The sequence below is a fragment of the Chenopodium quinoa genome, unplaced genomic scaffold, assembly GCF_001683475.1.
Source record: "Chenopodium quinoa cultivar QQ74 unplaced genomic scaffold, ASM168347v1, whole genome shotgun sequence".
Taxonomy (NCBI): domain Eukaryota; kingdom Viridiplantae; phylum Streptophyta; class Magnoliopsida; order Caryophyllales; family Amaranthaceae; genus Chenopodium; species Chenopodium quinoa.
This window is the reverse complement of record NW_018743021.1, coordinates 682408-936428: the sequence shown is the minus strand read 5'-3', so window position 1 is coordinate 936428 and position 254021 is coordinate 682408. Positions and strand designations below refer to the sequence as shown.

The 254021-nt window shown below is 37.0% G+C and overlaps 27 protein-coding genes, 2 long non-coding RNA genes, 1 other non-coding gene and 5 pseudogenes across 37 annotated transcripts in view; 15 read left to right on the top strand and 20 right to left on the bottom strand.

Moving 5' to 3' along the window:
• Window positions 1–1437: 1437 nt before the first annotated feature.
• LOC110730158 (ABC transporter B family member 2-like) lies at window positions 1438–11832 on the bottom strand. The gene is made up of 12 exons (XM_021909935.1): window positions 11336–11832; window positions 11029–11083; window positions 10741–10916; window positions 8283–8483; window positions 6956–7215; window positions 5298–5838; window positions 4674–5053; window positions 4193–4599; window positions 3585–3826; window positions 3252–3499; window positions 2527–2939; window positions 1438–2184 (listed from the first exon to the last, which is right to left on the bottom strand). Exons 1-12 carry the CDS (start codon window positions 11648–11650, stop codon window positions 1631–1633), a joined length of 3792 nt encoding a protein of 1263 aa, XP_021765627.1. The 5' UTR covers window positions 11651–11832; the 3' UTR covers window positions 1438–1630.
• Window positions 11833–16259: 4427 nt separating this feature from the next.
• Window positions 16260–22341, bottom strand: LOC110730157 (alpha,alpha-trehalose-phosphate synthase [UDP-forming] 5-like). Of its 3 annotated transcripts, XM_021909934.1 has the most exons (5): window positions 22053–22341; window positions 21719–21768; window positions 18975–21040; window positions 18258–18531; window positions 16260–17020 (listed from the first exon to the last, which is right to left on the bottom strand). In XM_021909934.1, the coding sequence occupies exons 3-5, from the start codon at window positions 20966–20968 to the stop codon at window positions 16697–16699; spliced, it is 2592 nt and encodes an 863-aa protein (XP_021765626.1). In that variant the 5' UTR covers window positions 20969–21040; window positions 21719–21768; window positions 22053–22341; the 3' UTR covers window positions 16260–16696. The 3 variants fall into 3 exon arrangements, with proteins under 3 accessions (XP_021765626.1, XP_021765625.1, XP_021765624.1); XM_021909933.1 differs by lacking the exon at window positions 21719–21768; XM_021909932.1 differs by lacking the exon at window positions 22053–22341 and having other exon boundaries at window positions 21719–22012.
• Window positions 22342–27706: 5365 nt separating this feature from the next.
• Window positions 27707–33318, top strand: LOC110730156 (sm-like protein LSM7). Its single transcript, XM_021909931.1, has 6 exons — window positions 27707–27881; window positions 29208–29279; window positions 29543–29624; window positions 30947–31018; window positions 32540–32592; window positions 32992–33318. The coding sequence occupies exons 2-6, from the start codon at window positions 29277–29279 to the stop codon at window positions 33079–33081; spliced, it is 300 nt and encodes a 99-aa protein (XP_021765623.1). The 5' UTR covers window positions 27707–27881; window positions 29208–29276; the 3' UTR covers window positions 33082–33318.
• A 967-nt stretch (window positions 33319–34285) lies between these two features.
• LOC110730154 (E3 ubiquitin-protein ligase RNF14-like) lies at window positions 34286–40504 on the top strand. The gene is made up of 7 exons (XM_021909928.1): window positions 34286–35083; window positions 35919–35993; window positions 36071–36587; window positions 38102–38487; window positions 39328–39554; window positions 39641–39788; window positions 40005–40504. Exons 1-7 carry the CDS (start codon window positions 34565–34567, stop codon window positions 40131–40133), a joined length of 2001 nt encoding a protein of 666 aa, XP_021765620.1. The 5' UTR covers window positions 34286–34564; the 3' UTR covers window positions 40134–40504.
• Window positions 40354–42244, bottom strand: LOC110730155 (uncharacterized acetyltransferase At3g50280-like). Its single transcript, XM_021909929.1, has one exon. The coding sequence runs from the start codon at window positions 42008–42010 to the stop codon at window positions 40643–40645; it is 1368 nt and encodes a 455-aa protein (XP_021765621.1). The 5' UTR covers window positions 42011–42244; the 3' UTR covers window positions 40354–40642.
• A 2756-nt stretch (window positions 42245–45000) lies between these two features.
• On the top strand, window positions 45001–47815 carry LOC110730153. 2 transcript variants are annotated; one of them, XR_002513004.1, is made up of 3 exons: window positions 45001–45603; window positions 46578–46970; window positions 47214–47815. It is a non-coding gene; the product is annotated as an uncharacterized LOC110730153 (long non-coding RNA). The 2 variants fall into 2 exon arrangements; XR_002513003.1 differs by having other exon boundaries at window positions 45011–45603; window positions 46578–47815.
• Window positions 47816–47916: 101 nt separating this feature from the next.
• On the bottom strand, window positions 47917–50151 carry LOC110730151 (annotated as a pseudogene).
• A 5643-nt stretch (window positions 50152–55794) lies between these two features.
• Window positions 55795–59583, bottom strand: LOC110730150 (uncharacterized acetyltransferase At3g50280-like). Its single transcript, XM_021909927.1, is given in 1 exon segment — window positions 55795–59583. A coding segment is annotated over 1 exon segment (1416 nt). The 5' UTR covers window positions 59037–59583; the 3' UTR covers window positions 55795–57620.
• A 1839-nt stretch (window positions 59584–61422) lies between these two features.
• Window positions 61423–63570, bottom strand: LOC110729988 (uncharacterized acetyltransferase At3g50280-like). Its single transcript, XM_021909774.1, has one exon. The coding sequence runs from the start codon at window positions 63192–63194 to the stop codon at window positions 61812–61814; it is 1383 nt and encodes a 460-aa protein (XP_021765466.1). The 5' UTR covers window positions 63195–63570; the 3' UTR covers window positions 61423–61811.
• Window positions 63571–64608: 1038 nt separating this feature from the next.
• LOC110730149 (uncharacterized acetyltransferase At3g50280-like) lies at window positions 64609–66842 on the bottom strand. The gene has a single exon (XM_021909926.1). It carries the CDS (start codon window positions 66209–66211, stop codon window positions 64826–64828), a length of 1386 nt encoding a protein of 461 aa, XP_021765618.1. The 5' UTR covers window positions 66212–66842; the 3' UTR covers window positions 64609–64825.
• A 2368-nt stretch (window positions 66843–69210) lies between these two features.
• On the top strand, window positions 69211–69282 carry TRNAW-CCA. Its single transcript has one exon. It is a non-coding gene; the product is annotated as a tRNA-Trp (tRNA).
• Window positions 69283–69829: 547 nt separating this feature from the next.
• Window positions 69830–73019, top strand: LOC110730148 (probable acyl-activating enzyme 2). Its single transcript, XM_021909925.1, has 3 exons — window positions 69830–70308; window positions 71271–72228; window positions 72336–73019. The coding sequence occupies exons 1-3, from the start codon at window positions 69952–69954 to the stop codon at window positions 72818–72820; spliced, it is 1800 nt and encodes a 599-aa protein (XP_021765617.1). The 5' UTR covers window positions 69830–69951; the 3' UTR covers window positions 72821–73019.
• Window positions 73020–73322: 303 nt separating this feature from the next.
• Window positions 73323–76507, bottom strand: LOC110730147 (uncharacterized acetyltransferase At3g50280-like). Its single transcript, XM_021909924.1, has one exon. It carries the CDS (start codon window positions 74983–74985, stop codon window positions 73552–73554), a length of 1434 nt encoding a protein of 477 aa, XP_021765616.1. The 5' UTR covers window positions 74986–76507; the 3' UTR covers window positions 73323–73551.
• Window positions 76508–77112: 605 nt separating this feature from the next.
• On the bottom strand, window positions 77113–78709 carry LOC110729987 (uncharacterized acetyltransferase At3g50280-like). Its single transcript, XM_021909773.1, has one exon. The coding sequence runs from the start codon at window positions 78664–78666 to the stop codon at window positions 77287–77289; it is 1380 nt and encodes a 459-aa protein (XP_021765465.1). The 5' UTR covers window positions 78667–78709; the 3' UTR covers window positions 77113–77286.
• A 394-nt stretch (window positions 78710–79103) lies between these two features.
• Window positions 79104–80733, bottom strand: LOC110730021 (annotated as a pseudogene).
• A 9971-nt stretch (window positions 80734–90704) lies between these two features.
• Window positions 90705–93464, bottom strand: LOC110729986 (uncharacterized acetyltransferase At3g50280-like). The gene is made up of 2 exons (XM_021909772.1): window positions 93280–93464; window positions 90705–92334 (listed from the first exon to the last, which is right to left on the bottom strand). Exon 2 carries the CDS (start codon window positions 92188–92190, stop codon window positions 91486–91488), a length of 705 nt encoding a protein of 234 aa, XP_021765464.1. The 5' UTR covers window positions 92191–92334; window positions 93280–93464; the 3' UTR covers window positions 90705–91485.
• Window positions 93465–94021: 557 nt separating this feature from the next.
• Window positions 94022–96700, bottom strand: LOC110729985 (annotated as a pseudogene).
• Window positions 96701–97812: 1112 nt separating this feature from the next.
• LOC110729984 lies at window positions 97813–99959 on the bottom strand (annotated as a pseudogene).
• Window positions 99960–100520: 561 nt separating this feature from the next.
• Window positions 100521–104113, bottom strand: LOC110730146. The gene is made up of 7 exons (XM_021909923.1): window positions 103921–104113; window positions 103739–103828; window positions 103449–103603; window positions 102350–102470; window positions 102019–102138; window positions 101787–101857; window positions 100521–101700 (listed from the first exon to the last, which is right to left on the bottom strand). The coding sequence occupies exons 1-7, from the start codon at window positions 104026–104028 to the stop codon at window positions 101469–101471; spliced, it is 897 nt and encodes a 298-aa protein (XP_021765615.1). The 5' UTR covers window positions 104029–104113; the 3' UTR covers window positions 100521–101468.
• A 1221-nt stretch (window positions 104114–105334) lies between these two features.
• Window positions 105335–107421, bottom strand: LOC110730145. Its single transcript, XR_002513002.1, has 2 exons — window positions 107192–107421; window positions 105335–105945 (listed from the first exon to the last, which is right to left on the bottom strand). It is a non-coding gene; the product is annotated as an uncharacterized LOC110730145 (long non-coding RNA).
• Window positions 107422–114134: 6713 nt separating this feature from the next.
• LOC110730144 (heat stress transcription factor A-1d-like) lies at window positions 114135–119452 on the top strand. Of its 3 annotated transcripts, none has more exons than XM_021909921.1 (3): window positions 114135–114688; window positions 117456–118752; window positions 118997–119452. In XM_021909921.1, exons 1-2 carry the CDS (start codon window positions 114401–114403, stop codon window positions 118713–118715), a joined length of 1548 nt encoding a protein of 515 aa, XP_021765613.1. In that variant the 5' UTR covers window positions 114135–114400; the 3' UTR covers window positions 118716–118752; window positions 118997–119452. The 3 variants fall into 3 exon arrangements, with proteins under 3 accessions (XP_021765613.1, XP_021765611.1, XP_021765612.1); XM_021909920.1 differs by having other exon boundaries at window positions 114137–114688; window positions 119013–119452; XM_021909919.1 differs by lacking the exon at window positions 118997–119452 and having other exon boundaries at window positions 114136–114688; window positions 117456–118956.
• Window positions 119453–120342: 890 nt separating this feature from the next.
• Window positions 120343–123824, bottom strand: LOC110730143 (protein SAMBA-like). Its single transcript, XM_021909918.1, has 3 exons — window positions 123563–123824; window positions 123031–123141; window positions 120343–120718 (listed from the first exon to the last, which is right to left on the bottom strand). Exons 1-3 carry the CDS (start codon window positions 123711–123713, stop codon window positions 120690–120692), a joined length of 291 nt encoding a protein of 96 aa, XP_021765610.1. The 5' UTR covers window positions 123714–123824; the 3' UTR covers window positions 120343–120689.
• A 1134-nt stretch (window positions 123825–124958) lies between these two features.
• On the top strand, window positions 124959–138135 carry LOC110730142 (histone-lysine N-methyltransferase CLF-like). 2 transcript variants are annotated; one of them, XM_021909916.1, is made up of 17 exons: window positions 124960–125320; window positions 125425–125526; window positions 125894–126192; window positions 129671–129832; window positions 131197–131281; window positions 131467–131622; window positions 131712–131759; window positions 131865–131933; window positions 132055–132782; window positions 133417–133552; window positions 133645–133865; window positions 134006–134137; window positions 134694–134784; window positions 137060–137107; window positions 137188–137316; window positions 137415–137492; window positions 137624–138135. In XM_021909916.1, exons 1-17 carry the CDS (start codon window positions 125252–125254, stop codon window positions 137813–137815), a joined length of 2745 nt encoding a protein of 914 aa, XP_021765608.1. In that variant the 5' UTR covers window positions 124960–125251; the 3' UTR covers window positions 137816–138135. The 2 variants fall into 2 exon arrangements, with proteins under 2 accessions (XP_021765609.1, XP_021765608.1); XM_021909917.1 differs by lacking the exon at window positions 131197–131281 and having other exon boundaries at window positions 124959–125320; window positions 129671–129836.
• Window positions 138136–139011: 876 nt separating this feature from the next.
• LOC110730141 (protein SRG1-like) lies at window positions 139012–141148 on the top strand. The gene is made up of 4 exons (XM_021909915.1): window positions 139012–139484; window positions 139773–140020; window positions 140275–140605; window positions 140787–141148. Exons 1-4 carry the CDS (start codon window positions 139239–139241, stop codon window positions 141027–141029), a joined length of 1068 nt encoding a protein of 355 aa, XP_021765607.1. The 5' UTR covers window positions 139012–139238; the 3' UTR covers window positions 141030–141148.
• A 1103-nt stretch (window positions 141149–142251) lies between these two features.
• On the top strand, window positions 142252–144396 carry LOC110729983 (codeine O-demethylase-like). Its single transcript, XM_021909770.1, has 4 exons — window positions 142252–142657; window positions 142782–142978; window positions 143166–143496; window positions 143611–144396. The coding sequence occupies exons 1-4, from the start codon at window positions 142409–142411 to the stop codon at window positions 143857–143859; spliced, it is 1026 nt and encodes a 341-aa protein (XP_021765462.1). The 5' UTR covers window positions 142252–142408; the 3' UTR covers window positions 143860–144396.
• A 4392-nt stretch (window positions 144397–148788) lies between these two features.
• LOC110730140 (protein SRG1-like) lies at window positions 148789–150262 on the top strand. Its single transcript, XM_021909914.1, has 2 exons — window positions 148789–149162; window positions 149270–150262. The coding sequence occupies exons 1-2, from the start codon at window positions 148917–148919 to the stop codon at window positions 149597–149599; spliced, it is 576 nt and encodes a 191-aa protein (XP_021765606.1). The 5' UTR covers window positions 148789–148916; the 3' UTR covers window positions 149600–150262.
• A 751-nt stretch (window positions 150263–151013) lies between these two features.
• LOC110730139 lies at window positions 151014–155579 on the bottom strand. Its single transcript, XM_021909913.1, has 3 exons — window positions 155318–155579; window positions 153485–153695; window positions 151014–152833 (listed from the first exon to the last, which is right to left on the bottom strand). The coding sequence occupies exons 2-3, from the start codon at window positions 153687–153689 to the stop codon at window positions 151458–151460; spliced, it is 1581 nt and encodes a 526-aa protein (XP_021765605.1). The 5' UTR covers window positions 153690–153695; window positions 155318–155579; the 3' UTR covers window positions 151014–151457.
• Window positions 155580–180996: 25417 nt separating this feature from the next.
• Window positions 180997–185290, bottom strand: LOC110730138 (phosphoethanolamine N-methyltransferase-like). The gene is made up of 11 exons (XM_021909912.1): window positions 184843–185290; window positions 183746–183883; window positions 183512–183649; window positions 183214–183354; window positions 182761–182844; window positions 182393–182534; window positions 181974–182254; window positions 181720–181881; window positions 181569–181622; window positions 181392–181466; window positions 180997–181314 (listed from the first exon to the last, which is right to left on the bottom strand). Exons 1-11 carry the CDS (start codon window positions 184867–184869, stop codon window positions 181204–181206), a joined length of 1353 nt encoding a protein of 450 aa, XP_021765604.1. The 5' UTR covers window positions 184870–185290; the 3' UTR covers window positions 180997–181203.
• A 13729-nt stretch (window positions 185291–199019) lies between these two features.
• LOC110730136 lies at window positions 199020–201558 on the bottom strand (annotated as a pseudogene).
• A 1726-nt stretch (window positions 201559–203284) lies between these two features.
• LOC110730135 (syntaxin-22-like) lies at window positions 203285–209289 on the bottom strand. The gene is made up of 7 exons (XM_021909911.1): window positions 208469–209289; window positions 206353–206446; window positions 206104–206243; window positions 205701–205775; window positions 204834–204991; window positions 204655–204755; window positions 203285–204026 (listed from the first exon to the last, which is right to left on the bottom strand). The coding sequence occupies exons 1-7, from the start codon at window positions 208657–208659 to the stop codon at window positions 203961–203963; spliced, it is 825 nt and encodes a 274-aa protein (XP_021765603.1). The 5' UTR covers window positions 208660–209289; the 3' UTR covers window positions 203285–203960.
• A 1429-nt stretch (window positions 209290–210718) lies between these two features.
• LOC110730134 (binding partner of ACD11 1-like) lies at window positions 210719–216429 on the top strand. The gene is made up of 5 exons (XM_021909910.1): window positions 210719–211020; window positions 212693–212796; window positions 212871–212946; window positions 214671–214754; window positions 214849–216429. The coding sequence occupies exons 1-5, from the start codon at window positions 211015–211017 to the stop codon at window positions 215452–215454; spliced, it is 876 nt and encodes a 291-aa protein (XP_021765602.1). The 5' UTR covers window positions 210719–211014; the 3' UTR covers window positions 215455–216429.
• Window positions 216430–216528: 99 nt separating this feature from the next.
• Window positions 216529–217002, top strand: LOC110730020 (E3 ubiquitin-protein ligase ATL31-like). The gene has a single exon (XM_021909802.1). The coding sequence runs from the start codon at window positions 216529–216531 to the stop codon at window positions 217000–217002; it is 474 nt and encodes a 157-aa protein (XP_021765494.1).
• Window positions 217003–221901: 4899 nt separating this feature from the next.
• On the top strand, window positions 221902–223435 carry LOC110730133. Of its 2 annotated transcripts, none has more exons than XM_021909909.1 (2): window positions 221902–222141; window positions 222335–223435. In XM_021909909.1, the coding sequence occupies exon 2, from the start codon at window positions 222339–222341 to the stop codon at window positions 223098–223100; it is 762 nt and encodes a 253-aa protein (XP_021765601.1). In that variant the 5' UTR covers window positions 221902–222141; window positions 222335–222338; the 3' UTR covers window positions 223101–223435. The 2 variants fall into 2 exon arrangements, with proteins under 2 accessions (XP_021765601.1, XP_021765600.1); XM_021909908.1 differs by having other exon boundaries at window positions 221904–222141; window positions 222330–223435.
• A 12715-nt stretch (window positions 223436–236150) lies between these two features.
• LOC110730132 lies at window positions 236151–238262 on the top strand. Its single transcript, XM_021909907.1, has 3 exons — window positions 236151–236240; window positions 236345–237081; window positions 237270–238262. The coding sequence occupies exons 2-3, from the start codon at window positions 236875–236877 to the stop codon at window positions 237513–237515; spliced, it is 453 nt and encodes a 150-aa protein (XP_021765599.1). The 5' UTR covers window positions 236151–236240; window positions 236345–236874; the 3' UTR covers window positions 237516–238262.
• Window positions 238263–252340: 14078 nt separating this feature from the next.
• Window positions 252341–254021, top strand: part of LOC110730130 (post-GPI attachment to proteins factor 3-like) — a 4394-nt gene continuing 2713 nt past the window's right edge. Inside the window, exon 1 of the mRNA XM_021909904.1 lies at window positions 252341–252761. Coding sequence (XP_021765596.1) covers window positions 252664–252761 — 98 coding nt within the window. The 5' untranslated portion in view covers window positions 252341–252663. The remainder of the gene's footprint in view (window positions 252762–254021) is intronic.

Here is a 254021-nt window from a genome sequence, read left to right as displayed (position 1 = left end):
TGACGATCGAAATCATTTTTAATACTTTGTACTAAACAATACATGTATAAAATAATATAACAATCTACCCTAAATAATAGAAAGTTTGAAACTAAGAAAGTCTTAAAATCATGCGAACTTTAATTTGGACCAGAGTCTAAGCAATGCATCATACTCATAATTCAAACCCAAATAACATGTTTATTTATAAGAGAACATCATATACATTTCGTACTTGGATAAATGTTCCGTTCTTATTCAAAAAATAAACAAACATAAGTCATAGTGCAAAGAACTTGTAGTAAATGAATTTACTTGATTGTAATAATAAAAAAAATTCATAACAAAATCTCATATAAATACGGAGGATTTTTTTATTATCAATATAAACCATTAAATTTAGTCAAAGTAAAAGTGTCAAATATTAAAAAGTGCCAACTTATTAGAAACACATGAAGTTTGAAAGTACATCATCATAATCAAATAAATATCACCTTCAACTTACATTAACTCAAAACAATATTGAGATACATTGATAATTTGATACATTGTTTCCTTCAACAAAGAAATCATCAACTTCATCATCCAATTATTAGATTTATTAGAACGACCAAATCAACAATATAATTGCTTTGAAATCCATCATTCACAATTGATTATTGACATGTTAAATTCTCTTTATAATTGTATAAACAAAATTAACACTGGAATTTAAATGTGGCATCTTATAACCATATTTTTGAAATGTTAATCTTGAATTAATCAGTGAAAATACATTGTTCTTTTTTTATTACTTAATACATGTACTAATAATGAAGGCTATGAAGCCAACAAATGTACAAGTATAAAATAACTTCGTATATTATGACCATAAAAATAAGGAAAAATATTTGCAACTCTAAGGGCCGTATATAAGAAGCTAAAAGTGGAAAGAATAAACAATAAATAAACATTTATAACACCAATTTACTCGTGAATTGTCAATAAATTTCCAACTTAATACTAAAAATTGAAGTATATTACGGAGTAAATGCTTATATGCAGCCCTATGGGCTACATATAGCATTACCCTAAAATAAAACCGATCTAATCGGTGCATCTAGAGGTGTCAAAACCACACCCGATCTAAAACCAATCCGTAAAATATTCAATTCAGATTTAGACTCGCATAGTCGCATGAACACAATAATTTAGCATGCCTCAACTTTAAAAATTAACCCGACCTAATCTCATCAGGCCCAATCCGATCATCCAAATTGACACCTCTAGATACACCACAAAGGACTATGCACCTCGGTGACCCATACTTGGGCTTGATTATAATTTCAGAGTAATAGTAATAGCATAATGGGGGCTCTTCCCAGCGATTCTTGGCAGTCTTTTCAATCAAAATGCCAAAAGAGACTTGAGCAATAATTGCAACTACTATCACAAAAAACTCCTCTTAACTATTGTACCTTCATTCCAAAAAATAATCTTTATTATAATCAATTGGCTTCATTATGCGATATTAATATTTCAAAATCTATACATTATAAAATTAGAAACAATAATTAGAACCAATCCCCAAAAAATAAAAATATAGCAACTCAACCAAACCCCTTTAAGAAACACCTCAGGTCCTATCATACATGTAATATTTTCCTACTTATCATTCTAGTGGCGGCTGCTGTTGGTGCTGTAAATTGATTAGCTTACAGTATGCTCCACTCTTATTTTCTACAAGACTTGAATGTGTCCCCTGTTCTACTATCTTACCATCCTGTATCACAGATATTTGATCTGCATTTTTAATCGTCGATAGCCTATGTGCCACCACCACTGTGGTTCGGTTCTTCATCAGCCTGTCGAGGGCCTGTTGCACCACACGCTCAGACTCTACATCAAGGGCACTGGTTGCTTCATCTAATAGCAATATGGCAGGATTCTTTAGGACTGCCCTTGCGATGGCCACTCTCTGCTTTTGCCCCCCTGATAGTTGCACCCCTCGCTCACCTACCCTCGTGTTGTATCCCTCAGGAAGGCCACTAATGAAACTATGTGCATTCGCGAGTTTAGCTGCCTCAATCACTTCAGACTCAGTCGCTCCCTCTTTCCCATAGAGAATGTTCTCATATATAGATGTCGCAAATAGAGCTGGTTCCTGCTGGACTAAACCAATGTGCCTTCTCAGAGATTTTAGCTTCAGTCTCCTAATATCCTTACCTACAAAAATTATGCATTGAACTTAGCAATATGAAGGGAAAAAAAATACATCACAACATACAGATGCAACATTATTGTCATTTATCTGACCTTAAGGCTTTGATTGATTTATTGATCTGACCTTACTGGTCCTAATTTGAATAAACTAGATTACATTTTGAGGTGAAAAGAACAAAGGTGAAGTGTTGTAGCAGATGCATGTTTTTATACTCTCTTTTAAATGGTATAGTGAATTAACATACTAGAGATTAAAAAAGATCATTTAACATGAAAGGTATTAATGCAAAGTGGAAGGTAAATTCTGTATAAGTGAAACCAGGAAATAAAGTAAAAGAGACTGACCATCAACCATCACTTTCCCAGCTATTGGATCATAAAATCGAAGAACAAGAGCAATAACTGAGCTCTTGCCCGAGCCACTTTGTCCCACCAGTGCCATACTTTTTCCTGCGCGAACTTTTAGATTAAAGTCCTGGAAAACTAGAACATCTGGCCTAGACGGATAGCTGAATTCAACTCCTCGCAGTTCAATAGATCCATCAACCTTGGTTAGTTCTTCCCCTGAATCCCCCTTCACCTCGGTCTTTCGGTCAAGGACCTCAAAAACTGATTGAACCATCTGGTTGCCTTTTAGGAGATCTGGAGCCATCGCCAAAGTTTCACCCATGGCTAATGCTGTCACGATAAGAACCATAAAAGACTTCATAACAGATTTGAACCCAGATATTCCCTTTGCCATTAACGTAGATCCATACCTGAAAGTAAGTTAAAAAGGATCAAAATGTTAATGCAACTCTTGCCAATGAAATATGTAACAAGAAGTTTTCCAACCAATTTAATAGTCTAAATGTCCCAACCCCTCCTATTGCAGTATATGAAACTATCTTAATCAAAGAACTTTATAATACTTGAACTATCCCCATACACTTCCATTGCTCAATCTTAGAAAGGCTTTAATGATAAAGCAAACAAACCACTGTCATTAAAGAAAAGGTGAGAAACTTTTTCTAGGCATCCTAAAACTATTTGGTATACAGAATTACTGATAATGATTTAGTACACTGTACCATAAAGCAAGAGCGTATGAAGAGAAGATGAAAAATTGTGAGACACCATAGAAGATTCCGGCGATCTGACCACGTTTAAATGCACGTTTTGAAGGCTCAATAAGTTCACAATCATAAAGATCAAGAACCTTTTCTTCTGCACAGAATGCGGCAACAGTTCTGATGTTGCCAACAGCTTCACCAGCTAGCATATTAGCACCAAGGTATGCTTTACTTAGGTTGCCACCATATCCTTGCATGAAGAGTTTCTACGAGGGAAAATTAACAAATAAGTTGGAATAAAACCAATGCCTCTTTCATAAATCAAAAGACCCGAGTATTCAGAAACAATACCTCACTGAAATGGCCACTAATAATTAGTGGATACATCGACAAAACTACTAAAGTTAATCTCCAGTTCAACATGAAGGCGATAATGAAGGCAGTGATGATAAATCCACAGTTGAGGAGAAGAATTGTTGTTCGATCAACAACAATGCTTCTCAACAAAGTTGCATCACTTTCCAGACGTGATGAAAGAGTTGAACTTGAGTTCCTTGAGTCATCGAACCACCCTATTTCATTACTCAATATAGCTGCAGTAGAAAAGGCAATCCATCACACTAACATTTTTGAACAAATAACTTTCATGTTAATAAAGAAGAATAATCTTTATGGTAAAATTGATTATTCCACAGAAAAGTGCTAAAAGTTTTTTATCATCTTAAAATATTTGAAATGTAAACAAAAACCACAAGATCAACAATAGTTTCTCAGATAATCAAGTAATATCCCTCTTAAAGAAGGATTTGCTTCAACAATTTATCTACCACCAACCAAACCTATTGAATTTCTAATGGAAATTGCATTGAATTAAAGAAGCATAGCCAAGACTCTTACCTGACAACATCTTTTCTAATGGAAATTGCATTGAATTAAAGAAGCATAGCCAAGACTCTTACCTGAGAACATCTTTTCTCGCACACGAAGGGTAAGTCGCTCTCCCATAATTCCGAAGCAAGTATGGGCAAGACCATGGTTAAAGATACATACTACAGCACCCCCGCAAAATAGCAGAGCAATCTTCCTGATTTCAGTTTTTGTAACATCCCAGACTTCATAATATGACACAAGAGCCTGAGTGACTCCAAGGGCAAAAAGTGGCATCTCCGCTCCAGCCATTAAACAAAATATAGTACCAAAGACGCAATACATCCAGTCAGGACCCACCATGGAAATAAGCCTACTCCAAGTAACCTTCTTAATCATTTTGGCAGGCTCTGGACCATCTTCTCGAATTGATTCTTTATCAGAACGGAAACTGGCACCAACACTCGTACTACGAGAAAGCTCTCTAGAATATTTCACGCTGCAAAATTACCCAAAAGAAGATCAATATGAGAAAATTCTTAGTCAAAAGATGTACAGAATCTAAAAAGATACCTCAAAGGTCGATCCATTGTTGGCCCCCGGGAAAGATGTGGCATGGAGGAAGCTGTCTCTTGAAGTTGAACAAGAGACGAATAAGCACTGCCTGGATTAGAGATTAGCTCATCGTGGCTTCCAGTTTCCACTATTTTCCCACCTTGGACAACTGCTATGATGTCTGCATTCCGTACTGTGGAAAGCCGATGTGCAACAACTACAGTTGTTCGACCTACCATGACACGGTCAAGTGCCACCTGAACACTCTTCTCAGACTCTGAATCAAGTGCACTGGTAGCTTCATCAAGTAGTAGTATTGACGGGTTTTTCACTAATGCACGTGCTATAGCAATCCTTTGCTTCTGGCCCCCAGACAACTGAATTCCTCTCTCACCAACCTGCAATCAAATTTTTAGCTTCGCTATACAGGACAAAATTTTAGAACTTTCAAATCCACTTCCACAAAGCAAGAGGAACAATTATTGTTTCTCCAAGATCATCAGCTAATTGATTTTATCAGACCAATACTAACTAGGTGATGTCATTTTCTAGAAGAGAGAAAACATTGGTATGATGAACTGGTAACATCAAAGACAGCTATAAATTTGCTTCATCCTTTTAGATATCATAAAGTAAAAGTACCTGAGTATCATATCTCTCTGGCAAGTTGTTTATAAATGAGATGGCCTCAGAAAGTTTGGCTGCACGAGTAATCTCATCGAGAGTAGCATCATCTTTTCCATATAAAATGTTCTCTCTGATACTTGTTGCAAAAAGTGCAGGCTCTTGATTGACGAGACCAATCTGCTGTCTAAGCCAATTCAGATCCAGTTCCCTGATATCATTTCCATCCAAAAGTACTTGTCCAGCAAGTGGCTCATAGAAGCGCTCAATCAATGATATCACTGTGCTCTTTCCAGATCCACTTCCACCTACAAGGGCAACAATCTTTCCAGCTGGAATATCCAGGCAAAACTTGTCAAAGATTTTTGCTTCAGGGCGAGAAGGATAGCTAAAATATACATCCTTGAATTCGATATGGCCATCCACTTTATTCAGTTTTCTCCCACCTTTTGAGCTTACTTTGCTCACTTTGGCTCTCTCTATCATCTCAAATATTGGATAGGCAGCAACTCTAGCTCGGAGGAATGCAGAAATATCCGGTGCTGCTTGCCCCAGTGACCTAATAAATGAAATGAAACATCAATCTACATCTATCTTTCAGCAGTAAATCCCAGTCACAATGATGCAAAAAAGAATGTAGAAGTACAATGTAATTTCAAAACATTGTTTTGAGAGTGAAAGAATCACCTTATTATTATTACTATATAAATATTTTTTGACTCTTCACCATACATAACTAGTGAATAGAAATGAGACAACATCCAACACGGCAACACCACTATTAGACTATTAGTTCTTTCAGCCTACATGCTCAAAAAGTTAAGAACTAAAGAAAAATTACCACATTATTTGCATGGCCTACTGATAAACTAAGCACATTTTAGAACATAAGAAGATTTCTAAGTTGCCAATTCAACAGACATACACTTGGGACAATACAGTATCATTTAACTGTTTCAATAGACCTTCTCCCACATGTTTGATCACCAGCAACACCCAGAGGGAAGGCTGAAAGGGGCAGAGAACAGCAAAACACAATCAAATAATTCTAGAGAAATCTGTAGTACTCGATGTATGTATCATCTTTTGCAATTGATTACGTTATGTAGTACAATTTGTTCAAGTGACACCAGACCATAAACTGAGATAATGGTAATGAGTTTTTATGTGATCTAACATTGAACGTACTATGTAAATGTTGATAGAAATAGAACTGGATCACCAAGTAACTATTTTTCTTCATTAAATAAATGAAGATAAATTACTTGGAGTTGAAGACATTCACTTAGCATTTCAATGCAAATTTATACACATATTCATTACCATCACTTAAATATAAATTTGTATCAAACAGGCCAATTATGTTCCAAAGCTTAACGTGTGAGTGGTAAAAGTTGCCTAGTGTAATTAAGTGCCAAGGGAAAGCGGACAAGGTAAAAGGGTAGAATAGGTGGGAGATAATGGCGAAAGCCTAAATACCTAGGCAGAAAGGCGATTTACTAATAACCTATATTACTATAGAATTAGTAGTTCCTTGAACTGAGAGCTAGGTGCCTAGAACCTTGTAATTAATCAAGGGTTGATGCCTCGAACCTTAGCTATGCATCCTTTGATACTATAAACAAACAATAAATGTCAAAACCAAATGCATTGTTGCAGTAACAGCAGTGACTTACAGGCCAGCAATGACAACATTGAGCATGGTGGTGAATGACTCCCCTCCATTAGCTGTGCCCTTGTGAACAACAATGCTGGTATACCAAACAAGCAAAGCCCATGATAGAAACAGCACACAGTGCAAGGCCCCCATACCCAAGCCCTTGGCCACTCCTCCTTTCTTCCCATATTTGTAAGTATTCAAAAGAGCTTCTTTATAGGACGTCACTGCTTTTTCCTCTCCAACAAAGGCTTGAACTGTTCTCACATTTGCAATTACCTTTAAGATATCAAAATGGAAATGAGAACAAAGAAAGTACATAACTGTTATCATCAGAAGACAGTATTCAACAATCACCACTGCGAATAGTGAATTAAAACCTGTGGAGACTACAATTACCAACATTACATTCTAAAATAAAGTTGCAGCAGTGACAAGCAGGAGAATTATGGATAATATCTAATATGGTTACTATTGACACCCAGATCCCAAGTTCACTACCTCATTTAGTGAAAGTTCTGATATTAGTGAAAGATTGTAATTTTATATGGGAGAGGTGCCACATTTTACCTATCTAACACACATGAATCATATGCATGATCTGATTTTAAATAGTTCCTTTATTACTTTGTTAGCGATAAACTTTTGAAGATTAAAAGAGGAAGTCATCAATCATTCTAAAATAAAACCTAAACTAGCAACTTAAGTTGAGTCACAAAGACCACAGTGCCAACCCCACCCTCAAGTGTGAACAACTCATGGGCAGTCATGAGCTACTTTGGAGATAACCATATCTAGCAGCACAAACATGCTAACATTCAAACATAATTTTCCAACTTATGCCTAATATGAAAAGCAAACTCCTTTCTGCCACAAAGGTCCCACATTCAGTTCTCAAAATCTTCTAATTGACTAATTCTTAGATATGATAGTAACATCATATTCAATATTCATCCCATCATTGCCACCTCCTCACAATCATCATCACCAAGACAAAGAAACCACTAGTACAATATACATTATGATTACAACCCCAATATTGTGCTGTTAAAAACGAAAACACCAATAAACATAGCTCAAACACCCAATGACACCAAGTAAGGCCAGCAACAAATCCAATTACTACTGCAAACATTATTTTCTTGGCATACAGGAAGCGGCCCGCAAGAGGCAATGATGTAAACGAGATTTAATCTTAGGTCTTGAGTACAACCCCAACCTCTTAACCAACAAAGCTAATTGTCGTCATGCAATCATTACCAAGGTACAAAATTGAACAAATTGTAAATTCCAACAAAAATACCAAATATAAAACAAAATGAAAAGATAAGAGAAATGGGTGAGACCTCTTCAGCAATTTCACCAGCTTTAACATAAGATTTACGAACACGAGCGATGAGACCAGTGGCAACATAAGCGTAGGTGCCACCGGCGAAAGCAATTGCAGGAACAATGGAGAGTGTGATTAGACTGATTTGCCATACTCTTGCAAACCCAATTGCAAATCCAGCTATAAATCTGCTTATATAGTGCAATATTTTCCCAACCTGCAATCAACAACAAATACCCATTTCTTCAATTTTTGATTTTTATTTTAAACACATGAAATTATCAATTCTATGCAAAACCCCCTAAAATTTAAGAACCCTTTACTTTTCAATTCTATGCAAAACCCTAAAATTTATGAATTTCGGAGATCATACCTCTGAAGTTGAAATCTTTCATACTCATTTTGAAGGTAAAATATAAGGTCATTCTTGAACAACAACAAAGATAAAAAGGAATTTTTTTTTTTTTTCAAACTTTACTCTTTGAGTGTTGGGTATCAAAGTCTTATGTTTGAAGATCAACCCTTGACTTCTGAGAAAAATTGGCGCCGATAATAGTACTTCGTTCTAATACTATTCAATAGCACCACAACATCACAATTATTAGTTTGTAATAGATACAACTATGGATTGAACATATTACAATTTACTCTATTACTAGTTTGTAATAGATACAAGTTAAGGGCATGTTCTCATTGACTGAATTGAAATAAATATTTTATAAGATAATGAAATTAGGAGCTGAACTGAACTTATTAGAGCTGAACTGAACTTATTAGAACTGAACTGAATTGATCTGATCAACTGAACTGAAAATAAACGTATGAGAACATACCCTAAGTAATGGTTTTATAACTTCATAAGAGTTCACCAAAAAAAAATTACGGAGGATTTCGTATTCAAGAGATCCCTATCCTTACTCAGTTACTCCTTTATATACTTGTATAGGTCGTTTGTCTAAATATGTCTCTGTAAACACACATTATATATGTATGCATGGTACAATACTTGATTTATTCGATTCAATACAAAAGTCGAAAAAAGCAATTTCAACATCACATGCATTCACTGATTTTGAAAATATGCACTTTGATATTTCCATTGTGTCTAAGATTCATGAAAATCTGCCTTTTTTAAAAAGTGGCATGAGTTAAATTCAATGAGAACCCTAGTGTTGTTACTTCCTAATTAAAGCTACACCCACCTTGCAGTCATTTCAATCTAGCTAAGATTGTTGTAAAAATAATTTTACAACCAAAAAAAAAAAACAAACCATTCTTAAGATTATGAGCGCACCCGGGGCGTTAGATAAGAGAATTAAAGTGCAAATATTAGAGTAAAATTGACATTAATTACACTGAACAACGCGTGATTTTGTCATGAATTCCTAACTTAATACCATTTCAACCAATATAATTTATCCTTATCTAACGCCACGGGGCGCTCGTTAGCAAGATCGATTTTAAAATTTTTGGTACTCGTATGAAAATAAGTATTGCAATAAATTTCCACCAATGACATACATGCTTGTAGTTGAAGTAAATGGCTACACATGCAGCAGTCTTAAAAGGGGAAGCTAACAAGCCAGATTGTAAATAATCCGTATTTCATAGTGGTGGGCTAAATACATTTAATTTTCTCCTATAATTTATGCAACTGTCCAACAACATTTATTCAATGATAGTACGTAGCAATTTTAATTAAATTAAGTTAGGTATGCCAAGGATTTAATAAAGTCTAATTCTACTATTTACAACAAGACATTTTAGTGTTTGACATGGACTAATACAAATGGCTAACTTTCCCAAATTAATAGGAATTAGAATGCCGTAGAGTTTATCAATATTAAGTATTTCTTTTCCTTTTATAAACTTTTATCCAAATTCCTCTACATTTTAAGCAAATGCAGAAAGGAATATTGATAATTATTTGCTGATTTAGTGATTTCCATAGTTATTCTCATTATTTTATAATTTAATATTTCTTCATTTTATTATAAAAAAATAATAATAATACAATATATAATATATGAGCTTGTCAATTGACCGAGTAGTAAAAGTTCAATTGATAACAACTATATCTTTGATCAATAAAAAAAAATAATAACTACTCCGTATATCTAATATTAATATATTTCTAATAATACATCAAATTAAAATATGGAGTGCCATAATATATAGACTTTTTTAAAGCAAAAAATTAGTAGTAATCATTGATTGTATGAAGAAATAATAAATAAATAAATAAATAAAATAGGCTTGAATACAAAATAAGATTATTAAGGAGTAAATGATTAAATTACATATTATACGAATTACTACGAGTAACAATTTTCCCATACATGTTTGATACATTAGGACGGTTAGATGTATAATTTGGATGGTATATAACAACACCCTATATAACTATATAATATTTCGTGGTAGGAAAAAAAAAAAGGTTAAAAGACGAGTATGATAATTGTATATGTATTTACCTTTTCGGAGATAGCATCCTGAACTATAAGGATATCGCTAGTAATAGCATTAATAACTTCACCAGTGGAAGCCTCAGTGTCGAAAAGAGTGATATCTTGATTCAACATTGACCTCAAATATGCCATCCTCATTTTTGCTGCTTGTCTCTCTCCCGTTTGCATCCAACATGCCACCTCTATCACATTTTTTATTCTATTAGTTAGATGATATACTACTTTTCATTTTTTTAAAAAAAAAAAACATAAATTAATATGAAATTGGAGATCATTTATTCCATCATTACTTACCAACCCATGAAGAGAACAATATAACCACACTCAGGTAAACAAAGTCCAAAGAATACTGCAAAAATGAGCAACACACAAGTCACGTACATATATCATTTGTTAATTAAAATAATCAAATTATTACAAATAGACTAAGTTCAAATAATTAATTTTAGCACTCCAGATTAATCTCTATCTTATTGATTAAAAATTATCTGAAATTGTATATATAACATGTGGGTGGTCAGGCGTAACATTAATTTATAAGGTGCGTGTTTAAATCAACTTATATTATAAGACGGAAAGAGTAAAAGAAAATAGATATTACCTTGCCAACTTCGTGAGAAGTTTCTCTAGGGAAGAGGTAGGCAACACCAATAAGATTAATCAATTTACCAAAGAAAATGAAGAAAACAGGCACAGAAGCTCCATGTGCAATAGCACCAATTGAACCAAGAAACATTAGTAAATAATCATAAGAATCAGCAAAAGTAAACAGCTTCAAAAATGGCACATTTTTAACTTTATTCTTCTTCTTTTTCATCTCTTCATCTTCTTCTTCCTTATTTTTACCACTCATCATCTCTTCTTCCATATTATTATTATTACTACTTCTTTGTGTTTCTTGCAATTGAATGCTCATTATACTTTCTTTTTTTTTTTGTAAAAATAAATAAATCTAGAGAGAGAAAGAGTTTTAGAGAGAGAGAAAAAGAGAGAAGGTGATAGGATAGTTTTTTTTGTAGAATTATTATTTGTAGTAAGATATGAAGAAGTTAAAGAGGAGGTGAGTAGTAGTTGAGGAAAGAGAAGTCATTAAAAATGAAAGGAAGAATACAGCTGCATCATATGCACTTATATATCAGAGCTGACTAATAACTATATGTACAGTGTATGTATTTATGTGTTTATGATCATCTCAATGAACTCACCTTTAATTCTTACACTTTCCTTAAATTCTCCATCTCATTTTTCTTAAGGATTATTGCTTTGGCCCATGCCTTCTGGAAGTACACTTGTAACCTTTTCATTTTCCAAAAAAAAAAAAAAAAAATAAAAAAAAAAAAATAAAAAAAAATTCTAAAAACAGATATGGTTACTGTGTTATTAGGTGAGTTTTTTAGTTTTTTTAAATGACGGTATAAAATAAAAGTACTCGTATTTTACCTTAAAACAAACACAATACTTTAGGGACTAAAAGTGGCCGAGAGATGTAAAGTGCACAAAATAGTTTAGAGGGACTAAAAGTGCACAAATATACAATACTTTAGGGACTGTATTTTATCCTTACTCAATTTAAATCTAACCTAATTTAATTTCTTGATTATTAGTAACTGTTTAATATTAAGTATAAATCATCAAACTGTACAAAGTAATGTATATGTGATAAGACAAAAAAATGGAAGTAACTGAGCCTACTGAGGCATGCAGAGTAAGAAAGAAAAGACAATTTTGTGGTTCAAATTTGACCATATAGTAATTAAGTGAAATGCAAGTCATAAAATCAATTCCCAATATGCCTCTCTTAAAACAAACCATTACTAATAGATGTTGTCAAGTTGGTTGGATGGTGAAGATCAGATAATAAAGAAAAATTGGAAAGCTTTTAAAAATGAATCAATCATGAAACAAAAGGACAAATCATATTAATTGAGAATAGATGGGCAATTGGGCATGCATGTTGATGAATTTGGTGTCTACTTAAGAGCCCTTTTTTTCCATTTATTTCACTTAAATGAGTTAAATCTTAACTGAAATTTTAGAAATATTTCATTTTAGGGTAACTATTATTTCCTTGTATATATATTGGATCCAATTTTCAAATCAAAAGTTCAAAAGTTGGACAAAACAATGTGCAAAATTGGGCATATGCCTATTTAGGGATGCTATAATGCTTGAAATTTGTGTAGTTTATAGTCAACGTCATAATATAGTGACAAAAACAATATAGTCCACAATAAATCACAAGTTGGATGCAACAAAAACATAGAGCAAGATTGATGTATACTTGTATATGCATGGATGTCATCTTCCGTATCAACAAACTAAATGGTATACTGTATCACCTCGTCATCTGCATGGAATGCATTTCAATATAATATTTACTCGAATAATCCTCGATTGTCAAGTAAATAAAACTTGTTTATTCCATTTGAAATAAGGTGTTATATATGATATAATTTTATTAAGGTATTATATTTGTAATGTACCGTACGTATATGTTATTCTCACTTGAAATTTAATACCCATTCAAATATTTAATCGGTAGATTGAATCAAATTTATTAGATTTTATGTGACTTTAATTTAAATTTATTTTCTTGTACAATACTTCAAGTTATCATATACGATCAAAGTTATTTAATTTGCTTTTGTACGCCTAGTGTAAGGCTGTGTGGCACACATCTATATAGTCTCTATTTAGTCGATCTTGTAAAGGGGTAAATTGCATTTGTACGCCTAGTGTAAGGCCGTGTGGCACATCTATATAGCCTCTATTTAGTCGATCTTGTAAAGGGGTAGTGGTGTAATCTCTATTGTCATTTCCATCCTTATATAAAAAATATGTCTATTATACAACTATTTTCTTTATAAAAAAAGTTGTCATGCATTTATAAGAATACGTACTCAACTAATAAAGCAAGCATGCATGAATGATGAAAAGGATATGTAACTATATATTATATATATGCGTGCTATGGTGGGTTTGTACCTATTGTAAAGGGCATCTCCTTAATCAGCTTAAGAAGGTAGGAGATCATGCATGCCACAATTTATGCATGGTTTGAATATGATGTCAATTCAATCTTCAACCAAGCTAAGCTAAGTTTGCATTTTATATACTTATATTTGTTTCCACATTAAAGTATGTGGTATCTACTTCCTACCCCAATTAACGATTACAATTTTAGAAATTCTACCAGTTTGTATCAACTTTAATTGCAAATCAATTTCTTAGTCGACAAGCTAACAAAAGATGGTGAGTTACAATCATACTCAATACTCATCAATGTATTAACTGTATCTGATTCATCATATGCAGTTTGCTACCACTACATATATTCAATTCGAAAAAATGGTGTGCTCCCTTGTTTGGAAATAATCATCACATAAACATCTAGTATGTATTGAGATAATTATTATTCCGTACCTAGTAATAATTTGATAGCAAACTAGGGATGGGGTAATATGTAGTTGTGTATTCGAGTACCTAGTTAACCTCCAAATCAAAAATACAAAAAATATACTTCGTATATTATGTGCTATGTATCACCCCGACCTCAATAATTCAAAGTGAGGCCTAATGTCACGAAATGCACATCTAGGATCAATAATTGTCTTCACATACCAACACAAGTCCTTCAAGCGTAATTTGTCCTCACTCATGCGCACTCTTCTCAAGAAGTCATCCATCTTAAGACTACTCAGCTCCCAAACAAACACAATTAACTGAGAAGTATCTTAGCATCTAATCTACTAAAAAAATGCATCTTGTTAATATAAGTTGTATATTAAGTTCATTATATTGTACATGGTGCACAACTAGGGGTGTTTGTTCATAAATCGGTCTGGATCGAAAAAATGGACCAAACCACCTCGGACTGGACCAGTCCAGGTTTCGGGTTCGGAAATTTATATTTTTGGTCTAGTCCAAAACCTATAAAAATCAGTCTTGGACCGGATCAATTTTTTGATTTAAAAAATATGTGAAACCTTAAATAATGGTTAAGATTATCTTTAATAAGCTTTAAAAAAAAAAATTAATTTTATGAGCTTTTTTGTACTAAATATACAAAAAAAAAAAAAAAAAAAAAAGACGTTAAAATATAGTTTTCCCTTTACTTTTTTGAGTTTTCCATAAAATTATTAAAAATTTAGATTTCTTTTAACAAAAAATCTTAAATCGGTCCAAAGCGATCCGGTCCGGATTTTGAACCCAACTTAACTGATTCGGTATTCGGCTCTTAAAATTCTAATAATTTTCGATCTAGTCCGATCCAGTCTTACACTGATAAACAACACTATGCACAAGTAGTGTAGACCAGATTTAATTAATGTCAAGATCTATAGTACTATTATCATGTGTCTCTACCAACTAAAGCTAATTAGCATTTATATACAGCAATTTAAAACGTACAATTTTCTAAAAAGGCGATGAGATAGTTGTATTATGAGGGCTATTAGATGGAAGGTGCTAATAAAATCATAGGCGGTCCAAGTTAGCATGGACTATTCTTTAGAAAATAATAATGGCATCTTGTTATGGTCATCACCAAGTCATTTTCATGTTCAATGCGTGATGTGAACAATGTATTTGTGTTAATGTATGGTTTTATTATAGGCTTGCATAAGTTCACAAACTATCCATTTCGTTTTCTATCCACAATTTTTTCCTCCCCTCCTTTTTGGGTCAAATTACTGCGGAATAACACTCCACTTTCGGGGCCAAACCTAACGTCACTTTGTTTTGGACATTTTCTCTAATCTTCAAATCGATTGTCAATTCAATTATTATTATCACAACAACCGTGAACCCTCGAGCCATATCAAACCACGCTGTCTATTTTTTTTTTCATCATATATTTATCAAGTCATTATGTTGTAGATTTTGCCGATTTAGCAATTAATTAGTAATAGCCTAGATTATGGTATTACATGGAACTTATACGGAAAATCTACCTATACATCGTTGTACCCAGTTCACCTTTTGGGCTAGTCCGAATTCGGAGATCAGTTTTAGGTGGTTAGGTTTCAGTCCCCTCCCAATTGTTGTTGCGGGGGATCGAACACGGGTCATCTCTACCAAGTGTAGTCTCAATCACCACTACACCACGAACAATCATTTGGTTGTTGCTTAGCTTGTTAGTTGTTAAGCCGTAACTGTTACTTGTTTGGACTTGTTACATGCAATTATGCAAATAAAGAAATAATAACATTATTCACAAGAGAGGGCCTTGCAATTAATAGTTGGGCCTTAACATTAATTAAGAAAAGAATAACTCATTCAAAACTTTAGAGTGTTCTATCTTAGGTAGGCCCAACTTATTTCTGTTCATTCGTATTGGAGATTGGAACTTGGATGCAGGATGATTGCCCACACCCACATCCACACCCACACCCATCACTTGCTGATGTTAATAAATTTTCTATTTTATTTTTAATTAATTATTTCGAAAGTGCAGAGCATAAAATATTGTTTTTTATGACTCTATCTACACCGTCACATATATTCAGATAATAGAGTAGGTGCGATACTGAATGATAAAAGATCTTAAGTTAGGATTAATACTATCCATGAGCCGTCTCAAATGTTTACAATAACCCTTCCAGATGACATTGTACTTATGACTTTGACTTTACCACGACAAATTTTGTAATAGTAAATACTAAAGAAGCTTGCACTAAACTTCTTTCAAGGAATTTAAACTCTCACAAATATGAGGCATTAAGATCAAAATACCCCAATTGAAAATCAAGCTACTAGCAAGATCACCGTACAATCATTCTAAATATCAGGTGATCGCGATCACCCTTCCAATCTATAACGCAAAAGAGAACGCCTTTAAGGCTTTTATCACTAATATGACTCAACAAAGAGACCTAAATACCTAAGGAAATGATGTAGAATTGGTTTACAAATCAGAACCTAACACTGTACATGGTGAAACAGAGCAAAAGTGAGTGATCCCTTACTTATCAAAGATGCCTTGTTTAGAAGTCGGTATACCATTCGTAGTTGCCTGCTCTGAGGCAGAAGCAAGCCCCTCCAACATCCTTAAAATCTCGCTGGTATCTTCAACATAGTACTTAGCTTTGCTGGGTTTCTGGCCAACAGTACAGGCAAATACTTCGGCAACAGGTGAGAGCGAGAAAGTCGTTCTTGCACTTGATATAACCTCGAACATGTCTTCATCTGACCTATCATCACCGATGCAAAGAACAAAATCAGGGAGCATCCCCTTCTGCTGCATTGTAGCAAAGAGACGTTCTGCTACTAGACCCTTATTAATGCCCTGTGAACAGAAAAGGAATCAGACATGGGAGCAGATAATTTTCTTATCATGAATGACCAATGTATACCATATTAATTAGTCCTTGTATGTCAAAATATCAAAACAGAATCAACTTGTATGAGAAGATTTTGTAACACAGAAGAACAAAATACAGGGTACTGGACTGCTGGGGCATATGGTGCGGATCAGTGGACGCGTAAGCAAAACCTAAAAAAATACTAGTAGCTAGCAGTGCTGTCCAACTACCGATATAAACTCTGCAGACACCAGGGTTGAATTACAGCCATTTTTCCAACAGTCCTGAGTCAATGGCAGTCCAGTCACATGATTAAGTAAAATTGGGCTAGCATAGATAACAGGTATGTGACTATGCACTCTCTAACAAGAAAAAAAAATACAAGGTGATAGCCTTAGTTACTCAATCTCATGGAGATATACACCTACTAGCACATCAAAATATGTGTTTTATACCCTGATGATCCATTAATTACACTTGAATTGCTCTCCTTGAGCTACATCTCCGACTTTACTTGTAAGACCATTCTTTTCAGACACATTAACAGCATTTTTCACCATTGTATTTGATCTAAATAAGAAAGACAGCGGAGCATTTTTACATGGGGCGGGGAAACAAGTATGGAACAGAGCTCATTAAGAGTTTTCATGACATCAGACAGGGTCACAACTCTGAAAATAGCATATCGAATCTAATTACTTTCAATATAAAATTACTCCCTTCCTCCATTAGTAGGTGTCAATTTTTGCTGGAGGTTTTATTTTGTTTGAAGATTTATCTTAAAAACTAAGTCAATATTTTCAAATATTTATTAACTATATTCCATGAAAGAAAAGCGAAAGCAACAGTTATTACTTAGGGTATTAAACAACCTAATAAGCTTAATATTTCAAGTAAAGCCGTAAGTGTTGAGTAGAATTTTAGAAGACAATATGGTAGGTGTGCCTTGCCAAAAGCTAAGGCCCACGAGTTGTTTCTTCTAAGTATTTCTTTGTTCTTTCTAAAAAAAATAAATAGTACTCGTATGTGTCTCAGATAAAGTGTCTTAATATGAGACATGCCGTTTAAAAAAAAAAAAAAAAAAGTGCAGGACTCATACAGGAACAACTACCAATCTCCCTTAACTTTCATACTTCGTATATAGCACAGAGATTACAAGTAATCACTCTATACATAAAGGTTCATACACGGACATTAGTGAGATAGCAGAAGATGACGAACCTGCGGTTTAACTTCAACAATGTACTGACCACTCTTTACAGAAACAGGCTCGTTGGCAAGGACACTTTCGAGATGATCTAGCAGCTCCTTTGCCTGGCATGACCCAAAATCTCGATCTGCATACCGGTAGTTCCATACAAGAGCACTTTCTTTTGTCTCTATGAAAGAGCCATCAGTTGTCTCAGCATATAGCTGCATCACTGGCTCAGCCACATGTTTCCAGTCAAAATTCGAAATAGGTTTACAAATCTCCCAATCAGCATCATTATCATACCTGGGTCAGAAAAAAAAAAAAAAAAAAAAAAAATTAAGTAAACTAGAGTTTACCTCCGCAGATTCATTTTCATAGTCTATATGTTCCCTTTTGTGCTAATATAACATTTACTGTCAGTTTGTATGTTGATTACATTGGCTGACACCTTTACAACTTCCTAACTTATTTTCAAGTCTCTATATCTAAACGTCTCTTAGAAAAAGTCTCTACTAGTCTATAAGACCAAGAACAACAACCAGTTGGTATTGAAAAATCAAACCATGATCCCGACTTCTATTGATCTTACAACCAGTGCATTCCCATTTTATCTATAAGACCAAGAACTACGGAATAGATATTGGGGAAATGTTGGGAGTATTATTCCTAAGCCGACATTTGATAATGGTGTTCGTATTGAAAAATCAAATAAACTAAAGAACAAAAGGCAAAAATGGCAAATCTACCTGACAAAGTATCCATGCTCTGCTGCAATGCCAAGGTTTTCACAAGAAGAAAACCATTCAGATAGCTTTCTTTTGTCCTTTCCACTAACCAGGAAGACAACATTTTTTGAATCCTTACACAGGCTGTTCAAGACTTTAACAGCCTCCACATTAGGATTTGTGCTCACTGAACTCTGCATCATCATGGTACCATCACAATCTAAAAGAATAGCACGGTTCTTTGTCCTCTTATAAGCTGAAACAATATGCTCGAGAGAAAGCTTCCTAAAACTTGGATCCAAAGCAATGACTCGAAATCCTAGTCCAAAGCCAATACCCCAGCACCTTCTTTTAACATGTTCCCTGCATGCTCTTTCAAGATCCTGCAAAAAGCTACGAGCCCAAAACGCAACATCGTGTGTGCTCACAAATCTATGGTGTTTCTCATGGCGCAGCTGTTTCTCAGAGTCTGGAATAGTTAGGCCAGACTCCATTGCTTCAGCTACAGAATCAATGTTCCAAGGGTTGACCCTAACAGCCCCACTGAGTGAAGGAGAGCAGCCAATAAATTCAGAAACAACCAACATGCTCTTCTTTGGTACTGTGGGTCCTAGCCCCAATGCTCGGTCTAGATTTGCATTACCTTGCCGGCTTATTACATACTCATATGGTATAAGGTTCATCCCATCCCTGACTGCTGTGACTAGGCAACATTCAGCAATCACATAATAAGCAATCCGCTCATAGAATTGAAGTGGAGTATCAATCAGTATTACAGGTCTATATCCTGCTTTACCAAACGCTGCATTTATCCTCTTAACTGTGGCACTGGTTTCAGATTGAACTTCCTGCACATCTTTACCACGTCCTCTCGCTGGATTAGCAATTTGAACCAAAACAACCTTGCCTCTCTTATCAGGTTGTTGAAGAAGCAATTGCTCCATAGCCAAAAGTTTCAAGCTGATGCCTTTAAAGATGTCCATGTCATCAACCCCAAGCATGACAGTCTGACCCTTGAACTGTTCTCTTAATTCAGCAACTCTGACTTCTGTCTCAGGAAGATTCATCACAGATTTTAGCTGGCCCATGTGAATTCCTACAGGAAGAATTTTGATGCTAACAGTGCGACCATAATATTCCAAACCGATGTAACCTCTCTTGGATTGGTAAGAAAGACCTAGCATCCTACTGCAACATGAAAGGAAATGTCTAGCATAATCAAAAGTATGGAAACCAATGAGGTCAGAATTCAGAAGTGCTCTCAGAATTTCATCTCTTACGGGAAGAGTCCTATAAATCTCAGAAGAAGGGAACGGACTATGGAGGAAAAACCCAAGTTTCACCCTATTACAACGCTTCCTCAAAAATGTTGGAAGCACCATCAAATGATAGTCATGGACCCAAACATAATCATCATCAGGGCTGATCACTTCCATAACTTTATCAGCAAAAATCTTGTTTACTGACACATACGCTTGCCAAAGGGATCGGTCAAAACGACCACCAAGATCAGGTGACAGAGGAAGCATGTAATGAAACAAAGGCCACAAATGCTGCTTGCAGAAGCCATGATAGAATTTGGTGAATAGTTCAGGAGGAAGAAAGGTCGGGACACATTTGAAGTTCTCAAACAAAGTATGTGCTACACTGTCCTGTTCACTTGGGTCAATTTGTTCTCTGAGGCACCCAACGTAAACAATTTCAACATCCTCAGCAAGACCATCCTTAAGCTGCAATAGAAGTGAATCCTGATCCCAACTAAAGTACCGCCCTCCGTTTTCACTCTCAGATTTATAGTGTACCCGAAGAGGAAGCTGGTTTCCCACTATAATTACACGCTCTTGGTTGACAGAAGAAGGAGCATCAGAGCTTACACTATTGCTAGCTTCATCATCTAACTCAGACAATACTCCAGCAACAGTCTTTACCCTAGGGAACCTCTTTTCCCCCCGGCATAAACTCGGGAACTGGCCAGAAGCCAGATCCAGTAAGTTCGAATAAGACCGTGACACCATGATAGACAACAGTTCCCTGAAGAATGTGCAGCAAATGAAGTACGTTTCCTTCTTCCTTACACAGATTTTATCCTATAATTTTCATGAAAATACAAAAAACCAATTAATCATAATGCCACAGCATTTCAGCCTAACTAAAAATATACTCTAAAACTTTTGCAACAAATTGTTCGGAATAATGATGCTTAATTATTCTACCACAATTAAATTTGAAACCAAAGTTGTTTCAGATCCCATCATCAAACATAAAAAGCCAGATGCTTAACAACAACCCTAACATAAAAATAATAACAAAAAATTAAAAAAGAAATTCATTCATAGAACACAGTCCAGATAATACTCGTGTTTTTGCTATATGTTTCCCATTTCAGCTTTCTTCATGCAAACATAGAAATTAAACTATCTTAAATCTTTTTTCAAGAAAAAATTGCATCAAACATAAACACCATTCAAAGAAGGAATCACACACACACAAAAAAAAAAAAAAAAAAAAAAAAAAAAAAAAAAAAAAAAAAACACTTAACAATATACTCCCTCACTTCGATATTAAATGTTTTGTTGATAGTGTAATTTGAACTAGTGATACGACAACTAAATCCAGCCAACGAGCAACAGTATAATCATAAAAAGGATTGTTATACAAACTCAAGACAAGAAAAATCATGACAATATTCCAATTGAAGATCACTTAGAAACCAAATCAAATCAAAAAATAAGAACAAAAAAGCTTTTCTAACAAAAAAAACTCACCAGTCACAACCCCTTCAAGATTCCCAGCAAAAAGCAATGTAAAAAATCACCTTTTGTTCAACAAAACAAGCAATCAAATTCTATATGAAGGTAGATTTCACTTTATTTCCCAGAAAAACTGGTAAATAAAAAAATGAACCAGCACATAAACAGATAAATGAAGACAAGTGGTGATATAGTGGGTGCTGCAAAAATAGCAACCAAGAAGTGTGACATAAAAAAAGGCAACAAATGTAACAACATAAACACTAAATAACACATTTATTTAAAGCTTCATCATATTAATTTGCAGAAAAATATTTAAAAAAAAAAAAAAAAAAAAAACTGTATTAACCTGAGATTAATTAATCTTGAGATTCCTTCAACTTTATAATCTGTAAAATACTAGTATAAAGCAAATGGGGTTTATAATAAATTAAATTTAAAGACTGTTTAATGAATTAAGATTTAGGGACAGAAAATCATCGAGATTCCCTCTTTCTTTCAAAAAATGGCATTTGATTCTTTGTTTTGTTTCTCTCTCTTAAGGGTAAGAAAGAGTTAGGACAGTTTCCCCCTCCCCTGCACATAACTAGTAATGTTTAACCATGGTTAACCAATTTAATTATGCTTTGACAACACATTATGAAGGTATTTATTATCTTACTATAATGAGTGGATTAAGACATTTATATTCTGCTAATATGGCTACATGTTAAAGTTAAGTGGGCATGAAATACTCTAAGCTTTTTTAAGGCAAAATTTTAAATGAATGATTGTTAATTTGGTACGCGGTGAGTAGCAGTAAGGGCAACTTTAACTAGTATTCCGCGTCAAATTATACGGTAGTGATTGCTATACAATGGGTTTGGACTTTTGGTGTCGTGAGAAATTTGAAGGCGATGGTGTAGCCAGAATTTAATTTTAATCCTCATATTTTACCCTTGTACAGTTGTACTTACATCAACTACAAATTGTCTAATTGAAAAATAAAGTTTGTTTAAACTTGTCATAAGTAAATATTCTTCAATCCCTCCAAAAAAAAAAAAAAAAAAAAAAAAAAAAGTATTCTTCTAATAGTAGCCAAGGCCCAGGGGTGTGATGGGTATGTAATACTTGTATGTTTGGATCTAGAGGACATTATTAATCTAGTAATTGACACAAGTAACAAGGTAGTGATTGTACTATCATCACAAATATAAAAATCAAATAATTAGACAAATAGGCAACTAGCTAGTCTTTCATAAGGGCAAAGTTGAAGATCAAAACATTAACCTAGCTGAAATTAAATTTTATATTGATGAATTATTTTATTGTTCAAGTATTATACTACGTATGTTTTAATCTTTTATATATTTATTTAATTGAAAGCAACTTCTGTATTTTTAAAGCGTTCTGATAGACTCATTTTTCAAGTTTTGGGGGAAGGAGGAATTGAAAGGCACTTGCTAAGCTATAAATAAATTAATTTGATGAATTTATTGTGACATCTTGTCAAGATCATTGTTTGTCTGTCTAGAATGTACAATTAGGCACTGTTTTATTAAAATTACATGCATGACTTATTCCATAAAATTGTATGTAGCAATTAATTTATAGTTACTGTAATTTGGTACGTGTTTGTCATCACATACCTTTGATCATTGTTTTTTTTTTTTAAATGAAATCTTATTTAACTTAAAAGCTAATTACATTGATACTTAAACAATAATTGAAGATAGATATAATATGTAGTACGAAGTAACAGTTTACATAGTAAGGTTTGTTAAGTTTGTATGGAGGAAGACGCCTTGTAGTATGATCATCGAAGATACTTATTTAGTAGCCTATAATTTTGATTTTTTTTCCCTAGTAATCACATTAAAAGAATGGGGATAGATGTTGCTGCTAGATTGGAGCCTTAGAATGGATGGGGTGGATCATATTTTTGTTGATTTATGCCTGTACTCTGTTAGGAATGTTTGACTTGATAGAACTCGATCTTGTTTGATTTGACTTTTTGACATAATAATATGCTCCCTTTCCCCTTTGCTTTAAAAAATAAATACTGGTACTAATTAAATAAATAAATAATTACTCCGTATGACATTTAGACTAATTAAAAATAGTAAAGGAGTAATTATTTTAATATTTTACTATGAACATAATAATTAAATTGGAAGTCTAGTGATGAAGCGATGAATGATGATAAATTGAAAATGATTGCTAATAATAAGAATGGAAATTGATGAATTTTGACGGAGTAAGAATCGTGATGGTGACCGGTAGTTGTCACTTAGATAGTTAGATAGTCCACTGCACCTCAAGTCTTCGCAAAAAAATGTCGGGCAATAAAATTATACTTTTGTAAGAAATTATTTGCACCAACTATCCCACATTTCCACCTTAATTATAAAAACGACTCATGAAAACAATTGATGGTACTAAACTTTTTGTCTCTTTGTTGGCCATAAGAGGCAACCTATTTTAACAAGCCACTATTGCTATATTTACTTTCCAACATGAATAAAATATCATTAATAAAAAGAAATAATAATTCATTTCTTGATTGCATATAAGGAAATTAAAAAAAATAAAAGGGATTAAGAAGTTGATATTGAGGATTAATAACACCAATTTACCCGTAATTTTATCATATATTTTTAAATATATACAAAATATTATTTTTAAGATATGTTTTTCCATCATAATCATTACACTAAGTCATACAACATTCATAAATTGATTAAATTTGTATTGTAAAACAACTATGTTGTACTTCTTCATTTATTTATACTCTTCCTATTAGAATAATATACGTGTCACTAATATACTTTTGTTAAACATAGTTTTGATTAAAAACAAGTTGCATTGTCAACTTAAGGATTGTGTTGGACCCTTTGGTTTTTATGGTTTGAAAATAGAGTTTTACCAATGAATTGGTAGTAAACAAGTGGTAAATTTGTTTTGAAGTTACTAAAACTTAAATATTTGCAAACCTTGTTCATGACTTGACTCTACTACTTATCTATTATGTCACGCGATCATATAATAAAAGTACTACAAGCGATTGACCAATTTAAGAAAGATACGAAATTTATGATTAAGTAAATTAATGAATTACGGAGTATTTAAGATAATTTTATCACCGATAAAAATATAATATTAAGTTTTTACTGTTTAGTCTTTAAGATTAGCTCATTCATAACCTTTTCTAACCACTTTCTTAAATGCAAGTGACATTTTGTTGCAAGAAATGTTAAATGCATCTCCACTTGACTGTTGAGAAAGTAAATGAACAGATTCGTCCACAATCAAGGTGGAGTTTTGGAAAGCCCAAAAGAAGTAATCAATTCAGTTGTATTGGTAGACAGAAATTAGTGGGCCTACAAAATTAATACAGTATTGCTCATCTTTAATTCTTGGTACCATCTCTATTATTGGACATTCGTACTTTGTTAAGGAAATGTTCTCACATGATTACGCTTTACTTACAACATTCCTTGTACCCGTTATTCGTCTGTGACGGACTGACGGGTGGGTAAAACACTAAAACCCGTTATATTCATCAACCAATCCACTCGTTTTGACTTACGCCATGTTGGGCTATCAAACAATCGAAATATGATTTTGGTACACTAAAATTTGATAATATTAAGTGGAAGAAAGGTCTATAAATAATCACTTGGTTTACCTTGATTCACATACAAAATGAAAAAAGCAAGTGGTTTTTAAGTTAAAAGAGCTATAATTAATACCACTATTTCGTACCTATGGCTCCACAATTGGTTAAAAGACTTATAAAAAAAGGTTGTAAGTTTGAACAATATAAGGTATAGTATAGCCTAGGGGTGTGCAAAAATTCCGGATACTCGGAATTGGAACCGACGGGTCCGGAATCATAATTGGGAATTGGACCCTGTGGTTCCAATTCCAGGTAATAAACTAAGGACCCGGTTATAACCAATTCCAATTCCAATTCCAATTCCAATTTTCAACTTTTTGCAACAGGAACCGGTTGTGTACCCGGTTACCTAATATATGCCTAAAATAAATAATTTTTAAATAATAAAAATATGTTGAATGTATCTAATTTGTAAATTAAAAAAGTATTACTAATACCTAACATAAATACAAATAGCTTAATGCATATATAAATATATAAGTATTAAGCGCTTAAAATGAACCTAACTAAAATAAGAATTATAATTCGTATTATATTTTAACAATTACGTACATAAGTGGGTACCCGGAACTGGAACCGGTACCCGGTGGTTCCAATACCAATTCCTAAATTTTAGGACCCGGTTGAACCAATTCCAATTCCGGATCCGAATTTTAGGACCCGGTTCCAACCAACTCTAAGTCCAGGTCCTAAAATTTTGGCCGGGTACCCGGTTTGCTCACCCCTAGTATAGCCAACTCTAAAAGAAAACAATACAGTACAACCTTAAATCTTTAATTGATTAAATTAGAGTGAGAGGGAACATGCAATTGTGCATTATTAAGGTACATTCTATTCACATGACAAGGAACTCTAGCCCACTCCCAGGTATGGGTCCTTCTACCTAATACCATAATATATTTTTTTCCCGTTTCGCCTCTTCATCTTCTTCCTCCCTTAAACCCTTTCCCCACCTCCATGGATAGCTCCCATTGTCGGCCAAACCTCCGCCCCGCAAGAAACCCACCCCACCAACTATTACCTTGGTTGAAGTCCAAAAACACGCAACTACTTCCGTTAAAAATCACTGGAAACCACCCAAAAACTAGAAAACTAGAGACACAAACTTATGGCTCTAACCAGTAAAAACGATGAGTTCTATGCTGGAAATTGACTGAGTTCGATCGATCGAAATTGACGACGGTAATTGGTTGTCGGAGCTTAGTTATTAATAATTTCTATATTGTTATTATAGTGTTGAATACTGTTATTGAGAGGAGAGAAACTACATTTTTAAAGCATGGGTAAGTAATACGTGAAATTACATTTTTGCCCCCGTAATGGGCCCAACGAGCCCATACCTGATAGTGGTCTATCACTACTCTTCACATGATCTAGTCATTTGACTCAATACCCAAATTAGACTCCAAAAATTGAACCGGTTCAAAAAAGGGTTGACTCACTTTTGAGCCAATACCTGAAATCAATATGTTAATTATTAACTTAGACGTTAGTAATTTAAAAAAATAGGAAGTAACAAAAAGCGGATGAGAAAAAAAGAAGAAGAATTACACTGAGAGCTTGAAATATCAATGATTGCATTTAGAAGAAAGAAAAAAAGGTAGATATGAAAATGTGGAAAAAAAATGGTTAATGTTAATCCCCTTATATAAATGCCTTGTTTGACAAGTGGCTGTTGGCTGTTGGCTGGTTCACTTGGCTTATTTGACAAGCTGGTATGTTTGACTGTTTATAATGGCTTTTGAAATTGGCCGTTAAAGCTGGTTGTTTATAAAAATGTTTGGTAAATTAATTGTTGGTAGTTGGCTGTTTATTAGATAATTTATGGGCCAACAAGCTAAAAGCCAACAAAAAAACTATTCAAAGCAGCTTTTTTATTTTGGCTTAAAAGCCAACTTTTTCACTGCCTAAAAAGCCAATTACCAAACACATTTTTTGGCTGTTTGAGATCATAAAAAAAACCAAAAGCCAAAAAGCTAACCAAAAAGCCACAAAAAAGCCATTTACCAAACATGGCCAAAATCTAACCCAATTTAGGTGTGAAATCTCTTTCTAAATCGAGATAATTAACAATCAACACAATTACTCAAGTCAGGTTAACGTTAGAGGGTACTATTAAATAAACACCTTAAGTTGGAAGTTACATCTTGTAATTTAAAAAAAAAAAAAACATGGACACACTTTAGAAAATCAACAACTATGGAGACATAACTTCGAAAAACAATTTTTTTTTTTTTTTTTGGAAATAATCAATTATGTATCACATTTTTTTTTTGGGTTAAAAAAAGGTAAAAGGAAAACTTGATTGAGAGTGAATTATGAGCGTCGATCTCATTTTGATCTGACCGTGTCACTAATCTACGCCTCCTATGTTTCCAGTATTTGTTTTCTTCCCTCTTCAGCTTCAATTTTTCACTTCTGCGCTGCTTCTCACCTTCTCTCTCCTCCATTGAAGTGTACTCTGGATTTCCATTGAATTGGCTTCCGAGCTCTCTCTCCTCCATTGTAGCAACTTCTCAGGTAAGATGATAATTTCTTGCCTTAATTATCGAATACCGATTTCATAATCTAGGATTTAGCTTTACACTATCGTTAATTTGATTTGTCAGTAATTTAGTATACTCAATTTAGGGTTCTTCAACATGGTATTAAATTGTTGATTATAATTACCGAAGCTATGAAACATTATAACGAGCGATTTTGATGATAGAATTTTTATACGTCCAATATACGTTGATATTCTAAAGCTTGAAGAATTGTATGCGATTTTTCGAGCCTAAGTTGATAATGAAGTCAGATTAGGTTGCTAAAGTGTTGCAGGATATTGTTTATAATCGTTATATTGCTAGGAAGGAACTATGAACATAGGCTCGGGGCGCCCGGCCCTGCCGCCCTGCTATATTTCTGTTGAAATTGAGAGTAATCGGCAAAACCATTTATTTGTTTTTAGTTTGTATTACAAATGATGCTTTGTCGAATACCTAATACTACGACGAACAGTCTACAAAAGAATAAAAGAGTCATTTTGTAGGATTTGGAGACTAGTGAATGAAATTCATAGCATAGTATTGCTTTCATGTAGTTGATGTGTGTAAAGGCATCGGTCGAACTGGCGTGTTTATATAACTGTTACTTTGGAGCTGTGGGCTTGTGACCTCTTGGGTGATCCGGGGTTTGTTGTTCAGTATTTATTGTTCAAAGAAATGGGTTTTTCACCTGAGATCAAAGACTAGAAAGAAAGAAAACCAATGATGGTAGTGAATGTCACTATAAAAGGAAGAATATAGCATCAAATTGTTATAGCTGGTTTATAGCACATTAGTGATGGGTGGTGAATTAAGTAGCTGGGATTGGAATTAGTCCACAAAAAATTATTGAGATTAGGGGCTAGGGTTAACTTCACACCCAGAGGAGAGGGCTGTGCACTCACTGCTGCCATCATCCAAACACACTGAGCTGCATAGTCACTTGGAAGAATAGTGCAGAAAGTATTTGAAGGGAGGGTAACTGTGAATTTAAAGTGAGAGACCGAGGGTCTATGCTATGGGATTATATACATTAGTACCCAAATAATTTTGCATTCCCAAAAATGCTATTTTATTAATTTGATGGAGCAGATTCTCTTTATACACCCTGAAAACTTACAATTTTCCTGCAACCCGCTTTTGTTTATCCGAAACATAAAAAAGTGTGAGGTCACTTGATCAGTGATAGTTTGTGATGAAAAATTCCCATTTTGTCTTCTCTCCTTTTTTTGGTTTTTCTTTCAAGTTTGTCGGTTTGAAATGTCTGAATTGGGTGAAAGATAAAGAGTGCATTCACTTACTCAAATTCTTACATGTTCAGGTCTGACCTACAATAATCACTCAGCTGCCTTCTCACAACAAGGACACTGTATAACCAACGATAACCATCATGGTAATGTTCTCATTACTAGGTCCTGATGTCATTTTAATTTTATCATTTACAATTTAAGCTCATTTGTTTCCTATTGCTGGATGATCTGGGGCTCAAAGGGAGTAAAGTTTATGACTAAATGAATTTCATCAGACATTGTATCTCTCATTTGATGGAACATTTTAACAAGTGGCTAGTCTGCTCTATTTGCTTGGGTCTGTTGTTTACTTGCTTTCAGTGCCTAACTGCTTATTTCTCTTTATAACGAAAAATGCATCTTTCAGTCTAGTAGAAAGGAAACAGTTTTAGATCTTGCCAAGTTTGTCGACAAGGGGGTCCAAGTCAAGCTTACTGGTGGAAGACAAGGTATTATTCCTGCCTCTTCTCTCTAATGCAACTATACAAGTTACTTTTTCTTATTAAGTGGTGAAATTTGATAGATGATAAATATACGTAACCTTTTGTGACGACATAAATACTCCCTCTATTCCTATTTTTTTTGCCCCTTTTGACTTTTTACGGTCTCCGAGACGCATTTTAAAACCTATATAACTTTATTTCTATACGTGTAAAAATTATAAAAACTTGATATTAATAAAATATAAGTAAGACGAATCTAACAAGACACTACATGACTATATTATCTCTTGTTGATTAATTGCGATTTATGGTTAAAGTTTTTACAGTTTGACCCATTTATTTCCGATGGAGCAAAAAAATGGGGACAGAGTTTCATTAAAATATGTGGCATAAACTGAAGTAGAATGGTCGCAAACTGGTCACTGGCCAGTAACTTGAGTCTTACTGCAAACTTGCCAACATGATAAAGATGAAAACTGGTTGTTGTGCATTCTACGTGCATATATTATCTATTTTGATAAGATCTAGGGTTGGCAATATCTCTGTTGGCTCTTTATACATCTTTACATCTGTGTGCTAGACAAATTGTATGGCTCTCTGTTTACTTTATTTATTGTGCTTCTACTGCTGATGTCATTTTACATGGCATAATTCTGTGTAAATCTAAGGAGTGGCATTAAATAATCCCAAATTTTGTCACATTGGCTTGGTTATGTTAAGGTCTAGGTATAATGATCTGTAATGTTTTAGGAAGATTATATGCATACATGCATGGCAGCTGAGATACATTGACTGGTTTAAGGAGATATTATCTGCTATATAGCCATAATTTTGTCAGAAATTTGCATTGCTTTGTAACCTGAAATAAGTTAGCCAATAATTTTGATCATTGATGTTGGTTGATTATGGAGCCTGACTAGAGAGGGATATCTCATCGAGCACAAGTCATTGTTTGTTGCTTTGTAAAGATTGATCAATGTCAGCTGTCTAGCTAATGTTCTCTAACTTTTCTTATAACTGCCTCTATCCTATTTGCATTGTCAAATACATATACTACCTCCGTTAACTTTTATTTGCAACTTTGGAATATTTTATATCTCACAAATAATACCCTAAGTTGCAAATAAAAGTTAACGGAGGTAGTATTTTTTTGTCCTAATTGTATTGTTAAATTTAGTTATCATTAAATTGTACAGTTGCTTGATTTCCACTATTCCTTAGTATTGACTATACTAAAGGAATAGAAGGAGAATTTGTAAATTGTTTACTGGGTCATTCTCTTAGATAAAATGGCAGTGACCTGTTAATTATTTGTTTTTTTCTCACAGTGACTGGGACACTTAAGGGATATGACCAGTTGCTGAACCTTGTGCTGGATGAAGCTGTTGAATATCTGAGAGGTATGAACTTTATTGCTGTTTTTGTAAAATATACTTGCAAATCGCCAAATCCCCGTCTCTTGTGGACTTGGCGTAGAAATTATGTCACATTTTTTTTTGTTGGTTTTTTTTGGTGAGTTGATCTAGAATTCATGGAGCGAAAAAACCATTTGTTCAATTCATCAAAAAGCTAGAGCATAAATGAAAGAGCCGTATTATTGATAATTGCTAACTGCTATCTTTGGCTCATGATGCCCAAACGCGCCATATTTTCCATACTGTATGCATTTTCTTGTACTTAACAATGTAGTAATTGCATTAGTGAATACTTAGATTTTTCGTCCCATCCCAACCTTATAATCTTGGCTTTGCCATTGATATGATACCTAGAAAAAGATTATAGAGAACTCTTAGTGTGTCTGAAGTGGCTTACAAGGATGCTTGAGGTTCTTATTGGCTATATGAACAATAGATCATCATATCCTATGGGGTTAATAGTGTCCATTTCGAAGGCTCGTCTCAATTTGCGATAATTTCTTGGGAGTCAATAAAGAATCTTAAGAGTAAATAAGGGTGGAGTGTTTTTGGGTATTAGAATGCTGACTGAAACTATACCAATACTCGAGACAAATCAGTTATAGTCCCTCCAAAACGCTATTAATCATTCACATGCTTCTTATAGGAATACCTCAAAAATAGTTTAGGAGACTTTTTGGAGCTCCAAAGCAGTATAACAGGCCATTTTCTATATACGTAAATTAAACTCATGACTGTTAGGGATTAGTGTTAAATTGTGGCAAAATTTAAAAGGATTTGTATTGGTAAGCATTTACATAATATCCGTCTGAGTCTATCTCCTTAAATCCCCCAACTCGATTATTGCCCAAAGAAGCTGCTTGACATGATCCCTATTTCTTTGTTTATCACAATTTGTGAGTAATTGAGTTAGTTTGGTGACCCATCAGCCCAAAATTGTTTAGCTTAGGATTAGTTGATCTTGTGTCATTAACCTCGTTAAACATCACAACATTAACTCCAATCTATTTATTTTCGAATCGGAAATCATCAGTAAATACAATGATAACAAATACTTCGTATGAAATATTACTCTATAATGTTTTTAAGTTTAAAAGAATGATTTATGTCACTGTAAATATAGCCGCAACTCTGACATCAACAGCCTTCTTTCATATTCTGCAGTCTCCTCTCCCTCCCCTCCCCTGAGAATATGGTAATAGGGATTATGCTATAAGATCTGGTTTCTATCACTCCCTTTTGCTCCATCTGCCACATAAGTTTGTACTGCATTCTTTTGTCTTCATTGGTTTCTGAGCTACACAATAGTGTGTCTTGGTTGCATTTGACACGCTGTCAATCTGGGGCATGTACATCCTTGTCATTTTTGCTGCTTGTGAACATCAGTAAATGTGAAAGGATGCTATATTTATATCTGGTGACATGTTGGATGGCTTATTTATAATGATTTGCTCCCTGAATTATATCAGGATGTTCATGTATAACTTTGGTGCAATGTGACTGCAGATGCTGATGACCCATTGAAGACTACTGACCAGACTAGACGCCTTGGCTTAATTGTATGTTTCTTTTTCCAAATCTCTAAACTTTGTATTACATGCTGGGATTTTCTTCTTTAGGTTTAGATACAAAACTGGCAGTTATTGTGGCTTAGGATTCCACACGATAGTACAAGAGGAACCATAGGCCTCAGATGGCTTATGACTTTGGAGGACTTTAAAATGAATATTTAGTGACTGTCCTTCTCAATTGGTGTAAAACTTAAGAATTGGTATCCTTAGAAGACAAAATTACTTTTATGCAAAGTATTTACTGTATTTAGAACATCGCCTATTATCCATCTACATTCACTACATATATAGGCCCAGCCTTGACAATTATTAGCTTTGATCTTTCAAAGATGCAACTTCACAATGTAGTTGAATTATGTGTTGATTTGAAGTGCATTTTTGTTGCAGGTTTGTAGAGGAACAGCCGTAATGCTGGTTTCTCCTACTGATGGCACCGATGAGATTGCAAACCCTTTTGTTCAGCCGGACGGTGCATAAGTCATGTTAGGAATATGGAACCTATTGACATGGTTAGGTGTTATGTAGTCTTGGACATATTTCTAAATGTAATGCTTGTTAGCTTAAAACATGCATCCTAAAAAATTAAAAATATTTGTACGAAAAGTCACAAGTTACAATCCATCTTTTTCTTGGCAAATGAAGTATAGAATTGCTAGTATGCTACTCTGATGCTCTGAATTGTTTGACAATGAATACAGGTCATGATTATTATCACCTATTTCATGGTAGATTATGACTGGTGATCCGGTTAATCGGACTTGGGTTTATAATAATTTGCTCCCTTATTTGTCTGCAGACTGGCGCTACCTAATAATAATTTAATGGCCATCTAAGGGCTGGAATTCATCTGAAACATTCTCTTACATCATTTACTCGTATCTACTACATTTCGTAGATAGGCTTTTTTCATGAAATTTAATTACTTTGTATTGTATTATGCATGATTTTAAGGTAATAAGTAACTTATTACAAATATAATCAGGGCACAACCAGGTTCAATATGACAATATAAATAGTTGTATACATATCATAGTAAAGCGATTACTCTTTTAAAACAAGCTGATCTGAGGAGCTTGGGTTGCTTGGGCTCAGCTCAACTCAACTCGTAACACTTACAAATTTTATAATTTCAAGTTTTAACTTAAAGAGAAATTACAGTAACTTCACTAACTTGTACTCAGTAATAAAATACTAGGACGGAGAGATTATCATCTCACTTGATCTGAGCAACCATGAGTTGGTGATTGAATGTTAGCCTTTCAAGCAAAAAGGCCAAAACGGGCTTTATTGGAGACAAGAATTTGGACCTTTGACTTTTTAATTCGAGTCAAGTTAGGTTGGCTCACATTGTTCTTGGGCCTTTGACCGTTTTCAACCCACCAACGATAACAACCGACTTTTCCACACAACATTTACCAAGTAATATCCAATCATGAAATACGCCATAAATTTATATACGAGTAATTAATACAGGTAAATTTAACCCAAAAATTACAAAACCTACCCACTTTCTGTTATTACACATTAATTAATTATACAGGTAAATTTAACCCAAAAATTACAAAACCTACCCACTTTCTGTTATTGCGCATTAATTAATTACTTTTTCGCATAAGTTTCTGGATATTTATTTTGATGTAGGCGGAATTTAATTTCAGATCATTTATTTCTCGAACATTAACACAAGACTTTAGTCGACCAGGCTAGCCTCATTCACTCATTTGCCAAATTGGCTTTACGGGTTTCCTGCTGTGATAAAATGCAGCCCAAAATATAATTTTTTAAAAATTACAGCTTATTATAAATCAGAATCAGATTCACTGCAATTCATTGTTTCAATACATTAATACTCTGTTAATTGTATACTCCTCCACGAAAAACCCTGATTAATTTTTTTTTTATTGTAAAATTTTCTGTTGTATTTGTTGCGAAAATTTCTGGTATTATAAGCTCAAAAATAATGGGGAGAAGCCGGCAAAAGAAGCAGAATAACTCCCAACGCCACCGAGAAGAAGATGATTGCACTGTAATTCCTTTAAGCGAAAACCCCAGAAAACAAGCTGATCATCATCATCAAGATGATCTTGAACAATCCCAAACCCCTTCAACATCAAATTACAGGCCTTCTAATGGAATTAAATTCAGATGGGTGTCCAAAAATCGGGTTTCCGGTGTCGATAAATCGGGTTGTGGGCCTGAAGTTGAGGTGGGTGGGTCCAGTTCTGGGCAGAAATCTGAAGTGGGTGGGTCCAATTCTGGGGCGGTTGAAGGTTGGCAAGGATTAGATGAGAGAGAAAGTGAGGTAGGAGAGAGATATTGTGAAGTTGAGGAGGAGAAGAATGAAGGGTGTGAGTTGAGTAAGGAGGGTAATGGTGTTGAAGATGTTGTTAGAAGATTGGAAGAATTACAATTTGAGGTTGAAGAAGTGGAGTTATCTGAAGAACAGATTAAAATTAATGATCAAGCTCAAGAGGATGAGGTATATTTGACTTATTTATTGTTCAATTTTTGGTGTTTATGTGTTTTTTATCATGAAAATCTTGTATATGTTGTTCTTCTATGTAAAATTTTGATTACAAGCTTAATTTTGGTTGTTTATTGATTGAATCCGTGTTTGGTACATTATTTACGAATTATGATCATTGTTTGGAAATGGAAGTCAGGCTTTTAAGTAGTTTGGTGTGTGTAGTATAATTGGAGTAGTGTTAGGAGTACTTGACCTAAATGTTATACCCAGTTTTATAATGGACACTCTCGAGTCTCAAAGTTGGTTTTTGTAATGATTACTGGTATGGGCATATGCCTATGTGATGCTTGTAAAAGATTGACAAGCTTGAATGCTTGATAGTGGATGAGCTTCACATAACATTATAAGGCAATGCGAGATTTGAGGTCAGGAAAAGCAATAAGAAAAGAAGCAATAGGTCGATTTGGCTAGGAAGTCACCTTGATATCTTGCCCTCTAGTCCTCTACCAGGCTCTAGGTGCCCTTTTGCCTTGCTGCAACTCAAGCCTTCTAAAATGATGGACTTAGGTCTTTGAAAAAGAAGCCTTCTTGGTAGAATTGTCTTTGCCTTATCTACTTTTAAGACATTCTCTACTTGGAAGAGTGAGCTGATCCATCATTCCTACCTTGAGTCGTTCTAAAGAAGTTTATCATGCAAGGGTGGACTTTGGATAGTAAAAATAAACAATACACACTTGCTCTCAATTGTATTCGATAACATGATACCTTGTTCTTGTAGAGAGGGGTCACTTCTCATTTGTTCCTTTCTTATAATTACTTCTTACATATAATCTGCTAAATTTGTCAGTTGCTTGCAATGGAGTCCATATATGGAGACAATGTCTATGTCCTAGAAAAGCGACAAGGTTTGCGATCTTTCCAGGTTAGGACTCTTCAGAAGCCTTAAGATCATGGACTTGGGGATTGATAGAAAGCTGATAATATTTTGTTCTTTCGCAGATTCACATACACATTGAACTTCCTGGCGAGTATCCTGTATCAGCAAAACTAAAGGCAGATACTCGCACTAATTCCAAATCGCGCGACTCTGATGAATTCTTATACACTTTCAAAGTTCAGTATCTGTCACCTATTGTATTGACATGTTTGTTGCCTGTATCGTACCCAAGTCATTGTCCACCTTCTTTTACAATCTCAGTTCAGTGGTTGCATGAATCAAGAATTTCCAACCTTTGCTCCATGCTAGATTTATTGTGGAATGAGCAAGTAGGGCAAGAGATCCTGTACCAGTGGGTGGAATGGCTACATAGTGCATCTCTTTCATATCTTGGCTTTGATGGGGAACTTATGCTTGGACCATACGATGTGAAAAGTGTTTCAGACAGGCGGGCTTTTTCTGGAAGTGTTTCTCCTGACATAGATATACCCTCAATGAGGAGTTACAATGAAGAGAGACGACATGAAAACTTCCTCAGTGGCTGTCATGAATGTTGCATTTGTTTCAGCGAATATGCAGGTACCGTAACTCTTTGGTACTCTGATGTTATGAATTTATGATTAACATTTGTTATGTTAGTCTAGTAGATAATGCTTTTAATTTTTAAATAAGTATTTTTTTTTGGACATATGTGCATGTCTTTTGGCTGTTCTCAGGAACTTGAAATACTCTAAGCATAATTTGCCTCCTATTAAACATCAGCTTTTGACAAACCCTTCAAATCCTTGTTAGGATTAAAGCCTATCATAATTACTTATGCTTGGATCTTTTAGCATTGTTGGCTAGTAAATGGAGAGTTATTCTGCATTTGTTTCCCTATGATAAAAGTTTTTGTAGAAAAGATCTATTGATCTGGAAACTTTGGCAAGTTGATGCATCTGCTCTCTTTTATTTTATTAGAAGTTATATACTAGCTTGTTGTGAAGAGGTATTCTGAGCTTTTCGACATTGTGGCTAGGGTTAATTAAAGATACTTGAAAAGTGCTCCATACTTCATCACTGATTTTTGTGTTGCCAAGCCTTTATGTTTTGTACTCTGCTGTGACGGCCTTAACTCTTTTTCTTGGCCCTTCATTAGAAAATTACTTTATTTCATCTCGATTTCATGTGGGAAGATTGCCTTCCCAATTGCTTTTGCCTGTTTTTCCTAGTTGTTGTAGATCTTAATCATCTTATCAGTTATCACTCATCCTATTACATGATGTTCTACTCTACTTTAGCACTTGTTCTTCTCTCTCCTGTTTTTTGGGGAAAGTCAAAATGTTGCACCCTTGTGACTTTATCATATTAAAGTTGAAGAAAATTTTAGAAGCACTTCTGTAGAACCACACCACCTGAATTAAAATCATTTTAGCAGGTCATTATGTGATATTACTAGCTATAATACCTGGCTATTTGGCAGTTAGATACTTTGTTTTCAGTTTTAAAGTTTTTTTTGGGTCGATAATTTTTTTTTTGCATGAAATCTTCAGCCTGAACACAGTAATAAAGTAGCTAGTGGATCATCATTCATGGGATTGATTTAGGTGTACACAGTGTTGCCACCTATCTGATAGCCAGGCAAGACTAGTAGAGTCTCTACATACAAATTTCTGACACTTCAGTTAATTGCAAGAAAGTTTATGCTGGCCCTTTTTAGAAACATGGAAAATGAAAGGAGGTATACTGGAAATTTCAGTATTGAAGAAATGAGGAGAAGAGAATTTTGGGAAATGTGGATAGTGGATTGTAATTTGATGCACTCCTAAATTAACAAAATAAAGGATATTAATATGAATCTGAATTTTCTTCATGGTTTCTCTTTCACTGATCTTCTCTTATAATAGTAATTCTAAGTCAAAGTGACTGACTAGCTTCTTCTCCAAGCTTATTTCTAATATTTAGTAATGCATTGCCTACACTATTCCTTCCCTGAGGCAAGATCCTCACAAGGGACATCATTTATCTAACATCTAAAAATCTAATCATGCATGGCCTACAATACCCCTTCCTCTCCTTGTTCACTGCTCAGCATATTTTGTTCTTTATTACAGGGACAGAGTTTTTGAGATTGCCATGCCATCACTTCTTTTGTGTAAAATGCATGACGACTTATGCTGATGTGCACGTGAAGGAAGGCACAGTAAATAAGCTGCAATGTCCCAACACCAAATGTGGTGGTATGATCCCTCCTGGTTTATTGAAACGACTGCTGGGTGATGAAGAGTTCGAACGTTGGGAATCATTGATGCTACAAAAATCCCTTGATGCAATGCCTGATGTAACTTATTGCCCCAGATGTGAAACAGCATGTCTAGAAGATGACGACCAGCATGCTCAATGCTCAAAGTGCTTCTTTAGCTTCTGTTCTCTTTGCAGGGAACGACGTCATGTGGGGATAGCATGCATGACCCCAGAGATGAAGCTTAAATTCTTGGAGGTAAGACTTTTGAGATCCCATTCTATATAACAATGTTTATCGTGTCTATAGTCAACCCCCTCCATGTATACCCTTATCTTCAGATTCACATAAGCAATTTCAGTGTTTACCCAGTTTGGTCGTTAGAAACACAATTTTCCTTTTAGAGCTATATAAAGTTATAAACCAGTTAGTCTAAAACCTTTTAGCAACCTTTGATGATCTCCTTGCTCACTGCTCACAGTGCTCAGCATACTTCCAAAATACAATAAAAACATCTTGAGAAACCTCTTATAGCGGGGTCATCACATGGTGGATTGAGGGGATATCTTTTTCTCAAAAGAGCTGAATTATGTCAAATTAGGCTATGTTTAGTTCACCTTATCTAAGAACTTGAAAACATAAATTATATCAGATTAGACTATAAGTTTTGAACATACTTTAATGTTTTACGTGGGATTCATTTTCGTTAAATATCTTTAATTTCGTGATGAAAAAAATTATGAAAATTACATATTTGGAAAATATACATGAATACAAATCTAATAAGACCCCAATTGATATTTTTTTCCCCTTATGGATTAGCATACTTATAAGGAATTGCTATTTTAATACAATTTTCTCATTGTACTAAATTCGATAATGGATATTGATTAATGTCTTAAAAGAAGTGTGCAATCCCTTAAAAAAAAAGGGCATTTAGCTTTCCTTGTTCATACCATGGTGGGTGTTGTTTGAGAAAATCACTTGACTACATTGCTATATTACATTCAAAGAAATGGAACCTTTTGAAATTGTGTATTTCAGCTTTAATTTGAAAAGTAAATGAAAGTTTTCACATTATTAAGTTTATGCATGCAGGACCGCCAAAATTCATCCCTTCTTAAAGATGCACAAAGACGCAAGGAGCTTGATATGATTAATGAACTTCGTAGTGTGAAGGAAATACTCCGTGATGCCAAGCAATGCCCATCCTGTAAGATAGCTATTTCTAGAACTGACGGGTGCAACAAGATGGTGTGTAGTCAGTGTGGGCAGTACTTTTGTTACTGTTGCAGCCAAGCAATTAGTGGATATGAACATTTCAGGTTTATACTTAGATGATTTGCTGATAATGTTCCTGATATTTCTTATGGAAATTTTCACTCAATTAACAATTCTCTGCTATTTGAAGGGAGGGAGCTTGTCAACTTTTTCCTCAAGAAGCAATTGTGCAATGGGAAGAGCATATGAATGAGCGTCAAGTCATTGGGCAGATTCAAGCTCATCTTTTTGCTGCAAATGCACGGCCTTGTCCTGGATGTAAGCAGTTGAATGTCAAGGTGAGTCTTACATGAGTTACATCTAATTATGGTTAGTTCCTTATGGTACAAATGTACAATGTAATACTACTATGATACACAACAGCAACTCTAATGATTTTTTGGCTAAATATCGTAACTGTTTATAGTGGATGTTGGGCAAAATGAGTCCAGCATTATATATGGAGTATGTCTATTGCAATCAGAAATAGAAGTTTCATTTTCTTGTTTTGACAGGTTGGAAACAATAATCACATCTTCTGCTGGGCATGCCAAAACCATTACTGCTACCTTTGCAGAAAGATGGTGCGACGTAGCTCTGAGCATTATGGACCAAAAGGATGTAAGCAACATTCAGAAGGGTAGATGGATCAAGGAGAGGGAAATCTAGTAATTGTCTACCTTGAGGTCAGCTGAAACTTTCTTCTCCCGTTTTGTAGGGAAAGCAGTGCTGTCTTGGTGAATTCAATTTCATACATTGAGTTCTACATGTAATGTGGAATTCTTTAGTGGTATTTCGATGAGTTTCGCTCAAGTTATGTAGTATTTTATATATTTATTTGTGTGATTTACCGCACTAGATGAGTCAGCAACAATCATCTTATTGAGGAAACCATAAATTTCTTGCTACATATGAGTTTTTAGGTTTTTTTTTTTTTTTTTTTCCTTTTTGGAACAGTATTTATTTACATTTAAGTCCTACAGAAATACAGAATACAGCAATTGTTTTACAGTTATATCTTCATCAATAAAAAGACAAGATTGGCAATTACTGGCTTGAAAGGCTTAGATTCGTCTTAAATGGATATTGTGCTGGTTCCATAGATTTTATCTTCCATGTTGTTTGCATATCATGTCCCTTGGGGATGCTTTCTTTAGTATCCATAGTACTGTATTGTTGCAGCGGACATAAATTCTTCATCTGATTCAAGAGCGCTCATTGATTTAGGTGGTAGACATATCTCTAGATCCACACTTCCTCCCCCTTCATATCCTGGGTAGGCAGTCACTTTGCCGACATATTTGTTTGCATACCCACTTCGAACTGCTACTGCTTTCCCAAGACCAAATTCGTTTCCATACATGTCAAACCTTGGAGAGCTTCCCATCATCACACTGTAAGGTTCAAACATCTTGCCTGGCTGGTAAACAAAAGGAGACTGGAGCCATCCGATGATGAATTTGTGCACTGTTTTATCACTGTGATTTACCACTGACTGGTGCAACAATGACGCTGCCCACCCTAAGTTGTGTCCAAGTAGTTCACCAGCAGTAGTGGTAGTTATCAGTGCAGTAACGCAGTTTCCTACATATTCTGGAGGCAGAGGAGGATCTAACCTCTGTCTGTTATTGGCCGCAAATCTGCAATTTGTGATCTGATCTTCAGGTAGGCAGTTTGCTCGAACAGTTGACCTCCAGACAAGTGCTGATAGGCTCTGGAAGGAGGATATGTTGTTGGTATTGCTTTCTTCGTTGGCCTTGGCTTTTAGTTTTGCTATTGACTCTGGGGAGAAATGGAAGATTCTCTCTCTGAGCTTCCCTACTTCATACCTGCTTACAAATTCTTTAGGATGAGTAAAAGGGAGGGGGATAACCGGGCCATACCCATCAGGAAACCAACGTTTATGATTGGGTAGACGTGAAACAAGAAGCTGCTTGCCATTAGCTCTATGTATTTCGGACCATATCTTCCAGAAATGCCAGTATGAGGTTCCATCTACAACCACATGGTTCATGGAACAACCAATAAAAACCCCATCCTTGAGCTCAGTGACCTGGATTGATAACAGTGGCCTTTTATGGCCGTCATGGTTAATAGCCCGATCATGGTCAAAAAGTGACTGAACAACCGGAGGAACGTCAACTGGTGACAGAATGTCAGATATGGTCATATCTAATGTGGCATAGATAAACTTAGCTCCAGGTCCCTTTTTGCAATCTACAAAAACTAAGCATTCATGCCGATTTTTGCTGATACGTGTGGCAAGCTTCCCTGCGAGTGGATAAAAATGGACGAGGGTGAGTGAAAGTGACTCTTTCAGACTCTGAAGGAGTTTGTCAGCTGAAAATTCTTGATCATTTATGTGTGAAGGTTTGATGAAAAGAAGACCCTTTTGAATATAGTGGAAATTGAGCATGGCCAGATCCATGGGAGCCAAGTAGTAAGGTTGCTTGGCTTCTTGCACCTCATACTTTGGTTTGATGAAGCATTCTGAGACATGTTTAACAGTTGCTGAATTCATATTTATGTTTTTGTGATGGTTGAGATTATAGGAAGGTAGGTGATTTTGATTCTTGAATGCAGTTTATTGTAGCATTAGGCCTAAATATATACTCGTAGAATATACTAGTGAAAATTTTGAAAAATTCGAAACTCTAATTTTTGTATTTGTTTTGTAGCATGGCCCCTGAATCTGACTATTCTGATGTTACAAGCAAAGGGCAACGTGTTTAAAGCTTAATAATGATTATATAATGGTTACAAATTACAAATTAAATTTTCTTTTCAAAGAATATCACGGTACTCTCTTTGTTAGAAGTTAAGTCATGTTGATAATATAATATGAGTTGCTAATGTGATAACTGAATCCCAACAGAAGTTTTACTAATGTGGGGCACCAAGAAAATTGAGAGAAGAAACTACTAGATGACAATTACTTGGATTAGATAATGATGCAGTGATGATCAATTTTGGAGGAGAATTTGAAAGGAAAATTACTTACTGGTGTGGGGCAATTAGGTAGAGAAATATAGATAAAGATATAATTGTCATATTTGTCAAATGCAATGTACTCTATAATTTTATATAGAATAAAATTAGGTAGAGTACTCTATAATTTTATATTGCATGGAGATATTTCTAAAGAACCAAAATTTACGAAAGGCTTTTCTTTAAAGATCAGAACTCTCTTATTATGGTTGGATAAACCAGTGACCTGTTTTGACTTTTTCCATGAGAAAATAAGAAGGTTAAAGGGAGATTTTTACTTACTCTGTAGAAGACTATTATTTTTTTTAGAAAGACTATTACGGATTTACGGGGTAATATATTTGGATATTAAAGTGTACAGACTACAGAATACTTAGTTGTACTCCTTTAGTACCAACAGAAGTCTATTAGTACCAACCAAATTCTCAATTTTAGTTGGCACTAAATTTAGTATTATTGGTAAGATGCTTACCAACTAACCAATAAATATGTAGTAAAGTTTTCTAAGACACTCGTTATTTGAATCTTGTGGCTTGGATAAATGGTAATTTTATTGTTTTATTACTAAAGTAATTGATAGTTATTCTTATAAAAAAAAATTGATGTTTATATGTCTTATAGAAAGTTATATAACTTGTAATTATCATGATTTTGAACATATTTATTAGTGTTTAGGCTTTTAGGTAACTATGAGTTTGGTTGAATTAATTTATGGGATTGAATCAATTTTGAATTAGATATTTGACTATTTGGGTCAAATAATAGATATGGTTTCAACATTTTTAGCTCGCTCTTACATTTGAAAAATAATGAACAATTAATTTTCAATTATAGAACTTCATATGGAGTATTAGGCAAAGAGTATTGAAGCTCTTTTGTTTTTCAAGTCACAAGTACAAGTTTATCTTTTTAATCTATTTTTTCCCTCTAATTTTATGTATGATGTCATTAATTATTAATAATTTTTTTTTTAATTTTTAATCTATACTTTTGACTTTAATGCATAGATGTCTAATTTACCTAATTTGTTTGATGTTTGATTGTGTGCATCCACCGTAATTTTATAACCTAGTAAACAAACAAATGACAATTATAGTTAGGGATGTCAATGGGGCGAGGCGGGGCGGATGTTGCCCTTCCCATCCCCATCCCACCTAACATTTTCATCCTCATCCCCGTGATGGGTCCAGAATTCATCCCCATCCCGCCCCTACGGGTACAACTCCAAAACCATCCCCGCCCCACCCCCTACTTAGATATCCACCCCTACCTAATCCCCACCAAAGACCCGCCTAATCCCCACCCAAGACCCACCTAATATCCGCCTTTCAAATACACAATCCAACATAATTAATACGGATTACACTATAAAAAAAATCTTAATATTACACCCGTTTTTGTTTATAATATACTTCCTCCGTTCTTTTTTACTTGACCCGCTTTGACTTTTACACTATTCATCACCCTTCATTTGACCGTCTTTTGTAAATAATATGCAATGAAAAATATATTAATGTAAGATGTTTTTGAATTCGTCTCAATAAGTACTATCATAATATGTAAATTTTAAAATTTTTACTTAAAGAGAATTAAAGTTATTGATCGTTAAAGTTGTGCATTGGCAAGCGTGATAAAAAAAATAGGTCAGGTAAAAAAGAACAGAGGAAGTAAATGTAGTACAAAGTATTATAATTAATATTTTATTTCACATGATTATTTTATAAAATAGTACGGAGTATAAAAGTATATAATTTTATTTTTAAAGATATATAAATGTGGGTATGAGGTGTGGACAACTTAGAATTCATCCCCTCTCCATAACCCATGGCGGGTATGATTTTTATCCCCATTCTTGCCCCACCACCCACCAAATTGAGACCCATACCCTGCCCATTGGGGTGGGGATAGAACGGGTCTTCTACTTAACCCGCCCCACTGACATCCCTAATTATAGTTAAAATGTTCGGCAAATTTTAAGATGCACCGTGGTGCACCTAGAAATAGGTGCACTACGCCAATACTTTTGAACAATTAGTAAAAAAAATCTGAACAATTGCAAATTTTGAACATGTAGTAGAAACATTTGAACATCGCAAATTTTGAACATTTAGTTAAAAAATCTGAACAATTGCAATGCATCATGTCTATACTTTTGAATATTTAGTAAAAAAATCCGAACAATCGAGAATTTTGAACATTTAGTTAAAAAATCTGAATCGCCATTTTTGAACGTTTAGTATAAAAAAATCTGAACAATTGCAATGCAGCACGCTTATAATTTTGAACTTTTAGTAAAAAAATATGAACAATAACAAATTTTGAACATATAGTAAAAAAAATCTGAACAATTGCAAATTTTGAATTATTACGAGTCTATTTTGAACTAACTTGTAATAATTCAATAGTTTTGTAATATAATCTGAACATTTAATGTATACAAAATGAACATTCATTAATAAAATATGAACATAAAAATTGCATGTTTATGTTCAATTATTGTGACGTGTTCATATTTTTTTTTACTAAATATTCATTTTTTGCAAAATGTTCAATTTATTTTATTAAATGTTCAAAAGTATATTCGTGGTGCACCTCATGGTGCACATAATACTAATTGAAAATGTTTTTTTTTTTATTAAATTGGCACGTTTTTTGTGTAACTGGCGGACTGGCCCATATGAAACTTTATAATCGCCAATAATGTTAGCGGGTACCTTAAAATTGATATTGATTGGTAAGTAAACAAGGGAAACATAAATTAAAAATTTAAAATTGATAGGACTTCAAAGCGTCCGAAACTCTGAATGAACATCCCGAAAAAAGTAGCCCGATTGTCATCAAGATTCAATCTCAAACCTTAAGCAATGGAAGAAACTCAAAGTGGGTGTCCTAATATCGGAGCCCCAATGTCGAAAAATCGGATCTTGGGCCGAATCAGGCGGGCGGGTCCAATTTAGGGGAGAAATGAGTGAGCTAGGTTTGAATGAGAGAGAAAGTGAGACAAGAGAGAGATTTTGTGGAGTTAAGGAAGATCGTGGTGTTGGAGATGTTACAAGATTGGAGGTGTTGCAGTTTCAGGATAAATTATCTGAAGAACACTCAAATTGCCAAGCTCAAATGAATGAGGTATATTTGATTGATTAATGTTTACTTTTTGGTATTTCATGTGTTTTTGATGATTGGAGTCATCCATCTTTTGTTAATTCTCTGTGAAATTTTGCAATTTTTATTACTAAAGCTGAAATATTGATTATAGAATGTTGTGAATGAGTCTATGCTTTGAATAGTTGTAGGCCTTTTAGCAATCATGTATGTGAAATTGTGAAAACGGTTGAATTCAGTTCTTTAGGGGTAAATACAAGTTGATCTCACAGATTAACAATTTTTTTTTTATCTCATGACATTTTTGTAAATAAATCAAGAATTTTTAGATATTTTGTGTAGAGTATGATTGGGGTAATGTTATAAGCGCTTGACCTAAATGCTGCTACACCCGGGTTTATAATAGACACTCTTGAAGTTGGCTTATATGGAGATTACTTGACCTATATGATACACTCGGCTTTATAATGATCTCTCTTTAACTTGGCTTGTATGATGATTAACTGATTACTTGGCCCATATTACTACACCCAGGGTTATAATGTAAACTCTTGTAGTAGACTGTATGATGCTTGTAAACAATTGACAAGCTTTATATATAGTAGATGAGCTTCATGTTACAGTGTTAGATAATAAGGCCATTGATATTCGGAATGAGCATTGTAACAGACGTTATATACTTTGTATGTAGTACATATGTTATTCATTTTTCCATAGGTGTGGGATTGGAGGACAGGATAAAAAGGACCGTTATAATAAGAAAGGATTTAAAGGAAGCAATATCTCGCTTTAGCTAGGCACACACCGTGTTATCTCATCTTCTACCTATGCTCTACGTGCCCTTTTAACTCACAGCAACTCATGCCTTCTAAAACAACGGGCTTAAGTCTTTGTAATGAAAGCCTTATTGAAAAATTATCTTTACCTTCTCTATTTCTGATAATTCTCTTTTCATTTTCACCCATCTTCCTTCCTTAAATTGTTCTAATAATGTGCAGGAAATACTCTGTGATGTCAAGCAATGCCTATGCTGCTAGATAGCTATATATATAACCGAAGATTGCAACAAGATGAAGACAGTTTCGCAGTAGTATTGCTACTGTTGCAGCAAAGCAATAAGTGGATTTGAACATTTCAAGTTTATAGTTGAGTCAGGAACATTTAAGATGGTATTCTATAGATCATTCTTGTATCTGTTTTGGGAAATTTCACTCAGTTGAAAATTCTCTGCTATTCGAGGAGGGGGGAGGGAGGGTGTCAACTGTTTCCACAAGAATTGCTTGTGCAGTGAAAAAGCAAATTAGTGCCTGCCAAGTCCTAAGTCAGATTCAAGCCCAGATTTTTGCTGCAAATGCCCATCCTTGTCCTTGCTATAAGAAGTTTAATGCTAAGTTGAGTCTTACATCCTAATATTCAATTATGGTACTTTTTTGTGGTACAGTTTTTTCATGAAAGATGTATCTGTTTTACTGAGACAAAATTTGTAGCTTCAATGTTACTAAACACGATACACATCAACTGCAATGAATTCTTGGCTAAATATCATTATCATAATTTATATATGTGGGGCAAAATGAGTCAAGCATTTTATTTAGTGTATCACATGTGAATGATCTATTTTTGTATATTGACAGGATGGAATTAATAATCAAAGCTTCGGCTTGGCTTGCCAATACTACACTGCTATCTTTGTAGAAAGATGGCTCTGAGCATTATGGACATGAATGTTAGAGCACCAACTCAACCAAAAGCTTAAACTGATGGTTGAGGCCCAGGAATATGTTTTATACTCTATCACTCCCCCTCACATGAAAGGCCCTTTGGGCTTGAAATGTGGATGCAACACAGACCCACCCATACCTGGTGCGAATTAATTCGACTTTGAAGGAGGAGCGGATGAGATTCGAACCCGTGACCTATATTCTTAAACTGATGGTTGAAGCCCAGGAATATGTTTTATAACGAAGGCTGGCAACATTCACAAGGGGTTAACACTTAACAGAATACTGATAGAGAAAACGAGCAATTGTCTACCTTGAGGTCAGGTGAGTTTCTTCTCCCATTGGTTAAGAAAGTAGTCCGATCTAGGTGAATCCTTTTCATAAATTGAGCTTTCTAATCAATGTAGAATCCTTTGGTGGGAATTTGATTAAATTCGCCTGAAGTGATTTATATGTTATTTATGTGCTTTAACACACTAGATGAGTTAGCTACATATCATCTTTATTCTTTACAAGGCCATTATTTATTTTTAGGTACAGATTAACACACTAGATGAGTAAGCTACATATCACCTTAACAAGGTGATTTTTTTTATAGGTACAGATTATCTTGGGATTTATATTTATTTGGAACAGCTTTATTCATAATCAAGTCCAACAAAGTACATATTACGTCAATGGCTTGACAGTTCTTCCTTACAAAAGCAAGAGTAGCAAAAAAATGACTTGAAATTAAAAGAAATGATGACTTAGACTCATTGTAAACAGAAATTTTGCTGGTTCCATCAATTTTATTCTGGACTCTTGGGGATGCCTTGTTTTGAATCCATATCCATTGTACTATTCTGTTGCGGCAGCCATAAATTCTTCATCTGATTCAAGAGCGCTCATTGATTTAGGTGTTAGACATATCTCTAGATCCACACTTCCTCCCCCTTCATATCCTGGGTAAGCAGTCACTTTGCCAACATATTTGTTTGCATACCCACTTCAAACTGCTACAGCTTTCCCGAAACCAAATTCATTTCCATACATGTCAAATATTGGTGAGCTTCCCATCGTCACACTGTAAGGATCGAACATTTTGCCTGGTCGGTAAACAAAAGGAGATTGGAGCCACCCTTCGATGATTTTGTGCACTATTTTGTCACTGTGGTTTACCACTGACTGGTGCAACAATGATGCTACCCACCCTAAGTTGTGTGCAAGTAACTCACCGGCAGTAGTAGTTGTTATTGTTGGAGTAACACAGTTACCAACGTACTCTGGAGGCAGAGGAGGATCTAACCTATGCCTGTTATTGGTAGCCAATGCGCAATTTGTGATTCAATCTTCAGATAGGCGGTTTGCTCTTACAATCGATCTCCAGACAAGTGCTGAGAGGCTCTGGAAGGAGGAAATGTTGCTGGTATTGCTTTCTTTGTTGGCCTTGGCTTTTAGTCTTGCTATAGACTCTTGGGAGAAATGAAAGATTCTTTCTTTGAGCTGCCCTACTTCATACCTGCTTACAAATTCATCAGGGTGAGTAAAAGGTAGGGGGATAGCCGGGCCATACCCATCAGGAAACCAACGTTTATGATTGGGCGGACGTGAAACAAGAAGTTGCTTGCCATTGGCTCTATGTATTTCTGACCATATTTTCCAAAAATGCCAATATGAGGTTCCATCTCCAACCACATGATTCATGGAACAGCCGATGAACACCCCATCCTTGAGCTCAGTAACCTGAACTGATAACAAAGGCCTTCTATGACCATCATGGTTAATAGCTCGGTCATGGTCAAATAATGACTGAACGACCAAAGGAACATCAGCTGGTGACAAGATTTCAGATATGCTCATGTCTAACGTGGCATAAATGAACCTAGCCCCAGGACCCTTGTTACAATCTACAAAAATCAAGCATTCATGCCGATTTTTGCTGATGCGTGTAGTGAGCTGCCCTGCCAGTGGGTAAAAATGGACAAGGGCGAGCGAAAGAGACTCCTTGAGGCTATGAAGGAGCTTGCTAATAGAGTATTCTTGATTGTTAATATGTGAAGGTTTGGTGAAAAGGAGGCCCTTTTGGATATAGTGAAAATTGAAAATCATTAGATCCATGGGAGCCAAGTAGTAAGGTTGCTTAGCTTCTTGCACCTCATACTTTGGCTTGATGTAGCATGCTGAGACGTGTTTAACAGTTGCTGAACTCATATTTGTGTGTTTCAGGTTAAATGTGATTACAAGAAAAGAAGTTATTTGTTTGCAATGTTTACTGAAACTTATTGCAGCAAAATAGGCCTATATATACATATATAACAGTCGACAAGTACGAGTAGTAGTGAAAATTGAACGTGTATATTTGTGTTGCAATATGGCCCCTGAATCTGATAATGTTGTTGAGTTATTATTACTGAAAATGACAGCTCTAACTGATTAAGCTTGTCCTGTGAGAGTGTGAGACTCAAGATAAACGTGTTCAAATTTCAGTTGTGAACTTTTGAATAGTTATTGTAAGGTTGTTCTATAATCTTCATGATTTTTTTTTTTTTTTTTTGTCAATGTTGTGGTACCCCGGTCTATAGTATGAGGAGATCAATGGTCACATCAAGGGTTTGCCTGGTGCTATACTGCTATAGGGTAATATTCCTAAAATATTAAGCGCGTACGGAATTATTCCATTTTTTTTTATATAACGAGAGTACAGAGTAATTATTGTTGCTATTTTTTTTATTTTAATTTTATTATACCCTTAAATTTTAACTTTCATTTGAGGTAATAAGGTCTATTTTCATCAAATTAATTTTCAGTTCAATTTAACTCTAATAAGTTAAGTTAAGTTAAGTTCAGCTCCTAATTTTCTTCTTGTATAATATATTCATTTCACTTCAGTTTAGTTCAATTCAGCTCAGCTCTAATAAGTTAAATTCAGTTCAGCTCATTTCAATCATCTTCTCGCTCCACCACGGTACCACCGGTCTTTCTCTTGTTGTCTCCGAATCAAAGGTGTATAATTTAAATGGTGGAATTCAGCCATCACTCCATCAGGTTTTCTTATGTAGAGTTTTAATTAATAATGGTCGAATCAAATGCGCTTCTATGTTCGTTTCATTGGTTTGTACTTACGTATGCGTTCATCATTGTTTATCTATTTTTATTTTTTAAAAACTTAATTTTTCTTCATGTTCAACATCATGCATCTCAGCATCTGCCACTGCTTTTGGCACGAGAAATACTAAAACAATCACAAGGAGCTATCCAAAACAATATCATCATATCTAAATAATTTGGTGGAAAACCTGAAGAGCACCCTTTAATTGCATTAACCACATCTAAGGCATCACATTAGGATGTAATAATTTTAATAGGGTTTTGCCCAAGTAATGCATGCTTGCTTTTGAGTTAAAAAAAGGCATCACATTCCAGCATAATATTTGTATAGGAAACCATAATAAAGTAATTATAAAATTAGAATCTATACTTTCAATTATTGTTATTATAAAATCTGAATCTATACTTTTAAATCTCAAGAAAAACACCAAAAGAAAGAATATATATATATATATATACTACGTATATATATATATTCCCATAAAGAGATATAAAAATATTAGGTCATTAAACATTGATACCGCAACATGAAACATGATTAATTGATTATTCATATAGAAAAGCTTAGCATCACGAAATCGTGACAAGATTATTTATTGAAGTGGGGACTAGGACGTGATGAAAATTATGTTGCATTTGTATTGTAATGGACATGAATATAATGTATGGCACACGAATTTGCTATTTTGATAAGACATGGAAATGCGACAATTAAGTGTAAAATAAATAAAAGAGTTTTTCTATATAGTAACCTGTTTTTTTACTTTTCTACGTTGTGTCCCAACATAACTTTCTACACTGTAACCCTAATATATTTTTTGATTACATATGGTAACCTTGCCGTTATCCTCTCGTTAAAAAATTATGTTAGTGGGGCCCACTCTCCACTTATTAATAATTTTTTTTATCGATTTGAGCATTTAAAAATATTCCGTCAAAGGTTTTTAGGGCTATTTTGGTCCTTAAGGATCCAAATTGAACTCAGATTTCACAAAAAAAAAACGTAAATGCCTTGTTTTGTGTGTTAAAATATGAACACGTAAATCGAGACATTTCTTAATAAGCGAAACGAGGTATTTATGTTATTTGTTTGCCAAATCTGAGCTCAATTTGGACCCATAAGAACCAAAATAGCCCTCGAAACCTTTGATGGGATATTTTTAACTCGCAAATCGATAAAAAAATATTAATAATGGAGAGTGGGTCCCACTAACGGAATTTTTTAACGGCAGGATAACGACAATGTTACCGTATGGAAACAAAAAATATATTGGGGTTACAGTGTAAAAAGTGATATATGTTAGGACACAACTTAGAAAAGTGAAAAGAACAGGATTACTATATAGAAAAACCCTAAATAAAAAATATGACAAAGGACAATACTTGGGCAATTGGGCATGGTATAATGTTTAGGAATTATTCTATTTTAGTTTGATAGATATGAGTATATGACAAACACCGAGTATATACTTTGTAGTAGAGGTGTCCACCGTGCGAGTCGTGCGAGCTGGGTTAGGGTTAGGTGGGTCGCGGGTTGGGGTTTCATGACACACGGCACGACACACGTAGGGTAGGGTGGGCCGGGTCGTGGGTTGGGTCGGAGAAGTTGGACACACCAGGGTTAGGTTCGTGGGTTAGACGAGTCGTGGGTGGGTCGAGCTGGGTTTGTGGGTTAGACGGATCGTGGGTGGGTCGAGCTGGGTTTGTGGGTTAGACGGGTCATGGGTGGGTCGAGCTAGGTTCGTGGGTTAGACGGGTCAAGGTGGGTTAGTGAGTTAGGGTGGGTCGAAGGGTGGGTTAGTGGGTTAGGGTCGGGTGGGTTTGTGGGTTAGGTGGGTTAGGGTCGGGTGGGTTAGTAGGTTAGGGTCGGGTGGGTTTGTGGGTTAGGTGGGTTAGGGTCGGGTGGGTTTGTGGGTTAGGGTCGGGTGGGTTCGTGGGTTAGGGTCGGGTGGGTTGTGTGGTGTTTTAATTTTTACAAAATTAACAATTTGATGGCTTGCTCTTAATTAAGATGCCTACGTATCCTTATATTATAAAATAAGGAATCAAAGCCAGCGTAGTTCTTATATTGTACTTCTTTTGAAATTTGGGGGGGGGGGGGCTTGGACCTATCTTTAGAAAACTAAAATTTAATTTTGCAATTAAATTGTAATTTTCGAAAAATAAGTTGCCTACGTATCCCGAAAGAATCAAAGCCCACGTAGTTCTTAGCGTACCTGATTTAGACTTTTCTAGCCACCCATGTTTGTTGCATCATCATCCCCGGAAGCTGCATCATCCGTTGACGACTCCAATATCATCACAGGATCATCTTCATCGTCTTCGTCTTCCTTTAAACCTTGAGTTCTTCTTTCAGCTTGATCCCAATCTTTCTTACAAACACAAATTTGAATGCTTTCCGGAGTTAAGCGAGATCTTTTTTCATCTAACACTCTTCTACCTGCACTAAAAGCAGACTCGGAAGCAACAGATGAAGCGGGAACTGCAAGTATATCTTTTGCAATTCTCGCCAATATAGGAAAACTTTTTTTATGTTCTTGCCACCATTTTATAATTTGAAAGTTGTTGTTGGTCTCATGTTGATATGACAAATAATCATTAATAGCAAGTGTTGAAGAAGATGATGATGAGAATGATGTAGATGCTTTGTGTTTTTTTTTCATAACTTTATCAAGAAAACCAAATCTAGAATCGGAAGTGCTAGTAGTAGTTGGTGTTGCCAAATCAAAACCATAAATAGATGCATAATGATCATAAAGGTCTCCCAAAACAGATTTGCATTTGTTAATATATTCACTAACATCATAATCGATACTTAAACTTGTATAATAAAATTCTAAAAGATTTTCCAAACCTTCAGCTTTGACACCGGGGTCAAGAATAGCAGCAATTCCATAAATGATTGGAAATTCACTAAAATAAGTATGCCACTTACGTTTCATGCTATCAAGAACGGGACGAAGTCCATCAATCTTCATATGCTCTTCGATGGTGTGAACAACTTTAACACACTCAATTATGACTAAATGAACGTTAGGCTCATAAATATAAGAGAAAATATGAGTTGCACTATCAAAAGCATTTAAAACATCACGAACAAAAGAAGCATTAGTTCAATGACTTTCGGTTATTAACTCAGTAGGATCAACACGAGTCTCATTGTAAAGTTGGGTCAAAATATCATGATACTTTATAGCATCACTCAACAACTTGAAAGTAGAATTCCAACGGGTAGGGGTATCAATAGACCATTGTCTTTTCTTAAGACCTCTCTCTTTACACATAGCTATGTACTTTCTTCTAACTGACTGAGTAATCCTAATCCATTTTATAACTGTTCTAATTGGGTTTAGCAATGGTTGCAACTCAGCGAGACCCTCTTGAACAGACAAATTCAAAATATGAGCACAACATCTAACATGCAAGAGACTACCACCCAACAACAAATTCAACTCGGAGTCATTTTTCAAATAGTCAATACACTTTGTGTTTGCAGTTGCATTATCAAGAGACAAAGAAAAAACTTTATTATTCAAGTGAAATTCTTTTAAACAATCCAAAATACGAACTTTGATGTTAAAACCGGTATGCCTTTCTTCCATAGCTTGAAAACATAGTATACGTTTTTGAATAAACCAATCATCATCCACCCAATGAGCAGTAATGCAAAGAAAAGGTTCGCCAAAACTAGAAGTCCATGTATCACTTGTAAAACTAACACGACCATCAAAAGTACGAAATAATTCAATCAAACCACTCCTATACTTATAATAAGAAGTTTGTGTATAACGTCTTAGGGTATTTCGGGGGACACGAGTAAATGCAGGTTGTAATGCAACTTTATTAAAATGCTCAACGTTTGCATTTTCACCGTAACTAAAAGGGTATTCATTAGCAATAACTAAAGTACTCATTTCATCAATCATTCTATCTTTATTATAAATGAAAGGTGTACCTCCGCCGGGTTGGTTCATGTATCCACCCAATTGTGTTTGGACGCCACCCCCCGAAGGACGGGGGCCATTTTCGAACAAGTCGTGTTTATTTTGCAAATGCCGACTCAAGGTTCCGGTTCCATCTCCCGTTATCCAATTATATGACTTGACATTTGCACCTAGCGCCTTGCAAACTAGGCATGTACACGTGAACCTCTTTGGTTGACCAGGTTGCCATCCCGGGGGTGTGACCTCAACTCGTTCAAAATGTTTCCACACCCAAGAAAAATGTGCTCGACCTCTACTTTCACCGCCACCACCTTTCATAAATCAAATTATTAAAATTAAATACACTTAAAAAACTAGCCGTTAGATACAAAAAACTAGCCGTTAGATACAAAAAACTAGCCGTTTTTTTTTTTAAAATGGATGTTAGGCCGTGCGGGCCGTGCGGGTCGTGCGAATTGTGCGGGCTGTGCGGGCCGTGCGGGTTGTGCGTGCCGTGCGGGTTGTGCCGGCCGTGCGGGTTGGGTGGGTCATGCGTGCGGGTTGGGTGGGTCATGCGTGCGGGTTAGGTGGGTTGGCTCGTGCGGGTTGGGTGGGTCATTCGTGCGGGTGGGCCGTGCGGGCTGGGTTGTGCCAGGTGGGTCGGGTTAGGTGGGTTCACGGGCTAGGTGTGTCGAATTAAATGAGTCAAAACGGGTTGTGCGATTTGGGTCGAATCAAACGGGTTAAACTGAGCTGGGTTGAAATGGGTTGTGTCGAAAATTTTGGACCCACGACACAACCCGGATTAAATCCGAGCTGTGCCGGGCTGTGCCGGATTGAGACCGGGTCGAACCCACGTGACCCACCAGCCGTGCGAGTTAGGGTGGGCTGGGTCCAACCCGGCCCACTGGCCACCTCTACTTCGTAGCATTGTGCCATTGTGGTAATAGCGGAAGAAAACATATCATTAATAGTTGTAGACTTGTAGTGGACAATGGACTTGTGGTTCATTCAATCATTCATCTTCAATGAGAGCTAGTGAATCTCAAATGTTTTTTTTCTTATTTATGATAGTCTTTTCATTTAGCAAAAGTAAGTTAAATTTATTAAAAATCATTTTGATTTCTGTAGAAAAAAAAAAAAGTTAAGCTTAGCAAAAATGTAAGACCCTGTTCTATTCACCTTAAAAAAATAATATTAAGTAAAAATAATTTCAGTTCAATAAAAATAAGTTCAGTTCAGTAAAAATAATTTCGTTCGTGAAAGGTTTTATTTGTAAATTACATATAAGACGCTATAGTGAGAATTAGCATTTTTCAAGTAGCAATTTTGTCATTAAATAATTAAAAAAAATGATAAACATAGCCTTTAAATAAAAAGCTAAAAGGAAAATTTTAAGAATAAATTAATATATAAGAAGTATTAATCTAATTTACACGTGATTTTATTTTGAATGCTTACATATTGCTGTAAGAGCTACATTGCCTACATATATCACTAATTTATAACTCTAAAAAAAATTATTCTGTACATATTTGAAAACATAATACTCCGTACTAACCAAAGCAGTAGGATTTCAAGAAGTTAAAAAAAGGTTGAACTTTAAAGCCTCTTTTTTACCCCTTTTTTTAAAGCCTCTTTTCTCTAATGGCTTCAAAGTGGTTGAAACGAACACTGTAGTAAACAATCAGTGTCGACATTGTGTCCTGCAATTGAAGAAATTTGAAGTGGGTGTTGAAAAATTGAGTCTTGGCCCCAAATATTAAGTGGGTGCGTGGGTCCTATCCTGGGGTGGTTGAAGGTCGGGGCAAAGGGTTTGACGAAAGAGAAAAAAGATGGAAATTGTCGAAGAACAGATTAAGTTTATTGATCAAGCTCAACAGTACGAGGTATGTTTAATGTTTTCTTTTCTTGTTTTGTATATTTTGGGTTTTTGAAATCTTGAATTTGTTGTTTCAATTGGGATTGAATTGGATTTTTCGACATTTTTTCTCTTTTAATGCTGCAACTTTGATAATAAGCTTTACTATATTGGTGGTAGAATGCTGTAATTGAATCTGGGTTTGGTATATTTTCTGCAATTTTTGTTTGGAAATAGGATAATTATTGAAATGTGGATTCTAATTGCAATACTATTACAGAAACACTTGACCTAAACTTCGGTGCATATGTTATCTATTATATGCTCGAGTGTACCTTAAGCTAGATACTCTTTGAATGAGTAGAAATTAGCTACGTCTTATTGCTTATATTCATTGAACACCACCAAATTTATCCATAATGTACCTTTGATTGAAATACCAGCTTAGCCAGGCACATGTATTCCACTCCAATGTCCATTCTTTAACAACACGAAGAAAACATTGGTTAAGTCTTTGACAACATGAAACATTGAAGATCAATGCCCTCCCTCTTTATCCTACCAAGGACGGAGGGAGGGAGTATGGGACGGATGCCTTTAGTGTGCCATCAGTATTTGAGTGTATGTGTATTGGGGCTTCTTAGTATCATAGTATGATTTGACTTTGGATTGTATGATAGGGGGATTTGACCCAAAGTTGTTCTATATGACAATATTGGATCTTTTTTTTATGGTCATATACAATAGAATAGGATTGTAAGATGGTCATTCAACTGTGTCAGTTAAGTGCCTAAGAATTGGGTGTCCTTTTGCCTCATTGCAACTCAGGCCTTTTAAAGCAGTGGGCTTACTTCTTTATAATTCTTTAATGGGAAGCGTATGCTATATGGAATTGTGTTCTTCACTTTCTATATCTATATATTGTCCTTCATTTGAACAAGCTCTTCTCTACTTCCTTGAGCTAGTTACCTTTGGAAGTGTACATGAACGGAACACATAGACTAGATGAGCAATACCTACCTAGAGGTATGGTGAAAGTTTCTTCTTCTATTGCTAGGGAAAGCAGATTGGTCTCTGTGAATCTTTTTCGTGCATTGAGCTCTCTCTTGGATATGGAACTCTTTAGCGAGATTGTGGTGATTTTACTTAGCTAAAGAAGCATCTTACAATTATTTGTTGATTTGTGTTCTTTGCTACTAGATGAGTTAGCTACAGGTCACTTTAAAGAGGCAATTATTAATTTTTAGGTACATATAATTTTGGGATCAATTTTTTTTCTTTTAAAATAATCTGGAACTCTTTCTATTCATATTCAAGTCTTACAGATTACTTTAATGGTTTAACATGTATTGCTTTATCAATACAAAAACAAAATTAGCAATGAATGAATTGAAATTTAAAATTTAGATGCATCTTAAACATTTTACTGGTTTCATCAAATTTATTCTAGATTGTTTTCATATCATGCCTCTTGGAGTCTTGGGGATGCCTTCTTTGATATCCACAGTGCTGTATTGTTACTGCAGCCATGAATTCTTCATCTGATTCCAGAGAACTCATTGAATTTGGTGGTAGACATATCTCTAGGTCCACACTTCCTCCCCCTTCATATCCTGGGTAAGCAGTCACTTTGCCAACATATTTGTTTGCTTACCCACTTCAAACTGCCACAGCTTTCCCGAGACCAAATTCATTTCCATACATGTCAAATCTTGGTGAGCTTCCCATCATTACGCTGTAAGGATCGAACATTTTGCCTGGCCGGTAAACAAAAGGGGACTGGAGCCATCCATCGATGAATTTGTGCACTATTTTGTCACTGTGGTTTACTACTGACTGGTGCAACAAAGACGCTGCCCATCCTAAGTTGTGCCCGAGTAGTTCCCCAGCAGTAGTAGTTGTTATCATTGCTGTAACGCAGTTACCTACATATTCTAGAGGCAGAGGAGGATCTAACCTCTGCCTGTTATTTGTAGCAAATCTGCAATTTGTGATCTGATCTTCAGATAGGCAGTTTGCTCGGACAATTGATCTCCAGACAAGTGCTGAGAGGCTTTGGAAGGAGGAAATGTTGTTGGTATTACTTTCTTTGTTGGCCTTGGATTTTAGTCTTGCTATAGACTCTTGGGAGAAATGGAAGATTCTCTCTCTGAGCTGACCTACTTCATACCTGCTTAAAAATTCATTTGGGTGAGTAAAGGGGAGGGGGATAGCCGGCCCATACCCATCAGGAAACCAACGTTTATGATTGGGTAAACGTGAAACAAGAAGCTGCTTGCCATTAGCTCTATGTATTTCGGACCAAATTTTCCAGAAATGCCAATATGAGGTTCCATCTATAAGCACATGGTTCATGGAACAACCGATAAAAACCCCATCCTTGAGCTCAGTAACCTGAACTGATAACAGAGGCCTTTTATGACCATCATGGTTAATAGCCCGATCATGGTCAAAAAATGACTGAACGACCAGAGGAGCATCAACCGGTGCCATAATTTCAGACATGTACATGTCTAACGTGGCATAAATGAACCTAGCTCCAGGACCCTTGTTGCAGTCTACAAAGACCAAGCATTCATGCCGAGTTTTGCTGATACATGTACTGAGCTGCCCTGCCAATGGGTAAAAATGGACAAGGGCGAGTGAAAGAGACTCCTTCAGGCTTTGAAGGAGTTTGCTGGTCGAGAATTCTTGATCATTTATATGTGAAGGTTTCATGAAGAGGAGGCCCTTTTGGATATAGTGGAAATTAAGCATGGCCAGATCCATGGGAGCCAAGTAGTAAGGTTGCTCGGCTTCTTGCACCTCATACTTTGGTTTGATGAAGCATTCCGAAACGTGTTTAACAGTTTCTGAGCTCATATTTGTGATTTAAGAATAATTAAGATTATAGGAAGATAGGGTATTTTGAGCTATTCAAAGAGCCTTATTGCAGCAATAGTAAGGCTTAGGCCTATATATATTGAGTACTAGTGAAAATTAGACATGCATATATGAGAAGATAACAGTTGTGCTCAAAATCAATAATAGCTTGTAGTAGTAATAGTAAAAGACTGATTATTATTAAGGAAATTTTCACATTTGCTACCACTAAAAACACCACGCTTCACATTTGCTACCTGTTAAAATTTTTTATTTTTTTTTATTTTACTACCACCTAAAACAGAGTTTGTTAAAAATCACTACCACATGCCTTATTATGTTACTATTTCCGTTAGTGGGCCCACTCCACCGTTTAGCCACCCCTCCAGCCACCTTGCAGCCACCCTTCCTCGTCACTGCCACCCCTCCCCTCCCCCCTCCCCCTGCCGGCGCCGACGCCGTCGCGCGAACCCACCCCCTCCCTTTCCCCTACCCTATGCGCATCCAATCCCCCTTTCCCTTTCCCGTTCTTGAGCTCCGACCCCCACCCCGAACGAAAACCACCCCCTTTCCCCTTCCCTCCACTGGAAATCGGCCCCCCTCCCCTGATTCCCCACCGAAATCGACCCCCTCCCCTTCCCCTACCCTTTTCGACCGTCCCTAACCCTAAACCACCACCCCAAAACCACCCTAAACGAATTTTAGGTTTCGGTTGTGGTGGTTTTGGGGTGGTTTTCGTTTAGGGTGGTTTTGGGGTGGTGGTTTAGGGTTAGGGACGGTCGAAAAGGGTAGGGGAAGGGGAGGGGGTCGATTTCGGTGGGGGAATCAGGGGAGGGGGCCGATTTCCGGTGGAGGAAAGGGGAAAGGGGGTTACGGTGGTGTTGGTATGGGTTTTGGGGGTTACGGTGGCGGTGGTGGTCTGGGTTTGGGGGTGTCGTCTTAGGATTAGAATTGTCAATTTTGGGTGGGGAAAAGGGAGGGGGTGAGGTCGCCGGCGCCGGCCGAATCTTTAGGCGCCAGTCGCCGGAAAGGGGGTGGGGGAGGGTGGCAGATTAGGGGAGGGAGAGGGTGGTAGATTAGGGGAGGGGGTGGGTGGGGTTGCTAGTTTTTTTTAATTTTTTAAAAATCTTTTTAATTTTTTTTTTAAATAAACTTAACGGAAATCCTAACGGATTCCGTCAAGTGGTAGTGATTTTTAACAAAGTTTGATTTAGGTGGTAGCAAAGTGAAAAAAAAATTTAAATAGATAGCAAATCTGAAGCGAGGCGTTTTAGGTGGTAGCAAATGTGAAAATTTCCTATTATTAATCTTTAAAGTCAATTTATAATGGCTTGTAGTATTTTGTTAATATTATGGTATGGTATAATGTGAGTTTGATAGTAGAGTATAGAGGAATCTACCTTCGAATATAGCTCGATTAACATATAAATAATTATGTACCATGATGAATAGTTGTATAAAATAAGAAAGACTATGATCATTATTAATCCTTAAGTCAATACATAATACGAAGCACTAACCAATCATAATGAAATACTTATAATTAATCACATGAATCCATGATTAATTATCCCAAATTGGCTAAATGGCTTGACTCAAAACAACTTAAAATTTAATTTATTTCTTTTTTTTTTCTTTCCCAATAATATAAAATAGCAGAAGAGAGGCCAAAGTTAGACTGGAGTTGTGAGTATTACCAGTGGCTTTTATTGATGTAGGCCATATTTGTGATCCTTGAAATAGAAGATCTTAAAATTATGATTATTTGTAGGTGCGGCGTCAAGACTCAAGATTATTTATTGATGTGTGTCTATGTGGCACCAAGAGAAACCATGATTAAGGGCCTGTTCTCATACATTGAAATTCAGTTCAGCTTAGCTCAGCTCAGTTCAGTTCAATTCAGCTCCTAATTTCTTTCTCTTATAAAATATTCATTTCAATTCAGTTCAGTTCAATTCAGCCGAGTTCAGTTTATGAGAACAGGCCCTAGGCCATTGTTAGTTGTTACATTAAAATATTCTTTAAAAAATGTTGTTACATTAAAATTGATACAAACATGGATATGAAATTATGAATATATGATTACAATTTGATTTTGGAAAAACGGGTTCTAAAATAAATTGACACACCGATATGACAAAGGATGATATAGGATATACTTCGTATTTTTTACTACTGTACTACGGAGTATGAATCATCTTTTTATACTTTGTATTAGTCTGGTTTGGTAAAAGTGATTTTTCAATAGCTTTTAGTTTATTGAGCCTTTTAAGATGTTTGACCAAATAAAAAAAACTGATTTGAGCATTAGGTTAATAGCTTATTAAAATATTTTGTTTTTTGGCTTGAAATGTTGGTTTTGAAAAAGCTCAAAAATAAACTTTTTTAAAATTAGCTCATTCAATATTTAGTTTTTAATATTACATACATGAAATCAACTAATGTTAATAGCTATTTACTGAACACTTTTACACAAACATCATAGGTCCATTGTATTGTGGTACTTGTACTCTTCATTGATAGCTTGTATTTATCTAATCTTTGATTATAATTTATGATATTAATTAGGATATATTCTTCACCTTTAATTAAAAAAAAAATTGAAGTAAAAATAAGTGAAGCTCAAAAAACATGAGTTAAATACAGTAAAATTAGTAGTGATCATCACAAACTTATCAAATATATCTTTGATAAGAATTGTCTTAGGTAAAGAAGTGCTATATACAAGTATGTTAATTTCTGTGCTTTGCTACATACGAAATTTTTTGTAATATCTTACCCTTTAAGCGGCAATGAGACAACATTCATAAAATCCTCATCTGATTCAAGAGCTTCCATGGAATGAGGAGGTAAACATATTTCCAAATCCACACTTCCTCCTCCCTCCACTCCTGGATAAGAAGTAACCTTTCCAACAAATTTGTTTGCGTAACCCCTACGTACTGCTACTGCCTTTCCTAGTCCAAATTCGTTTCCATACATGTCGAATCTTGGAGAGCTCCCCATCATTACACTATAACAGTCTGTCAAAACGTCGAGCTTGAAAACTGCAGGAGAATGCAGCCACCTGTGGATGAAATCACGCACTACTTTATCACCATAATTTGTCACAGACTGGTGCAACAATGATGCTGCCCACCCTAAGTTGTGCTCAAGTAGCTCACCAACTGTAGTAGTTGTTTTCAACGCGCCTATACAGTTTCCAAAGTACTCTTGAGGCAGTGGTGGATTTAATCTGTGCCTATTATTGGTCGTTAATCTGCAATTTGTGACCTGATCATGAGCTAGATTAAGTGCTCGAATGATTGATCTCCAGTAGAGTGCTGACAAGGCCTGAAAGGATGAGATCTCGCTGCTAGTATTGTTATGATTATGTTCCTCATTTGCCTTAGCTTTCAGTTTTGCTATAGAATCAGATGAGAAATGGAATATCCTCACTCTGAGTTGATCAGGTTTTTCCTGCAGGCTAATAAAGTCATCTGGTTGGATCAGTGGGAGGTAAATGGCTGGACCATATCCATCCGGAAACCACCTATTATGGATTGGCATACGGGACACAGGAACTGATTCCCCTGCCTTTGCTCTATGAATCTCGGACCACACATTCCAAAAATGCCAATATGAGGTCCCATCTCCAAGGGCATGATTCATGGAGCAGCCAATGAAAACCCCATCTAAGAGCTCAGTAACTTTGATCGTTAACAAAGACATGTAGTGACCGTCATAGTTAACAGCTCCTTCATGGTCAAAAAATGATTGGACCACTTCAGGAACATCAGTTGGTAATAGTATGTCAGATATGGTCATGTCTAAGGTAGCATGGATGAACCTTGCACCAGGACCCTTGTTACAATCGACATAGACCAAGCATTTTTGCCCCGCTTCATCCATTAGAGAGGTAAGTTGACCTGCTAATGGGTAGAAATGGACGAGAGTCAGAGAAAGAGAGTCCTTCAGACTCTGTAGGAGTTTGTGGATGGAGAATTGTTCATCGCCTAAGTTTGATGGTTTTGCGAAAAGAAGGCCTTGTTGGATGTAATGTGCAAAGAGCATTCCCAAATCCATGGGAGCCAAGTAGTAAGGCTGCTTGGCTTCCTGCACCTCATACTTCGGCTTGATGAAACATTCTGAGACATATTTAGCAATCTCTGAACTCATTTTCTAATGACTAGGACCTTCTGAGTTGCAGGGGAACACAGATGAAGTCCTTTATTCAGAGAGTTTAATTTAAGACTTACAAAGGTTGCCTTCCACCATATCTTATTCAGAGAGTTTAATTTAAGACTTACAAAGGTTGCCTTCCACCATATCAAATCTTGGAAGATTTTATAATGCATTTTTCTCATTATATTAAATTTCTAAAATTATTCATATTTTGTAATGAAGTTTGAATTAGTATAATACTATGTGCATGGTCTTGCAATTTGCAAAAGCCATCATCTGTATATATACGTCACTATTACTCCCTCATGTTTTAATAAGTACGTGTAACTCCCTCCGTGTTTTTTTAAATGTTACACTTCCCATTTCCGGCTGTGTTTTTTTAAGTGTTAACACTTCCTTTTTTGACAAAAAACTATATTAAAATATTATATATCCCTCCTTTCATGGTCCCCACCCAAACCCACTACTACCTTTTTTATTATATCTTTCCTCTCACATTCATTACTTTTCAATAAACTATTAACTCCATTATCTTTCTTTTACAATTTTTTAATACTCCAACTATCCCACTTACCTCTTAATTTATTTACGTCAATTAAATTTGCATAAAACTATGTGCCGGTCAAAGTGTAACACTTAAAAAAACACGGAGGGAGTACACTTGTCAAATCTGGTTGTGTATTAATAAGTGTTACACTTACTTTTTTTTGGCAAAAAACTAGTACACATATATATATTACGGAGTATATCTTTATCTCTCATAGTCCCCACCTAAACCCACTGCTACCTTTTTTATTATATTTTTCCGCTCATATTCATTATTTTTCAATAAAACTATTAACTCCATCATTTTTTTATACTCCAATTACCCCACTTGCCTCTTATTTTATTTAAGTCAATTAAATTGTCTAAAATTATGTGTCGGTCTAATTGTGATTTTTTTTTAAAAATTTTTATAGTAAATTGTAACACTTATTAAAACCAAAGGGAGTAGCATCCTCAAAATTATGCTGCTATGATTCTGCAATTTTTAAATAGAGTTGGCGAGTTGCAAAAGCTGCCTCAATTATTTTTTATACAGTCAAATGAATTTTATAGAATGTGAAACAAAAAAATTATTTTCATCCTTGACATGTTATAACCTATCTAGGATACTCTGAAGGTGTGTGCAAATATAATTAGTATATCACCTAGTTGCCTGTAATAATAGTTTTCTACTCTTCTGGGAGCCTGTTGTTTTAGCTTCCTATTCATCACAATTCTTGCCATTGTTGGTCAAATAAACAATGTGCAGAGCCGGCTGGCTGCTGTACTGTCATCGCCTTTTGACCTGATCAACAGCTGCTGAATTTTATTCAATGGATTAATGATCATGTTGTTTCATTTGTGTTTTGTTCTAGGCACTCAGTTTGCATAAGTCGTCGTTAGCCTATAAGATACATTTTCTTGGGAAAATTTTCAGATTAATGTGATTTCTGACAGACTATCTCTATTATGTCACTGCAGTCTTCAGAGATCCATTTTCCTGATGCACTTGAAGTTTAACATTGTAAAAAGTGACAGAATTCATAGATACATTTCTGCTAAACTACAAATGAAAACTACAAAATGGTTGAATAGGATACTTAAATTGTGACATTATCTATACTAGGAGAAGAGACAGCACTCATAAATTCCTCATCTGATTCAAGAGCCTTCATCGAATCCGGTGGCAAACATATTTCTAAATCCACACTTCCTCCACCCTCATATCCTTCATAAGAAGTCACCTTCCCAACAAACTTATTAGCATACCCACTTCGAAGAGCTATAGCTTTTCCGAGTCCAAATTCATTCCCATACATGTCAAACCTCGGCGAACTTCCCATCATCACACTGGAACTGTCGAACATCCCCATTGGGTATACATAAGGAGCCTGCAACCATTTATTAACAAAATCGCGCACGACTTTGTCGCTGTGATTTAACACTGACTGATGCAGCAACGCTGCTGCCCATCCTAAGTTGTTGTCAAGTAGCTCACCAACTGTGGTAGGTGTTGCCATTGCGCTTATGCAATTACCAAAATACTCTGGTGACAAAGGCGGGTCTAATCTGTGCCTATTATTAGTAGCTAATCTACAATTTGTGACTTGGTCACGAGACAAGCCGTTTGCACGAACAATGGTTCGCCAACACAATGCTGATAAGGCCTTAAAGGATGATATCGTGCTGATATTATTACCAATATTTTCTTCGTTGGCCTTTTCTTTAAGTCTTGCCATTGACTTGGGTGAGAAGTGGAAGATTCGCTCCCTTAATCGAGGTGCTTCGTGTCGAGTAACGAATTCATCTGGATGGACATATGGTAAGTAAAGGGTCGGACCATACCCTTTAGGAAACCAACGTTCAAGTACTGGCATACGTGACACAGGGACTAATTCTTTGTGTTTTGATTGATGTATTTCGGACCACATGTTCCAAAAAAGCCAGTACGAGGTTCCGTCTCCTAAGGCGTGGTTCATAGAGCATCCGATGAAGATCCCGTCTACGAGTTCCGTGACTTGAATTGTCAACAACGACTCGTTATGACCATCATGGTTCACAGCCCTGTCGTGGTCAAAAAATGATTGGACCACTAAAGGGACATCGGTAGGTGAAAGTATATCAGACACGGTCATATCTAACGTGGCATGGATAAGTTTCGCTCCTGGCCCCTTGTTACAATCGACGAAGATCAGACATTGGTGTTGATCTTCGTCGACTTGTGTAACAAGGCGGCCGGCTAAGGGATAGAAATGGACAAGGGTGAGTGAAAGGGAGTCCTTGAGACTTTCAAGGAGGTTTTGGGTTGAGTATGGTTGACCATTAAATTGGGATGGTTTGGTAAAGAGTAGACCTTTTTGGATGTAATGAACACAAAACATGGTTAAATCCATTGGAGCTAAGTAGTATGGTTTTTTGGCTTCTTCCACTTCATATTTTGGTTTGATGAAACACTCTGAAATGTGTTTAGCTGTTGTTGCACTCATTTTGTGGATTTTTGGGTGATTGTGTTTGAGAAATGAGCATAGGTTTCATCGATAAATTAAGTTGTTATATATAGAGTATGTGAGGCCAATTGTATTAGAAAAATGGAGTAAGTTGTTGCTAGTTTCTAGGAAATAGCTCTTTTTGCAGTATCACTAAGCAATGACGACATTTGTAGTTTTGGAGGTGATGTGGGCGCCTCAAGTGATCAAATCAACTACACGCATACACCCTCTCTTTAGTACAGAGTAATAATAAAATCCCTAAGATTTTATTTTTTTATTTTATATTTTTTATTTACTTTCCATCGTGCCCCAAGTATTTCCATCAATTTATAATATGTGTGGACTTTGGGTAATTTTCATGAAGTGTGTAATATTTAATTGTGTTAGTAATTAGTATGTCTTTAATCGATTTGTCTCTTTCAAATGACTATTACAAGATTATACAAAGTAATTATTATGTGGAGTACGGTATTTTAATTTTGGGTCTATTTTTCAACTATTTGTGGACACATCTCACTCAATCTTGTTTGTGTTAATTTCATTTATTTCTTATGTCATAATAACAAAGTGGTTCGGAAGCCAATTAATTTGCCTATACTATTAAGTGTTGAGAGAATTATTTGGTTACTAAGTTACTAAATGAAACAAAATCTTGTTTATGTTATTGTCTTATGAGTTATAACTAATCACTCAAAAAAAAAAAAAAAAAAATTGCAAGGAGTAGTTGAATAAGTCAAGTGTTAACATTGGGATAAAAAGTCATGTGTTTAACTTTTTATCCCAATGTAATACAATTCGTCTATTCTTGATTGTCCCATAAAATTCTTTCATTTCAAAGTTTTTAATAATGCGCAAGTGCTCATAATATAGACTTATACCGGTAAGTTCTACAAACCACTCTTTTAAGTTTTAAAAGTAAAAACAAAGTTTATGACTTTGAATAAGTTCAAGTCTTCAAATTAGGCTGGCTTCTGAGCAACAATCAAAGAGATTGATGTGTAGATTGATTACTTGGCCGCCTTTTCCTTTCGTTTATTTTCTATGACTCCGTACTAGGGGTGAAAGTTCGGTTTTCGGTTTGGTTTTTTGCCCAAACCGAAACCGAACCACTTTAATTCGGTTTCTGTATTTGTTAAAACCACACCGCACCACTTTACTTTAGAATCCGAACCAAACCAAACCATATTCATTTCGGTTTCATAATAAGAAACCGAACCAAACCGAATTTTTTGGGCCTAATTTATTTGGGCCAATAATCTGCAATTTTTTTGGCCTCATTCATCAACAAAGCAGTACTGTAGTAGCATAATATCATTAACAAGTTCTAAAACTTCTAATTCAACAAGTTTCAACTTTTAACAAAATCAAATCAAAACCAATCCATACACATAATTACACAATTTTTAACAACAAAGTAACAAAATCAAACCAACCAATTCATACAAACAAGTTTTAACAACATAATTGAACAAGTTTTTAACAAGAACAGCAGCAGAATTGCAAAAGAGCAGTCATACCAAACCCCTACACAACGGCCCTTTCCTCAAATTTGGGTTTCAAAGTCTAATTAGACCATGAAAACACTAGATCTAGTGTTTTCATGGTCGAATTTGACATGAAAGCCCTTTAGTTGATGCCCTTGATGGAGTTCGAAAATCCTCGAAAGGTTAGTCGATGGTGATGCGAATGGAAGGTGGAGAAGTGAGAAGAGAAAAGGAGAGAGAGTGAAGGGGGAGAAGTGAGAACTAAGAACTGAGAACTTGAGAAGAGGAAAGGAGAGTGAGTGAGAAGACTGAGAAGATCAGAAGAGGAGAGAAGGGTGAAGCGTGGAGCCGCGGAGAAGAGAGAAGAGGAAATGAGAGAATTAGGGTTTTTTTTTTTCATTTATATACTTAGGGTAAATCTGTTGGGCTAGGGTTATTTTTTGGGTTTGGGCCTATATTTTGGTTTGGCTCGGTTTTTTCGGTTTTTCACTTTCTCAAACCGAAACCGAACCAAAAACCGATTTTTTTTTTTCAAAACCGAAACCAAACCACCTTAAAAAAAAACCAAACCATATTTGTTATTCGGTTTGGTTTTCGGTTCGGTTTGGTTTTAAACCGAATTTGTTTCACCCCTACTCCGTATTAATAGAGTCCCTGAATTAGTGGAACTATGGCTGTATGTGTTTGTTTAGTTTTGACCGGATGAAAATAAGGTAAATTTGGATGCAAAGATTACTTTCCAACAACCATTTCCCTCCAAATTTTGGAGGAAAATAGGAAAATTATAATTAGGGAGGAGGGGGAATGGGGGATGTACAATATATTTCATGTTTTAGGAATAATGGCTTGCTTTCTTCAATTTTTTTTTTTTTTTTTTTTTTTTTTTTTTTTTTTTTTTCTCCAGTTCAGTTCAGTTTCCAATTTGTTTCTCTCATAAAATATTCAGTTTAGTTCAATTTCAATTAGTTCAGTTCAATGAATCAGAACAAGCCCTAAGAGAATTGTATAGTAAAAAGGTTGGTCATCAACTCATCACAAAGTACTTGTCCAAAAAAAGACTCATCATAGATTACAGATGTTAATTTGGGTGTCCGAATTGGGTCACACAAGGCAACTATAACTACCAGGCTATCAGTGTCCATTTCGATTGTTAAGACTTAAGATACGTGGCTGCCCATTTAGGCCCACGTGCTTCTTATTCTACTATTGCAGACTACTTTCATTTTACCAATAAGCTGATTGGCTTTACAGACACGTGAGATGAATTCTCTATAAGCCTGAACTACTTGGATCAAAGGCCCAAAGACAATAGTATCAAAATTCAGCCCAGAAAAATTTATCAAACCCATTTTATAATCTTAATAGTCCATTTACAAGCCCATCTCTCACACATGAATACATGATAAACTGTCAGTCAATCATACAGAGTAGATTACAAAAATAAAAAGGATTAAATATTTAGATTTGCAAAAGATAAAGTCCTAATTATAAAATTGTCAAAGAATGTCAAAAGGATCCGTGGCGCAATGGTAGCGCGTCTGACTCCAGATCAGAAGGTTGCGTGTTCGATTAACGTCGGGTTCAAAATCCCGGTCCAATTTACGGTTCAACTTTTTTTAATTAATAATTAATAATTTTTATTAGTGAAATTTATTTGCCACTCATATGTTCAAATACTGGTAGTTATAGAAATAGACCCGTTCTTAATTCATTTTGTTAAGTATTCAAAGAAAATTAGTTGTCTTTGAAATTGAAGCTACTTATCATTATTTTATAATTATACATTTTAGCGTAATCAATTTGGCTATCACCCTACTTTAATTTGAATTGATCGGGTTCAACTTTTTTTAATTAATAATTTTTATTAGTGAAATTTATTTGCCACTCATATGTTCAAATACTGGTAGTTATAGAAATGGACCCGTTCTTAATTCATTTTGTTAAGTATTCAAAGAAAATTAGTTGTCTTTGAAATTGAAGCTACTTATCATTATTTTATAATTATACATTTTAGCGTAATCAATTTGGCTATCACCCTACTTTAATTTGAATTGATCGGGTTGTAATTAATAATTAATAAAGATACAAATCAAAGCGCCCACTAAATTATATTAAGTATTCGTTACGTAATTACGTTGATCTTTTTCTTACGCATAATGTTAATGCTTCCTTCCTATACATATTTGTCATACTATATCATCTTCACACCATACTAAAGGTTTGATCAATCGAGCCACTTCAAATTATACGATAATGATTCTAAACTTCACACGTTATAACAAGCGTGAGTTTGTGGGTGTAAGCGCCCCTAGAGTAATCTTAACTCCACCACCAAAATCACGAATACGTGTTTCTTTAGACTCGATTGGTGGAGATGGTGAGGAAGGGGGAGATTCGTCGTGGAGAAAGGTGGATGGATTAGTAAGGTGTCCGGCTAACTACACTCCTTTGACCCCAATAACCTTCATTAAACGCGCTGCCAAGGTGTTTCCCTATGATACTTCCGTTGTCTATGGTGGTTCTAGCTACACTTGGAGTGAGACTTATTGGCGCTGTCTCAAACTTGCTTCCGCTCTCACCACTCACCTTCGCATCTCTCCTAGCCAGCTCGTATGTTTTAATTTGCTTTCATCATCTTAATTAAATAAGAACTAGCCTTCTGACCCGTGCAATGCACGGGATGTTTATAAGGGGTACAATAGTAACTTTTGTTTTATAATATGTTTTAATTGGAAAATGAATAGTTTATAAAAGAGAAGAAGTGGTGATAATTGAATGTAATTGTAGAGATATTAAGTTGGGGGAAAATGAATCAAATAACATTCATATATGTTTTTTTTTTCTTTTGAAGGGAACATTCCTACATGTATTGAATTAAAGCTAGTTCTTTTTTAAAATAATAAGAAAGGGGATTAATTAATGAAGGGAGTAACATGTGGCATTGGTGAAAAATAAATTTTAATTACATGTGGCATGATGGGGATGATGGTTTGTGTTTTTAAATACTAAGTATAGATATAGATATAGATATAGATTAGCTAGATTGTTAAAGTACTTTATATGGCAAATTTTACTTAAATTTTGATATTTAATGATTTTATGTTTCCTAAAATAGATATGGTACCGTGGAATATTTGTGAAATTTCTTTTAAAGGCAAGTGATGCAATATTAAAACAAATGGAGAAAATAGGTATTTATAAAAGATGCAATAACGAACCCTTGTTACGTAGGGCAGTAGAATAAATAACAGTTATCAAAATATGGCATATGAAATTGGACTAAACACACCTTAGCTAGCTCCTAGCTGTGTAATGACAAATTTGGGAATTAAATAAATTTACACATGGAAGTTTATATTGGTCCAAACATATACGTATGTAGTATGTTATTTATTTCTTTCATCACTTTCTTGAAACTCTTATCCGTTGACTAACAAGATTAGTCACTATTAGAGTTTTTGACTTATAGTTAAGCATACTTAAAAAAAAAATTGATTTTCATAACCATTTAGGTGTCTAATTGTTAAACAATTAATGTGACTCATTATCTTTTTCATTTTGTGATCGTGTAGGTTGCAACATTATCTCCGAATGTGCCTGCTATTTATGAGCTACATTTTGCAGCACCAATGGCCGGAGCCATTCTTTGTGCTCTTAACTCTCGCCTTGATTCATCCATGATCTCCACCCTCCTTGATCATTCCCAAGCTAAGGTCTTATTTGTAGACTATCAATTACTTAACATTGCTTCAAAAGCCCTCCATTTATTGTCAAAATCCGGGGCAGAATTACCATCAATTGTCCTCATTAAAGGTCCTAGTGATTTTAAAGAACATGAGAATGTTCGATATGATTATGAATATGAGAATCTCTTATCCAAAGGAGACGATCAATACAAACCTCGAATGCCAATCGATGAATTAGACCCTATTAGCGTCAACTACACCTCAGGCACCACATCCCGTCCCAAAGGAGTTGTTTTCAATCACCGAGGGGCTTACATAAATGCCATCTCCACAATTTTGGTTCATGAAATGGGTCCAAGGCCGACATTCCTTTGGACCGTCCCTATGTTCCATTGCAATGGATGGTGCCTTACGTGGGGTGTGGCGGCTCAAGGGGGCACGAACATATGCCTTCGAAAGGTCACCCCTAAGGCCATATTTGATAACATTGTCCTCCACAATATCACTCACATTGGTGGAGCTCCTACCGTTTTGAACATGATTGTAAACTCCTCTATCGATGACCAAAGAACACTTCCAAACAAGGTAAGGGTGCTCACCGGAGGATCACCCCCGCCACCTCAAATACTAACCAAGATGGAAGAATTAGGCTTCGAAGTTATTCACATGTATGGTCTCACGGAGACTTATGGCCCGGGCACATACTGCGCTTGGAATCCCGAGTGGGACTCTCTTGATCGAATTGAAAAATCGAGGATCAAAGCTAGACAAGGTGTACAACATCTTGGGCTAGAAGATGTTGACGTTAGAGATCCTATCACAATGGAAAGTGTTCCAGCTGATGGTAATATTGCTATATTAACAACCTTTTTTTTTTTTAATGTGTTGCAATGTAACTTTTTTACATGTGATATTTTAGAGGCAAATTTTAATTTTAATTTGCATGAATAGGTAAAACAATGGGGGAGATAATGTTCAGAGGAAATACTGTAATGAGTGGATACTTGAGGGACTTAAAAGCAACAAAGGAAGCTCTCAAAGGAGGATGGTTTCATTCTGGTGACGTAGCTGTAAAACACCGCGACAATTACATAGAAATCAAGGACCGTTTAAAGGATATTATCATTTCCGGTGGAGAGAATATTAGCACAATTGAAGTTGAGACGGTACTATATAGTCACCCGGCTATACTTGAGGCAGCCGTCGTGGCAAGGCCTGATAATCACTGGGGGGAGACACCTTGCGCGTTTGTCAAGTTGAAGGATGGATACAAGATTAATGAGGGAGAGATCATTGAATTTTGCCGTAATAATTTGCCTCGTTTCATGGCTCCTAAGACCGTCATTTTTGATGAAATTCCGAAGACATCGACTGGAAAATTCCAGAAGGTTATTCTTAGACAGAGAGCCAAGGCTATGGGATCATTGGGAATCTAGTAAGCTAAGTTTTTGATGAAATTCAAACATGCTATGAGATGTTTTAGTACTCTGTACAATAATTTTTCTTCTAGTTATGTTATTGAATACAGAGGGAGTAATATTTTTTTTAATTTTTTTGTAACGAATATGAATATTTGCTAATAAGGTCCTACGTGTAAATGTTTACTTGAATAATAAGATAGTACCTTCATGTGGACTCCTTCCTCATAAATTAATCAATGGTATTATATATATATATATATATATATATATATATATATATATATATATATATAGGACTTATAAAACATAGTCTAATAAAAATACAAAATATTTGTAGAATGATTTATTTTTCCTTAATTAGATTGAAAATATACAGTAAATTTATTTCAAATTAAGATTTTAGATGGTGTTTTAGGCGTTTAGAACTTTAGATGGTATGATTTAGAAGGTAGGTATTGTTATTTATGTAATATTAATGCAACATTAGATAAGTAATGCAATTATACATTCATTTAATGGTTATTGACCAATTACAATGAAATTTGTGTTAAAGATTTTAACCTTGCTAATTGTAAAAAACCAAATTATTATGTGTAAACCAAGAAAGATAATACTAATAGTCAAGAACTCAAGCCATGTACAACCCCAAAAAGGCTCATGGCATTTCAACAATAATTGTAAACTAATTTGAAAATTAATTTGACAACAATTAAATAAAATTTTAATATGATGAACATAGTACACCCTCACTCCGGCAATGATACACAGGCCATGAATTCTTCATCTAATTCGAGAGTATTCATCGAATCAGGTGGCAAGCATATTTCGAGATCCACAGCTCTGCCTCCTTCATGTCCCGGGTAAGCATATATCACCCCCATAGCTTTGTTTGCATACCCACTACGAATTGCTACCGCCTTCCCTAGCCCAAACTCATTGCCATACATGTCAAACCTTGGCGATTGTTCGATTGTTACCTTGTTATAGTCATATAGCTCTGCATGATGTAAACAAAAAGGAGATTGCAGCCATTCATTGATTGAATCACGCACAAATCTGTCATTGAGACTTGCTACCGAGTGGTGTAACAATGATGCCACCCACCCTAGATTATTTTCAAGTAAATCACTAGTTGTAGTACTTGTAGTGACCTCTTTGATAGAGTTTCCAAAATAGAATTCAGGTAAAGGCGGATCTAACCTGTGCCTAGTATTGGCAATTATATCACTATAGATGACTTGATCATTAAGTAGTCGACTTGCTCTAATTATCGACCTCCAAACAAGTGCACACAAGGCCTGAAAGGAAGAAATATTTTCGGCATTACTTTCCTTGTTTGCTATGGCTTTTAACCTTGTTATAGACTCGGATGAGAAATGAAAGATTCGATCTCTAAGCTGAGAAGGTTCAAATTTTCTTATGAATTCATCGCAGTGGGTAAAGGGAAGGGGAATAGGGGGATCACATCCGTTGGGAAACCAACGTTTGTGGATTGGTAGACAATGTGACTCATAAATTTGATTATTTTGGTTGTTATTAGCTCTATGTATTTCGGACCATTTGTTCCAAAAGTGCCAATATGAAGTCCCATCAGTAATACAATGATTTATGGAACACGCAATAAACACCCCATCTAGGAGCTCAGTGACTTGGACACACAACAAAGGTTTTGTGTGACCATCGTAGTTCACAACCTCCTCATTGAGGTTAAAAAATGACTTAACAACCAAAGGTACGTCCTTTGGGGAGAGAATGTCAGAAACGGTCACACCTAAAGCCGCGTGGATAAATCTAGCCCCAGGACCCTTGTTGCAATCTACATAGACGCGACATTCATGCTTTTCTTCATCAACCTCCGTGACAAGTTGACCTGCCAGAGGGTAGAAATGAACGAGGGTGAGGGAAAGAGAGTCCTTGAGACCTTCAAGGAACGAATGGATCGAAAACTCTTGATCGTTTAGATGGGAAGATTTGGTGAACATGAGACCGACTTGGATGTGATGGAAAGAAAGCATGATTAAATCTATGGGAGCAGGATGACAAGGCTCGTGTTTTGATTCTTCAACAACATATTTTGGCTTCACAAAGAATTCAGAAATGTGATTAATGGTAGAAGAATTCATCTTCAAGTTTTTTTTTTTTTTTTTTTTTTTTTGGTGAGTTCTAGTTTTTGTTTTCATTAATATGTACGTAGCTTAATTAGGTGAACAATGGGTTGATGAGGGAGTATATATGGATGATTCTTCACATGTGTACTGTCTAGCTTGAAAAGGATTTTCTTAACCATCTTATACATAATTAGCTTGGCAATTTTTAAATTAGGTCTCTATTTTTTATTTAGTAAGTAATGTCAACTTGATTAAATACAAATAATCTAAGTGTTGGAATAATTTGATGATGACTATAATTATCTTTTCTTTTATCAAATAATTGTAGGTTTACACACCCTTTGATTAATAGAGGAATAAATAAATGTTGGTTTACCCGTATAAACGATACTAGAATATGCATTGTGTTATTAGAGCTCGTCCCAGACAATCAGCCTGATTGGCGAAATTTTGTCAATCAGCCACTATTATGGGCCATATACTGTACTTGATAATATTATAAAATTCATTTGTACGGAATTTTTGATGGATGGAAAGTGGGCGTTAATTACGGTAGCAAGTAACGTCCTGAAGTCAAAGTTAAACGGGTAAATGAAAATTTTAAAACAAAATATATACTTCCTCTCTTTCTCTACTGGGTAGATCTGTTGATCCATATTGCTATCTTCAATTCTTCGTCCCTTCATCTAGATCTACTGGATTTTCGGAAGATGACTTAAACGAAAGTTGATCGAGCAACACAACTGTACTGGTTTACTTGTAATCCCAGGTAATTTATTCCGGTTTTTTGAATTAAAATTGGGTTATTTGTACTGAGTTCAACAGTACTTATAAACACAGTGAACATTATAACCATCACTAATCAAGCAATTCTAAAAAGTAATCAAGCAATTCAAGTACGCAGACAATGTGAAGCAATTCATGAACAATCAACCAATTTGAAATCGTACTAGTAATTAAGCAATTCGAAAACGTTAAAAGATATGTAAACAAATTCATTGAGAAGGAAACAACTACTCGTAGCATACAATGATTCGATTTCGTCGATTGAATTTACACCAAAACCTGGTTGGAATTCAATTGTCCGAAGAACTGGTTGGGATTGCTCCACAATTGAATTGGCAGAGGAGTTCGACTTAGGTTCGAAGAAGATGATTTCGCATTGGGATTGAATTAGGGTTCACAGTTTGGGAAAGTGAAGTTACCAGAGTAACGGAAGTGTTCGAGTTTGACTGACGAATTCGACAGTCAACAAATCCAAGTCCATGTTAACGTTTCAGCAACATCCGTGTTAAATGACATATTTACCCCATACTTAGAAGTTAAAAAGTCAAAAATACCCCCTGAATTAGATCCCAAATCAATCAGGCTGATTGACTAGTATTTCCTCGTGTTATAATGAATAGAGAAATAAATGTATGTTGATGTACCCATAAAATGATACTAGAATATGCATTGTGTTACTACGAATAGAGAGAAGAAAAAAAAGTATGTAGGCTTACCTGTTTAAACGATACTAAAATATGCATCGTGTTACAAATTGTAGTCATATACAAGAACAATGAAAACAAAACAAAGTACTCCATATAATATATCAAATGACAAATGTGTATAAATTTAGCCATTGATATGGTCAAATATATAACTGGAAATTTCTGCAGACATTCTCATAGTAAATTTTGCTAGTCATCATAAAAGTCCAAAAAAAATACATCTCAAAAGGTACCACAGAATTGGTGATTGGCTATTGCGGATTGCCCAACACATACTACTGATAAGTTGATAAAAAGTTAATAGTATATGTGGCTTGTAATTATTCATCAAATAACTAGAATATCTAAGATAATACTTTCTCTGTTTTTATTTAGTTGACATGTTTGATTTAGACACATATAATCATATATTAAGGGGAGGAGAGAGGGTGAGAGAGAATGATAAAGCAAGTGAAGTAACTTGTAAATACAAGGTAAAAAAGTTACCTCAAACGGAAACGCGTCAACTAAAAAGAAAGGAAGGTAGTATACAATAGGAACGAAATAATCTTCCTAGTAGATATACCATAAACATGTGAGAGTTTGTTATATACATTCGGATGCATATGGGTGCGCCCATAAACATATTGTTCTCATTTTGATCATTATTTTTCATTTAATTATGAAATAAATAGCTTATTTAAAAAAAATCAAATTAAAAGTGAAAACTAACTTTTGGTTAGGTTAGTTCAGTGTACAGTACACCGAAGTATGTATAAAATATTTCACTAAAAATATATTAACATGAATAATCCAAATGTACTATTTCCAAATATCAATCAATATGTAAACATAATACACAAACATATTTTCAAAGATTGATAATATCTAGCTCTTATCTCTAACACATATATATATTTTCAAAGGCCATGAACTCTTGGTCTGATTCGAGGGCATTCATCGAATCAGGTGGCAAACATATCTCAAGATCTACAGCTCCGCCCCCTTCGTGCCCCGGACAAGCATATACTACTCCTATAGCCTTGTTTGCGTACCCACTACGAACAGCTACTGCTTTCCCTAGACCAAATTCGTTGCCATACATGTCAAATCTAGGCGATCTCTCTATCGTTGTCGTGTTATAGTTGTACAACTTTGCATGATGTAAACAATAAGGAGATTGCAACCATTCATTGATCGAGTCACGCACAAGTTTGTCATTCAGATTTGCCACCCCGTGGTGTAACAATGATGCCGCCCACCCTAAATTGTTTTCGAGTAATTCACCTGCCGTAGTACTTGTACTAATCGATTTAATAGAGTTTCCGAAATAGTATTCAGGTAAAGGCGGATCTAGCCTATGCCTAGTATTGGCAAGTAAACCGTTATGAATAACTTGATCATGAGGTAATCGGTTTGCTCGAACCATTGGCCTCCAAACAAAGGCACACAAGGCCTGAAAGGAAGAGATTTTGTTGTTATTACTTTCATAAATGGCTTTGGCTTTAAGTGTTGCTATTGACTTGGACGAGAAATGAAAAAATCGATATCTAAGTTGAGGAGCTTCGAATTTTCTTATGAATTCGTCACGGTGGGTAAAGGGGAGGGCGATAGGCGGACTATAACCGTTGGGAAACCAACGGTTATGGATTATTGGAAGACGACGTGACTCACAAATTTGATTATTATTGTCGTTTACTCTATGTATCTCGGACCATTTGTTCCAAAAATGCCAGTAAGAAGTTCCATCAGTAATACAATGATTTATAGAACACGAAATAAACACACCGTCTAGGAGCTCTGTAACTTGTACCGATAACAAAGGTTTTGTATGACCATCGTAGTTCAAAGCCTCCTCATTGAGGTTAAATAATGATTGGACTACCAAAGGTACGTCCTTAGGGGAGAGAATGTCAGAAACGGTCACACCTAAAGCCGCGTGGATGAATCTAGCCCCAGGGCCCTTGTTGCAATCCACATAGATTCGACATTCATGCTTGTCTTCATCTACTTCTAAGACAAGTTGACCCGCTAGAGGGTAAAAATGAACCAGGGTGAGAGAAAGACACTCCTTAAGTCCATCAACGAACGAAAGGATCGAAAACTCTCGATGGTCATCTAGATGGGTTGGTTTAATGAACATGAGCCCGATTTGGATGTGATGGAAAGAAAGCAAGGATAAATCCTTAGGAGCCAGATGATATGGTTGTTTTGATTCTTCAACCTCATATTTTGGCTTTACAAAGCATTCGGAAATGTGGATGATGTTAGAAGAATCCATCTTTCAATTTTTGGTGTGTTTTGACTTGTAGCAGATTAATTTTTCATATGCATTGATCTTGAAATAATATAACTTATAGCCACCTTAGCCGCCATGAAGTATAGCGTGCCAATTTTATAGGGGAAAAAAATATTAAAGTTTGAATTTTACTTATAATTAGCATATGAATTGTTAGTTGTCACCTTAATATGCTCTTTTGACTCTAAATTATTTATTCCCACATGTACATAACGTAAAATTGTTAAAAGTTAGTTCTTGTGTGCAAAGGAATATTGTCCGTTTCTTATTAGGTGCAATAAAAGGGTATTATTTATGAGATATAAAATATTTTGTATATCTCAACAAGTATGTATGACAAAGACGTTAAGGTAGATAAACTTATCACAATATTATTCAAATAACTGGAGAACTCTTTTAAATAATACAATGAAGTGAAACATTAAAGAAAATAACAACAGAAGAAATAAAGAACAATGGATACTTTGGCCTGTTTAGTCTTCGGTAGCTTAACGCATTGTTCTGTATTTGAAGACCTTAACCATCCTTACTATGGCAATGAGACAAAGGACATGAATTCCTTATCCGATTCGAGAGCATCCATCGAATCAGGTGACAAACATAGCTCAACATCAACACTTGCTCCTCCTTCACTTCCGGGGCAAGCAAACACTAACCCAACACCATTGTTTCCAACTTTCCATGTCCGGTACGAAAAGCTATTGCTTTCCCTAACCCAAACTCGTTACCATACATATCGAATCTAGGTGAATTTCCTACTCCTACACTGTTACGGTTAAGAATATCCGCATTACATATTATACTTGGAGACTTTAACCATACATTATAAAAATTGCGGACATCCTTATCATTGAAATTTACCACGGATTGATTCAACAATGAGGCTGCATACCCCAAATTATTTTCTAGTAGTTCACCTGCTGTAGTAGATGTGAGAAACTGACAAAAATTGCCAAAGTAATACTCTGGTAAAGGTGGATTTAATCTTCTTCTACTGTTGGCAGCTAAGTGATTATATGTAACTTGATCATGAGGTACGCGATTTGCTCTAACCATTGACCTCCAAACAAGAGCACACAAGGACTGATAGGAAGATATATTTTTAGCACAACCTTGCTCGTTTGCTACGGCTTTTAACCTTGCTATAGACTCAGATGAGAATTGAAAGATCCGATCTCTAAGTTGTGGCGGCTCAAATTTTCTTACAAATTCATTAGGGTGAGTAAAGGGAATTGGGAAAGGGCCGGGAGCACGCCCATCAGGATACCAACGGGTGTAGACAGGTAGATCTGACTCGCATATTGTATCCTTACCATTATTTCCTCTATGTATCTTAGACCATATGTTCCAAAAATGCCAGTATGAAGTTCCATCTATAATACTATGGTTTACCGTACAAGCTATAAAAATACCGTCTAATAGCTCAGTGACCTGAACTGACAATAAAGGTTTTGAATGACCGTCGTAGTTCACCAACTTCTCATTAAGGTCAAAAAGTGACTGAACTACCAAAGGAACATCTTTTGGTGAGAGAATATCGGAAATGGTCATATCTAAATCGGCATGAATGAATCTAGCCCCATGACCTTTGTTACAATCTACATACACTACGCTTTCAGGCTTGTTTTCGTCTACCTCGGTGACAAGCTGACCTGCTAGTGGATGGAAATGATCGAGGGTGAGAGAAAGAGATTTCTTTAGACTATCTAAGAACGATTGGATCGAAAAATATTGATTTTTTGTATGTGATGGTTTGTTGAATAGGAGACCAAAATGTATGTATTGGAAAGAGAGCAACGAAAGATCATGAGGTGCTAAGTGATAGATTTGCTTAGACACATCAATCTTATGCTTTGGCTTAATGAAACATTCGGAAACGCGGTTAACCACAGGCAAATTAAGATTTTGTTTTTCTTTAGAGCACATATGATCACTATAGTAGGCCTTAGGTGTATATATGTACGTAGCAGTTGTCGCGCTTCTAAGATGAGTAATTCCTTTCGACCATCCATGAATGGATGCAAATTTGTAGGGATGATACCACAACATAATATAAGCGCTGAATGAGAAATTTAATTTGAAGGGTTAGTTAAAAAAAATATAAGATTCAAGCAATAAATCAATCGTAAACAATACTTCCAAATAAATAAGAATGAAAAACAGACCTTATTAGAAGCTTAGACGCATGCACAAGTTTTTCGGCGATTGCAATGGGGAACAGTGATGACTTCTGCACCGATACTAAAAACACAAGCTTCGGAAGAGCAACAAACAAGAAGATAAAGAGAGGTTTAATCAAATTTGGTTACAAATCTAGATTTTTATTGGAAAAATTGATGATGTATTTGGTATTTCTAATAACTAATGAAGGCCTTTAAATAGGCGTATTATGCAATAAAGCTAGAGTAAGTTATGAAACTGTATATGCTAATACAAGCAAAGGGATAAGTTAATTAATAAGTATGACTAAGGGCCTGTTCATATTTACTGAACTGAGTTGAACTGAACTGAACTGAACTGAACTGAACTGAACTAAACTAAACTGAACTGAACTGAACTGAACTAAACTAAACTAAACTGAACTGAACTGAACTGAACTGAACTAAGCTGAAATGAATATTTTATGAGAGAGGGAAATTAAGAGCTGAACTGAACTGAACTGAACTGAAAATAAGTAAATATGAACAGACCCTAATAAACTATTAACAGGGGGTTATATATATGTATAAACTACTTTAGCTGAACGTGATCAACGTGTATAATATATACTCCGTAATACAAATATGTTAGAGCGTTGACTATATTGGGACTAAATATATTCACTCCGGGTACATGCATATAATAGATATCAACTATTTTGGCGGGTTAAATTAGAGAAATAATTACAAGTTTATCTTTCAGATGAATAATTTTTTTTTTAAAACATATATTATTTTTGTGAATAAATCAATAACTTTTTCCTTAAAAGCGGGTTTTATATACAGTGATGATGTTTGATAAAATTAATGATTTATTTACCAAAATTTCATATGATAAACAATCACATGGATTAATAACTTCTTGAGCTTCCCATAAATTAAAGTCGTGGAGATGATATTTAAAAATTATTGAAATCAAGTTTACTCTAGTTTTATTTGTCTTTTGCGTCTCACTTCACTTTATAAGATATGGAGTACGAGTACTTGTGAAGCTGGACGACATGTAAAAAAACTAAAAATGCCACGTGGCTCTTCATGTATAATGATCACCGCCCTTGTGGGTTATTTGTAAATTGTAGTACATCCGAAAAAAATAATTCTAAGATATTATCACTCATTAAGCTCATAATCAATTATTATTATTATTATTATTATTATTATTATTATTATTATTATTATTATTATGCATGCTTCTTGCTTATTTTACTATATCATTACCGACACAAATAAAGAATCGTTTTATATGTGATTTGGGATTAATAATCATTGTCTTTGTTCTGGTGCACAGTTATTGATTTGTTTATTTCGTAGAGGTTAATGAGACAAATGAGTAGAATCCACGAACCAGCAAGGAAAGGAGGGAACCCAATATAGGGTGATTTGTGGTTTCTGATTTGTAAAACACGTTAACAAACCTGACATCATAGGGTATTTGGAGGTAGGGATTTCATTATTCTCCCTTCTGCTTGCTAGTATCTAGCTCGCAAATAGTGGATAAATAAAAACGTGAAGTTGAGATTTGATAATTCATGGTCCTTTTTTTTTTTTCTTTTCCAATCATTTGCGCTTGTGGCGAGTTGGGCCTTTTCAAGTTTTCGTCACATGAATTTCCATATCTAAATAAGTGCATTACTTGCACATACTTATGCGCGATTAGACATTATTTAAAGTTAATATTATACTTCCTCTGTTTCTATTTAGTTGACGTGTGACTTAGGCACATATATTAAGATGATGAGAGAGTGTGACCCAAAACCTCCAAAATTTCAAAAAAAAGCGTGGATATTAGCCTTCAATTTGGAATTTTTTGACTTTTTTTCACCCGAAAATAAAAATTGCCGAAATTTTTACCATTGTCCCTAATACCCCCCGTGAGTCCAATTGTCTGGGTGGAACTATCCAATTTGCCTTTAAACGATCAATTTACCGGTTTACAACTTGTACCGATATCATTAACTCATGCATACCACGAACATTTATGACAACATATAATGATCAGATATGGTTCCAAACGACATTATATGACCCCGATATGTATCCCCTAAAATCTCAATGCTTTTCGACACCAGGCCCCGAAACATTCGAAATTTCTCAAAAAGCATGGATATTAGCCTTCAATTTTAGAATTTTTTGACCTTTTTTTGGCCTGGATATAAAAATTGCCGAAATGTTTACAATGGTCCCTAATTCCCTTTGAGAGTCTAATTCGGTGGGTGGAACCATCCAATTTGCCTTTAAACGACCAATTTACCGGTTTACAACTTACACCGATTTCATTAATTCAAGCCTACCACGAACATTAATAACAACAAATAATGATCATATATGGTTTCAAACGACATTATATGATCCCGAGATGTATTCCCTAGAATTTCAATACTTTTCGACACCGGGCCCTAAAGACTCAAAAAATTCTCAAAAAACATGGATATAGCCTTCAATTAATGATTTTTTTTTACTTTTTTTCGCCCGAAAAAAAAATTGCCAAAATATTTACCATGATCTCTAATACCCTCCACGAGTCCAATTGGGTGGGTGGAACCATCCAATTTGTCTTTAAACGGACAATTTACTGATTTACAACTTACGCCGATTTCATTAACTTTAGTCTACCACAAACATTTATGACAACATATAATGATCAAATATGGTTCCAAACGGAATTATATGACCCCGAGATGTATCACCTATAATCTAACGACTTTTCGACACCGGGCCCCGAAACCTCCAAAATTGCTTAAAAAACGTGGATATTTATTAGCCTTCAATATTGGAATTTTTTTACTTTTATTCGCCCGGAAATTAAAATTGCCGAAATTTTTAACATGGTCCCTAATATCCTCAAGGAGTACAATTGGGTGGGTGGAACTATCCTATTTGCCTTTAGACGGACAATTTAACGGTTTACAATTCAACTTGGACCGATTTCATTAATTCAAGACTACCACGAACATTTATGACAACAAATAATAATCATATATGGTTCAAAACGACATTTATATGACCCCGAGATATATCCACTAGAATTTCAAGACTTTTCGCCACCAAGCCCCGAAACCTCCAAAATTTCTCAAAAAGTGTGGATATTAACCTTCAATTTTGGAATTTTTTAACTTTTTTTTTGCCCGGAAATAAAAATTGCAAAAATATTTACCATGGTCCCTTATACCCTCTGGAAGTTTAATTGGGTGGGTGGAACCATCCAATTTACCTTTAAACGGCCAATTTACCAATTTACAACTTGCACCGATTTCATTAATTCAAGCCTACCACGAACATTTATGACAACATATAATGATCATATATGGTTCCAAACAGCATTATATGACCCCGAGATATATCCCTTAAAATCTCAACCCTTTTCGACACCGGGCCCCAGAACTTCAAAAATTTCTCAAAATGCGTGAATATTAGCCTTTCAATTTTGGAATTTTTTTATTTTTTCGCCCGGAAATAGAAATTGTTGAAATGTTTACCCTGGTCCCTAATACCCTCCGTGAATCCAATTGCGTGGGTGGAATCATCCAATTTGCCTTTAAACGGCCAATTTACCGGTTTACAATTTGCACCGATTTCATTAACTTAAGCCTACCATGAACATTTATGACAACATATAATGATCATTTATGGATCCAAACAGCATTATAGGACCCTGAGATATATCCCATAAAATCTTATATCTTTTCGACACCAGGCCCCGAAACGTAGATAGCCTTCAATTTTGGAATTTTTTGACTTTTTATTCCGAACAGAAAGAAAAATTTTCGAAATGTTTAACATTGTCTCTAATACCCTTCGGAAGTCCAATTAGGTGATAGCCTTCAATTTTGGAATTTTTTGACTTTTTATTCCGAACAGAAAGAAAAATTTTCGAAATGTTTAACATTGTCTCTAATACCCTTCGGAAGTCCAATTAGGTGGATTGAACCATCCAATTTGCCTCTAAACGACTAATTTACCGGTTTACAACTTACACCGATTTCATTAACTCAAGCCTACCACGAACATTTATGACAACAAATAATGATCATATATGGGTACAAACAACATTATATGACCACGAGATGTTTTCCCTAAAGACTTTTAGACATCGGGCCCCGAATACTCCAAAATTTCTCAAAAAGCGTGGATATTAGACTTCAATTTTTAAATTTTTCAAATTTTTTTCGCCCGGAAATAAAAATAACGAAATGCTAACCATGGTCCCTAATACCATCTGACAGTCAAATTGGGTAGGTGGAACCAACCAATTTGCCTTTAAACGGTCAATTTACCGATTTACAACTTCCACCGATTTAATTAATTCAAGCCTACCACGAACATTTATGACAACGTATAATGATTATATATGGTTCCAAACGGGATTATATGACTTCGAGATATATCCCCTAAAATCTCAAGGCTTTTCGTCAACGGTCCCTGAAACCTCCAAATTTTCTCAAAAAGCGTGGATATTACACTTCAATTTTGAAATTTTTTTACTTTTTTTCCCACGGAAATAAAAATTTTCGAAATGTTTACCATGGTCCCTTATACCCTTCGGAAGTCCAATTGGGTGGGTAGAACTATCCAATTTGCCTTTAAACGACCAATTTACCAGTTTACAGCTTGCACTGATTTCATTAAATCAAGCCTACCACGAACATTTATGACAACAAATAATGATCATATATGGTTCCAAACGACATTATATGACCCTGAGATGTATTTTCTAAAATTTCAAGATTTTTTGACGCCGGGCCACGAAACAACCTAAATTTCTTAAATAACGTGGATATTAGACTTCAATTTTGGATTTTTTTTTACTTTTTTTTGCCTGAAAATATAAATTGCCGAAATGTTTACCATGGTCCCTAATATCCTCCGGGAGTCCAATTAGGTAGGTGGAACCATCCAATTTGCCTTTAAATGACCAATTATGCGGTTTACAACTTGCACCGATTTCATTAACTCAAGCCTACCATGAACATTAAAAACAAATAATCATCATATATGGTTCCAAACGACATTATATGAATCCAATATGTATTCTATAAAATTAGAAGAATTTTCGACACCGGGCCCCGAAACCTCCAAAATTTCTCAAATAGCGTGTATATTAGACTTCAATTTTGGATTTTTTTTTTTTACTTTTTTTTGTTTGAAAATATAAATTGCGAAAAATGTTTACCAAGTTCCCTAATACCCTCTAGGAGTCCAATTGGGTTGGTGGAATCATCCAATTTTCCTTTAAAAGACCAATTTACCGATTTATAACTTGCACGGATTTCATCAACTCAAGCATATTACGAACATCATGACAACATATAATGATCATATATGGTTCCAAACGGCATTATATGACCCCGAGATGTATCCCCTAAAATATCAAGTCTTTTCTGCACTGGGTCCCGAAATCAATAAAATTTTCAAAAAACGTGGATATTAGCCTTCAATTTTGGAATTTTTTTGACTTTTTTCGCCTGAAAATAAAAATTGCCGTAATGTTTACCATGGTCCCTAATACCCTCCGGGAGTCCAATTGGGTGGCTAGAACCATCTAATTTGCCTCCAAACGACCAATTTACCAAATTACAACTTGCACCGATTTCATTAATTCAAGCCTACCATGAACATTTATAACAACATATAATGATCATAAATGGTTCCAAACGGTATTATATGACCCCGAGATGTCTTCCCTAGACTTTTAAGACTTTTCGACACCGGGTCCTGAATCTTTGAAAATTTCTCAAAAAACGTGAATATTAGCCTTCAATTTTAAAATTTTCGACTTTTTTAGCCCGGAAATAAAAATTGCTGAAATATTTCCCATGATCCCTAATATCGTTCAGGAGTACCATTGGGTGTGTGGAACCATCCAATTTGCTATTTAACGGCCAATTTACCGGTTTACAACTTGCACCGATTTCATTTACTCAAGCTTACCACGAACATTTAGGACAAATAATAATAATCATATATTGTTCCAACTGGAATTATATAACCCCTAGATGTATCCCCTATAATTTCAAGACTTTTCGACACCGGGCCCCTAAACCTCCAAAAGTTATCAAAAAGCGTGGATATTAGTCATCAATTTTGGAATTTGTTGACTTTTTTTGCCCGGAAATAAAAATCTCCGAAATGTTTACCATGGTCCCTAATACCCTCCGGGAGTCCAATTGGGTTGGTGGAACCATCTAATTTTAATTTAAACGGCCAATTTACCGGTTTACAACTTGCACAAATTTCATTAACTCAAGCATACTACGAACATTTATGACAACATATAATGATCATATATGGTTCCAAACGGCATAATATGATCCCGAGATATATCCCCTAAAATATCAAGACTTTTCTACACTAGGTCCTGTAACCTCCAAAATTTTTCAAAAAACGTGGATATTAGCCTTTAATTTTGTAATTTTTTGACTTTTTTTCGCCCGAAAATAAAAATTGCCGAAATGTTTACCATGGTCCCTATTACTCTCTAGGAGTCCAATTGGGTGGGTGGAACCATCCAATTTACCTTTAAACGACCAATTTAACGGTTTACAACTTGAACCGATTTCATTAATTCAAGCCTACCACGAACATTTATGACAATAAATAATGACCTTATATGGTTCCAAACGGCATTATATGACCCCGAGATGTATCCCATAGAATTTCAAGACTTTTCGACACTGGGCCCCGAAACCTTCAAATTTCTCAAAAAGCGTGGATATTAGCCTTCAATTTTGGAATTTTTTTTACTTTTTCTTGCCCGGAAATAAAAATAGGCGAAATTTTTACCATGGTCCTTAATAACGCAGGGGTGTCCAATTGGGTGTGTGGAACCATCCAATTTGCTATTAAACGACCAATTTACCGGTTTACAACTTGCACCAATTTATCGTTTTACAACGGCCAATTTAATTAACTTGCACCGATCTCGACTTGTAAGGAATTTGACCCTAACTCGTTTTAACCCGTCAAAACCCGAATTTAACTCGACTTGTTATTAACCTGACCTGAATTTAACCCGATCTGTTCCTAACCAATACCGAATTTTACCCAACTTGTTACAAACCCGACCCGAAATCAACCCGACTTGTTATTTACCTGACCCAAATTCAACCCGACTTGTTATTGACCCGACCGAATTTTACCAGACCTATTACTTATCCGAACCGAAAATTCAACCCGATCTGTTACTAACCCGACTCGAAATTAACACGACTTGTTATTGACCCGACCTAAATTCAACCCAAATTGTTCCTGACCCAATTTCAAACCACCTTAAATGCAATTTAGGGCCTGTTCTCTTATGTTGAAATTCATTTCAGTTCAGTTCAGTTCAGTTCCATTCAGTTCAGCTCAGTTCAGTTCGATCAGCTCCTAATTTCCTTTTTCTTATAAAATATTCATTTCATTTCATTTCAGTTCAGTTCAATTGATTTCAGTCAATGAGAATAGGCCCTTAGACTATCTTATTATTGTTGATCAGAGCATTTTGTCTTGGAAGACCAAGTCGATCCAGGCCAGCAAAAGAAAGGAGCATCATCCTCAAATTTAAGAGTTAAATATAGTATATATTTATTGTATGGTCAAAGGAGATAATTATCTTCCTAAATTATAGATTATAGTTCCATAGTATATATATATATATATATATGTATGTATATATATATATTAGTCAAAGGAAATAATTAGCTTGATAAAAATGATAATTATCTATTTATAATTAGTTGAACCCGAATATGACCTGATTGTAACCTGCAAATTATTGACTTGAACATAACCCGACTTGAATCCGAGATTGACCCGACTTGGAAATGACCCAATCTGATTATAACCCGCAAATTATTGACTTGAATCGACCCGGCTTGAAAATGACCCAATTTGATTATGACCCGCAAATTATTGACTTGAACCCGAGAATGACCCGACTTTAAAATGACCCGACCTTATTATAACCCACAAACTATTGACTTGATCTGAACCCGACTCAAATTCGAGAATGACTTGACCTGATTCTAACTCGCAAATTATTGACTTGAACCGAACTTGACTCAAACCCGAGAATTACCCTAACCTGTGTTTAGCCCGTGAAAACCCGAATTAAACCCGACCTATTGTTCACCCGACCTGTTATTAATCCAACCTAAATCCGGCCCAAACCCGATAAGAAGTATGACCCGACATGACCCGACTCAAGCATGAGCAAGCCCAAACCCGACCCGCATAATTTATGGAATTAATCTGAATTGACTCGACCGTACCCGAGTTGACCCAACCCTATCTTACCCGACCCAAAGCCGACCCGCTTATCCAAATTGATTGCTCTAAGAGTGAGAAAGAATGAAAAAGCAAGTGGGGTAGCTGTAAATGCAATGTTAAAAATTTACCCCAAAAGGAAACATGTCAACTAAAAAAAACTTCCTAAAAAGGAATACGTGTCAACTAAAAAAAACGAAGGTAGTAAATAATATATACTATGATTAATCTAATAGAGTTTTAAAAAAAAGCATGTGATTTTTTATACGTAGTAGATTAGGTAAAAGGAATTATGACAAATTTAGTATTCCCCCCATTTCTGAAAATTCAACTCACTTTGCATTTGTATGGTCTCCAATGAATATCTTTAACCATTAATAAGTTCAGTTATATATAAGTAAAAAAATTTAAAGAGTTTATATTTCAAAATTTTATCATAAGAGAAATCTAATAAAAACAAACTTCTTAATTTAATTTGATTGTATAAATCATAAAATGTAGACAAAATTATTTTATTTTAACCACATAAATAATAAATGAATCGAATTTTCATAAACAGAAGGCGTATGTAGGTAGTACAAAAGTCATGTTACCAGGGCCATTGCCCCTTATTCTACTTTCTTGGGCTTACAGAGTGTCCCCAATTGACTAATTATACCATAAAGGCCAACAGAAGACAAGTAAGACAGCATCTCTCCCACTCCAAATTTCAGCTTCTACTTTTGTTGTTATTCCACTCCACGTTGGTATTGACTAGGATTTTAGTTAGTCATTTTTATTTCATTTGACTAAAGTTTCTCCTTTCTCTACATCATTCGTTTAACCACAGCGAGTATATTATGGAAGATGAAGACCAAAATTGTCATTTAATTTTTCAGTGATGTATCGTTTCTGATTAAGTTGTAGACTGTGAAATCATTTATTGTTATCATTCTTCTTTGCACATAAAATGCGATTTAAAAAACAAAAGAAAAAAGAGGAAAAGAAAGAAAGTACAAAGGAGAACTAAAACTCCTTAATATCAATCTTGCTTGTATGGACGTGGGACAAAACGTTTACGCATCTTTAATTTTAATTCACTCCAAATATCAATCTTGCTTTCCTATCTCGTTCTCTTTTATGTTGCATATTTTATCTCACAAGTTTTATAAGAATAGCATAATCAAAGCGTTGTGAATCACTAACCTTCTTATTGTCAAACACCATGTACATGCGTTGCTCCCAATCAAGATAAGCATCAGAAATTTTGTAAGTGAAAACTAGACAAAATGTTATCCAATTTGAAAAAACAAATCACCTAAAGAGAGTTAATAACAAAGGAGAACGAAGCCAAACAATCTGACCTACAAATCTGTACTTTTTAGGCCCGATTTCTGCCAAGATTTTGTACGAGTTTGCACTTTTTCCCTCGCATATATATTCAGTTGTTTAGAGTTTCTTGAATAAAAGAAACAATCTATAAATGTTTCTTGGATTTAAATATGCTGTATATTTGTTGTATTCGTTTTTCTTGAGGAAAAACAAGTTAAAAAAATTTTGTGACATAATGATAGAACTCCTAAGGCTTGGTTGAGAGACGATACTTGAAGGCTCGGTTGAGAGCCGATACTTGAAGGCTCGGTTCAACAATCAATGTTTAGCACAACGGCAAAATAATTAGCTTAAAATCGTGTAGAACAAAATCTAATCTAATTATGAAACTTATCCTAACTTCTAAAGATAATATTTTGCAAATATAATCATCTTCTACTATCTTTTACTAACCGAATTAAACTAACAAATATATTCTAATAATTAAAATAAACTCCTAAGGCCTAAAACAAGAAAAATCCTTTAAAGTGAAAGGTAAAAACTCGTAGACAAAAATCTAAAATAAGCGATAACCATTTTGACAATATGTATCATGGCTATATAAGACTATATAAGCTATGTTTATTCTAATGTAACTTGTTTTCCTAGAGAGATAGGAACCAGTAGAATACTATGGTTTTATTTTGGCTTTCAATAACTTGCTATATTTTTAGACTTAAGAAGTCCTTACTATGGCTGTGAGACAAAGGCCATGAATTCCTTGTCTGATTCGAGAGCATCCATCGAATCAGGTGTCAAACATATCTCTAGATCCACACTTCCTCCTCCTTCACTTCCCTGGCAAGCAAACACCAACCCAGTATCCTTGCTATTTCCATACCCGGAACGAAAGGCTATGGCTCTCCCTAACCCGAATTCATTGCCATACATGTCAAATTGAGGTGAATTTAATATTGATACATTGCTACGGTTAAGGAAATCCTCGTTATAGATAAACTGTGGAGACTTCAACCATCCGTTAACAAAGTTGTGCTCAGCCTCGTCACTACTATAATTTATCAGGGTGAGTGTAGGGAATTGGAAACGGACCAGGAGCACGTCCATCAGGAGACCAACGGGTGTAGACAGGTAGATCTAACTCGCATATTGTATCCTTACCATTTCCTTGATGTATCTTAGACCATACGTTCCAAAAGTGCCAGTATGAAGTTCCATCTGTAATACAATGGTTTACTGAACAAGCGATAAAAATACCATCTAGGAGCTCAGTGACTTGAATAGACAACAAAGGTTTGGAACTGCCATCATAATTGACATACTCCTCATTGAGGTCAAACAATGATTGAACTACCAAAGGAACATCCTTTGGTGAGAGAACATCGGAAATGGTGATATCTAAAGTGGCATGAATGAATCTAGCCCCAGGACCCTTGTTACAATCTACGTACACTACGCTTTCATGCTTATCTTCATCTACCTTGGTCACAAACTGACCTGCTAATGGGTAGAAATGAACAAGGGTACGAGAAAAAGATTCTTTTAGACTTTCAAGGAACAAGTGGATTGAAAAAACTTGGTTTTTTATATGTGATGGTCTGGTGAATAAGAGACCGAATTGTATGTGGTGGGCAGTAAGCACCAAGAGATCATGAGGAGTTAAGTGATAGGGTTGTTTTGATTCCTCTACTTCGTGCTTTGGCTTAATGAAATTTTCAGAAATACACTTAATCAAGGGAAAATCTGGCTCTCTCATTTCTTTAGAACACGAATGATCGAATAGTAGGCCTTAGGTATATATATGTATGTAGCTGCTGTCGCGCTTCTAAGATGAGTAATTCCTTTCAATTATCCTTGAACTGATGCAATTTTGGAGCGATTTTACCATATAACGTAGGCACTGAATAAGAAAATGAAGGGTAAGCTTATAAATAAGAAAGAAAACTAACCTTGGAAGCTTCAAAAAAAAATTATATACATATCCGATGTACAGTAATAAACTATACGTCGAACTAACTTTTGTTGGGTAACTTTGTTGAATTTAGGGTAACTTTTGTCCATAAAGCTTAAATAACTTTAATCATATCATGATAACTTATATATTGAGTAACTTTCATTCATTATAGAGTAACTTTTGATCATTTTAAGGTAACTAATTTGAACCGGATGTATAATATGTTATTGTACAACCTATTTTTTTAAATGTTTGTTGCTTCCATACTTTAACCTTGTCATTATCTCGTCGTTAATAAACTCTGTTAGTGGGGCCCACTCTCCATTTATTAATATTTTTATCGATTTGTGCGTTAAAAATATTCCGTTAAAAGTTTTGGGGGCTATTTTGGTTCTTAATGGTCGAAATTGAGCTCATATTTGGCAAAAAAAAATCACGAAAATGTCTTGTTTTGCATAAATGTGAACACGCAAATCTAGACAATTCTCAATAAGAGAAAAGAGGCATTAACGTTATTTTTTTGCCAAATTTGAGCTCGATTTGGAATCTTTAGGACCAAGATAGTCCCCAAAACCTTTAACTGAACATTTTCTAACGCGCAAATCGATAAAAAATATTAATAAATGAAGAGTAGGCCCATTAACGGAATTTATTAACGGTGGGATAACGGCAAAGTTACCGCATGGAAGCAAAAGTTTATTTAAAGTTACGGTGTGGAAAGTGATATATATTAGAGAATAGCGTGTGAAATTAAGAGAGTTGCTATATAGAAAAACCCAATAAAATTTTAAATAGGTTGTAAAAAAACAAAGTGGTGGCCTTAAAAATATACGTAGTAAACTTCAAGCAAATTGATCATAACAAAACTTCTAATAAGAATGAAAAACAAACCTTATTTGAAGCTTAGACGCACACACAAGCTTTTCGCGGTGAAGACCTCTTACACCAATTAATACTAAAAACACAAGCTTCTAAACAGCAACAAACAAGATGAAAAATGAGAGGTTTAATGAAGTTTGGGTAAGTACTGGAAAATTTGATGATTTATTTCCGTTTCGTTAATTAACTAATAATGAAGGCCTATAAATAGGAAACTCTAGTGGAGTATTGGTTTATGTTAATTGGTAATACAAGCAAAGGGAAAAGTAACTAAGTACGACTAATCAATCACCTTTGAGTGGCGGCTACAATAGTCATTATAATGAATTTGCATCACAACTACCATTAGTTTATGCTAATGAAATATATGAATGGTTTGACTACACATGAATGGTTGAGAACTTGATATAGATTACTTATTCCGTTCTAATAATATTGCAACAATTCGAATTTTGAACTATTTATCACTCTAATTTGACCATATAATATGATTCATACGTTGAGTAAAACAGTCAGGTAGAATCTTGTTATATTTGTCTCATAAAATACTTTAACAAAATATTAAAAAACAAATTGAAGGGAAAGAATTTCCCACCACAATGTGACAAGTGTCATGTTAATATTTGCTTATATTTGCTTTTAGTATGGTTTTATAGATTCCTTTTACAATAGCAAGTAAATTATCAAGATGAAGATCAAAATTCTCCTATAGGACGTTCTGATGCTTGTTTCACTAAGTTGTACTAGTGTTTTTTTAAAAATATAATTACTATATGGTGTAATAACACCTACCATTGTCATAAGGAGTTCCCTCTGGGTTTTCTCTTTGAGAGGGTTTTTTTTGTTCTCTCTAGGGTTTTTCTTTGAGAGGGTTTTTTTGTTCCCTCCAAGGTTTCTCCTTGAGAGAGTTTTAGAACTCTCTGATCCATTGCTAGATTTTTTTTTAAAAAAAAGGTTTTCCTTTACTCTTCTTTTTTTCTCTTTCTCTTCCATCTCTTTTCTTCTAATCTCAATTGTAAATTTTTGTAGGGATTTTTACCGGTGTTTTTACCAGTTGTAAGCCCCAAAAAACTTTTTAATTGCTTTCAATAAATGAATCTCATCTTTATGATGTGTTTATTCAACGAGGTTTTTTTTTTTTGTTCGTGTGCTAAAGACTGAAAATTTAGGATTTCATAGTCTCTGAAAGTATCTAGAAGGTCATATGAGTTTTTTCACCCAAAAAACTACTCCTCCGTGGATCTCAAGCCGAATTAGTGCTAACTCACAAATTGTTTTGTTTTGGATGAAGTTTTTTTTTAATTAAGGAGATCATTAATCGAATTTGCGACGTAATTAGTTCTAAGGTGATTTGTACTTATGTTGGAATTTTATATTTCCTAGGAATTGTTTGTAAGTGCGGTTTGGCTATCTTATATTAATTAAATCTTTATTCTTAAAATAAAATTTAAAAAAAAATAATAATTACTGCTATATGTTTTAATTTGCATGTGATATACTTTTTATATTTTTTTGACACAAAGCTCATACTATATTGAATTAAACCACTCATAATATATCAGAGAGAACAGTAGAGGTGCATGAGGGTATGTGTTCAATCCATACTCTTATGTCCTCAAAGTCTTTACTACTCTGAGCTAAGGAATGAGCAACATCATCATTCCCATTTCTACCATCATAAGAAAACTCAATAGAATTACAGAGGCTAGCTAAATGCAAAATGTCACCAAACTATGAAGCCGAAACTAGACCACTCTCTTCTACCCTTCTTCAGATAACAAAAGAAAAAAGAGGGGAAAAAAAGTACAATTGAGAATATATAACTAGGCTATAAGCTATGTTTATTCTGATTCTTGTTTCACCAACTTGTTTTCCTAGAGAGATACTAGCTAACAATACCATATACAGAGTACACTATGACAATGAGACAAAGGCCATGAACTCCTTATCCCATTCAAGAGCATCCATCGAATCAGGTGGCAAACATAGCTCTACATCCACACTTCCTCCTCCTTCAATTCCGGGGCAAGCAAACACCAACCCAACACCCTTGATTCCATGCCCGGTACGAAAAGCTATGGCTTTCCCTAACCCGAACTCGTTACCATTCATGTCAAACCTGGGTGAATTTGCTACTCCTACACTATTACGGTTAAGAACATCCTCAATACACATTATACTTGGAGACTTTAACCATACATTATAAAAATTGCGTACATCCTTATCATTGAATTTTACCACGGATTGATGCAACAATGAGGCTGCCCACCCTAAATTATTTTCTAGTAGCTCGTCGGCTGTTGCACTAGACGTGAGAAGCTGACAAAAATTGCCAAAATAATACTCTGGTAAAGGAGGATCTAATCTTTTTCTAGAGTTGGCAACTAAGTGATTATACGTAATTTGATCATGAGGTACGCGGCTTGCTCTAACCATTGACCTCCAAATAAGAGCACACAAGGACTGATATGAAGATATATTTTTAGCAGAACCTTTTTCATTTGCCACGGTTTTTAACCTTGCTATATTCTCGGATGAGAAATGAAATATCCGATCTCCAAGTTGAGGCGGTTCATATTTTCTTAGAAATTCATCAGGGCGAGTGAAGGGAATTGGGAAAGGGCCGGGAGCACATCCATCAGGATACCAACGGGTGTAGACAGGTAGATCTGACTCGCATATTGTATCCTTACCATCATTTCCTTTATGTATCTTAGACCATATGTTCCAAAAGTGCCAATATGAAGTTCCATCTATAATACTATGATTTACCGTACAAGCAATAAAAATACCATCTACGAGCTCAGTGACTTGAACTGACAACAAAGGCTTTGAATGGCCGTCGTAGTTCACCAACTTCTCATTTAAGTCAAAAAATGAGTGAACTACCAAAGGAACATCTTTTGGTGAGAGAATATCAAAAATGGTCATATCTAACGCGGCATGAATAAATCTAGCCCCAGGACCCTTGTTACAATCTACATACACTACGCTTTCATGCTTGTCTTCGTCTACCTCGGTGACAAGCTGACCTGCTAATGCCTAATGGGTAGAAATGATCAAGGGTGAGAGAGAGATTTCTTTAAACTTTCTAGGAAAGAGTGGATTGAAAAAGCTTGATTTTTTGTATGTGATGGTTTGATGAATAGGAGACCAAAATGTATGTATTGGAAAGAGAGAAATGCTAGATCATAAGGAGCTAAGTGATAGATTTGCTTTGACTCCTCAATCTTATGCTTTGGCTTAATGAAATATTCAGAAATGCGCTCAACAACAGGCAAATCTGGGTTTTCTTTTTCCTTAGAACACATATGATTACTATAGTAAGCCTTAGGTGTATATATGTGCGTAGCAGTTGTCGTGCTTCTAAGATAAGCAATTCCTTTCGACCATTCATGAATAGATGCAATTTTGCAGCGATGATACCTCATAATGTAGGCACTGGATAAGAAGAATGAAGGGTTGTTTAAATATAAAATTCAAGCAAATCATCATAAATAAAACTTCCAAATTAGAATGAATTAGAAAAACAAACCTTATAAAGAGCTTAGGCACAAGTTTTTCCGGCAATTCCAATGGTGAGCAGTGATGACTTGTACACCAATACTAAAAACACACGCTTCGGAAGAGCAACAAACATGAAAAAATAGTGGTTGAATGAAGTTTGGTTACAAATCTGGGTAATTTATTGGATAAATTGATGGTTTATTTTTAGAAACTAATGAAGGCCTTTAAATAGACATATGCAGTAAAGGTAGGGTAAGGTATAAAACTCTAGTGCTCATAAATGCTAATTGCTAGTACAAGAAAATGGATAAGTTAATTACGGAGTATTACTAAGGGATGGCTCTATGCTGATTGCTAGAACAAGCAAAGGGATAAGTTATGTACGGAGTATTACTAAAGGATGACTCTTGAGGGGCTGTAATTGTATTGTATTGTAGGCCTTTATACCTCCTCAGTTTTTTTAAGTTGCATCACTTAGACAATTTTTGGAGATGAGAGACAGAGTGAATAAAAAAGTATACCCATATGATAAGAGAGAAACAAAAAGTTTATTAACTAAAAAGGACAATAAGTAATTTAAAACTTCCGTTTTTATAAGTGATGCAAATAAAAAAAAAACGAAAGAAGTATTAAATTTGATCACAACCATTTGTTAATGTTGACTAATATGAATGGTTGATATAGATTATTTTTTATTTAAAAAAAAAAATTGGCAGGTTTGCTCCTCAATCTAGTCCTAGTTATACCAATCTATCCCAGATTTGCTCCTCAATATTATCCTAGTTATTCCAATCAGTTAAGGCTAAAATCTTTCAGTTCGCCAAGCATTATGACGGAATCTATTATGTAGGTGTATGTTAAGATTAAGGGTCTATCCTGATTTACCGAAATGAACTAAGCTGAGCTAAATTGTCTATGAGAGAAGGAAATTAAGAGCTGAACTGAAATTAAGCTGAAGAGAATAAGTCCTAAAATCTTTTAGTTTTCCAAGCTTTACGATGGAAACTATTATGCAGTGTATGTATTCTAAATCAATAATCAATTTGCGGAACAATAACTTCGTCTTCTTCCATGTATTATAGATTTAAAGACTTCAATTTTCTTTCCGTGACTTGTATACAAAGTTACAAACTAATAAGAGAAAAATATGCGGAATGATTATTGCGGGAATCCTACTCTCCATTTCCTTCAAAAAGCTAAAACAAGATTGAGGACAAAAGCCAAAAAAAAAAAAAAAAAAACTACTCCGCAAACAAGAGGAACTGAAATTTAAAAATTCCAAACCATTCTGCAAAACTTTTTTCAATTGAGATTCTAAAAATTCCATTCATTTATATGGCTTAGATTAGATGGTCATGTTTAATGGACAAGTTATTCCTTGGTTTTACAGTAAGAAGTGAGCATCTCAAGCAGTTGGATGAAGTTTGCTTTTTACCTGAACTGGTGTTGTGCTCATGCCATATTAACACATAATCACATATACGTAGTACAAAAGTAGGATTCACAAAAACAAGGGAAAAAAAAAAGGAAATTTTTAAGACTTGAGAAGTCCTTACTATGGCAATGAGACAAAGGCCATGAATTCCTTATCTAATTCGAGAGCATCCATCGAATCAGGTGGCAAACATATCTCTAGATCCACACTTACTCCTCCTTCACTTCCCGGGCAAGCAAACACCAACCCAGTATCCTTGCTGTTTCCATACCCGGAACGAAAGGCTATGGCTTTCCCTAACCCGAATTCATTACCATACATGTCAAATCGGGTGAATTGACTATTGATACATTGTTACGGTTAAGGAAATTCGCGTTATAGATAAATTGTGGCGATTTCAACCATCCGTTGACAAAGTTGTGCACAGCCTTGTCACTATAATCTATCACAGACTGGTGTAACAATGAGGCTGCCCACCCCAAATCGTTTTCAAGTAATTCGCCAGCTGTAGTACTTGTTGTGAGAGACTGAAAAAAGTTGCCAAAATAATACTTTGGTAAAGGAGGATCTAATCTTCTTCTGTTGTTCACAGCTAAGTGATTATGAATAATTTGATCGTAAGGTACACGATTTGCTCTAACCATCGACCTCCAAAGAAGAGCACACAATGACTGAAAAGAAGAGATATTTTTCACATAACCTTCCTCATTTGCTATGGCTTTTAACCTTGCTATAGAATCGGATGAAAAACAAAAGATCCGATCACTAAGTTGAGTAGGTTCAAATTTTCTTACAAAGTCATCAGGGTGAGTATAGGGAATTGGAAATGGACCAGGAGCACGTCCATCAGGATACCAACGGGTGTAGACAGGCAAATGAGAGTCACATATCATATGGTTTCCACTTCCTCTATGTATCTCGGACCATACGTTCCAAAAGTGCCAGTATGATGTTCCATCTGTAATACAGTGGTTTACTGAACAAGCGATAAAGATACAATCCAAGAGCTCAGTGACCTGAACTGACATCAAAGGTTTTGAGCTGCCATCATAGTTCACATATTCCTCATTGAGGTCAAAAAATGATTGAACTACCAAAGGAACATCCTTTGGTGAGAGAACATCGGAAATGGTGATATCTAAAGTGGCATGAATGAATCTAGCCCCAGGACCCTTGTTACAATCTACGTACACTACGCTTTCATGCTTATCTTCATCTACCTTGGTCACAAACTGACCTGCTAATGGGTAGAAATGAACAAGGGTACGAGAAAAAGATTCTTTTAGACTTTCAAGGAACAAGAGGAACGAAAATTCTTGGTTTTTTATACGTGGTGGTTTGGTGAATAATAGACCAAAATGTATGTGGTGGGCAGAAAGCAACAAGAGATCATGAGGAGCTAAGTGATAGGGTTGATTTGATTCCTCTACCTCGTGCTTTGGCTTGATGAAATTTTCAGAAATACACTTAACCAAGGGAAAATCTGGCTTTCTCATTTCTTTAGAACACGAATGATCACCATAGTAGGCCTTAGGTGTATAGATGTATGTAGGAGTTGTGGTGCTTCTAAGATGAGTAATTCCTTTCAACCATCCTTGAACTGATGCAATTTTGCAGCGATTATACCACATAGTCAGTTGAGAAAATGAAGGGTAAGCTTCCAAATAAGAAAGAAAACGAACCTCAGAAACTTAGGCTTATTACAAGTTTAAGAATGGTTTAACACGAGAGAGAGAGAGAGAGAGAGAGAGAGAGAGAGAGAGAGAGAGAGAGAGAGAGAGAGAGAGAGAGAGAGAGAGAGAAGTTTACTGTCTAAAGAAGCTTGGCTACAAATCTTTTTATATAAAGGAAGAATTGATGATTTCCATCAATTATTGAAGGCCTTTAAACAGGCATATACAACACAGCTACGCTAATAAGTTATTAATAAATTAATAACAGGGGAAATATAAACTACTCTAGCTGAACGTGACCAACGTGTATATTACAAAGTTGTTAGAACTTTGACTATCCTTCTACAGTTTTAAGACTTACACCATTGTATATTCGTATTCATATTCTAAGATTAACATATTAGTTTTCTTCTACTCCCTTCATTTCACAATAATTAACACAATTTGACTAGACATGTAACCCTATCTCAGTTTCCCTCTCCCCTTGGTCCAACCCATCTAAAGGCAAATTAATTTAAAATTTGTATACCAAGTTAATGATCAAAGATTAAGACCTCCATTTTCATTCAATTAAAAAAAAAAAAAAAAAAAAAAAAAAAACAGCTTTTGTTCCTAACAAAAACAAAACATTATACAATATGATTGTTTCATTAACTTATTATAATCTGCAGAAGAGATACTAAGCATACTACAGGCAGTCTAAGAAAATTTTCAAGGTAGCTTAATAAATTGGAAGTCTCCTTGATGCCCTTCACTTTAAATTAGAATAGGAGGAGAAAAAATATTAAGCTGCAAACATAAAACTAATCCAGATACTAACCATTAGAGTCTTCTGGTTTCCTAAAAAGAAAAAGGTTACACTTTTGGTTGATTTCATCTTTGGATCAACATGGCATTTAAAATCTTCTTGACAAGGTCATAAGTTCAAATCTCATCAATCAGTTTCAAATTGAACGATTTAGCGGTGTTCATGAGTAGGCCCACTATAACAAATCAGATGCGTATATTAAGATAGATAAAGTTACAATATGGCTCAAACAACAGGAAAAAGTCTTCCAAATACAAAGTGAAAAACTAAAAAAGCATTATAATTAAAAAAAGAAAGCACATTGGAATACTAGACTTCGATTTCCAAATAATACATTCCAAATTCACAACTTTAGAAACAAAATTTCTTATCATAGAAGTACTCTGTATAATGCAAGAAACATTTTATACAATTACATCCAAACCATTCTGCAAAATTTATCAATTGAGATTCTAACATTTCCGTTCTTTTAACAATTTAATATGGCTTGGATTAGATGGTCATGTTTAATGGGCAAGTTATTCCTTGGTGTAAGTTTTACAGTAAGTAAGCATCTCAATGATGACGTTTGCTTTTTACCTGAACTGATGCTGTGATCATGCCACATTAACACACATACAGGCAATACAGCAAGGATGGATTCAAAAAAAAAAAAATGTACAAGAATTGCTGCACATAAAGCTGTCAAAGTTTACGATAGAAACCTTGATGAAGAAGCATAAGCTGTGGCAATTATGAACAACAGAAGGTGGTCATTGTTGAAGGGCATAAAGTGAACTCAATCAATGTCAACTTCTTCTGGCTTGACAAAGAACTCTATGTAAGCTATCCTGCTAGGTGGCTGATAACCTGCAGAATCTATGTGTGAGTGTGCTGGTCTTGCCATGGAAACCAAATGCTGAATTTTTAGTATCCCTCCTCTCCCAACAGTAACTTTGCTTCCACGGTTATCTTTGACAACACTGCTTGGTATATTTGAAGTTGTTGCCCGCAGAAATTTATACTTGTACCTATTTATCAATATTAACAATCAACGTTAAATCATTGAATAAATGAAACCAAAATATTAAGTAATCGAAAGGACATTAATATGTACCGATGAGACACTTCCTGATCACAGCTAAAAGCAGCCAAAAGGTCAGTATTTACGTAATACATGAAGTCTATCTGCAAAATAAACAATTAAACCTGTCACCATAACTGATCAAAATCACAAACTTCTCACCCTTCACAGTACTGGAAAAAGTACATCTGTGTGAAGGAGAAAGACAAAGGCTTAAACACATAAAGATCAAACAAGCTCAGTTGTCAGTACCACTTAACCTTACCTGTAGATCACCATGACCTTCACCTCTAAAGGTTACAGAAGGAGGAGTAGGCTGTACAGTAATTTTAATGCTTGAGCCGGGCCATTCCAGATCATCAATGGCTTCTTTCAGAGCTGCAGACTAAAAATGCACTGAGGTTAGAATATATTTGTGTACCTTCTAAGAAGAATCTAACATATCCAGAAACATATGCCCTCGCACAGATACTCTGTAATTTTTAATTATTTTAAAGTCTTATACCTGATTTAAAGACTGTTATATGTTATTTTATAGCAGTGTATTGTATAAACTAATATCATATCTTCACCATGGATCAGTTTCAAGAAGTTACCTTCACTGTGAAGCTTAAAGGGGTGGCACCCAAAGGTTCAAAATTGTAGTCCCACGAAATAGTATCTGGGATTCTTGTTCTGATCTCAGCATAAATGCACGCATCCAGTGAATCAACAGACCTAGTAAGAAAAAAACAACATAGAAATCAAGCAATGAAACAATTTGATAGTTTAGACATCCAACACTCTTTCTTTTTTTCCTTTTATTAAAATAAATTATCAAGCAATCTTTAGGAACTTTAAAAGTTAATCAGCAAAAATAAACCATGAGAAAGCATTGCAATCAGTTTCTCATCAACAAAGTCTTTTTGTTTCACATATCAACAGCTCAATCAAGTTCCTAGATGTTCTGTTTCTTCCGAACCACAACCTATGTAACTCAGCACCAGGACACGGCCACATAGATCATTACTCATTAGATCACCACTGTGCAGAACCAAGAGCCAAACCCAGCTAATTATTTCTTCAATCTAAGTTCATTGCTGATTTGAGGCGCTAAATTCTAATATCCTATGGGTAAAGGTAGAGTAACAAGGACTACAACTATCAGGCGTAAATGTACTACCTTTGTAAAGCAAAAAATCATTGTCGAAATCTACTTAGGTTTCCCATCAAAACCTATCTCCCACCAATTCCATAGAAAGACATCACGATCCTGTACCCCAATCACCAATGCCATCAACCACACTTCTATAATTCAGGACTTCCTAAGCATCCACGAGCATTAAGCAGGAACAGGACAATCCCAGCAGGAAAGCCTTTTGAAATTACCATTTTGGCAACAAGAATGAGAAGAATCAACCACGTGTTCCCTTAAACCTCCATCCCAATGTGACATATCGAGTTTTCACAACCTCCAACAAACATATATGGCAACTCAAGTTATCCCACTACATAGAAAGATTTCACAATAACACTTAAAAAAAACTACTCCGAAATTCACTGCATTTTACTGAAACATTTCGTTATAGCATTTTCACTATATACTAAGCTTATGCAAATTTTAATGTCATACATGTCAGAATAGTTGACAAATACAGCGCCACAAAAAGAAAATATATCATAATTAACTACATCATAGCAAATAAGGACAATTACTTGAGTAGAAGCTGCATATCAGGGCCTGGATACCGAAGCTCAATCGTACTCGAGTGTCCCGGAACCGAGAATGTATTCAAGCAATCAACCAAAAGCCCCAAACTCACCCCGAATCGAGGCCGTGCTTCAGCAGTATACTCATAATTCACAAACAACTGCCAAAAAAAAAAAAAAAAAAACCAATCAAATCAAATCAAAACTACAACAAAATTGGGTCATACACTCAGAAATTCACAATCTTAATTCTTAGCTAATAGTCTGATAGCATAAATTAAAGTTGAAGTGAAAACCTCTTTTTGAAGATAGACCTTGGCTTGAAGACAACCAGTCTCTTCAACAATCAAAACGACGCCGTGTTCCGATAATTCCACCACCGCATCCTGGAGTGAAGAAGAACGAAAATTGAAATCAAACGAAACCCTAATTTTGTTCGGAGAATTTGGAAGAGAGAGAAACATGTAAGAAGAAAGACCTGATGGCGTTTCCAGCGAACCGAGGTGAGCGCATCGACAAAGCCTTGAACGTTGTCGAGTTGACACACTAAATCTGGTAGTGTGGCATCCATTGACGCCGAACTCATTTCTCTCTCTTCTTTGATTTTCAGAAAAGTGGAGCTTTGCAGTTTTCACACTTGTTCTCTGTTCCCGCCAAAATAACAGCAGCTGAGGTATTTTATTTGTCAATTCAGCCCTCCGCTAGTCCCTGCCTGTCTTTTATGAGATTTTAACCGACTAAACTAATTCATTTTATATTTGTGCTTAGTTAGACTAAACTAATTTTTTATAGTTAATTTGTCATTTGTAGATTTGTCCCAATTTAATTGATAATCAATCTTTATAATAAAACTTTCTTCTTTCTCTAAAACCCTAGCCTCCATTGTAGAATTTTGAAGGGGCTTCTATCGGATTTACCGGTGAAAAGCCCCAATCGTTGTTTCTTTTGTGCCTTTTCTCTTGCTTTAGGTTTATAATAATTCTTCCTCTCCTAAGAGGGATATTTCTCCCTCGAAAGACAGGGTTTTTCTTCCTCTTTAGGAGGATTTGGCTCCTTCGAAAGACCGGGTTTTTCTTCTCTCTTTTGAGGGAGGACTTGCTTTTTTATTTCATGGATTGTTATAGAGTTGTTTCATGGGTAAAATTTTGTGCGGGATTGAAAAAGAGATTAATATTTCGACAACAATCAAACGAATCAGACGGAAATTTTCTGCACGGCTACAACAAATCGATAGACCTATTCGCCGAATAAAGCTGTAAATCACAGCGATATGAAAGAGGGTATGAAGAATGTACGATTTGCAACAACGATCGTAGCTTTCTTTGCTTACAAAATGTTTTTATTTTATTCAATTATTATGTATTTGTTAGAACTAAATCTCTTTGTAGATGTCGTATAACTTATTTATGAATCAATTTTATTTTAAAAAAAAATCTCTGTAATAAAAAAAATCTAACATAATCTCATTATGGTTAATTCATAACGTCGAAATATTCGATGTAGGCATGTAGCTATTGAGATGGATGAAGCAAAACATTTTGGTGGTTTTTTAAACTACATTTTTAATTTAAGGAAAATGTATAATGCTTGAAAAATTCAGTATGAAAGTACAAGGGGATGGACATAATAGTCAAAGTTTCTACACAGACAATATGGAGCAAAAGTTGAATACAGAGGTACACAAGTTTCAGTAACCTTGAACCACAAAATCAACTTATCAAGATGACATTTATGGAATTTTGAACTAAATTTTGTAGCTATGGAGTACAATATGGCTGCTCTGCTACTGTATACAAAACCTGCAAAACCATTAACAATATGACTTACTGCAAAACTTTGTTAATCACTATAATTGGATCAACTGTGGGCATAATTAACAGTGGAGTAAAAAATTGGATCAACATAATTAAATTTGCTGACTGCCGATTGCCATTTTCTAATAAAGCATCAGTATATAGAAAAGAAAAGCCGCCTATAAATACCCAACCCTAAGGGGTCATCCACTCCATCAGCGATCACAATTACATTTTTTTTTGAAGAAGAAATTGCAACTTCAATTGCATGTATACAATATAATTTTGGAATAAATAGCACAAACCAAGGACTAACTAGTGCGTATAACACTATCAAATAATTGCCGATTAATGCAAAATTCACACTACCAGTTTACTATCGTTCATCAGAATAATTTCAATTTTCCTTTGGTGAAGGTTCCTTTGCCGTGGTTCTCAAGACACAACACTCTCTCTGTTCCCAGTAAACCAGAACATGATTCACCTGAACTCATTGTGACTGCAAAATAAAGGTATACAGTGCACAGTACGACCAAAAGAACAAGAGCTACTAGAAGGAAGCGGTGACGCTGGATGAGTGTAGTGAAGCTTACGTCATGTGAAAACTTTTTATGAGGCGAAGACGAAGCAAAAGCTCCCTGAGTTCGTCTATGAGGAGAAGATATGACATTATCAAGAGCCATGGTCGATGCACCAACGCCTTGTTCAAACTGCTAAAGCATAACAGTATATGTTCAGTCAGGTTTATTCAGAAACAGACTTTTGCAAATATTCTGATCAATATTACTCATACAATCAACCCGAGAAACACAAAGGATTCAATTCTTCATGATAATCTAAAACGCTGAAACACGGCAAAGTCCAGTAGATTTGCATAAAAATGCAAGATAATAAGCAGCAGACAAGTAGAATGCAGCATTCAAGTAATTCATAACTAATAAGGTAAACATAATAATGAACTGATACGCTTCACAAAACTGAAATCTAATTCAGGGAAAGAAAGAACAGCAACCTAACCATGGACTAGATGACCAAATTTAAAGACACGGTACCTAAATGGCAATACCTAGCCCGTGATCATAACCTACCAGCTACTTTCTCACCTCGTTCCCCAGGATCCCTCAACTCACTCAGTGCCAAAGGAAACACGGCACACAGCAAATTTTGGTATCCAGAAGCCATAGGCACAAAAGCATGAACGCAAGGAGAATTCATTGAAACTATGATTGTATATTGGTATCCAATAATTTGTATCTTCATTAAATTCAATAACACAAACTTCTAACCATCAAGCTCGGGTGCAACAAGGAACAGTGTTGCTTCCATGATCTAATACAGTGGAGATAACAATTGACAATTCCCCCCTAACTAGTACCTACCATTTACATTCAACACCATTTCAGCACGAAAATAGGATACAGAACATTAACTAACACAACTTCCCCAAATAAGCTTCAATAATCCTAACTTCCAAGCAATCCCGGTCCGAATTCTAGTAAATACAAGCTTTCGCTCTCTCCGGCTATAATTGTCACACCACTAGTTCAAATTACACCATCATTGGGCGAAATTCAAGTGGAAGGAAAACTAACTATACCCTCAAATTTTTTTGGGGATATCACCCAATAATAATTAGTCGATTCAGCTCAACAATTTCCAGAAATTAAATTCACATAAAAATTTCTTAAATATTACAAACAAAAACCCCTCCTCCACACAGATCATCTAACAAATCCATCAAATAATCATCAAGTTGCAATACAATAATCTATTAACAAAAACAGTAAATGAATATAAAATTTACAAGAAATTCCAAGGAATTCAAACGATTTGACTAGCACATATATATAAACATAATTCACATCAGTCCAATGAAAACAAACAGAATTAAAAAGGGGCAAAAGAGGGTTTTCGACAATTCGAAAATCAAGAGGAGAAAGAAAAGGGAAGTGATACCTCTTTAATCGGGGGAGAGAATGAAATTGGAGAAAAACAGAAAAGCCAGACAGCAGTGCGATTCAGAGAGAGTGTAAATGAAAAGCGAAAGCGTCGGAAAATTGAGGCGAAGGAGGAGAGAGAAAGTTGGGAAAGTGAGGTTTGTTAGAGTGAGGATGAAGAAAATTGGGCGAGTTACCAATTGCCAAATTAACACTTAGATCCAGATCTAGTGTCACCATTATTTTGTCTCCACATTTCTGTTTTTATACTACTTTATGCCATTTTGAAGTTTTAAACTAATTTGTTGATAAATTGACAAGTAATTATGGATTAAGGATTATATAATTTTTCAAAACTAAAATAAAATTATATAGTCTCATTTTTTGATAAATTATTAAATTAAATTGACAAATAATTAAGGATCACAGATATGTTTGATAACATATGTGTGTATTAAATGACAAGTTGATAAAAATTTATGACACTTTAAAGAATTTTAATGGCTAATACAGTACAAGTGTTAAGGTAGAAAAAGTCATCGATATTACTATGTTAGTATTATAAGGATTACTCAATTATTGTTACAGGGGTTTCTATATCAATATTACAGGGATTATTCAGTAAGTATTACAAGAGTTACTCGATCAGTGTTATAGGGGTTATTTAGTCTTTTATAATAGGTCACATGATGTGACCAAACCGCATATAAATTATATGTTTGAGATAAGTACTTGGAAAGTATCTAGTCCGCACATGATGTCACTTAAACCGCTAGTTTTAACAATCAACTCACATACAAAATAAATAAATAATGAATCTTATTAGCGCCAGTTCCTCATTAGTTTCAAAAACTACCTTTTCAATTTCAATTACACTGTAGCTTATCTTCATTTTTATTTTAGTTTGGATAGTCTTCTCTCAAAATTATACCGTACTTTATTAGAATAAATAAAAAAAATACTATTTATAAACTGATCTATATCTTAGTAAGCTTGCATAAAATGCCCCACATAAACAATAGAGTCTAATATATTACCCTCTCTATAAATGTACACGCGAATCTACAAAGGTGAAATTTTGTACTTGCTCTTTGACATCTTCCATCAACAGCTAAATTTTTCACAATTACCAAGCCTTTCCTTGAAAAATATTAATAATAAGTAAATTATCTCCTTTAATGACTACTTTTCAAATATTATTATGGATTTATTATTTATAGGCATGTGCTATAAGAAGATGGAATTTATACTTCTATTTGTATACTTCCTCCGTTTCTTTTTAATTGACACGTTTTTTTAGTCACGTTTGTCAATGCATTTATTCAATCACTGATATCTTTAATTATAAATAAACAAAAATTATAAAAGTTGATATTTTGAAAATATATAACGTGACGAATCTAACAAAATCTCACATGACTATATTTTTCATTACGTATAAAGTACAAAATACAGTCAAAGAGAGACATGTGCATAGTGTTACAGTAAAAAAAAAAAAAAAAAAAAAAAAAAAAAAAAAAAAAAAACGAGGTTGTATGATTTTGTCTTTTTTTTTTTTTTTGAATAGCAAAAATATTTCATTAATTAAAAGTCATACAACATCTACAATAGAGATTCGACGTTAACAAATACATAAGATATTGAATCAAATAAAATTTTCCTTCATAAAAACTACGATCGTCGAGTAGATCCTGCACTGCGGAGCATCTCCCGCTTATATCGCTGAAAATTACAGCCTTGTTGGAAAGACAATCTAACAATCATTTGTAGTCGTGAGGATATTTTCCTTCTGATTCATCTGTTCGTATTCGAAAACTTGATAACTTTTTCACCAACGAAATAATTTCACGAGAATCCATTAGATTTGTTACCATTGATTCAAAACTAAGAAATTTCTCCCTCGAAAAGAGGAGATAAACCTTATCTTTCGAAGGAGGTCGAAAAACCCTTGTATTTCGAAGGAGATCGGAAACCCTTTCTTTCAAGGGAGAAAAGTTCCTCCCACAAGGAGGAAGCATTATTACAAACCTAAAAAAAAAATAAAGAAACAAAGATTGAGGCTTTTCATCGATTAAAATCGATGGAAGCCCCTTTAAAATTCAACAATGGAGGCTAGGGTTTTGAAGAGAGAATGGGAGAAAAAAGGAGAAGAGTAATTCATTGTATGATTTTGTCTAATTATTGTGAATTGGTAATTTTTTTTATAAAAAAAAATTAAATTAAAATTATAGAAGATAATTTTAAAAATTAAGAAAAGGGTGGCACATAGGGGTGGCAAAAACTGACCCGACCCGAAAACCCGACCCGAACCCGACCCGAAAACAGCGGGTTAGGGTTGAGAATTTCGACACGAAAACTTAAATGGGTTGACACGAACCCGACCCGAAATTAAATGGGTTAGGTTAAGGTTGAAATTTTCAACCCGAAAATGACCCACGTAACCCGAAATTATTTTCGGGTCAAAATCAAGTCGGGTCAACCCGAACCCGACCTTATAACCCGAAAAAGTCTTTTTAAAAAAAATATATATATATGGCATTATTATAGCCCAACCAACTAACCAAGCCCAACTGCCCATTGCCCAAGCCCAAAAGGAACTATAAAACACTAAAACCCTAAAATTTTCATCAGCTGATCAGCCGTTTTCATCATTTCATCTTTTTTCATTTTCTCTCTCCTCAAACAGTCAAACCTCAATTCTTTCTCTCGTCACTCCTCTAATCCTCTTCTTCTGTCTTCTTCACTGAGTTCACTCCTCTTCTTCTGTCTTCTAATCTTCTTCTCTGAATTCTGTCTTCTTCTGTTTCAAAGGTAATTTCTTGTTAATTTGTTTTCGTTTCGTTTCGTTTTGTTTTTTTGTTTTGTTTTCGTTTATTTTCTGAAGTTCTTCTTTCGTTTTTTTTCGATTTTTGCTTTCGATCTCCAGTTCTCCATCTTCAAAGCTTCCTCTCCTTCAAGTCGTCAAAACTCAAAACTCAAGGTAATTTTCTGTTCTTGTTGTCCTGGTTTCGTTTCTTTTTTTTGTTTTTTTTTAAATACAGTATTTTCGTTTTTTTAAATACAGTTTTTGATTTTTGATTTTTGCTTTCGAATTTTCGGTCTCTGTAAGAATTTTCGAATTTTGCTTTCGAATTTTTGCTTTCGGATTTTCGAATATTCGTTTTTTTAATTTCCACTGTTGATTTGTTTTTTTTTTTTTACGGGAAAGGGTAGATCTGTAACTCTGTAAGACCATCTGTTGCTGATTTGTTGTTTGACGGGAAAGGGTATTTTGCATGTGAATTTTTTTTTTTATTTTTAGTTTTGATTTATTTTGTTGTTCACATAATTCTGATTTATATTGTTGTTCATGTAATTTTTAATTTATACTGTTGTTCTTGTTCATATAATTTATGATTTTTAGGTTTAATTTATATTGTTCATATAATTTGAGTGCTTTTGTACATGTAATAATCTATTAATCTGTATGTTTGAGTCTTTTTGTATATGAAGATGCTGATGTTCATATCAGTTGTAGTGTATATGTAGATATACTGATCAAGTGGTTACATGTAATTATTACTTACTTGTGTGTAAGGCTGATTAGATGTGTAATTTAATGTATTAAACTTTTAATGCTCTTTTTGATAGTGGTCTTTAGCTTTTACTCATATTAGTGCCTTAGTGGTCTTGTAGAGTTATACACTTATACTTAATATAGTGTTAATTTAATTTTTATTTTAATCTACTTCATATAATAAGATATTCACACAGAAAGTTAGTACCTTGATTGCAACTCACGACATTTGAGTCGATCACATTCTTAGTTCTTAAGAAGGTACGATATTAATCAATAAGACTTATGATCTTGTGAGCAATCTGAGCATGGAGTATGGATATTAGATATTCTTGCATTTAACTTCCTTTTTAATTTCAATCTCCATATCTTTCATGTCAAGTTGTATCTTTTTCTTTATGTGTTTCTAATTATATCTTTTACTAATTACTATTAGATCAGGTTTTGTCTCTTGTTTTAAATGTTTTATTTTGTTATAATTTTTGGCAGAAATAATGGACACCCATGTTCACCAGCTTTCTTCCGGGGAAGAGGAGGAGATTGACTCTACAATAAAAGACAAAGGAAAGGGTAAAAACCAGAACACTTCTTCTGATAAACCTCGTTTGATTCTTACTGGTAAGAAACGTCCACGTCGTCTTTCTTCTGGTGTTTGGGTGCATTTTGAGTTTTTAGATGAGCCTGATGAAAATGGTAATCTGATTTGCAAATGTAAAAAGTGTGGTTTACGTTTTAATGGTGATAGTAAGAATGGAACTGGGAATCTTCATCGTCATTTGAAAAATTGTAAACAAAGGTCTTTTAGGGATGTTGGTCAAATGATATTAGAGAAAACATCCTCTGGTTTAGGAAATAGATTGCCTGATTTTGATGCTGGTTATTTCCGTGAATTATTGTCTATTGCTATTGTGGAGCATGATATGCCATTTCAGTTTGTAGAGTTCAAGGGTTTTAGGAGATGTTTTAATTATTTGCATCCTGATTTCAAACCTGTCACTCAAAACACTATCAAATATGATGTGCTTAAGATGTATAAAAGAGTGAAAGAGAAATTAAAAGCGGTTTTGGGCTCAACTTGTAGTAGAATTGCATTGACTTCTGATTGTTGGACTTCTTTAACCACCGATGGTTATATATCATTAACAGCTCATTATGTTGACAATTCTTGGTGTTTGCAAAAAAAGATCTTGAACTTTTCTTACATTGGTCCTCCCCATACAGGAATTCATTTATGTGATCATGTGTATGGTTTGTTAAAGGAATGGGGTATTCAGAAAAATATTTTTTCAATTACATTAGATAATGCTTCTTCAAATGATGTTTTTGCTGAAAATCTAAAAGGGGAACTTGAGTTGATTAATGGTGGGGAATTTTTTCATGTAAGGTGTTGTGCTCACATTCTTAATTTAATTGTTCAAGATGGTTTAAAAGAGATTGATGCGGCTGTGTATAAGATTAGAGAGAGTGCCAAGTATTGTAAGAGTTCACAAGGTAGGAAACAAAGGTTTTTAAGTTGTGTAGCACATGTTGAAATTCAATCTACTAGAATTTTACAACAAGATGTTCCTACTAGATGGAATTCAACTTACATGATGCTTGATTGTGCTTTGTATTTTAAAAAAGCTTTAATTCATTTTCAAAAAGTTGATGCCAATTATGTGCATTGTCCTTCTGCGGAAGAATGGGGTAGAATTGAGAAAATATGCAAGTTTTTGAAAGTTTTCCATGATGTCACACTTGCCTTTTCCGGGACCAAATATCCAACTTCCAATCTCTACTTTCATAGAGTCTTGCAGGTTAGGTTGTTGTTACAAAATGAAATGAAAAGTTCAGATCTTTTTATGCAAAAAATGGCTTGTAAGATGTATGAGAAATTTGGAAAATATTGGTCAGAATTTAGTACATTTATGGCTGTTGCTGTGGTGTTGGATCCACGATATAAGTTGCAATGTGTCAATTGGGGTTACATGAGGATATATGGTCAGCATAGTATTGAATACGAGCTTGAGTTCTCTAAGGTTAAGGATGCTCTACGGAGGTTATACGAGGCTTATGAATCTACTCATTCTTCATCAAGCAAAGCTATTCCCACTACTAATGCTTCCAATGAAGCTTCTGATGATTTTATGATGGTAAACAAACTTTCTGATGCATTGACCTATATTGCAAGTGAAACAAATGCCAAGTTTTAATGATTGAGTAGCAAATCCTTATATAACTCAGCAGCTTTTAGTTTGCATCTTTATTTATAATCTGATTTTTATTTTCTGATTTTTTGTGTCATCTAATCTGATTTTTATTTTCTGATTTTTATAATCTGATTTATATTTTCTGATTTTTTGTGTCATCTAATCTGATTTTTATATTCTGATGTAATCTAAATCTTGGTATATAGGATTTTGATAGTTTCTCTCAAGAGCAATCAAGTGTGGCAATCAAATCTGAAATTGATATGTATTATGAGGAGCCACTTATCCCTCGAGGCACCAACCTTGATATTTTGTCTTATTGGAGAACTTGTTCGGTCCGCTATCCTGTATTAGCTAAAATTGTTAAGGATGTTCTTGCTGTCCCCGTATCAACCGTGGCCTCCGAATCAGCTTTTAGTACTGGAAGTCGGGGGCTTGATTGTTATAGAAGTTCTTTAAAATCAGAAACGGTGGAAGCTATCATTTGCTTAAGGGATTGGGCCTTTGGGGAAGGTAATAAATGATTTTTTATACAAGTAATGAAGTAATACAATACTTCTAACTTTTATTTTTAGTACATGTCATACATTATTGATTGTAATTTGCTATTGTTTTTCTTGTAGCAAATATGGATCCTCAAATGAAAATGCTATGTGGATCAGTTATGAAGCTTAAGGTGGAGGACAACAACGACAATCATGACACACCACGTTCCTCGCCCGAACTTGAACAATTTGATGAGAATGCTTCTTCGAACATTGTTTGATCATTTCTGATTTTTTAAAAAACATTTATTTCTTTTTAATTGTGGTTTGTAATTTGTTTAAGACTAATTTTGTTATGTAATAGTTAATTAGGTATTTAGACTTGTTAGACTTTATTTGGTTTTCTACTTTTCTTAAAATCTTTAAGTTTGGAAATCATGTTTGAAAACATTAGGTAAAAAAAAAACAGGTTCTTGGTACAAAATCAGGCTGAAAAAAAAAACAAGTTCTTGGTACAAAATACATTCTGTTAATTGGTACAAAATCAGGCTGAAAAATCAGGTTATTAAAGTCAAAAAGAAAATTTAAAAAAATAAAATAAAAAAATCAGGTCAAATCAGGTCGTTTTCAGGTTGACCCGAACCTGAAAATATCAGGTTCAGGTTGGGGTTTTCAACCCAAAAACTTAAATGGATCAGGTTCAGGTTAGGATTTAGCTGACACGAAACCCGAAAACCCGAACACGAACCCGACCTGACCTGATCCGTTTGCCACCCCTAGTGGCACAGGGCAAACCCCCGTGAGAGGGAGCAAAAATTGAAGATACCCTGTCCTTCCATCCCTTCGCCCATCACCTCCGTCAATTCAATTAAAACCCCCAATACCGTTCTCTTTCTCTCTCCTCTTTTTCTAGGGTTCTTACCCTTCAATGTTAATTTCCCCAACTTAAACCCTAATTTTCAATTACCGATTCGATCAACTATTTTCCGGCGAAATCAATGGATTCTTCAACAACAACCGCCACCACAACAACCCCCGCCGCCGCCGACACCACCACTACCGCCGGAAATACTCCGACGCCGATGTCAAACGTCAATGGTCCGCCTCCATTTCTCTGTAAAACTTACGATATGGTGGATGATTCGGCAACTGATTCGGTAGTTTCATGGAGTTCTACTCACAATAGCTTCATCGTTTGGAACCCTCCTGAGTTTGCTAGAGATCTTTTGCCTAAGTATTTCAAGCATAACAATTTCTCCAGTTTTGTTCGACAGCTTAATACCTATGTATGCTAAAATCTCACTCTTTTTTTTTTTTTTTTTTTTTTTTTTTGGCGGTTAGTTTTGTTTATTTTGTGGGTTTTGGTTGATTTTTTTTATTGATGCAAAAATGCGTTTTAATGTTTTCATGAATTGCTGTAATTTCAATTTAATTGTTATTCAAGTTATTGTTTGTTGGAGTGTTGTAGTGAGTTAGTTGATTTGGGATTAATTGCCCTAGCAAAGAGTATAAACTACAGTTATAGAACAATCTGGTTGATGGATGATAGATATATTATGGTTTTCTTGTTTGTTTTTACAATTATTAGTCTATGATTGTTTACATAATAGTTTGCCTTTTATAGTGGCTTCTACAATTGATATTACTGCCTGAATGATTTGCTTGTTTGAACCATAGCCTTAGTGTGTGTTCTATTCTCCTTATTTTCATTTAATTTAACTTATTTGAATGTAATTTAGTTGCAAATTGAAACTTGGGTAGCCCTAATATTTCCCGAACTTGACTTATCTAATTTTATATGTATTCTTGTTTGAACTTATAACCCTTATCCGAACTTATTTTTATTACAACAAGTGGAAGCATGGTGAACGAATCAGGACCATGATTCATGACCTTGTTTGCTTCCTATAAATAGTAGAGGGTTTATAGATGCTAATGAACCCCCTATGGGAAATAGGGATGGGGCAGGGGAAGGTGATAAGTCCTTCCTAATTATCCAGGCCTTCAGGGGGGTGTTTGGAATGTGGATGAGAGTTCTATAAGAATTGCGAAGTATATCTAATAGCTAAGTCAAAAATATTAGAGCACCATGTAGAGTTTTCCTTTTGGACCTTACCTTTCTCCTTGTTCTCTCACTTGTTAATATTCTGAAGATTGCAATGTTGGATCTTTTCTTCGTTTCTTATGGACTTCATTCAAGTGATCAAACATGGAGGTATTTTTTTTTACAGAAATATGAGTTTGTAGTGATTTGAGCTTTTTGAAAAACAATGTTTTGTATTTTACTGTCTATATGGAGTATCAAGAGTAATTTGACAGGAATAATAGTAGTTAGGAGTAGACTAGCAGCCTTAGAAAGTCCTCATATTGTACACATCTCGTAAAAGAGCTTACTTGAAGCACATTTGGACTGTGTACTATGGTAAATATGCAATGATCCTAAGAATTTTAATTGCTGCAGGCAGCCTGCAGCAGAGTGGAAAATTGGATATGTCTTTGAAAGGGGTGCCATTATAAGGAACAAAAATTTCTAATACTGATCAGTAGTCCGAGATCTTCCTATTCTGGATATACTGTAAGCTGTATGTCACTGAACTCACTCCTGCCAGCTTATTTTGCGAGCAGCTTGAGAATGATTGGTCATTTCCTCCTTTTTTTCTCCCCTTCTTTGTGTGGGAGGGATTGTCAAGAAAAAGAAAGAAGATATTTTTCTTGTAAGTGTATGTGTCAGGCTTGAAATGACTTGATTACTGCTGCTATGACACAGGCTGGATTGCTAATTTTGGTCCCTTTTTAAGTTTGGGAGAAGAAAGGGGTGGGGTGGTGGGCTGTGAAAGTCAATGTTATATGGGTGTTTGTGATTGTGTGCACGCTGTTTGGCATACCTACAGACCTGGTTTCAGCCTCTGTGTGATTTTTTACATTCTTGATCATGGAAGAAATATGTGTAAAATGTTTTTTTTTTGTTTTTAATTTTTTTTTTAAATTCATAAGTTAATGCTTATCTCAAGGGTGAATGAATTAAAAAAAAAAGGTTGTGAGAAATATTGAGAAGCATTTATGTGCTCTTTTATGAATATCATACAAAAGAAACACAAATGATAGCCAATACCTTTCCAAAATAAGCTCTATTTGACTTTAAAAGGGTGAAACTGAAATGGTATTGACCTTTAATTTCTTAACATACCCTCCTTTTTTTTCTCCCCTTGGAGCCACACCCAGTCATTTACCCTTTCATATTTTCTCTCATGCTAAAATCTGTTCCCCAACTCAATTTCAACTCTTCACTGTAATTTGAAATTATAAAAAAATCAATGCTTAATCTTGATCACCAAAATGTCAAAGAATGAAGTTTGGGATGGAGGGAACAATTGAATAATGTGGGTAAAAAAGAATAATGCAATGGAAGAGTTTCATACCCTTATCTTGTAGGATGGGAAAACTGTTGGTGTACCGCTTGATTGTTTGCCTTCTTATATTTGACTCCTTGCAGTTTACTTACTCTGTTTTTTTTTTTTCTTTTTTTTTCCCCTCCCGTTTACGCATATTCCTATCTGAAAATATTTACTTTGTTGACATGTTTTTTTATATGGAAAAGCTTTGTTATGTACAATTCATACTGTACCCTTACTACCCCACATTACCCCACCCAATTTTGAGTGGGTAGGATTATTATTATCTTCTCCCTTCCTCTATCACACCTTCTTAATATGCCAAAATCAAATGTGTCAGTTAATAAAGAATGTAGGAAGTATAATGATTTGTTGTAAACTAGTGCTGATATTCAGTAGAATATTTTGATCTGTTGGACTACCTCCCATAAATGGATAGATGTGAAATTGTGAATTAGGAGCAAAGGAAGTAGTATGAAAGATTTCAAGTTGTCTAATGCAAATATTATACTTTGTATACATTAGTAGCCAATGAAAAAATTGTTTCTATTACTGATTCTTGCACCAACATAAAGTATGTGACTATGTACATGTTATCTTGGATCTTATAATGAAAGCACTGCCCAGAATATTAATCTTTTGAGTTTTCTTTGACCTTCAGGGATTTAGAAAGGTGGATCCAGACCGCTGGGAATTTGCAAATGAGGGATTTTTAAGGGGTCAGAAACACCTGCTTAAGAATATCACTCGGCGAAAGCCTGCTCATGGACAAGGTCCACAACATCAACAACAAGCAAATACACAGACTTCATCTGTTGGAGCTTGTGTTGAGGTGGGTAAATTTGGGCTGGAGGAAGAAGTGGAGAGGCTTAAAAGAGACAAGAATGTGCTTATGCAAGAACTTGTTAGATTGAGACAGCAGCAGCAGTCAACTGATAACCAGTTGCAAACCATGGTACAACGTCTGCAGGGAATGGAACAGCGCCAGCAGCAAATGATGTCATTCTTAGCAAAAGCTGTACAGAGTCCTGGATTCTTGGCTCAATTTGTACAGCAGCAAACTGAGAGCAGCAGGCGCATATCTGAAGCTAACAAGAAACGAAGGCTTAAGCAAGATGGTGTTACTGAGAGTGAAAATGCTACCCCTCCCGATGGACAAATTGTGAAATACCAACCCTTAGGGAATGATTCTACTCAGGCAATGCTCCGGCAGCTAAGGAATTTGGACGCCAATTACAATAGCAACTCCGATAATTTCTACATTGGCGATTCATCTTCTACTAGTGCAATGGAAAATAAAACACAAGCAAATCGGGTATCAGGAGTTACCCTTCAAGAGGTCCCACCAACTTCTGTACCAGCTTATGTGATTCCAACTTCTCAGATTGGTGCTGGTGGTCCTGATGGTGCTGTTGTATCTAAGATAAAATCGCCTCCTGTTATGACCAGTTCTGAAACTGTATCCACTCCTGCACTCTCAGAAATAAGTGGTCTTTTAAGCCCTGAAACAATACCCTCTGTAAGTCTTCCACAGACAAATAGTGTCATGCCAGAGATATCCTCTTTGCCTGACATTGTACATAATTCTGTTGACATTCCTGGGGAAAATTTCCTGTTAAATGAGACAGGAGATGGTGACTTTATGGATCTGACATCTGTTGACTTTGACGGGACAATTCCCATTGAGCTGCCTCCTGATGCTGATCTAGATTTGTTTCTTGATGAAGACTCATGGGATCAGTTTATAAACCGTAACAATTTAATTCCCTGTGATTACAATGAGCCTGAGATGCCTAACGTTGAAAATTCGGCAGAGGTAAAAGAAGTGCAGCCCTTAGATAACGGGTGGGACAAACGGCAAAGAATGGATCAGCTTACAGAACGAATGGGTCTTTTAAACTCAGATAACCAATTAGTTTGATTAGCCATCTGTACAGTTATGGCTCTTACCATCCAAGGTATAATCAGAACTCGGAATCAGCATAGCCGTTACTTCTAATGTCCAAAATGATGCCATTACATTTCTGTATTGTATATTCAGCTTTCAGTTGCACATACAACCTTTCTTGTGCTTGTAAATCCTTTTTATGCCTTTTATCCGTTTCTTCTGAAACTTTTCAAACATCCTCTTGTGTAGTTAGAAACAGTCGTGACATGTTTGTGCTCGAATCTTATGCTTTTGCTTTCTTTAACGTTGTACAGATGTTTTTGATTGCAGGCTTCAACTCACTAGGGAAGGCCTAATGATATATGTTCCATGCTTTTTTTCTTGATGAACATTTTCTTTACAGCTCTTTCAGTTCCCGTGTAGAACAGCCATTTCTGGCTCATAAATTTTTTGGCCTAGACCATGGATTCTTATGCAGCATGCTGGCAAGGAGTTGGTCATCTTGTGATATGCTTCTTTCCAATTGTATCAATATCAAGATTAATTTGTACAAGACAGTGAAGCAATTTAGGTTTGATGAATGATTTACTCCATCTTTGATGTAATTTTTTGCTCAATTCTTTTGCTCGTGTAGCTATGTAGCAAACTGGCTTTTAACTTTGAACTTATAATTGCAGAGGTGATTGTCATCTCTTTCTTTTAGCTATGGTCTCACCTGTGTGTAAAGTTTACGCTTTGACCTCTTTATGAGTTTTTCTCATTCGATATAATACTATAAGTGTCACTGGTACATCTGATAGTGTCCCAATCCTATTTATTTTTATATTGTCTTAGTTAAATTTACCACTAAAGGTGTGCATTTCTCGACTTATTTTGCCTTGTAACTTGTAATTCAGATAAACCAAGTTTTCAAGTACTACGTATTTAGGAAGTTCTAATAAGTTTAGAGAGAACAATTTAAAATAATGAGTTGAAAAAATTGTAAGCCAATTGTTCAGTTTTGACAAGATTAGCATGGAGCTATTTTCTTTAAACTTGTTTCAATATTCAAACTGCTTTCAGTGATCACCTACAATATATGCAGTTTTGAAGGTAGGGTGGACAGTTTGTGTTTAGCTTCTAGTGTTTAGCTTCTATAACGTGCTATAACATCATCTGGTCTGACTGTTAGAATGACCTGATGATGAACCCTGCCATTGAAGTTAAATGTTATTATCAGCACATATCTAAATTGCGAGTTCTTAGTAAGATGTTACGGGATAATCCATAATTCAGGTTATTTAGTTCATTTTCTTTTCCAATAATGGTAACGTAGCAAACTAGCAATAAGATAGTCGCTCTATAATTCAAAGAGACTTCAGGTGCAAAGCTGCGATTCAGTAAACATCTGAATCTATACAAGCTGCTGTATTTCAGACTCTGATTATAGTCGGCTAATATTGTGTCATTTGTATAGTTGGCGGCGTTTTTTTTTTTTTTTTTTTTTTCCTCCTCCGTTGTACTCTCATATTCATGAAGAATAACACATTTCTCTATAAATATGATAGATTTATAACAAAGTTGAAAATTTGTGAAAAAGTGTTTTCTGAATGTGATTTAGTATAAAACCAGACGTGTAGATTCTTGTAGCAACAAAAGTTACTGGAAAACATACACAAGGTATGCAGAACAGCAGAAACAGGAAGGCTAAAGCAATTTGTGTAATTTCTAGCAGAGATTCTGTCTCGTACAATTAATGGAAGCTTAAGCTTCCCAAGAATATAAATAAAAAAATTCAGTTCTTAAATATATAGATTCCACAATTAACAACAAATGCTCTATATTTATCTTCAAAGCTTTGATTCAGCAATCAATCCATTCCTCTTCCTTTGAGTTTTTTATAGTTGAGTGGCAATGACCTTGTCGGTAAGCTTCCCAACAGTAGACAATACAGTAGCAGCAGTATACAAACAAAGAGAAATGGGAAACCTTGACTAAATGCGGTCCAAACTTTCAGTGACTTAAAGATTAGGCATTCGTCGTTGCCAAGGACCTACCTGCGTTCCAGGACAGCTAAAATTCAATATGATAATAAACGTAGCAAGAATCATCAGTCCTTATTAAAAAATATTTGCATGCTCTAAATTGATTTCTAAATCTTCAACAATGTCACTATCACAGAAGCATGTTAAGTCATAGACTAGAGCACATGGGAAGATAAAGGAAAAATATTTCTATCATGAAGTGGTAGAGTACTATATACTCGCATTATAATATAAAACTAAATAAAAGCTCATATAACAAATGAACAAATTAAGAACTGCTCACAGAAGTCCATACAATAAAAGTCCTTTTGTGACTGCCAAAAAGAAAATAGTCCTTAATTTTAGCAGTCAATTTATAACCAAGCAACATGATGATTCTTAAAGTAGATCCAGAGAGGAGTGAAGTTGATAATACTTAAATACACCATTTTAGTTGCTAACATTGCGATATCCAATTCAGGTGGGTGGGATCTCTTCATTGTTGGAAACTTGCAGTCAAACACTTAGCTTTAAGAAAGGCTTCAGCTCAAGGCTACAAGGTTTGAGTGATAACACTATAATATCCAATCCAGGTGAATACTAACATTGCAATATTCTAGTTGCAAACACTGCAGTACTGATAGCTTAATATGATTTTAGTTGCAATGGAACATTATGACCTCATTTCTCACGGTATCACTCATAAGCTATTATAAATGGATTCAGCTCAGGACCCCATGGTTAAAGTATTGCAAAATCTTACATTAGTAGAAAGATGGGCAGGTCATGATACTTAAGAACTGCTGTAAAGATGATACCAATTACCAAATGCGTGATGCAACTTTCTCTGCAGTCACATCCAACATTTATCCCTCCTTTCAACTAATATTGTCTATAACTATATGGTTTGATCAGCAACATCCTAGTTCAAGGACACACTCTCACTAATAGGTCAGGCTGCCACACGCCCACACTACAGTAGCAAAAAAGGAGTGAGCATCCAAAGGCCTGTCTGGATTCCAGGAAAAAGCAGCTTGCCTAATTGCTGCAGCTCAATTGTTACCACATAGGCACATAGGTACCTACAACATTATAAGTACCTTGATCTAATGAATTAAGCCTTCCGATATTGGATCTTAGCAAGTACTACATGAGGTATAGGTGTATCCCACAACAAAGCTGTCTCAACCACCTAGTACCAAGTAAAACAATACCTCCTTCCCCCCTCAATCTCAATGAAAGTCAAGCCTTTCAGAGTTCACGAGGAGGATTATATTATACATGAAAGTTCAAGTATTTGGAATATAGTTGACATTGGCAAAACAGAAAACTAACAAAGCCAGGTCATAGGTTAGCCAAAAGAACAAGAATTAGCTCTCTTCAATACTGGATAGGCAAGATTCAGCATCAAGAGAAAATTCAGACAAGGTCAATACCATTCCCCTAATATGGTATCCAACACCACCCGCACCACTACTTATGTGTAATGTGATTGATGAGTGATCTAGCACAAAACATTACATACCAGTGATCTGAATCCAATTTGAGTAATAGAATAATTACAATGATAAATAATTATTTAAACCACCTACTTGAGATAATAAATGAGAGTCCAATATGCCTCTCTTCTTACTGACTTACTTTGTTAGACACACTGAAAAGCCTACAGTTCACGCCTTCAAAGGGTTCCCATAAGACCAGAACAGTTTTAAGTGTATGTTTCTCACTCTGAACTAACTATAAAACACTTAGATATCAAATCCAAGTCAACTTTATTCCCTGCTCTGTTTGCACAATCCTCATTGCACCAACCACCCAAAGCTCATCACTTTCATTAAACAACCATCACTGCAACTCCTTCCTCACAGCTAACAAAACCAAAGAACCTTTCCATGATATAATCTATTAAGGAGATACTGAACCTTGTATAATGAAGCTCTCGTTGGCCATAATTTTAAAGATAGTTAAATAGTGGTGAAGTACATGATAATAACTATGAAGTTGACATCCTCATTAGTAGTATAGTGGGCTTAGGGATTGGAATTTGGATACCTTGTCCCAAAACTTCCACTTCATCAGAAGCATTTCCCAATTTCCGCAGACCGTACAGGGCATGATGGCACTAGTAAATAAATGCCAATATGCCATACAAGTTGCCCCATTGTAGACATACAACAATAAAATTTCCATTCCCCCAATGAAAAATGACATTTTGTGCAAAGTACATAAACAAAAGTACCATAATCAACGCTACCATGAAAAAACATGCAAATTTCATTTTTAGTTTTTTCAGACTAAACAAAGGAAATCAAACAGTCACCACCAAATTGACACATTAAACGAACCTGGCTTCGATATGAGGTTGATTCGAGACCGAGGCCCATCAAACATCCAACTATCCTCATCTAATGACTTAACTCCTTTATTAAGTGCATCCATCAAATCAGCTTTTAGTGCTGGAAATGCCAAAACAAACCAATCAATATATCAATAGACGACATCATATTAAACCGGAAAAGAAGACAGCCCAATACCCTAACTAATAGTTAATCTTTTATTGAAACAAAATAACAATTTCACACTCATAAAGTCATAATGCCACAATCTCCTCATAAAAAGGATTATAAATAAAAAGTATCATTGTATAATAAAATTAACAATCAACCCCATTATCGGAGGAAAGCTATAATTTTCATAGAAATAAATGTTAAACTAAAGGAATTAAATTTGACCATTAAAGCTTCCCAAAGACGAAAGCTAAACCTAAAGCTCCAAGCTTTAAATTCAAATACTTTCCATGATTTGAAATTAAATAGAGATTGAACAATTGCAGATGAATTATCAAATAAGGCGATAATCAAAGTAAAAAGGGGAAACCTTGGAAAGCGTCTTCCTTGGAGTCAAGGAGAGAGAGCAGTTGAGAAGAGGAGAAGTGAAAATCATCAACACCCAAATCACCGCTATTGTTGTGGTGGCTGCTGGTATTGCTGCTCCCGCTCCCGGCGCCTTGAAGCGCTGCCGTCGACATTGCCTCTGAGATCCACAGATAATGCTTAAGAACTTCTTGAGATCGTTTATTGGAAAAACAATATGGAGTTTTTTTTTTTTTTTTTTTTTTTTGGGTACAGAGAGCCCCAAGAGAGAAAATAAAAGTTTCTTTTGAGGACGCACCGTTTAATCTCGGTGACAATCAAATTTCACTTACTCTGGTTCACTTCAGCTTAATTTCAGTTTAATTCAACTCTAATTAATTCAATTTAGCTTCTAATTTCCTTGTATTATAAAATATTCATTTCAGCTTGGCTTCAATCAGTTCATTTCTGTTTAGTAAATGCGAACATACCCTATGTGCCTCAAAACCGCTATCAAAATTGCTATTTGGAGTGGCGGTAATATTTTAACCGATCGCAAAGTTACTCTTTCGCCCTCCGTGGTAAATAGATTTGTTTATCATGGAGATATACTAGTATTTTCTCGTTTCTTTTATACTTTATCCGTTTTTATATTATTGTATCATATAGGTTGGGCACAATTTTTATGATAGTAGGAAAAAATGAAGAGAAAGAGATGAATGCACAAAATCAACCATGTGACATAAACATAAACTAAAGAATCAAGTGTTGAAAGTAGCCTCCAAGTGGTGCAAAAATTAAAAAACGAAGAAAGTAATATTTTTTTCTCAAAAAATGGTAAGTTGGTAACAATTTATGCTAACTTTTTACGCATGTTATTAATTAAGCACTGAGAAAATATTTTAATATTAAAACAAATTAAAGAATTCAACATTTACAAATCATTGAATATGAACAAATATCGTACAAACATAATGAGGTTATGTGATCAATCTCCACTAAAAAGGTAACCAGAGGTGGGTTTAGAATACTAAATCTAGAGAGATATTTATCAGATAATTATACAGATATAACTAATATCAAAATTTTGAACCAAAAAAAGAAAACTTAAATATTTTTGGTGGGGCCGGTACCCTAGGTTCGCCATTGAAGCTAACCTTAATTGGGTGGTATTTCCTTACCCGTCTTCTCTTAACACTCAACGAGCCTTTTACGACCAAACATATTAGTGGAATTGGTGGGAAATTCACCTTGTGATTTAAAACTCAAAAGCTTAAGCCCCACCAACTACAAAATGCTTGAGATTGGAGTTAGTTGACAAAATTTAAAAGGTGTCGATTTAATAGGGTATTTCATCTAGAAGAGTCGAACGCTCTTGAAAATAGCGCTATGAAACATGATACACTTCGAGTCCAGGTGACGACACAAACAGAATTCAATAAACAAATTCAAAACGTAAAAGCTAATCCTTCCCTTTCCGCCTAAAATTCCTCCCCCCTCCTTCTTTCTTTCTCATTCAACTAACCCAAATTTTACCATCCTCAACTTTCTCTCTCCTCAATTTAGGGTTTCCGAAACTCCCGCCAGATCCACCGCCATCACCGCCGTCTTCCGCCGCCGTTCAATTTTCGCATCTGCATGACTAGCATCCGACACCAATTTCCACCGCCGGCGCTTTTTACCGTCACTTCCGGCAGCTCTTTTATCGTCGGCGATGTCTATCAAACCTTCGCGCTCCAATTCTCTTTCTGTAACCAGATCGGAACCTTCGAAGAGCACGCCGGTATAAATTTTTTCACTCGTATTAAGTTTAAGTGATGATGATTGTCGGATTTCGTATGAATTTCTGAAATTTTGTGCGATTTTGTTTGGTATGATGTTGTTTAGGTGTCGGAGCTTACGAATACGAGTGTCGTACCGAAGGAGATTATATCGGTTATCGATTCGTTGAAGCAACATGTTGAAGCTCAACGGCAAGTTTATGTCAAGGTGCATTTTCCAGAAACCAAATTTATTGTGTCTTGAAATTTTGCTTTGATTGGAAAGTAGAAGTTAGGTTTCGGTTTAATAACAATGTGGCATGTTGAAGGCTTATTTTAACCGATTTACGCGTATGGATGATTGGAATTAGTGTTTTTTTTTATTGTAATTACTGATGAATTAATAGCAATGCTGATGAAAGGATGGCATAAAGGCGGAATCTTTGAGTGTTTTTAAGTTGATTGTTTAAAATCAATTTTGAATAGGGTACATATCATGAGCATCATCTGGAAAGTTGGGTGGAATTAAGTTTTTTTTAAAGTATTTGTTAGTGAATGAAGGATTCTTGTTCTTATGATTTCATGCTTGTTTTCAGAACATAATGGAAGAAAACAGGCAAAAGTTGTGCAAAGTGACTTTAGGAAAAGAAAGAAAAAATGTGACTCCTAATGACTTGGAAAAGAATGCAGCTTTATTGGTAAAAAGGCAGACTGATGCAGTCAATATGCAAAACGGTATTGGAACTAGTACCGATGGTGACGGTGGCAATGTCTCACCTGAAGATACAGCAATTCTTCTAGGTTCACCTTTCCCTAATAAGAATACTATTCGAGCCATCAGAATTCCCGGAGTGAAGAGATTACCACCTTATACTACATGGATATTTTTGGACAGGTTTGTTAAGGTTAACATGTACTTTGATGAAAATATTCTTCACATAATGTTAATCATTATGCACATGCCATACTTCCATAGGTTTGTTTATGTTGTAATGCTATATCAACTTGATCCCCCTATTCAGGCTTCTGACCAACACTGTCATGTTTTGGATATGAGCTCCCCCCCCCCCCAAATATGTTGTGGCTGTCATAGGCTTTTGATGGTTTAGCTATGCATAAATTTATATTTTGTTTCTTGTACATATAATGGGGAATGTAGGGGTAGCCCCGGGTTAGGCTTATATAAAGGTGCTTTCATTGAAAGGGATTTCGCAACATGAAGAAAGAAATGAGTCAACGACATATTATATTGGACATGACTCTACACCACTGTTCAGTATTTGAAGTTTTTCCGTTTTCACAACTGAGAATTTAGAAACTTATCTATTTGATGATGCTTTTTTTTGGATCTTTTTAAATAAGCTAATTTGCAGACATTGTTTGCCTCATCTTTTTATAATTCAAATTGCTAGAACTAAAATATTATGTAAAATTTGTGTTGATAAGGACTTCTGTTGATTCCCTTAAATAATACACAAAGTTTTCATATGCTCACAGATTCACATTTACTTTTGTGAAAAAGGCTCCAACTATAGAACAATACTTGAAGGCCCTGAGCTATATAGCAGGAACATATAACTTTCTCTATAGGATAAATTTCGTGGTCTTGTATCTTCATAATGTTTCCCAGTAGCTTGCGCTATGTTTTCTTGCGTTAGTTTAAATTTGTTACAATCAATATAGCAAAGGATTTCTTTCCTGGGCCGTATGTGAAATGGTTAACTTTCTCGCACATGGTTTGAAATATTCTTATATTATACTGGGTAGGTTGGTACTCTAGCCTCCTAGATAAAGAAAGGGATACAAGTCAGTTTTATTTATAAGATGGTGAATATGCTGCGACGTAAAGGTGTTGGAAAGGGAAACTGTTGAGGCTGTCACGAGGAGGCCTTTCTCAAGAGCAGAATGTTTTCAATGAGTAGTTGAGTTCTTATTTATGGTTGATTGTCAATATGTGATTTTTGGTTTAGTCAAAGGTTTTACATCATGTAGTTGGTAATTTGCTGGATCACATACTTGAGGAGGAGGTTACTAGGGAATTGGGGTATAAAAGATAATAAATCCCTTAGTGCTGGATAGTAATTATGTATTTATTAAGCAAATGACGGTGTATAGTTTAAAGAGGTTTTTTTTTTTTTTTTTTGGAGAATGAATGAAAAATTCTTTTATAAAGTATCAAGGTGTTTAATGATTTGGACACTGGCATTGTGGGTTTGTGGATTTGGACATGTATCACACAATAATTAACAACTCTCCATTTTATCACTTTGGGTTTATAGTCTTTATACTAAAGCTCATACTATGGGCTTAAGTTTGTTTGTTTTTTTTTTCTAAAGTTTGTCTAATTGTATTTTTATCAACAGTTTTGGATAACATACTTCTAGGTGGTGCTTTCTTGTAAATAATCTTTCATCTTTAAGTGTGTTTAAAAAGGGTGGATAATAAGTGTATCCAAGCAGAATAGGTGATATTATGTTTCAATATGGTTTTCTTGGTGATACTATTGAATCTTCTTCAAGAGTGTACCTATCCTGTTTGAGATTTTTGAGCACATTTCAGAAGTGTGGTATTCAATTTGACCTCAATTAGTTGCTGTTTGTGGCTGGTCTGAACTTTTAGTATTTTGCTTTGGCTATATTTCTGTATTTACCAGGGTATATGGTTTTGTCTTCCTTGTTGCTTTCCTTGGGGTCCTTTTAAGAGTTAATACTAAGCTACCTGCTTTGGTTTTTTCACATGAGATAAATTGTTTTGGTCTTGATTTATAATGATTTAGTCTTGTCTGGTAAGACTGAAGGTCTGAAGTTTTACCCTAATATGTATGTGAAAATCTTATTGAATGGGATCTTGCTAGATTAATTTTATTGTGTACCGTTCCAATTACTCCATACCTAATTTTCAATATATTACTAATATAAAATTAACTCTTTTGGTAATAAAAGATGAAAATAGGAAAATCCTTCTAAAATCTTGTCTGGTTTGATTTGGTTTATTCTAATACTTTGGAAAATACCTTTCTAGTACAAGGTGAAGAAAACAAAACTCGTTTGGATTTTGTGACGTATAAGATCTCTTAGAGGTTGTGTAAATGGAAGGAGTTATACAAATAGATGAAATATTCTTGAAATGGGAATGAAGATTATGAATAGTTGGAACCGTGTATAATTTGTTCCGCTATATATTCCTGCTTATGGAGTTTCTATCCAACTTTATTGCAAGAAATGTGAAACTTAGATTTTATGTGGCAATCGTGAATATTGTTCCATTTTAATTTTGATTTCTATTGATCAAGGAGTATGAAGATGAAATATTCTTGAAATGGGAATGAGGATTATGAATAGTTGGAACCGTGTATAATTTGTTCCGCTATATATTCCTGCTTATGGAGTTTCTATCCAACTTTATTGCAAGAAATGTGAAACTTAGACTTTATGTGGCAATCGTGAATATTGTTCCATTTTAATTTTGATTTCCATTGATCAAGGAGTATGAAGGATGTTATAAAGTTACAACAAAACTTAACACATTTTTACAACATCTGGTAAGACTGAAGGTCTAAAGTTTTACCCTAGTATGTATGTGAAAATCTTATAGAATGGGATCTTGCTAGATTCATTTTATTGTGTATCGTTCCAATTACTCCATACATAATTTTCAAAATATTACTAATATAAAATTAACTCTTTTGGTAATAAAAGATGAAAATAGGAAAATCCTTCTAAAATCTTCTCTGGTTTGATTTGGTTTATTCTAATACTTTGGAAAATAAGTTTCTAGTACAAGGTGAGGAAAACAAAACTCGTTTGGATTTTGTGATGTATAAGATCTCTTAGAGGTAGTATAAATGGAAGGAGTTATACAAATAGATGAAATATTCTTGAAATGGGAATGAGGATTGTGAATAGTTGGAACCGTTATATATTCCTGCTTATAGAGTTTCTATCCAACTTTACTGCAAGAATTGTGAAACTTAGATTTTGTGTGGCAATCGTGAATATTGTTCCATTATAATTTCGATTTCATTGATCAAGGAGTTTGAAGGATGATATAAAGTTACAACAAAACTTAAAACATTTTTACAACAATTTAAAAGTGGGTTGTCAACTTGCCATTAAAGGCACCTTTGGTCCATGTTATTATAAAACTTGCAATCAAAAGAAACTTAAATTTTCTTTGAAGTAAATATGATGGTCAGAGGTGGACCCAGATTGTAGAATTTGATTGAATTGCATCGTATTAAGGAAGGTATGGAGTTTGGGTTTTAAAGCTTATGCATGTTTTCCGAGTGTTCTATAGGGCAATGGTTTTGTATTTTTGTTTGCCTTTGTTCAATGTTGTCAATGTCATGGATTTTGATTGTGCTTTTCATTCAGAAACCAAAGGATGACAGAAGACCAATCTGTGGTCGGTAGAAGGCGAATATATTATGATCCAAATGGCGGGGAGGCCCTAATTTGCAGTGACAGTGAGGAAGAAGTAATTGAGGATGAAGAAGACAAGAAGGATTTTGTTCGATCAGAAGATTACATCCTTCGGTTGGTATAGGCAACCCTTTCCATACGTGCTTTACTATTAATTGATTCCATGCTTTTTGTTTCTCATACGGTTTCTTTGCAGTGGACATTGCATCTTGTGTCCTATCTAAACACACATAACAATATATTTTCATAATCCAAAAAGAAAATAATAGCGTGATGTCCAGTATCTTTCCTTCTGCTGGAATTATATCCTCTCCCCCCTGCTCTATTGTCTCCTGTTACATAAGTAGAAATAAGGGCTGTATGCTGATACATCTTCACAGAGCTTATGAATATGTTATTATCTTTCATGGTAATCAAAGTCCTTCATTTGCTCTAGACCTATTGAATAAAATATGACTGTCAATTGTCAGTTAATGCTTTTTATGCTTTGTAAATGATTAATGAAGAGTTTGAGGAGGATACTAAATGCTTATGGTCCAGATTTTGAATGTTTATTTAAGTATTTAGAGAAGCCTCAATTTAATGAGAGAAATCAGCCCATTTGGTTGTCAAAGATCTTAATCCATATAACTCTCTCCTGCAGCTGAATTGTGTAGGGTGTCTGGTGTCTCACGTATAAATATATAATGTTCCTCTTTACTAGGTAACTGTTACTAATTTACCATATAGGATAAAGTACCCTATGTCTCTTAAACTTAGATATAGACTTGGATACATGAAAAAAAAGGAATTTTTTGATAAAAAAATTGTTGTTTAAAATTTTGAAAACTTAAATATTGAGTATTTCCTTTTTTTTCCCCCCTTTCTATAAGAATCAGTTTACGAATTACAGAAATCTGAGAAATTGGATTCAGTAAATTTTATTAATATGGTAATTATTTATTGGGTAAGCTGAGAGAAACTTAGAATGTGTGTTTTAAATTTGTATTGGGAAAAGGTGAGATTGTGACTGCAAGCCTGGAGAATTAAGATTCTCTCTAAAAAAAAAAGTAAGGTAAGTTTCATTAAATATTTATCTTTTCCTCTCCTGTTCTCAAACTTCCCACATGCCTCATTGCAACTGCCTTTTGATTTTTATTCACGTCTGTCTTTTTCACATCCTGTGTTTGCACCTGGATCAGATTGTGTTTACACATGTATGACGGGAATAATTGAAGAGTCCAAGCATTCTAGGGCAGAGCCAAAAATACATTTAAATGGAAAGTAGGTAGAAGAAAAAATAGTGGGAGTATAAGAAGTCTTCTTTTCTTTGCATAATGGTGTAATGATGTAATCTTAACTTTTTATAACCTTTTTTTTTTTTTTTTTTTTTTTTGTTCTTGGTGGTTTTACTTTTCTACTTAACTTTTTATAACTTTTTGCTGATTATCATGATCTTGCCGTGATTTATCTCATTCTTGTTGTTTGCTTAATTCTAGAATGACAGTTAAGGAAGTTGGTTTATCAGATGCTGTTTTGGACTTACTTGGGCAGTGTTTTTCCAAAAAACCTAGTGATATCAAGGTATTTAGGAGGAAGACATTATTATGTTTTTTTTTTTCCTTGAAGAAGTAACCGTGGTGTTTGTTGCTTTACTGTTACATGCTATCCGATACACTGGTCAGAGTGTGAACTTCGGTCCAGCTGTTTCCCATTATTTCTGTGCTTTTCTTACAGAGAAATGAAACACCGTCAAACGTCTTATACAGGCAAGATATGAAATTCTTTGTGAAGAAGAGAAGGCTATGGCAGGTGTAAGAAATGGGGATACCATGGAGACTTCAGAAAATTCAAACCCATATCTTGATAAAGATTTGGAAGGAGCTTTGGATTCTTTTGACAACCTGTTCTGTCGCCGGTGTTACGTAACTACTGTCTTTGACCTTCTTGAGATTTTTTTTTTATTGTTTATCTTCTTAGTCTAACCTTTTGTTGTTGATTCTTTTATTGGCAGGTTTTTGATTGTAGATTGCATGGGTGCTCACAGGATCTCATCTTTCCTGTAAGTTCATAGCATATTGCTCAAAATTTACTTCCCCCCCCCCCCCCCTTTTCTATTGCCTGATGCATCTCTCTCTATCTCTCTCATTTAATATTAATTTTGTAGACTGAGAAACATCCCTGGAGCTCTTCGGAGGAGGCAAATGTACCATGTGGTTTGCACTGCTATCGTACGGTGCGTTTGTTATTTTGATGAATACAATGGGAGGGGGAAATGTTAGCAATAATTCTATTTTTAATTTTATTAGAAAGTTGGATCTCTTAATCTTAATGCATAGACCAATCTGCTTATGTAGGCTCCTAAGTGTGAAGGTGATTCCGCAGTCATCTCCCAAAAATTTTATGGCTCTGAAGCTAAGCCTGGCCCTTCGTCTGATGATGGTTTTGCTGGGGTGTCACCAAGAAAGAAGTCTATTGGTTCTTCTAACAAACGAAAGGGAAAATCCACTCAAAGTGAAAGTGCCTCGTCACATGCAAGAAATACATCTGATAGCAGTGATTCAGATGAAAATCTTTTTCAAGATAACAATTCTGTTAACCAATCTTCTATCCATTCTAAGGGTAAGTTGATCGGGAAATCTGGAGCCCGCAAAAGTAGGAATAAGCGAGCTGCTGAAAAGATAGTGGTTGCAATCCAGAAGAGGCACAAAAAGATAGTGGCTCAAGATGCTGATTCAGTCAACGCTGGACCTTCCTTGTCTAGAGATATGAAGCTTCGATCTCGGGCACGCAAGGAGGATAATGTTGCAAGTTTTTCACACAAGAAAGGAAATTTAAGCACTGGTGAAAGGTCAAGGAAGGCTTCACCAGCTGTGGGAAGCTCCAAGTCAAACTGTGAGACTCCTAGTGATCTTTTAAATGTGGCATCTAACGATCAATCTACTTGTCATTTGGATGACGTGTCAAAGAAAGAAGAACTTGTAGATGAAAGCCCTGGAAAACTAGAAGTTAATAATGACAGCTCATGGAAGGCTCTTGAAAAAGCACTTTATGAGAAGGGTTTGGAGATTTTCGGCAGGAACAGGTCATTTCAATATCTGTGTTTCCATAGATTTAAATTACCTTTGTGGTATATTTGAGCTTATCTGTATTACATGGACTTGGGTACGAGTATGCAACAAGGGTATATGTCATGAATAGGACATTTTTAAAAAGCATTTGCATTTTTTTTGCCTGAATAGAAATGCCCAGTAGTGAATATTTATGTCGGAGGCATGGGTATTTAATACTTGACTCTTGGTGAATTGAAAAGTCTATGTGATATACTTGTAGAATTTAATTCGCATATGACATATCTCTTGGCCAATTTCACTGATGGAAATGATGAAGATAAAATAACTTAGTAAATGTGGTAGTAAGCTATAGTAAGATAGTAATTCAAGTATAACTCTGTCATCATGCAATATATATATGAAGTCCTAACTGTTTGTAGAAAATATAAAAGGGAATTATGGTTTCTTCTACATGGAACAAATTTTGCTCTTGTACAGTATACAAAGATAATAAGATTTGTTTATAATTTATTGTAAACAATTGTTTAGTTAGTGGTTTAACTGAGGGGCTGCTTTGCTTATTTATAGTATTACATGATTTCGGCTTTTGGTCTAAGGCTTACTCATTGATCTGTATTGCTTAACTCTATGTTTTCCGTCATGCAGTTGCCTGATTGCTAGAAACCTTTTGAATGGACTGAAGACATGTTCAGAGGTCTATCAGTACATGAATCACTTGAATAATAATCTATCCTACCAAGGCGGTGATGATGGGACAAACCTTGACTGCACTGAAACTATGGTTAGTTACCGGATTCTGGTCCTGATGGTGTTAAGAGTTGCATATATATGTCCGTGACTTATGTTTATTATCTATTGGTGTGTACATTTTAGGGCAATGACATCAGGAGGAGATCAAGATATGTTCGGCGGAGAGGTAGAGTTCGCCGTTTGAAGTATACATGGAAGTCCACAGGTTACCATTCAATTAGAAAGCGGATTTCAGAGAGAAAAGATCAGCCTTGTCGACAGTATAATCCTTGTGGGTGTGAATCTTATTGCGGAAAGCAGTGTTCATGTCTTTTAAATGGTACATGCTGTGAGAAATATTGCGGGTGAGTTTTTATTTTTCAGAGTGGGTTGGAACGGAGTATTTAAACCTCCGCTTACTTTTTGTGATTAAACTTCTAATTTCACCAGTTTAACTCAGCTTACTGATTTCATTGCTAAATGGTGCCAATCTCTCTTCATGTAGGTGTCCTAAGAACTGCAAAAATAGATTCCGGGGCTGTCACTGTGCTAAAAGTCAATGCAGAAGCCGTCAATGTCCGTGCTTTGCTGCAGATAGGGAGTGTGATCCAGATGTCTGTCGTAATTGTTGGGTGAGGTGAGCCCATGTATTTTATTATGGCAGTTTGTACTTTATCATATGAATGAATACTGTAGATGTAGAGCAGTTGTAGCAGATTAAGAGTGTCTAAGATTTTTCAAAAGTACCAACTGTATATGAGATGCAAGAATTAGTAAAGAGCAATATGATATATACCACGTATTTATCAGTTGCTGTGGCTTGTGGCATTGTCATGAAAAAGGCTTGTAATTTTTTTAATGACATGCTCCCGTATAACTTGTTATTCCATTGTATCCATATTAATATTGAAGTTATACTGTCGGTACATTATAATTGAAGAGTCATGTTTCAAGGCATTACTTATGCAGTAAATTTAAAATAGTTATGATGAGTTGATTAAGTTAATGGACAATAGTTTATAACTTTGACTTGACATTGAGCAAATGAAGGGGATCTGAAAATGGTATTTTGATTATAATTATGTTCAATTTTAACATTTGGGTAGTTAGATGCAAAGCATGCACCAGTGCTTGGATACGTTACTTTAGATTCATTGCTAACAAATGGTTACCTTTTTAATCTTTATCTGCAGCTGCGGTGATGGTACACTCGGTGTCCCAAATCAAAGAGGTGACAATTATGGATGTAGAAATATGAAGTTATTGCTCAAGCAACAACAGCGGGTAAATTTTCCTCCCTTTTTTTTTGTTAAATGTAAAAGGCTAGAGTTCTAGTAGGTAAAATTAATTGAAAATATAAATTAAGCAGAAAATGTACTACCTCCGTTTTACATTTTTTGCGACTTTTACCAAACACGTCCGCTACACAGTTTTTTGCAACTTTCCAAAATTTTCCATTTTTAGTTAAGGGTTTTTTTTTTATTTTTTTATTTTTTTTAACTAGAATTACTAAAATACCCTTACTTAATTTTTCATAAACTCAATTAGATACTTAAAACAAAACTTAATAAAATACTAATCTAACTTAATTTCACTAATTATTTCCACCAAAGTTAATTCATCATCCTCCCAACCAACCATATCAATTCATCTCGTTCATTCCTCCAATATTCATCTAATGATTCTAATCGATCTTCATCAAATTCTTTCCAGATTCTTTTTCCAGAAATCAAACCCCCAACATTCACCTTCATCTTCAATTCCCCAATTTTTTTCTCTCCTATAATCTGGTCTGATTTCTTCTTTGGATCTGCTCCTCTCTCTCTCCATCTACCCACGAAGACAAACCACATCACAAGGGCAGTGAAGCTAGGTTTGGGATGGTGGGTTTTTTTGTTAAGGGATGGTGGTGCGGCTGGTGGTGGGTGGTTTTGGCTGTCGTCGTTTTGCCCGAAATTAAACCTCCGTGAATTAGGCGTTCTCTAGCGAGGTGACCTCGAAATAGACGTCGTCGCACGCAGGCGTTGGGTGGGTCGTTTGATCGGATCTCTGAGGTTGAAGATGAGGTCGGATGTTGGGCGGAGGAAGCGAGAGGGCTGGGGTTAGATGGGTTGTGTTGGTGGTTTTGGGGGTCGGGGAGTGCTGGCTGGGTGATTTCAGGGTCCCAATGGTAGAGGTCGGCCGGCTATTTAGGGGGGTTGGCCGGCCGGTTTCCAGTGAGATTGAGGGTTGGGGTTAGGGTTCCGGCAAGGTTAGTGGGTGGGGAAAGGGTGGGTGTTTGCAGCAACGACAAGGTTTTGGGCGGTTATGGTGGTTTCAGGGAGATCCGAACTGTGAAAAAGGTGGTCAGTGGTGGTGATGGAAGTTTGGCGGGTGGTAGGGGTGTTGGCCAAGTGGTGGTGTTGACAGTGCAAGTGGTTGTCAGGTGGATGTTGGTGCCCTTGGTGGTGATACGGTTAATAAATAATTATCCACTTTCTTTCTATTTCCCTCTTAATCATATGCCCAAACATTTGTTAATCTCCATTTCTCATTTTTTTTGCCTAGGAGTCCGTGTCGAATCCAAAGTTGCAAAAAATGTGAAACGGAGGTAGTATTTGGAAATTAAGACCTAGCTAAAAGCTGGCCTTTTCAAAAAATGCTAGTTGAAATTTTGAGGGCTTAACCGAACTCTGATCTAAATTGGCTGTGGTGTATAGGAATGGCTTAAATTTCTTATTTATATGAATAGATAGCTGTGGTATGTGATCATCTAAAATGGATCGGGGATATTGGTATGAATGGAACAAAGTTGTCTTAGGGGGTTACTTTAAAACTTTTAATAGATTGGTGTGTAAGAGTATGATCTAATTTTGCTATCTAAGTATTTGAGTAGTTATCTTGTTACGTACAAACATGGTAGTAAACCAGTGTTGTATGTATGTTACATGGTAGCAAAGAGGCTAGATAACAAAACTTTAATTACATCAGCGTTAGGATTACAGCCATCCAAAAGCAAAATTAGAATGTATGTTGGAGGAACCATCTTAATTTCTAAATGTTCGCGAGTGGCACTTTCCTTCCTACAGCTCTTTGCTAGGATATCTGCTTCTCTCTAATTTGTGTAATGCACTGCTTCTTATGAGTTTTATTTATCAAAAGGTTACTTAAGTTGTCTTTCGCTGCAATATTGGGTTTATACTTTATAGTAGATTAGGGTTTCTATTTTTGCAATGACTGAGAATGCCGGAAGTGTTGAACCCCTAATTCTCAAGCTAAGTGTGCTGATTTGATACAAGTACTGGGTTTTAGGTTTGGTTGGAGAAGATTACTGCACCTCTTCTCTTTTAAATTGACCAAAGAATAGAAAGGAGAGTATTGTCCTACCCTGCCAGAGGGAGAGAGGTGATTAGGTTTGATTGGCTATTATGTATGCATTTATGTTGAATTGAGAAAACGATACCCAAATTTAAGCCTAGACTAATGATGCTGTTTGTGGCTGCAGCATGTGATTATCTCATGTCTAGGATATCATATGACACTAAGGGGTTTTTTTTTTTTTTTCGTTTTCGTTGTGCAGGTTTTACTTGGCAGGTCTGATGTTTCTGGTTGGGGAGCATTTCTTAAGGTGATAATTCTCAAATTCACAACACTGATGTTTATTTTTTCTGCTTCTTGCATAAGGCTTAGTTTCTACCCCTTTTTCAGAATGGTGTTGGAAAGCATGAATACCTTGGAGAGTACACTGGAGAATTAATCTCACACCGGGAAGCTGATAAACGTGGAAAGATATATGACCGTGAAAACTCTTCATTTCTTTTCAATCTAAATGACCAGGTCTGAGTATTGGATTTTTAATTTTGCAGTTTTAGATAGGACTTATTATTGGTGGCTTGTTCTCTCTTTATTAACAGTTGTATCTTCTGATTGTGCAGTTTGTTCTAGATGCTTATCGAAAAGGGGACAAGTTGAAATTTGCCAATCACTCTCCTGATCCGAATTGCTATGCAAAGGTAAGTCTTTGCGTATGAAAACAGAATTTTACGGTTATATAGCATAGACCTCCAGGTGCTGTTTGTATTCACTGATCATCAAATGGGCATAGTTGCCGGAAAATATCATTTATGGTTTGTTACCATGGCAGGTTATTATGGTAGCTGGTGACCATCGAGTGGGCATATTTGCCAAGGAACGAATAAATGCAGGGGAAGAACTTTTCTATGATTATCGTTATGAACCAGATCGAGCTCCAGCCTGGGCCCGCAAACCTGAGGAACCTGGATCAAAAAAAGATGCTGCAGGGCCTTCCAATGGCCGTGCAAAGAAGCTCGCTTAATCCATTACAAATCTAGTCGGAGTCAAGAAATCATTTTTTTTGTCATTCTTTACAGGTCGAGCATCATTCATATGAGCGGTGAAATCCTAACAACTGACATCCCTTTATTAAGGGAATTTTTTTGGATTCAATTCACATTCTAACTCAAATGTATCTACATACATTGTATTAGGATGCTGAATTCACCTACTACCCTGATAGAATTCAACAACACTATTTATTTGACATCCGATTTTTATGGAATTAATGCAAGGCAAAAAGTGATTCTTGTATAGTTTTGCATTCTTGGCAATTTATAGTAATTCAAAATTTTCAGTACATCTCATCTAAACATGACGGTTCCTTTTTTTTTTTTTTTTGCTCCATCGTCTCCATATTATAAATCGATACTAAATCTAACACATTTAACTTACTACTTCGTATGAATTACTGAATTAGTAAGATACCACCCAAAAAACTGAGTAAGATTTAGTAATTTTAAATTATAAATTACTTTTACAAGATTTTGAACTTCTACTTATTCTCTGAAAAGTAAAAAGCTATTTTCTCTGTTTTACTTGCAATATACGAGTATATGTGTTTTTTTCTTCTTTGTTTGTCAATGGAACTTTAATTGTTGCTATCTTTAGCTATGGATTTATTAAAAGTTAACTATTATTTTTAAATATAATCCACATTGAAATATAATCTCACAAGGTTTTAAACGATTATATATTGTTCTTGAATGATAAATCATGATACCACGAGATGAACTTGAATGTAAATACTATCTCTGTTTCATATTATTTGCAATCGTTGCAAATAATGTAAAATGGAGGTAGTAGTTGAATATAAATCACTGTTATTTATAATTAATGTTCACTTTGGTGCAAACAAATTGATCATGGATTGGTCCCTACATGTAGAGTGATTACATTTAACAAGTGGATCATGTCCCTAAATTAGGGAAGGAAATATTAAGAATATTGGTTAAACACATTATTATGCCTTTCTGTCGCACATTCCTAAGGCAAAAGTTAATTGCTTTAAAGCCAATTTCAACCTTTGATAGGCTAAGGTTCATTTTTATATTTGCTCTTACGTTGCCCAATGCTAAATAATACTCTATAAATTTATACAATATCCACTTTATAATTTTTATGATTATATTGTTGACTACTAAATTTATTTTCTAAATAAATATGCATACTTTTTTGTTTACCTTGTGGTAGGTATGGAAATTGAGACAAATTTATCAAGATCTCACGTCAGTTCATTATTTCCTATATCAATGGATATTATTGGTCAAAGTTTTTCTCCATACAAATGAAATCCTTAAAAAACACAAATATAAGGAAATATATAGAGTAATCATCTGTATAAATGCAAGCAAGTACATACATGGTACAAGTCCGAATTTGTTAAAGTGAAAGTTGAAGGTGTAATGGCTGAATCAAGAAGTGAAGATGCAACATCAAAGTTAGTGCAGGAAATTGCACAGAAAGGGGAAGAAGTCCCAGAAAGTTACATGATTAAAAATGATGTTATTTCTCCAGCCATTGATGCTTCCTCTAATTTATGGGAGGAAACTTTGTTGATTGATTTCTCTCAACTTTCCCCTGTTTCTTCATCAACTCAAAATGAACTTGCCAAGCTTCATTCTGCTCTAAAGAACTGGGGTTGCTTTCAGGTTGTTCTTTCTTTTTTGTAGTCTTTGACTTTTTTATGTTCTTTGGACTTAGTAAATCTAGTGTTCTAATAAGCTTAATAATGATGCAAATCTTAGCTTTGAACATCTTATTGATAGATCCCTAGGGACTCTAATGTCCCTCAGCTCGCGGGTTTGAGACTTTGAGTTTATTTCAATCTAGATATCAGGCTGATCATTTCGTGCATCATAAATTTAACATGATTAGTGTTTTATGTTATGTTTTTTTTTTTTTTTTTTTTTTTTTTTGTGGTTTGTGTTGTTAATCAGGTTATAAACCATGGGATGACAAGTTTATTTCTGGATGAGTTGCTTGATGTTTCTAGGCAATTTTTTGCTCTTCCTTTGGAGGAAAAGCTAAAATGTTCAATAACAGAAGATTTTTTTAATGGATATGGGAATGCTTCAGTAATTTCTGGAGATCAAACTCTGAACTGGAATGATAGACTCTTTCTTACAGTTTATCCAGAGGAAAAACGCAGGCTCCAAGTTTGGCCTCAGAAGCCGCGTAAGTTCAGGTACATGTTCATGTAATTCAACCATTAAGGCTCTTTAGACTTCATCATTCGTGTAATTGTTTGTTAATCAAGATTTATATTTTCAGATTAGAGCTGATTTTTCTTTGCTGACTTTCTCAAGTACTTTTTTCATATGCAAATTAACTTGTAATTTCTCCAAAGTATAAGAACAAGGCCTATATATATACCATTAGTATATTTGATTTCATTAAATGTATGGAAGACTAACATATGATAGATTATTGTGACCTCAGAGAAGTTTTACATGAGTTCTCTTTGAGTTTGAGAAAGATGTTAGAAGTGTTTCTAAAAGCCATGGCGCGGTCTCTAGGATTGAAGGAAGATATCTTCTTAAAAGAACATGGTGAACAAGGATCTATAGACACAAGATTTGGAATCTATCCACGTTGTTCGCGGCCTGATAAAGTTTATGGTGTTCATCCACATTCAGATAGATCCTCTATTACAGTACTTCTACCAGACAAAGATGTGCCGGAAGGCCTGCATATCCAGAAAGACGATCAATGGTTCAAGGTTCCAGTCATCCCTGGTGCTTTATTTGTTAATCTTGGTGATTATGCAGAGGTAATTGACTCAACTCGAATGAGCTAAAACTTACTGAATTTGTTATTGTGTTATTGCCTGGTTATCTCTCAAACAATCTACACTATTATCTTGTATGTTAGATCCTAAAAAACACGCGTTACACCTATTCTTATTATGTTTAATAAGCTAGAGTTTTATGATCTGTGGACTTTAATTGCAGGTTATGAGTAATGGTATATTCAAGAGTGTAGTTCACAGGGTGGTGACTAACTCGGAAAGGGAAAGGTTCTCAGTGGCTGCATTCTGTACTCCAGAACCCGAAAATGAAGTTGGGCCAATTACTGAATTGATTAGTAGTAATCAACCACAAATGTACAAGAAGGTGAACATGAAAACTTACAAACAGTTGTTCTTTGAGACCTATCCTCAGGGCAAAAGGGTGCTTGATGCGCTCAAAATTTAGCACTAAGAATTGATAGATTTCTCCATTTTTATTATATTGTTGTAAGACCGGTGTCACTAACGTATGTTTGTCCTGTTCATTAAGAGATCGTTCCATTTAATAAGGGGACTTTTTATGGATTTGACCTTCGTAGTAATCTGTGGCCTATTAGGCTATTTCCTGCTCATCCATGCATCTCTACGACTATAATGCATCAATCATATAGTATATGAACACCGCAGAATGTCAAAGTGTGCAAATTATAATAAAACAGAGTGAATAAAAATGAATATCCATCTTAACATGCTTTAACATGAAATGAATAAAAATATATGTACACATCTGGAGCCTGTGATGTACACATATGGCTTTAACATAAAATTAATATGCATCTCTAAGACCAACTATATTGCATCAATCATCGTACACATAATAGTATCTGGAGCCTTTGATGAGGATATTCCTAATATATATGTACTCTATCGACATGTTAAAACCATATCATTGTTTAAACTATATGAGAAGAGAATATTCAAAATACATCGCTATCAATATGTTTAAAATATAGCATTGTTGCTTCATTTGATGCAAACAAGCTAAAATATTGTTGTTTGCTTATAGTTAATTATATACTTGTGTATGGATTAGTCCTTACCTACATGTAGAAGTAATGTAATCAATAGGAATAACAATTGTATTATCTTCACCAAAAAATGAAATAAAATTGTACTACACCCCTTAATTTGAAAATAATTACTCGTTTATTATCATTAATTCATTATTCAATGTATACATGCCCATTTTTATGATTTAATATTGCACATTATTAGTACTTTAATTTGTACCATCTCCTTAATTTACTAATTGCAATATAAAAAAATATATGGTACAGCTAATTAGTAAAGGAGATAATACGACAAAGTGCAAATGATTATTTGTATTTTAATGATGATATTTCACATTGATTATCAGTACATACGTTCTTTAATTTGTATCATCTTCTTTACTAATTGCTACATAAAAAAAGACTTGGTATAACTAATTAGTAAACGATAATACGACAAAGCACTAATGTTTATTTTATAAATACTAGAGTAGCAAATATTTTTTATTAATTGAAACGTTTTCAGGGGGTAAGTGCACAAGTTCAGCCATTATTATTTTAATATTTTTAATTATTAATAAGCAATAATTGGAGAGTAATCTAATAAGTGTGTGAATAGTGCTATAATTAAAACATTTGAATTTAAGAAACACGGAGCGAGGTAGTATATGATTGCTAATATAAAGTCAATACCTACCTATGTACATGATCTGTGCAAGCTACATGTCCGAGTTTTGTTGCTGATAAATACAGATAACAAATAAAACATTTAGTTAGAGTGAAAGTTGAAGGTGTAATGGATGAATCAAAAAAAGACGATGTAATATCAAAGTTAGTGCAGGAAATAGGAAAGAAAGGGGAGGAAATCCCACAAAAATACATGATTAAAAATGATGTAATTTCTCCAGCCATTGATGCCTCTACCAATCTATGGGAAGAAACTTTGTTGATCGATTTCGATCTTATTTCCACTGGTTCTTCATCTGCTCATCAAGATGAACTTTCAAAGCTTCATTCTGCTTTCAAAAATTGGGGTTGTTTCCAGGTTTTTTTTTTTTTTTAGGGAATTTTATTCAATTCCCGTGTAGCTAGTGATTTAAATATTGCGTATATTCTCTATGAATGTTGTATGTTTATGTTAATTGTTGGCGGTTTTTGTTAATGAATAGGTTATAAACCATGGGATGACAAGTTTATTTCTGGACGAGTTGATTGACGTTTCAAGGCAGTTTTTTGCACTTCCTTTAGAGGAAAAACTAATGTACTCGGTTATGGAAGATGTTTACAATGATAGACTCTTTCTTACAGTTTATCCCGAGGATCAACGCAAGCTCCAATTTTGCCCTCAGAAGCCGCAAAAATTCAGGTATAAATCAGTCACAATAACTACAAGTATTTTTTTTTCCGAGTTTAAGAACAAGGCCGGCCTAAATAATTGACATTGTTACATGGTACTTATCACTGCATTCACTAGTATATATATTTGATTTCGTTAAATAAATGTGGAATTTCTAACATAGTGTTATCTGTATGTGATAAATCATTGGACTCAGTGAAATTCTTCATGAATTTTTACTAAATTTGAGAATGATGTTTGAAGTCATCCTTAAAGCCATGGCGCGATCTCTGGAATTAAGAGAGGACTGCTTCTTAAAAGATCATGGTGAACGTGGACTCTTGGAGACAAGATTTGCATTCTATCCACCTTGTTCGCGGCCTGATAAAGTTTATGGTGTTCGTCCACACTCAGACAGATCCTTTGTTTCAATGGTTTTGCCAGACAAAAATGTGCCGGAGAGTCTGCATATCCTGAAAGATGATAAGTGGTTCTATGTTCCAGTCATCCCCGGAGCTCTAGTAGTTGTTCTTGGTGATCTTGCAGAGGTAACTGACTCAATTATACACTAATACATCTAAGCCAATCCGCAAAAATTAGTATTGCAGATGTTTTTGTTGATCTTAGCTAGAGTTTTTTTTTTGGGGGGACTGAACTTGCAGGCTATGAGTAATGGTGTATTCAAGAGTGTAATACACAGGGTGATGACTAATTTGGAAAGAGAGAGGCATTCAGTGTCTGCATTTTATACTCCAGAACCCGAAGATGATGTGGGGCCGATTAATGAATTGATTAGTGTTAATCAACCAGAATTGTATAAGAAGCTGAGCATGAAAATTTACGACCAACTCTTCCTTGAGACTTTTTCTCAGGACATAAGGGTGCTTGATGCTCTCATAATTAAGCACTAGCATCAACTTTAGCATCATATCTTACGAGCTGTTTTTCAATAAATTTAATAAGTTTCAACTCCTCGAGTGTATTTAGTATTGTGCTTAATGAACATCAGAGACCTGGTAGATTTCTCGAGGTTTCTAATGAGCCACATTAGTTTATTTTATTATCGTAAAAAAAAAAATGCCGTATGGCTAGTGTCGCTAGAGCTATCAAAAGTTAACCCGATTCGAAATACTGACTCAAACCCGATTATTAACCGACCCATCTGAACCCGAAACAATGATGACCCAAATCCGACCTGAAACAAACCCTAGACCCGAGTTGACCCTAGTATGTGAGACCCGAACATGAACTAACCTGGAGATGACCTGACTCGAATGTAACCCGTAAATTATAGACCTGAACCGAACCCGTCTTGAACCGAAATTGACCCAAACCTGTTTTAACCCGTCAAAACACGAATTTAACCCGACCTGAATTTAACCCAACTTGTTCCTAACCCGAACCGAGGTTTAACCCAACCTGTTACAAACCTAACCTGAAATCAACCCGACTTGTTATTAACCTGATCCAAATTCAACCAGACTTGTTATTGACCCGACCCGAATTTTACCACACCTATTACCAACCCGACCAAAAATTCAACCCGATCTGTTACTAACCCGACTCGAAATCAACACGACTTGTTATTAACCCGACCTAAATTCAACCCAAATTGTTCCTGACCCGATTTCAAATCACCTTAAATGCAATTTAGACCACCTTATTATTGTTGATTAAAGCATTTTTTCTAGGTAGACCAAGTCGGTCCAGGCCAGCAAAAGAAAGGAGCATCATCCGCAAATTTAAGAGTCAAATATAGTATGTATTTGTTGTATGGTCAAAGGAGATAAATATCTTCCTAAATTATAGACTATAGTTCCCAGTATATTGCCATATATATTATAGTCAAAGGAAATAATTAGCTTAATAAAAATGATAATTATCTATTTATAGTTAGTTGAACCCGAATATGACCACACTTGGAAATGACCCGACCTGATTGTAACCTGCAAATTATTGACTTGAACATAACCCGACTTGAATCCAGGAATGAACCGACTTGAAAATGACCCAACCTAATTATAACCCGCAAATTATTGACTTGAACCGAACCCAAATTAAACCCGAGAATTACCCGACTTGAAAATGACCCGACTTGATTGTAACCCGCAAATTATTGAGTTGAATTGAACCCGACTCAAACCCGAGAATGACCCAACCTGATTATAACCCGCAAATTATTGACTTGAACCCAACCCTACTCGAACCCGAGAATAAACCCTAACCCCTTTTAACCCGTGAAAACTCGAATTAAACCCGACCTATTTTTCACCCGACCCAAATGTAACCCTACCTGTTATTAATTCGACCCAAACCCGATAAGAAGTATGACACGATGTGACCCGACTAAAGCATGACCTAACCCAAACCCGACCTGCATAGGTTATGGAATTAATCCGAATTCACCCGAGCCGAACTAACCTGACCCACTCTAACCGACCCAAACCTGACTCGTTTACCCGAATTGACAGCTCTACCCGAAACCTCCAAATTTTCTCAAAAAGCGTGAATATTATTCTTCAATTTTGGAATTTTTTGTCTTTTTTAATCCGAAAATAAAAATTGTCGAAATGTTTACCATGGTCACTAATATCCTCCGGGAGTCAAATTGGCTGGGTGGAACCATCCAATTTGCCTTTAAACGACCAATTTACCGGTTGACAACTTGCACCGATTTCATTAACTCAAGCCTACCACGAACATTTATGACAACAAACAATGATCATATATGGTTCCAAACGACATTATATTACCCTGAAATGTATCCCCTATAATCTAAAGGTTTTTCGGCACCGGGTCCCGAAACCTCCAAAATTTCTTAAAAAGCGTGGATATTAGCCTTCAATTTTGGAATTTTTTTTACTTTTTTTCGCCCGAAAACAAAAATTGCCGAAATGTTTACCATGATTCCTAATACCCTCCAGGAGTCCGTTTGGGTGGGTGGAACCATCCTATTTTCCTTTAAACGACCAATTTACCGGTTTACCACTTGCACAGATTCCATTAACTCAAGCCTAACACGAACATTTATGACAACATATAATGATCATATATGGTTCCAAACGGCATTACATGACCTCGAGATATAATCCAAAAATTTCAAGACTTTTCGACACCGGGGCTGAAAATCTGCAAAATTTCTCAAAAAACGTGGATTTTAGCCTTCAATTTTTGAATTTTTTTCACCAGGAAATAAAATTGCCGAAATGTTTACCATGGTCCCTAATATCCTCCGAGAGTCCAATTAGGTGGGTGGAACCATCCAATTTGCCTTTAAACGGCTACTTTATCGGGTTACAATTTGCGCCGATTTCATTAACTCAAGTCTACCCGAACATTTATGACAACAAATAATGATCATATATGGTTCCAAACTACATTATATAACCATGAGATGTATTCCCTAGAATCTCAAGACTTTTCGATACCGGGCCCCAAAACATCCAAAATTTCTCAAATACCATGGATAATTAGCCTTTATTTTTTGAATTTTTAGACTTTTTTCGCCCGAAAATAATCATTGCCGAAATTTTTACCATGTTTCAATTCCTAATAACCTTCGACAGTCCAATTGGGTGAGTGCAACCATCCAAACTGCCTTTACACGACCTATTTACCGAATTACAACTTGCACCGATTTCATTAAATCAAGCCTACCACGAACATTTTTGACAACATATAATGATCATATATGGTTCCAAACGTCATTATATGACCCCGAGATGTATTCCTAAAAATCTCAAGTCTTTTCGACATCGTGCCCTGAAACCTTCAAATTTTCTCAAAAAGCATGGATATGTTATAAGCCTTCAATTTTGGATTTTTTTTGATTTTTTTTTGCCCGGAAATAAAAATTGGCGAAATTTTTACCATGGTCCCTAATACCCTTCGAGAGTCCAATTGGGTGGGTTGAACTATCCAATTTGCCTTTAAATGACCAATTTACCGGTTTACAACTTGTACCGATTTCATTAAATCAAGCCTACCACGAACATTTATGACAACATATAATGATCATAAATGGATTCAAACGGAATTATATGACCCTTAGATGTATCCCCTTGAATTTCAAAACTTTTCTACACTGGTCCCCGAAACCTCCAAAATTTTTTAAAAAACGTGGATATTAGTCTTCAATTTTGAAATTTTTTGACTTTTTTTCGTTCGAAAAAAAAAATTGTCGAAATGTTTAGCATGGTCCCTAATACATTTTGGGAGTCCAATTGGGTGGGTGCAACCATCCAATTTGCCTTTAAAAGGCCTATTTACCGGTTTATAACTTGCACTGATTTCATAAAATCAAGCTTACCACGAACATTTATGACAACATATAATGATCATATATGGTTCTAAACGTCATTATATAACCCCGAGATGTATTCCCTTAAATCTCAAACTTTTCAACACCGGGCCTCGAAACCTCCAAAATTTCTCAAAAAGTGTGAATAGCCTTCAATTTTGTAATTTTTTTGACTTTTTTTTGTCCGAAAATAAAAATTGCCAAAATGTTTACCATGGTCCTTAATACCCTACGGGAGTCCAATTGGGTGTGTGGAACCATCCAATTTTCTTTTAAACAGGCAATTTACCGGTTTACAATTTGCACCGATTTACCGGTTTACAACGGCCAATTTAATTAATTTGCACAAAACTCGACTTGAACTGAAATTGACCCAAACCCGTTTTAACTCTTCAAAACTCAAATATAACCCGTCTTGTTACTAACTTGACCTGAAATCGGCCCGACCCATTCCTAACCTGACCTGTTATTGACATGACCCAAATTCAACTCGACTTGTTATTGACCCGACCCGAATTTTACCAGACCCATTATTTACCCGACCCAAAAATTCAACTCGATCTGTTACTAACCCGACTCGAAATTAACACGACTTGTTATTGATCCGACCTAAATTCAACCCAAATTGTTCCTGACCTGATTTTAAATCACCCTAAATGCAATTTAGACCACCTTACTTATAATTGTTGATCAAAGCATTTTGTCTTGGGAGATCTAGTCGAACCAGGCCAACAAAGGAAAGGAGCATCATCCTCAAATTTAAGAGTTAAATATAGTATGTATTTGTTGTATGGTCAAAGGACATAATTATCTTTTTAAATTATAGGCTATAGTTCCCTAGTATATTTCCATATATATCATAGTCAAAGGAAATAATTAGCTTGATAAAAATGATAATTATCTATTTATAATTAGTTGAACCCGAATATGACCTCATTTGGAAATGACCCGACCTGATTGTAACCTGCAAATTATTGACTAAAATATAACCCGACTTGAATTCGGGAATGACCCGACATGAAAATGACCCATACTCTATATTTTATATTTTTGAGTTGTAAAACAATACAGTAGCTATTTTAAGTATATTTTGCTCTATATTTTTTTTTGTCAAACTAAGCAATGATGTTCATTTGTCCCCCCGGTTTAAAATTCCCGACTCCGCCACTGATACTTCCATGTGGTGATACTTGGAAGGTCTATTCTTCAATAATTTATACAAAATAAATTGATTGCCATGGGGATCTTATTAGATTTGTCTTAGTTTATATTTTTCAGATATTAACTTTTTATAATTTTCACTTATACATAGCTACAGATTATGGTCAAAGACGCACATTAAAGACTGCGCAAATGCAAAGTGATTATATCTCAAACAATTAATATCCATCTCAAGTTCTCAACATGCTAATAAATTATCACAATATTCAAAGGCGTGGAGAATATTCCTAATATTTTCTCTATCAATATGTTTAAACAAATATTGTTGGTTGCTGCGTTAATGATATAGATGCGTCCTTACATGTAGAAGTGATGTAAATATGTAATCAATAGGAATAACAATTGTATTATACCCCTTGGTTGGGAAAATAATTATATTATCAATATTGGACGTATGCTGATAACTAAAACATTTAGTTAGAGTGAAATTAGTTGAAGGTGTAATGGATGAATCAAGAAAAAAAAGATGTAATATCAAGGTTAGAGCAGGAAATAGCAAAGAAAGGGGAGGAAGTCCCACAAAAATACATGATTAAAAATGATGTAATATCTCCAGCCATTGATGCCTCTGCCAATTTATGGGAAGAAACTTTGTTGATCGATTTCAATCTCATTTCCTCTGGTTCTTCATCTGCTCATCAACATGAACTTTCCAAGCTTCATTCTGCTCTCGAAAATTGGGGTTGTTTTCAGGTAGTTTGATTCAATCCCGTGTTGTCACGTATATTCTCTATCAAACAAAGTTAAATGTTAATGTAACGTTACATTTGTTGGTGGCTTTTGTTGTTGTTAATGATCAGGTTATAAACCATGGTATGACAAGTTTATTTCTGGACGAATTGCTTGATGTTACTAGGCAGTTTTTTGCACTTCCTTTAGAGGAAAAACTAAAATCGGCAATGGAAGAAGATATTTTTAACGGATATGGAAACCCGGCTATTGTGCTTGCTGGAGATAAGCCTATCAACCGGAATGATAGACTCTTTCTTACAGTTTATCCCGAGGATCAACGAAACCTCAAATTTTGGCCTCAGAAGCCGTCTAGATTCAGGTACATCAGCCAATCGATTAGGCTATTTAATCTTCGCGCCATTATTATTGATCTAATTTTTTTAAATAATGAAAACTAATTTTCCTAATTTTTGCAATTTTCTTTTTTCAAGATTAAGAACAAAGATTAAATGTTTGACATTGTCACAACTCACAAGACATACATCATTATTCATTACTATGTTTGACCAGTGAGAACTTCATATATATATACATATATATAATGAGTACTAACATATAGTGTTATCTGTGATAAATTATTGAGGACTCAGTGAAATTTTACAAGAATTTTCCCTAAATTTGAGAATGATGTTAGAAGTCATCCTTAAAGCCATGGCGCGATCTCTGGAATTAAGAGAGGACAGCTTTTTTAAAGAACATGGTGAACGTGGACTCATAGAGACAAGATTTGGATACTATCCACCTTGTTCGCGGCCTGATAAAGTTTATGGTGTTCGTCCTCATTCTGATAGATCCTCTATTACAATGCTTCTGCCAGACAAAAATGTGCCGGAGAGCCTGCATATCCTGAAAGATGATAAGTGGTTCAATTGATTAGCACTAATCAACCAGAACTGTATAAGAAGACGAGCATGAAAATTTACAAAGAACTGTTCCTTGAGACCTTTCCTCAGGACATAAGGGTGCTTGATGTTCTCAAAATTAAGCACTAGTATCATTCAAGACGAACTTTAACATCATATCTTACAAGCTGTTTCAAGAAATGTAATAAGTTTCAGCTCCTCGAGTGTATCTAGTAATCTAGTATTGACGTATTGTGCTTAAATGGACATCAGAGACCTGGTAGATTTCTCGAGGTTTCTAATAAGCCACATTAGTTCATTTTATTATCATCTTGTGGCTGGTGTCGCTAGACTTTTCATGTATTGGTCACTACACCAGATTATGAAAAATTATGTGTGTATCTAGTATTGTGCTTAAACGGACATGAAGTCAAGTACCTGTTAAATTTTCATACTACTCCGTACAATTGGGAGTAGTGATAGACCAAAAATGTAATTTCTCGTATTATTTACCCATGTTGTAAAAATATAGTGTCTCTCCTCTTAATAACCGTATACAAATTAAGAATAACAATATACAAACCAAGAATAACATTAGACAAAGACAAACCAATAATAACAGTATAAAAACTAATAACAACTGAGCACCGACAAACAAGTACCGTGGTCAATTTCGACTGAACTCAACGATTTCCAGCATAGAACTCACCGATTTTAATGGCTAGAGCCATAAGTTTGTGTTTCTCGTATTTGAGTTATGTTTTTTTGGGTGGTTTCCGGTGATTTGTAACGGAGATAGTTGCGTGTTTTTGGATTTTCGACCAAGGTAGTAGCTAGTGGGGTGGGTTTCTTGCTGTTGGAGCTTGGAGGTGAAGGTGTGGTGGGCAGAGGTTTGGCCAGCAATGGGAGCTATCCATGGAGGTGGGGAAAGGGTGTAAGGGAGGAAGAAGATGAAGAGGAAAGGGAGAAAAAAAGGGGAAAAAAAAATAGTATATTGTGGTATTGGGTAGTACCGTAGTATTACCCATACCTGGTAGTGGGTAATACTTACATTTAAGTTCATTCACCATAGAAAAGAAGGGTCAAAATTAAGTTGTAAAACCCAAAGGCTTTTACAAGTTGTAAAATAAGAGAGGAGCTACAGAGATGTGGCACACAGCTTAGGTAGGCGCGCCGCAAATATAATGTTACTATTTTACACTTTATGCTGGACTTCCATCTTTCCAATCAATTGGCAATTTACATCAGGAAATTTGGATCCTCTAATGCTCTAAAAAGAAATTAAACATATAGTTATCTTCAGCAGACATGCAGAGGAAGCTAGTCTCATGCTCTGGGTGCCCAATCTTGACTAAACAAGCCCGGATAAAAACGATGGACTTAAACCCTCCATTACGATAGCAGATTTCGTACCTCACCATCTCTTACTTTTAGATTCAAAATCACCATCTCCAAATACCTCTTCAATCATACTACATGTAGGTAAGAAGTCCACATTTTGTTTAGGACAACTCATACTATACCCATCCCATACTTTAGCATCGGATGAATCTATGATATATTCATTCCACTCATGACAACCATCAGGCTTCAACCGGGATCCTTGCACAGAGGCACCCGAATCAGAGGATGTGCATGATCCATCTTGGACATCATTTTCTCCATCATCATCAGACTTCTTGCCAGGATGCTCAAAGGAAGAATCGTGGTCAGGTTTTTTCACAATACAATCACCATTGATGCCATCGCTTTCTCGGGCTTCATCTGACAGGTCCCCATCATCCTCAAGTCCATGTTCATCCCCTTGCAAATGCAAACCATTTTGATGAAACTCAAGGCCACCATGACGAACAGGGGACTCAATACCAGAGTCTTCATCTTCTTCTGACACTCCACCTTCATCACCCCCATCATCATCACTTCCATGCCATTCATCATTATCACTATCTACGTTGAATGGATCACATCTGTTTTGCTCTGCTCGCTTTCTAAGCATGAAAACATTGAAGTAGTAGCTCACAATTTCCATCTTGGTTCGAGAAGGAAATACAGCTGAAAGAACATTCCAAAAATTTTTACCCAATGATGCAGGATTGGAATATACAACCTCGTGGAATACCCGCTCTTCATCCAAGCTCCATTTTTCTGCCACAACTTCCCCCATGTCATAGAAACCCAACTCCAAGAAAATATCCTGACCAAGGGTTCTCCTCAATTCATCTCGAGCTTCTGCAATATGCTGCCGGACACATCTCACAGATCCCTGATCTGGGCATGTACACTCGGTCCTACCATTTCCAACTTTCTCACCATAACAAGGCAGAGGGTTGATATTTGGAATTGGCATGATACATATACCATCAAGCCCACCCTCCACAACCTCAACAGTGTGTATGTCAGAAGGTGAAGGTTCAATTTTTCCTAAATCATCAGAAGTACTCTTTCTTATCTGGATTTCCAAACTAGGAATATCTGCTTGATGATCAGGCCCAACAGGAACTCGCTTCCGTGGAGGATAATCTAACAGACAATAATATACATCTTCTGGATTTATTGGTCTCACATGATTGTCGAAACTAAAATATTCAGGATATAAAGGCAACTGGACAGGTTCTTCTGGCAGTTCTTCATCATCATCATCACTAGTGCTACTGGTAGCCCAGTGTGATAAAGAAGCAGACCTGGGGACATCACTTTCAACATCCTCCAACATCTCCCTGGGTACAGGGCAACTGCCATTTTCATGCTCTTGACGCAGATCCAATTGATCATTCTCAATGCTGGAATCACCTGTAGAATATCATACATAAGCATAGAAAAAAAAAATACCCACATACTGACATTTTCAAAGTGGAAGGGCAATGAAATGATTGGTCATACATGTTAAAACGACTCAAAAAGTCTTAAAATCATGCAATCAGAAAAATAAGCCAAACAGAATAGCACTGTCTTAAATAGTTAAAATGAGCTCTCCTAAGTCCTAACTGTTAACAAACATAGTACACCATCAACACCAAATTCATCGTCACATTACCCCAAGTTTTCAAGCCCCCACATAGATAATAATACAGCATGAGTTTGAATTTGAATAACACTGGTAAACAAAATTCAGGTCATTTATTCTACCATCTGAGCCCGACCAAATATTTTGAAAAGTGATATATTGGAATACAACATTATCAACCATTAGTACTTTTGTAAAGGTAACAGCTTTATTTTGGCATCCAAAAGTAATATGAAGCAGAGTTACATGATTCGCTTTAGTATAAGATTCTGGTACACATTTCCACAATTACTGACTGTCATTGTGCATAAGATATTTCAAAAAATACATACAATAAAAAAGAATAAAAGTCACTCACCAAATAAGACTAATAATAACACCTAAATACAGATTCCATAACACCATGTAGTTAAAAACAGGCCAAAACATTCACCTACCTACAACATAACATTTCCCACAGGCACCGTCTATGGAGAAACTACCACTGCATAAGCTTGTATCATGACTAGGTCCATCCTGTCTCTGATGTTTGAAGAAACTACCATTGCATAAGCTTATCTCGTCACTAGGTCCATCCTGTCTCTGATGTTTGGAGGAACCCTCATCAACCACTTCATCATCAAATGGTCGCTTGTGGGCCATGTTCAGCTGCAAGAAAGAGAAATGTCAGATAACAACACATGAAGCTAAGAAGAAGGCTAAATCTTCAAAAATAGGAAACAGTGGACTAACACGGTGAGTATATATTTTTAAGCCTGCATTACACAGCATGCACTAGGGGCATATAAAGCAATGCAGAAAATTCCCAATTTGAAAGCATTCAGTAACTCCAAGCACAAAAAAATTGCAAAAAAAGGGCTTGCACCACATGAGAAAAGAAACAAACATGCTTGATTCATAAATGATTTTAACTTTTAAGCTTAGTACAGTTTATATGCAGCAATAAACATACTAGACCTACCAATTGGTTGTTGGTGTAGTGGTGATTGGGACTACACTTGGTAGGGAGGACCCGTGTTCGATCCCCCGCAACAACAATCGAGAGGGGACTGGAACCTAACCACCCAAAACTGATCCCTGAATCCGGATTAGCCCAAAGGGTGAATCGGATGGAACACCAAAAGAAAAAAAAAAATACTAGATCTACAATCCATCCAATGAACTTGTTTAACCCATACAACATCAGGTCAGAAAGCCAGCTAGCCAAAATGAGGCACCATGCACCAAACAGAACATGTAATTACCATAAACAAAACATAATACTTCTTATGTAAACATCTAATGTTCACAGCCTCGCCGTACATTAGAAGATATGTATAAAGTAATTGTACAACACCAACTCCATAACCCCTTGTCAACACCCAAAAACTTCCATGGATAAAAAAATTCCCTGATAAATCACAAGCACTTGCCTAGTATCTCAAACTTCCTTGCCCATTCTAACATCGAATAGTTCAATTACTCCCCTAACTCCATCCTATAACTTCAAAATTCAAAACAGTCTCCCAAAACAATGACTCAATTTTAGAATATGGATTGCATGTTAAAGTAAAACGTAATAACACCCAGTAATATGTCACTCTTCGTACCAATACCTCAGCCTCCGCCCCCAAAAACAAGTTGAAGAGCCTAGCTCTATGCACTCCACTAAGTCCCATGCAAGTGTATATTGATTTAACCTTCATCACATAATTTCAATACCACACAACAATTGACTTTCTACAAGAAACAAAGAGAAGAATGCACATTTTATACATATTGCCAAAGCTAAAATGCAATATAGATAACCTTAAACCTCAATTCCTATGAACATACCAATATTAAGCCAGGTGGGTTTCCATGTATATAGTATGAGTTCCTCAATTTTGTTCCAGAGAGCATGTTTTATTACAGTAATTTACCATATAAATAAATAAGTTCCATTTTTTTTCTTTTTTAAAAGAAATATTCTGTCATTAAATAAATAAAATAAAAAATATTTTTTTAAAATAAAAAAACTCAAGGGCAGGTGACGTAAGAACTGACGTGAAAATTCAAATCGAAGAAAACGTCGCGAATACACAAAGATCGAAACTTTCAAACCCAGATAATCGAAATCAAATCAGGGAAACCCAGATCCGAAACCTAGGGTTTCAATCAGAACACAAAAATCAAGATCTAAACAAAAATCAAAACAAACATACAAATACGCAAAATCAAACCCAAATAGAACCTAATCAATCGAAGATCCAAAGAAAAAAAACACATAAACAAAGGGGGAAAACACGTACCGCGACCAGATCGGAAGCGCGAAAAGGGGGAAAGATAGGAACAGAAATTAAGAAGAAATAAAAGGGGATATGAAGAAATTGAAGATCGGAAAAGAATAAAGGTGTTATTAATCGACGATTTGAGGTAATCGGCGGTGAAAAGGGTGGCGGCGGAAGAGGAGAGAGAAAATAAGGAAAAGGGGATCTAGGGTTTGAAGGTCTCGGGGGTTGATGAGAAAGAGGGAGAAGATAGAAGGATTTGACTATTGAGGGACCCGTGAGGTGGTAGTGTTAGTGGTAGAAGGGGTACTAGGTTCATTTACGTAATTTCACCTCCTACCCTTTTTAAAGTTTTTTTTTCCTACTTTTATTTTATTATTATTTTTATTTTCCAACTTTTATAAGTGGTAAATACTGAATATTTGCAAAAATACTGGAAAGTTTCTCTCGCTATGGTAGCAAACTAGCAACACTAAGACCCTGTTCTCTTTACCTTAAAGGCTTAAAATGATAATATTAAGTAAAAATAAGTTTAGTTCAGTAAAAATAAGTTTAGTTCAGTAAAAATAAGTTCAGTTCAGTAAAATTAATTTTAGTTCAGTAAAAATAATTTCAGTTCAGTAAAAATAAGTTCAGTTCAGTAAAATTCAATTTTCTTTAAAAAGAATTATAATAGAAAATCAGTAAAACTAATTTGAGTTCAGTAAAAATAATTTAAGTTCAATAAAAATAATTTCAGTTCAGTATAATTAAGTTCAGTTCAGTAAAAATAAGTTCAGTTCAGTAAAAATAATTTCAGTTCAGCAAAATTAAGTGGCCTAACAATAACAAAGAATAGTTGTTCTTTATCCTACTTGTATTATTTCCTCGCCTAAAGTACTTTTTTTTTAAAAAAAGTTGGATAAAATATTAAAAAAAAACTTTTTTTTTTTATTTTGTCATTAAAACCTTCCAATAAAATAAGAGCCACTAGTTAACATAACTAGCCAACTTAATACGAGAATCACATTGGTGGATTTTGAAAATTAAGCTAGCACACCCGATGAACGCACAATAGTTAGTCATATTTAGGGAGCTCTTTGGGTTTAACTATATGTCACAATTTTAGTTGTTGACATCATTAATTAGAAACAAATATTTTTATGATATCAATATTTGTATACTATTATTAAGAGTTCAATATATATCCTATACGGAGTACTATTTTAAGAGGAGTTTTTTTTTTTTTTTTTGAGGTAATTTTAAGAGAAGTTTAAAACAGAGGCAATTAACTTTAACGAAGGCAAATAATACGGAGTAAATAATTATTTAAGTGGGTATAAATGTTCAAACATTTTTCACATGAGTTATCTAAAACTTTTTAAAGGTAAGGGTAAATAATGAGTTTGATCATGTTTATTTTTTAAAATAAAACCGAGCTAAGCTTGTCTAGCCCAAAAGCCTGTTATTTTTGGCCTAAACTTCGGCATAAATTTTATTAAATAGAAAAAATTGTAAATAATAATCTCAACTTTGTTGTATTTTCTTTTAATAATCTCAACTTTAGACTATTCAGTAATATTCCTAACTTTGGGGGTTGTTTACTTTCTTTAATCCCAAATCGGTCAACAAGAGTCAATGACTTCTTTTATCATATCACATGACACGTGTCAAGTCTTAATTGGTCAAAAAAAATTAAAAATAAAAACAATAAACAAAAAAAATCCAAAAATCATAAAACCACCAGTCACCTCCCCTTTCCCCACCGCCCCATCCTAACCTCCACCCCAGTGCATATCCTACCGCCCCTCTGTCGCCGACCTGTCGGGCCTCCTCCACCCAAAATACCCTCCGTAGCGTCGTCGTTTTCCTCCCTTTTCAAAACACCCTCCCATTTCTCCACGAAACCACCAATGTAGCCCCTCCCCACTGCCAAAAACCCTAAATTGAGAGGAGGGGTGGTTAGGTGTTTTTGGAAGTAGGGGGAGGTTTCAAGGGAGATTCGTGAGTGGCCAAGGCAAAGGTGGTTGGATTTCGTGGTTGGGGCGATTGAGAGGAGAGAGAGAAATAGGGTTTTGTGGCTACTTGATAGGGGGCAATTGGCTGGCAGGAGGAGGGGAAAGGGTGGGTGACAATCTGGTGTGCGGAGGGGGAAATCAGCGCAGTTGAGGCGCCTGCGCCAACGTCAAGGGATGGAAGATTAGCTGACTGTTTTTTTAAATCTTTTGTTTGATTTTTATTTAAATTTTTTATTAGTTTAACCGATTAACTTGTGACATAAAAAAAATTAACTCATTCAACCGGTCAACGGTAATTGGGATTGAAGAAAGTAAACAATCCTAAAATTTATTTTTAAAAATACAGCAAAGTTTAGATTATTATTTACAATTTTAAATATTCCATGCTTAAATTAATCTGTCTCAATTTACTTGCATTATAATCATTTACTCATAATCTAACGTAAATAGAGGAAATAAATGAGTGTGGAGCCTAGATTTAAAAAAAACATAGAGACAAAATTTCTTATGAGACAAATAAATAGAACACTTTTTGAAAGAGAAAATTTGAGACAAGTAATTTGAGACGGAGAGTAGTAATTTATACGGAGCAACCCTTTGTTGTACTTAAAATTAAACTTCTAACGATAAAAACTCGCACCTTGGGCTCTTAAATGGGAATTGATTGTCAAGGTCCTACTTCCTCATAGAACTCTTCGTAATTGATAGGCATACAGCATAAGTGGCATAACAATTAGTCAATTAGTTATCACTTATCAGCAATACAGCTACTTCTTCATTTGAAATAACAAATAAGTAAAAATAGGAACCCTTAACAAAATGATCCAAAATTACCACAATCAGCATTATTAGCATATGTTGTATTCGTAATCCCCTGTTCCATATGATATAGACAGAGTAATCTAGTCTTCCAAAAAAAAAAAAAAAAAAAAAACAAAATCCCAGCTAGAGGAGCTCCATCCAAGCAATTAAATCATGGTCAATCTTATTGTCTGCTACTCTGCTAGCTTCATTAGTCTGTTCTTTTCCATCTATCGCAAATGAGGGAAACAACCGTCTATAATTATCCTCGACTTCTTCAATCTTGACCTGGACGAATACAAAATATCACAACACAGTTGAGAGATGAGGTATTGATACAACTATAGAGGAAACCATGCAAAGAGCTAATACACAAAGAGACTGGCTGTTTATGTATAACAATTGTGAATTACCTCAACGAGCTAGGTACTTGTAACGTGGTTTCAACATGATTTGATGCTCGATTTTTCAGCAGATAGTTCAATCCTATTTCTGGTAATGACCAATCAACCTTCACTTTTAAGTTACTTATATTTGGAAGGAGGGATGGCTCCAGTTCACCATGGAATTCGTCGAGCACCTTCATCATTGATAAAAAATTCACAATGTTTGAGAACACAAAATTGCCAATGTCATTAGTACAATGGTAGAAAATGTTTTGTGGGTGTCATTAGTACAATTGTAGAAAATCTTTCGTGGACTCATGCAGACAAAACTAGTTAAAACAACAATAAATTGTTTACCATTAATACATGCTAAGCTAATCCCGAATGCTTGTCACATTTTCTAACTTTTTTTACTAGTCTTTTATGATGTCAAAAATTAATCGATGTAGCTAAATGTAATGAAATTCAATCATAACCAATTAATTATCTTTTAGAAAATGTGACAATTTGTTTTTGACATCATAAAAGACTATTAAAAGAAGTATAATTATTGTCACAGAACAATATACCTTGAAGGTGTTCAAGGACACAGTAAAAGATGTAGCACACTTGAGCTCCGTAAACATGTGAAGCAGCTTTTCGGCATTGTTGGTAGATGATGACATTCTAACATTAATTTCCACCTCTTCCAACGAACAACATTTATCATCGATACACAATTCTATCGGGTGACAGCCTTGGTATGTGAAGAAAGTGAGCAAGGGTGAGGAAATGATAACCGGATCAAAAGTCGAGTTCAAGATCTCGAGTTTCTTGAGGATGGGAGATGACATCATTAAAACCGAAGGAATTTTCTTGTTGCTGCAGCAGTCTGATAAGACTAACATTTCCAAAACAGGACATCTTGAAAATAATTTCAGAGGAATAGACGTACTCCGGAGTCCATTAATCCTCAACTCTTTTAATGCGATGAAACCCGTAGTAGAAAATTGTCAGATAATATAAACTCCTTGATTAGAGTGATTTCCATTGATCAATATTTATAGGGTTACAATGAGAAACCTAATCATATTAGGTAACTATAAGATATGTACAGATATCAAAGATAATTTTATACACAAATATATCCTAAACCTAGGATGAGAATATTCTATGGATATTCTCTATCACACCCCCGCTGTCAGAGCGGGAGAAAATCGGATGCTCAGACTGGATTTGAATCACGCATCGAAAGGTAAGGATAGTATAGTAACCCATGATCAAAAGAGAAAGTAGTAGAAATGTGCCGATGATGACGAGAGAAGCAACAGCCACGACCTACATAGAGTAGAGATAAGCACTGCTAGGCCGGAGGAGAAGGAGAAGAGCCGCACACAGACTTGGGCTAAGTTGCAGATCCAGAGAAGAAGAAGCTAAGGGTTACACTACTACGTGAAATCACAGTTAAAGAAAAATAAATAAAATTGCGCAAGAAAAGATTAAATCCCACCGCTTGAAATTAATCAATTCTAAGAAGAGAAACCAGGTAGCAAGAAGTAATACTCCACAAAGATTCCAAGTGCTGCAACAATAAAAGGAGCTAACTTGATAGCAAAAGAGATGTGCAAAAGTTGACCTTATTGTGATATACCACCACCCAAACAAAATCTATGTGATTATGTGTTAAAAAAACCAATGAGGCAATGTAAGAATCATTGTTGGTCATGAGGAGGTGGAAATAGAGTGCGACACATGGAGTAGGTTGGCAGATGTGGTTACTGCCAGTAGTGGGAGGCGGTAGTGTATGCGATTGCCAACAATGATGGAGGAGGCTTTCGCGATTGCTACTGTTGGTGGGAGGCGCAAGGTTACATAAAGATTCTAAAAAAAAACTTCGAGAAAAGAAAAAAAAAATCTATATGTGTGTTTGCGGAAGCATAAAAAACTTTGTATATCCCGCCGGTGGATTTAATTTTCTAACCCACCGGCAGGGTGAGAATTTTTTTATATAATCCCAAGATCTAACCTAAGTTGTGATACCATGTCAGATAATATAAACTCTTTGATTAGAGTGATTTCCATTGATCAATATTTATAGGGTTACAATGAGAAACCTAATCATATTAGGTAACTATAAGATATGTACAGATATCAAAGATAATCTTATACAAAATATATCCTAAACCTAGGATGAGAATATTCTATGGATATTCTCTATCAAGAAATTTGCTACCATATAAACAAATTGGCAATTCCACTTGTTTGGGACAGTACTTATCATGCTTAACTTGGATTTGAGAAAAATGGAGGCTAAATTTTAGAAAAGGAATTTCCATCCAAACGTTTTTCCATCGAGTTGAAAGTATCGAGGTTTGAACCACAAGCTTAGTTTCCAAGAATGATAAGATTTGATGGAGAAGAAAGTCTGGTAGGTTACTTAGTCTGTCTACATTCCTAGAGCATGGCATTTAAGAATCCATTAGCAAGATGCAAGAGAGAAATCAGATGTTGGCTTATGTAAGTACACAAGTTTCAGATGAAATGATATAGCTCTAATTATAAAACATCGCATTCACTTGACTTCTGTTTGTTATCGATGTGGGAATAATTTTTTATTAACTTTTGAAATGCTTCACATGTGTACTTCTGAACATATATGCATGGGCGGATCTAGGGGGGGTTCAAGGGGGTTCATTGAACCCCCAGATTTTTTGAAAAAAAATTATAAGTTTTGATTTTTTTTTTTAAAAAAAAAAGAAAAAAAATAAGGTTAAAACAAATTTTTGTGAAGTAAATAACAAATATGTAACTCTGGCACATTGGTAAGGGAGTGACTAATAGAGTAGTGAGGCTCCTCTTGATCATGGGTTCGAGACCAACCACCCTCATTTTTTTGTTTTTTTTCCCCCCCTTTCGATTTCTTCTGTTGTTCTTCATGAGTTAGTCCATAGTTGGGTCAATAATTTTAGGAGTAGTATGTTGGTCATTTTGTTAAGTTAGAGAGTTAAATGAATTTAGAAGTTAATGAGTTTATTTAGTGGGTTTATGGGTTAAACATGGCATTATACTTTCAGTTTTTTTAGCTTATTATTTGTTGTTTGTTAGCCTACATATATGGCTCTTGTATTTGGTGAAGTAAGCATGAAGAAATATTATGAGTTCTTTATTTTACTTGCTTCATACTTATCTAATATTATTATTGCTTTTATCCTTTAGTACGTATTAGTTTCAACGGTCCTCTTATTCCTCTACTCCTCTTAGTTCTTAAATCATTATTTGTTTGTAAATTAGTGATAATTAGATTAATTATTGATTTGTTTAATTAGTTTTGATATATTGTTGACGTACAAATTGAATTTAGAAACTTAGAATTTAAAATTTTTACTTGGTCTTTTAATTGATAATTATTCATTATCAAATTTTTGTTTATTGGGGACTTGGGATTTTTGTTTTTCGAATTTTCGTGTAATATTGATTTTTTGCAATATAATTATAGATTTATCATTTATAGAAGTAGTAATGTTTTAGCACGCTTTCAAAGTATAAAACTCGAAGAATGCTTTTGTAGGTTTTTTTTAATTTATTATTTTATAACTGTTTAATCCATCCATTTGTAATAAAAAATTTGAACTTATATATTGAATATTTAATTAATATATGAGCATCGTTTGTTTTTTAAGATTCCGAACCCACAGTTCGGAATTCCTCGATACGCCACTGCATATATGTCGTTTAATTTAAGTCCCTGGAGTTCTGTTGCACAAGCCATGAGGGTTGAATTGCATTGTGACGGCCATTAAGAAAGACTAAATAAATGAAAGAAGAGATCAAGAAACATTCACCTTGAATTCTTGAATGCATTATTGGAAAACCATATATATTTAAACAAATTCAAGATTTTGCTGACCTAAAAAATATGATGGCCAAATTTTATGTATACATTTAAGCAAATAAAAAGGTTAAACAATTGTACAAGTACAAAAAGAAATTATACAATATATTGTTTATATCTATGGAAGCATATACAGGTTTTAAGTTCTTAGCGAGTTAATAACTGACAAACAATTAATGAATAAATAAACCTGCTTTAAAATAAATTCTAAGTATTAGACATTGGTTTTAAAGTTACCCTATAATGATCAAAGGCTACTCCATATATATATATATGTACCACAGTTTAAATACTCTCATTTTTTTGCAAGTGACTCAATTGACTATCATATTTGCCGACACGAAACTTTGATCAAAATATTAAAGGAGGTAAGATGGTTCTTGTATTTCACATGTGCACAAAAGCTTCTAAAATTAAAACCAAATTACTCACATGAATTAAATGAGTTTATTGAAAATTATTGGGCAAAGTACATCGATGAGATTTTTTGAAGCATAAACAAGTTTCAAACGAATTATATCATATCCAAACATGAATTAAATAAACATGCATGCAAACAAACTTAAGCAAGTTGCTCACAAACATTAATAATAAGCTGAACATTAGCCATTAGGTTATTCGAGTTTGGATAGTTTCCAAGATGATTTTAAGAATTATGTTTATTTCAGCTTATGTAGTTAGTTAACATCAATGCTTAGACTAAGCTTTGATCAAGCTAGTTTGTTTATTGGCGATTCAATGTGTAAGCTCTTTTGCATCATTGTGGTTATCATGAAAAATGACAGGTTTTTAATTGATGCTATATACGAATGAATAACATCGTTTAGGCACACAAACACCAATATGGAGAAGGGGAAAAAAATAGAGGATGTAAATTTGCTAAGAAAGGTAAATATAATCTATATATGTACTATGTTGTATTGGTTCATGTATATATAGGTAGTGGCGTTGTACCAACTTGTAGACAATGTAGAAGATGTATGTAATTTATTTGTATGTAAATTATCTAGCTAGAAAATAAGGAGTATTTATACAAACTTGCATAATCAAGTGCAAAATAAACATTGAAAATATGAACACTATTTGCTTTAATTAATTTACCCTTAAATAAACCTAGAAGTGTGGATTTAGATTAAAATTATAACATTAGTCCAAAACAAGCTAGTCATCCTCAACCACCACCGTACAATATTTCTCCCAACCCAAGCAACAGGAGCATGCATACAATTCTGATTTCTCCATGAAGCAGTTAATTAATCAAACTATCTTGAAGATTTCCAATCTTGGCCTGCATAAAATAAAAGACAATTTCAATTTCTAATTTTGTACATTTAAGAAAAGAGATAGCAGAGATTGAATCTGTACTTCAGATTTATGCATTACCTCAATGCCTTGGGCACTTGAATAAGAGTTTCGACGTTTGATGCCGAGTTGGACAATAGATAGCTCAATCCTTTTTCAGGCAGTGTCCAATTAGTCTTCACATTTAAATTCTTCAGATTAGGAAAGAGCGGCGGTGACTCAATTCCTATTCTTCCACATTCTGCCGAAAGCACCTAATCATGAACAGCTCGTCTTGTGAGTGACTAGCCATACCGTGTGACCACTTAATTATAAAAGAACAAAGTAACCTATATAACACTGACCAAGTAACGCCTATAACACTGACTGAATAACCATGTAGGCCAAACAAAACATTCCGAAGTGGCCAAGTTTAGTTATAAAATGTCTATTGGCAACTAAGAATATCATACTACCAACAACTCATGTAATCAATTAACTATGTCAAACATTACAATAATCAATTAACTATGTCAAACATTACAATATTCAATTAACACAATGTCACAATGAGGACCTGAGAACTGATTGGATTTGAAGTTAATTGAATTAAATATTTTATGAGAGAAGGAAATTAGAAACTGAACTGAAAATAAGCCGAAGAGAACAGGTCCTAAGACCATAGTAGTTTTGAAAGAGAAATGTTAGCGATATACTAAGAAACACAATGCAATTCCTTCCATTGCAACCATCAAATTAAAAACTTGGAAATAGTTAACAACAATATCCTTCCTAGGCTCCTTGCTAAGCCCCAATTATATCATCAGCACTCGAATAATAGAAATAGTGTTAAGTTACGTTACCCTGAGAGTGTCTAAGGACACAGAAACAAATCTAGCATTCTCTAGCTGCCTCAACATTCTCAAGAGAAGCTTACTACAACCGTCTTCATGTTTGACATCAATATCAACTTTTTCCAACGTATGACAATTTTTGGCCATGTACAAATTGATGGGAAGATTTCCTTCAAATTTGAAATAGACCAGCAGGGGTGACAGAACAACAACTCGATCAAACACCGAGTTATGTATCTCCAATTTCTTAAGGAGGGGAGACGAAATTCTCAGCATTGAGTCACGTAAAATGCAGTCTGAAAAGCTCAGAAATTCTAAAACAGGACAATTTGACAAAAAATCAGGACAAAAAATTGTTTGTTTCACAGGATTACGCCTATAATTCAAACTACCATCATCCAGATTAAGAAGGATCAGTTCTTTGAGTGCACGAAAACCCGTAGTGTCGGACAAATTTAGCCAAGGAATATTTAGTTGGAGTTTCTCAAGTGAGTGGTTATCATAAAAGCACTTTGGCAAATTCATACGGATAATGCTGGAACTGGAAGTTTTAGAAAAATCCAATGCAACTTCTTGTGCTTTTACACTCATAACATATGACATTATAGACTCCATAGCGCGAGGTACGATTAGTGCATGGGGGAAACTAAGCTCGAACTTGATTAATTTAGTAGGTTCACGTCGATTTAAGACTTGTTCGACAAAACACAGGTCTTTCGAAAGTGGCTTAGCATCTTTGTTTTGAGACCTAAATTTGAGAAAAGGAATTTGGGTCCATATATATCTCCATCTGGTAGATAGTATAGAGATTTGAACTACGAGTTTGGTGTCCAAATTCGAGAGAATTCGATGTAGAAGACAGTCTTGTAGATCACTTATTCTGTCTCTTTTGTTGATTTCATTTTCCAAATTATAGGACAACTTAGGCTTCTTCATATTTATGAGTAAACGTAAATACAAAAATTCTTTGGATGTGTGTGAGCTTTCAACAATTAAAAAAAATCAAAAATAAACAAAAGTTGTAAACATATTGAATGTGGGAAACTGCTAAATATTCGTAAATAAGGCCTTATTTATAACTACATCACAACAGTTTACATTCATAATTTGTCGATGTGGGACTGTTTGCGGTTTTGAAAGTACAAGGCCTACGGAGTAAGAAAAAAAATACCTTCTATCTTGTCTTTTTGGATTAGAGTTGCTCCCTGGTTTTAGCAAAGTATGAACATTTGCGTTACTTAAAATAATGTTGAAGACAATTACTCTGTAACACTCAACACCGCCATAAATTTGTCTAAAATAATTTTCCCAAACTGAATAAAACACACCATCTATATATAAAAAATACACCAACTATTGAAGACTATTTTAACATGCCATGATCAATGTGCTGTAAACGAGGAGCAGATGACTTATGACGGCACTCTAGAAACGCAACCATAGCAAAAACTATCCAACTAGTGAATCCAAATACAATCATTATAATATAGAAATTGTCAAGATGACTATCATTAATTCGATCTTCAAACCAACCTTGGTGACCATGTCGCTTGGTGGTGGCGTTCACACCAGCAAACAATGCAATGCTAAGTAGCTTTCCAACGCCAGTTATAGCATCGGCCAAGATAGTACCGTATGATATGCTTACCGAATCAGGCATTTCATGGTAAAAAAAATCAAAACAAGGAGTGTTTATACAAACTTGCATAATCAAGTGCAAATAAACATTCAAAAATCAAAATTATAACATTATTAGTCCAAAACAAGTTGGTTGTTTAGATGAATAATCTGAATTCTCCAAGCAGCAGCTAAATTAATCAAACTATCTTGAAGGTTTCCAATCTTGGCCTGCATAAAATGAAAGAGAAATTTCGATTTCTAATTTTGTATTGAAGGTAACTAACAAATACATACATTAAAGAAAAGAGACAAAGGTGATAGAATCTGTACTTAAGATTTATGTATTACCTCAATGACTTGGGCACTTGAATAAGAGTTTCGACGTTTGATGCAAAGTTGGAAAATAGATAGCTCAATCCTTTTTGAGGCAGTGTCCAATCAGTCTTCACATTTAAATTCTTCAGATTAGGAAAGAGCGGTGACTCATTTTCTAATCTTCCACATTCTGCCGAGAGCACCTAAATAATCACAATACGATCACTATGTAGCCGGTAGCCCAAACAAAATATCATGTCAATTGGCACCTAAGAATATCATATTAAAAACAACTCTTATAACCAATTAACCATGTCAAACATTACAATAGCTTAGGATCGCAAAGCTGATCATCTCATACTAGTTTTGATCATCTCATACTAGTTTTGAAGAGATTGTTAGCGATACACTAAGAAACACAATGCAATTCTTTGCATTGCAACCATCAAAAAGACAAAAACTCGCAAATACAATATGCCTCCTAGGTCTAAGCAATATTCAATTATGTATCAGCAAACAATAAAACGGAGTAATAGAGATAGTGTTAAGTTACCCTGAGAGTGTCCATGGACACAGAAACAATTGTTGCATTCTCCAGCTGCTTTAATTCATTTTTGACATCAATATCAACTTTTTCCAACGTATGGCAATTTTTGTCTATATACAAATTGATGGGAATTGTTCCTTCAAATTTGAAATAGACAAGCAGGGGTGATGAAACAACAACTCGATCTAAGACCGAATTCTGTATCTCCAATTTCTTAAGCAGGGGAGATGAAATTGTCAGCGTTAAGTCACGTAAAATGCAGTCCCGAAAGCTCAGGAGCTCTAAAACAGGACAATTTGAAAAAAAATCAGGACAGAATATTGTTCGTTTGGCAGGATAACGCTGATTACCCAAACTACCATCATCCAGATTAACAAGCCTCAGTTCTTTGAGTGCACGAAAACCCGTAGTGTTGGACAAGATTAGCCAAGAAATATTTAGTTGGAGTTTCTCAAGTGAGAGGTTATCATTAAAGCACTGTGGCAGTTCTATAGGTGAAGAGGTGTCACAAAAATCTAATGCAACTTCTTGTGTTTTTACATTCATAACATATGACCATATAGACTCCATAGGGTGAGGATCGATTAGTGCTAAAGGGAAACTTACCTCGAACTTGATTAATTTAGTAGGTTCACGACGATTTAAGACTTGTTGGATAAAACACAGGTTATTCGAAAGTTGCTTAGCACCATTGTTTAGAAACCTAAATTTGAGAAAAGTGATAGAGTATAAAACATATTCCTGGGCCTCAACCATCAGCTTAAGCTTTTGGTTGAGTTGGTCCTCTATCATGGTATCGGAGCCAACGTGACACAAAAAGATCACGGGTTCGAATTTCATCCGCCCCTTCTTCAAAGTGGAATTAATTCGCACCAGGTATGGGTGGGTCTGTGCTGCATCCACATTTCAAGCCCAAAGGGCCTTTCATGTGAGGGGGAGTGATATAGTATAAAACATATTCCTGGGCCTCAACCATCAGCTTAAGCTTTTGGTTGAGTTGGTCCACTGACATGGTATCAGAGCCATGTTAGTGGAATATTAAGCGATAGAGTACTCCTCATACAATCATACATGGTATCAGAGCCATCGTGACACAAATGTCACGGGTTCGAATCTCATCCACCCCCACTTTTAAGTGGAATATTAAGCGTTGGGTATGAGGAGGGCCCATGCTGCATCCACACTTCTAGCCTAAACGGGATCTCGTGTGAGGGAGAGTGATAGAGTATAAAACATATTTCTAGGCCTCAACCATCAGCTTAAGCTTTTGGTTGAGTTGGTCCTCTAACAAAAAGGAATTTGGGTCCATAGATGTTTCCATCTGGTAGATAGTATGGAGGTTTGAATTACGAGTTTGGTGTCCAATTTCGAGAGAATTCTATGTAGAAGACAGTCTGGTAGATCACTTATTCTATCTACAAGATTGAACTTAGGGTTCATAAATATTCCTCCAAAAAAAAAAAAAAAAAAAAAAAAATTACTGTTGAAAAGATTAAAGAAGGGAAAACATAAAATATGCACGTGTGTTGTATTATATAAAATTACACCACAATAGTTGACATTCATAATTTTCCATGTGGGATTTTATCTTGTCCTTTTCGATTAGAGTTAGCTCCCTGGTTTTAGCAAAGTATGAACATTCGCTTTACTTTAAATATGTTGAAGACAATTACTCCCGTATCAGTTAACACCGCCATAATTTTTTCTAAAATAACTTTCCCATAAAACACACAATAAAAAATACACCAGTATTGAAGACTACTCTAACAGTCTAACATGCCATGATCAATGTGCTGTCAGCGAGGAGCAGCTGACTTATGACGGCACTCTAGAAACGCAACCATGGCAAAAACTATCCAACTAGTGAATCCAAATCCAATCATTATAATATAGAAATTGTCAAGACGACTATCATTAATTCGATCTCCAAACCATCCTCGGTGACCATGTCGCTTGGTGGTGGCGTTCACACCAGCAAACAATGCAATGCTAAGTAGCTTTCCAACGCCAGTTATAGCATCGGCCAAGATAGTACCGTATGATATGCTTACCGAATCAGGCATTTCATGGTAAAAAAAATCAAAAAAAGGAGTGAACATGCTGCAATAAAGAAAAAATACGAAGCGAACATTCCTAGGCCTATCCGTACTGCACCGTGAAATCTTTGGTGTGGCTTTCTGCGCTTTCTGCGGCAGAGTTGGTTTACTGTATACTCCCCCAAATTGGAGAATCCTTTGAAGATCTGTATTGGAAAATTAAGTGACAGGAAGTGCCTGTCCATATTATTTGCTTGCTCGACGAAGAATGTATTGCTAACTGCTTGTATTAGGCCATATGTCAAGAATGTGAGCGACAACAATGATGCCCTCACGAAACATTTAGCATCCTCCACTTCCTTGACTGTACAAAGTCTACCATTCTCTACTTCGGCTTCAGGATTTTCACTGGATGGGTTATACAGTGCAGCTTTGTTGAAGAACCTGTAATTCTTAAACCTTGTTACCTATTGGATCATAATTAGGTATATTTTTAATTCATAACGCATTTTTAATAAAACCATACGACTATTGTCTAGACTCTAGACATAATTAGAGTGCACTCAGGTGGGTGTACAATGTAATACACCCACCTGAGTGCACTCTTGTTTATGATGACTATAATCAAGACTCCCACTCAAGATCAAAAAATGACACCATGGTTTGAATTGGATCTCTATCAGGAGAGGGAGAACATTAATCAAGCATACATTAGACATGTAAAAAGGTGAACAGAGGAAAATTTACCCAAATCTAGCAGTAAGATCGTCTGTTATATCAGATTTCTTTGGGTTGCCATGTACATCAGTACCACTGATCCCATTACTCCTGCTTTCGGAGTTAAGGGGACTGGAACAATCTTGAGCAACTTCATTACTGACAGCCTGCATTGGCTCGTAATAAGCACCAACATTGTCCTGTGGCTCAGAGTCAGCATTGTTATTGGCCTTATTGTTGTTGTGATCTTCGCCACTAATATCATTTCCAAAGTACTTAAGACTCCCACAAATGTCATAACGCCGTTTCTTGAATGCAACCATAATTACATGGAAAACCTCTAAGATCGGGCTGCCTCTGGGTCCTTCAAAAGGGTATAAAGACAACTTCCCTACAATAAATATGCAAGAACTGAACCCCAACATACACATTCGTATCAGAAGTTGGGTGTGCTTGCTTGCTCCGACATAAGGGAGCACAATTACTGCTATAAAAAACCCAGTTAGTTCATACCAATTTTTCTTCAGCTGGAACTGAATATTTTTAACTGAATTAGACCAATGAATGCGATTTAAAATTTTTCTATTAAATGCATCTGCCCTTTTTATTTTCCGTTGATGCTTCTCCCTCTCCAATTTCTCTAACTTCTCCTCCCATTTTGAAGATTTCTTGTAGTTTTTGTAACCATATTGCCCAATAGTTACTAGTAGTAGAGCCAAGTAGAACAAGAATCCAATGGGTTTTTCTTCACATATATCCCTTTCGCGGCATGCTTTAATCTCTTTGTCTGTTATAGATGGGTATGTATTATACAACATCACGAGTCCCTGAAAAACTATCCATGATCACATATACACTATAAACAAAAAAATGTACTAAAACTTTATGCTTCGGATTGCAATTTTAAACATAACTTAACTCGGAATGCTTAATTATGTTAGGATTAGTGTGGAGATAGATAAATACATGGAGACATAAGGAGATTGCATAGAAGCTGCCTTATTGTTAAGGTTCGACCAAACTTGTGAAAAGTTCGGTCGAACCCGGTTTTAAGTCAGTAGGTGCACCAGTTTTCATTTCTAGAGGAGGAGTGACCAAACCCAAGGAGGTTCGACCGAACCACCCCAGGTTCGACCAAACTCTGGGTAGGTTCGGCCGAACCTCCCTGCTCCCTATTTCGTCGCTTCGTTTTCGGCTTGTGCGATTTGCTTTAATCTTAGCCGTTGGATTGTATTTTCTACCTAGACTATATATACCTTTTCTAAGCCTCTTTGTTGAGTATTCACAAACATTTAAACACATAGAGAGGTTTTGAGAGGGTTTGTGAGGAGCATTTGAATTCTATACAATTCATGCTTGTAATTCTTGAGTTCATTCATCATCAATATTACTCCATAGTGCAAGGGTGGGTTTTTTCTCCCGGTTCTCGGGTTTTCCCACGGTAACATTGTCTTCCTTTTACTTGCTTTAATTCCTTCAAAGTTGTTCTTGATTGTTATGCTTGTTTGTTCATTGCTATTGTGGGTTGATTGCAAGTTAGTTGAACACTTTAATCCTTACAATTGGTATCAGAGCCAAGGTTGAATCTTTGGTGTTTTGATGATTTAGGGTTTGTGTTAAACTTGAAATTGTGATTGAGTTTCAAAGTTTGGAACTTTAGGTGTTCAAAGTTTGAGTCTTGGGTGTCAAGTTGCATTCTTTGTTGTTGAAAACCTATTGTGAACTTTGTGTGTTTGATTTGCAATGGAAGAAGGCAAGTTGAGAATTGAGAAGTTTGATGGGAAGGATTTTGGGTTTTGGAAGATGCAAATAGAGGACTATTTGTATCAAAAGAACCTATATTTGCCCCTTACTAGTAAACCATCGGGTATGAAGGAAGAGGAGTGGAAAATATTGGATAGACAAGCCCTTGGAGTGATTAGATTGACATTGGCTAAGAGTGTTGCTTACAATGTCAAAGATGTGACAATGATGGTTGGTGTGATCAAAGCATTGTCCAATATGTATGAGAAGCCATCGGCTATGAACAAGGTGTTCTTGATGCGTCGTTTGTTTGAAATTGAGATGAATGATAGTGGTTCCGCCCCCGAACATATAAATGAATTCAATTCAATAATCTCTCAAATAGCTTCGGTTGAGATTAAGTTTGATGATGAAGTGAGGGCCTTGATCTTGTTGTCATCGTTTCCTAGAAGTTGGGATACCGTTGTAGCCGCCATTAGCAACTCTTCCGGAAAGTCAAAGTTGAAGTGTGATGATGTGAGGGACTTAATCTTGAGTGAGAGCTTGAGAAGGAAGAACTCGGGTGAGTCATCGGGTGGTGCTTATTCTAGTGAAGGTAGGGGACGTGGAAGACAACAAAAAAGGTGCTCAAAGAGGAAGATCGAAGTCTAGAGGGAGGAGTAAGTCGAAAGGGAAGGTGAACATTGTGTGTTGGGGTTGTGGTGTGAAAGGGCATACTAAGAGGGAATGTCCTAATCCCAAGAAGAAGGGTGGTTCAAACCACAAGAACCACGATGATGCTAGTTCATCGGTTAGCTTGGCATCAAGCGATGAAATCGGTGATGCATTGATCTTGAGTGTTGATAGTCCCATTGAGTCTTGGATCCTTGATTCGGGAGCTTCATTTCATTCTTCTCCATGTAAGGAGATTTTCCAAAACTTCAAGAGTGGCAAGTTTGGAAAGGTGTACCTTGCGGATGATGAACCGTTGGAAATTTTGGGGAAGGGAGATGTCATGATCAAGACCTCAAGTGGGAGCTCATGGAAACTTGAAGATGTTAGGTACATACCTAAGCTAAGGAAAAATTTGATTTCGGTGGGTCAACTAGACTCAAGCGGTTATAGAACCATGTTTGGTGAGGGTACTTGGAAGGTGTCAAAATGAGCTATGGTGGTGGCTAGGGGCACGAAGACCGGTACTTTGTACACTACCTTAGGGTGTACAAGCATGATTTCTACAACCGCAAATGATGAGACTAAGCTATGACATACTCGGCTTGGTCACATGAGTGAGAAAGGGATGAAAATGCTAGCTTCAAAGGGTAAGTTGTCGGGGTTGAAATCAATTGACATGAAATTGTGTGAGACATGTGTTTTTGGCAAGCAAAAGAAGGTGTCTTTCACAAAAACCAAACGGTCCTTGAAGAAGGAGAAGCTAGAACTTGTGCACACGGATGTTTGGGGCCCATACCCCATCAAGTCCCTTGGCGGTTCTCACTACTTTGTTACCTTCATTGATGATTCAACCCGGAAGGTATGGGTGTACTTTATGAAGCACAAGTCGGAAGTGAATGAGAAGTTCAAGACTTGAAAGGCGGAGGTTGAAAATGTTTCGGGCAAGAAGATTAGGGCAATCAAGTCCGACAATGGAGGAGAGTATGAGTTGGAAGCCTACAAGAACATTTGTAAGGAGCATGACATTGTTTTGGAGAGGACCATTCCCGGTAAACCTCGCCAAAATGGGGTAGCGGAACGGATGAATAGGACCTTACTTGAGAGGGCGAGGTGTATGAGGTTGTTTGCGGGCCTCCCAAATGTTTTTGGGCAGATGCCGTTAGTACCGCGGCTTACTTGATAAACCGTGGACCTTCGGTACCTTTGGAATTCAAGATACCGGAGGAGGAGTGGAGTGGTAAGGAGGTGTCCTACACTCACTTGAAGACCTTTGGTTGTGTGGCCTATTTGCAATCCGTAAAGAGAGACAAGCTAGACCCAAAGGCCATCAAATGTTACTTCATCGGGTATGGATGTGAGAAATATGGTTATAGATTGTGGGATCCTAAGAATCGAAAGATTGTTAGGCATTGTGACATCACTTTTGATGAGAGCTCTTTGTACAAAGACAACTTTGGTGGGAAATCCGTTGAGAAAGAATCAATTGAAGATGAGAGGGAATTTGTTGAGCTAGATGGTAAGGTTAGAAGTGATAAGGAAGTTGAACAGGTAGAAGTTGAGGTGCAAATTCAACAAGCATCTCCTCAACATGGTGCTCATGTTCCGGTGGATTCGAATTCAAGTGATTCGGATGATGATGATCACTTGGAAACGGATGAGCGAGTAGTTATGGGTGAGCCCGTTGTGGTTCATGGAGAGCCATCTACACCACCAACGGTGAGGAGATCATCAAGAACAATCAAGCCACCACACCGATATTCTCCATCCTTGCATTATTTGTTGTTGACGGATTCCGGTGAGCCGGAATGTTATAAAGAGGCAATGGGCATGGGTGACTCGTTGAAGTGGGAGCAAGCAATGAAAGGTGAGATGTCTTCATTGGAGAAAAACAACACTTGGGTGCTGGTTGAGTTGCCTAAGGGAAAGAGAGCACTTTTGTGCAAGTGGATCTTTCGAAAGAAAGAAACACCGGATGGTACAATTCGGTACAAGGCAAGACTTGTGGTGAAAGGTTTTTCACAAAAGGAGGGCATTGATTATCATGAGATCTTTGCTCCGGTTGTGAAGCTAACCACTATAAGGATCTTGTTGGCTATAGTGGTTTCGGAGGACTTATTTCTTGAGCAAATGGATGTAAAAACCGCGTTTTTACACGGTGATTTGGAGGAGGAAATCTACATGAAGCAACCGGAAGGGTTTCAAGTTCCGGGTCAAGAGAACTTGGTGTGCAAGCTTAAACGGAGTCTATATGGGTTGAAACAAGCTCCTAGACAATGGTACAAGAAGTTTGACAATTTCATGCTAGGCAATGGTTTCGTGAGAGCAGAAGGTGACCATTGTTGCTACTTTCAAAAGGTATGACAATGGCTATATCTACTTGCTTTTGTATGTTGATGATATGTTGATTGCGGGAACTAGTATGGAAATTGTCAATGACTTGAAAAAGAAGTTGTCAAGAAGATTTGAGATGAAAGACTTGGGTGAGGCCAAGAAAATACTTGGCATGAGAATTTCTAGGGATAGCTCAACGGGTGTGTTGAAGTTATCTCAAGAGGAGTATGTCAAGAAGGTGCTTAAAAGATTTAACATGATTGATGCAAAGCCTCGAAGCTCACCTTTTTCAAGTGAGCTCAAGTTGACTAAGGAGGATTGCCCAAAGACAAGGGAAGAGAAGGACAAAATGGCCATTGTTCCTTATGCTTCGGCCGTTGGTAGCATGATGTATGCTATGATTTGCACGAGGCCCGACATTGCTCACGCAGTGGGAGTTGTGAGTAGGTTCATGTCAAATCCGGGTGAGAGACATTGGGAAGCCGTGAAGTGGCTATTGAGGTATTTGTTGGGTACTTCAAGTATGGCTCTTTGCTTTAGGAGAAATGGAGTTGTTTTGGAAGGTTTTGTTGATGCCGATTTTGGAGGATGTTATGATTCAAGCAAAAGAACTTCGGGGTATGTGTATACTATTGGTGGTACGGCCATTAGTTGGATGAGCAAGCTCCAAAAGTGTGTCTCTATGTCTACGACGGAAGCCGAGTATGTGGCTATGTCGGAAGCGGGAAAGGAGATGGAATGGTTGAAGGGTTTCCTTGAAGAAATGGGCATGAAACAAGATGTTTGTGCGTTGTATAGTGATAGCCAAAGTGCGGTTCAATTGGCTAAGAATCCTATGTTTCATTATCGCACTAAACACATCAAGAGGCGTTATCACTATACTAGGAGTTTGGTGAAGGATGGCACGATGTGTTTGAGGAAGATTGCCGGTTCAAAGAATCCGGCGGATATGCTCACTAAAGCTGTTTCTAGTGACAAATTGAGGTTGTGTAGGACCTCAATTGGACTCCATCATTAATTTGAAGGAGTGTTGTGCTATGGTGAAATTATTTTGATGAATGTATTAAGTGTTCTTGAGGAAGAAGTGTGTATGTGGTAGTCTATGGTGCATGTTTGATCCTATCTCCAAGTGGGAGATTGTTAGGATTAGTGTGGAGATAGATAAATACATGGAGACATAAGGAGATTGCATAGAAGCTGCCTTATTGTTAAGGTTCGACCAAACTTGTGAAAAGTTCGGTCGAACCCGGTTTTAAGTCAGTAGGTGCACCAGTTTTCATTTCTAGAGGAGGAGTGACCAAACCCAAGGAGGTTCGACCGAACCACCCCAGGTTCGACCGAACTCTGGGTAGGTTCGGCCGAACCTCCCTGCTCCCTATTTCGTCGCTTCGTTTTCGGCTTGTGCGATTTGCTTTAATCTTAGCCGTTGGATTGTATTTTCTACCTAGACTATATATACCTTTTCTAAGCCTCTTTGTTGAGTATTCACAAACATTTAAACACATAGAGAGGTTTTGAGAGGGTTTGTGAGGAGCATTTGAATTCTATACAATTCATGCTTGTAATTCTTGAGTTCATTCATCATCAATATTACTCCATAGTGCAAGGGTGGGTTTTTTCTCCCAGTTCTCGGGTTTTCCCACGGTAACATTGTCTTCCTTTTACTTGCTTTAATTCCTTCAAAGTTGTTCTTGATTGTTATGCTTGTTTGTTCATTGCTATTGTGGGTTGATTGCAAGTTAGTTGAACACTTTAATCCTTACAAATTAGACATTAATTGGTTGTAACACAAGTTATTTAGCAGCAGGAGAAGAATAAAATTGAATAATCTGAGCTAAATTTCAGAAGACATTTTATATGAGTTTAATATTGGATTTTAAAAAGTTAACTTACTCTGCAGTATATAATAGCTGAGAACAACAATGTCTTGGAGTCTCCCAAGTAAGCATCAGCCAAAGAGGCAACAAATATCAGAAGAATTCCTTTGGCTCCATCTTGGACATTTGTAATTACAACCGCTTGAAACAATCTCAGCTGCCATTCGTCGGTTAAGAATGTAATTAACACCATGAATATAAAATCTGCTACAACATAGCTGATGCGCAAGCCAGCAGGACAAGATAGATGGATCACTGTTGCACGGTTAAGCTAGAATGCAATACTCAGATGCAACAAAAAGTTCAAATTTCATAGTATACATATCTCTATTTTGTTAAGTTTGATGTATATTCAATAGAATCAACCACTCAAATGAATTGGACAAACAAACAAGCAAAATATAGCCATATAGGGCCGTTGTCAGATGTGCCCACATAATTAAGGACCTTGATGACTGAAGTTCCTAGCCTATTAGACCGAATATAGTTGTCAAGTACTAAGTACTAACCTGCAATAAAGAGCACCTCTGATCCAGGAAAAGAGAACAATCTTCTAATTTTGTTTATTAAGTAAACAAAACAAGATTGTGTTGTTCTCTGCTCCTCCTTTAAATGTGTCCCCTGTTCCATGACCTCCATGCAATTTCTCAATATTCTCCCTGTTTAAAGTTTATTTGTTCAAAGTCAGAAATTTTAACATTGACAATTTAATTTGTAATGTGTGTATGTATTAAGAAAAATAAACTAAGTGGGATCTTGTAAGATTCTTTTTAATCATCTTAAAATTCTTAATTTCACCTTTTTATAACTTTGTATTAACAAGCATGATGCTTAGAAATGTGAAAGATCAAATATACTTTGTATGAGTTTAGCATTGAGATTACATATGTACATGAAGAATGATGGAAAAATAGGAACTTTACTAGTTCCCACAAATTCTAGCATAATTCTAAGTCCTCAAAACCTCAACTAAAGCATCTAAATAAAGCAAAATTAAATGAAGGTTACTTACAGAAAATCGCGGCTGATTCGAAATGACTTCTCTAATTACAGCTGCAGTGATCGATTATGGACTGTACTCATGCCTTGTTAGAGCCACTTTTCAATCTTGGAAAGCCTGGAAATGTGAGGACTTAGATGGAGAGTGTGTTGCGTTAATGAGTTGACTTAGTAAGATATAATTGTGCATTTGTATTGGTCCTTTCATCTCAATTTAAGTACAACTAACGTTTTCAATTTAAGTGTCACATTCCCTTCTTTATACGGTATGTCTCGTTTATCACCCATATTATAAACGTTTTGGCTCGGAGAGTGAGGGATAGCTCAAGTGGTTAAAGCTCCCCTCCCGATTTCAAATGATCTTGGGAATGATTCTCATTATCCGCCCTTGTGGCTCTCTAAACCCCCCAAAAAAAAAACGATCTTCCTAATGAGCGCCCCGGGGCGTTAGTTAAGGATAAATTATATTGGTTGAAATGGTATTAAGTTAGAAATTCATGACAAAATTACGTGTCGTTCGGTGTAATTAATGTTAATTTTACTCTAATATTTGCACTTTAATTCTCTTATCTAACGCCCCGGGGGCACTCATTAGCTTTTGCCAAAAAAAAATGTTTTGGCTTGACAACGTATAACTCTCACGTCAAATGCTCAATTTTAAGTTAAAAGATTAATCGGGATGTATTTTATTTACTTGAATTGATTTTGCATATTAACTTATCAAATTTTATTAGGCCTCATCAAAACTTGTTATATTTGGAATTGAATTTAGATAGCCCTTTTAATCCTAATTGTAACTTATTTTTTCTAAACTTTATCACATTAGAACTGTTTTCTAATATAATGGTCTCAAATGAGATTGCAAGTCAACCATTGCATCAACTTGTATCTGCCACATCTCCCCCTGTGATATTTTTATTACAAGTAAACTCAGAGGACAATAATTACGCTCGGTAAGTCGTCTACGAAAGCCATGATATTCCGGATCAAGTATATTTGACTTTTTTTAAATGTAGATAGTAGATCCATTTTTTTTTTTTGCGTATTAAAAAAAGTTGACTATGCCTGACTTCAGGAGATACAGGGAAAAAAGTTAGATCAAAATCATATGGAATACTCTTTTTTTTTTTTGGAAGAAAAGTACTAAGTCTCCTAGTATCTCCAATACGAGTAATTCCCTTCGTTATGAATACATAATGTGTTTGATTTAATCTTGATGAAATTTACATATAATTGATATTTTGAAAAACAAACCTTAAATGAATCCAACAAATTAAGACATGAACTCTTGAAAACAAACTGCTAATACTAATAGGCTAATAGCTGTAGTAACTTTAAAGTCTCGATGAACTTCCAAAAGTTTATTATTAAAACCATCAATATATCTAGTCTTGAACTATACTAATCTAATTGCAGGATTCAGATTTCAGAGTATATCCAAAGGCAAGGCATCTGTTTAACAAAATGTCCTCAAGTTCTTCATTGTAAATCTGCATATACATATTTAGTGAAAACAGTGTTAAGGTAGTTTTTTTGATAAATTTGATAGGATTATAAGAAAATGGAGCAAAATGAACAGGATGAGTTATTTACCTTGCAAATGCTGAAGGTACTTGAATAGATGTCTCAACATCTGACGGCGAATTTTTCAGCAGAAAGTTCCATCCGACTTCAGACATTGTCCAATTAGTTTTTACTTTTAGTGACTTTAAACTAAGGAAGGGTGATGGCTCACTTTTAAGTCTACCATCCAATGAATCGAGCACCTTCGAGGTCACCATATAGAGTACATAACAAAAATAAATTAAAGCAGTTTAGTAATCGAGTGTATAATCCCTTGGTCCCTTAAGACTGGTTCACGTATACGATTATAGATTTGACATATGTGAAAGAATGTGTATTAAGATTGTGGAATCAATTACCTTGAGAGTGTGTAAGGACATGATAACAGATTTCGCGTTTGCTAGCTTCCTAAGCATCTTGAGAAGTTTACTTGCCTGGTCATTTTCTTCAGTTTCAGAGTAAATGCTGTGTGTGACATTTATATCTACCTCTTCCAACAAACAACATTTATCACTCATAGACAGGTTTACCGGATTACTGCCTTCAAATTTAAAATAAGATAGCAGGGGTGAGGAAACGACAACCCGAGAAAAGGACGAGTTCAGTATCTCCAGTGTCTTAAGCATAGGAGCTGACACTCTCAAAACCAAAGACTGTAATCTGCAGTCTTGAAAACACAATTTTTCCAAAGCAGGACAAGATGAGAGAAATTCAGGACTAATAATGTCTGGATTATTGGATGCTGTTAGACCGTGAAGCCTTAACTCTTTCAATGCAACAAAACCATTATACAAAGTTACACAAGGAAAATCGAGTTGGAGTTTCTCAAGCGAATTGCTTAGACATAAACATTCTGGCAATGTCACGGTAGAGTTGTGATTTTCAGCATGGAATACAATCTCCTGTACGTTTGCTCGAACCAAATAACTCAAGATATAATTTATGCAGAATGAGGACAAACTAGCATTTGTCCAGAACGTAAACTTGTCAATTTTAGAAGATTTTCGTCGTATTAAAACCTTAACAATATAAAGGTGATAAAGTTGTTAAGACTAGGATTGAAAAAAAATTGTGGAATGTAATCTGTTGATTCATTGTGAAGAGAGCAAGAGGGAGAAAACAACCTCGAGGCCATGAGTGAATCCAGACCATCAGGTGAAGACGGAGGATAACCAGGTGAAAGAGGCTTAACAGGATAATTCTCTGCAGTACCAGGCGAAGCCTGATAAATGTAATGTTGTAGAGATGCCGGAGGATAACCAGGTGATGTAGGAGAATAACCAGGTGATGCCGGAGGATAACCAGGTGATGTAGGAGAATAACCAGGTAGTAATGTAGGATTATAACCAGGTGATGTAGGAGAATAACCAGGTGATGCCGGAGGATAACCAGGTGATGTAGGAGAATAACCAGGTAGTAATGTAGGATTATAACCAGGTGATATATAATAATCAAAAGTATGAGAATAAGGAGGAGAATTATGAGAAATATAGCCAGGTGAGGCAGAGAAGCAGAAGTTAAGAAAAGGGATATCGGTCCAAATATGCTTCCATCTTGTAGAAAGTATGGAGGTTTGAATTACAAACTTAATATCTAAGGTTGAAAGAATTTTATGAAGAAGACAGTCTGGCAGATCACTTAATCTATCTCTATTGTTTCTTTCATTTCGCAAATTGTTACACTCTCTTTTCAGATCCATGGGTAGATTCAGGGTTGGGTAGAACGTGTGACAGTTCTAAGATACTTTTTGATCATAGAGTAAAAAGATAAGCGAAGATATAACTACATTTTATAGAGTTCATTAACGGATCCTTCTTTCCAAACTTTCGATGTGGGATAGTAGTCTTTTATTTTTAATTGCCGATTCTTTCACTTGATTCTAATACAGTAATACAGTACGATTTATATGCTTTGTCAATTGTTAATGAAATCAAAAGCCTTTATTTTGAGTTTATATCCATCTTCCTCTGTTTTATAGAGATTTTAATACTTTGTTCTTCAAATAAAAAAAAAAAAATAACACTTTGACTTGTATGTTTTACAAATTCATTTGTGTTCTTTTGTACATTCCAAGAAGTTTAAATAATCCCTAAATAATACCAGTAGACTTGTAAACATTCTAAAAAGTTTATTAAAAGCAGATCATTAGCAAAAAGAAACAGTCCAAAATACTTGTTATAGGAATGTTATACCACATAATTTGTATTTCAACAATTTTCCACTTTATTTCATGGCAGAAGAATAATAACTACCAGAGTACACATGATTCATAACTGAAAATACTTGTAAAATCCGATTAGAGGCGCTGGCAAAGATCAGTTCTTCACTGCTGCTTTCTCAGCAATGAATAAACCCCATCGTTGCTCACCGGATGAACTCCTGACCAACTTAGCCTTCCAGCCACCAACTATGTCATTGTAATCTCCCTGCAGATTAAGCACATTTAATTAAAAGCAGATCATTAGCAAAAAGAACAGTCCAAAATTTAGTCTGCAATACAAACCTCAGAGAAGTCTGCAATAAATCTTTCCTTTTCCTTTTCGACTGCATTAAGTTCCCTCTCCAGAACTTTCAGAAACTAAACCAACAAACACAAAGCCATAAGAAAATTAAAGACAATAAAATATTATAATTGGTAATCGAGGACAGTGTAGGTTTAAAAAAGAGAGACTAATGAAACCTGATCAGTCCTATCCTCAGCAACAACTTCATCGAATCCAGCATCTCTAAGCATCTGTATCGAACAAAATAATCTTTCAGTATACATGCTAATGAAAATAAGTTCTGAAACTGCTGAAAGGACAATAAGATTAAAATATCTATACACTTGCCTGGCCATATGCCTGCACATCATGGAGATCATATCCCCTCTGCTTAATATATGCTGCAAATTCAGTTGATGGTGTACCGGCATTCCTGCAGTAATCACTGATTAACACTTTCCCGCCAGGTTTCAACCATTTGTAAAACGATCTGAATAATGCAGGTTTATCCTGAAAAGTAAGACAAAGTAGTAAAAGTTATACTGCTAAATATTACTACTGGTGATGTAAACAAAAGACTGGTAAACACCAACACAAATCACCTGAATGTGGAGAATGGTGTCACGGCTGTAGATCACATCAAAAGCATTATCTGGGTAGGTTATTGTTGTACAATCAGCCACCTCAAACTCGACAGCACAATTGAGTCCAACAGTACGCTCAAGAGCTATAGAGATCATATTAATGGAGAGATCAATTCCAACAACCTCAACATTGAACTCCTCTGCCATGTAAAAATCACCTCCACCTATGCCACAACCCACATCCAGAACTTTCTGGCCAGGTTTCAGGCCAAGCTTCGACACAAATTCTTTCGTGGTTTCTGCCCAGAGTTAATAGTTCATCGATTCAATAAACATTAATTGATTAAAAAAAAAAAAAGCTATCATAAACAGGAACTGATATGATTACCATAACTTTGTATAACAATTTAGTATCCAGATAACAAAAGAAAGTGTACCTACTCCCCCAGTGCTCACATAACCAGGGCCAAAGACTCGCTCATAACGCAAAATGCCATTAGCTTTGTACTGAACATTATCCAGAAATTGCTGAAACCCTTTGTCATTCTCTGAATCAACTTTCTGCAATGTCCAGCAAATCTGAAATAGACAAAGATAGTCAGTAAAAGGTCAAAAGTACTTCTTCCCCTCTTCCCAGTTCCCACACAAAACTTAAGTACTAACCATGTCCGGATTTAGTTTTTCAAAGTATAACATCTACTATATGGGGTACATGATAGTTAATTCTGGACATAGGAAGTAAGAAAATAAAACTACCCAGCAACAACAAAGAGATAATATTAAAGAGCAACTGGATATCTAAGACCTTGTTTGAATTGCATTTGCCACCAACCACAGAGAGCTCATAAGAGTTCCCAGATTCATTTTGCACGCGGCATTCTTTGAATACCTGCAGCCACCAAAGCAACATTCAGAATTATTGGTCACATAGCTAAGGATTGGTTTTTTAGCTGAAGAATAAGCTCTTTTTTTTTTTCTAAGGTGGAGTAGAAACTGAGAATTTATTCTTTTTGTTTGAGGTTTTTGAATGAATTTGAATTGAACAGTGAGTCTATTTCTTTGAAACTTTGCCTCAAAATCAGAACTGCTGCAGGACTCATGAAATTATAATGACACTAAAGACTGCTGACTCAAGTTTATGAGAGGTCTTGAATTGCCTTCCTCACTATCTAACAAGTCTAGTAAGATTTCTGCATATACACATAATCAAACAGAGAAAACAGAGAAGACAAGTATATGAAAGGACAAACCAACAAACCTTTGAGTAGAACTTAGGATTGCGATAGTGGATTGACTTGCTTTGGTTCTGATTAGCACTGTCATTAGCACAAGTCTCTCTAAAGTAGATAAAGCCTCCTGGTTTCAACCATTTCACCATGCTTTGAACCATTTTTCCAACCTACAGTCCAAAAGTAAAATACACTCTAATTGTTAACACTGACAGACTGACAGTACTATCAGAAACAAATGTACACAGCTACAAGTTGCTGGAGTCACCACTGCTCGAGTTCATATAAGAAATCTTATACTCGAGGAAAGCCAAGCACGAAGATTACCTCATCATCAGAAAGATGCACAAGAAACGAATTAGCGAATATCAGATCAAAGGATTCTGGTGAAATGTCTAGATTAGGACATGAAACATCAGCAGAAATGAACTTCACATTTGGGTATTGTGCACTTATGCTTTCACTCTGCAACCAACACAAAGGATATTAGAATGGTCTACACAAATAAATACAGTAATTTAAATTTAACAAGTAAAATTGCTGATCACTTATTGATCTCACCTCGGCTTTCACACTCCCAGTGACATCAACAGCTACAACCTGGCCTGCCTTTTTGGCCAATTCACCAGTAAGGTGACCTATACCCTCACCAATTTGTAATACAGACTTTCCTTCATAAGGTGGAAGCGAAGGAAGAACCTGTATCCATATAGGAGAGCATTTAAAATTATATCAGTACACAAAATACTCCGTACATCCATGAACAAGCTTGGTTAACCTCAAAGCTTGCCTGACAATATAAACAAAGAAATGACTAACAACAAATACATCATCTCATTCAGTTAAGAACCTTTATTTATGATCGAATAGGCATAACATGATTTTCTTGGACTCATTTGCATTCATTAGCAAATCGATTGTATAGGGTCAATAGGGACTGTATTTTATAATAGTCCTCAATTAACAGTTACACACTTACACACACTACTTTAGTTAGATGTCAAGTTTACAATTCACTACTCGTAGTCAATACGCCTTTACAAACATAAAATTTACCCTATAGTATGATCGGTATCTCAATTTTCTTTCCATTAATTAGCCTTTTCATCTCTGTTTATTGCATCATTTCATCACAAAAGTTTATATATACATGTAATGTCAAAACAAATGGTACATTAAATTACACTTTGTTACTTCATTATTTAAAGAATGACATCACAGTTTGACACTTATGAAGAGGCCTTGTAATTTGATCAATATCGCGAAGACACGTATCAGTATTTATACAACAAAATACAGTATGAGACATCAAAATGTCATTTTCTTACTTACACGTGAATTCTTTACCAATAAATCAGTGTCGTTTTCAACTTTACATCCTCTTTTATAATTTTTTTATAATTTTCAAGTAAACTAGTTCCGAACCAAATCAGATTGATCTGATCTTAGTTGAAGAAATTCTGAAGCGGTTAAAATAACTAATAACTTCTTCAAACAAGGAGATCATTCATTAATCAAGCTATGATTAATTAGTACATTAAAATTGATTAACTATAGTCTTGCATAATACAGTACATGACATGTTACACATACTATAATCATATAAAATCATATCATAAAATTATAAAATAAGCTGAAAAATGGAAGTTTGAACAAACCTCAAGATGAGCAATTTGAGGAGCCATATCTTTTGACAAGAGTAAGTGGAGGAGAGAGAAAGTTGGTTAAAAAGGAAAGAGGACTAAGAACCGTTGATGGCGAGGCGAGAACGAGAGAAAGACCTTGATCTACGGTTGAGAGCTCTTCCTCTCTGCTGCATTCAGCTGCAAAGCAAAGCAGGGTACAAAACAACACTATATAGGAAAAGGGAGCACCTTAATAATATTTTGGAGAATGGAGATAGTGGAGATCCTCTATTATTTTTGCTTCTGCTTTTGTAGACTCGTCCTCATAGCTATAGGACATAAACTGTGGGCCCTCTTTTTTTTATTATGACACGAATTGATTAGTAGCGGACTTAAAAAAAATTATAATGATCGAGGTGTGGAAATTTAATAATTTTGTAAGCTATACGAGTAGCATGTGTAATCATTTGATTGAATCTAAGAAATTATATCGGTGTTCTCGTGAATTGTAAGATGTTTGGGATATGAGGAAACTCAAATATAGTTTTGAAACACTACGGATCAGAGTTCAATAATATTAAAACATTAAATTTTCTAAAAATGTTGTATGTTTTTTCCATTTGGACCAAATAATATCTATTCTGTCCAAAGTTTGTTTCCCTACATATTTAGGCTTTTTTCTTGAAATTACTGGACAAGAGAAAAAGAGCTCATGATATGAAGAACGGGAAGCCACATATCAAAAACAACAAACAACGAAACAAAAGAAAGTGACACTTTCTTTTAGCCTTCCAAAAGACCAAAATAAAAGAACCACGTCATTTTTCCACCAAACCACGTCAATTTGGAATATACGATAGTAATAAACCCAAATAAATAAAGTACAAATGAAATGAGCAATAAAATTAGAGTGGGTTAAATCACTTCATTTTTTAAAAACAACTTATGCTTCGTAATAATAATGATGATTAATTCCATTACAAATCAATTCAGAATAATGAATAATTTCATTAAGAAAAGAAAAGAAAAAAAAAAAAAAAAGACAGAGAGAGAAGGTGGGATCTTGATTCCTCAAGGATAAGTTGATAAGCAAAAGAATATTTTTTGGGAAAACAGCCATAATCACGATAACTGTGTTTGATTGGGAAATCCAGAAAAGTTTACACAATTTGTGAATTAATATCGTATATGGAGTATGGAGATTGACGCCTGTTGTTTTTTTACCCATTAAATCCAAGATCCAATGTCTATTCCCCTTCCTTAATGAGCTAATATTTTTTTATCTATGTTAGGAATATTCTTATGACTTATCCCTGGTACTGAGGTATACAGCAGGCTAGCGGCTCAACTACCTCGGTTTCTAAAATATTACGATCTCTCCATATAAAATTAATTGTCGTGTATACTACTGTCAGATAATATAAACTCCTTGATTAGAGTGATTTCCATTGATCAATATTTATAGGGTTACAATGAGAAACCTAATCATATTAGTTAACTATAAGATATGTACAGATATCAAAGATAATCTTATACAAAATATATCCTAAACCTAGGATGAGAATATTCTATGGATATTCTCTATCACACCCCCGCAGTCAGAGTGGGAGAAAATCGGATGCTCAGACTGGATCTGAATCACGCATCGAACGGTAAGGATAGTATAGTAACCCATGATCAAAAGAGAAAGTAGTAGAAATGTGCCGATGATGACGAGAGAAGCAACAGCCACGACCTACATAGAGTAGAGATAAGCACTGCTAGGCCGGAGGAGAAGGAGAAGAGTCGCACACAGACTTGGGCTAAGTTGCAGATCCAGAGAAGAAGAAGCTAAGGGATCAAACCATCATCGGGAAGAAGACACTACACTACTACGTGAAATCACAGTTGAAGAAAAATAAATAAAATTGCGCAAGAAAAGATTAAATCCCACCGCTTGAAATTAATCAATTCTCAGAAGAGAAACCAGGTAGCAAGAAGTAATACTTCACAAAGATTCTAAGTGCTGCAACAATAAAAGGAGCTAACTTGATAGCAAAAGAGATGTGCAAAAGTTGACCTTATTGTGATATACCACCACCCAAACAAAATCTATGTGATTATGTGTTAAAAAAACCAATGAGGCAATGTGAGAATCATTGTTGGTCATGGGGAGGTGGAAATAGAGTACGGCACATGGAGTAGGTTGGCAGATGTGGTTACTGCCAGTAGTGGGAGGCGGTAGTGTATGCGATTGCCAACAATGATGGAGGAGGCTTTCGCGATTGCTACTGTTGGTGGGAGGCGCAAGATTACATAAAGATTCTAAAAAAAACTTTGAGAAAAGAAAAAAAAATCTATATGTGTGTTTGCGGAAGCATAAAAAACTTTGTGTATCCCGTCGGTGGATTTAATTTTCTAACCCACCGGCAGGGTGAGAATTTTTGTATATAATCCGAAGATCTAACCTAAGCTGTGATACCATGTCAGATAATATAAACTCCTTGATTATAGTGATTTCCATTGATCAATATTTATAGGGTTACAATGAGAAACCTAATCATATTAGGTAACTATAAGATATGTACAGATATCAAAGATAATCTTATACAAAATATATATCCTAAACCTAGGATGAGAATATTCTATGGATATTCTCTATCAACTACTTTAGAATACATTTTCTACTTTGAATCGTAGTTTCTCCGACATCCCAAGAAGGGCGAACATGAGTGATATAACACAGAATATCCAACAATTTCCAAACATGTATAGCACTAGAATCATGCCTCTGAAGATATATGCAACACAGCTACTGCTTATTACAATCTGTTTCGGGTGAAAACAATGGGACCTTGCCGAAGGTCCGCTGAAACGGAGAAGACTGGATTCGGTCCAAGTTATGCTGGGCCGAAGGTTTCCTGCACAGTAAACACACGTAAACTAGCCTCGGGGGTGTTTCCGAGGAAGGCCCCTCCGATGCTAAAGTCAGTACAATGTGTAGAAAGAGAACACTATGCAAGAGAGTTAGTTGCTTGAGGCTTTGCTTGAATATATGAGAATATATGAGAGTGTATAAATTTGTGAATGAATCTGAATGTATGAATATTGATGGCTTTTATACCTCTTCATACATGGAGAGGTTGGGCCTTAGCCCAATTGGCTTGCTTTGTGGGCTGACCTTTGACTTTAGCACAATTGGAGAGTTGAACCTTGACCTTGGGCTTTTAATTGGATCATTTAATACCTAGGCCCAATTGGACTAAATTGGACCCAAACAACTTGCCCCCCAGACCCGATTTGGAAGGATGACGGGTCGGGTTTGATTTAATTCAGAAAAGGAGGGAAGTAAATGATTTAATTAATCCAAAAATTTGAATTTAAACCGTAATTAATGAGATAACAACGGTTAAGGCGGATGATTGTGGAAGTTGGACGGATAATGGGCAGTTTAATCGCAAGGTCGTGTGTTTAACGGTTACTTAGTGGGGTATTTAAGAGAAATTGAAACGCGGACTCCTCGTATCCCATTCCTGGAGATATAAACAGAGGCGCGTCATCTCTCCTCACTTATTCACCAACACAAACCCAAAATTCTCGAGAGAAACCAAGAACCCGCATCAAAACTTCACAAATTCCCCGAGCATTAAGCTTAGAAACTGAGACTTGCCACTACGAACTCGTAAATCGACAACTTTCGCTTCAGATTAAGGTAAATTCCTTTGATTTCAGTTTATTTTTCTTCGAATTCGAACTCCTTCCCTTTTTTTTCGACTTTTTTCTTCGAAATAATCAATGGCAAGAGGAGTTAGAGGTAGAGCCCGTGCTCCAAGAAGAGCAAGGCCGATTCCCGATCCTAGGAACAGGATTGGGACCTGGAATGGACAAAGGCCAGAGTCTGACCTGCTGAAGGGATTAGGGCGACTCCCATTTCCTCGGCTCCTCCTCAGAGAACGGAGGGGCCGAGCGCTTCTGGACGGGACGATGAAGTTCCCGCTGTCCTTTGGGATATCCTCCCCGGGTTTTCAGAGTGGGAGAATGCCGAAGTAGCTTCGGCCATGATAAAGAACCGCCCCTACTCATGGCGATCAATATCGGTTTGCCGAGCAAATTGAGTTGCATTACGGCATTTTTGAAGCTGATGGGTATTGGTGCCGAATGCCCGCGGCATCCGATAGAATCCATCGTCCACCCCCGGGGTATGTGGGGGTGTACACAAGACAGCTTCAGTACGGGCTGAGGTTCCCTTTGGACGTATTCGTCCGAGACTTGCTGATCCATTACAATATCTCTCTATGTCAGTTAACTCCCACCAGCATCCGAAGGGTGATGACATACTTATGGGTCTGCAAGTTCTTCAAGTATGTGTCGAACCTGCACTGCTTCAAAAAGCTTCATCGGCTAGTGCCAAATATTCAAAGTGGGCACGGAAGCCATGGTTCTGGGTGGTACCGGATTGAGTCTCGGCCCCAGTACCTAACCATGTGGCCGAACGACTCTTCAGACAAGGACTGGAGAGGTCAATGGATTTGGGTTAGGGCACCCACGGATTCGGGCCACCCTTGCGTCTTCAGCGCTCCCCGGTACCTTGCTGAGCCTGATCCCGACATGGGAAGTCTAGGTCCCCCCGCAGATAACGGGCCAGATCCGAACCTTGATCAACAAAATATCTTCGGCAAGCTGCCGAACCGGGGGGGCAGCGGCCGAATGCAGCATATCCCGGAGACTTGGCTCCCCGATACGTATTATGTTTTCCAAGAGAACATGCTAGCAGCTGTTGGCCTCAGCCGAAAGTTTAAGGATGGTAAGCTTCTTCGGCTGGGGCCGAGGCTTTTTAATTATCTCTTTTTCTCCTCACTTCGCTTTTTTATGTTGTGCCAACCTAACTGAACTGACCTTTCCCCTTTTTTTTCTTCAGAGCGGGACGAGACCAACGTCGGCATTAACTACGCTCGTCTTGGCGTCAACCGAGAACGAGTTGTAACTGATCGGGCCCCGTCTATCACTGAACCGAGGCATAGGGAAGTTCATCTAGACTCTTCCCACTTCCAAATTGAGGTTGTTGCTCTGTATCAGAGGCAGAAGCCTTGGTGGAAGAAGAGAGACCCCTGGTTTCAGCTGCTGGACGAAGAAGCTGAAGCTGCCCGTACAGCCGAAGAGGTTGCACGGGTTCTCGAAGCTTGCGAAGGAGGAGAAGGGTCCTCCAGAGCTGCTGAAGAAGAAGCTGCAGCTAGGGCAGCTGAAGAAGACGAGGCTTTGCTGAAGACCTCGGTGAGCTTTCGGACTTAACTTTGTCTTTCTTCTTTTTTCTTTTCTTTTTTTTTTTTTTACTCACATTCTTCCTCCCCCCTGTCTGTTACAGTCTGAAGAGAGTAACAGACACAGAGAAGGGAAAGCCCTTGTTCGTCCCGAAGACCAAATACAAGAAGAGTCCTCAGACTCAAATATGGACGAGCAGCCCCTTCAGAAAAGGCGCCGAAGGATGGCCATCATCGGGCCGCATGACTTTCAGCGGAGGCCGATGACCATCGGCGTTGAAATAAGGGAACCCGAGGAAGGCAATGGATCGCCGAGGGTTCCCCGGCCACCACCCCAATCACCTCAAAAGACCCCTCCGCCACCTCCTGAGATGGAGGTGGATCAGAGAACTCCCGAATCTAAGGGAGGGGTCCAAGAAGAAATTAAGGAGAGTGCTGCTGAGCACAAAAACAAGGATGCCGTGATGCCCAGTGCTGAGGGTTTCACGGCAGACATCGCAAGAGAGGTTGAGGCTTTCGTCCTCACCCCTGAAGAAGAGGAGGTCATAGTAATTGACTCCTCTGAGAAGGATGATGCTGAGCCATCCAAAGCTAAACAAGCTCCATCGTCATCCTTTCCCTCCTTCCAGACTCTGCACTCTGGAGAAATGGGTTTCTCGGCCCCCCGAATTCCAATCCCAGATCACATCTAGGACCTCATATGGGGTCAGAACCGAGAAGGAGCTGCAGCCTACTTCGGCGATTTTGCTGGCATGTCCGAAGTAGATAGGGCAAGAATCTGGTCGCTGAAGGCCACTGCTGGGATGGGCGAATCCAGCAGATCAGTTCCTGACCCAGCCAGGTCTAACCAACTGCTGATGATGCAGGTGATTTTCCTTGCCTTTATTTCCTCTAAAATTCAGCTCTATTTTTAATTAACTTTTTTTTTTTTTTTTTTTAATTTGTGCTCCTGTTTTCAGTTCGTGCACAATCAGACTCTCACTTTAGAGCTGATAGATACCCTACAAGATAGGGTAGATGCTGCTGAGCACGACAAGAAGGTAGCTGAGGAGGAATTAAAGCTTGCTAAGCTGAAGCAAGCAGCAGCTGAAGAGAAGCAGCAGAAGGGTGAGGAGTACGAGAAAAGAGCTGCTGAAGCCCTCAAAACCTTCTGCGACGCTATGGAGAAGGAAGTTTTTCCCCCACTGATGGAAGGGGAAAAATTCCTCCAGGAGCATATGGGAGTGGACGTCTCCAAATTCAAGGCTGCTGTTGAGAGCCGTATTCAGGAAGGAGCTGAAGTGCAGCAACGACTAGAAGCTCTTGAAGCCAGCCGAATGGCTGCTGAAGAGCTGCTCCAGGCCTGAGATGTCCAACTCTCAGAGGCTGCTGCTGCTGATGCTGAAGCTCAGAGAGCTAAACTCCATGAGGCTGAGGATCAACTGATGGCCAAAAAAGTTGAAGTGGCCCAGGCTCAGACAAAGACTTCCCAAGTTCAGCAGGAGCTGAATGAGCTGAAAGGTTCCTCCTCCAAGCTCGCCGATGAGCTGAAGAAATCCAAGGAAGACTTGGAGGAGACCCAGAAGAAGCTAGCTGATGCTGAGGCTTTACTCAAAGTCCGTGTCTATACCCAGGAAGAATATGAAATGGGTTTCAAAAACGGGTTCAGAGTATGCCGAAGAGTCTGCCTTCATGCTGAGCCGAAGCTGGACTAGTCCAAATGTGCTGAATGGGTCCAGAATCCCGAAGACCCTCATATGAAGTATGCAACTCCAGTCGAAGCTGAAATTCTTAAGGCTGAGGAAGCCGAAGAGGAAGCTGAGAGAATGGAGTTGGAGGCTGAACAGAGGGAAAGGGAGGCTCGGCAGAGTGCAAAGCCTGCTTCTTCTGCTGCTGGGGTTGAGGCCACCATGGGGCTCAACAATGCTGATCAGTCTGATCCTCAGGCTGAAGCATAGGAACTCGGGCAGTCGTCTTCAGAATCTTGCGGTTCATCATGCGCTTAACTTTAGACTTGCCGCTTTCTGAATTTTTTGCCTTGTTTTTTGCTTCAGCTTGCCTTGTCGTACAACAGTTTATTTTTTTGCTTATGTACGTATTTTGGCAGCTGTTATTTTCCGCTTGTGGGCGGCTGCCGATACAGTTTAATTGAACTTGTAGCTCAATTTCTGAGCATGAATTATTAATTTGATGCTCTTTTCTTCAGCTGCTTTGTTTATGAATGCTTCTGTTTCTTTCATTCTGCCAAACATTTTCATTCTGCCGAACATAAACTTGCAGTGATAGTGCTTCTTGCCCCCCAGAAATTGAAGTATGGCTTCAGCTGAATAAACAATTTCTTCACTTCTTTAAAATGGGTATCCGAAACACAGGGCCAACTGAAGGCAGTGCTTCTGGAATACAAGTCTTACTGAAGATTGACTTCAGCTGAAAGTTGGATATCCGAAACACAGGGCCAACTGAAGGCAATGCTTCGGATATTAGCTTTCTGGGATACAAGGCTCAGTTAAGGCAATATCCCAGAATTGTCCATGGACTCATGACTTTGGAGAACAAATCTTACTGAAGTTGGACTTCAGCTGAAAGACCTGTGTTCTTTAAAAGACGCATATCCGAAGCACAGGGCCAACTGAAGGCAATGCTTCGGATAATGGCTTTCTGGGATACAAGGCTCAGTTAAGGCAATATCCCAGAATTGTCCATGGACTCATGTCTTTGGAGAACAAGTCTTACTGAAGTTGGAATTCAGCTGAAAGACCAATGTTCTTTAAATAAACGAGTTTTGTCAGCAATCTGAAACCCAGTTACCCGAAGGCGAAGGTTTCAGACGAGGCTGAATAAAAAAATTTCAACTGTTGCTGTTATCCTTGATTTTCTGTCTATCTTTGAAAAATGGATACCCGAAACACAGGGCCAACTTAAGGCAATGTTTCGGATAATGGCTCTCTGGGATACAAGGCTCAGTTAAGGCAATATCCCAGAATTGTCCATGGACTCATGTCTTTGGAGAACAAGTCTTACTGAAGTTTGACTACAGCTGAAAGACCAGTGTTCTTTAAAAAGACGAGTTTTGTCAGCAATCTGAAACCCAGTTACCCGAAGGCGAAGGTTTCAGACGAGGCTGAATAAAAAACCCTTAAAGAGTAGATAGAACAAAGAAAATTTTGAAAGGATAAAAAGTTGTAAACATTTATATAAATGGCGGCTCCAAGGCCTTTCATTAGTTCAAAATGTACTTACAAAGATTGTTCTGCCCCGAAGGGTTTACACATGATATTTTTTCAGTACATCAGCGTTCCAGTGATTTTTCAACTCAGTTCCATCCAACTGCCGAAGTCGGTATGTCCCTGGCTGAAGCTCATCATAGATTTCATAAGGTCCTTCCCATGCAGCTGAGAGCTTTCCATGGATTCGACCTTTCTGAACTGCAGCAACATTCCGAAGGACAAGGTGTCCAATTTTGAGAGGCCTTGCATGGACCCTTCGGTTATAAAATTTGCTGATTCTCTGCTTATAAGCGGCCATTCTGTCTCGGGCTGAGTCTCTTACTTCGTCTAGGAAATCGAGAGATTCCCTCATCAGTCGCTCATTCTCAGCCGAGAAGTGGTGCACTCGAAGGCTCTCAGAGCCAATTTCCACTGGAAGGACGGCTTCGGCACCATACACCAGTTCAAAAGGTGAATGGCCCGTTGCCTCTTTTTCAGTTGTCCGAAGGGACCAAAGGGTTCCAGGGAGCTCCTCCAGCCACTTGGACTTTTGATCTTCCACCCTCTTCTTGAGGGCATTTAAGATCTGTTTATTTGCAGCTTCGGCTTGTCCGTTACTTTGCGGGTGGCATACCGCTGAATATGCCAGTTTGATGCCGAACTGATCTGTATACCGCTTCAGCGGTAAGTTATCAAATTGCCTCCCATGATCGAAGACAAATACTCTCGGGATGCCAAAGCGAGTGATGATATTCTGCCAGATAAATTTTCTGACAGTTTGCTCTGTAATGTTCGAGGCTGCTTCGGCCTCGATCCATTTACTGAAGTAGTCAACTCCAACTATCAGCCATTTTTTCTGGTACACAGCCTCTGGAAATGGTCCCAGTATATCCAGTCCCCATTGGGCAAACGGGAGTGGATTAAGGATCGGCTGAAGATCCCTTGCTGGCTGATGGATAACTGGAGCGTATTTTTGACATTTTTCGCATTTCCGGACCAGCTCCTTAGCATCTGCGATCATGGTGGGCCAGTAATATCCAGCCCTCAATGCCTTGTGGGCTAAGGTCCTTCCCCCAATGTGGTTCCCACAGATGCCGAGGTGAATCTCCCGTAGGATATAATCTGCATCTGTTGGTCCCACGCATTTCAGCAATGGGGCTGAGAAGGACTTTTTCAGAAGTTCCCCCCTGAAGACAATGAACCTAGAGCTGGTTCTCTTCATCTTGGAGGCCAAAGCTTTATCTTCGGGAGTTTCTCCCCGAAGCTTGAAAGCTAGGATGGGGTCCATCCAACTAGGCTCTGGGTCAGCGCAGCACACTTCAGGTGCTTCGTCGACACTTCTCTCTCGACGCACTTCTACATATACAGATCTGTTCAGCTCGGTAAGAGATGAACTGGCAAGTTTGGAGAGTGCATCGGCTTGAGTATTCTGACCCCTTGGGATCAGCTGAACCTCAAAAGTTTTCAGCTCTGCAATGACTGATTTGATCTTGGCAAGATAAGCTATCATGGAGGGCTCTTTGGCCTCGTAGCTGCCACTGATCTGATATGCAACTAGCTGAGAGTCTGTTTTTAGGCAGACATGATCGGCTTCCAGGGAGATGCACAATTCTAGGCCGGCGATTGCTGCCTCATACTCGGCTTCATTGTTCGAGGCCTTAAAAGAAAACTTTAGTGCATACTCAAAGGATTTGCCTTCGGGAGAAGTTATCACTACTCCTGCCCCCGAACCGTTTTCGGTGGAAGATCCATCCGTAAACACGGTCCAGACTTTCTTTTCACTGTCTAGCGCTTCTTGGTATGAGCATTCGACCAAGAAATCCGCTAGAGCTTGAGCCTTAATGGCAGCCCTCGGACGGTAGCTGATGCTGAATTCGGTGAGCTCAAAAGCCCACTTGGCTAGCCTACCAGATTTTTCAACCTTGCCGAGAACTTTTTCCAACGGCTGATCAGTTAAGACCACTATCTGATGGCAATCAAAATAGGGCCTCAGCTTCCGAGCAGCTACTACTACCGCGAAAGCAACTTTCTCGAGTAGAGGATAGCGAGTCTCGGCATCCGTCAGTGTATGACTGACGAAGTAGATCGGTTGCTGACTTTTACTTTCTTCCTTCACCAATACTGCGCTGATGGTGGCTGGGCTAACGGCCACATATAGGTACAAAGTTTCTCCTTCAGCTGGGCTAGCCAGCGTTGGGAGTTGAGCCAGATGCTCCCGAAGCTGTTTAAAGGCGTCTTTTTGCTCTTCCTCCCAAACGAGCTCTTTTGTTTTCGGGAGTTTCAGGGCCTTGAAGAAAGGTAACCCCTTATCCGAAGCTCTGGAAATGAACCTCGAGAGGGCTGCCATTCTTCCGGTGAGCCGCTGAACATCCCGCTTCGTTTTTGGCTCTGGAAGGTCGAGCGCCGCTTTGACTTTAGAGGGATTGGCATCAATCCCCCTTTTGCCGACTATGAACCCAAGGAATTTCCCTGACTTCACGCCGAAGACACACTTCTTCGGATTCAGCTTCATTTGATGCTTTCTCAAGGTGGCGAAAGTTTCAGCCAGGTCCTTTACATGGTCCTCTGGTTTTTTGCTTTTGACGATCGAATCGTCAACATAGACTTCCATGTTTCGGCCCTTTTGATCGGCAAAAACTTGATCCACCAGCCTTTGATAGGTTGCCCCCGCATTTTTCAATCCGAAGGGCATCATTTTGTAATTGTACACCCTAGCGTTCGTGACGAATGCTGTCTTTGCTCGATCGTCGGGGTGCATAAAGATCTGATGATACCCCGAGAATGCGTCCATGAAACTAAGCAAGGCATGGCCACTTGTCGAATCGAGTAGCTGATCGATCCTCGGCAAGGGATAGAAATCCTTTGGACAAGCCTTATTTAGGTCTGTGAAGTCAACGCACATCCTCCAGGTACCATTGGGCTTCTGAACCATCACCACATTTGCCAGCCATTCTGGATATTGGCAAGGTTCGATGAATCCTGCCTCCAACAATTTTTTGACCTCGGCTGCGATGTCTCGGTTCTTATTGGCGGAGTAATTCCGCTTCTTTTGCTTAACTGGTCGACACGTCGGGTCAACATTAAGGTTATGGGAGTGACCATGAAGTCTAGGAACTTTCCGGGCTGAAGGCCATTCTGCATTGCAAAAACGGCTAGCCCCTGGTCCAGCTGAGAGACGCTGGATGACTCGTTACTGAAACGGGTCAGATAGTCTCGGAGGCTTTCGGTTTCCCCCTGTTGTAGACTCATGAGCTCTGCAGTAGTCTTCTCTCGGCGGTTTTCCGTGGAAAACTTGCTCCTGAACTTGGAGGACAGATCATCCCACCCTGTTATGGAGCCTTGCCTTACTCCCTTGGAGATCCACGCTTGCGCGACCCCCTTGAGAGTGGTTGGGAAATATTTGCACCAAGTCGCCTCGGATCTGGGGCAAAGATGCATATGAGTCTCATACGAGGCCACGTGATCCTTCGGATCTGAGGTCCCGTCATATGTGATGTGCGACGGTATTTTAACCGTGGGTACGCGCTCTTCCAGTATCCATTGCTCGAATGGTGAACTGGCGGGTAGCATAACGGCCTTGCCCTTGTTCCTGGCTGAAGGGACCGCGCTCCGCCCTCTTAGAGAGGTAGGAGTGGTTTTCGTCCCTGGCTGGGAAGTCTGGGCCTCGGCTGCAGGGAACGAGAGGCGACTGCGCACGCTCGGTTCCTTGCCGCCGAGTCGGTCAAGGACGCTTCGGCGAACAGTCTCAGGTTCTCGGTGAGTAGATTCTGGCCGAGAAGCTGAGCTGCTGCTCTTGTGCGCTTCTGGTCTTGAGGATGAGGATCCTTTTAAAAATTGAGGGTTCTTTTTCCTCTGTTTTTCATTTTTCCAGGAATCCTCTTCCCACTCTTCCAGTTCCCGGAAGGAAGGAAGCTTCCCACCATCATGGTCTAACTTCCTCCGCTGATGCCGGGTATGCGGAGGAGTTCGATCACGAGGTGGTGGCATATTTTGTGCCCTCATCGCCTCCATGAGCACTGCCAGCGCTCTTGCCACCTCTTCCGAACTGGGCCCCGTCAAAGGGGTCCTCGGCCGAGTATGGGAATGAGGGCGCGCAGCCGATGGTTGGCTTTGGGGCACTGAATGTGTCCTATGATCGGACTCACCCCTGCTAGACCGAGAGTGACTCGGCCTATAATGAGAGTCATGAATTACGGGAGAAAGGGAATCCTCCTTGTATGATCCTCCCCCCGAGCCGGCACCCTTGGGAGAGTTCCGGTCCGGCGAGGGTGATGGTGTAGGGGTTTTAGGCTTTTCGCCCGCTCCTTGACGGAGGCTTTTTCTCTTGCGGTTCTTAGCCATTGCTACTAAGATAATTGCAAGATGATCTTGGTTAGAAATTTGGCTTAAAGATTTTTGAAAGTCTTCCCCACAGGCGGCGCCAAATTGTTTCGGGTGAAAACAATGGGACATTGCCGAAGGTCCGCTGAAACGGAGAAGACTGGATTCGGTCCAAGTTATGCTGGGCCGAAGGTTTCCTGCACAGTAAACACACGTAAACTAGCCTCGGGGGTGTTGCCGAGGAAGGCCCCTCCGATGCTAAAGTCAGTACAATGTGTAGAAAGAGAACACTATGCAAGAGAGTTAGTTGCTTGAGGCTTTGCTTGAATATATGAGAATATATGAGAGTGTATAAATTTGTGAATGAATCTGAATGTATGAATATTGATGGCTTTTATACCTCGTCATACATGGAGAGGTTGGGCCTTAGCCCAATTGGCTTGCTTTGTGGGCTGACCTTTGACTTTAGCACAATTGGAGAGTTGAACCTTGACCTTGGGCTTTTAATTGGATCATTTAATACCTAGGCCCAATTGGACTAAATTGGACCCAAACACAATCAATACAAGGTAATTTGATGATAATTCCATTATGTGTAAGCTGAATAAGGAGACTAATTAGCCATAAATCTACGAATTCTTATACCTTTACAACACGTGCATATGATACATTTATACAAGGTCGACAAGGTTATGCAACCAAAGAGATGAAACATAATGTTGATGATGTAGTAACAAATGTTATATAAACATACTAGCGAAAAAAGTTTCTCATTTCATGTAATATTCTTTAACACTATGTCTTAATAGAGAGAAATGGAAAGAAAGGAACGGAAAAAAAAAATAGATGGATGCATCATCATTTGTTTAAATATCTAATGCAAGGAGAGAAGGGGAAGGAATTTGAAGGATCCATTTTCCTTCCTCTTACAATAAGCTAGATCCATCCATTGTTGGAGAGATTTGGAAGGAAAATGAAAATTTACCTTTTCCCTCCCATTCCGTCCCTTTCCCTTCCTCTCCCTACACTATTGTAAAATTCTATTGTTTGTGTATGTAAGAACTTGTATTTGTAGTAATCAATTTAAACATACAGGATTGAATTGGTAGTACAATTGGTCTTGTATGGACCCGGTCTACAATAAATTATTGTAGATCCAAAATTTGACACTTTCAAATAATATAATCACATTCTGGATGATATAATCACTTTTTTAGATGATATAATTATATTTTTGTGAGTCATATTTTGATCTTATATTAAACCATTTAATGAGATTATATAATTATCTTTAGGATGATAAAATTTAAAAATCATCTTTTGAATGATGTAATCACTATTTGATACTTTTTATAATGATAAATTCACTTTTTGAGTGATACATTTACATAATAGTTTCAAAATGATATAATCACTTTTGTAATAATATAATCACATTTCGTATGATATAATCACATTCGTATGGTATAGTAGAAGGTTGGGTCTACAATAAGTTATTGTAGACCGGGTCTATTCTACTCTTAATATTGGTCGTATTAGGAATTTAGTTATGTTATACCACATAATTTGAATTGCATCAGTTTTCCACTTTATTTCATGACAGAAAAATAATAATTACCAAAGTACACATGATTCATAACTGAAAACACTTGTAAAATCCGATTAGAGACGGTGGCAAAGATCAGTTCTTCACTGCTGCTTTCTCAGCAATGAATAAACCCCATCGTTGCTCACCGGATGAACTCCTGACCACCTTGGCCTTCCAGCCACCAACTATGTCATTGTAATCTCTCTGCACATTTAATTAAAAGACGGATCATTAGCAAAAAAAGACAGTCCAAAATGTAGTTAAACTATACTCAAGTCTCCTCTGAATACAAACCTCAGAGAAGTCTGCAATAAATCTTTCCTTTTCCTCCTCGACAGCATTAAGTTCCCTCTCTAGAACTTTCAGAAACTAAACCAGAAACACAAAGCCATAAGAAACTAAAGGACAATAAATCTCCATAATTGGTAGTCGAAGATAATACAAGGGTAAAATGAAGAAAAGGGAGAATAATGGAACCTGATCGGTCCTATCTTCAGCAACAACTTCTTCAAATCCAGCATCTCTAAGTATCTGGATCGAATGAATGATATTTCAGCATACATGCTAATGGAAAAACGTTCTGAAATTGCAGAGAGGGCAATAAGACTAAAATCATATACACTTGCCTGGCCATATTCCTGCACATCATGGAGATCATATCCCCTCTGCATAATATATGCTGCAAATTCAGGTGATGGTGTACCAGCATTCTTGCAGTAGTCAGTAATTAAAAGTTTCCCGCCAGGTTTCAACCATTTGTAAAACGATCTGAATAATGCAGGTTTAGCAAAGTTATAATGAATTGCATTTGCCACCAACCACAGAGAGCTCATAAGAGTTCCCAGATTCATTTTGCACGCGACATTCTTTGAATACCTGCAGCAATCAAAACAAATTTCTTGACTTAATTCGATTTAAACAGTGAGTCTATTTCTTTGAAGCTAACTTTGCCTCGAAATCAGAACTGCTGCAGGATACATGAAATTAATATGACACTAAAGACTGCTGACTCAAGTTTATGGGAGGTCTTGAATTGCCTTCCTCACAAAACTAACAAGCTAAGTAAGATTTCTGTACATACATATATTAAACAGAGAAAACAAAGAAGAAGATGAAAAACATGAAAGGATAAACCTTTGAGTAGAACTTAGGATCGCGATAGTGGATTGAGTTGCTTTGGTTCTGATTAGCACTTTCGTTAGCACAAGTCTCTCTAAAGTAAATAATGCCTCCTGGTTTCAACCATTTCACCATGCTTTGAACCATTTTTCTAACCTACAGTTCCAAAAGTAAAATACACTCCAATTATTAACACTGAGTACTATCAGAAACAAACAATACCTACACAGGTACAAGTTACTGGACACACCACTAGCCGAGTTCATTATAAGAATCTTATTCTCATTCATGTACAAGGATCACAAATTCACAATATGAAAAGAGGAAAGCCAAGCACCAAGATTACCTCATCATCAGAAAGATGCACAAGAAACGAATTAGCGAATATAAGATAAAAGGATTCTGGCTAAATGTCTAGATTAGGACATGAAACATCAGCAGAAATGAACTTCACATTTGGGTATTGTGCACTTATGCTTTCACTCTGCAACCAACACAAAGGATATTAGAATGATATACACAATAAATACAGTAATTTAAATTTAACAAGTAAAATTGCTGATCATGATTGATCTCACCTCAGTTTTCACACCCCCAGTGACATCAACAGCTACAACCTGGCCAGCCTTCCTGGCTAGTTCACCAATAAGATGACCAATACCCTCACCAATTTGTAGTACAGACTTTCCTTCATAAGGTGGAAGCGAAGGAAGTACCTGTATCCGTACAGGAGAGCATGTAAAACTGTACCAGTACATAAAACAGTACTGCATACATCCGTGATTCGTGAACAAGCCTGATTAAGGGCTCAAAGCTTGCCTAACAATAAATGAAGAAATGACTAGTTAACATGCTTTCTATGAATGACATGACTTTCTTTGACTCATTCACATTAATTAGCAAATCGATTGCATGGGGAGTATATTGTAAAATAGCCACACACCCTACTTTGGTTAGATGTCAAGTTTACAATTCATTGGTCAAAGCCTTTATACTCATAATAACTACCATGTAATATGATTGATATCTCAATTATTTATCCTTTTCATCTTTTTGTTTATTGAACAACTCCATTTTAAAAGTAAATTCACTACAAGTACATTAAATTATACAAGTACTTTGATACTCCGTTATCTAAGAATGACATCACAATTTGATGCTGATGAAGGGTATACTATAAATCAATATATATGCGCTGTAAATTGATCAAAATTCCAAAAGACATACACTAGTATTTACAAGTATAGAAAAAAAATACAGTATGTCAGTTTCCACTTACACGTGAATTCTTTACCAATAAATCAGTGTCGTTTTCAACTAACTCTAAATCCTCTTTCATAATTTTTTTTGATGATTTCAAGTAAGCTAGTTCCGAACCAAACCAGATCAATCTGATCTCAGTTGACGACTATGTCAGAAATTCTGATGCGGTTAACATAACTAAAAACCTCTTCAAACAAGGAGAGCATTCAATAATCAAGCTATGATTGATTAGGTGCATTACAACTAATTAGCTCTAGTATTACTATATTACATCTTTTTGTGTATTATAACAAGTTATGTATACTATGATCACATGAAAACATTACAATAAAATTACAAAAACAGCGGAAGAAATGGAAGTTTTTAACATACCTCAAGTTGAGCACTTTGAGGAGCCATATCTTGTCACAAAAGTAAGTGGAGGAGAGAGAAAATTAAAAAGGAAGGAGGACTAAGAACCGTTGATGGCGAGGCGTGAACGAGAGAAAGACCTTGATCTTCGGTTGAGAGCTCTTCCTCTCTGCTGCATTCAGCTGCAAAGCAAGCAGGGTACAAACAACTCTATATGGGAAAAGGGATCGCCTTAATAATAATGTGGAGAAAGGAGACAGTGGAGATCCTCTATTATTTTTGCTTATGCTTTTGAAGACTCGTCCTCATAGTTATAAGACATAAAATGCTGGTATTATGGCGCTAATTAATTAGTTGCGGTTTTTAAAAAAACATGGTAATGTATGATCGAGGTATGGAAATTCAAAATTTTTGTAAAGTTAAAACGAGTATTCGAGTAGTATGTACTCTATGTGGTCATTTGATTAAACTATGTATTCGAGTAGTATATACAAAGTTTGCTTCCCTACCTATTTAGGCTATTTTCTTAAAATTAATGGAACAAGAGAAATACTCTGTTTTCTTCCCAAAAAACAATGGAACAAGAGAAAAAGAGCTCACGGTATGAAGAATGAGAAGCCACATATAAATAAAATATAAAAAAAAAAAAAAAGTGACAGTTTCTATTAGCCTTCCAAATTTAAAGAGCCACGTCGATTTTCCATCAACCACGTCAATTTGGCATATACGAAAGTACAAATAAAAATGAACAAGAAAAATAAAGTGGTTAAAGCACTTCATTTTTTAAAAAATATTTTTGGTGCCAATTCATATAATAATACATGGTAATAATAACAATGAATAATTTCATTACAAATCTCATCGTAAAAAATGAATAATCTCATTAAAAATAAACTTAAAGAGAAGGTGTAATCTTGATTTCTTAAGGATAACTTGATAAGCAAAAGAACATTTTTTGAAATAACTGTGTTTGATCGGGAAATTATACAATTTGTGAATTAACATCGTATATGGAGATCGACGCCTATTGGAATTTTTTACATCTTAAATCCAAGATCCAATGTCCATTCTGCTTCGTTAAATCAACTACGAGTATTATTTTTATCAACGATTGGAATATTCTTATGACTACTTATCCTTTAATTTGAGGAATATAGCAGCCTAGCACAACTCCCTCCATCTAAAATTAATAGTCGAGTTCTTCGACTTTGAATCTTAACTTCTCCCATAGACATCCAAGAAGAGAAGATAACACATCTGCTTAGCTAAGATATATGTAAAAGGAATTGGCATAAAACTACGCTTATTACAAACAGCTCACACCATAAAATTGGTATGAAGAAGAAGTACAAACAGATCAAAGGCCACAAAGTATTTAATGATTTTATGTGTAAGATGGTTAAGGAGACTAATGAGCGATAAATCTGCGACTTTTTATACCTTTACACTTGCTTATGATACATTTATACAATGTCAATAGGGTTCTGCAACCAAAGAGATGCAACATAATGTTGATTATATAGTAACAAACTAACAAAGGTTCAGATATAAACTGACCAGCGATACTGCGATAATAAGTTTCTCACTTCATGTGACACTCTTCAAGAAAAAAACAGGGAAATTATATGCATCCGCACAAGCCAATCCCAAAAAATAGACAATTTGACAAGAAATTTTCAGCCAAATAACACGGACCTTTTTCTTTTCTTTTTTTTAAGGGAAAATAGCAAAAAAAAAAGAATTATGAATTAAACTGAAAGGATGATAAAAAAGAGAGATGTAGTTGGACAGCAAGTCACAACTTACAGAATACATAGACAACCCAACCAAATTCAACTAGAAACAGCTCAAAACTCCCCTGCATCCAGTTTACATGCCAAGCGACCTGAAAGTGTTGCAACAATCACCTAAGCCTGCAATTGATAGCATAACACAGTCCCACCAATCTTTCTTATGTCCCTGCTTCCAACAACCATACATACAAGGCAACATGGGGAAGAAAAGGAAGAGAGAATGGAAACTTTGAATCTCTCCAGACAAGAAACCTTTTCAGCTCATGCAAAGAGGAAATGTTCCACTCCTTCCTCCTTATGCTACAATGACTATAAGAACAACCAGGAGAACGATCGCAAAGATTACCAAGAGCAAGCAGGTCTGCATTCAATAAACAATTGTCATCAGAAAATGAGAAGACAAGAAAACAATTTAAAGACTTTACAAATGTACAAGAAATGTGTATGTGACAATCCCCACTTGCTTATTGATAAGATGTATCATAAAGGACAAGGTAAACTCATACGTAGTATTAGCTAAAAGTGAAAAAGAAGAAAATGTTCAGTCTCACCACAACACTTCGATGCAATTAGCCAGTGTTAGGGCTACTGGTTATATTGCTGAGGGTGAACTGTATTGTTGAGTGGTGCCTTAAACTGCTCAAGGGGTGACTTATATAATAATAGGGTGGTTTTTTCTATAATTGAGGAGCAATTAGTTACTTGTATATAATGGGCAATTTGCTATATTGTTTAAAGGTGACAGAAAATATGCCACATAAGCGGTGAATTGACGAGTTGTTGCACAATGCACACTTCATCCACTTAGCGTAAAACTTGTCTCACCCAAGAGCAGCTGTTAAATATGTTGGATGACGATTGACGTTCAAGTATGATCCATCAATTAACTATATATTTGTTCAAAAATCTAGAGTTTCATTCATAAGCAACAATGAAAATAGCCTGGCCAGTCAAAATAAACGAACATCATTAGTAAAAACACAACGCACCAGTGATGAATTCGATCTCTGGGTTTTGGATGCCTTTCCGAGATGGGATCTCGCCTGTGCAGTGGCTGCATGAGCATTCTCAACATTGGACCCAATATCATCTGTGCAAAAGAATCATTATATTAATACTATAACACATTGTATACCGATTCAATGGTAAGCAGTAGCAGACAACTTACCAATCATAGCTCCTTGATCGTGGACAAGCACTGCAAGATCTTTGAAGATCTCATTTACCTCACCAATTTGCTGCTGAATTTCCTGTATTCCTTGCTCTCTTTCCTCAATGACAGCTTCATTAAAAGATATCTCATTGTCCAACAGTAACACATCTTGTCTGCACGACACCAAGAAAGTTTAGGTCATTGGGCAACTAAGTGGCTGTTTTTTACTTCGTACATCATGATTTATAGCAATTTATTAACATCAATTTAATGCTTCATCCATGCAACAACTATGATAAGTCGCTTTTTTTTTTTAGTCTGTTATCATAATTCATGACAATTGACAATCCTATTTTATGTTGTAGCGAAGGCAAACTTGCAAAATCAGATGATGCTTGACAACATACCCAGAAGGAAATTTTCGGTGTCATGTTGCAACTTGCAAGGACTTCATCAGTACCCTCACTCACATCTAACAACTCCTGCCAGAGAATTTGTTTTTCTCCATTTAAAATTTTCAAGTCATTTTGAGGGTTGTGCTGATATATATTAATATGAGGATACTGGCATGATGCTGGGTACTGGGTACAGACTTTGAAACTAGACAGACTATAGGCAATAACCCCAACCTGATGTCAGAGAACCTTATTGTTTTATACAATCCAATGACTAAACAATGACAACTGGCAACTTTTCAAGTAATCATTCAATAAATTACATCAAAACCCATGATAATTCTCATAACTATATTACCAAATGAAAGAAATATCAAGGTACTAGAACCAGGTAATAGGACTACTTAAAATCCTGAAATAAGAATTTGGCAGCTGTAATAAAAGAATAAGCATTTAGTTTAACACAAATTTAAAAGTGGATCTTCACCTTCTAGCTTCCACAAGAAGAGCCCGCTGCTCCGGCGTCTTATCTGAATTCACATCAACTTCACTAGCTGTGTAACTACAACAGAAGGCAAAGAACACTAGTTTAGTCACCAGTGTAATCTTTTATTACAAGCAACAAGTAGCTGAAACAAAAGACAGTCAGTAAAATATAAGATCAGTAGACAGTACAAAAAGTTCTTGTCTTTGTTTACAGCAAACTAGAAAACATGAAACAAACATGAAAAAACGACAATAGCTACTTGTGAATTACGGACAATAATGCTCCTCCATATTTGACATAAACGAAACGCAAAGATGATCCTGAATAACAAACTTTTACTTAGGCGTAATATCTGAATGCCATGCAAGTAGTAAACATGCAATTTGACAAAAACATTAAGTACCTAGAAGGAAGAACAGCCTGAGGAACAAAAGGGGTATATGCTGTTTCCCGCTCTGCTGCAAGACGTTGAGCCTTCTGGAACTCCTTCAAAACTGCTTGGAAATCTTTTGCAAGTTTAGCATCAGCTATCTTCTTGTTTGCCTAAATACATGAAACGAGAGTGAAATAAAATTTTAGCTCAGAAGAGTGTAAATACCCAATTAAGGAAGGAACACACTCAAAGAACCTGAAGTGTAGAAAATAAACTTACACTGATATTACTGTCATGATCAGCCTCACTTGCTTGCTTGAGTTTAGCTGAAGTGTCCTTTACTAATTGCCCAATATGTAACCTTGTTTTGTGGCTATTAACAGGATGAAACAAAGTTCAGAGAAGACTAATTCAAAATGAAAAGCACAGTCACATGTAAACAGTGAAGGAGGGCAAGTCATGCTATATATTGAGAAATAGCCCACATAATGTAGAAAAGTTTTTAAAAATAGGACTAGTCTCAACCTCCCATTAGTATCAAGAGATACCAGAAAGTAAATTTTACATTCAACTGTTCAGAAAACTAGAACAGTACCAAATGAAAATCAGTGCAAAACCAAAGAAGCAGAAACAGTGTACATGACAATGGCATATAGAACGAATCTAGTAGTTTGACTAATCTCTATGGTCCCCAGGCATAGTTACTTTGTCACTCCTCACTTCCATTCAATGGAATTAACTCTAGTCATTCCAATAACTGAGGATTGGAGGACTACCATTTTGATGATTTTTTTTTTTTAACATTACAGAAGAAAACAAGGAGGAGAAGCAGCACAATCCTACACCTGAATTGCTAATTAATGAAAATGTGCCTGCTTTCTTTTTTTCAAACAGATTCAGACAAAATCACACAAATATAAGACAATTTCAAACAAAAAAAATTCAGACAAGATCAGATAATTTCAAATAAGTTCAAATATATTAATTACAAACAAAATAAGTTGAACCAAAAGTAGCCTAAGGCCCTTAGCATCATCTTTTACAGAAATAAACAAGTAAATACTCCAAATGCATGAATCAAGGGCAAACCAATTTCATGCTTGATAAAGTTGAAATGAGCAGCATTTCTCCATTCATTTTGCCTATTCTAGCAAATAAATTATCCAGTATGTGCTAATAAATTAATAGGGTCCTTATAAGTTTCTAGAACCAGCCTTGTAAACCATGTAAAGAATCTACAGATGCCACGAATTATTATCCTTGAAGGTTTTTAAGATAAATAAAAAGAGTTACGGTAGACAAGAAAAGCAAGCGCAGTGAACCTTGATGAGTATCCACTGGAGACAGGGAAAAAATCTGTTGCCTCAGCAGCCAAACACTGCAATTCAACCATCTGAATCCCACATGAATCACTACGAATGGAATCGTAGCTCTAGGAGTCTAGGTTTCCGTTATGTAAAACAAAAAATCTCAGTGGCAGCAATGTATCTTTCTTTAAACCAAACTTAAGCCACTTAACAGTTAACACAACCTCAATCATGCTTCCCGAGCAACTAAAATTCTAGGTCAACGCCAAATATCATAACTTCTATAAAATTGCCTCTGCAAGAATAAATCAACTAACTTACACCCATTACTAGATCCATCACACAAGCCACAACATGTAACTGCAGAATCTCACTAATTTCAACCAACCCCTGAATTGGAACATGCAAAAGGAGCTCCTCAACTCATAACCATAATTAATTAACCTACGGATGAAACCAAAATCTCACCTACCGAAGTTCATCCAATCAAGTTACCTTGTACCCCCAAAGGTCCTAGAGTAAAAAACTTGTTAACCAGAGAACTGGTTCTTATAACCACAATCATCACAAACCCTGCCATAGCTCAACTGACAAAACCCATCCATTTCACAACAACAACATCACACATTTCACATGTTTCAACCGATAGCATAGCAAACAACAATGGCACAATACACCATAACCAGAAAAAGAGCTTAATCCACACAAATTACAACAAAAACCAGTAAAAGTGACAGCAGAATCGCTTGTTCGTTGGCAAAATAATAAACCACTACAAATATAACCAACCAAAATTCACATTGAGCTTAACGCCTTAACCTAGCCAAATTACCACAAAACTCACAGAATTGCACAGCATAAACCTAACTAAAGCAATCAAACCTCAAACAGAGCTAAACCCAGAAAAATTAACACAAAACCCATCATAATTCACACATACCCAAGCAATATTAACCACAAAATCACCCAATTTACAAAATCAAAACGGCAATTCCCCAAAGTTTGACCAAAATAAATCACATCAAATCACAACACATCAAAAATACCACAAAATGTACCAAAATTGAGGGTAAATTGAGAAGACATACAGTTTTTCACGAAGTTGAAGGGTGTCTTTGGGGGTGCCTAGGGTATTAACAAGGCGTTGAAAAGAAGAAACAGCGGTATTAATCTGGAAGATTCCAGAAGCGACGGACTGAGTTGAGTCTTGGTTTGCATTTATCAAATCACGTCTCGACGCCAATGGCCGACGACCCGCTTCAAGATCTTGGAAGCTCATCTCGATTTTCTCTCTCCTCCCCAATTTCCCCTTTTTCCTCTTCAATCAATCCTCCCAAACAAGGAACAAATTTGGGGGATTTGATTAAAAAAAGGATCGGAAATTCTGGGAAAACTTTTTCAGAATTGCAGGAAAAAGTTGCGATAATTGAGGAAGTTGAAGAATGTAAAAAGGTTTTTTTTTTTTTTTTTTTAATTTGTTTTAATTTTTTAATCGTGGAAAATTGAGGGGTTCCCGCCGGCCAGGTGAAGCCAGGTCTTACGTGGACCCGCGGAGTTACACGTGGCAGGAATGTGGGGAGTTTGTGAATTTTGTAATCCAACTAGGTTAAGACATCTGTCGTGTAGTGGTCAAGTTTGGGCGGTTTGTGAATTTTGTAGTTCAACTCTCAGCTGGCTACAAATTTTTTTTTTTTTTTTTTTTTTTTTTTTTTTTTTTTTTTTTTGCAAGGAGAAGAATCCTATTGGATCGGAATGTCACAGGTTCACCCGATCAAGATTAGTGGGCTAGACACTTTAGAAGTGAGGGGGAAGGATAAGGGAATCTCCCAACATCAAAGTGTCTCTAATGGAATTTGATCCCACCTCACAACCTCTTATACAAACGTAATAGAACAAGCTTGGCTACAAATTGTTTGGTTTGTTTGAGTTTTAGGAGTATTTGAACTTCAAGTTGCATAATATGACAATGGAATGACAATGTACAGTTGTATTTATAAGATTTGTTTGAGATGTTGTGACTTGTGAGTGATGTGTTAATAACAAGTTGAGCTCAAGTTTAGAGTAGGTATTTAAATTCAGAAGAGGGAATTGGAACATTTAAATACAGTCTAATTCAGGTTATTATTGTTTGGGTTAGTTAGATCATCAACAATTGTATTGTCAATATGCGTGTCTAAATAAAATAGACAGCACATTCGAGTTGACCTGGTTCAAATTAAAATTATGTCAAAATTGGCTAGTTTAATTTCGATTATAGGTTGCTTGGGTTTCAAATAAAGAATTTTGGATCAAGTAATTGGGCATGGATCAATTTTGACAAACTTAGGGTTTGTTCTCTTTAGCTTAATTTCAGTTCAGTTCAACTCCAATCAGTTCAGTTTATTTCAGCTCAAGTTTGTTGGGGGCAACATAAAACCATGCCAAATGAGCTATGTAAAAATAAAAAGGGTTTTTCTATATAATAACTTTTTTTTTTTTTTTTTTTTTTTTTTTTTTTTTTTTTTTTACTTTTCTACGTTGTGCCCCAACATATATCACTTTCTACACTGTAACTCCAATATATTTTTTGTTTCCATACGGTAACCTTGCCGTTATCCTGTCGTTAAAAAATTCAGTTAATGGGGCTCACTCTCCATTATTAATATTTTTTTTATCGATTTGTGCGTTGAAAAAATATTTCGTCATAGGTTTTGGGGGCTATTTTGGACCTTAGGAAACCAAATTGAGCTCAGATTTGACAAAAAAATAACGTAAATGCCTCGTTTTGTGTGTTAAAATGTGAACACGTAAATCGAGACATTTAGTCAGAAGCCCAATTTCTTAATCAACTAAATGCAAGTGGAGGCTTTGAGCTTGCATGTCAAGTTTATCCACCCATATGCCATATCCATGAACTAACATCGATAAACAGTTACAAAAAAATAATTTTCGGTATAATTTAACTAAGTTACACTTTGTATATGTATGTGGATGACACAAAGTCATAAATTAAGAACTACTAATGACCAAAGGTGAGTAATTTGACATAAAAACAAATTTCATATCATCAGTCTTATAAAAAAACTCCTTTTTTTATTTTTATTCATGTAATTGTACCACATAATTCAAGTGAAGAAGGTGATTTCCTCCCTAACACCTCTTCAATTAAATTCAATAAAAATTAGCTGAGAATGCAATTAATAATTAAAAAGTAACTATGTTAGTCAGTAAAATAGAGGTGAAGACAAAAGACAAAGATTCAAACAAGACTGTAAAAAGAAAAAAATTAAAACAAAAGGTAGGTCCAATCCTACCCTTTTTCGTAACCGCGTGTCGTAGATTTCATTCTTACCGTATTATTACGCATATTAATTTAATTACTCTTCCATAAATAACCCAAAACCGTTGATTAATTACATAATTAATTAAAATAAAATAAAATAAATAGTCCGTATCGTTCGATCGTGCTTAAATGAAAAAGTGAACTCCCCCACCCACAACTCACGTGCTTCACTCGCCGGCAAAACTAAACCTTTATTGAGCCTTCCCCTTGAATTCATATTCTTCTTCTTCAAAACTCCCCCTCCTCTTTCTCTCTCCTCTTCCATTACATTTTCTCTCTCTAAAACCTCTTTTTCTTCCTTCTATTACAAAAATGTCGGTAAGTTTTCATTCATCCTATTTCTCTCTCTTCATTCTTTGTCGTTGTTAATCTTATTGTTTTCGTTTCGATTAATTTCGTCGTTTTTTTTTGTTTGCGGTTTTTTAAAATTTGTTCGTTCGTTAATGTTAGATCTGAAAATGTTTAGATTCGTTTTTTTTTGTTGTTTGTGTGAATGTGTGATCTCTTCTGGTTGATTTGTAGTGATGAAGAAATGTCATTGGTTTTGTTTGACTAGTTGTTTTTAACTTTTTATAAAATATCATGTAATGTTGGAAAATTTGCAATTAATCAATTTACCTACCTAATTAAAATATGGAATATAAATATCGTCACTTTTAATTGAATTATAATATATGCTTTTGGTCATTATTGATTGATTCAGTTTAGCTGATTAAAATCAATCGATTAATTTTATTGCCCATTTGAAACAAGTAGTCATGTTTACGTTTAGAATATAGAAATGAGCTTGATTTTATCAATTTTGACATGTATGGCGTATGGGCCTGAGCCTGCCCATTCAATATTTAGGATTAAGCCCGGCCCAATAGCGAGTGTAAACCATTGGAGCTTGGGAAGGTCAAACTCGAACTTGGTTATGGTCACTAACTCGAACTTGGGACCTTAAGGTCATTAAATGGGTCTTTGCCACTAGAACAAGCTATGGTTGTTTAATCATCCTTAGGCTTAATTGTTATCTTCACATTTGTAGGAAATGTATTATAATCAAATATAACAAAATTTTTACACTGATTTATGAAATGTTCACTGAAAAAAAAAAATAAAAAAATTAATGAATTATAAAATGTGATTGATTGAAGATGAGGTGAAACAGAACAAAAATGGTTGAGATATGCTTTCTTCACGCAAAGCTGTGCTCTTTTTTCTATTGGCTGACCTTGTATAAAATGTCAATCGAGGGAAGTTTTGAACTTTGAGATGCTAGTTAAGAACTGTATGTGTTTCCTTAAGATAATAGTTTTAGCAAATGACCCTTCCCCTTTTATACACGCATAGTTGTGCACACACACTAAAAAACATCTACCGCCTTGTTTTAGCTAGAAATTTTTCGTATGCAGTCGTATTGAACCATTGTCATTTTAATATTCTGACTAAATGAAGGCGTTGTGCAGTTTTTAAGTGTAGGCTTACATGGTATTCATGTGCCGTCTTTTGCCAATAAATGGCCATTAGGAAATAAGGTTGTGGTTTTCTTGATGGCATGGTATCAAGGTGCTGTTTACTGGTTGAGCAATATTGCTTGTATTGCTGTTAATTGCATTACATGAATCTATGTGTGAGACACCACTTACCCACCAGGGTATATTTCCTTCTGTGTTAAAATTGCTTTTATCATTATATCCAATTGAATATTGGGGCTTGAGATTTGAGAAATTAACTTCTTTGATGCAATTGTGTTCCTAGTTGCAAGTTTTAATTATTAATCTCTTTAATTATGATATACCCCTAGAGGGAAAACAAGAAGAGATTAATTTTGGTGTTAGTTCTCTCATATTTGTCTTTAGATATCCTTTGGCGTGTTGTACACCATGTGATAACTTCATGCATTTTTGGCATAAGTGTCATTCTGGAGTATGATCATTGCACATAATCTTTCTTCTAAAAAATATGAAAAAGATTTAAACTTGTATTATTATATCTTTCATTTCAGGCTAAGACTGTTAAAGTCAGCAATGTTTCTCTTAAGGCATCTGAGCGAGAGCTCAAGGAGTTCTTTTCTTTTTCCGGTGATATTGTATATTTGGAGATGAAGAGGTAGATTTTCATTCACCTTTAACTTTTGGGTCGTGGTTAGCTTATGCACAATATGAATTTGTGTACTTTTGCAGTGAAAATGAAGAATCCCAAACTGCCTATGTTACCTTCAATGACTCACAGGGAGCCGAAACTGCTGTTTTGCTTACGGTAATTTCCTTGCTTATGGTAGATTATCTAGACATTCTAGAAATAAATTAGCAGAACATGTAAAATCTCCTATCTCTGTTTTGGCTGTAATGTTGTGACACTCTTGGAGTAAATAAATGCTGACAAACTGTGAGCTATATGTAACTGCTAGCGTATGATGGATCTCCAAGTTGAATATGCATAATGTATACTCTGATGTTTGCATATGAGATAGAGTGTAAATTTTGATCCAAAGCTAACAGTTTCCAAGTGACTCTTGAGTTGCTTGTGCTTGGTGCATTAATTGCCATATAGCAAAAACCAAGTAAATTGGGTATCAATGTTAATATTCTTCTGTGATCTTTTTTAGAGCAAGGAGCTTTGTACATTTGACTTTGTCTCTTTAATGGTGTAAACTTCTTGCTATATCTGCCTGGTATCCTGGGTGCTTTTGTCTTCTGCCTCATCTTCCTCTCTTTTTCCCATTTGCATGCATGTTAATGGTGTAAACTTCTTGCTATATGCTTTACCTATAGCATGCTAACATGCTACAATAACTATATAAGACCACAATTACACTGGTTCATGCCTCCACAGTTTTGATGCAGATCTATGTAGTTCATCCACCGAGAGCATGCTCTATATAAATCCTTTGTCCTTTAATTATTTTTGGTGTTAGTTTCATAGCAGCAATGCAGCATTCCAAATCATTTATATACTCTATATCTGGTGAAAACCCCCAGCTGATTTCTTACCTCGATTTCCAAACCTCTTTACAAACTGATTGCTGTTGAGATCCTTATTGTACTTTATTTTTTTTGTCAGTTGTAATTTTTTTTAAAAATATTTTACACTCCGTATTATTTTATTATGATTAAGATTTGTTAGTGCTTAGTAGTCTATCAATTCTATTATCAAGAGTAATCTCGGTCACCGAATTTATGTGCTTTAATTGTAAGCCCCTTGATCCAGATTCTTAGAGAGAATGAACATGGATGAGCCAGAGATGTTTCTCCGCCAAGTAGAGAGGACGAAATCATGTATTAGGATAGTAGCATGCTATGGTAATTAGGTATCCTCCAGATAGCGTGTGCATGTATTTAGTGAATTTAATGACAACACACATGATTATCACCAATTTGTGAGCTCTTGTATGAATATTCTGTTATTCTCACCATTGATGGAACCTTTAGGTACTCTTTTTTAGTTGGTATGATTTTAAAATTAACCTGGTAAGGCTGCAGTTGGTTATTTATTTGTCACATGATATGCTTAACTTTGTGCTGATGTTCTTCTTTATTTCCTTGGACAGTAGTAGTTTTCAATGAATGCCTATGAGAAATGATTTTTTCCTTCTGCTTTTGACTATTTTCCGAGGGAATTTACCATTAGCATTATAAATATGGCGTTGGATTACCATAATCAATCAACAGGGGTACTGGTTCACTTTATAAAGTACTAGTATACCCTTGAAATTGGTGAAGAAGAGGCCCCTTCACAATTGTGTCCCTCCCTACCTTTGGTTCCTCAATTTTTTTTTTTTTTTTTTTTAATTTTTTATTTAAATTGGGGAGTTAGTTTATAGTTGGTATCATTATTTCACTGGATGCCACTTGTAGGCATTGTGACTACGAGGTCACTTGTAGGCATTGATGCTTTTTATGTCCGGCATTTTAATTTAGTCACTTGAAGCGGCCTGCTTGTGTTATTGACGTCTTCTTCTAACCAATTTGTACTTGTGCCAGGGAGCAACAATAGCTGAAAAGACAGTGACAATAACTTTGGATCCAGAGTACGAGTTGCCTCCCGCTGCTTTAGCACCGCCAGCTGTAAGAAAAAGCTCGTGATTTCAAAATGTCCTTTGTCCCATCTGAATGGTTTGAGCTTTTCCCAATATTAACTTTTGGTTGGCAAAATTTACAGGATGCCCCTGGAGGTGCTCAAGGTGCTCTGCGAAAGGCAGAGGATGTCGTTACCAGCATGCTAGCCAAGGGTTTTATCTTAGGGAAAGATGCTGTTGGCAAGGCAAAATCCTTAGATGAGAAGCATCAGCTTACTTCAACAGCCTCTATTAAAATTGCATCTCTTGACCAGAAGATTGGTCTGACGGAGAAGATTAGCATGGGTACTTCTGCAGTTAACAACAAAGTGAAGGAGATGGATCAGAAATTCCAGGTTTCTGAGAAAACAAAATCAGCATTAGCTGTTGCTGAGGAAAAAGTCAGCACTGCAGGGTCCGCCATAATGAAGAACCGCTATGTGCTTACTGGTACCACCTGGGTAACTGGCGCTTTCAGCAGGGTGACAAAAGCAGCTGGTGAAGTTGGGCAGAAGACGATAGAGAAAGTTGGAATGGCGGAAGATGAGCAGAAGAGGAAAATGGTGGATGACTTTGCTCAGGTCCATCTATCAGAATCCGACTCCCCCAAGGCTCCATCATCCCCTAAGTCTTCATCATCACCCAAGGATTCTTCCCCGAGTGAGAAACAACCTACAAAGCCTGAGCCAGTGCAAGGTTTGATCCTTTAAGATGTGCCTCATTGTATATATTTTTGACCCAAGAATTGTTTACCTGTTATCACGGTTATTGCCTCTACTTTCGGTAGTAACCAGTGTAAACGAAACTTACTTTATAAGTGGATATTCAACTATTTCTGGGTCTTTACCATCCTTTGTTTGCACGCTGATGGACTAAACATTTTGATGGTATTGGTCAGTCTTTTTGTTTTGGGGATAGTTATGTTTTACTTATATTTAAGTGTAAATCGAGCTTTTTCTTTTTTTTTTGAAAGAAATCAAGCTTTCTTCTTTATTGACAAGTACTCAACATTTTTTCTCCATTATAAGGGAATATATGATTGAGAAAGAGAAACTTTTGAAATGTACTTAGCCTTATAGGCCAGAATTCGGATGAATACTCTCTTCTGGACAAGGTGTTTTTTATTTTATTTTATTATAATTTATAAAGTGTTTGGTAGGGTTATCCAAAATTTGAGTTTAATCTCATTTATATCTATATCATTCGTACAAACTATTTGGAAATTGAAGAAATATAGCATTGCAATAACAGCATAATGGATCAAATTATGAAATTTACCAAAAATTTAAGAACCAACGTAGACGCTAGTGTTGAAAATTTGAAGTGAATAGTGAATACACCTCCAAATTTAGAAAGGTAAAGTCTATTCCGAACTATAACTATTCAAACAAGCTTCCATTTTATTACAGGCACTCTTCCTAGTTCCTACCTATGTATGCCCTTTTTAAAAAAAAAATTCCAATAAAAAGGATATTTACTTGCCTAAAATAATCTAAGGAAACCAACCTTAATTAGGATTAGGATAATTAATTTTATAAAAACCAAAAATTAATAGGCCGCAGATAAGTTGAAAAGCGGCTCAAGGCATATAGTGAAATCTTTAAATAACCCACCAAAGTCATCAATACAAGTGCCCTTAAGTTTCAAGTTAATTTATCTATTAAAAAAAAAAAAAAAAAAAAAAAGGTTATCTTAAGTTTCTTGCCTGAAAAAAATTTTATTTTATGAAAAAAACGTACTTGTATTAAATCTTCTCACCCTTGCTATTTGCTATCAAATCAAACATGGATAGTGGAAATATCTACGCCAATGCTGTGGATTACTATGTAACTCGAGCATATATTGCATTGTTTCTCTTAGGATTGTTTGCTTTCATAGCTGTTCACCTCTTAGAACTCTACCGCTGTGTATTCGAACCAGCCACAATAACACATAGCTATGACTGCAAAACTATTGAATTGAATGAAGTGGTAGTCATTGTAGACGAACAAATGATAAAGGAAGTGAGCAAGAATTGCACTGTATGCGCGATTTGCTTGGAGAAATTAGACAAACAGAACAACACTCGTAAAAGAAAGAGTGTTGAGAAAGGAGAGTCTAATAATAAGTGGGTTTTGAAGCAATGTGGTCACAAATTTCATGAAACTTGCATGATCCCTTGGTTTTATGGAAATTATTCTTGTCCTACTTGTCGTAGGGTTTTGCCTAAGATGTGGTATCCTTTAATACCTATTGAAGAAATAAGCATTGAACCATGATTTATCAAAGAAGTGTTAGATATGCTACATTGTGTTGAAAGTATATTGTTAAACCTAGAGGTGTCCCATTAATCCATTATGTAACCTAGTTTACACGAGATTTTTTTTTTTTTTTTTTTTTTTTTTAAAAAAAGGTGACTTGGTTTGGTTTGGTCTGATTTGGCAAATCAACTAAATTGTATTGTATTGTATTTTTTTGCAATATTATAAAAATTGAAGATATTATTGGTCAAAATCATGTCTTATAACATTGGATGAAAAATAAAAAATTACATTTTTGATAACAAAACGAATAGCGTTAATGCATATGTGGAAATATACAAAATACGGTTCATGAATCATGATCTTACAATACTAATAGGGAGAAATAATAGATGATATGATTATTGTCTAAAATAAATAAATATAATCAATTGTGGGGGTATGAATGTGGAAAGCAACACATTTATTGTTGTTTCCTTCACATAAATGTGTTTTTTGATGTCCAAATAAGGGCATTATAAATTACAAATGGGTAGGCGGGCGGGCGGGGGGGTGTTTCAAGGGTGGACTTCTTCGAACCACATCGAGTCTAAGTCATTATTGGTACATAGATGTGAATGTTACAAGACAAATTTGGTATTTCCAATTGTTGTACATACATTGGATAGGATTGATATATATATAGGTTATCAGATTGTTAGGGAAAGAAATCAAGATCAAAACATTTCTTAACAAGGACAACCATTGATGTCAAGAGCAATAATTCAGAAGATCTTTCCAAAATGATTCTCTAGTACAAGTGATGAATCTCATGAATGCTCTTTGTGCCTCCATTTATAAAAATGTTCATAACATGAATAAAAATCCCTAATGCAAACAACAAAAGCACTGATACAAAAGTTTGTGTGCAAATATATTACCTTTTGATCGTTTTGATGTTCAAATCTTGCCAAGAAGTTTGTGCATGCAAATCGGGATGCAAATCGGTATGTTCTGAAATTTTGTTGATGTTTTTGTATCTTATGTAATATACTAATATTGTGTATTTGTGTATGTATATAATTACATGGATTTAGTATCATAGTATCTATAATTTTATTTTTTTTTTGTTATCAAATTTTCAGTGCAAAGCAATGGCTACTAAACTTACCAATGAAGTGGAAGGAAACTCTCAAATAGTGAAGAACCTAGACGGTTGGAAATTCCCTAAGATTTCTGTTGATCAATTGTACAAGAGAAATATATTTAAGATATTTCCAACCTATGTTGTAAGAGATTTCGAGAAAACCATTTCATTGAAAGCCTTGAACCAAGATGTATCAACTAAATTACTATCTAGGGATGTCCTAAAGGGTTTTATCAAGAGGCAACATAGGTTCATGCACTTGGGATTGGTTCAAATAGCCGTCAAGCCTCTAATTAGAGATGGCTTAGGAGGTCCGATAGTTGTGTGTCTTAGAGACGCGAGGATCTCTAATTTTGAGAACTCTTTGCTAGCGCTTGTGGAATCAAATTTGTCCCAGGGTCCATTATATTTTAATTGCTTTCCTAGTTTTTCGGTATCTTTAAATGATGCTTCTTCGCTAGAAGCCCTTACTCTATGTGTTAAGACCGGAGGAGTACCTTTAGCATTGACATACAGGGTGGTGTGTAAGGCGATGGAGAATTTAAGCTCAGATGCATTGAAGGGACCGATATTGGGAGATACAACTTATTTTCAACTGGACACTGGAATTCAAACCATAATTAAGTGGGATGAAGTGCAAATCCCAGAGTCGTGGACTTGTACATCAGATCCTTGAGCAAATGATCTTTCAGATGGTCCTGTACTGTGATCATGTCATGTAGAGTTTTCATCAAATTCAAATTATTCTACTTGGTAGATGATGTTAAAGACATTATTGGATCTCATGCTATGAGCCTATGAATAAATCTTAGTAATAGTCGGTATAACCGTTTTTTTTTTTTCCATTTTTTTCCCTATATTTAAAGATATACTTTGTATACTTCTGGCCATGGGCGGATCTTAGGGGGTTCATTGAACCCCCAGATTTTTTGAAAAAAAATAATAAGTTTTTGATTTTTTTTTTTTAAAAAAAAAGAAAAAACAATAAGGTTAAATTTTTTTTTTTTTGTGAAGTAAATATACAAATATGTAACTCTAGCATATTGGTAAGGGAGTGACTATTAGTGTAGTGAGGCTCCTCTTGATCATGGGTTCGAGACCAACCACCCTCATTTTTTTTGTTTTTTTTTTCCTTTCGATTTCTTCCGTTGTTCTTCATGAGTTAGTCCATAGTTGGGTCAATAATTTTAGGAGTAGTATGTTGGTCATTTTGTTAAGTTAGAGAGTCAAATGAACTTAGAAGTTAATGAGTTTATTTAGTGGGTTTAATCATGGCATTATACTTTCATTTATTGGGGACTTGGGATTTTTGTTTTTCCTGTAATATTGATTTTTTGCAATATAATTATAGATTTATCACTTATAGAAGTAGTAATGTTTTAGCACGCTTTCAAAGTATAAAACTCGAAGAATGCTTTTGTAGAGTTTTTTTATTTTTTTTATTTTTTTTATTTTTTTATTTATTTTTTTTATTATTTTGTAAATGTTTAATCCATCCATTTATAATAAAAAATTTGAACTTATATATTGAATATTTAATTAATATATGAGTATCGTTTGTTTTTTAAGATTCCAGTTCGGAATTCCTGGATATGCCACTGCTTCTGGCTACTTATTTTGTCCCTTAAAATTGAAAAATTGTATTTTATATAATACATGTCTTGATGATTGTACAAAAATCAAATAGGACAAAGGAATAGGAATAGAGTGAAATTGCCAAGAAAGAGAAAAGCAATTAAACAATGTTTAAGCACATTATATCTTGAGCATCTTTACATTAAAAAATTGTGATAGACAAAGAATAGTAGAATACCATGTATTAGGAGCCCCTTGTTTTACCAATAATTTATGTTTCTTAGCATCTTAAAGTCATACACTATTGGGGCACCAATTCAGGGTTTAATGCTTTTGTTTTGAAAACAGTTTGAGTATTCTACCCTTGATCTCCCTTAATTTTTTGATAAAAGAAGTAAATTAATCTTCTTTGTGTCATTATATACATTTCAGGAAAGATCAATGGCTACTGAGCTTGTCGATGATGCAGAAGAAGGCACCGAATTTCCTAAAATCCCGGTCAATCAAGTGTACGATTGGTGTATAGATAACAAGTTCTTGGAGGATCAAACTGGTTATTCCTATTGGTCAAAATTTAAAGAATTATGTGGGATATTTCCTAGTTATGCTCTAAAAGATTTTGAACAATCTATCACATTGAAAGCCAATACTCAAAATATATGCACAAAACTACTAAAAGGTTTTATCAAGGAGCAAAAAAGGAGTTTACACTTGGGTTTGGTTCAAATAGCTATTATGCCATTACTAAAAAATGGCTATTTAAGAGCTCCTATCAAAGTTTGTCTTAGAGATGCTAGATTTTCAAACTTCCAGGAATCCTTGTTAGCACTTGTAGATACAAATCTATCTCAAGGTTGTTTTTATTTTAATTGTTATCCGGATATATTCTTTTATTTGAGCCACGCCGAGTTCTCTGTGGATGCCCTTACTTTACATGTGTTGATGGGTGATATAGATGTAGTATTGTCATACAGGGTAGTATGTGAGGTGATGGAACATCCACGGTACAAATTTTCGAGCCGGACTTCAGGAGAAACAGATTATTTTCAAACGATTACTGGGACTCAACACACGACTAAATGGAATCATGTGCATATTCCGGATTATTGGGTTTTTCCCACTGTACTGGAGGGTTAAGCTAGCTAGCAGAGATATCGGAGTTCAGTTGAGGCGCTTCGAGGAGGCCGTGTGATGACTGATAAGGTTTCCATCAACTAGAGAAGCAGATCAGAAAGTTTATATTCAGTTTCTGACTTTCAGTACTGTTTTGAGTAGCCAAGCATGTTGTATTAGTCTTTTTTCAGATGTATAATAACAAATTAACAACACTATGCTAATAGAACAATAATAGTGTTTTTATCACACACTACATTTTAGCTACACAAAAAAAAAAAAAAAAAAAAAATGTTTATTATTTTCTACTAGTTCATTTATAATTATCTGTCTATTACTCTATTTTGAAGTAGAACAGAACTTGGATCTTTAAATTGTTTAATTTCTTTCCTTTCAATTTGAATAAAATTAAATGAATTCATCACTATTCCTCTCTCCTCTTTATTTTTGTCTTGGACCAAATTCAGATGTGCTTATATCATACATTATACTCATCACTTTTCTCCAATGTAAGTATGACCTCATTAGCATCCAGTAGAGTGACGTTCTCTGGAATTTCGCCGAGTGACGTACCACGCAGAGGTCTACATCCTTGACCCTGGTTCATCCATCCTCTCTCTTTCAGTAAGTGCTAATGTGCTATGCTAAAGAAAGGAGTAGACTTTAGGAAGACCTTATGACAACAGTGGCGGACCCAGGAATTTTCGACTGGTGAGTCACAATCGATAACCAAATATGTAAAAAAATTTTTTTACCAAAATTCCTAAGAAAAATTATTTACAAAGATCATCCAAATAGAAAATTGACAAGATTACAATACTAATTTATAATTAACAAGCTTAAAATTGACCTAAAATAATAATCACAATAATTAACAAACTAATTTATTTATTTAATTTTTTTTTTAAGAAACTTAATAATTTTTTTGGGCCCTGGTGAGTCATTTGACCCACCAGGCACAAAGGCAGGTCCGCCGCTGTATGACAAGGACATAAGAAATGCGAAGGTAACTACAATGGTAGGAAACAAGATAAAATTGAGCCTTTTTTGTCTAAAAGAAAACCACTAAAAGAATGCCAAGGACAATGATTAAAAGTTAAATTATTTTTTTATTAGTAATTGTCTAATTGATTACCATGTAGCTGCTTGGAAATAAACATAGAAAAATTCTGTACTAGGAGGAAAAATCTAGAATGTAAAAGCCTCATGTTTCTCTACTATAAATATATTTTAACATCACCAAGGCAAACATAGGAAGCAACAAGGTTTCTACAAAAGCTAAGTGTGTGAAATTTCTGCCTTTGATATCTCTGAAAATTTTGTCAAGCAGTGGGTGTAAATTGGTAAGTACTCCGTACTATTCTTCGGATTTGTTTATCATGATTCTAAATCAAATTACTCTATCAATGTGACAATAAATTTTAGACAGTGTGACAGAATTGTAAACAATCCGGTTTGTTACTCTTGTTTTATATCTTATGTATTCACTAGTAAAATACCAGTATAAGTTCTAAAGTTTAATTATTTTCAGAGTAGGTCAATGGCTACTAAACATGCAAATGAAGAGGAAGGCTCCCAGATTAAGAAAAACCTTGATGGATGGAAGTTTCCGAAAATCCCCATTGATCAAGTGTACAAGAAAAAAGTACTTAGGATTTTTCCAAGCTATGCTGTAAGAGATTATGAAAAAACAATCACACTGAAAGCAGCTAACCAAAATATATCAGCTAAATTACTTTCAAGAGATTTTCTAAAAGGCTTCATAAAGAAGCAACATAGTTTTATGCACTTGGGTTTGGTCCAAATATCTATCAAGCCACTGATGAGAGACGGCTTAGAAGCTCCAATAACCGTGTGTCTTAGAGACGCGAGGCACTCTAGCTTTAAGAACTCTTTGTTAGCACTTGTGGAAGCAAATCTGTCTCAGGGTCCAATCTATTTTAATTGTTTCCCAAGCTTTTCGGTATCTTTGGCCGATGCTTCTTCATTGGATGTCCTTACCCTAAATGTCAAGTCTGGAGGGATACCTCTGGCATTGACATACAGGGTAGTGTGTAAGGCAATGACTGATTTAAGCTCTGAGGCACTTAAGCAGCCGGTTTTGGGAGAAACAACTTATTTTCTTCCGGGTTCTGAGACTGGAAGCACAACAAACTGGGATAAGGTTCTAGTCCCTGAGTCGTGGACTTGTGAACCAGAGCCTGAAGCACATAACAATGCACATGTATTCCAGACGACCCTTCCAGACGGCCGTGTGATGGTTAAGTTCCCGTCAACTAGAGAAGCAGATGAAGATGAGTAGTGATGAGAAGGATGGAAAAACTATTCATTACTGCCCTTAAGCTCCTTCAGTTCTGTATTGTTTTGAGTAGCCAGTCATTAGTAGTATTAGTTGGTAGTAGTTTGTTTTTATTACAAGTAATTGAGGCCTAGCATGTGTTTTAAGCCACATCATGTGTTAAGACATACTCCGTAGAAGTATAATAATTCTGTTATACATGTATCTATAAACCTATAATGTTCCTGACAACCTGTTATTGTCAAAAGATTAGAGGCAATACATGTCAAGTTATTAGTTTGTACTATGTACACTAACAATTTCTTCACCGTCACTTTAAGTTTGTCCCAATATTCTTTGAACTGCTTCTCTAGCTGATGAAAACCTCATTACACGGCCAGCTAGAATCGTCTTGACTGAATTCCCATTCTCTATGCCAAAGATGGATTTTAGATTTAAGACATTAGTCCTTGCATAAAATGTTTTCATTGAAAATCTTTTTTTAGATATATATAATTATGTTTAACAAAGCCCTTTTTTTAGCTGAGCTAAACTGAACTTAATACTCCATAGATTATTATGGTCTTAACAGATTAGTATCATAGTAAGTCCAAAAGAGGAGGGCCTAAGACCCATCCTTGGCTATTTCAATGCAAGCCTTTTAAGTAATTCCAATGCATCCCGTCAAAAAGAAAAATTTCCAATGCAAGCTTAGTGCTTTTAGGAAGGAAATTTAGGAGGGAAATTGTGATTTTGTAGACTTTGGATACAAACCCAAGAGAAAGAGTGTTATTACGGGTTGTTTTCCAATGCAATTGCCACAATTCCCAAAAAAAAAAAAACTTTGAGTTTAATATGGATGGGATTTTGAAGAGCTTGGGAGGAAGAAAAAAACATCAATTTATCATAAATCAAGTAAATACCATCAATCTTCTCAATCATTTGATGCACCACCCAAATCAACCAATCACCATTAAAGCTTACTTTGATTTCTTACTCCAATTTCATCTAAAATAGGGCCAAGTTCAAGCCAATTTCATGCAATCTAGTTGCAATCTTACCCATAAGATTTCAGCAATTAATACCCAAAGAAAACCCCCCACCCCACTCCAAGCCTGCCAGTACCACAACCTCCCTGGCTGACCTCCCGTGAAACTAAATCAAATCACTCTATCAACAGTGACAATATATTCTAAGCTGAGTTAGTAAATTAAAAAACTTTGGCTTTTGTATTCTTATTTCTATATCTTTGTGCATGTATGTATTGATGTAGTATTATTTCTAATATGATAATAAATTTCAGGGCACATTAATGGCTACTAAGCCTGCAAATGAACAAGAAGGTAGTTCCCAGATTAAAAAAAAAAGGATTTTTCCAAGCTATGTTGTAAAAGATCTTGAAGAAACTATCACACTAACGGCTGCTAACCAAAATGTATCACTTAAAATGATTTCTAGTGAATTCCTAGAAGGCTTCATAAAGTCTAAACATAGGAATTTGCACTTGGGTTGACTTGGGTTGCTTCAGAAAGTCTCGACATGGGTATTTGCACTTGGGTTTGGTCCAAATATCTATCAAGCCATTAATGAGAGACGGCTTAGAAGCTCCAATAATCGTTGTTTGGGTCCAATTTAGTCCAATTGGGCCTAGGCATTAAATGATCCAATTAAAAGCCCAAGGTCAAGGTTCATCTCTCCAATTGTGCTAAAGTCAAAGATCAGTCCTCAAGGCAAGCCAATTGGGCTAAGGCCCAACTTCTCCATATATGCAAAGGTATAAAAGCCATCAATATTACATTTGTACATTGATTCAAGCAAAGCCTCAAGCAATTAATTCTCTTGCATAGTGTTCTCTTTCTACACACTGTACTGACTTTAGCATCGGAGGGGCCTTCCTCGGCAACACCCCCGAGGCTAGTTTACGTGTGTTTACTGTGCAGGAAACCTTCGGCCCAACATCACTTGGACCGAATTCAGTCTTCTCCACTTCATCGGACCTTCGACAAGATCCCATTGTTTTCACCCGAAACAATTTGGCGCCGTCTGTGGGGAGGACTTTCAAAAATCTTTAAGCCAAATTTCTAACCAAGATCATCTTGCAATTATCTTAGTAGCAATGACTAAGAACCGCAAGAGCAAAGGCCTCCGTCAAGGAGTAGGCGAAAAGCCTAAAACCCCTACACCATCACCCTCGCCGGACCGGAACTCTCCCAAGGGTGCCAGCTCGGGGGGAGGATCATACAGGGAGGATTCCCTTTCTCCCGTAATTCATAACTCTCATCATAGGCCGAGTCACTCTCGGTCTAGCAGGGGTGAGTCCGATCATAGGACACATTCAGTGCCCCAAAGCCAACCATCGACTGTGCGCTCTCATTCCCATACTCGGCCGAGGACCCCTTTGACGGGGCCCAGCTCGGAGGAGGTGGCAAGAGCGCTGGCAGTGCTCATGGAGGCAATGAGGGCACAAAATATGCCACCACCTCGTGATCGAACTCCTCCGCATACCCGGCATCAACGGAGGAAGCTAGACCATGATGGTGGGAAGCTTCCTTCCTTCCGGGAACTGGAAGAGTGGGAAGAGGATACCTGGAAAACTGAAAAAGAGAGGAAAAAGAACCCTCAATTTTTCAAAGGATCCTCAACCTCCCGACCAGAAACGCATAAGAGCAGCAGCTCAGCTTCTCGGCCAGAATCTACTCATCGAGAACAACCTGAGACTGTTCGCCGAAGCGTCCTCGACCGACTCGGCGGCATGGAACCGAGCGTGCACAATCGCCTCTCGTTCCCTGCGGCCGAGGCCCAGACTTCCCAGCCAGGGACGGAAACCACTCCTACCTCTCTAAGAGGGCGGAGCGCGGTCCCTTCGGCCAGGAACAAGGGCAAGGCCGTTATGCTACCCGCCAGTTCGCCATTCGAGCAATGGATACTGGAAGAGCACGTGCCCACGGTTAAAATACCGTCGCACATCACATATGACGGGACCTCGGATCCGAAGGACCACGTGCCTCGTATGAGACTCATATGCATCTTTGCCCAAGATCCGAAGCGACTTGGTGCAAATATTTCCCAAACACTCTCAAGGGGGTCGCGCAAGCGTGGATCTCCAAGGGAGTAAAGCAAGGCTCCATAACAGGGTGGGATGATCTGTCCTCCAAATTTAGGAGCAAGTTTTCCACGGCAAACCGCCAAGAGAAGACTACTGCAGAACTCATGAGTCTGCAACAGGGGGAAACCGAAAGCCTCCGAGACTATCTGACCCGTTTCAGTAACGAGTCATCCAGCGTCTCTCAGCTGGACCAGGGGCTAGCCGTTTTTTGCAATGCAGAATGGCCTTCAGCCCGGGAAGTTCCTAGACTTCATGGTCATGCATACCCCGCAGACCTTGGAGGAAGCTCTGAATGCCTCGGATAAGTTCATCCGAGCCGAAGAATGGAACAAAGCGAAAATCCAACCTCAATTCGGGGGAGGGAAACAAAAACAAATACCCTTGTCTGAAGGCCAAGGCCATAAGGCAAAGGGAAAGTCAAAAGCCTCGGAGCAATCTTCGGCCAGCGACCCAAAGAAGGAAAAATCTGCCTCATACACAGGCAGATACGAGTCCTACACTCCGCTGTCTCTTCCACGCGCCAAAATTTACAGCGTGACAAAGGAGGAGCAGAGTTACCGAAAGCCGAGACCACTCCCAGAGTGGTATCAACGAAAAAATAAAAATCAGTGGTGCGAGTTCCACGAATCTCCAGGACACAACACTGAGGAGTGTATCTAACTGAAGGAGCAGATAGAGGACATGGTCTGGAAGGGATACTTGAAAAAATACATCGCGGATCACCGCGAGAAAAAAGAGTCCGAGAAGTCAGCAAAGGACTCTCGGCAAGACCTCGACTTCCCCAGGAAGAACAGTAAAAAGCCAGAGGGGAAATTCTCTCCGATCAATGTTATCTCGGGAGGAATATGCTCTCGGAGGGAGCACAAGCGACACCTTAGGGCTTTGACTCACCAGGTGAACAATGCTGACATTCAGTCTCCCCAATCGCCGGTGCCGAACATGACGTTCACAGCCGCCGACTGCCGGGGGTAACGTTCCCTCACGAGGATCCGTTGGTGATCATCGCCACGGTGGCCAACCACGACGTCAGTAAGGTCCTTGTTGACGGTGGCAGCGGAGCAAACATTCTGTTCCGAAAGGCCTACAATCAAATCAAGCTGAAGCCCAAGCACCTTACGCCGGTACCCTACCCGGTATCCGGGTTCAACGGGGCTTCAACTTATCCAGATGGGAAGGTGACACTTCCTATCACCATCGGCTGCGATGAGGCAGCCAGGAACGTCATGATTGAATTTTTGGTCATTGACGCTCCTTCAGTGTACAACGTGATTTTGGGGAGACCCATAATTCATGAGATCCAAGGGGTCGTCTCAACTTATCATCAGCTGATGATTTACGTCTCAGACGCTGGCTTCCCCGAAAGGATACAGGGCAACCAAAAGGACGCCCGAAGGTGCAACTACCTCAAGCCATCCAGTAGTCGCCCAGATGACGACAAGGATGAGGAGGAGAAAGAAAAAGAAAGAGAGCCAAGCACAAAAAAGCCGAAAGGCCTAAGTGCTTCGGCCCAAGGATCTGTACCCAGAGATAAAGGGTCCGTAAGGGAAAAGGCTAGCTCTTCAGCTGAACAGCAAGACTCAGAGAGCCAGCCGAAGAACAAAAAGACTGGGACACCTGCTGACATAGGCAGCAGGCCAGATTCTGAAGAGTCCAGTCCATCAGCAATGGACATGGACCAACAGACTGAAACAGTTGAGTTGGCCGAAGGAGACGTTGAGAAATGTGTAACAATCGGGATGGACCTTGATCCGAACACCCGTTGTGAACTTATTCAGCTCCTTCGGGACAACAAAGATGTGTTTGCTTTCTCGGCAGCTGATATGCCCGGGATAAGTCCAGACCTCATCTTCCATAAGCTTAATGTTGACCCAACGTGTCGACCAATTAAGCAAAAGAAGCGGAATTACTCCGCTAATAAGAACCGAGACATCGCAGCCGAGGTCAAAAAAAAGCTGGAGGCAGGCTTCATCGAGCCTTGCCAATATCCAGAATGGCTGGCAAATGTGGTGATGGTTTAGAAGGCCAATGGTACCTGGAGGATGTGCGTTGACTTCACGGACCTAAATAAGGCTTGTCCGAAGGATTTCTATCCTTTGCCAAGGATCGATCAGCTAATCGATTCGACAAGTGGCCATGCCTTGCTTAGTTTCATGGACGCATTCTCGGGGTATCATATGATCTTCATGCACCCCGACGATCGAGCAAAGACGACATTCGTCACGAACGCTGGGGTGTACAATTACAAAATGATGCCCTTCGGATTGAAAAATGCGGGGGCAACCTATCAAAGGCTGGTGGATCAAGTTTTCGCCGATCAAAAGGGCCGCAACATGGAAGTCTATGTCGACGATTCGATCGTCAAAAGCAAAAAATCTGAGGACCATGTTAAGGACCTGGCTGAAACTTTCGCCACCTTAAGAAAGCATCAAATGAAGCTGAATCCGAAGAAGTGTGTCTTCGGCGTGAAGTCAGGGAAATTCCTTGGGTTCATAGTCAGCAAGAGGGGGATTGATGCCAATCCCTCCAAAGTCAAAGCAGCGCTCGACCTTCCTGAGCCGAAAACAAAGCGGGATGTTCAGCGGCTCACCGGAAGAATGGCAGCCCTCTCGAGGTTCATTTCCAGAGCTTCGGATAAGGGGTTACCTTTCTTCAAAGCCCTGAAACTCCCAAAAACAAAAGAGCTCGTTTGGGTGGAAGAGCAAAAAGACGCCTTTAAACAGCTTCGGGAGCATCTGGCTCAACTCCCAACGCTGGCTAGCCCAGCAGAAGGAGAAACTTTGTACCTGTATGTGGCCGTTAGCCCAGCCACCATCAGTGCAGTACTGCTGAAGGAAGAAAGCAAAAGTCAGCAACCGATCTACTTTGTCAGTCATACACTGACGGATGCCGAGACTCGCTACCCTCTACTCGAGAAATTCGCTTTCGCGGTAGTAGTAGCTGCTCGGAAGCTGAGGCCCTATTTTGATTGCCATCAGATAGTGGTCTTAACTGATCAGCCGTTGGAAAAAGTTCTCGGTAAGGTTGAAAAATCTGGTAGGCTAGCCAAGTGGGCTTTTGAGCTCACCGAATTCAGCATCAGCTACCGTCCGAGGGCTGCCATTAAGGCTCAAGCTCTAGCGGATTTCTTGGCCGAATGCTCATACCAAGAAGCGCTAGACAATGAAAAGAAAGTCTGGACCGTGTTTACGGATGGATCTTCCACCGAAAACGGTTCGGGGGCAGGAGTAGTGATAACTTCTCCCGAAGGCAAATCCTTCGAGTATGCACTAAAATTTTATTTTAAGGCCTCGAACAACGAAGCCGAATATGAGGCAGCAATCGCCGGCCTAGAATTGTGCATCTCCCTGGAAGTCGATCATGTCTGCCTGAAAACAGACTCTCAACTAGTTGCATATCAGATTAGCGGCAGCTACGAGGCCAAAGAGCCCTCCATGATAGCTTATCTTGCCAAGACCAAATCAGTCATTGCAAAGCTGAAAACTTTTGAGGTTCAGCTGATCCCAAGGGGTCAGAATACTCAAGCCGATGCACTCTCCAAACTTGCCAGTTCAACTCTTACCGAGCTGAACAGATCTGTATATGTAGAAGTGCGTCGAGAGAGAAGTGTCGACGAAGCACCTGAAGTGTGCTGCGCTGACCCAGAGCCTAGTTGGATGGACCCCATCCTAGCTTTCAAACTTCGGGGAGAAACTCCCGAAGATAAAGCTTTGGCCTCCAAGATGAAGAGAACCAGCTCAAGGTTCATTGTCTTCAGGGGGGAACTTCTGAAAAAGTCCTTCTCAGCCCCATTGCTGAAATGCGTGGGACCAACAGATGCAGATTATATCCTACGGGAGATTCACCTCGGCATCTGTGGGAACCACATTGGGGGAAGGACCTTAGCCGACAAGGCATTGAGGGCTGGATATTACTGGCCCACCATGATCGCAGATGCTAAGGAGCTGGTCCGGAAATGCGAAAAATGTCAAAAATACGCTCCAGTTATCCACCAGCCAGCAAGGGATCTTCAGCCGATCCTTAATCCACTCCTGTTTGCCCAATGGGGACTGGATATACTAGGACCATTTCCAGAGGCTGTGTACCAGAAAAAATGGCTGATAGTTGGTGTTGACTACTTCAGTAAATGGATCGAGGCCGAAGCAGCCTCGAACATTACAGAGCAAACTGTCAGAAAATTTATCTGGCAGAATATCATCACTCGTTTTGGCATCCCGAGAGTATTTGTCTTCGATCATGGGAGGCAATTTGATAACTTACCACTGAAGCTGTATACAGATCAGTTCGGCATCAAACTGACATATTCAGCGGTATGCCACCCGCAAAGTAACGGACAAGCCGAAGCTGCAAATAAACAGATCCTAAATGCCCTCAAAAAGAGGGTGGAAGATCAAAAGTCCAAGTGGCTGGAGGAGCTCCCTGGAACCCTTTGGTCCCTTCGGACAACTGAAAAAGAGGCAACGGGCTATTCACCTTTTGAACTGGTGTATGGTGCCGAAGCCGTTCTTCCAGTGGAAATTGGCTCTGAGAGCCTACGAGTGCACCACTTCTCGGCTGAGAATGAGCGACTGATGAGGGAATCTCTCGATTTCCTCGACGAAGTAAGAGACTCAGCCCGAGACAGAATGGCTGCTTATAAGCAGAGAATCAACAAATTTTATAACCGAAGGGTCCATGCAAGGCCTCTTAAAATTGGAGACCTTGTCCTTCGGAAGGCTGCTGCAGTTCAGAAAGGCCGAATCCATGGGAAACTCTCAGCTGCATGGGAAGGGCCTTATGAAATCTGTGATGAGCTTCAGGCAGGGACATACCGACTTCGGCAGTTGGATGGAACTGAGTTGAAAAATCACTGGAACGCTGATGTACTGAAAAAATATCATGTGTAAACCCTTCGGGGCAGAACAATCTTTGTAAGTAGTGGTATCAGCCTTTAAGGGTTTTATCCTTAAAGTTTTCTTGGTTCTATCTACTCTTTAAGGGTTTTTTATTCAGCCTCGTCTGAAACCTTCGCCTTCGGGTAACCGGGTTTCAGATTGCTGACAAAACTCGTCTTTTTAAAGAACACTGGTCTTTCAGCTGAAGTCAAACTTTAGTAAGATTTGTTCTCCAAAGGCATGAGTCCATGGACAATTTCTTCAGCTCATCGGCGAGCTTGGAGGAAGAACCTTCCAGCTCATTCAGCTCCTGCTGAACTTGGGAAGCCTCTGTCTGAGCCTGGGCCACTTCATCCTTTTTGGCCATCAGCTGATCCTCAGCTTCTTGGAGCTTAGCTCTCTGAGCTTCAGCAGCAGCAGCAGCCTCTGAGAGTTGGACATCCCTGGCTTGGAGCATCTCTTCAGCAGCCATTCTGCTGGCTTCAAGAGCTTCTAGCTGTTGCTGCACTTCAGCTTGTGCGGCAGCTCCTTCCTGGATTCGGCTCTCAATGGTAGCCTTGAATTTGGAGATGTCCACTCCCATGTGCTCTTGGAGGAATTTTCCCCTTCCATCAGTGGGGGAAAAACTTCCTTCTCCATAGCATCGCAGAAGGTTTTGAGGGCTTCAACAACTTTTTTCTCATATTCTTCACCCTTCTGCTGCTTCTCTTCAGCCGCTGCTTGCTTCAGCTTAGCAAGCTTTAACTCCTCTTCGGCTACCTTTTTTTCGTGCTCGGCAACGTCCACCCTATCTTGTAGGGTATCTATCAGCTCTACAGTGAGAGTCTGATTGTGCACGAACTGAAAACAGGAGCACAAGTTAAAATAAAAAATAATAATAATGATAATTGAAGAGCTGAATTTTAAAGGAGATAAAGGCAAGGAAAATCACCTGCATCATCAGCAGTTGGTTAGACCTGGCTGAATCAGGAACTGATCTGCTGGATTCGCCCATCCCAGCAATGGCCTTCAGCGACCAAATTCTTGCCCTATCTACTTCGGACATGCCAGCAAAATCGCCGAAGTAGGCTGCAGCACCTTCTCTGTTCTGACCCCATATGAGGTCCCAGATGTGATCTGGGATTGGAATTCGGGGGGCCGAGAAACCCATTTCTCCAGATTGCAGAGTCTGGAAGGAAGGAAAGGATGATGATGAAGCTTCTTTAACTTTGGATGGCTCAGCATCCTCCTTCTTCAGAATAGTCAATTATTATGACTTCTTCTTCTTCAGGGGTGAGGACGAAGGCCTCAACCTCTTTTGCAATGTCTACCGTGAAACCCTCAACACTGGGCATCACAGCATCCTCATTCTTGTGCTCAGCAGCACTCTCTTGAACTTCTTCTTGGACCCCTCCCTTAGGTTCGGGAGTTTTGATCCACCTCCATCTCGGAGGTGGCGGAGGGGTCTTTGGAGGTGATTGAGGTGGTGTCCAGGGAACCCTCGGCGAACCATTGCCTTCCTCGGGTTCCCTTATTTCGACGCCGATGGTCATCGGCCTCCGCTGAAAGTCATGGGGGCCGATGATGGCCATTCTTCGGCGCCTTTTCTGAAGCGGCTGCTCGTCCATGTCTGAGTCTGAGGACTCTTCTTGTATCTGGTCTTCGGGACGAACAGGGGCTTTCCCTTCTCTGTGTCTATTACTCTCTTCAGACTGTAAAAGACAGGGGGGGAGGAAGAATGTGAGTAAAAAAACAAAACAACAAACAGAAACAGACAAAATTAAGTCTGAAAGCTCACCGAGGTCTTCAGCAAAGCCTCGTCTTCTTCAGCTGCCCTAGCTGCAGCTTCTTCTTCAGCAGCCCTGGAGGACCCTTCTCCTCCTTCACAAGCTTCAATAACCCGTGCAACCTCTTCGGCCGTACGGGCAGCTTCAGCTTCTTCGTCCAGCAGCTGAAACCAGGGATCTCTCTTCTTCTACCAAGGCTTCTGCCTCTGATACAGAGCAACAGCCTCAATTTGGAAGTGGGAAGAGTCTAGATGAACTTCTCTATGCCTCGGTTCAGTGATAGAGGGGGCCCGATCAGTTACAACTCGTTCTCGGTTGACGCCAAGACGAGCGTAGTTAATGCCGACGTTGGTCTCGTCCCGCTCTGAAAAAGAAAAGGGGAAAGGTCAGTTCAGTTAGGTTGGCACAACATAAAAAAGCGAAGTGAAAGAGGAGAAATAGAGATAATTAAAAGGCCTCGGCCCCAGCCGAAGAAGCTTACCATCCTTAAACTTTCGGCTGAGGCCGACAGCTGCTAGCATGTTCTCTTGGAAACATAATGCGTATCGGGGAGCCAAGTCTCCGGGATATGCTGCATTCGGCCGCTGCCCCCCCGGTTCGGCAGCTTGCGGAAGATATTCTGTTGATTAAGGTTCGGATCTGGGCCGTTATCTGCGGGGGGACCTAAACTTCCCATGTCGGGATCAGGCTCAGCAAGGTACCGGGGAGCGCTGAAGACGCAAGGGTGGCCCGGGTCCGTGGGTGCCCTAACCCAAATCCATTGACCTCTCCAGTCCTTGTCTGAAGAGTCGTTCGGCCACATGGTTAGGTACTGGGGCCGAGGCTCAATCCGGTACCACCCAGAACCATGACTTCCGTGCCCACTTTGAATATTTGGCACTAGCCGATGAAGCTTTTTGAAGCAGTGCAGGTTCGGCACATACCTGAAGAACTTGCAGACCCATAAGTATGTCATCACCCTTCGGATGCTAATAGGAGTTAGCTGAAATAGGGAAATATTGTAATGGATCAGCAAGTCTTGGACGAATACGTCCAAAGGGAACCTCAGCCCATACTGAAGTTGTCTTGTGTACACCCCCACATACCCCGGGGGTGGACGATGGATTCTATCGGATGCCACGGGCATTCGGCACCAATACCCATCAGCTTCAAGGATGCCGTAATGCAACTCAATTTGTTCGGCAAACCGATACTGTTCGGCATTCTCCACCCACCATGAGTAGGGGCGGTTCTTTATCATGGCCGAAGCTACTTCGGCATCCTCCCACTCTGAAAACCCGGGAAGGATATCCCAAAGGACAGCGGGAACTTCATCGTCCCGCCCAGAAGCGCTCGGCCCCTCCGTTCTCTGAGGAGGAGCCGAAGAAATTAGAGTCGCCCTAATCCCTTCAGCAGGGTCAGACTCTGCTCTTTGTCCATTCCAGGTCCCAATCCTGTTCTTGGGATCGGGAATTGGCCTTACTCTTCTTGGAGCACGGGCTCTACCCCTAACTCCTCTCGCCATTGATAATTTCGAAGAAAAAAGTCGAAAAAAAGGGGAAGGAGTTCAAATTCGAAGAAAAATAAACTAAAATCAAAGGAATTTACCTTAATCTGAAGCGAAAGTTGCCGATTTACGAATTGGTAGTGGCGAGTCTCAGTTTTTAAGCTTAATGCTCGGGGAATTTGCGAAGTTTTGATGCGGGTTCTTGGGTTCTCTCGAGAATTCTGGGTTTGTGTTGGTGAATAAGTGAGGAGAGATGACGCGCCTCTAATTATATCTCCAGAAATGGGAATACGGGGAGTCCGCGTTTCAATTTCTCTTAAATACCCCACTAAGTAACCGTTAAACACACGACCTTGCGATTAAACTGCCCATTATCCGTCCAACTTCCACAATTATCCGCCTTAACTGTCGTTATCTCATTAATTACGGTTTAATTACGGTTTAAATTCAAATTTTTGGATTAATTAAATCATTCACTTCCCTCCTTTTCTGATTAAATCAAACCCGACCCGTCATCCTTCCAAATCGGGTCTGGGGGGCAAGTTGTTTGGGTCCAATTTAGTCCAATTGAGCCTAGACATTAAATGATCCAATTAAAAGCCCAAGGTCAAGGTTCATCTCTCCAATTGTGCTAAAGTCAAAGATCAGTCCTCAAGGCAAGCCAATTGGGCTAAGGCCCAACTTCTCCATATATGCAAAGGTATAAAAGCCATCAATATTACATTTGTACATTGATTCAAGCAAAGCCTCAAGCAATTAATTCTCTTGCATAGTGTTCTCTCTTCTACACACTGTACTGACTTTAGCATCGGAGGGGCCTTCCTCGGCAACACCCCCGAGGCTAGTTTACGTGTGTTTACTGTGCAGGAAACCTTCGGCCCAACATCACTTGGACCGAATCCAGTCTTCTCCACTTCATCGGACCTTCGACAAGGTCCCATTGTTTTCACCCGAAATAATCGTGTCTCTAAGAGACACGAGACACTCTAACTTCCACAACTCTTTGTTAGCCCTTGTGGAAGCAAATCTGTCTCAGGGTCTAATCTATTTTAATTGCTTCCCTAGCTTTTCGGTATTTTTGGCCGATGCTTCTTCATTGGATGTTCTTAAAGTGATATAATGACATCATAGTTGGGTTTAATGGAGTTTGGTAGTAATCGCAACATCTTAAAAAATTTTGCGATAGTAATTCACAACTTTTTTAATTTGTGGTAGTAATTTACAAAATAGTATTAACTTGCGATAGTAATTGACAAATTTTCCTTAATAAAAGTAAAAAATACAATCATAGACAAAAGTTAGAGAGAGTAAGAAAAAAAAGTACAAAACATGTGCAAAATCCAGGGGTAAATTAGGAAGTATAATAAATAAAGTTAAAAAAGTGAGGGTATATTAATCTTTACATACTATCCAAAAATAGAAAATAAAAACAATATTTTGATTCTCCGAAAGAAAACGGGAATTATGGAAGAGTAAATGATTTTAGTTATGCATTAAGCAAGAGTTACAACAACAACAACAAAAAAAAAGGTAGTAAATGTAAATGGTAAGGATGCGCACAAAAAAGCAGGACAACTGATTTTTATTCATCTCGGTTGCTTCTAGCAGAGTGACGTTTTCAGTTCTCTGGCAAGCATCAGTTGAGTAACGCACTGAATAATTGAAGAAATGAAGAATGAAGAAAAATCTTACCTCTTTTACAAAACTCACTTACTAAAAAGAAAGATTTAGATTAAGACCTTTTTAAATTTCTAAATATAAAATCAATTAAATAATTAAAGGACAATAATTTGGATTATCTTTACATTAAAATATATAAGGTAGTTGGTGACAAAGAATAAGAGCATCATGTATTATAAAGTTAAAAAAAAAAATCTTCCACGATATTGCACCTTTCTATAATTTCTCTGAAATTTTGGCAAAACAATATGTAAGGTACTTCCATTTATTTATTGCTGTTTTTTTCTTCTTTAATGTATTTCAAAGCATTTTACGTATGTATCAGTAAAATAAAATATATTCTGCTATAAATTTTTCAGAGGAACATCAATGGCTAATAAGCTAACTAAAGCAGAGGGAGGTAGCTTCCGATTCAAAAAGAAACTCAACGATTGGAAAATTTCCGACGATCCCTATTGGTGAAGTGTATAAGGATAATTTATTTAGGGATTTTTCCGAGCTATGCTGTCAAAGATTTTGAAGAGACCATCACACTGAACGGTGATTGTACCCGAATGTATCCTTTGAATTACTTTCTAGCAACTTCCAAAAGAGCTTCATCAAGAAGCATCATAGGTTTATGCACTTGGGTTTGGTCCAAAATAGCTGTGAAGCCACTAATAAGAGATGGCTTGGGAACTCCAGTAGCAGTGTGCCTTAGAGATACTAGGCACCTTGACTTCCAGAACTCTTTGTTAGCACTTGTAGAATCTGATCTATCTGAGGGTCCATTCTATTTTAACTGTTTCCCGAGTTTTTCGTGTTCTTTGGCTGATGTTTCTTCATTTGAAATCATGATTTTGAAGAGTAGGACACCTTTGGCATTGACTTACTGGTAGTATGTAAAGTGATGTTGGACTTAAGCCCAGAGGCACTGAAGGAGCCAACTTTGGGTGAGACAGCTTATTTTCAACCGGCTACTGGAACAAGTGGCACAACAAAATGGCAAGAGTATGAATCAAAACTCCAAGAATCTTCTTTGACTGGTAAACAGGAGTCTAAAGCACAAGACGGGATTTCACTCGAGACCCTTTCAGAGGGCCCTGACCTTCAACAGGTAACCAAAGTTTGATTCAGCTAGGCCAAATAGGGATGCTAATAAATGTCATATTTATGTTTAGGTGAATTAATATTGTGTTATGCTAATGAATTTCTTTTAGAAAAAAAAAGTTCTTAAATCTATAATCTATGTACTACGGACATAGTACATTATACTCAGTATCCTGTTATGTCCTTAAATTTCAGGGCAGATCAATGGCTATTAAGCTTGTTAATGAAGGAGGAGACAACTCACCAATCCAAATGAACTTAGATGATTGGAAATACCCTAAGATACCCATCAATGAAGTGTACAATCGTAGTCATGATAAAATTGTATCTGTGTATGGTGATGGTCCCTCTTTTTGGTCAAAAGCTAAAAAGAAATTGAGTATTTTTCCAAGCTCTGTAGTAAAAGATTTTGAAAAAAACAATCACACTGAAAGCAAATGACCAGAAATGTATCACTTAAATTACTAAAAGGTTTTAAGAAGTTTCTTAACACTGGGTATGTGCATTTCGGTCTGGTCCAAATAGCTATCAAGCCACTGATGAGTGACGGGTTAGGAGATTCAATTATAGTGTGTCTTACAGATGCTAGGATTGTTGAATTTGAGCAATCTTTGTTATCAGTTGTGCAATCAGATCTATCTCAAGGTCCCTTCTATTTTAACTGCTGCCCCGATTATACAATTCCTTGGAAAGATCGCGAGATCCTGACCTTAAATGTTATGAAAAGTGGAGTAACTTTGGCATTAACATACAGGGTAGTGTGCAAGGCATCAACAGATATAACCTTAGATGTAAGGGGGTCGATTAGGAGAGAAACAACTTATTTTCAACCCATGTCTACTACTGGGATTGAACGAACTACAACATGGGATAAGGTGCAATTTCCAGAGTCGTGGACTAATGTGTAAACTAGAGGCTTAAGCAAAAGATTGGGAGTATACTCAAGACTCTTCCGAACGACCGTGTCATACTTAGTTATTTACTGAAACAGATGATGAATTGATGATGATAATCTTCTCTGTTGGCCTTAAGCTCTAAGGTACATTGCATTAAAAGGGTGTTGGTTTAAGTTTGAATTACAGTCTGTAATATCTTGAGTATTCTGTGAAGCTTAATGGATAATACGTTTTGGTTTTTAAGCATGTATTTCAAAGGATTGTTGTTGTATAAGAAGTACTCCGTATATAACTATATAAGTGTTGTTTGGGTCCAATTTAGTCCAATTGGGCCTGGTCACTGAATGATCCAATTAAAAGCCCAAGGTTAAGGTTCAACCCTCCAAATGTGCTAAAGTCAAAAATCAACATCCTCAAAGCCATGTCAAGGTCAGTCAACGGCCCAATCAGCTTGGCCCAGCCCAACTGACTTCCGGGCCCAATCCGCCTCCTTCATTAGCCAAGGTATAAAAGCCAACAATTTGGTCAATTCTTGGTAAGACAATAAAGCCTCAAGCAACTAAACTCTTGCACAGCTTTCTCTCTCTAATATACTGACTTAAGCATCGGAGGGCCTTCCTCGGCGTCCCCCCCGAGGCTAGTTTACGTGTATTTGTTGTGCAGGAAACCCTCGGCTCCTGCGTCGTTCGGACCGAGACCAAGTTCCCTCAAGATAAAAGGATCTTCCGAGATTCGATTGTTTTCATCCGAAACAATTTGGCGCCGTCTGTGGGATCGCTACTAAATTTCGCGTCAGTCATCAAACACTCCGGCAGTCGCCATGACTAAGAGTGGAAAGAGTTCCAAGAAGGCTAAGAAGGGAGGAGGCCAGATTACGGTGAGGGAACGCCAGCCGGTTTATCCCTCCCCGGAGCAAGCCTCTTCCGAATCGGAGGCCCCCATTTTCTCCGGAAAGGGAAGCCTCAAGAGGTCCTAGCCTCCAGGAGGAGAACACCTCGCACCACACTCGGCAGCCGGGGCCATCCCCGAGACCGAGTGGCTCAGGTGTGAGGAACTCCCCGCCGCGCCATAGCGTGCAATCCAGGTCACATCCGCGGGAGACTCCTCCCTCCGGACCCTCCACCGAGGAAGTGGCCAGAGCAGTGGCCATCTGCATGGAGTTCCTTAAAGCTCAAGGGGCTCCAATCCAGATGCCTGATGATCACCAGCCGAGAAACCTGAAAAGGAGGATCGGTCAGGATGATGGTGGACAAGTTCCACCACATAGACAGCTCGGCCAGAGGTGGCGAGGGGACACCCGAAACTCCAGTAAGGAGAGGAGGAGGAACCCTCAACCCTCTGACCACTCTGAAGCTCAGAATTCCATGGGGCCCTCCAAGGACCCGGAATTCGCCCGCCGAAGCGTTCACGAACGCTTGGGTTCGAGGGAGGTGAGTGTGCATAGCCGCCTCACCTTCCCAGAGGATACCGGACCCCACCCAACCTTGTCTCAGCCGGGGACGAAAACCACTTCCACCTCTGAGAGAGGAGGGAGCGAGGTCCCTGAGGCGGGGTACAAGGGGAAGGCGGTCATGGTTCCATCGAACTCGCCCTTCCAGAAGTGGATTCTGGAAGAGCATGCGCCAACGGTCAAAATCCCGGCACATATTACTTACGATGGTACCTCAGATCCTAAGGATCACATTGCCTCTTACGAGGGGCACATGTATCTGAACCCGAGGTCTGAGGCTACCTGGTGTAAATACTTTCCTACGACCCTCAAAGGTGTTGCCCAATCCTGGATCACCAAAGGGCTCAAGGAAGGCTCCATAACCGGTTGGAACGACCTCTCCAACAAGTTCAAGAGCAAATTCTCTACGGCCAACCGCCGAGAGAAGACCACTGCAGAGCTAATGAGTCTGCAGCAGGCGGAGGACGAGAGCCTCCGCGACTATCTGACTCACTTCAGCAACGAGTCATCCGGAATCACAAGCCTGGATCAAGGCCTGGCCGTGTTCGCGCTACGGAACGGCCTCCAAGCTGGAAAGTTCCTGGACTTCATGGTCATGCATCCCCCGCAGACCCTGGAGGAAGCCTTGGAAGCATCGGATAGGTTCATCCGAGCCGAGGAGTGGAACAGATCCAGGTCTCAGTCTCGTCCGAGAATTGAGAAGCCGAAAGGGCAGCAGCCCGAAGTCTCGGCGCAGAGGAAAGGGAAGGCTAAGGCCTCAGAACCGTCCTCTGCTGCCGAGCCGAAGAAGGAAAGACACTTTCCCTACACGGGAAGGTACGATTCATACACTCCACTCTCCCTTCCCCGTGCTAAGATTTTCAGCACGACGAAGGACGAGGGGAGATTCAAAAAACCTCGTCCGTTGCCTCCCTGGCATCAGACGAGGGGAAAGGACCAGTGGTGCGAGTTCCATGACTCACCCGGACATCGCACCGAGGACTGCGTCCAGCTGAAGGACCAGATTGAGGATCTGGTCCGCAAGGGGTACCTGAGCCGATACCTCGCGGACAGGCGCGAGGAGAAAAAAGCTGAAAAAGATTCTCGGCAGGACCTCAACTTCGCTCGGAAGAAGGATAAGGGACCTCAGGGCAAGGAGTCCCTCGACATCCTGGTTATTTCCGGGGGAATCTCGCGAGGCACAGCCAAACGCCAACTGAGGGGTCTAACCCATCAGATTCATCAGGCTGAGCTTCGGCAGTCCCAGTCACCGGCGCCGAACATCCTGTTCACAGCCGAAGACTGTGAGGGGGTGGTATACCCCCACGATGACCCACTAGTAATCATTCTGGGCATCGCCAACCGCAACGTCTGGCGGACCCTCGTCGACGGCGGTAGCGGGGCGAACATCCTCTTCCGAGGAGCGTTCGACCAGCTGAGGATGGGAGCCGAGCACCTGGCCCCCGCACCCTACCCGGTGTCTGGGTTCAACGGCTCTTCCTCGTATCCTGACGGGAAGATTACACTTCCTGTCACCATCGGCGAAGGCCGAGCAGCTAGGAATATCATGGCCGAATTTTTGGTCGTAGATGCTCCATCTGCATACAACGTGATCATGGGGAGACCCCTCATTCACGGCATTCAAGGAGTCGTCTCCACGTATCATCAAATCATGATATACGTTTCAGACGAGGGACGCTCCGAGAAAATAAAGGGCAGTCAAAAAGAAGCCCGCCGATGCAATCACCTCAAGCCATCCACGTCTCGCCGAGGCGACCGTGGCGATGGGGAGGAAAAGCACCGGGACCGAAACGCCAAAAAGCCGAGAGGCTCAGACGTTTCGGCTAATGAAGCCCCAGACAACGAGAAATCTGATGGGGGCCAAAAGGCTGACTCCGCCTCAGAGCCGAACGACTCTGATGGCCAGCCGCGGTCAGGAAAGTCTGCTAATATTGATAGCAGGCCGGAATTCGAGGAATCCAACTCTAAGAGCATGGAGACGGATGACCTGACCGAGTCAATAGAACTGACCGTAGGAGATCCGAACAGATGTGTTAGCATCGGGTCGTCACTGGAGCCAAACACCCGTGCGGCACTCGTCCAACTCCTACGGGCCAGTGGAGACGTGTTCGCCTTCTCAGCCGCAGAAATGCCCGGGATTGATCCGGACTTCGTCTCCCATAGGCTTAATGTCGACCCCTCCAGTCGACCCATTAAGCAGAAAAAGCGGAACTACTCCGCCGAAAAGAACCAGAACATCGCAGCTGAGGTCGATAAGCTCCTAGATGCTGGGTTCATTGAACCCTGTCAGTATCCGGAGTGGCTGGCCAATGTTGTAATGGTTCAGAAGGCAAATGGTAACTGGAGGATGTGCGTTGACTTCACGGACCTGAATAGGGCATGTCCCAAGGACTCCTATCCGCTGCCGAGGATCGACCAACTGGTCGACTCGACAAGCGGGCATGCTCTGCTCAGTTTCATGGACGCATTCTCGGGATACCATCAGATCTTCATGCACCCCGAGGACCGAGCTAAAACAGCGTTCATAACAAGTTCCGGGTTGTACAATTACAGAATGATGCCCTTCGGATTGAAAAATGCGGGGGCAACATATCAGAGGTTGGTTGATCAGGTTTTCGCCGAGCAAAAAGGCCGAAACATGGAGGTTTATGTTGACGACTCAATCGTCAAAAGCATAAAAGAAAAAGATCATGTCACGGACCTAGCCGAAACCTTCGCCACCCTCAGAAAATACAAAATGAAGCTGAATCCGAAGAAATGTGTCTTCGGCGTGAAGTCAGGCAAGTTCCTCGGCTTCATGGTCAGCAAGAGGGGGATTGATGCAAACCCCGCCAAAGTACAAGCTGCTTTAGACCTCCCCGAGCCGAAGACAAAAAGGGATATTCAGCGTCTAGCCGGGAGAATGGCTGCCTTGTCCAGGTTCATCTCACGAGCCTCAGACAAAGGGCTCCCTTTCTTCAAGGCGCTGAAGCTCCAAAATTCAAAAGGCATTGAATGGGGAGACGAACAAAAGTCAGCCTTTCAGCAGCTCCGTGAACACCTGGCTCAACTCCCAACACTGGCAAGGCCAGTCGTAGGAGACATCCTATACTTATACGTGGCGGTCAGTCCAGCCACGGTAAGCGCGGTGCTGCTAAGGGAAGAAGAAAAAGTTCAACAGCCGATCTATTTCGTCAGCCACACCCTGACGGATGCCGAGACGCGCTACCCATTGTTAGAAAAAGTGGCTTATGCAGTGGTGGTGGCTGCTCGGAAGTTGCAACCCTATTTTGATTCTCATCAAATAGCGGTTCTAACTGATCAGCCGTTAGAGAAAGTCCTCGGCAAGGTTGAAAAATCCGGTAGACTAGCAAAGTGGGCTTTCGAGCTCACCGAGTTCAGTATCGGTTATCAGCCGAGAACAACCATCAAGGCGCAAGCCTTGGCAGACTTCTTGGCCGAGTGCTCCTATCAGGAGACTCTGGATGCAAGGAGGAAAATCTGGACCGTCTTCACGGATGGGTCCTCCACCGTGAACGGTTCGGGGGCAGGGGTCGTCATTACCTCTCCCGAAGGCAAAACCTTCGAGTATGCACTAAAATTTTCATTCAAAGCCTCTAACAACGAGGCCGAATATGAAGCAGCCATTGCTGGCTTAGACCTGTGCATATCGTTGGAAGCCGAGCATGTCTACCTCAAGACAGATTCTCAGCTGGTCGCCAATCAGATCCGGGGGGAGTATGAGGCTAAAGAGCCTTCAATGGCAGCTTACCTCACAAGGATCAAATCGACAATTGCGAAGCTGAGATCTTTCGAAGTAGAGCTGATCCCAAGGGGTCAAAATGCTCAAGCGGACGCACTCTCCAAACTTGCAAGCTCAACTCTGACTGAGTTAAGCCGTTCTGTCTATGTGGAGGTGCGCCGAGAAAAGAGTGTAGCCGAAGCAATATCAATCTGCTGCGCTGCACTCGAGCCGAGCTGGATGGATGACATCCTGGCTTATAAACTCAGGGACGAGCTCCCCGAGGATAGGAATTCGGCCTCCAAAATAAAGCGGATCAGTTCACGATTCCTCGTCTTCGGCGGCCAACTCCTCAGAAAATCCTTCTCCGCTCCATTGTTGAAATGCGTGGGTCCAACGGATGCCGACTATATTCTCCGAGAGATTCACCTCGGCATCTGCGGAAACCACATAGGAGGGAGAACCTTAGCCCACAAAGCTCTCAGGGCAGGGTATTTTTGGCCTACAATGATCTCGGATGCAAAGAACATGGTCAGAAAATGCGAGAAATGCCAAAAATTTGCACCGGTAATCCATCGGCCATGCCTAGATCTCCAGCCAATTCTTAATCCTCTTCCATTTGCACAATGGGGGTTGGATATTCTGGGACCCTTTCCCGAGGCCCCATACAAAAGAAAGTGGCTGATAGTCGGAATCGACTATTTCAGCAAATGGATTGAAGCGGAAGCTGCTTCAAGCATATCTGAGCAAACTGTCAGACAGTTCATCTGGCAGAACATAATAACTCGGTTCGGCATCCCAAAAGTTTTTGTGTTCGACCACGGCAGACAGTTTGACAACCTGCCCTTGCGCCGATACACTGATCAGTTCGGGATAAAATTGGCTTACTCCGCGGTTTGCCACCCTCAGAGTAATGGCCAAGCCGAAGCCGCAAATAAACAGATCCTTAACGCTCTCAGAAAAAGAGTAGAGGATCAAAAGTCCAAGTGGGTAGAGGAACTTCCGGGAACCCTCTGGTCACTCCGGACAACCGAGAAGGAGGCAACGGGGCATTCACCTTTTCAGCTGGTGTATGGATCCGAAGCAGTGCTTCCAGTGGAAGTGGGCTCAGAAAGCCTACGAGTGAATCTCTTCTCAGCCGAGGAAAATGAGCAGCTCATGAAAGAGTCCCTCGACTTCCTTGACGAGATTAGAGATCTAGCCCGAGAAAGGATGGCTGCACACAAGCTCAGAATGAGCAAGTCCTACAACCGAAGAGTCTATCAACGACCTCTCAGAGTTGGGGATTTAGTTTTGAGGAATGCTGCAGCTGTTCAAAAAAGTCGCATTCATGGCAAACTCTCAGCATCTTGGGAGGGACCTTATGAAATTTATCAAGAGCTTCAGCCCGGTACCTTCAGACTCAAACAAATGGATGGCACCGAGCTGAAAAACCATTGGAATGCCGATGTGCTCAAAAAATACTATGTGTAAATCCTTCGGATAGTACAATCCATGTAAGTACACTGATTTTGTTTGTAAAAAGGCCATCGAGCCAGTATTCATTCAGATTGCGTGTATTCTTTAAGTCTTTATGCTTTCTACGGTTTTTCAAAAATTCAAGGTTTCATTCGGCGCTGTCCGGGGTATTGCATAATGATGCCTTGTACCTCGGCAAGCCGTAAAACCTGCCAAAAAAGGATACAAGCCCGAAGTATTGCATAGTGATGCCTTGTACTTCGGAGAATCTGTTCCTTTGGGCAAAAAGGCCATAGACTTATCCGAAACATAGCCTAAAAAATAGGAACTGATAAAGCCCCGAAGTATTGCATAGTGATGCCTTGTACTTCGGATGAATCAGTTCCGGGTGGTAGTTGCAACTCTGAAGTATTGCATGATGATGCCTCGTACTTCAGATAAACTGCTGCCCCGGCATGGTGTTTCGGATAGTTGTTCCCTTGGATGAATTGAAGAAAGTGTCACAAGAGTACCATCTCTAGAGTGAAAACTCTCAGGTGGGAAATCAGTACTTTAAAAACAGATGTAGAAAATAAAGCAAAGTGTTCAAAGATCCTCGGCTTAGCCGAGAAAAATTATCAGCCATTCCAGAATTCAGAAGACCTCATCTTCAGATTTCTGGGGGGGCAGAGGGAAATAGAGAAATGGCACAACTGATCTAATACCCTTCAGCTCAGCCGAAGTTTGATACTTATGTCAGTTTTTTCACAAGTTGAAAACATCCGAGTACAAACGGCAAAAAGAAGTCTCAGCAGAAATGATTCTCGCTAGCCGAAGTTCTGCACTTAGCAAATATTTGAAAGATCATTCAAAGAAAGCAGTAAAGTGCGAAGACTGGTAAAGCGAAGAAAAAAATAATACACGAGAAAGCTGAGAAAGTGAACTTCTTTGAAATAAAAATGTTGAATTACAAAAATAGTCGGCAGCCGCCCACAAGCGGAAAGTAACAGCTGCCGAAATACGTACAGGCAAAATAAAAATATAATAAGCTGTTGTACGATAAGGCAAGCTGAAGCAAAAAAAAAACAAAAGGCAAAAATTCAGAAAGCGGCAAGTCTAAAGTTGAGCGCATGATGAACCGCAAGATTCTGAAGACGACTGCCCGAGTTCCTATGCTTCAGCCTGAGGATCAGACTGATCAGCTTCATTGGGCCCAATGGTGGTCTCAGCTCCAGCAGCAGAAGAAGCAGGCTTTGCACTCTGCCGAGCCTCCCTTTCCCTCTGCTCAGCCTCCAACTCCATCCTCTCAGCTTCTTCCTCGGCTTCCTCAGCCTTAAGGATTTCAGCTTCGATTGGAGTGGCATACTTCATGTGAGGGTCTTCGGGATCTTGGACCCATTCAGCACATTTGGACCAGTCCAGCTTCGGCTCAGCATGAAGGCAGACCCTTCGGCACACTCTGAACCCGTTTCTAAAACCCATTTCATACTCTTCTTGGGTATAGATACGGACTTTGAGTAGAGCCTCAGCATCGGCCAACTTCTTCTTCGTCTCCTCCAAGTCTTCCTCGGATCTCTTCAGCTCATCGACGAGCTTGGAGGAGGAGCCTTTCAGCTCGGTAAACTCTTGCTGAACCCGGGAAGCCTCGGCCTGAACTTGGACCATTTCTTCCTTCTTGGCAGTGAGCTGATCCTCAGCCTCTTGTAGCTTAGCTCTTTGAGCTTCAGCAGCAGCAGCAGCCTCTGAGAGTTGGACGTCTTTGGCCAAGAGCAACTCTTCAGCAGCCATTCGGCTGGCTTCAAGAGCCTCTAGGCGCTGCTGCACTTCAGCTTGTGCAGCAGTTCCTTGAATTCGGCTCTCAATAGCAGCCTTGAACTTGGAGACGTCCACTCCCATATGCTCCTGGAGGAATTTTTCCCCTTCCATCAGTGGGGGAAAAACCTCCATCTCCATAGCATCGCAGAAGGTTTTCAGAGCTTCGGCAGCTTTTTTACCGTACTCCTCAACCTCCTGCTGCTTCTCTTCAGCTGCTGCTTGCTTCAGCTTAGCAAGCTTAACTTCCTCTTCAGCCACCTTCCTTTCGTGCACAGCAGCGTCTACCCTATCTTGTAGGGTATCAATCAGCTCTACAGTGAGAGTCTGATTGTGCACGAACTGAAAACAGGGGCACAAGTTAAAAAAGTAAAAAATAATAGCTGAAAGGTTGAGTTCAGAAAGAAATCAAGGCAAGGAAAATTACCTGCATCATCAGCAGTTGGTTAGACCTGGCTGGGTCAGGAACTGATCTACTGGATTCGCCCATCCCAGCAGTGGCCTTCAGCGACCAGATCCTTGCCCTGTCTACTTCGGACATGCCAGCAAAATTGCCGAAGTAGGCTGCAGCTCCTTCTCGGTTTTGACCCCATATGAGGTCCCAGATGTGATCTGGGATTGGAATTCGGGGGGCCGAGAAACCCATTTCTCCAGAATGCAGAGTCTGGAAAGAAGGGAAGGACGACGATGGAGCTTGATTAGCTTTGGTTGTCTCAGCATCGTCCTTCTCAGAGGAGTCAAGTACTATGACCTCCTCTTCTTCAGGGGTGAGGACGAAAGCCTCAACCTCTCTTGCGATATCTGCCGTGAAGCCTTCAGCACTTGACATCACGGCATCTTTATTTTCGTGCTCAGCAGCACTCTCCTTGATTTCTTCTTGGACCCCTCCCTTAGGTTCGGGAGTTCTCTGATCCACCTCCATCTCAGGAGGTGGCGGAGGGGTCTTTTGAAGAGATTGGGGTGTTGGCTGGGGAACCCTCGGCGATCCATTGCCTTCCTCAGGTTCCCTTATTGCGACGCCGATGGTCATCGGCCTCTGCTGAAAGTCATGAGGGCCGATGATGGCCATCCTTCGGCGCCTTTTCAGAAGGGGCTGCTCGTCCATATCTGAATCTGAAGACTCTTGTATTTGATCTTCGGGACGAACAGGAGCTTTGCCTTCTCTGTGTCTGTTACTCTCTTCAGACTGTAACAGACAGGGGGGAAGAAGAGTGTGAGTAAAAAAAAAAAAAAAAAAAAAAAAAAAAGAAAAAAGTTGTCTAAAAACTCACCGAGGTCTTCAGCAAAGCCTCGTCTTCTTCAGCTGCTCTAGCTGCAGCTTCGGCTTCAGCAGCTCTGGAGGACCCTTCTCCTCCTTCACAAGCTTCAATAACCCGTGCAACCTCTTCGGCTGTACGGGCAGCTTCAGCTTCTTCTTCCAGCAGCTGAAACAAGGGATCCCTCTTCTTCCACCAAGGCTTCTGCCTCTGATACAGAGCAACAGCCTCAATTTGGAAGTGGGAAGAGTCTAGGTGAACCTCTCGGCGCCTTGGTTCAGTGATAGGGGGAGCCCGATCAGTTACGACTCGTTCTCGGTTGACGCCAAGGCGAGCGTAATCAATGCCGATGTTGGTCTCGTCCCGTTCTGAAAAAGAAAAGGGGAGAAGTCAATTCAGTTAGTTCGGCACATCACAAGAAAGCAAAATGAAAGAAGAAAAGAGATAATTAAAAGGCCTCGGCCCCAGCCGAAGAAGATTACCATCCCTAAACTTTCGGCTGAGGCCGACAGCTGCCAGCATATTCTCTTGGAAAACATAGTGCGTATCGGGGAGCCAAGTCTCCGGGATATGCTGCATTCGGCCGCTGCCTCCCCGGTTCGGCAGCTTGCCGAAGATGTTCTGCTGATTAAGGTTCGGGTCTGGCCCGCTATCTTCGGGAGGACCTAAACTTCCCATATCAGGGTCCGGCTCGGCAAGATACCGGGGAGCGCTGAAAACATAAGGATGGCTCGGCTCCGTGGGCGCCCTAACCCAAATCCATTGACCTCTCCAGTCCTTGTCTGAAGAGTCGTTCGGCCACATGGTTAGGAACGGGGGCCGAGACTCAATCCGATACCACCCAGAACCATGGCTTCCGTGCCCACTCTGAATATTTGGCACTAGCCGATGGAGCTTTCTGAAGCAGTGCAGGTTCGGCACGTATCTGAAGAATTTGCAGACCCATAAGTACGTCATTACCCTTCGGATGCTGGTGGGGGTCAGCTGGCACAGGGAAATGTTGTAATGGATCAGCAAGTCTCGAACGAATACGTCCAAAGGGAACCTCAGCCCATACTGAAGCTGTCTCGTGTACACCCCCACATACCCCGGGGGTGGACGATGGATTCTATCGGATGCTGAGGGCATTCGGCACCAATATCCATCAGCTTCAAAAATGCCGTAGTGCAACTCAATTTGCTCAGCAAATCGATATTGATCGGCGTTCTCTACCCACCATGAGTAGGGACGGTTCTTTATCATGGCCGAAGCTACTTCGGCATCCTCCCACTCTGAAAACCCTGGGAGGATATCCCAAAGGACAGCGGGAACTTCATCATCCCGTCCTGAAGCTCTCACCCCCTCAGCCCTCTGAGGAGGAGCCGAAGAAATGGGAGTCGCCCTAACCCCTTCAGCAGGGTCAGACTCTGTCCTTCGTCCATTCCAGGTCCCAATCCTGACCCTGGGATCGGGGATTAGCCTTGCTCTTCTTGGAGCACGGGCTCCACCTCTAACTCCCCTCACCATTGACGAATTTCGAAGGAAAAAGTCGAAAAAGGGGAAAGAGTGCAAAGTCGAAGAAAGATGAAATAAAATCAAAGGAATTTACCTTGATCTGAAGCAAAAGCCGCCGATTTACGAATTGGTAGTGACAAGTCTCAGCTTCTAAGCTTAATGCTCGGGGAATTTGCGAAGTTTTGATGCGGGCTCTTGAGCGTTCTTGAGAATTCTGGGTTTGTGTTGATGAGTGAGTGGGGAGAGAAGACGCGCCTCTATTTATATCTCCAGAAATGGGAATTCAAGGAGTCTGCGTTTCAATTTCTCTCAAGCACCCCACTAAGTAACCGTTAAACACACGACCTTGCAGTTAAGTCGCCCACTACCCATCCAACTTCCGCAATCATCCACATTAACTGTTGTTATCTCATTAATCATGGGTTAATTACGGTTTAAATTCACATTTTTGGATTAACAAATCATTCACTTCCCTCCTTTTCTGATTAAATCAAACCCGACCCGTCATCCTTCCAAATCGGGTCTGGGGGGCAAGTTGTTTGGGTCCAATTTAGTCCAATTGGGCCTGGTCACTGAATGATCCAATTAAAAGCCCAAGGTTAAGGTTCAACCCTCCAAATGTGCTAAAGTCAAAAATCAACATCCTCAAAGCCATGTCAAGGTCAGTCAACGGCCCAATCAGCTTGGCCCAGCCCAACTGACTTCCGGGCCCAATCCGCCTCCTTCATTAGCCAAGGTATAAAAGCCAACAATTTGGTCAATTCTTGGTAAGACAATAAAGCCTCAAGCAACTAAACTCTTGCACAGCTTTCTCTCTCTAATATACTGACTTAAGCATCGGAGGGGCCTTCCTCGGCGTCCCCCCCGAGGCTAGTTTACGTGTATTTGTTGTGCAGGAAACCCTCGGCTCCTGCGTCGTTCGGACCGAGACCAAGTTCCCTCAAGATAAAAGGATCTTCCGAGATTCGATTGTTTTCATCCGAAACAAGTGTATATCTGAAATTATTCGCATTTCAGTTGATTGGTACTCACTGCTGTCTCATAAGGAAATTTGTACTACAGAGATGCCACAATGGAAAACAGGACAGGCAGCCAAATACAATTCAGTATAACGATTGATCTTTCACGCCACGACTTCATTTCAAATAAGCTTGTTCAGTTGTTCTATTATGTTGCATAGCTAGTAGCTACATTTACATTTATTTGACTATTAAGAGGTAGCTTATTCTCAGCACGAACCAACTTATGTGTTGTAAAGTTTGAGGATTGAATGATTGATAGTATAATACAATGATCGGATAATTCTTCTAGGCACGTCCCTTCAGCGACATCTGATTATTCTTCTAAGCACGATACACACACTTTCCAAAAGGTAGTATAATTGGTTTTAACAATACTACAATAAAAAACACAAGAATTTTGCACATAAAGTTACCTGGAGACAAGGTTTGATACTTAAGAAACGAGTAAACCTTCGGCCGCCCCTTTTTCTCTCTTCTTTCTCCTCTTTCTTTTAGGGTTTTAATTTTCTTAGGCCGGAAATAGTTTAATTTCTTCGGAAATTAGACTATTTTCGACCCTTTTTCTTTAATTCAATTTAGTTTTTTGTTTTGTTTTACGTTTTGGTTTATTTGTTTTGTTTTGTTCTCTCCATCTGTGAGAGTCTGTCCCAATTTTCTGGGTTTTTCTCAATTTTCTGGGATTTTGATTCTCATCTATGGATGAGAATTTTATTTTTAAGGTTCTTATAATAATTGGGAAGGTGATTTGGATTCCTATGGGTCTGGGATTTTTCATCAACCGGTCGATCAAAACATTAGCGCAGATTGCGGAGGTCTCAACTTGGAAAGATGCATAGACATCGAAAATCATTGCTCGCGTCAAGCTTGAAGCGGTGGAGTATGAGCTACGCCAAATATGCAAATTAGTTATGATTTTGATTGTAAAAGTTATGATATTTTCTCTAAATCTGTGGTTTACAGAACCTTATTATTGTAGATGCCGTATGACTTTTATTTAATGATATTATTCTTCCCGTTCAAAAAAAAAAAAAAAAAGTTACCTGGAGACTGCAAAGACAAATTGACCAGCTCATATTGGCATTTTATCAAACACCTAGTGTGCATCTGGTAATTTTGGGTGATGACTTCTTGAATTGGTAAGAATTTCCAGGAGGATTGCTTGGCACAGGTGAATTTCAATCTTCAGTGTTATCAATCGCTAATTTGTGGGTTTTAAAATTTTAGATGTGTAAATGTATGTACAATTGTACCTACAGAATAAAATTGTGGACAAAGTTCTCAAAATATGCACAGAACTACAAAAACTAGGATATAAATTTGATGGAAGAGAAAAAGAAATCAATAATAAACCACTGGATTCAAAATAAGGATATTAATTTTTCAGGTCCTTGTTCATCATCAAGTGCATGATGTTCTAGGGCAACGCAAGGATGACTAATTTAGCAATAGTCAAACTATACATTAAAAAAAAACTACTTTTTCTATTGGTACCATTTTTTTAACCACCTTTCAATTTTTATTTTTTTTTAAAACCATTAACCACCTTTCAATCGATTTAAGCATGTAACAATAATCCGTTACTTTTTTATTACGCGAACAATAACCCGTTATTTTATCTATAGATCATACTTGACTACTCGATACTCTAATAAAATAATTTTTAAATTGAGGTTGAGGCACCTTAGCCCCTTAACTAAGAGTTAGGTATGGCATTTTAGTTTGAGACGTTGAACTAATTTATTAACTTTAAATAGGATCAGAAAAAGGCTAATCAAGTTTGATTTTGATTTATTAATTATATGAAAACATACTTGCACTTAATGAGTTAGGTTATATGAATGAGACGGGTTCACACAAAGTTAATTTATTTAGAAGATTTAACTTGTTTTACCATTCACTAGCTTAACCAAGTTTGATATTAATTTATTAATTTTATGATAAAAACATAATGGGTTGAGTTATCTAAGTGGGGTGGTCACACCGAGCCAATTTATTTGAGAACTCGACTCGATTACACCATTCACTAGCTTGATCAATCCTAGGCTAGGCTAACCCAACCCATTGACCACTTTTTAGGCTTTAGCAAGACTTATGGTCTTATTGATATACACACATGTAACAACTTGATTCTTATTATTCTCTCTTTATCAAATTAGTAAAAGTCTATATTTCAAAAAAAGTAGTAAAAGTCTAGGAGAGAATAAACACAAAGCATCCCACACAAAACGAAGCGCATGTTAAGACGGGCCATCTAGGAAGGTGCCATGCCATAGAATTGCACAAATAAAACTCACTTCCGAGTCTCTGGGTCAAAATTTACAATTTCTTCACGTCTTTACTATTTTTTGTTACTCCACTTCTCCAACCTTTTCTTTTTCATAAACTTCTACAAGTATATACAGTAGTAAATTTTCAGAAATATTTTTCAATTCAATTTCTCGTTTGTTTGAACTTTGTAAAATCTTTGACATTTAAAATTTTCAATCTTGAAGGAATTGAAAATGGCTCTGTTTGTTGGGTCAGTGTTCTTGTTTGCTTCTTTGCTGTTTCTGAGTAGAGACATTCTTGCTATTTCTGGAGATTGTGATCCTATTTACAAGTATGTAAGTTGTTATAATTTAATCTTTTTTATAATTGGTTATGATCCTATATAACTTAATAGTTGTTTATTGGAGTTTGATCTTATTATTTTGTGGGTTGTTTTAATTTTGTCAATTATGGTGGGATTTGATTGGATTGGATTAGATTGTTTTTATTTGGTTGGTGTTTGCATGTTTCTTGTTTGGTTGGTTCCCATTAAACTAAATTAATAGATAATTAATAAAATATATTTGAAAGAACAAAATGAAGGAGTTTAAAAAACTACAAGTATTTAATTATTTTGAATTAAAAAGTTTGAATCATAAATAAAAAAATTATTGTTGTGAAATTTGGTAGGTATGGTCCACTTTGAAGAAGGAATGTGACCATGTAACACTAAAACAGGACTAGTCAATAGATTGTGCTTTGAGAAAAAAAACAAATTTTCATTTAAATCTGGTTCATTTAATGATGTTCAATTCTTCGTGTGTTGAAGGTGATTGTGATGAGCTATTGAAATTTAGTTTGGATCAGTGTTTGATGTGCACTATCTTTTTCAATTCATTAACTCTTAGTTCCTTTTCATTTTTTTTTTTTTTTTCATTTATTGTTTGGGTTGTTTGATTTATAATTTGGTTCTTGGCATTGTGTTTAATGTATTAAATTGTTAATTCACTTAATTGTAAAGGATATCCACGGAAATAATTTATTTCTGTGCATTGTTTTTGGAATTTGGTAAGTTTCCCTTAAGGTAGTTCACTATGATTTGCTTTTTGATTTGTGCTTAAAGATAATAACTAGTGACCTACACTAATTTTGTTTGTTTTTTGAATTGAGTGATTGGTTAGCTGATACTTAGGCCCTGTTTGGTTTGATGTAAAAGGTTTTCATGGAAAATGAATTTTCCATTTTTTCCCATTTTCCTTTGTTTGGTTTGTTAAGGAGTAGAAAACAATTTTTCAAGGGTGGAAAATTTCAACCTTAATGATGGAAAACATTTTCCTTCCAAAAACAAGGGAAGTCACATTTTCCTCTCTCCTCCTTACCTCTTTTTTTACTTCCCTCTCATTCATCCTTACATTTCCACTTTTATTTTTTATTTTTCTTGGACTTTTCTTGTATGCAATCAAACAAAGGAAAACTAATTTGCAATTGTGTTTTTCTTTGAAAATATGTTTTCCATGAAAACTAATTTTTCATTGAAAATGTTTTACATTAAACCAAACGGGGCCTTAATGCAACTTCTGTATGATCCGAAATGCTTCTGGCTCTCTATGGC

Coding starts and splice junctions, on each gene's coding strand:
- LOC110730158 (XM_021909935.1), bottom strand. CDS start 11,650: ATGAGCATTCAATTGCAAGAAACACAAAGAAGTAGTAATAATAATAAT. Junction 7,216..8,282: donor CTGGTGAAATTGCTGAAGAG/GTCTCACCCATT, acceptor GATATCTTAAAG/GTAATTGCAAATGTGAGAAC. Junction 4,600..4,673: donor ACAATGGATCGACCTTTGAG/GTATCTTTTTAG, acceptor GTAATTTTGCAG/CGTGAAATATTCTAGAGAGC.
- LOC110730157 (XM_021909934.1), bottom strand. CDS start 20,968: ATGGTGTCACGGTCTTATTCGAACTTACTGGATCTGGCTTCTGGCCAG. Junction 18,532..18,974: donor GAGCATGGATACTTTGTCAG/GTAGATTTGCCA, acceptor TTTCTGACCCAG/GTATGATAATGATGCTGATT. Junction 17,021..18,257: donor TTGTTGAAGTTAAACCGCAG/GTTCGTCATCTT, acceptor TTCTGTTCACAG/GGCATTAATAAGGGTCTAGT.
- LOC110730156 (XM_021909931.1), top strand. Junction 31,019..32,539: donor AGCTGTTGAATATCTGAGAG/GTATGAACTTTA, acceptor ATGTGACTGCAG/ATGCTGATGACCCATTGAAG. Junction 32,593..32,991: donor CTAGACGCCTTGGCTTAATT/GTATGTTTCTTT, acceptor TTTTTGTTGCAG/GTTTGTAGAGGAACAGCCGT.
- LOC110730154 (XM_021909928.1), top strand. CDS start 34,565: ATGGGGAGAAGCCGGCAAAAGAAGCAGAATAACTCCCAACGCCACCGA. Junction 35,084..35,918: donor ATCAAGCTCAAGAGGATGAG/GTATATTTGACT, acceptor TAAATTTGTCAG/TTGCTTGCAATGGAGTCCAT. Junction 38,488..39,327: donor TGAAGCTTAAATTCTTGGAG/GTAAGACTTTTG, acceptor TTATGCATGCAG/GACCGCCAAAATTCATCCCT.
- LOC110730155 (XM_021909929.1), bottom strand. CDS start 42,010: ATGAATTCAGCAACTGTTAAACATGTCTCAGAATGCTTCATCAAACCA.
- LOC110729988 (XM_021909774.1), bottom strand. CDS start 63,194: ATGAGTTCAGAGATTGCTAAATATGTCTCAGAATGTTTCATCAAGCCG.
- LOC110730149 (XM_021909926.1), bottom strand. CDS start 66,211: ATGAGTGCAACAACAGCTAAACACATTTCAGAGTGTTTCATCAAACCA.
- LOC110730148 (XM_021909925.1), top strand. CDS start 69,952: ATGATTCTAAACTTCACACGTTATAACAAGCGTGAGTTTGTGGGTGTA. Junction 70,309..71,270: donor GCATCTCTCCTAGCCAGCTC/GTATGTTTTAAT, acceptor GTGATCGTGTAG/GTTGCAACATTATCTCCGAA. Junction 72,229..72,335: donor GGAAAGTGTTCCAGCTGATG/GTAATATTGCTA, acceptor TTGCATGAATAG/GTAAAACAATGGGGGAGATA.
- LOC110730147 (XM_021909924.1), bottom strand. CDS start 74,985: ATGAAAACAAAAACTAGAACTCACCAAAAAAAAAAAAAAAAAAAAAAA.
- LOC110729987 (XM_021909773.1), bottom strand. CDS start 78,666: ATGGATTCTTCTAACATCATCCACATTTCCGAATGCTTTGTAAAGCCA.
- LOC110729986 (XM_021909772.1), bottom strand. CDS start 92,190: ATGAGAGAGCCAGATTTTCCCTTGATTAAGTGTATTTCTGAAAATTTC.
- LOC110730146 (XM_021909923.1), bottom strand. CDS start 104,028: ATGAGTTCGGCGTCAATGGATGCCACACTACCAGATTTAGTGTGTCAA. Junction 102,471..103,448: donor GATATGCAGCTTCTACTCAA/GTAATTGTCCTT, acceptor TTTTCTTACTAG/GTCTGTTGATTCACTGGATG. Junction 101,701..101,786: donor GATCAGGAAGTGTCTCATCG/GTACATATTAAT, acceptor ATTGATAAATAG/GTACAAGTATAAATTTCTGC.
- LOC110730144 (XM_021909921.1), top strand. CDS start 114,401: ATGGATTCTTCAACAACAACCGCCACCACAACAACCCCCGCCGCCGCC. Junction 114,689..117,455: donor TTCGACAGCTTAATACCTAT/GTATGCTAAAAT, acceptor TTTGACCTTCAG/GGATTTAGAAAGGTGGATCC.
- LOC110730143 (XM_021909918.1), bottom strand. CDS start 123,713: ATGTCGACGGCAGCGCTTCAAGGCGCCGGGAGCGGGAGCAGCAATACC. Junction 123,142..123,562: donor CAAGGAAGACGCTTTCCAAG/GTTTCCCCTTTT, acceptor TGGCATTTCCAG/CACTAAAAGCTGATTTGATG. Junction 120,719..123,030: donor CAACCTCATATCGAAGCCAG/GTTCGTTTAATG, acceptor CCTGGAACGCAG/GTAGGTCCTTGGCAACGACG.
- LOC110730142 (XM_021909916.1), top strand. CDS start 125,252: ATGTCTATCAAACCTTCGCGCTCCAATTCTCTTTCTGTAACCAGATCG. Junction 133,866..134,005: donor TGCTGTGAGAAATATTGCGG/GTGAGTTTTTAT, acceptor CTCTTCATGTAG/GTGTCCTAAGAACTGCAAAA. Junction 137,317..137,414: donor TTTTCAATCTAAATGACCAG/GTCTGAGTATTG, acceptor CTGATTGTGCAG/TTTGTTCTAGATGCTTATCG.
- LOC110730141 (XM_021909915.1), top strand. CDS start 139,239: ATGGCTGAATCAAGAAGTGAAGATGCAACATCAAAGTTAGTGCAGGAA. Junction 139,485..139,772: donor AGAACTGGGGTTGCTTTCAG/GTTGTTCTTTCT, acceptor GTTGTTAATCAG/GTTATAAACCATGGGATGAC. Junction 140,021..140,274: donor CAGAAGCCGCGTAAGTTCAG/GTACATGTTCAT, acceptor TTGTGACCTCAG/AGAAGTTTTACATGAGTTCT.
- LOC110729983 (XM_021909770.1), top strand. CDS start 142,409: ATGGATGAATCAAAAAAAGACGATGTAATATCAAAGTTAGTGCAGGAA. Junction 142,658..142,781: donor AAAATTGGGGTTGTTTCCAG/GTTTTTTTTTTT, acceptor GTTAATGAATAG/GTTATAAACCATGGGATGAC. Junction 143,497..143,610: donor TTCTTGGTGATCTTGCAGAG/GTAACTGACTCA, acceptor CTGAACTTGCAG/GCTATGAGTAATGGTGTATT.
- LOC110730140 (XM_021909914.1), top strand. CDS start 148,917: ATGAATCAAGAAAAAAAAGATGTAATATCAAGGTTAGAGCAGGAAATA. Junction 149,163..149,269: donor AAAATTGGGGTTGTTTTCAG/GTAGTTTGATTC, acceptor GTTAATGATCAG/GTTATAAACCATGGTATGAC.
- LOC110730139 (XM_021909913.1), bottom strand. CDS start 153,689: ATGGCCCACAAGCGACCATTTGATGATGAAGTGGTTGATGAGGGTTCC. Junction 152,834..153,484: donor TGGGAAATGTTATGTTGTAG/GTAGGTGAATGT, acceptor GATATTCTACAG/GTGATTCCAGCATTGAGAAT.
- LOC110730138 (XM_021909912.1), bottom strand. CDS start 184,869: ATGGCTCCTCAAATTGCTCATCTTGAG. Junction 182,255..182,392: donor TGTGAGCACTGGGGGAGTAG/GTACACTTTCTT, acceptor AACTCTGGGCAG/AAACCACGAAAGAATTTGTG. Junction 181,315..181,391: donor TTATTGCAGACTTCTCTGAG/GTTTGTATTGCA, acceptor CTTAATCTGCAG/GGAGATTACAATGACATAGT.
- LOC110730135 (XM_021909911.1), bottom strand. CDS start 208,659: ATGAGCTTCCAAGATCTTGAAGCGGGTCGTCGGCCATTGGCGTCGAGA. Junction 206,447..208,468: donor CTTCAACTTCGTGAAAAACT/GTATGTCTTCTC, acceptor TCCTGTTAATAG/CCACAAAACAAGGTTACATA. Junction 204,992..205,700: donor CTTCTTGTGGAAGCTAGAAG/GTGAAGATCCAC, acceptor GGTGTCGTGCAG/ACAAGATGTGTTACTGTTGG.
- LOC110730134 (XM_021909910.1), top strand. Junction 212,947..214,670: donor AAACTGCTGTTTTGCTTACG/GTAATTTCCTTG, acceptor TACTTGTGCCAG/GGAGCAACAATAGCTGAAAA. Junction 214,755..214,848: donor CTGCTTTAGCACCGCCAGCT/GTAAGAAAAAGC, acceptor CAAAATTTACAG/GATGCCCCTGGAGGTGCTCA.
- LOC110730020 (XM_021909802.1), top strand. CDS start 216,529: ATGGATAGTGGAAATATCTACGCCAATGCTGTGGATTACTATGTAACT.
- LOC110730133 (XM_021909909.1), top strand. CDS start 222,339: ATGGCTACTAAACATGCAAATGAAGAGGAAGGCTCCCAGATTAAGAAA.
- LOC110730132 (XM_021909907.1), top strand. CDS start 236,875: ATGTTGGACTTAAGCCCAGAGGCACTGAAGGAGCCAACTTTGGGTGAG. Junction 237,082..237,269: donor AGGGCCCTGACCTTCAACAG/GTAACCAAAGTT, acceptor CTTAAATTTCAG/GGCAGATCAATGGCTATTAA.